The sequence below is a fragment of the Eleutherodactylus coqui genome, chromosome 2 (assembly GCF_035609145.1).
Source record: "Eleutherodactylus coqui strain aEleCoq1 chromosome 2, aEleCoq1.hap1, whole genome shotgun sequence".
In the NCBI taxonomy this organism is placed as follows: Eukaryota; Metazoa; Chordata; class Amphibia; order Anura; family Eleutherodactylidae; genus Eleutherodactylus; species Eleutherodactylus coqui.
In genome coordinates this window covers 137,378,589-137,588,400 of record NC_089838.1, presented here as the reverse complement: position 1 = coordinate 137,588,400, position 209,812 = coordinate 137,378,589, and the positions used below count along the sequence as shown (strand labels likewise).

The 209,812-nt window shown below is 44.9% G+C and overlaps 3 protein-coding genes across 3 annotated transcripts; 2 read left to right on the top strand and 1 right to left on the bottom strand.

The window, feature by feature from the left end:
* Window positions 1-1,544: 1,544 nt before the first annotated feature.
* On the top strand, window positions 1,545-29,543 carry LOC136610663 (bestrophin-3-like). The gene is made up of 6 exons (XM_066589874.1): window positions 1,545-1,846; window positions 3,828-3,982; window positions 16,991-17,068; window positions 17,393-17,545; window positions 17,684-17,764; window positions 29,500-29,543. The coding sequence occupies exons 1-6, from the start codon at window positions 1,684-1,686 to the stop codon at window positions 29,506-29,508; spliced, it is 639 nt and encodes a 212-aa protein (XP_066445971.1). The 5' UTR covers window positions 1,545-1,683; the 3' UTR covers window positions 29,509-29,543.
* Window positions 29,544-90,859: 61,316 nt separating this feature from the next.
* Window positions 90,860-116,591, bottom strand: TMEM19 (transmembrane protein 19). Its single transcript, XM_066591642.1, has 7 exons — window positions 116,365-116,591; window positions 113,246-113,393; window positions 106,981-107,094; window positions 105,331-105,468; window positions 102,211-102,465; window positions 94,310-94,519; window positions 90,860-91,298 (listed from the first exon to the last, which is right to left on the bottom strand). Exons 2-7 carry the CDS (start codon window positions 113,373-113,375, stop codon window positions 91,135-91,137), a joined length of 1,011 nt encoding a protein of 336 aa, XP_066447739.1. The 5' UTR covers window positions 113,376-113,393; window positions 116,365-116,591; the 3' UTR covers window positions 90,860-91,134.
* Window positions 116,592-129,341: 12,750 nt separating this feature from the next.
* Window positions 129,342-197,434, top strand: ZFC3H1 (zinc finger C3H1-type containing). Its single transcript, XM_066591641.1, has 35 exons — window positions 129,342-129,791; window positions 131,381-131,785; window positions 135,201-135,259; window positions 136,913-137,147; window positions 137,245-137,468; window positions 137,855-137,975; window positions 138,466-138,563; window positions 138,649-138,849; window positions 139,649-139,807; window positions 141,153-141,290; window positions 143,089-143,204; window positions 143,286-143,429; window positions 146,343-146,517; window positions 151,116-151,247; window positions 153,819-154,376; window positions 156,771-156,880; window positions 160,111-160,242; window positions 166,811-166,932; window positions 168,432-168,533; window positions 168,948-169,064; window positions 169,279-169,462; window positions 175,795-175,981; window positions 183,012-183,203; window positions 185,650-185,887; window positions 187,217-187,322; window positions 187,396-187,594; window positions 189,665-189,759; window positions 191,061-191,171; window positions 192,527-192,631; window positions 192,711-192,876; window positions 193,013-193,113; window positions 194,416-194,517; window positions 195,062-195,101; window positions 196,253-196,315; window positions 196,448-197,434. Exons 1-35 carry the CDS (start codon window positions 129,410-129,412, stop codon window positions 196,574-196,576), a joined length of 5,748 nt encoding a protein of 1,915 aa, XP_066447738.1. The 5' UTR covers window positions 129,342-129,409; the 3' UTR covers window positions 196,577-197,434.
* Window positions 197,435-209,812: the final 12,378 nt, after the last annotated feature.

The window sequence follows — 209,812 nt, the reverse complement described above, 5'->3', positions numbered from 1 at the left end:
CTAAAATCCATCATTCAGCTACTGGAGATAAAGCAAACACATTTATCTCTCTGTAGACCGCAGGTGGTCATCTCCATAGGGAGCCAGCTGATAACATTGTAACCTGCTGGCAGCTGCCAGGAGAACAATACAGCTGTGTGTGCGATTAATAACATGCTGGGCTTTGCAAACAGCTCCTGGAGGCCCTTTTACAGGCAAATGAAGATGATAAAGTGTTAATGGCCATTAACACTTTACGCAAATAGATCACAAAATCTTTCAATAATTTGAAAACTTATCTTTGCGTGTAAATGGGCCTTAAGGATTCTGCCAAACTTTACCATTAAAGTTTATTCATTGGTAACAGTAATCAAGTCATCTCCAGTGTCCTGTCCTAAACTTCTAGAGAAGGAAGGTCATCTCCATTCACTAGATAATCCAGTTGTACCAAGATCTATTTAGTTTACAAGCATCACACCTCCATTCAACGCACCGGTCTCTTCCAAGCTGCAGAGTCAGATTGTGAACTGAACTTCAGACCTGAGCGGTGGATCACTGAGTACTTCGATCATCAAAGGATGTTGCTGCCATTCTGTAAAGAGGCTGATTGCAGCTTTTGAGAAAAGTGTCTAGAAAAAGGGTGCAAGGCTTTCCAAGATCATAAAATGTAACGGATTAATAACAGGCACCAGGTTTAGCCACAAAATAATTGTGTAAGGTTATCCAGTCTGGAGCCGGCATAAAGAATAGTGTAAAGGGAATATTCCCATTTCATGGTCCCAACCGCCTCACCTGGTGTTACAGAAACAGCCAAGACTACAGCCTAAGGCCCCCTTCACACCAGCATCTGCATATGTGCAGAATAAATAATGCCCGCACAAAGCATGGTCATTTACACGAAGAAAGGTAGAGGCACCGATTGAAAGTGCCAATTCGTACAAGTTCCAAATGTTTCTTTCTTGCGCAGTTACGCAGTGTTTCACGTGTCTCCAAGTATATTTTGCGCATCCCTATTGATTTCTATAGAAAATAGAGAATGCTGCTTTTTTTCTCCGCAGAACCAAAATGGGCGCATTTGTGAACGAACCAAGTGAAATCAATGGTTTCTTTTTTCTGTGCATTGCATGCGCACAAATCCCCTTAGGCCCACTCTACATGGGTGTATGTTCACACCAAAATTCACAGCATATTTTGACCTGGTTTTTATTACAGACCCGCAGCAGATTTCATCCTTTCAATTGAAGGGGTGAATACTAGAGATGAGCGAGCGTACTCGGAAAAGCACTACTCGCTCGAGTAATGTGCTTTATCCGAGTATCGCTGTGCTCGTCCCTGAAGATTCGGGTGCCGCTGCGGCTGACAGGTGAGTCGCAGCGGGGAGCAGGGGAGAGCGGGCGGGAGAGAGAGAAAGATCTTACCTCCGTTCCTCCCCGCTCTCCCCTGCAGCTCCCCGCTCCGTGCCGGCACCCGAATCTTCAGGGACGAGCACAGCGATACTCGGATAAAGCAAATTACTCGAACGAGTAGTGCTTTTCCGAGTACGCTCGCTCATCTCTAACGATTAACTTTCAGTTACATGCACTGCATAAACCACACACCGAAGCTGTTTTAAATGAGAATTTTTTCCATGCAGGTTTTTACGTCACTCTTGTAGTGAATCGATGGTGGAATCAGTTTGTAAATCTTCCGTGGCCTGACCGACTTATGTTACTCATCTCTAGCAATGTGCATGGAAGAGATGAGTATGGACGATTACTTCGCAGGACACTTATGCGTTATGTGAATCTTACATCTTTGCTTATCTTCCGCTCTGTTAGCACTGCAGTTTACAAAAGATTCCCAACCATGGACCATGTTGTAGAAGCAGGTATGGAAATATCCAGTGCCGATACAGCCACCAAAGTAGTTATTGACCTGTAGTTTAGGTTACCTAAGATAAAGCGTAGATTTTTATTTTGTTATTCAGTTACACTGGTTAGCACTACTTTTATTATCACTTTTCTTAGCATCTTTTTAGGGTCATTTTGAGATGCTGATTCCAAACATAGCATTAGTTCTGTTAAATTGTCTCTAATTTTCAAGATAATGGATGATGTAGTGATTCCTGCATTGTGCAGGGAATAGGACCCGGTATTACTGTATCTTAACGCCACAGGAAGCTAGGGGTTTGACAGGGGAAATGCCCCTCTCACACCCCTATCTCCCAATTGGTGCAATAGCTAAAGGTCCTGCAACCTGCAGGAATGGCTCTCTGTTACCATTCTGCTGCCATTCGGTCCCTTGGGTGCAGCAGTGTAATCGGTGCACTGGTCGTGGACGCTGCGGGCGGTGGCAGGGAGTGTGTGTGCTGGTGGCCCTCTGGCCTCCCAGAAGCGGCGCCCATTACAAAGTTACATCAGGTGGGGGACTGAAGGTGTAGCTGCTTCTGGGCCAGCCATGGCATCTGCTGCAGGACTGTGCGGCAGCCGGCTATGACACTGTCCCTGCCGGCTGCCACACTGACACTGTCCGTGGCCTGACTGCAGCTGTGCGCATGTAAAAGGTTCGGGAGTCCAGCCGTGACTGCTTGTCGGCCGTCCTCGGCATGTGCTCCTGGACTGTGCAGCCTCTGGCTCTACGTGTGTGTGGCGTGGGCTTTCTGGCCTCCCTGCAAGTGGCGGCCATTTAAAACAAGCGGGAGTCCAGCGGGGGCCGCTTGTCGCCCGTCCCCGGTGTGTGCACCCGCACTGTTCGGCCGCAGGCTCCACATGTGTGGTTCCACGTTCTGCCTTCCAAGCAAGGAAGACCCTTGGACCTGCTGCTGCTGGGGTGGCTGCAATATGTGCTTTTCGGCTAATTTTAGTGGCCTTCCAGGACCTACAGCACAGCCTGCTCTCCATCCAATCAGCTACAGGGGGCGTCACCCGCCTGTCAATCTTGGCTCCACTAGTACTTCCTGGTGGCGTCAAGATACACTAATACCATTGGAGCCTATGACCCTGGAGGTCCCTTCACACTCTATGATTCTATAATTCCATTGACAAACATAAAAAATGCAAAAAATGGATTGGTCATGCATAGCCTAGTCACTAATCACATGGAAATTGCCTAAAATTGTACAAAAGTAATTGCAATACCTAACCTAAGGTATTGTATTACTAATAAAGAAAGCTGATTTAGAGAACCACAATGAATGCAAAAAAACCCGATTGTTTTTAAAACCCTGTTTACACGCAAAGACGATCACTCAAAATTTGTTCAAAAGATAGGGAGAATGACAGTTTGAGCGATCATTTTGCATAAGCTGCCAATGGGTACTAATGCCCAGTAGTAGCTTATTAGCTTCATTTCCATGTCAATGAGGCTCCCTTCCCTGTATGCAGAAAACAGCAGGTGGTCTGTTATCTACATAAAGCCCCTTTGTTCTGTCAGGGGACTGCTACTGAAAACAATGTTATCAGTGCTCCCGTGGAAAATCACAGCATGCGGTCCCTGCTATCAGCTGCCCGACATAAGGATGGATTTTAAACTCCACATAAAATCATTGTTCGGCTGAAAAGCTAACAATGGTAGCATTTACACGCAACAATTATTGCCTTACAAGACACTGTTTGAGTGAATTTCGAGCGATAATCGTCTTGTGTAAATGGGGTTTAAGGTTGAGTTTGATGTGGGTCATCAGGACAATCACATTGGACGCTCCAGCAGCTGTCTGCCATGTGCTGTCACTTCTGCCTTGATAACTTTCCTCATCACCTTGATGTCCTAATGGAACCTATCCCCTTAATAGTAAAATAAATAAACAAACATTGATCAGTAGTATAAGTACATCAGTATTTTATAGAATTGTTCTTTTATTTTCTCAACAGGATTTATGACATCAGATGAAAGAAAATACTTTGAAAACCTTAACTCTCCGCATCTGAAATATTGGGTGCCTGTTGTTTGGTTTGGAAATTTAGCTTCAAAGGCCAGGACTGAAGGGAGAATTCGTGAAAGTGTTGATCTACAAATAATGTTAAATGTAAGTACAGAACGTTCTAGCTACTGTCTTCTAATGGGATCCATTCCTCTTTTTGGCAAAAAAATATTCCGCTGGTAAAGCGGGAGCACACTGAATCTACAGGTATGGTTGTGATGACATGCGCCTTGGAATTTTTATACCCTCAGAATCTGAAACAAACAATACAAATACCTGCACTCTATAATCATAGAAAATATAAGAAAAAGAAAAACACAAAAATAAACCAATATAATAGAAACAATAAGGCCCAATGTCCACTTGCACGCACGGATTCCATTGCTGAGTCCCGCAGCGGATTCCAGCCGTGCCAGCGGATATGGACAGAAAAATAGTTTCTTATCTCTCTAGATGCGGAGCGGGTCTTCTCTCTCCCGGCTGGATCTTCTTTCTTCAGCACGGTGGATGCGTCCGGACACGCTAGCGACGTGCCGGACGCATGCGCAGTGCAATTTTTAATTTTATTTCCTGCTTTCCTATGGATTCGCGGCACTTCCACAGTGACAGCCCAGGGACATTGGGCCTGAAGGGCAACAAAAGAGATCACAGTATCACAGGAAATGTCTTGATAACTATGTTGCTGTTTATTCAACAATATCTACTCCTAATAAAGAGCAGCATTTTAGTAAAATGACTTGCCGTTTTCAAGACAACTCATTTTGCTGATATGTCGCACTTTATTATGGATAGATATCTCTAATAAACAGCAACATTGTTATCAAGACATGTGATCTCTTTTGTTAGGGTCCGCTTACACCAAACGATTTATCGTTAGAACAAACAGTGTCAGAGTTCGCCCGTGCATCTTGCTCATACAGCAGATACTTCGTTGGCTCATTCAAACAAGAAATCATTCAGTCATTCACATTCACTGTATGCCTGAATGGGAAAGACTGAACGATCGGTGTTTCAACTGAATGATTAGCGATAGAGCCATTGATGATTTTTATGCCTGCATAAAATGAACTAAAGTGAACAATTTAATGTTCATCGTTTGATTGTTGGCTGCATTTACACTGAACCATTATTATTCATTTTCACTCATTTGAGCGATTTGTTTTTTTAGCAATAATTGCCTTTGCCCCTGTGCATGTTGGGAAATTGGCAGCTGGTAATTGCTTGCACAGTAGGGGGTTGTCCTAGTGCTGACCTCTTCATTTCTACTGCCAATAGGAGCAATAAAATATAACATACCTCCTTGAAAAAACTGGTGCCATAGCACTTTTCGCTAGTCAAATGACAAGCACTATGCAAGTCAGCATATATCACAGTTCAGGTGACTGTAATATTTAAAGGGCCATGGTGGTGATTTTTTTTTTATTCATTATGTAGCTAGTCCGCCAGTATAAATAAGTGAACTCATGTTACCTTGCTTAGTTATTGCTTTCTATCTGAAACTCCTGGCCTCTTTCTCCTCGGATGGGCATGTGATCTCAGTTCTGATCAGCTCAGATCTACTTGGATTTATATGTTCAGTTCATAGCCAGTTTCTTAGCCTGTGTGATGCTATTTCACGGCGTGTACAACAGAAATTGCCTGAAGATGGATGCAGACACTCCTATCACAGTTAATGATGATTATTACACAGCTCCTGTCACATGGTTATAGTAGAGGCGATCACAGCTCATCCTCCTAATTGTATATTCATGGTCAGTAGCTTATTAGGTGAATGTTGTATACAGATGGTAACGGCAGTGTTGCAGTGATGGTACTGGTTGTAGCTGATCATATAATGCTGTACTGATGCATTATAGGATTAATGTGAAAGTAAAGGCAACATCAATATGGTATCTGATAAGCATCAGACAGGGGGCTGCTGCACTGCTTGAAATTCACTGCAGTATACAGAGGAAACCTCCAGAGTGTGACAGGCAATCAAATGAGGGGGATAGAGATGAAAAAATGTGTTTTGACTGGAGTGGCCCTTTAGTTACTTAAACCAGTTCATTACAGGGCCCTGTAAGTGGATACCACATGTATGCCGTCATTGTGCCAATCACTTAGTATAATTTCCAAACCATAAAATATGATTATTAAAGTTCAAGATTTCTGGTGAATTATATGGAGTGAATTCACAACAATTCTACCATCGGAATTGCCATTATAATACATATAGTGATCTTGTTGCTTCCTTGGTCCACTCATAACATCTTTACCATCTGAATCCAGTACTGTGACTGCATCACCAACTAGGAAAGAGAGTGAAAGAGAGCTTGCACCATTCTGGAATGGCCTGGAGACACTGAGAGAGCACAGCGTTAAGCTGACTAATCTGACACAAGTAGTTCCAGCCCTACTGGAATAGCGCCAGAACACATGCGCCAAGAGATGATCGAATGAACAGCTGTGAGATTCTGGAAGTAAGCATACCAGCTGACTGTCCGAACAGCCAGAAGACACTGAGTAGACACAGCAGCATATCGGGCAAACAAGAGACATTTGGGCAGATTTACTAATATTGTCTAATATCATACAAAACAAGCTTAACCTAGACAGTCTTTAAATACAGATTCATCACAGTGGCACTGCGCTATGATAAATCTGTCAAATCTTTAGACTAATGACACCAGAAAACTGGCAGATTTTCAATAGTAAAGGTCCGTTCACTCGGGCGTATTTTCTGTCCATGTGCTGTCTGTATTTTTTACTGACCGTATACAGACAGAACACAGACTCATTTAAGTAAATTGATGTATTCAGACGTATGTTTTTTATGCAGACTGATGTTACATGTAAAAAAAATTTGCAGTATATCTTATTTTGGTCTGTATTCATAAACCAAACTCACCCATGAAGGTCTATGGGAGCGTAAAAAACAGAGTACTTGGATGTTACATGCATGTGTGGTTATATGCGTGCTGCTAGAAAACATTGGAAACAAGAAGATGACATAAATTGGGCCTTCTTAAGGTTGTTCTGCATTCATGAAAAATAGATAGCACAGGAATATATTTAAAAAAAAAAAAGCACTGCATAAAAAAGAAAATGCATACAACACGCACAAACAAACACAGGGAAATCGGTCCACATACTCACATGTGAATGAGCCCTAAATCTACTCAAATGACGGAGTCTGGCATTTCTTTCTACATCTCCAAAGTTGAAAATAAGCAAAATCCAGCTCAGAAAGTTGTACTGTAAAATATCCACTGTATTAAAAAAATCCCTTTAAAAACATCAAGACATCTTCATGGTCATAATGAAAATGCCAACATGTTTCAAACACACTTATGTGTTCTTAGTCATGGCTGACCTAACACCACAAACCACCACCTTAAAAAATAAAATAGCACATCTCATGATAATCATTGGTCCATCAAAAAACATGTACTAGAAAAAATAATAGCAGCATATATCAAATGACATAACAAACACATTTGGAGAGCAGTAACTAAAATTAATATTTTTTTATATGTCTTGCAGCAATGTAGATCCCGTTCTTTAGTTTTGTCTTGTCTTGTAAAACTTCTGTTTTGTCTTGTAAAACTTTTGAAGATTCTGCTCATTCCCGCTGTTTCAACATTTAAAAATGTATCAATGGCAACACACACACACAGTAGTATATGCAATTTATTGTGCTTCTTGTGATTATACATAGGGAACGCTGTACCCAAATTTCATATTAGAGTGTTGGAACATACTTTTAAGTTTGGAGGTCTTGACAAGGATCCATCCGTGTTCTGTAGTTGGATTTGGGACAAAATTCAGGAGAGCTGGCATTTTCTATTTATTTGATATTTTTTCTACATGCAATATCTGCAGGAAATGTAGTGGCCCGAAACACCTATTTCTGGTCCCAGTGATGAGTTTTCAAGTTCAATTCGTGTGTGTAGACTCTCTCTTTTTTGTTTTTAAACTATCATTTTTATTAAAGATTTGTAAAATGACAATACAAAATAAATCTTCTGGTATATACTTCAGACATATTAGTACCAAACATATGTTGCTTATAATTATGCAGATTAAAGGAAGAAAGAGAGAAATAAAAACATAGCAAAAAAAGTATGTTCTAGAAAAATCTTCTGCTTTGAATCCCGGAACAATCTTGCAGTTGGACTGTTTATATAAGGCAACTTGAAAACTAGCGGCCTGGCCAGGGCCTAACTGTATAAAGCGAAAGAAAGGAGGGTTTGGGTAAGCGGAAGGAAGGGGAAGGAGGGGTCCTTGAGACAAGGGGGTGCTACCATGCAGGGCGGCGCGGGGGCGCGCGTCACTCCTGCGTCGGCGCCGGCGTCCTGGAGCTCTGGTGTCAGGGCCCTCCCGGTGGCTTGGGGCGGCTGGGGGGCAGCAGCGTAGGCGTGTCCACCCGTAGGGTGCCGCCCGCACGCCTCCATCCTTCTTATACAGCAGTGGATGGAGTTGCCTCCTCCCACTCTCCGCCCCTGGGCGGAGCCTTGTAGTTAAAAGACTGGCAGTGATCTGAGCTCATTGCCAGTTATTGGTTCTGTCAGCCACTAGTCAGTCCTGTCTGCAGTTCTGCTCAGTCAGTTCCCTGGCTTGCTTGTCAGTTTCCTTTCCTAGCTTTTGCCTTGCTCAGTATTTCCTGTTTGGTCATCCCATCTGCCTTTTCTGTCGGCACTCTGTCCCCCGCTAGTTAGATTCCTCCTTGTAGTCGCCAGGTCCCTAGCCAGGATAGGGACCGTCGTCCAGTTGTCCGCCTGGGGTTAGCCAGGGCCAAGGCAAGTAGGCAGGGACAGTGGGGTGCGGGAAGTTCAGGGCACCCCACCTGGCGCTCAGGGGGTCAGAGTGCCGTAACAGGGGGTGTTTCCCATGTGGTGTATGTCACCAAAAGCAGCCTCGGACTGTAAAGTCGAGTTGTTAGGAATGTGTTTGTTACTGTTGTTGTCACAGGGAGATCATGATTCTGTTGTCTTGTTGGGGGAAATTGTATTCTAGCCATGGGGTCCATATTTTCAGGAATTTCCCATGTTTATCTGCTAGAATAGAAGTCAGTTTTTCATTTAATAGGTACCAATTCATCTTTCGTTTGACCTCGGTAAAATCCAAGGAAGCCTTTCGCCACGAGAGAGCGATAACTTGTTTCATGGCCAAGAAGAAGAAGGAAATTAATTTCCTAGAATCGGGTGGGATATTTTTAATGCATTTGTTCAATAGAGCTTCCCAAGGGTTTTTGCGTAGATTATGGCCCGTAACTGAGTTTATTAGGGAGTACACTCAGATCCAGAACCACCAAATGTGGAGCATGTCTCCTGGCGCCAAGCATCCCCGGATCAATGGGGAGGGTATCCAGGTACTGTATGGGCTATTCGGTCAGGGGTTAAGTACCAGCGGAGTAAGACCTTTACTGAAGTTTCTAACATTAATATATTTTTGGCACGACTCCCATATTTGGGTCCAGTCCTCTTCAGAAAGAGTTTCACCTAGATCCCTTTCCCAGCGCGTGACGTAAGATAACTGTGTACGGTAGGAGGAGTGCACCAATCCGGAGTAAATTTGTGAAATGAGACCTCTTGAGTGTGGGTATTTACAGCAGTATTTTTCGAAGGTAGTTAAAGTCATTGGAGAGCATGTATTCTTAAGGAGAGGGGATGTGAAATGTTTAAGTTGTAGATATCTATACACTTCTAAAGGCGGTAGATTTAGGCCTCCTGTCCACGGGGAAAATCAGGCCCACCACGGATTCTTCATGCAGAATCCCGCAGCGGTCCCTCCTTTCCCGCGGACATGAGGCCTAAAAATAAGAATTACTTACCTGTCCGGACGCTGCGAATCTGCCCTCCGTCCCGGCCAGATCTTCTTTTCTCGGCTTGACGGATGTGCTCGGCATGCCGGCAGCGTGCCGTGCGCATGCGTAGTGCACTCTTTTTTTTTTTTTTGGACTCCTGTTCTCCCGCGCCGATGAGCAGGAATTCAGCTGCGGGTGTGCTGCGGATCCGGACGTCTCCATAGGCTTCAATACAAGCCTGCGGTAGTTGTCCCCGTGGGAGACCCCCACTAAAATGGAGCATGCAGCGGGTGTTTTCCCGCAAACGCAATCCGCACCTCAGGGGAAAATGACATCCGCAGGTATTTAATTACCTGCGGGTGTCCAATTCATCCCTATGGGGTGCGGATCGCGCATGCGGGTGATCCGCTGCGGATCTGTCCCTGTGGACATGAGGCCTAAGTCTTTCTTGTAGGGTAGGGAATGGCATGATTCCGTTTATGGAAAGTAAGTGGTACACTTTAGTGAGGCCTGTTCTTGTACAATTTTTAAATGATTGTAGGGTTTCCAAACCTGGTGGGAACATAGGGTTCCGCAGGAGTGGCATAAGAGGCAGGTGAGGGGATATCAAATTCCCAGAGCACTTTATAGAGTCCCAAACGCAAAGAGAGTGGCGCGTTATGGGATTGGTGATTGGAGGTCTGTACTTAGGCGGTATCCACAATATGGAGTCGATAGTGAAGGGGTGAGTTTCAGTTGCCTCCAGGGATACCCAGAGAGGGGTATTAGAGTCAGAGTGTAAAAGAGCCAGCTGGGCCACCTGGGCTGCCTGGTAGTATTTTGAATAATAAGGAACGCCCAACCTTCCTTTCCATCTGTGTCTATACAGGGTGAACCACGATACTCTAGGAACAGAATAACCTCCGGACAAACTGGATGGACATCTGTTGATGAGTTTTCAGCATGGGCTGGCACCTGAAGCGGGAGAGCTCTAGTATAGTAGTATACTAGCTTAGGGAGAAGCGGGACCATCGTAATTTCTTTTCAATGGCATCAGTACGACACAAGTCCAGCTCGGCCCTAGCCAAGGACAACTTTTGAAGATGATTTTTAGACGGGTGTTTTTTCAAGTTGTGAAACTTCCTGTTCTAATTTCAGCTGTTGTGCCATGTGTTCCCATTTACAGCGAGCAGCTATTTGAATTAGGTGGCCGCAAATCACTACTTTATGTGCTTTCCAGAGGGAAATGGGAGAAGAAGCAGATTGACTGTTGATCTGGAAATATTCTTCTAGCTGTGGTACTAATAAAGAGATAACCTCGGGACTTGATAAAAGAGAATCAATTAGAGTCCAAGTTGCATTTGTCGGTTTAGACATTAGAGAGTTACAGGTGACAGACATTGGGCTATGATCCGAGGATGGGACCGAGAGAATTTTTGCCTGTGCTATTTGCGGTAAGAAGGTGTCGGGTGTTAGGATGTGGTCTATTCGTCTGTATAGGGAGTGCAGAGCTGAAAAGTGTGTAAAGTCCTTGGTGGTAGGATTCAGTTCCCGCTACATGTCTACTAGATGATATTGCTAAAGGAGGGATTTAAAGTTGTGTGAAATAGAATGTTGGGATAATGGGGTAGGGGCAATGGGGGTTGTAGCGTTCCTATCTAGGTTCGGGGTAAGAATGCAATGCGAATCACCACAGAGAATAACTGTGCCCGTTTTGTTGGTTTCCACTAGTTTAAAGAGCTTCGTGAAATATTGTATTTACCTGGAATTTGGAGTGTAGTAGGAAACAATAGTCACTGGCACGTCCTGGATTGTACCTGTTAATATTAGATAGCGACCCTCTAGGTCTGCAATGGTGGAGGTGTGGGTGAAAGGGACTGATTTGCTGAAACAAATGGTAACTACTTTTGTTTTGGTAAGGGCTTTTGCTGAGTAGAATGTAGGGTATTGGGGAGATAGGTAGCGTGGTTCTGAATCAGTTGAGAAATGGTTCTCTTGCAGGCATACAATATCTGCATGTCTACTTTTATAAAATCTGAAAGCTTTGGACATTTTCTGTGGTGAATTGAAGCCCTGTACGTTGTGTGATAGAATTTTTACATCCATGGGGGGGTATGAGGTGTATTATTCACGGCAGCTGTCTCAGGACCTCCACCCCATGAGAAGAGTGGCGGGGGAAAGGGGAGAAGGGAAAAGGGAAAGAAACAGGGGTGAACAGGAGGCAGCCAACAGAAAATATTAACTTTAGAGTCTAGGGGTGGAATTGACTCAGTAGTCTTAGCTAATACAGGATTCATTACTACTGAAGGGTTTGGAGATAGGAAGCCACTTCAGCACAGACTTGGAGTGGTTTATATTGCTGATGGCTAATGTTAGGGGAAGACCCTATGGGGGGGAGGGGCGTGAGGGAAGGGGAGTGGAATCAAGGCAAGAGTTAATCTGGCTTTGACATCAAAATATCAATTGTTTTTCAACTTTAACTGGCTAAGAGAGAAGAAAAGAATAAAAGAAAAAATAATGCACAACACCCTTCCCCCCCCCCAAAAAAAAAACAAACGCCCAAACAAACATCATGTTATTACACTGAACAGTGGTCGCCAGAAATACTTCTATTTCAATATGAGTGTTATCTTGCAAAAAGTAATAAGGTGGAATGTTCGCAACAGCTGTGGCAGGAAAGCCAGCAAGAGGTCTCAGGTCATGTTATCTCGGAGACCTTCTGAGATGTTGCGATGTTCAGGTTGTGGGATACTCTTGGAAGTTGCTGTTTTTTTTTCTTTGGATCCAGATCTTGGTTTAGGAGATGGGGAGGAGGTAGGTGATGACGCAGCAGAACCTGGTTGAGGTGGAGGTTGCTTCTGTTGTAGCTCTGTATAGCAGCGGCGAGCACCCTCCGAGGATAATGTAGTGTGCATCTTGTCTTGGTATGAGAACAATAGCTTAAATGAGAAGCCCCATCTTATTGGATTTTTTCCTGTTGCAGGATCTTTAACTGTGGCTTGAGGGCTCTCCTTTTAGATAATGTCGAAGGTACCAGGTCAGGGAACAACTGGTATTCAAAGCCCTGAAATGCCAGCTTGTGGGAGGCACGCGCTGCTCGCATCAGTTGCTTTTTCGTGCTGTGGAAGTGAAGTTTTAGCACAATGTCTCTAGGGGAACTGTTTGGGATTTGTTTTCGTAAAGCTCTACGAACTCTATCAAGTTGCAGTCTTTCAATTGGATATCAGGGCAAAGTTCCTGGAACAGCGCCGTCACTGTCGATTGGAGATCTTCGTTAGATTCCGGGACTCCTCGAATGTGTAGATTGTCCCTACGTGCCCTGTTTTCCACATCTTCTAATTTGTTGTGGAGTTGCTCTATTTCTTTTTCGTGGGAGTCTAGGACTATGGTGACGTTGTCCATTCTGTCTTCTAGAGCTTTTTGTTCTTTGCTCTGGCTAAGGTCCCGAAATTCGTTGGATAGTTTAGTTGTGATTTCGGAGGAAATTTTTGAAAGTTCCTTCCGCAGTAGTATTTGAATTTGGGCCAGAAGGTTTTCTGGGAGAGTAGGGGTTGCGCCTCCTAAAACATCGTGGCTGGAGTTTTCTAATTTGGCATTGTAGGGTGACTGTTGACCTTCCATCGAAGAGTTGGATGATTCATCCAAGGGCATACAGTTCGCCTGCTGCTTTGGGTTTTTGGTTGGTTGTTGTGTTTTCCTGCTTTGGATGTATGCGGCTCATGGTTATTGTGTCAGTAGCGATTTAAGTTCAATGGTGTTTTAGCCAGATTCGCAGGTATGGTGGGGTTTAGGGTCTTTCCCGAGTGTGGACCACTTCACGTTGTTGCATGTGGCTACTTTGCCTTAAAATGCCATTATCTTTGTAGAAACTAGAGTCTCTTGTTTAATACATTATGAGCAATAAGTGAGTTTTATATTTATAATATTTGACAATTGCTTCAGTGAAGTGTCAACTTTTATTAGGAAGAAGTACGTTCTTGTAGGTTTAGCTTGTTCTTGATGTATCATTACCGGCTACTAGGTGGCAGCAGAGACAGCCTGCCATATATATCTGACACCGTGTTTTGTAATGGAGTTAAACCTTGACTCCTTTAATTGGACGAGAACTAGAACAGTGCCAATAATAGTTGGTGTTCAGAGCCTGCTGTGTGGTGACTGGTGTCCAGACAGGGCCTGCAGATGATGGGGGAGCCGGGTCTCCTTTTTATGATGCAGCGTGTGCTGTTTGCAAGGAATGTCCCTGTGGTTCTGGTATGTGTGCTGCTGGCTCTGCTGTGCAGGGGACTCACCTAGGAAGATGGCGGTGGCTCTACTCTGGCACTCTGCAGCTGCAGCTGCTGTTGTGTGTAGACTCTCTTTATTCTACCGCCGGATAATCAACGGTGTGAAGGAATGGTGGCGTCACGCGTGACAACTTATCTAGTCCACTGCACTTACTCAGGTAACCGCCATCTGGCATTGCCTGGAAGAGGCCTAGCGGTGCCTTCGCCGAGGTTTCATGCTTCCCTCTGGGGAGGAGTCTAGTAGAGCCATCGTGACAAGTGGCATCTCTACCCCTGCCCGCTCCTCAGCTCGGGCCTCGTGTCTGGGTCGCCGTGGGGCACCTCAGAAATATTAACGGTCTTAATGGTTGAAACACTATTGCACGATATTACAATTTCAAAAAAATTTGTGAATTCACTCCATATAATACATCAGACACCCTGAATTTAAAGAGAAATTATATTTTGCGGTTTAGATTCCATAATAAGAGATTGGCGCAATAAGGACATATGTTTACATATAAGGACTGGAAGCCACAAGTGTTCCATGTAATTTACTGTATTTTGTGCTGTCTTGCATTTGTGTTCATTGCCGTTTAAATAACAATCAGCACTATAGCACCAGCTTTTACAAGGATGCATATTATATATTATACTTTACTATTTCTATTATTTTTATTTACTTTTCATATGTCTTTTAATAATATTTTTCACTCAAATACAAAATTCATATCAAACTTTATTCTAGCTGGAAGCCCTACTAATCTAATGATTTCTAGAATGCAGATATTTGTATTGTTTGTTTCTTTAAAATTTTCTACTGCTGCATGAACCAGATATACAACTGTCAGAATGCTCTTTTGGGCTGCTCTCACATAGGCATCTGTAAAACCCCCATATCTTTAAACATGGTGTTTGACAGCGTTTTCGAACATAATTTTCAAACGTGTTTGACTGTGTTTTTTAACACACCCCTTCAATGCAATGGGTGATGAGGTGCATTAAAAATTGTTGAACCGTACTAAAATAGAGCAGATATAGAAAATCGCAGCGATAGAAGGCTCAAATGCTTGTCTATGAAGCCCCATTGAATTCAATGGTGGTGTTCTACAGTGTTTATTGCGGCGTCTCAACCGTTGCGCTGAACAGCTAAAAAATGCTACTGTAAAAGCCGCCTTAAGACAAAAATTAATGGGGTTGTCCACTTGTAAATTGATTGCATAGCTTTTCTCCTCAGAATAGGGCATCAATAGTAGATCAGCAGGGGTCTGCCGTATTAGTGTATCTTGACGCCACCAGGAAGTTCTGGTGGAGTCAAGATTCACAGGGGGTGCCACCCCCTGATGCTGATTGGCTGCACAGCAGGCTGGAGGCACAAGGCACACAGCGGCTCACTGTTGTAGCAGTGAGGAAAAACCTTCTTCGAACCGCTTTTCCAGGACTGCCGGTGACAGGGCTTGGTGCAGAGAAAGTGGTATGCGCCGGACGCAGAGTGCAGGAGTAGACGACGGCAGACTTTCCCCAGCTGATGCGGCTCTTCTGAAGCCGCGGAGCAGACGGCGGCAGACTTCCCCCAGCTGATGTGGCTTTTCCGATGCCGGAGCACATGCACTGATGGCAGCAACTGTCACCAGGGGGAGCGGGCGGCAGGGATATGAGAGTCCCGCGGCCGGACCGGAAGCCGTGAGCGCAGCATCAGTCAGCGGTGGAGCAGCGTGCAGGGACCTGACAGTCCTGGCTGCGGAGCACAACCACTGATGGCGGCAGCTGTGAGCATGAGAGCGGAAGACACAGAGCTCTGTGTCCACCCGGTGGAGCACACGCAGTGAGGGCGGCAGCTGTTAGCGCGGGACCTTAGGGAGACGGTAATTTTTATTCTTTGGCTTACATTATTACATGTTCATGCTGGTGTTATCGGACCACACCGGTACCGATCTGATGACCTCGTTGCCAGGTGCCAAATTGGTAGATAGGGAAGCCCGTGATGAGGAGATTTTGCTAGCATTATCTATCAATAGCATGAAATCACTCCATGTTATGTCAAGACACTTCTCCATGAGAACTCAATGAATTCTACTTTATTAAAAAAATTGCCAATTCTTATACAGAAAGACGAGGGCGTATCCAAATGTTGCTTGGTACAAAGATTAGTGTTACGTAGCTTACTGTTACAAAGGTGAAAATACTTATTGATCACAAGACTTATTGACATCTACCAAATAGTCTCAAAGCTCTTAAGGCCCGTCTCAGACATAGAAATTACCTAAGTCAGGACATTGCTGTTGCATTAGACAATATTTCTGCAATAGTTGTGTGTCTTCTCTGTTAACATAGCTTAGCCTTATTTAATTTGTCTGTTGACTTCTTATCTTAAAATCCTAGTTCTCGGCACTACAAAGCATAGGTTTTAGTCTTCTATTTAAGGGTCAATAGTCGACTACAAGGTAAGAAACATACACTTATTGCATTCTGAAACGTAACACTTTATATTCCATGACACTGGCATGTTACAGTTGTAATATGCCAGTATTTACAGCTAATAATATAACCTTACTAGTGCTTTGCTGCCTTGACCCTATCAGGAGCTTGGGGTGTGACAGGGGCGTTCCTCCTGTCGAACCCCTAGCTTCCTGGTGGGGTCAAGATACACTAATACCGGGGTCTGCTACCCAGGACCCCCACTGATCAGTTTTTGCCAGACAAGAGTGCACATGTATTGAGCTGTTTTCTGTAGGAAGCAAACAGCACCATTCCCACTGCAGTGGCCAGGCTTACTATTACAGGACAAGATCTCATTGAAGTGAATGGGAACTTTGCATGTAATACCAATTAATGCAGAAATCGGCTCAGTGCACAAGCACACCGGCCTGGTGAACATCATGGCAATTCCAGGTAGCAGACCCTCGCTGGCCTACTACTGATGGCTTAATCTAAGGATAGGCCATCAATAATTTACACCCGTAGAACCCCTTTTAGTATTTTGTTTCAGACTCGTGATCTCTCTTTTTGCTCAGAACATCTAGATGCATTTGTATAAATGTGTATTCACTCACTTGGAGATTCTTAATATACTTTTCGTCTCAGGAGATGAACCGCTACAGGTCTTGGTGTGGCCTCCTCTTTGGTTATGACTGGGTTGGAATTCCTCTGGTGTATACACAGGTACATATATGTTTTTAATAATGACTAGAGATGAGCGAGTATACTCGCTAAAGGCAATTGCTTGAGCGAGCATTGCCTTTAGCGAGTATCTCCCCGCTCGAGACTGAAGGTTCGGGTGTCGGCAGCGGGCAGGGAGCTGCGGGGGAGAGCGGGGCGGAACGGTGCTGACTGCCGCTACTCACCGCTCCCCCACGCCGGCACTTGAACCTTCCGTCTCGAGCGGGGAGATACTCGCTAAAGGAATGCTCACTCATCTCTAATATTGACAGATAAATTATGAGAATTTGCAAAGATTTACCATGAACTGATGTGTTTCTTTTCCAGGTAGTAACACTAGCTGTGTATACATTCTTTGTTGCTTGCATAATTGGACGACAGTTCTTAGACCCTAAACAAGCGTATGCAGGGCATGATCTGGATCTCTACATTCCCGTGTTTACCCTCCTGCAGTTCTTTTTCTATGCAGGATGGTTAAAGGTAAAGCTTTCTTACCACAAATAAAATTGCAGTGCATGGATCTGGGAAAATGTGACTTGGTGCGTAATATGTAGAGTTTATACTGAGAAATGTAACTTTAGGTAAAAAAAAAAACATCTTATTTGCTATTCCATACAGGTGGCTGAACAACTCATTAACCCATTTGGTGAAGATGATGATGATTTTGAGACTAACTGGTGCATAGATAGAAATCTACAGGTTAGTTCGTCCTAATTTGTATTTGAGCCACAAAAATGTTTAGAAAGTTCTTGTCAGGGTTGTAAAATTCACTGCTGCTATGGGATCCTGTGTATAAATCTAGAATGGACAATACCTTAACCCCTTCATGACACGGCCGCTTTTTTTCTTTCCATTTTTGTTTTTTCCTCCCCCCTTAAAAAAATCGTAACTCCTTCGTTTATCCATTGGCGCCGCTGTATGAGGGCTTGTTTTTTGTGGGATTAGTTGTATTCAATGGTGCTATTTAATATACCATATAATGTACTAAAAAACTTTTAAAAAATTCTAAGTGGAGTAAAATGAAAAAAAAAACGACATTCCACCATCTTTCACTCTGTCTTGTTTCTACGGCGCACAAACTGCAACAAAAACAACATGATAACTTTATTCTATGGGTCAGTACGATTGCTACGCTAATAAACTTGTATGGTTTTTTATTTAGTGTACTACTCTTTTTTTTCAAAGGCATTTAATTTTTTCAAATTATTTTCTGTCGCCATCTTCTGCGCGTGATAACTTTTTTATTTTTCCTTTGACGTAGTTGTGCAAGGGCTCATTTTTTGCGAGATGTCCTGTAGTTTTCGTTAGTACCAATTCAGAATACATACAACTTTTTGATCGCTTTTTATTGCGTTTTTTCTAGGAGACAGGGTAGCTGAAAAAGCGCATTTTTGGAGTTCTTTATTTTTTTTTCCGGACGACGTTCACCGTGTGGGGTAAATAATGCACTACTTTGATAGTTTGGACTTTTACGGACGCGGCGATACCAAATATGTATTTTTCTTTTGTGATTTTGATTTTTTTTTATTATAGATATGGCAAAAGGGGGCGATTTCAACTTTTATTACTTTTTTTTAAACAATTAATAAAACTTTATTGATCTTTTTTTTTCACCTTTCTTTTATGTCCCCTTGGGGGACTACAACATGCGATGCATTGATCACTACTGCAGTATGACGTACTGCTTTAGCATTACGTCATACTGCATTCTGACAGGCAGCTTATCAAGCCACCCCACGGGGATGGCTTGACAGGCAGTCTCTCAAGGCAGCCCTGGGACCTTTCAGAAGGCCCCTGGCTGCCATGACACATAGACGGCCAAAAAACCAAGCAGGTTGCTGGAATTGTGAATCAGAACCAATCAGGTTGCTGGATTTGCTGAATAGTGCTGAAGTGGGGCTGAAAATAAATATATGCCTCCCCCAATTTCACCACGGTGGGGCCGTACGGGCGTGGGGGGGATTTAAATGCCACTGTCAGAATTGACAGCGGCATTTAAAGGGTTAATAGCCGCGATCGGCTGTACGGCCGATTGCAGCTATTGCCCGCGGGTGTCAGCTGTAATAAACAGCTGTTGCCCACGCTATATGAAGAGAGGTCGCCCCGCGACTTCTCTTCATACATACTCAGACGCTCCAGGACTTAAATGTGCGTCCTGGAGCGGGAAGGGGTTAATGGAATTCATCAAAAAGGGACACAAACTTGACCCTCAATACTGGATCAATATAGCACCGGGCGCTTTCATGCCGGCCTGGAAAGATAGTCCTGGAATTATCTTTCAGGCCGGAATACGTCGGCCACTGCATGGGCTCCTAAGGGAGCCAATGACAGCGGGCAGAGAAGGGAGGTGACTGCTAAACTCCCTCCCTCTTCTCTCCTTCTCTCTGCTCCCCTCCGGCTGTTTGCAATGGGAGGGGGCCTCGCTCTGCCTCTTTTCATTGCTAGCTGCGGGAAGGTGGTGGGTGCTTAGCTCCGCCCCCATCCTGCCCACTCCCATTGAAAACAGCTGGAGGGAATGAGAGAAAAGGTAAGCGGGCGAGGGGGAGGGAAGGGGAGGCAACGGCATTGCTGCCTCCGTGTATATGCGTGGGGCCCGTGCCGTCTGAATGGGCGCACAAACATTGCATTGAAAATAGGACCAATTACATTATGCATTAGGCACTTAGTCCACATAGTGCAATTCTTAAACTAAGGGCCATGTTACACGGGAAGATTTGTTCAGAATCCTGCGCTCCCGTGGGAATTTGAATAATAATCGTCCTATGTAAATGCATGCAGTGACTGAACTAGAATCATTCAGTCATTCAGTTTTGGCATGCAGAAAACTGAACAACGAGCCGTTCATTGTAAACAGCAGTCGTTCACTTTTGACTGTCTGCTTACTGTGAATGGGCGCGGGTGGCGGGAGAACACTCCTTGGCTCGCTGCGCTTGCATTCCGCCTGCCTGCCTACTCGCTTTTATGTAACAACACAGGAGAGGGCATCACTGGGTCGAGCTGTCATCGTTTGCCCGACAACTCGTCCCAGGTAAAAGGACCATAAAGAGGAGAGACTGTGACACCTAATTAGAAACTCACTATTCTCGTTTGCCCGACCAAACGAGATGATGACTTCACCATCAGCTCATTCTCACTCGTGCAGCCTGTTTAGACAAATCATCGTTGGGAATCATGAATTTCTTGTTCAGTGTTTCAGATTACTATTAGAGATGAGCGAACGTACTCGTCCGAGCTTGATGCTCGTTCGAGTATTAGCGTGTTCGAGATGCTCGTTACTCGTGACGAGTACCACGCGATGTTCGGGTTACTTTCACTTTCATCTCTGAGATGTTAGCGCGCTTTTCTGGCCAATAGAAAGACAGGGAAGGCATTACAGCTTCCCCCTGCGACGTTCAAGCCCTATACCACCCCCCTGCAGTGAGTGGCTGGCGAGATCAGGTGTCACCCGAGTATAAAAATCGGCCCCTCCCGCGGCTCGCCACAGATTTGTTCTGACATAGTTCAGGGAAAGTGCTGTCTTGGTGGAGCTGCTATAGGGAGAGTGTTAGGAGTATTTTAGGCTTCAAGAACCCCAACGGTGCTTCTTAGGGCCACATCTAACCGTGTGCAGTACTGTGGAGGCTGCTTTTTGCAGTGTTGCACATTTTTATTTTTGTATATCGGCCGTGCAGAGCATTGCGCCCTGCAGTAATACTCCAGGGCCAGAAGTGGTGGTTAGGCAGGGACAGAAGACATATTGATTGAATATAGGCAGTGGGCCTTTGCAAAAACATTTGGGGAAAAAAATCTATTTGGGCTGCCTGTGAGTGTCCTCAGTGTTCTGGGTCTCTGCTGGGTGTAGTAGTCCTCCTAATTCATACGCAGCCAGCTAAGTGTTACAGCAGGCTTGCGCAAAATTATTTCCTGGCTTTCCGTAAGCGAAGTCAGCCTCCAACCACAGGCCAATAAGCGGCACATTTAATTACAGCGTTCTGTTTCTGCATTACTGGTAATACAGCATGCTGAGGGGTAGGGGTAGGCCTAGAGGACGTGGACGCGGCCGAGGACGCGGAGGCCCAAGTCAGGGTGTGGGCACAGGCCGAGCTCCTGATCCAGGTGTTTCGCAGCCGACTGCTGCGGGATTAGGAGAGAGGCACGTTTCTGGCGTCCCCACATTCATCGCACAATTAATGGGTCCACGAGGGAGACCTTTATTAGAAAATGAGCAGTGTGAGCAGGTCCTGTCGTGGATGGCAGAAAGTGCATCCAGCAATCTATCGTCCACCCACAGTTCTGCGCCGTCCACTGCTGCAACTCAGAATCCTCTGGCTGCTGCTCCTCCTTCCTCCCAGCCTCCTCACTCCATTACAATGACACATTCTGAGGAGCGGGCAGACTCCCAGGAACTGTTCTCGGGCCCCTGCTCAGATTGGGCAGCAGTGGTTCCTCTCCCACCAGAGGAGTTTATCGTCACTGATGCCCAACCATTGGAAAGTTCCCGGGGTCCGGGGGATGAGGCTGGGGACTTCCGGCAACTGTCTCAAGACCTTTCAGTGGGTGAGGAGGACGATGACGATGAGACACAGTTGTCTTGCAGTGAGGTAGTAGTAAGGGCAGTAAGTGCGAGGGAGGAGCGCACAGAGGATTCGGAGGAAGAGCAGCAGGACGATGAGGTGACTGACCCCACCTGGTGTGCAACGCCTACTCAGGACAGGTCTTCAGAGGGGGAGGCAAGGGCAGCAGCAGGGCAGGTTGCAAGAGGCAGTGCGGTGTCCAAGGGTAGAGGCAGGGCCAGACCGAATAATCCACCCACTGTTTCCCAAAGCGCACCCTCGCGCCATGCCACCCTGCAGAGGCCGAGGTGCTCTAAGGTCTGGCAGTTTTTCACAGAGACGCCTAATGACTGACGAACATTGGTGTGCAACCTTTATCGCGCCAAGATCAGCCGGGGAGCCACCACCAACAGCCTCACCACCACCAGCATGCGCAGACATATGATGGCCAAGCACCCCACAAGGTGGGACGAAGGCCGTTCACCGCCTCCAGTTTGCACCGCTGCCTCTCCCCCTGTGCCCCAACCTGCCACTGAGATCCAACCCCCCTCTGAGGACACAGGCACTACCGTCTCCTGGCCTGCACCCACACCCTCACCTCCGGTGTCCTCGGCCCCATCCAGCAATGTCTCGCACCGCACCGTCCAGCCGTCGCTAGCGCAAGTCTTTGAGCAGAAGCGCAAGTACGCCGCCACGCACCCGCATGCTCAAGCGTTAACCGTCCACATAGCGAAATTTATCAGCCTTGAGATGCTGCCGTATAGGGTTGTGGAACGGAGTCCTTCAAAAGTATGATGGCGGCGGCGGCCCCGCGCTACTCAGTTCTCAGTCGCCACTACTTTTCCCGATGTGCCATCCCAGCCCTGCACGACCACGTCTCCCACAACATTGTACGCGCCCTCACCAATGCGGTTAGTGGCAAGGTCCACTTAACAACGGACACGTGGACAAGCACAGGTGGGCAGGGCCACTACATCTCCCTGACGGCACATTGGGTGAATTTAGTGGAGGCTGGGACAGAGTCAGAGCCTGGGACCGCTCACGTCCTACCCACCCCCAGAATTGCGGGCCCCAGCTCAGTGGTGGTATGTTCGGCGGTGTATGCTTCCTCCACTAAAGCACCCTCCTCCTCCTTCTCCTCAACCTCTGTCTCGCAATCTAGATGTGTCAGCAGCAGCAGGACGTCGCCAGCAGTCGGTGTCGCGTGGCGTGGTAGCACAGCGGTGGGCAAGCGTCAGCAGGCCGTGCTGAAACTACTCAGCTTAGGAGATAAGAGGCACACGGCCCACGAACTGCTGCGGGGTCTAACAGAGCAGACCGACCGTTGGCTTGCGCCGCTGAGCCTCCAACCGGGCATGGTCGTGTGTGACAACGGCCGTAACCTGGTGGCGGCTCTGCAGCTCGGCAGCCTCACGCACGTGCCATGCCTGGCCCACGTCTTTAATTTGGTGGTTCAGCGCTTTCTGAAAAGCTACCCACGCTTGTCAGACCTGCTCGTAAAGGTGCGCCGGCTCTGCGCACATTTCCGCAAGTCCCACACGGACGCTGCCACCCTGCGGACACTGCAACATCGGTTTAATCTGCCAGTGCACCGACTGCTGTGTGACGTGCCCACACGGTGGAACTCTACGCCCCACATGTTGGCCAGGCTCTATGAGCAGCGTAGAGCTATAGTGGAATACCAACTCCAACATGGGCGGCGCAGTGGGAGTCAGCCTCCTCAATTATTTTCAGAAGAGTGGGCCTGGTTGGCAGACATCTGCCAGGTCCTTGGAAACTTTGAGGAGTCTGCCCAGGTGGTGAGCGGCGATGCTGCAATCATTAGCGTCACCATTCCTCTGCTATGCCTCTTGAGAAGTTCCCTGCAAAGCATAAAGGCCAATGCTTTGCGCTCGGAAACGGAGGCGGGGGAAGACAGTATGTCACTGGATAGTCAGAGCACCCTCCTGTCTATATCTCAGCGCGTTGAGGAGGAGGAGGAGCATGAGGAGGATGAGGAGGAGGGGGAAGAGACAGCTTGGCCCACTGCTAACGGTACCCATGCTGCTTGCCTGTCATCCTTTCAGCGTGTATGGCCTGAGGAGGAGGAGGAGGCGGAGGAGGAGGAGGATCCTGAAAGTGATCTTCCTAGTGAAGACAGCCATGTGTTGCGTACAGGTACCCTGGCACACATGGCTGACTTCATGTTAGGATGCCTTTCTCGTGACCCTCGTGTTGCACGCATTCTGGCCACTACGGATTACTGGGTGTACACACTGCTCGACCCACGGTATAAGGAGAACCTTTCCACTCTCATTCCCGAAGAGGAAAGGGGTTCGAGAGTGTTGCTATACCACAGGACCCTGGCGGACAAGCTGATGGTAAAATTCCCCTCCGACAGCGCTAGTGGCAGAAGGCGCAGTTCCGAGGGCCAGGTAGCAGGGGAGGTGCGGAGATCGAGCAGCATGTTCAGCACAGGCAGTGCAACACTCTTTAAGGCCCTGGACAGCTTTATGGCTCCCCACCAAAACTGTGTCACCGCTCCCCAGTCAAGGCTGAGTCGGCGGGAGCACTGTAAAAGGATGGTGAGGGAGTACATAGCCGATCGCACGACCGTCCTCCGTGACGCCTCTGCCCCCTACAACTACTGGGTGTCGAAGCTGGACACGTGGCCTGAACTCGCGCTGTATGCCCTGGAGGTGCTTGCTTGTCCTGCGGCTAGCGTCTTGTCAGAGAGGGTGTTTAGTGCGGCTGGGGGAATCATCACAGATAAGCGTACACGCCTGTCAACCGACAGTGCCGACAGGCTTATACTCATCAAGATGAACAAAGCCTGGATTTCCCCAGACTTCTCTTCTCCACCAGCGGACAGCAGCGATACTTAAGCAATACGTAGGCTGCACCCGCGGATGGAAGCATCGTTCTGTATCACCATCCAAAACGGTGACATTTCTGCTTCAGCAATCTGTGTATAATATTCCTCCTCCTCCTGCTCCTCCTCCTGAAACCTCACGTAATCACGCCGAACGGGCAATTTTTCTTTGGGCCACAAGGCTCACTCATATAATTTTTCCAAACAATTTTTAAACGTTTCAATGCTCTTACAAGCGATGAAACTTTAACTTGAACCAATTTTTCGTTAAACTGGGCTGCCTCCAGGCCTAGTTACCACTTAAGCCACATTAACCAAAGCGATTAATGGGTTTCACCTGCCATCTTGGTTGGGCATGGCCAATTTTTTCTGAGGTACATTAGTACTGTTGCTACACCAATTTTTTTGGGCCCTCACCTACAGTGTAATCATTGTAATTTCTATGTTCTTCGCCTGCACTCATGGTACAGAAAGGTGTGTGGGGTTGGCCTACACTTTTGCTACATAAATGTAACTGGGGCATTGTCTATACTGCAGCTACTGAAATGTGAAAGAGACTGTTATCTCCCTAAACTGCTGCAATGGGAATTGTTACTGGGGCTTGTCTTGAGTGCTACTATTACTGAAATGGAACTAAGAATGCGCTCCCCCTATACTGCTGCTAGTGATATGTTAGTGGGGCCTGTCCCTAATACTACCGCTGAAATGTGAATAATTCTGGGCTGTGCCTATACCGCAGCTAATGGTATGTCACTGGGGTGTGGAAACAGAGGCTTCACAAAGACATGATGGCGGCGAGGCCATTTCCCACCAACGCTGTTACTGTTAAGGTGCATATAACCACGGACACGTGGAGAGGACACATAGTGCCTCCAAAACATCCCCCTCCTCCTCCAACAATGAAAACATTCTTGGCAAATACCTTTGCATTGGTCCGTCTGGTGGCAGTCCAAGAATTTCACCTTTAACGACACTACAAGAGAGCACCGCCACCATCCCCCCGCCACGGCCCACTTAATCATGGCCACATTCCGAAAACCAACTACATAAAACCGCGCTACTAGGTCCGCAGTCACCACCACATTACCACCAACGAGGTTACTGTTAAGGTACATATTACCAGTCTGACTGGGGCATGCAGTGTGGGCCAAAGCCCACCTGTATTGTATCTGACGTTAGCTCTGCTGAGTAGGGCACTGCAACGGGATATATTTATGTACCACCGGTGGGTTCCAGGGAGCCACCCATGCTGTAGGTGCACACGGAGTTTAACCTACATCTGTCCACTTCTAAAGAACCCCAGTCTGACTGGGGCATGCAGTGTGGGCCGAAGCCCACCTGCATTAAGCACGACATTACTACCTCAGCTGTGTTGGGCAATGCAATGGGAAATATTTATGTACCGCCGGTGGCTTCCTGGCACCCACCCATCCTGTGGGTCCACAGGGAGTTGTAAATGCATCTGTGTCCACTTCTAAAGAACCCCAGTCTGACTGGGGCATGCAGTGTGGGCCGAAGCCCACCTGCATTAAGCACGACATTACTACCTCAGCTGTGTTGGGCAATGCAATGGGATATTTTTATGTACCGCCGGTGGGTTCCAGGGAGCCACCCATGCTGTAGGTGCACACGGAGTTTAACCTACATCTGTCCACTTCTAAAGAACCCCAGTCTGACTGGGGCATGCAGTGTGGGCCGAAGCCCACCTGCATTAAGCACGACATTACTACCTCAGCTGTGATGGGCAATGCAATGGGATATTTTTGTGTATCGCCGGTGGGTTCCAGGGAGCCACCCATGCTGTAGGTGCACACGGAGTTTAACCTACATCTGTCCACTTCTAAAGAACCCCAGTCTGACTGGGGCATGCAGTGTGGGCCGAAGCCCACCTGCATTAAGCACGACATTACTACCTCAGCTGTGTTGGGCAATGCAATGGGATATATTTATGTACTGCCGGTGGCTTCCTGGCACCCACCCATGCTGTGGGTCCACAGGGAGTTGTAAATGCATCTGTGTCCAATTCTAAAGAACCCCAGTCTGACTGGGGCATGCAGTGTGGGCCGCAGCCCACCGGCATTAAGCACGACATTACTACCTCAGCTGTGATGGGCAATGCAATGGGATATTTTTATGTACCGCCGGTGGGTTCCAGGGAGCCACCCATGCTGTGGGTGCACACGGAATTCCCATTGCGGAGTTGTACCTGCCTGTGACTATTTATAAAAAACCGCAGTCTGACTGGGGCATGCAGACACCTTGACAGAATGAATAGTGTGTGGCACATAGGTTCCCCATTGCTATGCCCACGTGTGCAGCTCCTGATGGAGGTGGCACAGGATTGCATTTCTCATTGCTTCTGTACAGCATTGTGGGCTATCGCCCCGCCCCTTTTAAAGAGGGTCGCTGCCTAGCCGTGCCAACCCTCTGCAGTGTGTGCCTGCTTTTCCTTTGGCAGACGCACTTATAAATAGACATGAGGGTGGCGTGGCATGAGGGCAGCTGAAGGCTGGGCAGGGACAGTTTGGTGTGCGCTGTGGACACTGGGTCGTGGGGGGGGGGATTTGGCAGCATGTAACCCAGGAGAAGTGGCAGCGGAGTGTCATGCAGGCAGTGATTGTGCTTTGTTGGAGGTAGTGTGGTGCTTAGCTAAGGTATGCCATGCTAATGAGGGCTTTTCAGAAGTAAAAGTTGTTGGGAGGGGGGTGCACCCACTCTTGCCGCTATTGTGGCTTAATAGTGGGACCTGTGAACTTGAGATGCAGCCCAACATGTAGCCCCTCGCCTGCCCTATCCGTTGCTGTGTCGTTCCCATCACTTTCTTGAATTGCCCAGATTTTCACACATGAAAACCTTAGCGAGCATTGGCGAAATACAAAAATGCTCGGGTCACCCATTGACTTCAATGGGGTTCGTTATTCGAAACGAACCCTCGAGCATCGCGAACAGTTCGTCTCGAGTAACGAGCACCCGAGCATTTTGGTGCTCGCTCATCTCTAGTTATCTTATCTTAACCCTTTAAAAAGCTATTGTTCTCTTGTCTTAACACAACAAAACCCATTGTGAACGAATTCAAAAGTGTAAATAAACCATCCTGACAGCACATCATACCATGATATTATGTCACCTTAAGTCCTCATGTCCACAGGCGGGTTGGATTCCACATGCAGAAGCCCACAGCGGAGTCTGACCGTGCCCGTGGCCCTGTGTATCCGTGTCTGCAAACGGCAGGTACACTGATCTCTATTCTTCCGGGACATCTGCACTGTGGATGGTCCGCATGGTTCGCCATCAGACATGCGTAGTACAGATTTTTTCTTTTTAAATCTCCTGCTCTCCCCATGGAATTGACGCTGAGGGCGGGCTGCAGATCGGACAGCTTCCATTGACTTCAATGCAAGCTATCCGTGCTGGAACCACAGTTAAATGCAGCATGCTGCGATTTGTTTTCCGTATCAAAAGATCCGCAAAACAAATCTGCATGCTTTAATTCAGCTGCGGACGCCAATGCTTCTCTAAGGGCAGCTTAAATTGCTGATCTTCTGTACGGGTGCTCTACATGGATTTCGCAAACCAAATCCGCCTATGGAGATTGGGCCCAAGAGTTAGGCCTCATGTCCACGGGGAAAATCAGATCCGCTGCAGATTCTCCATGGAGAATCTGCAGCGGGTCCCTCCTGCCCCGCGGACATGAGCGCCGAAAATAGCAATTTAAAAGCATTTACCTATCCGGCGCGGGCGGGGAATGTCAGCTGTTCCTCACGGCCGGATCTTCATTTTCGGCCGGCGGATGAATTCCTGACGCCGGCGGCACGTCGCCGGCACGTCGTCGACGTGCCGCGCGCATGCGCCGGGCACATCCGCCGAGCCGAAGCAAGGAAGATGCGGCCGTGAGGAACAGCTGACATTCCCCGCCCGCGCCGGATAGGTAAATACTTTAAATTCCTATTTTAGGTCTCCCGCGGATCCGGACGGCTTCCATAGGCTTCAATAGAAGCCCGCGGGAGCCGTCCCCGCGGGAGACCCGCATGAAAATGGAGCATGGTCCAGATTTTTTCATGCTCCATTTTTTTTTAAATCACTTTTATTGACGATCCGCGGGTATTTATGTACCCGCGGGTGGTCAATGCATCCCTATGGGGTGCGGATCCGCGCGCGGGAGATCCGCTGCGGATTTTAAATGTCATTTTGCCCATGGACATGAGCCCTTAAGCTAAAGAAAAATACATCTGTACATGGCTTGTTTGTAAATTATTATGTCTTATTATGATTTTAGTCACAGAATTAACATCTGAATAATGGCCTATCATAACCTCAAGAAACTCCCATTTTAACAAATCCCACCTGTAGAACGGGTTTATATACTCCTAGTGGACTTTTCACAGTACAGTTTTGCCAATCCACTCAAACATAACTACATGGATATTGTGTGATAAAAAATACATTTAGCGCATCTCCAGCAACAACCTAAATGCAATAGCTTTGTTCAGTTATTTTAATTCATAGTGGCCTAAATAATGCCCCTTTTACACGGGCCGAGAATCTCATGATTTTTGTTTGCCTAAGCCAACAAGCTGGTGACATCATAACCAGCTCGTCCGCGCTTGGGCAGGTGTCGTTGTTCAGTATTTCACATTCCTGTGTGAAACGCTGAACGATCAGTGTTTAAACTGCATGATAAGTGCACAAACCGTTCAGCCATTTTTATGGTGGCTGAAACTGAATAACGAACGAGAAGCGCGCAATTCTCATTAGTCTTTCAGTTGTTGGCTGCGTTTAAACTTAAAGATCATCGTTCAGTTTAGCTCATGTGAACGATTTTCTGAATGGTAATCGTTCCCTCTAAACACGGCATAAGGGTATTGGTTGCACAAAACATTCAAACTCCTAAATGTAAAATGGTTTATATGTGGCTTGTGTTTCCTACAGTGCAATTTGTCCAGCAGATTGTGATTGTCCTATTCTTAAATTCATTGTGAAATTGTATGACAATTCAAAAGAGTTATCACAAAAAACATCATTTTTATCATCTACATGATATAATATTGCAGGATTTTTGACAAGGTATTTGAAAACTGAGATAAATGAAACAAGACTTTTATGCCTCATGCCTACGGCCAGGTTGGATTCCGACTGCAAGATTCACACAGCAGGATGCGACCCGTGCCCTGACAATGGAATCAATGGTTTCATTTCATCCCGTTTTGCAGCCGTGATTATCACTTTCACATAACGGGACTAAATCACGCCCATGTGAAGAAGCCCTTAGTTTGAGGTCTACTGGTAAGTTCTCTTGTATCTTTAAAGTAAGGTAAAGTCCCCTGGTGCAAGCACAGAGTCATGACTGACTCCTAGGGTGACTTCACATCGTGACGTTTTCTTCGCAGACTGTTTTTGCGCGGTGGTTTGCCATTGCCTTCCCCAGTCATCTTTACTCCCAGCAAGATGGGTACTCATTTTACCAAGCTGGGAAGGATGGAAGCCTGAGTCAACCTTGAGCTGGCTACCTGAACCATGCGGGGAGCTAGCCGGCTCAAGGTTGACTCAGCCTTCCATCCTTCTGAAGTCGGTAAAATGAGTACCCAGCTTGCTTGGGGGTAAAGATGACTGAAGAAGGCAATGGCAAACCACCCCACAAAAACAGTCATGATGTGACATCACCTTAGGAGTCGGTCACGACTCGGTGCTTGCACCAGGTGACTTTACCTTACTTATCTTTAGTCAGCATCAATAGGTGCCTTTGTTTTGTAGTCAGCATCAATAGGTGCCTTTGTTTTGTATCTAGCTACTGTATCTATCAAGACATCATAGAGAATAGCATCTGAAATCATTATGTGCTTCGTCATCAATGTGCCTTAAGGCCCATTTAGACACAACGATTATCGCTCAAAAATCGCTCAAAGCTATCTTTTGAGTGATAATTGTTGTGTCTAACTTCACTGACATCATGCAGTTTTTGTTAAACCATCGCTCATCGTTGTCTTTCAGCGTTCTGAAAGACAACAATGAGTCTTGTCAGGGATTCACAGCGGGATACAGCTGATACCATTGATTCAGCTGTATCCCTCTCCCTGATGACAGGCGGGGAATGAAGAACAGAGTGGTCCAGCTCTGTTCTCCATACCCCTCACGGAGCGCTCGGCTGGGTAACTGCTTCTCTTCTGCATCCCCCACTCAGAGCGCTCGGCTCTATAACAGCCAGGCGCTCGGAGCGGGAAACAGCTGGATACAGAAAGCAAGCAGTGACATCCCGCTTGTCTTCTGCATCCTCCGCTCAGACAGCTCAGCTGTATAACAGCCGGCAACTCGGAGCAGGGAACAGCTGGATGCAGAAGGCAAGTGGGTACACCACGCTTGTCTTCTGCATCCTCTGCTCAGAGTGCTCGGCTGTATAACAGCCGGGTGCTCAGAGCGGTAAAAAGCTGGATGCAGAAGGCAAGCGAGGACAATTCATATAGTACAAATGCCACTACCGTAATAAACATAGTAAGGGCGTTTTCACGTGACAGTTTTTGAGTTCAGTTTTTTGTGAGCCAAAACCAGGAGTGGAGAGAAAGTATAAATGGAAATATTGGCAGTTCTTCCATATTTTGGACCCACTCCTGGTTTTGGCTCCCAAAACACTGAACGCAAAAACTGTCATGCGAAAACCTGCTATAGTAATATTCATATATTGCACTGTTTTAACATCCCAATTCCATCCATCATGTAAATAATGTAGTATCACAGTTGTTTGCAATCTGAATTTGTGAGCCGCCTAATCCAAACTATTTTGCTGGAACTGTCATTTCAAAAGTTTATATTAACATACCATAGTAAATGGTTAATGCTTGAGGGTGCTACATATGGTATTCAGATGACCCATTTGGGGAAAATACTGTTTAATTACATAAGTGTGCATAGACCTTTCTGTACAATGCACATTTATTTTCAGATATTAGAATGTAGTATTGTCTGTACTATGTAATTTCAGGTTTCCGGATGCTGCTGACTTTTACCAGATGACCGTAACATTATCGCTGACTAATACACAAGGTTCCACGTGTGAATGACTGATTACTTGTGTTTTCTTTTGTGTCAAAATTATGAATATACAAAAGCAATAGCTATTGTAGAAACGGCACGGAGATCTTTGGACTCCAATATTTTAGTAAATGTTAGTATTCTCTTTGATGATATCCATATTACATAGCAATCTAATATGGATCTTTATAAAACGAAGCTTTACATCCATAGGACCTAATAAGTGTTGCATTATCAAGTATACTGCATTACTGGACAGACCTAAAGAATAATGAATATATATGCAGCTCGTTAGAAATATTTTAAAATCTAAGTATGCTATTTTTATCTAGTGATAATGTCCGCCTACTTGTGCCCATAAAAGTAGGGATGACTTGATACTTGGTATGCTGGCTGCACCACAGACAAACTAAAGACTAAGACTGGTCAGGGGAATGACTCCAATGCTAGTCAAAAGAGATGACCTTACAGACTGAATTATAAAATGAGTCATGTAAAAGGTTTATCCAAGATGAGTTAAATATGGTTGTAGTGAAGTCAAGTGGCTGTAGAATAGAGATTGCAGGTACTTTTAGCATTAAATGAGTAACATTTAGATTGCATAAAAAGTATAATTATGCACATTCTATTTTTTTCCAATGCAAACTGTCAAGACCATTTAACCACAGAATATCCTCAGTATTTATAACATCTGTAAGACAGTGACTGACAAAGTGCTGGAGGGTGGATACGTGCCACCGAGCGGCCTGGGCTCGGTGGAGGAAGCCAGCATTTCTGTGTCAGTAACGCTATGTTACTGACACGCTGTAGTTTGGTAAGTGGCTCCAAGCCGCATAGTCCGGGACGGCTTTCCGGGAGTGGTCAAAGTGAAGGGTGGGATGGCCACTCCCACGTACCAGGTGGGGCTGGTACCAGGCCTTATAAAGCCTGGGCCTGCAGGTTAGAGATGGACAGAAAGCATCTGGCTGAGAGCCAGAGAGAGAGCGTCTGGCTGAGAGCCAGAGAGAGCGTCTGGCTGAGAGCCAGAGAGAGGGCTCTGTGGAGCAAGGAGCCCGGCTAGCCCAGCGTGTGGGTGAGAGCGCAAAGGCGAGGTTGACAGGGTGACGCCCCTAACCTCAACACCCAGGAGGGTGTGGTGAGACCTCCACAGGTCTGAGGACCGGACTGGCTGTGTACAGCAAGCAAGAAGTATTCTGACGTTTTGAATTGAGTAGTCAGGAACAAGCTTATGTATAGTGAGAGCTCAGACGAGCAGGTGTTTATTTACGTGTTTAGTTGTGTTTCTGCTGCAATAAACCCAGGCCAAGCCTGGACTAAAGAATGTTGTTGCCCGGTGTCACTGTCTCTGGCCGTGGATGCCCACGCTGCTACTGCCCCTAAATGCTAATCCCTTACACATCCTTATGTAAGTTTTGTGGGTCAAGAGGGGTGTCATCTCTCTTTAAGGAGAGCACCCAGAAAGTGTGTGGAGACAACTAGGGGGTGAGTGGGTCGGGGGAAAGGGAGGGCATTGTCTCTCCCCATGGAGAGCACCCCGAAGGGATGTGAAAACACCTAGGAAGTGAGTGAGCAGACTTATAAGGCCCCGCATGCTCCTCTGGGTAATTAATGCAAATAAGGAAGATGGAATAATCCATCTTCCTTATTTGCACATGTGAGTTTTATTATATATAACTCTCGCCTATCTAAAATCTGGAATACAACAATCGCCTCACCATACTCTTCTGATGTAGGTAATGTAGAAAGTTTCAGCATGATTAATTGCGGAAGATTTATGAAACTAGTGCAGGTCAAATGTGAAACATTTGCTAAAATTATTCTTCAGTGTATGCAAATAAACATCATTGCATGACTCAGGGAATAAGCAAATGTACAGATTTATTACTATAGCATTTCCCCATCTGTAAATAACAGTGAAGATCACATGATGAAATGAATATGGGATAGTTTTCCTTCTGGTAGACAGTATCTAGATATTGTAGTTTCTGTATTAGGAGGTCTAGGTTTCCTTTTTGAAGGTTTTCGCCAGTCCAATTCTGTCATTTTCACGGTCAAATATGCTATAAAATTTTAACATAAAAAGTATTGAATATAAGGACCAATGTAATTGTTGTCAAAAACCTCACAAAAACATTAATTGGGATAAAAAAACAATAGTTTACTGACTGTAATTGGGATAAAAAACAATAGTTTACTGACTGTAGCTTCACAATACCCAATACAATTCCAAAATGGAATGTTTTTACTAGAGATGAGCGAACGTACTCAGATAAGCACTACTCGTCCGAGTAATGTGCCTTATCCGAGTACCGCTGTACTCGTGCTGAAAGATTCGGGACGCTCCGCTGCTGACAGGTGAGTCGCAGCGGGGAGCGGGGCAGAGCGGGCGGGAGAGAAGGAGAGAAAGATCTCCCCTCCGTTCTTCCCCGCTCTTCCCTGCAGCTCCCCGCTCCGCAGCGCGTCCCGAATCTTTCAGCACGAGTACAGCGGTACTCGGATAAGGCACATTACTCGGACGAGTAGTGCTTATCCGAGTACGTTCGCTCATCTCTAGTTTTTACCTTTCCAAATGACAAGGGTGTAGCTCCAATGAGTTCCTGCAACAGTTTTATGTCAACACTGGGTCCAGTAATGAGGGATGTGCCTGAATCAACAATAGCAGTGATGGCGAACCTATGGCACGCAGAGCCCTCCCTACTGGCACGCGCCGCCATCGGCCGCTCACCACTTGTGAATACCGGCAGGGGCCGCGGCTTCTCTGTCGGCCTCCACTCAGCTGCGCTGCTAGCAGAGCCGATCCTGGCGCACACTGAGCTGTCAGTGTGCAGCAGGGATCCTCCTCCCCTAACATCTCCTCGGTATGGATATTAACTTTTTCCACAACACTTCTGCCCTATTCAGCAGGTTGCTGGAATAGCTGAATAGGGCAGAAATGTTGTGGAAAAAGAAATAATACACCAGTACCGAGGGCATATGTCGCCACTGGAATTAAGGGGTGGCAACATAATACACCTGATTCACACCCCCAGCTTCTGATTGGCTAGGGGCGGAGGACTGTGGCGAGGCTGGGAGTGCCGGCACAGGCAGCGAGGGTCTGGCCAGAGGCCCTGGCATAGCGGTCAGCGCAGAGTCAGAGAGTGCCAGAAAAGAGGACAGTGTCGGCAGAGGCACAGGAGGAGATCGCACCACAACTGTGAGTGGGGGTCGCTATGGGATGTCACTATTACGCTGGAGGCCGCTGTGGGGGGTTGTTTTTACGCTGGGGGCCGCTTTGGGATGCCGCTGTTACGCTGCAGACCGCTGTGGGGGGTCGCTGTTATGCTTGACACTGCCGTGGGGGGTCGTTATTACGCTGGGAACCGCCGTGGGGGGTCGCTGTTATGCGGGGAGTCCACTGTTATGCTGGGGGCCACTGTGGGATGTCACTATTACGCTGGCAGCTGCTTTGGGAAGTCCCTGTTACTCTGGGAGCCACTGTGGGATGTTGCTATTAGGCTGGGGGCCGCTGTGGGATGTCGCTATTAGGCTAGGGGCCGCTGTGCGATGTCGCTATTAGGCTGGGGGCCGCCGTGGGGGGTCGCTGTTATGCTGAGGACCGCTGTGGGGGGTCGCTGTTACGCAGGGGGCTGCCGCGGAGGGGTCGCTGTTACACAGGGGGCCGCCATGGGGGGGTCGCTATTACGCAGGGGGCCGTCATGGGGGGGTCGCTGTTACGCAAGGGGTCGCTATGGGGGGGGGGTCGCTGTTAGGCTGGGGGCCACCGTGGGGAAGGTCACTATTATTGCTGGGGGCAAGGTCGCTATTATCGCTGGTGGCCACTGTGGGGAGGGTCGCTATTATCGCTGGGGGCCACAGTGGGGAGGGTAGCTATTATCGCTGGGGGCCGCAGTGGGGAGGGTCGCTATTATTGCTGAGGGGCGCAGTGGGGAGGGTCGCTATTATCGCTGGGGGCCGCAGTGGGGAAGGTTGCCATTGTCGCTGGGGGCCGCAGTGGGGAGGGTCGCTATTATCGCTGGGGGCCGCAGTGGGGAGGGTCACTATTATCGCTGGGGGCCGCAGTGGGGAGGGTCGCTAATATTGCTGGGGGCCGCAGTGGGGAGGGTTTGCTATTATCGCTGGGGGCCGCAGTGGGGAGGGTCGCTATTATCCCTGGGGCCGCAGTGGGGAGGGTCGCTATTATCCCTGGGGGCCGCAGTGGGGAGGGTCACTATTATCGCTGGGGGCCGCAGTGGGGAGGGTCGCTAATATTGCTGGGGGCCGCAGTGGGGAGGGTTTGCTATTATCGCTGGGGGCCGCAGTGGGGAGGGTCGCTATTATCCCTGGGGCCGCAGTGGGAAGGGTCGCTATTATCGCTGGGGACCGCTGTGGGGAGGATCGCTATTATCACTGGTGGAGTGAGTGGGTGGGTCACTAATATCGCTGGGGTATGTTTACATGTGTCGGAAATGGACAGGGCTGTTTGAAGATAGAGAGCGTGCAGATTTTGACTGCTTTTTGGATGTGGAAGTGCTGCAGAATTTTCCACAGTAATTTCCACTGAGGACATTCTGCAGTATTTCCGCGTCCAAAAAGCAGTCAAAATATGCACGCTGTCTATTTTGAAGTGGCCCTGTCCTTTTTAGAATGATGGGGGTAAAATCAGATGTATAGCACCAACATATCTTTAAAAAATTTTGGGCTATGCTTTTCTTGCTTGAGCCTTATTACCATGCATTCAATTCGCCCGTGAGGTGCTAATGCACAGAGTCCACTCCTGTTTGGTATCACTCTAGGTCTTTAAGGCGTGGAGTCCAATTTCTCCAAACTGCCTCAGCATCAAAAGGGCGCCTGTGCTGATGGTGTTACAAGCGTGTCAATTTTCTAGACCATTAGACTGAGTTAAATGTATTTAACAACAAGTATGCAGTCTTTCAGTACATGCACACATGGTGTTAAAAAACAACGGCGCACCTCCAACCCCTTCCGCCGGCCATTCCATCTCCAGAATTGGTGTACTTCTTACACCAACATCACCTATCAACTAAGTAAAAAAAACAAAGGGCCTGATGGTCTAGAAACTTGACAGTCCAGCATGTAAGCGTCATCAATCGGTCTATTCATGCAAAACTTACCAACATAAATACAGTTCGCCCGTGAGGTGCTAATGCACAGAATACTATCCGTAGAACTCAACACTCGACCTATGGAAGGTAGTGGAATTCAGGGAGTGGAGACCAAACTGCATTAGCATCACAAGGGGGCCAATTCTAATGGAGACAATGTCCTCCACCTGTTTCCCAAAATATTGAGGAGCCGCTCAAAGGAAAGGGGCAGTCGGGCCGGAGCCGCAGACGGTTGTCTCCATCCTGTATTTATTTTTACTTCTCATCTGCACTGTCATTTTTTCACTATATATAAAAATGCAATTAACATACTAAAACACTACATCATCAATATAGGACCAATATCTCTCTAAATAATGTTGGGCTTTGGTTTCCTTGCTTGAAACTTATTAACATGCATTCAATTCGCCTCAGAAACGCTCTTTTCTCCTTAGGGAGAGCAACTATATACTATAAACTAAGTGAGGAGACTCAAATGGCCACGCACGCTCCTCTGGGTAATATGCAAATAAGGGAGATGGAATAAATCCTCCACAGTGCCACCTATTGAAAGGCAGCGTTCCTTCGAGTCAAAGTGGGACTTTTTATACAAGTCTTGTTACAATGACTGGGAATCAAAAGCAAAGCCAGACTCCATGTACATACAGCTGTTTCCGGGTTATTGCCCATCATCAGTGTACAGTAGGAGTCTGGCTTTTGCTAGTGAGAGGCCTGGGACAGGGGTCAGAAACGCTTTGCTTTGCCTTTGATTCCCAGTCATTGTAACAAGACTTGTATAAAAAGTCCCACTTTGACTCGAAGGAATGCTGCCTTTCAATAGGTGGCACTGTGGAGGATTTATTCCATCTCCCTTATTTGCATATTACCCAGAGGAGCGTGCGTGGCCATTTGAGTCTCCTCACTTAGGGAGAGCAACTATATACTATAAACTAAGTGAGGAGACTCAAATGGCCACGCACGCTCCTCTGGGTAATATGCAAAAAAGGGAGATGGAATAAATCCTCCACAGTGCCACCTATTGAAAGGCAGCATTCCTTCGAGTCAAAGTGGGACTTTTTATACAAGTCTTGTTACAATGACTGGGAATCAAAAACAAAGCAAAGCGTTTCTGACCCCTGTCCCAGGCCTCTCACTAGCAAAAGCCAGACTCCTACTGTACACTGATGATGGGCAATAACCCGGAAACAGCTGTATGTACATGGAGTCTGGCTTTGCTTTTGATTCCCAGTCATTGTAACAAGACTTGTATAAAAAGCCCCACTTTGACTCGAAGGAATGCTGCCTTTCAATAGGTGGCACTGTGGAGGATTTATTCCATCTCCCTTATTTTCAATTCGCCTGTGAGGTGCTAATGCACAGAGTCCACTCCTGTTTGGAGAAATTGGTATCACTTTAGGTCTTTAAGGAGTGGAGTCCAAACTGCCTTAGCATCTCAAGGGCGCCCATGCTGATGGTGTTACAAGCATGTCAATTTTCTAGACCATTAGACTGAGTTAAATGTATTTAACAACAAGTATGCAGTCTTTCAGTACATGCACACATGGTGTTAAAAAACAACGGCGCACCTCCAACCCCTTCCGCCGGCCATTCCATCTCCAGAATTGGTGTACTTCTCACACCAACATCACCTATCAACTAGGTAAAAAAAAACAAATTGCCTGATGGTCTAGAAACTTGACAGTCCAGCATGTAAGCGTCATCAATCGGTCTATTCATGCAAAAGTTACCAACATAAATACAGTTCGCCCGTGAGGTGCTAATGCACAGAATACTATCCGTAGAACTCAACACTCGACCTATGGAAGGTAGTGGAATTCAGGGAGTGGAGACCAAACTGCATTAGCATCACAAGGGGGCCAATTCTAATGGAGACAATGTCCTCCACCTGTTTCCCAAAATATTGAGGAGCCGCTCAAAGGAAAGGGGCAGTCGGGCCGGAGCCGCAGACGGTTGTCTCCATCCTGTATTTATTTTTACTTCTCATCTGCACTGTCATTTTTTCACTATATATAAAAATGCAATTAACATACTAAAACACTACATCATCAATATAGGACCAATATCTCTCTAAATAATGTTGGGCTTTGGTTTCCTTGCTTGAAACTTATTAACATGCATTCAATTCGCCTGTGAGGTGCTAATGCACAGAGTCCACTCCTGTTTGGAGAAATTGGTATCACTTTAGGTCTTTAAGGAGTGGAGTCCAAACTGCCTTAGCATCTCAAGGGCGCCCATGCTGATGGTGTTACAACCATGTCAATTTTCTAGACCATTAGACTGAGTTAAATGTATTTAACAACAAGTATGCAGTCTTTCAGTACATGCACACATGGTGTTAAAAAACAACGGCGCACCTCCAACCCCTTCCGCCGGCCATTCCATCTCCAGAATTGGTGTACTTCTCACACCAACATCACCTATCAACTAGGTAAAAAAAAACAAAGGGCCTGATGGTCTAGAAACTTGACAGTCCAGCATGTAAGCGTCATCAATCGGTCTATTCATGCAAAAGTTACCAACATAAATACAGTTCGCCCGTGAGGTGCTAATGCACAGAATACTATCCGTAGAACTCAACACTCGACCTATGGAAGGTAGTGGAATTCAGGGAGTGGAGACCAAACTGCATTAGCATCACAAGGGGGCCAATTCTAATGGAGACAATGTCCTCCACCTGTTTCCCAAAATATTGAGGAGCCGCTCAAAGGAAAGGGGCAGTCGGGCCGGAGCCACAGACGGTTGTCTCCATCCTGTATTTATTTTTACTTCTCATCTGCACTGTCATTTTTTCACTATATATAAAAATGCAATTAACATACTAAAACACTACATCATCAATATAGGACCAATATCTCTCTAAATAATGTTGGGCTTTGGTTTCCTTGCTTGAAACTTATTAACATGCATTCAATTCGCCTGTGAGGTGCTAATGCACAGAGTCCACTCCTGTTTGGAGAAATTGGTATCACTTTAGGTCTTTAAGGAGTGGAGTCCAAACTGCCTTAGCATCTCAAGGGCGCCCATGCTGATGGTGTTACAAGCATGTCAATTTTCTAGACCATTAGACTGAGTTAAATGTATTTAACAACAAGTATGCAGTCTTTCAGTACATGCACACATGGTGTTAAAAAACAACGGCGCACCTCCAACCCCTTCCGCCGGCCATTCCATCTCCAGAATTGGTGTACTTCTCACACCAACATCACCTATCAACTAGGTAAAAAAAACAAAGGGCCTGATGGTCTAGAAACTTGACAGTCCAGCATGTAAGCATCATCAATCGGTCTATTCATGGAAAAGTTACCAACATAAATACAGTTCGCCCGTGAGATGCTAATGCACAGAATACTATCCGTAGAACTCAACACTCGACCTATGGAAGGTAGTGGAATTCAGGGAGTGGAGACCAAACTGCATTAGCATCACAAGGGGGCCAATTCTAATGGAGACAATGTCCTCCACCTGTTTCCCAAAATATTGAGGAGCCGCTCAAAGGAAAGGGGCAGTCGGGCCGGAGCCGCAGACGGTTGTCTCCATCCTGTATTTATTTTTACTTCTCATCTGCACTGTCATTTTTTCACTATATATAAAAATGCAATTAACATACTAAAACACTACATCATCAATATAGGACCAATATCTCTCTAAATAATGTTGGGCTTTGGTTTCCTTGCTTGAAACTTATTAACATGCATTCAATTCGCCTGTGAGGTGCTAATGCACAGAGTCCACTCCTGTTTGGAGAAATTGGTATCACTTTAGGTCTTTAAGGAGTGGAGTCCAAACTGCCTTAGCATCTCAAGGGCGCCCATGCTGATGGTGTTACAACCATGTCAATTTTCTAGACCATTAGACTGAGTTAAATGTATTTAACAACAAGTATGCAGTCTTTCAGTACATGCACACATGGTGTTAAAAAACAACGGCGCACCTCCAACCCTTTCCGCCGGCCATTCCATCTCCAGAATTGGTGTACTTCTCACACCAACATCACCTATCAACTAGGTAAAAAAAAACAAAGGGCCTGATGGTCTAGAAACTTGACAGTCCAGCATGTAAGCGTCATCAATCGGTCTATTCATGCAAAAGTTACCAACATAAATACAGTTCGCCCGTGAGATGCTAATGCACAGAATACTATCCGTAGAACTCAACACTCGACCTATGGAAGGTAGTGGAATTCAGGGAGTGGAGACCAAACTGCATTAGCATCACAAGGGGGCCAATTCTAATGGAGACAATGTCCTCCACCTGTTTCCCAAAATATTGAGGAGCCGCTCAAAGGAAAGGGGCAGTCGGGCCGGAGCCGCAGACGGTTGTCTCCATCCTGTATTTATTTTTACTTCTCATCTGCACTGTCATTTTTTCACTATATATAAAAATGCAATTAACATACTAAAACACTACATCATCAATATAGGACCAATATCTCTCTAAATAATGTTGGGCTTTGGTTTCCTTGCTTGAAACTTATTAACATGCATTCAATTCGCCTGTGAGGTGCTAATGCACAGAGTCCACTCCTGTTTGGAGAAATTGGTATCACTTTAGGTCTTTAAGGAGTGGAGTCCAAACTGCCTTAGCATCTCAAGGGCGCCCATGCTGATGGTGTTACAACCATGTCAATTTTCTAGACCATTAGACTGAGTTAAATGTATTTAACAACAAGTATGCAGTCTTCCAGTACATGCACACATGGTGTTAAAAAACAACGGCGCACCTCCAACCCCTTCCGCCGGCCATTCCATCTCTAGAATTGGTGTACTTCTCACACCAACATCACCTATCAACTAGGTAAAAAAAAACAAAGGGCCTGATGGTCTAGAAACTTGACAGTCCAGCATGTAAGCGTCATCAATCGGTCTATTCATGCAAAAGTTACCAACATAAATACAGTTCGCCCGTGAGGTGCTAATGCACAGAATACTATCCGTAGAACTCAACACTCGACCTATGGAAGGTAGTGGAATTCAGGGAGTGGAGACCAAACTGCATTAGCATCACAAGGGGGCCAATTCTAATGGAGACAATGTCCTCCACCTGTTTCCCAAAATATTGAGGAGCCGCTCAAAGGAAAGGGGCAGTCGGGCCGGAGCCGCAGACGGTTGTCTCCATCCTGTATTTATTTTTACTTCTCATCTGTACTGTCATTTTTTCACTATATATAAAAATGCAATTAACATACTAAAACACTACATCATCAATATAGGACCAATATCTCTCTAAATAATGTTGGGCTTTGGTTTCCTTGCTTGAAACTTATTAACATGCATTCAATTCGCCTGTGAGGTGCTAATGCACAGAGTCCACTCCTGTTTGGAGAAATTGGTATCACTTTAGGTCTTTAAGGAGTGGAGTCCAAACTGCCTTAGCATCTCAAGGGCGCCCATGCTGATGGTGTTACAAGCATGTCAATTTTCTAGACCATTAGACTGAGTTAAATGTATTTAACAACAAGTATGCAGTCTTTCAGTACATGCACACATGGTGTTAAAAAACAACGGCGCACCTCCAACCCCTTCCGCCGGCCATTCCATCTCCAGAATTGGTGTACTTCTCACACCAACATCACCTATCAACTAGGTAAAAAAAAACAAAGGGCCTGATGGTCTAGAAACTTGACAGTCCAGCATGTAAGCGTCATCAATCGGTCTATTCATGCAAAAGTTACCAACATAAATACAGTTCGCCCGTGAGATGCTAATGCACAGAATACTATCCGTAGAACTCAACACTCGACCTATGGAAGGTAGTGGAATTCAGGGAGTGGAGACCAAACTGCATTAGCATCACAAGGGGGCCAATTCTAATGGAGACAATGTCCTCCACCTGTTTCCCAAAATATTGAGGAGCCGCTCAAAGGAAAGGGGCAGTCGGGCCGGAGCCGCAGACGGTTGTCTCCATCCTGTATTTATTTTTACTTCTCATCTGCACTGTCATTTTTTCACTATATATAAAAATGCAATTAACATACTAAAACACTACATCATCAATATAGGACCAATATCTCTCTAAATAATGTTGGGCTTTGGTTTCCTTGCTTGAAACTTATTAACATGCATTCAATTCGCCCGTGAGGTGCTAATGCACAGAGTCCACTCCTGTTTGGAGAAATTGGTATCACTTTAGGTCTTTAAGGAGTGGAGTCCAAACTGCCTTAGCATCTCAAGGGCGCCCATGCTGATGGTGTTACAAGCATGTCAATTTTCTAGACCATTAGACTGAGTTAAATGTATTTAACAACAAGTATGCAGTCTTTCAGTACATGCACACATGGTGTTAAAAAACAACGGCGCACCTCCAACCCCTTCCGCCGGCCATTCCATCTCCAGAATTGGTGTACTTCTCACACCAACATCACCTATCAACTAGGTAAAAAAAAACAAAGGGCCTGATGGTCTAGAAACTTGACAGTCCAGCATGTAAGCGTCATCAATCGGTCTATTCATGCAAAACTTACCAACATAAATACAGTTCGCCCGTGAGGTGCTAATGCACAGAATACTATCCGTAGAACTCAACACTCGACCTATGGAAGGTAGTGGAATTCAGGGAGTGGAGACCAAACTGCATTAGCATCACAAGGGGGCCAATTCTAATGGAGACAATGTCCTCCACCTGTTTCCCAAAATATTGAGGAGCCGCTCAAAGGAAAGGGGCAGTCGGACCGGAGCCGCAGACGGTTGTCTCCATCCTGTATTTATTTTTACTTCTCATCTGCACTGTCATTTTTTCACTATATATAAAAATGCAATTAACATACTAAAACACTACATCATCAATATAGGACCAATATCTCTCTAAATAATGTTGGGCTTTGGTTTCCTTGCTTGAAACTTATTAACATGCATTCAATTCGCCTGTGAGGTGCTAATGCACAGAGTCCACTCCTGTTTGGAGAAATTGGTATCACTTTAGGTCTTTAAGGAGTGGAGTCCAAACTGCCTTAGCATCTCAAGGGCGCCCATGCTGATGGTGTTACAACCATGTCAATTTTCTAGACCATTAGACTGAGTTAAATGTATTTAACAACAAGTATGCAGTCTTTCAGTACATGCACACATGGTGTTAAAAAACAACGGCGCACCTCCAACCCCTTCCGCCGGCCATTCCATCTCCAGAATTGGTGTACTTCTCACACCAACATCACCTATCAACTAGGTAAAAAAAAACAAAGGGCCTGATGGTCTAGAAACTTGACAGTCCAGCATGTAAGCGTCATCAATCGGTCTATTCATGCAAAAGTTACCAACATAAATACAGTTCGCCCGTGAGGTGCTAATGCACAGAATACTATCCGTAGAACTCAACACTCGACCTATGGAAGGTAGTGGAATTCAGGGAGTGGAGACCAAACTGCATTAGCATCACAAGGGGGCCAATTCTAATGGAGACAATGTCCTCCACCTGTTTCCCAAAATATTGAGGAGCCGCTCAAAGGAAAGGGGCAGTCGGGCCGGAGCCGCAGACGGTTGTCTCCATCTTGTATTTATTTTTACTTCTCATCTGCACTGTCATTTTTTCACTATATATAAAAATGCAATTAACATACTAAAACACTACATTATCAATATAGGACCAATATCTCTCTAAATAATGTTGGGCTTTGGTTTCCTTGCTTGAAACTTATTAACATGCATTCAATTCGCCTGTGAGGTGCTAATGCACAGAGTCCACTCCTGTTTGGAGAAATTGGTATCACTTTAGGTCTTTAAGGAGTGGAGTCCAAACTGCCTTAGCATCTCAAGGGCGCCCATGCTGATGGTGTTACAAGCATGTCAATTTTCTAGACCATTAGACTGAGTTAAATGTATTTAACAACAAGTATGCAGTCTTTCAGTACATGCACACATGGTGTTAAAAAACAACGGCGCACCTCCAACCCCTTCCGCCGGCCATTCCATCTCCAGAATTGGTGTACTTCTCACACCAACATCACCTATCAACTATGTAAAAAAAAACAAAGGGCCTGATGGTCTAGAAACTTGACAGTCCAGCATGTAAGCGTCATCAATCGGTCTATTCATGCAAAAGTTACCAACATAAATACAGTTCGCCCGTGAGGTGCTAATGCACAGAATACTATCCGTAGAACTCAACACTCGACCTATGGAAGGTAGTGGAATTCAGGGAGTGGAGACCAAACTGCATTAGCATCACAAGGGGGCCAATTCTAATGGAGACAATGTCCTCCACCTGTTTCCCAAAATATTGAGGAGCCGCTCAAAGGAAAGGGGCAGTCGGGCCGGAGCCGCAGACGGTTGTCTCCATCCTGTATTTATTTTTACTTCTCATCTGCACTGTCATTTTTTCACTATATATAAAAATGCAATTAACATACTAAAACACTACATTATCAATATAGGACCAATATCTCTCTAAATGATGTTGGGCTTTGGTTTCCTTGCTTGAAACTTATTAACATGCATTCAATTCGCCTGTGAGGTGCTAATGCACAGAGTCCACTCCTGTTTGGAGAAATTGGTATCACTTTAGGTCTTTAAGGAGTGGAGTCCAAACTGCCTTAGCATCTCAAGGGCGCCCATGCTGATGGTGTTACAACCATGTCAATTTTCTAGACCATTAGACTGAGTTAAATGTATTTAACAACAAGTATGCAGTCTTTCAGTACATGCACACATGGTGTTAAAAAACAACGGCGCACCTCCAACCCCTTCCGCCGGCCATTCCATCTCCAGAATTGGTGTACTTCTCACACCAACATCACCTATCAACTAGGTAAAAAAAAACAAAGGGCCTGATGGTCTAGAAACTTGACAGTCCAGCATGTAAGCGTCATCAATCGGTCTATTCATGCAAAACTTACCAACATAAATACAGTTCGCCCGTGAGGTGCTAATGCACAGAATACTATCCGTAGAACTCAACACTCGACCTATGGAAGGTAGTGGAATTCAGGGAGTGGAGACCAAACTGCATTAGCATCACAAGGGGGCCAATTCTAATGGAGACAATGTCCTCCACCTGTTTCCCAAAATATTGAGGAGCCGCTCAAAGGAAAGGGGCAGTCGGGCCGGAGCCGCAGACGGTTGTCTCCATCCTGTATTTATTATTACTTCTCATCTGCACTGTCATTTTTTTTACTATATATAAAAATGCAATTAACATACTAAAACACTACATTATCAATATAGGACCAATATCTCTCTAAATAATGTTGGGCTTTGGTTTCCTTGCTTGAAACTTATTAACATGCATTCAATTCGCCTGTGAGGTGCTAATGCACAGAGTCCACTCCTGTTTGGAGAAATTGGTATCACTTTAGGTCTTTAAGGAGTGGAGTCCAAACTGCCTTAGCATCTCAAGGGCGCCCATGCTGATGGTGTTACAAGCATGTCAATTTTCTAGACCATTAGACTGAGTTAAATGTATTTAACAACAAGTATGCAGTCTTTCAGTACATGCACACATGGTGTTAAAAAACAACGGCGCACCTCCAACCCCTTCCGCCGGCCATTCCATCTCCAGAATTGGTGTACTTCTCACACCAACATCACCTATCAACTAGGTAAAAAAAAACAAAGGGCCTGATGGTCTAGAAACTTGACAGTCCAGCATGTAAGCGTCATCAATCGGTCTATTCATGCAAAACTTACCAACATAAATACAGTTCGCCCGTGAGATGCTAATGCACAGAATACTATCCGTAGAACTCAACACTCGACCTATGGAAGGTAGTGGAATTCAGGGAGTGGAGACCAAACTGCATTAGCATCACAAGGGGGCCAATTCTAATGGAGACAATGTCCTCCACCTGTTTCCCAAAATATTGAGGAGCCGCTCAAAGGAAAGGGGCAGTCGGGCCGGAGCCGCAGACGGTTGTCTCCATCCTGTATTTATTTTTACTTCTCATCTGCACTGTCATTTTTTCACTATATATAAAAATGCAATTAACATACTAAAACACTACATTATCAATATAGGACCAATATCTCTCTAAATGATGTTGGGCTTTGGTTTCCTTGCTTGAAACTTATTAACATGCATTCAATTCGCCTGTGAGGTGCTAATGCACAGAGTCCACTCCTGTTTGGAGAAATTGGTATCACTTTAGGTCTTTAAGGAGTGGAGTCCAAACTGCCTTAGCATCTCAAGGGCGCCCATGCTGATGGTGTTACAAGCATGTCAATTTTCTAGACCATTAGACTGAGTTAAATGTATTTAACAACAAGTATGCAGTCTTTCAGTACATGCACACATGGTGTTAAAAAACAACGGCGCACCTCCAACCCCTTCCGCCGGCCATTCCATCTCCAGAATTGGTGTACTTCTCACACCAACATCACCTATCAACTAGGTAAAAAAAAACAAAGGGCCTGATGGTCTAGAAACTTGACAGTCCAGCATGTAAGCGTCATCAATCGGTCTATTCATGTAAAACTTACCAACATAAATACAGTTCGCCCGTGAGGTGCTAATGCACAGAATACTATCCGTAGAACTCAACACTCGACCTATGGAAGGTAGTGGAATTCAGGGAGTGGAGACCAAACTGCATTAGCATCACAAGGGGGCCAATTCTAATGGAGACAATGTCCTCCACCTGTTTCCCAAAATATTGAGGAGCCACTCAAAGGAAAGGGGCAGTCGGGCCGGAGCCGCAGACGGTTGTCTCCATCCTGTATTTATTTTTACTTCTCATCTGCACTGTCATTTTTTCACTATATATAAAAATGCAATTAACATACTAAAACACTACATCATCAATATAGGACCAATATCTCTCTAAATAATGTTGGGCTTTGGTTTCCTTGCTTGAAACTTATTAACATGCATTCAATTCGCCTGTGAGGTGCTAATGCACAGAGTCCACTCCTGTTTGGAGAAATTGGTATCACTTTAGGTCTTTAAGGAGTGGAGTCCAAACTGCCTTAGCATCTCAAGGGCGCCCATGCTGATGGTGTTACAACCATGTCAATTTTCTAGACCATTAGACTGAGTTAAATGTATTTAACAACAAGTATGCAGTCTTTCAGTACATGCACACATGGTGTTAAAAAACAACGGCGCACCTCCAACCCCTTCCGCCGGCCATTCCATCTCCAGAATTGGTGTACTTCTCACACCAACATCACCTATCAACTAGGTAAAAAAAAACAAAGGGCCTGATGGTCTAGAAACTTGACAGTCCAGCATGTAAGCGTCATCAATCGGTCTATTCATGCAAAAGTTACCAACATAAATACAGTTCGCCCGTGAGGTGCTAATGCACAGAATACTATCCGTAGAACTCAACACTCGACCTATGGAAGGTAGTGGAATTCAGGGAGTGGAGACCAAACTGCATTAGCATCACAAGGGGGCCAATTCTAATGGAGACAATGTCCTCCACCTGTTTCCCAAAATATTGAGGAGCCGCTCAAAGGAAAGGGGCAGTCGGGCCGGAGCCGCAGACGGTTGTCTCCATCCTGTATTTATTTTTACTTCTCATCTGTACTGTCATTTTTTCACTATATATAAAAATGCAATTAACATACTAAAACACTACATCATCAATATAGGACCAATATCTCTCTAAATAATGTTGGGCTTTGGTTTCCTTGCTTGAAACTTATTAACATGCATTCAATTCGCCTGTGAGGTGCTAATGCACAGAGTCCACTCCTGTTTGGAGAAATTGGTATCACTTTAGGTCTTTAAGGAGTGGAGTCCAAACTGCCTTAGCATCTCAAGGGCGCCCATGCTGATGGTGTTACAACCATGTCAATTTTTTAGACCATTAGACTGAGTTAAATGTATTTAACAACAAGTATGCAGTCTTTCAGTACATGCACACATGGTGTTAAAAAACAACGGCGCACCTCCAACCCCTTCCGCCGGCCATTCCATCTCCAGAATTGGTGTACTTCTCACACCAACATCACCTATCAACTAGGTAAAAAAAAACAAAGGGCCTGATGGTCTAGAAACTTGACAGTCCAGCATGTAAGCGTCATCAATCGGTCTATTCATGCAAAACTTACCAACATAAATACAGTTCGCCCGTGAGGTGCTAATGCACAGAATACTATCCGTAGAACTCAACACTCGACCTATGGAAGGTAGTGGAATTCAGGGAGTGGAGACCAAACTGCATTAGCATCACAAGGGGGCCAATTCTAATGGAGACAATGTCCTCCACCTGTTTCCCAAAATATTGAGGAGCCGCTCAAAGGAAAGGGGCAGTCGGGCCGGAGCCGCAGACGGTTGTCTCCATCCTGTATTTATTTTTACTTCTCATCTGTACTGTCATTTTTTCACTATATATAAAAATGCAATTAACATACTAAAACACTACATCATCAATATAGGACCAATATCTCTCTAAATAATGTTGGGCTTTGGTTTCCTTGCTTGAAACTTATTAACATGCATTCAATTCGCCTGTGAGGTGCTAATGCACAGAGTCCACTCCTGTTTGGAGAAATTGGTATCACTTTAGGTCTTTAAGGAGTGGAGTCCAAACTGCCTTAGCATCTCAAGGGCGCCCGTGCTGATGGTGTTACAACCATGTCAATTTTTTAGACCATTAGACTGAGTTAAATGTATTTAACAACAAGTATGCAGTCTTCCAGTACATGCACACATGGTGTTAAAAAACAACGGCGCACCTCCAACCCCTTCCGCCGGCCATTCCATCTCCAGAATTGGTGTACTTCTCACACCAACATCACCTATCAACTAGGTAAAAAAAAACAAAGGGCCTGATGGTCTAGAAACTTGACAGTCCAGCATGTAAGCGTCATCAATCGGTCTATTCATGCAAAACTTACCAACATAAATACAGTTCGCCCGTGAGGTGCTAATGCACAGAATACTATCCGTAGAACTCAACACTCGACCTATGGAAGGTAGTGGAATTCAGGGAGTGGAGACCAAACTGCATTAGCATCACAAGGGGGCCAATTCTAATGGAGACAATGTCCTCCACCTGTTTCCCAAAATATTGAGGAGCCACTCAAAGGAAAGGGGCAGTCGGGCCGGAGCCGCAGACGGTTGTCTCCATCCTGTATTTATTTTTACTTCTCATCTGCACTGTCATTTTTTCACTATATATAAAAATGCAATTAACATACTAAAACACTACATCATCAATATAGGACCAATATCTCTCTAAATAATGTTGGGCTTTGGTTTCCTTGCTTGAAACTTATTAACATGCATTCAATTCGCCTGTGAGGTGCTAATGCACAGAGTCCACTCCTGTTTGGAGAAATTGGTATCACTTTAGGTCTTTAAGGAGTGGAGTCCAAACTGCCTTAGCATCTCAAGGGTGCCCATGCTGATGGTGTTACAAGCATGTCAATTTTCTAGACCATTAGACTGAGTTAAATGTATTTAACAACAAGTATGCAGTCTTTCAGTACATGCACACATGGTGTTAAAAAACAACGGCGCACCTCCAACCCCTTCCACCGGCCATTCCATCTCCAGAATTGGTGTACTTCTCACACCAACATCACCTATCAACTAGGTAAAAAAAAACAAAGGGCCTGATGGTCTAGAAACTTGACAGTCCAGCATGTAAGCGTCATCAATCGGTCTATTCATGCAAAACTTACCAACATAAATACAGTTCGCCCGTGAGGTGCTAATGCACAGAATACTATCCGTAGAACTCAACACTCGACCTATGGAAGGTAGTGGAATTCAGGGAGTGGAGACCAAACTGCATTAGCATCACAAGGGGGCCAATTCTAATGGAGACAATGTCCTCCACCTGTTTCCCAAAACATTGAGGAGCCGCTCAAAGGAAAGGGGCAGTCGGGCCGGAGCCGCAGACGGTTGTCTCCATCCTGTATTTATTTTTACTTCTCATCTGTACTGTCATTTTTTCACTATATATAAAAATGCAATTAACATACTAAAACACTACATCATCAATATAGGACCAATATCTCTCTAAATAATGTTGGGCTTTGGTTTCCTTGCTTGAAACTTATTAACATGCATTCAATTCGCCTGTGAGGTGCTAATGCACAGAGTCCACTCCTGTTTGGAGAAATTGGTATCACTTTAGGTCTTTAAGGAGTGGAGTCCAAACTGCCTTAGCATCTCAAGGGCGCCCATGCTGATGGTGTTACAACCATGTCAATTTTTTAGACCATTAGACTGAGTTAAATGTATTTAACAACAAGTATGCAGTCTTTCAGTACATGCACACATGGTGTTAAAAAACAACGGCGCACCTCCAACCCCTTCCGCCGGCCATTCCATCTCCAGAATTGGTGTACTTCTCACACCAACATCACCTATCAACTAGGTAAAAAAAAACAAAGGGCCTGATGGTCTAGAAACTTGACAGTCCAGCATGTAAGCGTCATCAATCGGTCTATTCATGCAAAACTTACCAACATAAATACAGTTCGCCCGTGAGGTGCTAATGCACAGAATACTATCCGTAGAACTCAACACTCGACCTATGGAAGGTAGTGGAATTCAGGGAGTGGAGACCAAACTGCATTAGCATCACAAGGGGGCCAATTCTAATGGAGACAATGTCCTCCACCTGTTTCCCAAAATATTGAGGAGCCACTCAAAGGAAAGGGGCAGTCGGGCCGGAGCCGCAGACGGTTGTCTCCATCCTGTATTTATTTTTACTTCTCATCTGCACTGTCATTTTTTCACTATATATAAAAATGCAATTAACATACTAAAACACTACATCATCAATATAGGACCAATATCTCTCTAAATAATGTTGGGCTTTGGTTTCCTTGCTTGAAACTTATTAACATGCATTCAATTCGCCTGTGAGGTGCTAATGCACAGAGTCCACTCCTGTTTGGAGAAATTGGTATCACTTTAGGTCTTTAAGGAGTGGAGTCCAAACTGCCTTAGCATCTCAAGGGCGCCCATGCTGATGGTGTTACAAGCATGTCAATTTTCTAGACCATTAGACTGAGTTAAATGTATTTAACAACAAGTATGCAGTCTTTCAGTACATGCACACATGGTGTTAAAAAACAACGGCGCACCTCCAACCCCTTCCGCCGGCCATTCCATCTCCAGAATTGGTGTACTTCTCACACCAACATCACCTATCAACTAGGTAAAAAAAAACAAAGGGCCTGATGGTCTAGAAACTTGACAGTCCAGCATGTAAGCGTCATCAATCGGTCTATTCATGCAAAACTTACCAACATAAATACAGTTCGCCCGTGAGGTGCTAATGCACAGAATACTATCCGTAGAACTCAACACTCAACCTATGGAAGGTAGTGGAATTCAGGGAGTGGAGACCAAACTGCATTAGCATCACAAGGGGGCCAATTCTAATGGAGACAATGTCCTCCACCTGTTTCCCAAAATATTGAGGAGCCACTCAAAGGAAAGGGGCAGTCGGGCCGGAGCCGCAGACGGTTGTCTCCATCCTGTATTTATTTTTACTTCTCATCTGTACTGTCATTTTTTCACTATATATAAAAATGCAATTAACATACTAAAACACTACATCATCAATATAGGACCAATATCTCTCTAAATAATGTTGGGCTTTGGTTTCCTTGCTTGAAACTTATTAACATGCATTCAATTCGCCTGTGAGGTGCTAATGCACAGAGTCCACTCCTGTTTGGAGAAATTGGTATCACTTTAGGTCTTTAAGGAGTGGAGTCCAAACTGCCTTAGCATCTCAAGGGCGCCCGTGCTGATGGTGTTACAAGCATGTCAATTTTCTAGACCATTAGACTGAGTTAAATGTATTTAACAACAAGTATGCAGTCTTTCAGTACATGCACACATGGTGTTAAAAAACAACGGCGCACCTCCAACCCCTTCCGCCGGCCATTCCATCTCCAGAATTGGTGTACTTCTAACACCAACATCACCTATCAACTAGGTAAAAAAAAACAAAGGGCCTGATGGTCTAGAAACTTGACAGTCCAGCATGCAAGCGTCATCAACCGGTCTGCTCATGCAAAACTTACCAACATAAATACAGTTCGCCCGTGAGCTGCTAATGCACAGAATACTATCCGTAGAACTCAACACTCGACCTATGGAAGGTAGTGGAATTCAGGGAGTGGAGACCAAACTGCATTAGCATCACAAGGGGGCCAATTCTAATGGAGACAATGTCCTCCACCTGTTTCCCAAAACATTGAGGAGCCGCTCAAAGGAAAGGGGCAGTCGGGCCGGAGCCGCAGACGGTTGTCTCCATCCTGTATTTATTTTTACTTCTCATTTGCACTGTCATTTTTTCACTATATATAAAAATGCAATTAACATACTAAAACACTACATCATCAATATAGGACCAATATCTCTCTAAATAATGTTGGGCTTTGGTTTCCTTGCTTGAAACTTATTAACATGCATTCAATTCGCCCGTGAGGTGCTAATGCACAGAGTCCACTCCTGTTTGGAGAAATTGGTATCACTTTAGGTCTTTAAGGAGTGGAGTCCAAACTGCCTTAGCATCTCAAGGGCGCCCATGCTGATGGTGTTACAAGCATGTCAATTTTCTAGACCATTAGACTGAGTTAAATGTATTTAACAACAAGTATGCAGTCTTTCAGTACATGCACACATGGTGTTAAAAAAAAACGGAGCACCTCCAACCCCTTCCGCCGGCCATTCCATCTCCAGAATTGGTGTACTTCTCACACCAACATCACCTATCAACTAGGTCAAAAATAGCAAAGGGCCTGATGGTCTAGAAACTTGACAGTCCAGCATGCAAGCGTCATCAACCGGTCTGCTCATGCAAAACTTACCAACATAAATACAGTTCGCCCGTGAGCTGCTAATGCACAGAATACTATCCGTAGAACTCAACACTCGACCTATGGAAGGTAGTGGAATTCAGGGAGTGGAGACCAAACTGCATTAGCATCACAAGGGGGCCAATTCTAATGGAGACAATGTCCTCCACCTGTTTCCCAAAACATTGAGCAGCCACTCAAAGGAAAGGGGCAGTCGGGCCGGAGCCGCAGACGGTTGTCTCCACCCTGTATTTATTTTTACTTCTCATCTGCACTGTCATTTATTCACTACGTATAAAAATGCAATTAACATACTAAAACACTACATCATCAATACGGGACCAATATCTCTCTAAAAAGTGTTGAACTTTAGTTTCCTTGCTTAAAACTTAAAAACATGCATTCAATTCGCCCGTGAGGTGCTAACGCACAGAGTCCACTCCTGTTTGGAGAAATTGGTATCACTCTAGGTCTTTAAGGAGTGGATTCCAAACTGCCTCAGCAACACAAGGGCGCCTGTACTGATGGTGTTACGAGTGTGTCAATTTTCTAGACCATTAGACTGAGTTAAATGTATTTAACAACAAGTATGCAGTCTTTCAGTACATGCACACATGGTGTTAAAAAAAAAACGGCGCACCTCCAACCCCTTCCGCCGGCCATTCCATCTCCAGAATTGGTGTACTTCTCACACCAACATCACCTATCAACTAGGTCAAAAATAGCAAAGGGCCAGATGGTCTAGAAACTTGACAGTCCAGCATGCAAGCGTCATCAACCAGTCTGCTCATGCACAACTTACCAACATAAATACAGTTCGCCCGTGAGCTGCTAATGCACAGAATACTATCCGTAGAACTCAACACTCGACCTATGGAAGGTAGTGGAATTCAAGGAGTGGAGACCAAACTGCATTAGCATCACAAGGGGGCCAAGTCTAATGGAGACAATGTCCTCCACCTGTTTCCCAAAACATTGAGCAGCCACTCAAAGGAAAAGGGCAGTCGGGCCGGAGCCGCAGACAGTTGTCTCCATCCTGTATTTATTTTTACTCTCATCATAATTTGATTGTACGGTCTACAAGTGTACTTGACAGCTTCATAAATTGTTGTAAATTTTCCTCCAAATATGGTCCCAAAGTCTGCGAATTTATGTCAGAAAACCATTTCATTTTTTTGACAAATTTACTGCAAATTTTTTCTCTATAAGATATTTCTATCAGGTATAAGTTATCTGGTTAGAGATGCATAATTGTCTTTCTTGCACTGTAACATTCTTACTTAAAGATGTCTACTGGGCAAATAATATTTATAACCTTTCCTCAAATACTTGATCGAGTGAGGTCCGTCGTTCGGGACCCCAACCGATCAGCTGATTGTTTTCCCACTGACAGCATCGCAAATTCACGGGTGTCGGAGCGGAAGCAATGGAAGTCTCTGCTACAATCTCTGTGAAGTGTCTGGCGCTTGTAACTGCAGACGTTGCTCCTATTCATTTCAGTGAGAGCTGCGCTTGCAGTTGCAAGTGTCGGCCACGACACATAGGTCGGAGCAGAGACTTCCTCTCTGACTACTGTGTATTTGCAGGACCGTCACCGGGCGCACTATTAGCTGATCAGTTGGGGTCCCGAATGATGGACCCCAGCCAATCAATAGCATTCTCCCTGGAAAACCCCTTTAATAGTATATAGCTTTTAGAGGAAATATCATATGATGATGGATTTAAATTAATAAACTAATGAACAGAGAGCATCAACTTTGTAATTATTCAGCTAGGAATGGCCGTGGCATAGAGGGGACTCTTTGTATCAAATAGCTTGAGAAAATTACTGCCACATACAAGGGCGTAGCTAAAGGCTTATGGACCCGGGTGCAAAAGCTTATCTTGGGGCCCCCCAGCTTCTCTTAACCCCTTAATGCAGAGGTGTAACTTGAAGCTTCTTGGCCCCAATGCAAAACCTGTAAAAGGGCCCCAACTATACTTCTTTATTTATAGTACTGGGCTCGCTATATGGAGAAGAAAGGCCTTATGAACCGCCTAAATGTTTCTGGGCCCGGGTGTCACCGCATCCCCTGCATCCCCTATAGTTATGCCAGTGGTCACATAGAAACATGTCACAATTTCAGTGTATTCTCCAGTGGGCCCTAGCCTCAATCAGTATTGAAGACTAGTGGCTTTAATTTCCATTGGGCCTGTCTCCTCCCTAAATACTATGTGCTTTGTAGCCCTAGTATTGCTTCCTCTGGTGGTCTCTGTAGCATGTGTCCAGTGGGTTAGAGCTTGTTCACATGTCCCATTGGGCCCTGGTACAAAGTCCCCCCTCACACACACTTCTTCCCCCACATTGAACTTTTATTTACCACGAAATCGCGATTTTGCGCGATCACGATTTTAACATTACAAGTCCCATAGACCCCTGCAGAAAAAAATGCTGCGAATTTCTCAGTAAAAAAACTGTAGTGGGTAGTCACCTTACCCTGGAAAACTGGGAGCATTTAATTGATAGATTCCCCCCATAGCTTTTAGCTCTAATGTAAAATAATATTTATATGTAGATCAAGAGATTATACATATGTAACCGTCTATCTTGCGCCAATCCTATTTTAAACAATATATTTTTCTGCATTGTACATCAAGACAGGTTGTTCAACCGTGAATCAAGTTATGTAATGTTGTGATTGACATACGCAGGTCTCACAGCAGAAACTGTCAATTATAATACCCAACAGCTCTAAATACACTACAACATTTTACTCTGACCGGATACTACTCTGCAACAATTGCAAAAACTAAGGATCATAACCGTAACTATAAAACAATAATCTATGAAGCAGAAAAGAGGGTGGGGGAGGGGTTCGTCATCTAAGCTAATTTTGAAGAGTTTCTAGTCTGGAGACTATTATTTATTAGTAATCGACATTTTTCTAAAGACTGTTTGAGAGACCTGAAGTATCTGGAGGTACTATGTTAGAGGATGAGGGAGATTGGAGGAGTCTAAATGATGTGGTATGGTCGTCTGGTTGTTTTTTAAATTCGATCCAAGGTGACCAGGTGTTAAAGAATTTAGTTCTGTTACGGTTCCCCCAGCTCAGGCGCTCGTTGAAGCGAAAAATTTGATGGATTTTGTTTTCCCACTGGGCTAGAATGGCCGGGGGGGTGGGGGTGTGATTGTTTTGCCACATTAGGGGAATGAGTAGTATATGTGAGAGGTTAAGCTCGTGGGTGGATCGATCCCTGCAGCCCCTGGTACGCAGGGTCCCGGGTTTTTTACGGCCATACCACACCATGTGGCGATTGAATCAGTAAATAATTTAAAAGAATTCAATAATTATGCAGTACAGATAAAGGAATTTATCATTTGGTGTGTAGATTTTTTTATTAAAACATCATTTTTTTTTCTTTGACAATAATTTTTATTTGCAGATTTCGGGAGCTCCTATGGGCTCCAGGTTCTCCCCGACAATAGCAAATTTGGTAATGAGTTGATCGGAGAGTATTATATTTTCAGATAATAATCCTTTTTTTAGCCACATGGTGTGGTATGCTCGGTACATAGATGACATTGTCATCATCTGGGAGGATAGCATGGGAGATAGTGCAGTCACAGTGGAGATGGGAAAGTTTATAGGATTCATTAATGACATCACGTTAAATCTCCATTTCACTTACTCACATGAAAAAAATCGAAGTACCATTTTTGGATTTGGTTGTAACGGGTAATAGTGAGACAGGTGAAATCATGACAAGTTTATGCAGCAAACCAACATCTCGAAATACCATCTTGCACGCTACCAGTGGACACCCGGGGCACATGATTGAAGCAATTCCTATGGGGGAGTTTATAAGGGCCAAAAGAGCTTGCTCTAATCCACAGACATATGATACAGTAAACAATTAAACTTATCTGAGATTGCAGGAACGGGGCTATAAAAAAAATCTACCCTTAACATGTAAAAAAGTTTACAAATATAAAAAAGAGGATCTTTTAAAGGATAAAAAACAAATGAGTGTGAGGAAGAACAAAAATAGTATAGTTTTTTCAACGACATATAACAACAATTTTTTTGACATTAAAAAGCTTTTTTTTAGATTTTTACCAATCTTACGACAGGACGAAACCCTCAACAAAATAATAGATGAGGGTATTTTGTTTGTAGCAAAAAAGAATAAAAATCTAGGGGACTTTTTGTCTCCGAGTCTATACACTTCTAATAGAAACAAACCGCATTGGATGACATATAAAGGTTTTTTCAAATGTGGGAGTTCTCACTGGAATGTTTGTCAGATCGCGTTAAAAAAAGATAGATTCAAAAATAGTGAAGGGAACAAAGAATATAGTATAAAAAGTTTTATTAACTGTAACTGAAAATGTTGTTTATGTAATTACATGCACTGCATGCAACCTTTACTATGTTGGATGGACCACAAGAAATGTTAAAATGCGTATTGCATAACATGTAAGGCAAATAAAAAGTTCTAATTCAGGTAGTTCAGGAGCAATCAGACATTTCATGGAGGCACACTCGGGTAACATAAGTAATTTTGTTTATAATAAATCATTGTGATGGTTTGGTTACATCACCCCCTAGAGGACATTTGTGGAAACGTATGTCAGAAAGCTGTCATACTACACATTGGCCACTAGATGGAGAATTGCCCAAATTGACGATCTCCCTACCTAGAATATGAGCTTCTCCCACTTCTAGCGCTCCTTCTCCCGCGGATCGGAGTTGGTCCCTCTGCTTCTAGCTGTAGTTCCGCTGCTGGATGATCGGCGTCTGGCTCTTCCTTTCAGGGTTGGACTAACTGTGCTTACAATTTGCACTTGTCATGATATAGAATCTAACTCTATGGTGATGTCACAACTCCAGAGGATTCCACAGTGGGCCCAGCCTCAATCACTGCACTGAGTTATATAGTAAGAGGAATGCTATGGATTTTCAGCATAGACAATCTACAGCGTTTCCAGTATTAGCCGTGCGGATGAGATTTTAAAAATCTAGTCCAAATGGTGGCGAAAAATTCCACCCGGAATCATCAGCAGAAACGTCACAATGTCAGTGCTACATCTGCAGCATGTGAATTGTTTGCTGCAGATTTGACTTTTTCATCAGTGATAAAGATGGTAGAAAATTGTAACTTTTTGGGGGGAGAGTATGGCGCTAAACTTTGTGATACAATTTTATGCCAAAAAATGGGGAGCATTTATTCTCTCTGTAGTTTTTAGCAATAAAATAAAATACAATAATTCTATAGAGATCGATATATACAGATAAACAGGCTATAGATACACAGCCGTCTATATCACACCGTTCCTTCTGTACCAAGAACACAGTACAAAGTATTCATGGTAAATAGCAGCTGACAATGGAATCCATAAAGGAATTGATGAATAAACAGCATTGGCTTTGTAATGATTTTGTTAGGAATGGCCGTTGGGGTGGGACATTTCTGTACAGAAAACCTCGCTAGATAAGCTGTCACATAGAAACGTGTAGCAAACATTTGTGGTAAAGCATGTCAGAAAGCTGTCATACTACACATTGGCCACTAGATGGAACATTTCCCTAAATTGATGATCTCCCTACCTAGAATATGAGCTTCTCCCACTTCTAGCGCTCCTCCTCCCGCGGATCAGAGTTGGTCCCTCTGCTTTTAGCCGTATTTCCGCTGCTGGATGATCGGCTTCTGGCTCTTCCTTTCAGGGTTGGACTAACTGTGCTCACAATTTGCACTTGTCATGATATAGAATCTAACTCTATCGTGATGTCACAACTGCAGGGGATTCCATAGTGGGCCCAGCCTCAATCACTGCACTGAGTTATATAGTAAGAGGAATGCTTGTAAACGGAAAATCCCCAGCATTTATAGTGGAACCGTTTTTAACCCCTTAGTGACCAAGTCTGTTTGAGCCTTAATGACCAGGCCAAATTTTGGAAATCTGACATGTGTCACTTTAAGGCCTTAGTCAGACGGCGTTTTTTCGCGCGATTTGCGCATATATAGAACCAATGATTCGCTATGGTATCGGTCACATGTCCGCTTTTTATGCGCATATGCGAAAAATTATAGGACACGACGATTCGCAGATCGCGCCTATCTGCGTTCTATGTTTTATGTGCGCACCAAAATAATTTTTTTTGCCGGTCAGACGAAGTTTCATGCGCATTTTGATGCGCACGGCGATTGTTCTCCGGTCAGACGATTAACGCGGCTAGGTGCAGATTTTTCCCGCGATTTTTCGCCTCCGGTCACGCGATTTGCGCATGTGCATGCGACATGCGATGCGCAAATCGCGCGAAAAAACGCCCGTCTGACTAAGGCCTAACATAGAATCACTCCATAAAGGTTTTGCATATCCAAGTAATTCTTTTTGCCACATATTGTATTTCATTTAGGTGGTAAAAATAGACTGATAGAATTTGTGGATATTTAATAAAAGCGCTAAAATTGGGAACATTTTGAAAAAATTTTCATTTTCAACGGCAATACCTCAAATATGTGCAAACATACTATACACATTTTTGATAAGAAATATATTCCCATCTGTTTACTTTATTCTGAGGCACATTGGAAAAACTCTTTTTTTAACCATTTAGGAGACGTACAAATTTATTAATTTAACATTGATTATTTTAATTTTGAGGAACATTTTGATTTCCTACACTAAGCCAAGATTGCAAAGGCTCATAGGTGTCAGAATGATAAATACCCCCACAAATGACCCCATTTAAATAAATGCACATCTTAATATATTCACTGAGGGGTGTCATGAGTATTGTGACCCCACAGTTTTTTTTCAGGAGTTAATGCAATTTAGACTAGAAAAACATAAAATGTCATATTTTTGCAGATAGGCCATTTTAAAGACATTTCTATAGTGCACATGAAAATGATGATTTGCACCCCAAAATGGATACCCCTGTTTGTCCTGTGTTCATAAACATGCCCATTGTGGCCCTAATCTTATGTCTGTATGCTCCACGGGGCCCAAACCGAAAGGAGCAGTCGGTGGCTTTCAGAACAGACATTTTGCTTGAAGGTGTTTTAGGCCCCACTGCCCACTTGTAGGGCCCTTGAGCGGCCAAAACCATAGAGAACCCCCACAAATGGCCCCATTTTGAGAACTAGACCCCTTAATGAATTCATCTAGGGATGTACTGAGCATTTTGACCCCACAGTTTTTGAATGAAGCTAAGCAAAGCAGAAGGAAGAGATTACGATTTTCATTTTTTGGCAATTGTGTCATTTTAAAAAAACACAAAAAAATGAAGACTTTGCCCCAAAATGGATACCTCTGTTTGTCCTGTGTTCAGGAACATACCCATTGTAACCCCAATCTGCTTACAGGACACATGGCTAGGCCTGCAACGGAGGGAACACCCTTTGGCTTTCAGGGCACAACTGAATAAATTCCAGGCCGGATCACTGTTGGACTCTTGGAGTAATCTCATCAGAATGCCCACTGGGTGGGTAGCAACAGTCCTGAATTTTCTCTATTTGTAGATTTGTGTAAATGTGGATTGCTGTAAAACCGGTCATTAGCAATGCGTTTGTAGCCTTTTCCAGCATCATGAATCTCTGTGACGTATCTTATGAGGTCTTCTGAAAGGTTTTTGCATTGAGGTATGGTTCAGACTAACCAGCCTTCTGAGATAAACAGATTTGTCAGTAACTAAACTGTGTGTCCCTTTATTTAATGAACAGAGTACTGATTAAATATTTCCAATCTTCTCAATTGTAACACTTTTTGCTAATTACCTCTTGGATAAGTCATTAACGGAGTTTTCCCATGAAAGTATGTTATCCCCTATCCACAGTATGGTGAATAGCTGATTGGTGAAGGTCCAACTACTGGGAGCCTTATTGATATCAAGAAAGGATGTTTGGTGTTTCCAGGATTGAATTGAGTGGTGGTCATACATGTGCGCTGCCACTCCATTCATTTCAGTGGGACTGCCAGCAATAGCCAAGTGCATGGATGGGAACGTGGCGGTCCAGCTGTCAGACCCCCACTGATCAGCAAGTTATCTCCTATCTTAAGTGTTAACACTGCGTTTCACTTAGGGCTAATGCCCATGGCCGGATGTTCTTTAAATGTAATGCGGATGTGCCAGCCGGAGCGTTCTCGCACATGCACAGTACAGATGACGCTGCGGCGGCGCTAGGCGGTAACCTGTATTCCGTGGTCCGTCTGCAGCTATTGCTGAGGACAGGCCGTGGATCGGAGGGCTTCCATTGACTTTAAGGCCTCATGTCCACGGGCAAAAGAAGAATTAAAATCCGCAGCGGATTTTAACTCTTCTCCTGCCCGCGGATCCGCATCCCATAGGGATGCATTGACCACCCGCGGGTAGATAAATACCCGCGGATGGTCAATAAAAGTGATTTTTTTAAAAATAGAGCATGAAAAAATCTGGACCATGCTCCATTTTTGTGCGGGTCTCCCGCAGGGACGGCTCCCGCAGGCTTCTATTGAAGCCTATGGAAGCCGTCCGGATCCGCGGGAGACCAAAATCGGAATTTACTCACCTGCTCCGGATCTTCCCTTAGCCGTGGCTTCATCTTCTCTCCGTCGCGGCCGGATCTTTTTTCTTTGGGCCGGCGCATGCACAGGGCACGCAACCGACGTGCCCTGCGCATCCGCCGGGCCGAAGAAAGAAAATCCGGCTGCGACGGAGAGAAGATGAAGCCACAGCGAAGGGAAGATCCGGAGCGGGCGAGAGGTGAGTTAATTATTATTTTCATGCCCCATGTCCGCGGGGCAGGAGGGACCCACTACGGATTCTACATGGAGAATCCGTAGCGGGCCTGATTTTCCCCGTGGACATGAGGCCTGATAGAAGCTGTCCATGCTGAATCCTCGCCAAAATAGAACATCCTGTGATTTTTCCTCCGCGAGCAGAAAACCACAATGGGTTTCCACTCGGGTACATGGAAAAGTGATTTTCTATAGCATGTCTATGAGCAGTATTTGCTGTGGAATCCGGAGGCAGACGGCCGCTCCGGATTCTGCAATGCAAATACGCCCGTGTGCATTGGACCTATGGGTGCATTCAGACGACCGTATATCGGCCAGGTATTTACGCCTGGCCGATATACGGCGTCTCTCTGCAGGGGGAGGAGGCTGGAAGAGCCAGGAGCAGTGCTCTGAGCTCCCGCCCCCTCTCGGCCTCCTCTCCACCCCCTCTCCAGCCCCCTACACTATTTGCAAGGAGAGGAGGCAGGACAGGGGCGGGGCTAAATTCCGGGAATTAGCTCCGCCCCATCCCGCCTCTCCTCATGCGCAGTGCACTGCTCCCGGCTCTTCAATCCTCCTCCCCCTGCAGAGAGAGACGCCGTATATCGGCCGTTGTGAATACCCGGCCGATAAACGGTCGTTTCAATGCACCCAAAGGCTGCTTTCACATCTACATTAGGGCTTCTGTGTTCATGCTTCATTATAGGAGCAGAAAAGGGGAGTCCCCTGTCTGAACAGATCCATCCTCTGACAGAACCAAATAGCATCGAAGGGACCCCCATTGACTATAAAGTCCGTTTCGTTTCAACTCAGCTGTCCGACATTTTACTGGTAGACAAGGCACAGCATGCAGCGCTTTTCCTTTTGTTATTTTGTGCCGGGTGCTTTTTTCTGTATGTGTGCATGTATATTATATTTACTAGGCTAGAGTTTGGTATGGGCTCCTTGTAACATTGTTGTCTCTTGTAACTGACATTTGCAGTTATTTGCCTTGATCTTGGGAGGCGACTATTAATTTTGTAAAGAAAGAATATTATGTCCACGTGTGTTTGCTTTTCTTATCACTTTTTCAAAATAAGCGCAGATTTAAAATATCACACTTCAGAAGTTATACAATCTTGTTACTTCTGCTGCAGATTTTTTCTTACAGGTGATCAAAAACGTTATTTTGAAAAGCTATCACTTTACTGTGACAGATATGCAGAACAAATCCCAGTTACCTTTGTGTTAGGTAAGTGGTTGGCACTGCTGAAATGACCCACAGCACCTTGAGGGTGTGGTGCATGCTGCATGTACCTGACATGTTAAGCAAGCCAAGCTGAAAAAGCACTGGTGTCGCCCACAGTAAGCAATCCGATTTTAATTAACTAACATTCTCTTACAATATTAAATCTGATTGGCTGCTTTGACAAGCAACATCACTGTTATTTGCACCAATAAACAATTGCTATTGTATACCCCCACTGTTCCTGACACGCATTAACTGGGGACACCAATTAAATGAATCCATTTGATAGTAAAGCCCCTTTTACATGGGACAACTGTTGGGCAAACGATGCCTGACACTCGGCCACGCATGTATTTGCTCCCATGATGTTGCACAGGAGCGAGTATCGTTGGCTCGCAGCGGGGCGGCTGGAGATTTCACTCCTCGCTCTCCCCCGCCCCTCTCCATTCACTTTAACAGCGGCCGTTCAGTACTGAACGGATGCTATTTACACTGAACAATCATCGTTCAGAATTTTAAGCTGCATTAAATCCTGAACGATGATCGTTCAGTGTAAACAGCAGCCGTTGAGTACTGAACGGCCACTGTTAAAGTGAATGGAGAGGGGCGGGGGAAGGCGAGCAAACGATACTTGCTCCTGTGCAACAGCATGTGAACTAGTACATGCAGGGACGAGTGTCAGGCATTGTTTGCCCGAAAGTTGTTCCGTGTAAAAGGGGCTTACGTCACCACTTTATCATGAAAATCTAAACTTTAGAGAAATTAGTACATACAAAAAAAGTTTAAATGTTGAAAAAAACTTGCCCACTGTTCCAGTGCCGCCTCTCTGCTGCTCCCTGATGGTCTTTGTTTTCTGGTGCTGTAGAGATAACACACCCAACTCTTAATATAGCCATTGATCAGCTACAGAGCTCATGTGTGCAGGCAGGCATGTTATCACCATTTACCTACTCTCTATGATTACGCTAAGGCGATTGTAGGCTGCATCAGGGCTCCTGCACACTTGCGTTTTTCTTGTGCGTTATTGCTGCGTTTTTTTCACGCGATATCACTGCGTTTCTTCACACGATTGTCAATGGGACTTTTTAATGTTAAAAACACATCGCACAAAAATTGCAAAGAACCAACTTGCGATGCGTTTTTAACATTAGAAAGAACCATTGACAATCGTGTGAAAAAAACACGCAAGAAAAACGCAAGTGAACAGGAGCCCTTAGTCATGTGTGAAGTTGGGCAATTCATATCTGCAGTGGTAGGAACAAAGACTGGTAGGAAGCACCAATGCAATGCTGGAACACTGGGTGAATGAATAGGTAATTATTTTCTTATTTAAGTACTTCCTGCAATTTTCTACATTTTTGGGGGTTTGGAAATCCCCTTTGGGCTCGAATCACACGGGCGTTTGTGTTTTTACATTCGCCTGCTGGTGATGTAAAAAACGCGTGAACGGGCGCACAAATTTAATGTTTGTACACCCATTCAGACGGCCTGGGCCCAGCACATATATGCCGAGCCTGCAATGCCGTTGGGCGGGGGCAAACAGTTTAGCTCTGCTAAGCTGTTTTCCCCCTTTCCTCCCACTCGCTGGCTCTCTGCAAGTGGAGGAGGCGGACGGGGCAGGAGCTAGTGTGCTAAGCTCCCGCCCCCTCTCCGTCCCTTGTCAACAACCAGCAATGGGAGGGGGTGGGATGGGGTGGAGATTAGCTCTGCCCTGCCCCTCCCATTGCAAACAGCTGGCAAGAGGTGGAGAGGATGAGAAAAGGGGGAGGGAGTTTAGCAGTCACGGGCGCTTTTATGCCGCGGGAATACGCCTGTGTGATCTGATGCATTGGAATCCAATGCATCAGATGGTAGTGTATGTTGGCAGCCGATATACGCTCGTGTGAATAAGCCCTAAATGCGATATAACAATGTATTCAAGTTATCCTTATAAAGCACTTTTGAAAAGGACTTTTCAAAGTTGAAAGCTCTACACTTAATTTTTCTGTGTGTGTGAACTGGCTGAACATGAAGTTTTTTATGTTTTAATATGTGCATTAGGTTGTTCCATACTATTTTAAGTCACGTGCGGTAGTGCATGAAACACCTTTTGTAAAACTACTAACCTTTGATATTAAACATCAATTTTGCATGGATTTTCTACACACAAAATACAAAGTACTCCAAATAGTTGGTAGTATAAGCAAATATAAGTATCCAAAACGGGCTTAAAGAACATGTAATAGATGTGTAAACTGAAATAGGGAAGTGATGGACTCCTTACAAATAAACTGTAATTGTTGTTTCAGGTGTCTTTTCACAGTAAGCTGTCATGTGTGCGTTTACATGAAGAATAGCACTATTTATGGTCATTGTGACTTATATCCTGTATTTATTACCAGTTTTCCCCATCTGCAGGCTCCATCTCTAGTTTTCAGTTTTTCCTGAGCTCAGATTAGGGCTGGCAGAAAATTAGCTATGATGTCTTTCCCTACAAAGCTCTTCTCTATCTCCCTCATATGCACATAAGCAACAACAGCATGGAGGACATTATACAGCATTAATGTGTAGTGTTGCTGTTATTATAGCTCTGGGATGAGATAGTAGAACACTTACTAGAAGCAAAAGTAGCATCTCTGTTTGAGTCTCTATCTCCCTCTAGATCAGAAGGGTATGTTTTGACATCTCTGGGCTACATTGGAAGAAGAGTTGTCTTATGCATGCATTAAGGACACAAACAGTAACAGAAGCTGATAAGCAAAAAAAAAAAAGATCTGTGCATAATTTTCAGGATATCCGATACAACAGACAAGCACAACGTCTTCACCTAATAGTCCTAATACCCAGTCCTCAAAACAACCTCCATTGTCCTCCGTACAATCCCCCATCATCCACCATAGTTCTCCTAACAACCCACATCGTCCTCCACAGTCCTCTAGACAATCCCCATCATCCCCCACAGTGCCCTTAAACAAACCCCATCATCCTCCACATAACTGTCACTACCAGGCCATATGGACTCTAGACTGGAGTCAGTGCCTGCTTCTGCATGCAAGCCTGGACACAGAAACCTGTTCAGTCTCACATGCAGTTCATGGCCACGCTCCCATTTCTGACACCAGTGGAGGGACACACAGCATTGGCTGACAACAATAAAATCACTGTCTCTCATTCTCACCTTTAGGCCTCCTGCACACGGGCGGGTCGGACCTCACTTGCAGAGGTCAACCTGGTGCCTGGCCAGTGACCCCTTGGTACCTGCCCGCTGTCTTTTTTCTCTGCTGTGGATGTGCCGGATGGCTCTTCATCGCGCATGCGCAGTAGGCGCTGGCGCTAGGCGATGATGCGAATCCCACGATACTTCTGCAGTGCTTCAATGGAAGCTGTCTGTGCATAGCCCACACAGAATCGCAGCATGCCACGATTTCTACTCCGCAAGCGGAAAATAGCAATCGGTTTCCGCTTGTGGAGATGAAATCCCATTTTTCCATAGCATGCTATGGGGCGGTATTTGCTGCAGAGTCCACCGCATACTGGACCCAGAGTGAGTTAGATAGTCACAGAGTTGCAAATGCTGTCCACTGCCTCGCTATCTGTATGAGCCTCTCTGTGAGTGTAAACTGACAGCCTGCTGCTGCCAGGTACCATCTGTAGCCTTCTCTTGCAATTACTGTGGTTCTTGTTCCTACTGCCTCACAGATCTCCAGCTGTCCATGTATCATTCTTGCGTGGACTATAAGTATATTATTTTATGCACTTTTTTGTCTTGACAAAGGACCTTGCCCAACACATTGCTATTCTGCTGACATCTGGAATTGTTCAATAATGTACCTTCACTTTTGCATGCATTCCTGGAGTGTGTGCTACCCATTTTGTTGTTCTCCGATTACATGAGCCATTGACAGTGTGTCTTGGGAGTTAGCACCACAAAGTATTTTCCAAGGAAGTGTTACCGCTTGTTTTAAAAAGAGTTTCCTGATTAATCACATTGGCTAGAAAGGGAGGAAGAGCTCTCGGTTCGGGAATCAGACAAAGCAATTGGCTCAGAGGGACAACCACAGGAGTGACAATTTCAGAGGTCAAACTTGAGGAAATCGCCCCTGCAGTTGAGAGACTGAATGTCTTCCAAAGTTGTTGGAATAGTTACTGAAAAGACTACGGGAGAAAGTGTAGCCTGTGTCGGCCAACGTGAATTGGATGTGGGATTAGCGGCCTAAAGAGAGTCACACAGAGGGAGGCTCAGCGGGAGGAAGGCAGAGAAGCGTGCAGAGAGGGAGCCAGCCAGAGCCTGGGCTGATGGAATGAGATTGACAGAAAAACAGCAACAGCCTCTCAGTCCTGTGAGAGTGTATTAAGGTGCAGCAGAGCTTGAAGGCCCATCATGCACACCTATGTAAGCGGGTAGCACAACTCCAGTGCCAAAGCTCAGAGAGGGCCAAAGTAAACCTGTTTCAAAGTTCACCAGCCTGGCCACAGTATCAGAGTATTTGACAGAAATGGACAAATGTCCTCCCTCTTTCTCCAGCGACTGGTTACAAGTGACTGGTGGTGATTTTTTTAGCCACAAAATGACCCCATTCCAGCCCTACAGAGCACAGGGCTAGTAGAAGGGAAAGTGGAGTGCAAGGGACTTAGGGTCTCTAGAGAGTTGGAGGGTTAACCTATCCAACACACAGAGCATCTCTTTCAGCAGCAATCAACTGGTTTATTCAACTGACATAATTGCTCCGATTGCTGGACAGGAGCTGCTCTGTGTGTCGGGCAACTACCGCAATGATAAAATGTTATTTTATTCGGCTGATAAGTCGAAGCTGCTGGGGATTGGACTGGTGGTATCCTCTGCATATCAGCAGAAGGCAGAGAAGAGAGAAGATTTGTCATACTGCAGCCAAAAGAGCATGCAGTGCCCCTGAACATTCAGTGCAGGTAGGAGACCTATACTTTAGAGCAGGGGTCCCCAACTCCAGTCCTCAGGGACCACCAACAGGTCATGTTTTCAGGATATCCTATGGTAAGAACACCTGTGGCAATGTCTGAGGCACTGAGAATAATTACATCACCTGTGTAACACTGAGGAAATCCTGAAAACATGACCTGTTGGCGGTCTCTGAGGACTGGAGTTGGGGAACACTGCTCTAGAGGATTTGCATTGCCTAGCAGTTATCAGGTGAGGTTGTCTGTCCTTCTGACTGAATTAATACTGCAGGAGCTGTGGGAGTGATATCCTGTATACTGCCCCATACAGTAATGGTGGCACTGTCCCTGGCTTCCTTTCCTCTGCTAAATTCAATCCCCTTCCCTCTTCTAATAAGTACGTTATAAGACTCATTCCGGTGTTCACACCTGTATCTTGGTTTTCATTACACACACAGGTAGTCCCAGTTGTGTAGTTGCTGTTGCTGCACTGGGTCAAGGCACTGTACCTGAAGGTCTGAACAGTTGTGTAGTAGAGACAGGCTTGAGTCAGGATGGGCAGCACAGGTGTGTAAATTAGGTCCAAGCTATAGACCAGGGAAGGCAGCAGAAATAAGCAGAATCCAAAATACAAAGCCATGGTCAGGGAGCACAGAGGTCAGTATAGTCAGAATTAGCACAGGTCATATTACGTCATTCGCACTCACGAAGTGACAAAATTCTGGCGAAACTCGGAAACAGCAACATAACTCATGGACAGACATTACACATGACTGACAAGCGATCAAAACATGACCAAGCATACCCGTACGCATAAACAGATGTAAATAGATACGATACGAGGTATTGGTTCATATAATGGTCAAAATACTTAAGCCTGCAAGCCCTCTTCATGGGTCCTTGTTGTCTCTCAGGTTCCTACTCTAACGAGACAACTTCCACATGCAACCTGCTTGCGTGTGGGATGATCGTCCAAACAGGGACAGCCCTGCTGTTGTGGTCTGTTGGTCGTGACAGCGTCGTGGCATGGTGGCCTCGATGCAGGCCAAGACCTGTCACTTTGTTATTCAGGACAAGGGTTAATGCACAATGTGGAGAGAGTGCTGGTGTTAGCATGCAGGGCGGCGCACGGTCCCGCGGTTGGTGCGCGCCACCCCGGCGTCGGCTCCGGCGTCCTGGAGCCCTGACATCGGGGCTCTCCTGGCGACGTGGAGCTGCTGGTGTGTGGCGGCGTGGGCGTGTCTTCCCGCAGGGCACCGCCCGCACTCCTCCACCTCTCTTGTGCAGTAGTGGGGGAGCTGGCTCCTCCCACTCTCCGCCCTGGGGCGGAGTCTTTCGTTTATAAGGCTGGCAGTGACCTGAGCTCACTGCCAAATTTATTGGTTCTGCTTGCATCTAGTCAGCCTGTCTCAGTCAGTGCTAGTCAGTCTCCTTCTAGTTTGCCTGTCAGTTTCCACCTCCAGCCTTGCTTTGCCTTGTAAGTCCTGTTGGTCTTTTCCATCTGCCTCTCTGTTGGCACTCTGTCCCCCCCATCAGTTAGTTTCTTCTTGTCAGTCGCCAGGTCCCTAGCCAGCGCAGGGACCGCCGTCCAGTTGTCCGCGTGGGGTTAGCCAGGGCCAAGGCAAGTAGGCAGGGACAGTGGGGTGCGGGAAGTTCAGGGCACCCCACCTGGCGCTCAGGGGGTCAGAGTGCCGTAACATAATAACTGGCCCTTTAAACAGTTTTTTTTTCCACGGAGGCAATCAGCTCCCTCACAAACCAGCTGCAAGCCCTTGTGATGGTGATTTCAGCTCGCATGGTGGCCCAGGAGCAGTGGGCATTGTCGCAGGGGCGGGACGCCTCAACCAGTCCCGAACCCAAGTGCCCTCTTCCCGAGGTGTTCTCTGGGGAGAGGAACAAGTTTTTTGTTTTTCAACAGGCGTGTCGCTTGTTTTTTCGGATGCGTCCCCGTTCTTCCGGGTGGGAGGCCCAGAGGATCGCGCTTATAATGTCCCTGCTGCGGGGCTCTGCCCAGACCTGGGCTTTTTCCATTCCCGAGGACTCCCCCAGCCTGCAGTCGGTGGACTCCTTTTTCCAGGAACTCGGGGGTATCTTCGATGAACCGGACCGAGTGGGGTTGGCGGTTTCTCGGCTGTTGGCATTGCATCAGGGGTCGCTTTGTGTGGAGGATTATTACTCCAATTTCAGATGCTATGCGGGTGATACTGCATGGAACGATAGCGCTCTGAAAGACGTTTTTCTGCAGGGTCTCTCGGACGCGGTTAAAGAACTATTGATTTCCCATCCCGTTCCCGGGTCTTTAAAGGAGGCTATGGAGCTAGCGGTGAAGGCAGTTAGGAGGCTCAGGGCTGGGAAGCAAGATAGACAGGTCCGTAGAGTCAGGGAGGTCGTTTGTCCTGTTCCCTCCTCTTCAGTACCAGTCTCTGTTCCCAAGCCTATGGAAATGGACCAGCTGGACCCCAAGGAGCGACGCCGGATTCGTTTATTGCATCATCTCTGCCTCTACCGCGGGAAAGCTGGACATCGGGTGATAACCTGCCCCCTGAGGCCTCAGCGCCCACAGGCTGAATCGGCAGAAAGACTCCAAGTCCTAGGCGATTGCAGGGAGGATCGCCTAGGACTACAGGTACGTCCTAAACTTTTGGTACCTTGCCAGGTTAGATTCCGGAACTTCTCCCGCCCAGGGCAGGCGTTTATTGATTCCGGAGCAGCCGCTAACCTGATAAGCATGCGTTTTGTTAGGCCCCTGATGGCTGAATTTGTGGCGCTGAAGACGCCAATTCGTTTTACTAGCATTGATGCTACCCCTCTTGCTTCAGGCTTGGTACGATGGAGGACCCCAGTGTTACAGTTCACGGTGGGGGGGGGGTCGCCACTCGGAAGATCTATCATCCCTGGTGATGGAGAAAATGTCGGTAGACATGGTACTAGGGATGCTGTGGCTGGCGTTGCACAACCCCCAATTCGATTGGGCCACTGGGGAGCTGACCCAGTGGGGACGATCCTGCCATAGCCATCTTGCTCCCCTTCCTCTCTGCTCAGTTGATACCGCGCTCAGTCTCCGTGGTCTGACTTCCCTTCCTACCCCGTCTGCCTGTCCTGCGGGTGCCGGCACGGAGCGGGGAACTGCAGGGGAGAGCGGGGAGGAACGGAGGTGAGATCTTTCTCTCCCTCTCTCCCCGCTGCGACTCACCTGTCAGCCGCAGCGGCACCCGAATCTTCAGGGACGAGCACAGCGATACTCGGATAAAGCAAAATTACTCGAGCGAGTAGTGCTTTTCCGAGTACACTCGCTCATCTCTAGTGAATACTACTGCCAACATCTGCAGCATTCATGTGGTTTTTGTGGAAAAATCCATGCAGATTTTGATGTGGAAACTCTGCAGCGATTCCGCTACGTGCGAATGTACCTACAGCATGCTTCACATAGCTGGTCTGCGTATTGTATCTCAGATTTTGGGGCTGATCTACTACAGATTTCACTCTTTCAACTCAATTCAAATATTGGGGGTGAAATCTGCTGTAGATCTGCACAAATCTGCTATGTGTGAATGCAGCCTTACACTGTTTATGTAACTCCCATTGAAGTGAACACTGTTACGGAAACTGTAGTACAGCCTACAGTTCTCCAAGCCTGAAACTTATTTGCCTGGGTTACTTATGGGCATCCATCCCCTCCTACTGGCACATTGATTGGGGTCCTATGAGATTAGTTGTAGGTTTTCCATAGACATGTTGGTGGGATCTGTTGAATATGTATGATGATGTCTGCAGAAGGAGAAACAAAATCCAGGCATGGTGGATGTCAGTGTCTGCGGGGAACGTCTGTCCTACTGAATAAGCATTCACATTTATGAGGAGATCAGCCAAACAGTATATGTAGGGTCAGATACAAAGATCAGATCAGGAGACTAAATGAGGGACCAAATCAATGTTATAAAATAATGAGAAATAAGGATTTTTTTTAGTTTACAGCTTGTACACATTAGAGTACTGTACTTAGTTTTCTTAAAAGAGCATAAAATATCCTCACGTTTACATATCTGCTCTCACACACTGTACCAAAACTAGACATATACATCAACATACAACATTATCCAGGACAAAGCAAGCAGCATGAAGGTCGGACCAGGCGACATCTTCAGGACCCTTCATTCTCTTTCCCATCTATGTCAGAGCGGGATATTGGCTGCTTTGTGGTAATGCCGTGGTCACTGGAAAATGATAGAATTTCATTAGGATGTGCAATAAATGAATGTAATCAAGCACCGTAAGTAAGACTTCATTCCTACCCAGTTTCCCTAAAAATAAAACCTAAACGAAATATAAGTTCTAGTTATATTACATTAAAAGAAAATAAATATATAAAGAATACATTACCTAGCAGGCTTGGTCCAGGTCCCTCCCGCTGCTCTCTAAAGGTTCGGCATGGTTCCCGCAGTCCTCAGCCGCTTGTACAACATCACCTCCAGGAGTCGATGGCTGAGATTGGTTCTTCGACCGCTGCATAGCCAATCAATGCAGCGCTGGATGAACCAACCACAGCGATCGCTATGGTTCATGCTCGTGCTGCATTGATTGGCTGAGCAGCGGTCGAAGAATCAATCACAGCCATCGCTTCTTGGAGGTGGGATTTATGAATCCCGTAACCAGCAAGTGACGTTCTATGAGCGGCCGAGGACTGTGGAAAGGGCATCAGGGACGTGAAGAGCAGCGAGAGGAGCCGAAACAAGCCTGCTAGGTAAGTATAACAAGCCGTCCCCAAAAAATAAGACCTAGTGCCTCTTTAGGGCCAAAAATTAATATAACACAGGGTTTTATTTTGGGGGAAACACAGTATTTGCACGGTTTTCACTCATGCGATGTGGAGTGAAAATTAATACATTTCTTTAAAAAATAAATAAAATTACAGCGTGCGCTATTTTTCTGCGGGCTTTTTTTTTTATCTCCCATGTCTCCCTATGGAGCCTTTTTCTTATCGCATCGCAAAGCACAAACGTGCGTTTTTCATGCGATGCATCTTTAACATTAGAAGCCCCTATTGTGAGAAAAACACAAGTGCTAGCGATGTTTTTGCAAAAAACAGCATCAATGATGCTCAAACATCTCATGAGTAAAATGACGATTATGCCGCGATTTTCTCGTAGCAAAATCACGATCGCCAGAGTGAACGAGCCCTGAGGCTTCTGCGCCATATTTATGGTTTTGTCCTACAAGTACCAAGGATTGGACCCTGCAAAGTATAATGGAATAATGTGCACCTCTTCTATTTCTTGGACCTATTTCTGGTTTTGATATACAAATCTGGATTTAAAGTACTGACCAAAAGGCCTTAGTCTGCAGTAATAAGCTACAGCCAAGAGGGAGTTGTACCAGTCTAATGGGACCAATATGTTAAAAGTCACTTCCAACTGAATGCAAGAACTTACTTTGCATATTGTTTTGCCTTCAATATCTTCAAAGAACACGGAGACATTAAATTATCTGTTGGACTTCTAAATGCATTGCTGGAAGAAAAGAAGAAGTTACAGGATAGACAGTGGTATTTCCAAGAGCAGGTACATGTAACACAGGGATTGTGCAGACTATTGGACGGCAAGGCAATAACTTTCCGCTTGTGTGTTAGGGGGCATTCAGACGACCGTATATCGTCTGGGTATTCACGCCGGCCGATATACGGCGTCTCTCTCTGCAGGGGGAGGGGGGGGGGCGGCATCCATTCACAGTAAGCAGCCGGTCCTTCATAAGTGAATGACTGTCTATTTACACGGAACAATAAGTCAGTCATTCCGTTTTCAGCATGCAGAAACTGAACAAACAACGAGAAGTTAACGACTTGTTCATCATTCAGTTGGCGCACACATTTACACTGAACAATAATCGTTTGGATTTTCGCTAGACCGAGGAAATCCGGATGATAATCGTTCCATGTAAAAGCAGCTCAACTGAAAGTCCTGTCTGTATAATTGAGAGGTTTCTGGATAGTTTCTCAGGATGCTAATAAGACATTAAAGGGGTCTTCCAGGACTCCACTTAGGAACCCCAAGTGAATAGGACTGAACTGCTATACCAGGCACCACTGCTACCAAATATATGGCACTGTGCCTGGCACACACTGAAGAGGCCACAACAGACTGGTGGGAGTCCCAAGTGGCAGATCCCCACCAATCAGATATTGATTATTATATCCCTAAGGAGATAGAGACAGACAGACCAGGAAAACCCCTTTAAAGTTAGGATTTCACCAAGACCATGCCAAAATTTCTGCAGTTCTCTGTCATTTTACCACAATTCACTTGCATATCAGGGTTGCCATGTGAATGGGAGAGCCAGGAGTAATTGGTGTCAACTGAACAGCTAAAAGGCATGGCCACCTAAAATTCGATATTAAACACCACTAACCTGCAGAAACTTGTCACCTAACACCTCTTCTTCCCAAGAGTAGGGGGAAATAGCAATGTGGCTAAAGGGACAGTAAGCCAACTAGTGATAAAGGGGAGGGAAACCACATACAAAAATACATCAAGCAACACTTCAAAAACTTCAGCCAAAAAAGGTGGCCCAGGGCCTATTCACATGTTATGGTCAATTTTTGCAAAGCAACACACAATGTACGCAAATTCAATGTTTTTCCCAGAATATGTAGAAATTGACAGTTATCAAATAATCATAAAAATGCCATGTGTCAAGCATGAACATTGTTTCCAATCTCATAACCACTTGTGCAGAGATGAAGTTACTATGGGTTCACATTTGCATTGGGCACCGTCTATAGTTACTTTGAGAAGTCTCGTTTATTTTTCAATGCCAAGACAAGCCAGATTAAAGAGGTGCCAGTCATGCCAAATAATGAAATAAAAGCATTGGGCAATGTAAGACAGCAAGGTAGGACAGAGTTTTGCCAAGAAAGACCCTTTAAATGCTGAACTTTGAACATGCAGAGGAAAAATCTTAATTACAGTTAAGGAGGATTTCCAAGCATAATCACATGCGATCTGTCCGAGACCTTTCACACAAGAGGAATATCTCCGCAATACATGACAATGCTGCACCAGAATCTGCATGAATACACGTGGGCTGGCTATGGAGTGGAGATCCACAGCAGATTAAGCTGCATCTATAGGTGAAATATTCCGCTGGTGTCAAAGCGCCCAAAGGGTGTGCAGAGACAAAATTGCAGGGTTGCCAAGGCAGCCATCCAGTTCCAAGTGAGAATTGTCAATGAGTCCTATTCTAAATTAAAGGGCACAGGTATAATACTCGCTGGGTGTTGCGCCAGCACACCAGGCGGCTGAGGCCCCGCTCCATACTGTGTCAGACTGGGCATTAATGCATGCTTGGACATCTTCCTTAAAGGGGTTTTCCCCATGACTTAAAATTGCCTTACAACCACTCTGTCCTTTCCGGTTACTGCCGACCAGAACATGTGACTGCTAGAGCCAATCACTGACTATAAAAGGTCACGGCTGTGATGTGGCTGCAGCAGTCACATGTTCTGGTTAGCAGCAAGCGGGAAGGACAGAGTGGTTGTGAGGCAGTTTTAAGTGGTGGGAAACCCCCTTTAAGTAAGGGCTGCACGTACCTTTGCTGCACCTGTTTCCGCTTGGTTATGCTGGGCGTTATTGGCAGCGGTTGGTTGGCAGACATTGCCTGCAATCCTTTGCCGACATTCATTTCTCACTGCTGTTGCTTCAACCTGTAACGTACAGAAGATCACTGAGATCTGCAGATCAACATTGTAGCGAGATAAAGAACAAAGAGGAGCGGAAGATAACAAACAGCCATCCACTAGATGCTGCCGATTCTCGCCAAACCCATATTACAGTTGGGATTTACCTCGGAGCTGACTAGCCGCCTTACGGACATGTGTTACCAGCTAGACCCATAATCAACGGGAACTAAATTGGCTCCTTGGCACAGCAGCCATATTTACACTGGGAGATGTGCAGCCGGCCATCCAGTACTAGATGCTTGCGATCAGCCAGTCAACTGGTTCTTGGTTGTTGATCAGCTAATGGTTACTCCTTTTCATGGCCTGACGTTTGGGCAAACAAACGTTTAGATGAACGCTCTCGCCCAACAGTCAGATCATATAGGAGCCCATTAATAGAGCCAGTTTATTTATAGGCCTATTATACAATACTCTGTTGTGTGATACAAAAACTAGAGGGGAAGACAGCTGAAAAGTTCTCTCTACAGAACAGGAAACTTCAGATTATTGTTAGGAAGTGTGAAAAAATGCAGAATATTAGGATTTTTAAGACCTACATCATGACAAATAAAAAAATGACATGCCAGAAAAAAATAAATCAAAAATGAAAGAAAACATTTGAACAAGAACTATTTAAAGCCTGGGGGTCTTCTGATGCCACAATCATTGTAACATCACACCCCATATTCTTCCAAATGAGCGTATTGTAACACGTCTAACAGGGATCCGTAATACGGACGTGTTATGGTAATACTGTGTCATCAGGATTCCCCTCCATATCCGATTGGTTAGATGCTCTACTGGACAGATACGGATCTGTATTTCCCCAAAGAAAATGCTAGCAAGAAAAAAGGTGGAGACAAAAACAGACAAAGGCAGAATACACACGGCGGATTGTAATTGCGCAATCAGGGGCAGGCGACCGCCTCAGAGTTCTGCAGCAAATTTACTGCCCAGAGCGTTCTATGGAAAAGCAGTTCTTAGATGGAGAGAAAAAAAATGAATAAATAAATAAAAATCACATCATGTTCCATTTTCCTGCAATGTCCGCACGGACGGCTTCCATTGAAGTCACTGGAAGCCGTCCAACCCGCGGTCCATCTGCAATTGGCACTGGACGGGCCGCGTATTCCGCGTGAAAAACAGGAGTTTAAAAAAAAAACTGTACTGCATAAGTCCGACGGCGAGCCGTGCGGAGCATCAGCAGTACAGAAAGGAGAAAAAGAAAGCAGGTACGTGCGGACGCTGCTGCTGCCAGGGCCGGGTTCTGCATGTGGAATCCGCCCCACCTGCGTACATGCAGACAAAAGTAGCACCTACTGTGTTCTTAAAACATGGCTGTGAAGAATACATCCATGCGGATACAAGGTGGGGGGGGGGGGGGGGGTACTAATGGCACTCCCTGCGCTGGGCTTAGTACAATGCCTGCAGAGGGGTGTATGCCAGGTCCCGACTGCTGGACAGTTCTGGTACAATTATACATAAATCTATCGGCTCAGGCACATTTAGTTAAAGTGCTGAAGTCAGTGCAACAAAAAAAAGAGAAAAAGCACATTTTTTTTAATGCAAATACACATTTGTGGAAAAACGTGCAACTTTTTTATACTAGAAACTGTCAGCAAACCTTCAGCAACCGTGCTGCCTAGATGTATGCCCTCTCCATATCACTGCCGCACAACAGACATGTTGGTACAGCCCGCTCTTATAGCAATGCCCCGCCGGTGGCAGTGAAGCAGCAGGTAGTTTGGTGTCCCCTCCCGCACTCACCTGCCCTGAGTCGCACTGTCTGCCGTCTCTCACCCCGCCGCTATTTATAGAGTTTTTGAATCCAGCGCGCACCTGTCAAACCGTCTCGCGCCGATTGGATGTTTCCAAGGAGACGGCTCGGGGGTTTTCGGCACGTGATGTTATGGTTTTCCACTGTATCAACAAGAGGTCCAACTGTCACACTGCGCTGTCTGTGCTGCCGTGCCCCGCGGCTGTTACACCTATAATCTATGTAAAAGGCTCCGAGAAAATGGAGGTTAAGAGCCCATCTGTTGGAGAACGCCGAGGACAGGCTGGCGGCTGCTCCGCCCACTGGCGGCTGGATGGTTTTGAATATTTGAAAGTGTTGTCCCCTTACTGCTGTTGTGAGGCAGAGCTGAGCCTGTGCACTAGGGGGTGCTGTGCTAATCTAATTACAGGCGTCACGCCCGTACCTGCTCCTGCATGCTACCTATCGGGGTGTAGGTCAGCTTTCATGTCTGCTAACTATACCGTCATGAGGCAGCTCCTTAGAGTGCTGTCAGCGCTCCTATAATAGCACTAATTGCAGGACTACATCTGTAGAAACCAGCAACAACACCCAGTGCTACATGTAATAGCAGCCATAGACCGGCTTCACACGGCGAGAAAAGCAGGCGAGATTTGTGCGTTGCAGGACATACAAATCTCGCATGAATACACACTAGGGGTGTTAGCCTGTCACAGTGCCCATTGTTTTCAATGGGGCCGGCGACAGCATCATACCACATGTTTGGTACACACCATGTGATGCCAGGTCTCCCATTGTAAAGAATGGGAGAAACTCTGTGATCCTCCGCCATGACTGCCATCAGCATCGGAGGATCGCTACTTCCCTTAAAGTGATTCAAGGCAGTTTTGACATAAAATGCCTCAGATCCACGGCAAAATCAGATGTTGGCGAGCGCAATATCATGCTCGCCCGTGTTAAGTTAGTCTTAACCCTTTAATGACAGGGCCCTCTCTCCCCCCCACCCCCCTCATTTTCGTTTTTCCCTACCCCTTTAAAGAAAATCGTAACACCTTTATTTATCCACTAGCTGATATACCCGGCTTCGCCCGAGTTAATTTGGTACTGGTGTTTATCTGGTGTTCACAGGGAAAATCTTATGAAGTCGTGGTTACTTTAGAGATACTGAGGAAAAACATTTGTTCACCATTTTGCATAGTTCTCTGCATTACCCAGGAAACACCACGTGGAGGTAACCATGCGACGTTTCCTTCATATAAAATGACATCAGGAAGTGAGAGAATTAGATTACGTACATAAAATTTGGACGCTAATTCTTTTGCGCATAGAATTGAATAATGGAGTTGTGACCCATTAACTTTTCCTATTTATGACATAATCAATGCCCGTGCCAAATTTCAAGTTTCTATGACATCGGGAAGTGAGAGAATTAGATTATGTACGTTAAATTTCGACACTAATTCTTTTGCGCTAGAATTGAATAATCGAGTTGGGACCCAATTACTTTTCCTATTTTGGAGATAATCTATGCTCGCGCCAAAATTTATGTTTCTACGACATCGGGAAGTTGGAGAACTTTTGGCGAGTCAGTGAGTGAGTGAGTCAGGGAGGGCTTTCGTCTTTATATATATAGATGGACGTCACTGTATGGGGGCTTGTTTTTCACGAGACGAGTTGTATTTTTTACTGTACCATATAACGCACTGAAAACCATTTAAAAAATTCTAAGTAGAGAGAAATGGGAAGAAAAACAACATTCTGCCATGTTCCAGTGCGTCTTGTTTCTACGGCGCACAAACTGCAACAAAAATGACTTTATTCTATGGGCCAGTACAATTACTACGATACCAAACTTATATAGTTTATTTTTCTTGCTGTACTACTTATATATTTTTTTAAAGATATTTAATTTTTTACAATTTTCTGCTGCATCTTCTGCGCGTCATAACTTTTATTTGTCCGACGACTTTTTGATAGCTTTTTATTGCATTTTTTTCTGGGATCTGGGTCTGCAATACCAACCCAAACAGCAGCCAAAGACTCATGGGACCTGGTGCAAAAGTTCATTTTGCCCCACCCCTCCAGATCAGATACAAGGGCTCAGCTCTATGTATGGTAGTATATGGTGCCTCTAAATAATGCAGTCAGCACATAGATAGCAGTTCTACACAGTGATGGGGAACACAGGGCAGTGATTTATCCTGGTGCAGGACTAGAGCCAGCCATGACTGCTACATCTGCTTTGATTGCTCACTGCTGCCTACATGACCAGGCACATCAGCATGTAGGGTCTTGGGGGGGGGGGGGAGGGGTTCACACAGGGCGGATTTGCAGCGGAAATTCCGTCCAGAATTTCCGCGCAGCAAATCCGCCTGCGGCCGCTAATCTTGGGATTAGCCAGCCATATGGACGAGATTTCTCAGAAACCTCGCCCACACGGGACGGCCAATCCGCTGCGGTTAATCTGGCCGAAACCGCGGCTGCGCCGAACGCAGCATGTCCATTCTTTTTTCTTTCCGCTGCAGCCGCGCTCTCCTCTATGGGAGCGCCGGCCGCAGTGGAAAAGCAAGCGGCCGGGCCGCTTCAAAGCCGCCGCGGGCTTTTCCGCGGCGCTTCTCCCGGCGGAAGTCTCGCGGTTTTTGCTGCGGTCAAACCGCGAGATTTCCAGCGGGAATCCGCCCAGTGGGAACCCACCCTTAGACTACCAATACATACTAGTAAATAGTGTGCATCAGGCAGTCAGAGAAGCTGGTGCGGCCATCTTTGTATGTCCATGCCTGGAGGATCGCTTTAAAAAGGTATTTTTCTATCTTGGACACATGATGGGAACATGGTTGTACATGAGGTGGCCAGGACAGTCGAAACTGGACACGGCTAGGCTCCGCCGTTTCTGTACCTTGAAGAGAAGGAGTTACAGAAGTAGCAATCTGTTAAATCTGGAAATAGCATCAGGACGCGGCAAGCATCAGTTTCCATAAGCTGGCAGCGGTGGATGCAGTGCAAGATGGCGTTTCTGTAATGCCTGTTCACTTCTATGGGAGTTACAGAAAGAGTGTCTGTTATTCCCAACCACCATATGCTGCCAAGCCGGGGACAGGGATGGCCAAAATTCGAGATAGGTGCAGGTCTGAAAGGTGGTGTCTGCACCCATAAGACATTTATGGCATACCCTGTGTGGTTAAGCCATCAAAAAACCAAGATAGAAATATCTCGCCCCTTAAAGAGGACTTGTCATGTTCTATGATTGGCGAGGCCGGCTGCATAGCTTTGTAGCTACACCACCACTGACCTTTTCTTTGTACATCCACGCCCTCTTGCACCAACCTCCATTAGACTTGGCTCCCAGCACTCTGAATTTGTTACGTGGGCTGTCTCCTCCACCCATGGGTGTCACACATTTACAGTCATTGGAGGAGACCGCCCACATGACAGATTCAAAGTGCTGCAGCCAAATTTAACAGAGATCGGTACAAGGAAATGAGGGAGGGTACAAAAGCTAAATAGAGTCAGTGGGGCTGCAGCTGGTTGAGTATAAAGACGAAGCAACGATGTAATAAAAGATAAACAGTAAAAATTACTCATTTATTTAAAATTATCCTTCAAAATATTAAAACATTAACATAGAAGCAGAAATTAGCGCACAAGCAAGACTAGAGGCAACAGAAGAATACTAATACAGAAGTGGTGCTAACTGGTATACAATAGAAAGGGAACCTGAGCAGTAAGACAATTGTATCGTACCTTAAATCATTCACATTTCAATCCGTAACAGGCGTCGAATCCTGACAGAAGGACTTTTTTATTTTCAGCCAAGTTCTAGAACAGTAAATTTTGACAGAACTTGGACCCATCAAAATCAATTGGGGCTTTTCAGACAAGCAATCTTTCACATATACTTATGGTCTGTGCAAATAAAAAGGCAGCATGTCCTATTCTGGTCCGACTCACAGAAAAGAGTAGAGCATGCCATAGCCATGCTTCCACACATCGGACAGATGTGCACGGAGAGGCTCAGGAGCAACTTACACTCGGCCATTTGAATGCAGACTTAGGCCACCTGCACAGGGGGCAAATTGTATTGCGGACCCTGCACTTGTCAACGGCGCGGGCGATCCGCTGCTCAATTTGCCCATAGATGTGTGTGGAGATTCCTCTGCTACATACACATATGCGGATTTTATTTGCAGACACAATGTGCCGAAAATAAAATCGCAGCATGCTCTATTTTAACCCGGATTCTGGGCAGACGGCTTCCATTGGGACATCCACAGTACAGAGAAAGAAAAGAGAGCTACGCGGGGTCAATGGCCACAGGCTGAATCCGTCTCTGCCGTGTGCAGGCGGGCTGAGGATCCTTTTACATGGGCAGATAAATGGCTTGTAATGGGTGTTGATGACAATGTAGCAAGTCAGTCAGTGCTGGTTTACTTTTATTCTCTTGTTGCAATTATTGTGAGCTGTTTGTAGTAACAATCATTTTGTTTCCCCTTCCACTAATTCAGTTTACATTATAGTCGGCAGAACATCACCAGGTTCAGCTGAGGCACGTACGGCCCACAATCAGTATTTTTAGGTCTGCATTAAAAAAAAAAAAAAAAAAAAAAAAAAAAATCAACGACAACCCAGTGTAGACAAGCCAATGGTCTACGAGTGGATACCAACATTCATTCAGGCGATTCCCTCTGCTGGGAAAAGGCCATTAAAGAGAACCTGTCACATTGAACATGCAGTCCAAACTGGAGGCGGCATGTTATAGAGCAGGGGGAGCTGAGCAGACTGATATATAGTTTTATGGGGAAAGATTCAGTAGAACTTGTATTTTATTCATTTATATCTTTGCTTAACCCCTTAATGACGGAGCTTTTTTGCTTTTTTCCATTTTTGTTTTTTCCTACTCCCTTTTAAAAAATCGTAGCTCCTTTATTTATCCATCGACGTCGCTGTATGAGGGCTTGTTTTTTGCGGGACAAGTTGTATTTTTCAATGGCACTATTTATTGTACCATATAATTTACTGAAAAACTTTTTAAAAATTCTTAGCGGAGAGAAATGGGGAAAAAAACGACATTCCACCATCTTTCGGTGCGTCCTGTTTCTACAGCACACAAACCAACAAAAAACGACCTGATATTTTTATTCTGTGGGTCAGTACGATTACTACGATACCAAACTTATATAGTTTTTTTTTTTGTTGCTGTAGTACTTGTATTTTTAAAGATATTTAATTTTTTTCAATTATTTTCTGCGGTCATTTTGTGTGCTCAATAACTTTTTTATTTTTCCGTCGACGTAGTTGAGCAAGGGCTTATTTTTTGCGGGATGTCCTGTAGTTTCCAATAGTATCAATTTGGAATACATACAACTTTTTGATCGCTTTTTATTGCATTTTTTCTGGAAGACAGGGTAACTAAAAAAGTGTATTTCTGGCGTTCGTTATTTTTTTTTCCGGACGACGTTCACTGTGCAGGAAAAATAATGCACGACGTTGATAGATCGGACTTTTACGGACGCGGCGATACCAAATACATATTTTTATTTTATGATTTAGATTTTTTAATAATTGATATGGCAAAAGGGGGGTGATTTAAACTTTTCTTTTTTTTTACAATTTAAAAAACTTTATTGATCTTTTTTTCTTACTTTACTTTGAAGTCCCCCTGGGGGACTTTAACATGCGATGCTTTGATCACTCCTGCAGTATGACGTAATGCTATAGCATTACGTCATACTGCTTTTTGACAGGCAGTCTATCAAGCCACCCTGTGTGGATGGCTTGATAGGCAGTCTGCTAAGGCAGCCCTGGGGCCATTCATTAGGCCCCCGGCTGCCATGACACCTGCACGGCTCCCCCGATCTCACCACAGGGGGGCCGTGCGGGACCCCCAAACAGCGTTCGGGGGATTTAAATGCCGCTGTCAGAATTGACAGCGGCATTTAAAGGGTTAATAGCCGCGATCGGCTGAACGTCCGAGCGCGGCTATTGCCCGCGGGTGTCAGCTGTAATAAACAGCTGACGCCCGCGCTGTATGGAGGGAGATAGCGGCGCTACCTCCCTCCATACACGTCCTGCAACAGCAGGACATAGTTTTACGATAGCGCCGTCACTAAGGGGTTAATCTGAGCTGAACAGTCCAATGGGTGGCCATATCCCTGAATGTACTGCCATACACACAGCTGTTAATCACTGATAGGACCGCCCATTGGACTGTTCAGCTCAGAGTGAGCAAAGGTCACTAAGAATCTCCCTTCTAATTCACTGCCCACTGACTTATAAAGTTAAGTATGTCTCTAGTAATAGGGTCACCAAACATAGAAAACAGAAAGTGGAGAGGACTGTTGTCTCACATTGCTCATGGAAGTCTATGGAATGGAGGGGTGGGCTAATAGTGATTTACAGTTATTGAAAATCACATCTACACCACCCTGTCATGCTGTGCACAGTCCTCCATGATACTAATATTTATGAAGGTGTGCTAGAGAGAGGGAGCAGAATCTGACGTTTTCTTTATGTTCATTATATAGAACACATAAGAGCAGACTCCTCTCACCAGCTCAGGGACAACTTAGTTAGAGACAGTCTGCACAGGGTGAAAAAATGCAGGATACAAGTCATATAATGGCCAGAAATAGTGTTATTCCTCATGTATGCACCATTTTCTGAAGTCACCCGATCGTTCAGGTATGTTGGTTGTATACACCTCTGAAAGAAGAAAATAATGACCTGTAATCTGGTTAATGCGTCTTCACAACTTTAAATAATAGCTAGTTTAACTTTGCAATTTACTGACAATTACAAATATTGTGACTAAAAATAATTAATGGCTTATAAACACTTTAAAACAAAGCTATTCAGTCATTAAAGAATAGATCATCCTTTTCCAATTCTTGGAAAACAGCCACAATGTAAATAAGTGTTTTCGGTCTAGTTGCCATGGCTACATTTCAATTTTACCTGCAAGAATAACATCTGCACAGACATAATATTGTCTTTATACGCACCTACATGCCCACGCACATAGTAGCCGGGAGAAACAACATCCATTGTTTACATGTCTGGCCACATTAAGGCGAACGAGTCAAGAAAATGACCTATTGTAGAAATCAAGTAGTTTTCTGCAAATATATTTAAGCATTTTGCCTCTTTAATTTTGCAATTTAACTCATCTAAGAAAACCCTAAAATGCCTGCAGTTTTCACCCCGACCACTCCGCCTAATAGTCTGACATTTCCCGATCTGTAGAGAGAACTTTTCAGCAGTCATCTCAATGACCTCTGCACAGGTCAGTGACCATGTCCACAACATCGAAGTCAGTGTGTCCCTTCCTGTCCATTGTGTGAATGGCCCATAGGGCCACAGTTAAAGCAGATCAAACAAGATGGTAGTGGCCAGTGTCGTATATAGAAAACAGAACCACAAAAAAAAAAAATCTACAAGCAAAAAAAAATAAGAACAATGGAATATGTCACTATCTGGTATCAACTAGTGAAAAAAATGATAACGCTAATACATTCCCTATTTCCTATCTACTCTTTCAAACTTCCCTCTTCTCTCATCTGCCCATAACTTACTTATCTTGACTTACCTTTCCTCTACAACAGCTCCCCGTGTAGGAAGCTTAACAGTCACGTGCGAGGACTCTTCTACCACATCGTCATTGCAAGACACAGACACTGCTTTTTAGAATGCCACAATTACTTGAGCCCTGGACCCGACCCCCCCCCCCCCCCCTCACACAAACCCTGGCACAGAAATCTGTTTAAATGTGAAGCAAGCTTGCAGAATTACAAAGAGATAGAAGCAATCCCACTCTTAGGCTGCCTGTCCTTGGGGAGCAGGAGCCAGCCCCCAGATCTCCGCGGTGAGCCTGTCAGATAGGCTCACCACGGAGAATCGCAGCGATTCGCAGCATGCTGCGATTTGCCAGCCGCGAATGGAGAATCGCTATGATTGTCCGCTCATGGACAGGGGGGCGGCGCTTTCCATAGCAACGCTATGGAAAGCGTGCACTGCCTTCCCCGCTGCCAGATTATCGCTGCGGGGAACGAAATGCAAAAACAGTGTATTTTGACTGTGTATTATGCATGTAATACGCAGCACCAGGTCCCCATAGACAACAAAAAAAATTTTATTTTTTTTTTAAAAAGTCACAGCATGTCCTATTTTGGCCTGTATTACGGACTGACGTAGCCCATGCAAGTCTATGGGAGAGGTAAAAATATGCAGTGAATAGGCACAATACATGTGTATTCACTGTATTTCCGCAGGAAGTAGAAATCTTCAGCTTCCTGCGTTTTATTTTTCACACACGCTAATACACAGTGATCACTGCATATTGACTGGCGTAAAAAGGCCAAAATCCTCAGGGAATGCACATATTTCAGTAACTTAAATACGCTGCGTATTAAGCGACCGTAATAGGCTACGTCTGTGTAAGTGAGCGCTAAGGAAGACTTCACAACATACAAACAAGATGTCCTCAGCTTCAAGTCTGCAGTCACAACTAGATGGTACAGTCTCTAGCTGCTCATGTAATGTGCTGATGCATCATGGGATTGATAGAAAAGCAAAACTCTCCACATCAAGATGCACTGCATTTAAGTGAAGGCAAATAAACAGAGGGAACCTCCAGACTGTCCTAGGCAATCAGGTGAGGGGACAGGAATGAAAAAGCATTTTCTCACCGGAGTGGCCCTTTAACACTCAACTCCCTTCTCCATCTCCCCTCCCCCAGATGCCTCCAACCACATCTCATCTCTGCAGCAGACTTTGCCAAACACAAGATCAACATCAGAGAAAGCCTCAAACTACAGTCCATGCAACCCTTTTGCTGAGCTAATTGGTCCTCTACCCCTTTAACCTGCTCTCCAACCTGACTCAATCCCATCTCATCGCATCCCCGACCTCACCAGTGTGTTTATCTTAGCCCTAACCCATCCTTTGAATCATTCAGCGACCACTGGAGTCTTCCCTTTGTCTTTTAAACAAGCAACCATCACACCCATCTTCCCTTGAGCTCTCCTCTCTGCCAAAAACTCTTACTCCATCTCAATTATGCTCCCATTAGCACCAAACCGCCTGGAACGTCAAGGTGGACATGCTTTATCCTCCCAGCTCTCATCCAACTACAGTCTGGATTTGACCCCATCACTCTATCCAAAGTCACTAATGATCTGCTAACTGCAAAAGTCTCAACATTACTATCCCTCCTCCTTGACCGGTCCTTGGCTTTTAACACACACCCCACCGTTCTAAAGCTCTTTCCACCGTTGGCATCACAAACCTGGATCTCCTTGTATCTCACTGGCCAAACATTTAGTGGCCCACGCTGTGTCCTTCAAAGCTTTGTCCTAGGACCCCACTATTCTTCATCTACACCTTTAGTGTCGGACAGTTCATACAATCCCATGGCTTTCTGTAACACAATTATGCATATGACACCCATTTGGCCCACGTTATTGCTCTGCTACCCAGAATCCCAGAGAGTCTATCGCCTATATCTTCCCGCTTTCTAAAACTCAATATGGAAAAACCTGAACTTATCATCTTAGCCCCTCTCCTCACCCAACAAACATATCAAATTCCAATTAATGGGTTCATACTTTCCCCAGTCTTACAAGTTCATTAACTCAGTTTAACAATTAAATCCACCCTCTTCAAAACTGCAAGCAAACCCTGGCCACCTCCGACTCGAAAGCATCTGTTGGATACCTTCTTTCCTTAACCTTGAATCAGCAAACCTCCTAGTTCATGCCCTCATCTGTATAGACTACTGCAACATCCTTCTCTGCAGCCTCCCACACAACACCGAGGAATATTCATTCCGGAGAAATAAAATAGGAGACTGGTTTCTCAAAATGAAAAAGGACATGCCCTGCTTTAATAAAGTTATGCCATTACATATCAAATTAAAAACGAACAAGGACGCGTTTCAGCTCCTGCTGGAGCTTTGATCACCTATAATCCCACACAACACACTTGCATCACTCCAATCCACATCTCCCATTCCAGTTCATTCACTGGCTACTCATTGACCAGAGAACCAGGTCAAAACGTTAGCAATGATACAGAAGGCTGTCCACAACCTGTCCCCTCCATACATCTCTGCCCTAATATTCCAGTACCTGCCCCACTTGTAATCTCCAGTCCTCACAAGACCACTTCCCTAACTCTCCCCGAATCTGCTCCTCACACACTTGTCTCCAGTATTTTTCCTATGCATCACCTAAACTCTAGAACTCACTACCTGAACACAGGCTCTCCACCCCCTTAGAAGACTTCCAGAAGAACCCAAATACCTACCACTTCAGAAAAGCCTACAACCTACTGTAGCCCTGTTGTCACCACTGTCTTAGCAGCTTCTACCCTCACCTACTGTCTCCATCTAGCCTCCAAATAACAGGGTCCTTTCTCATTTTGTATCAGTTTCTAAGTCATTTAGGCCATGACTATTGTTCCTATGTTTTGCCGTATGTAATGTCTTCATACCAGTTTCCATATGTATAGTCTCCTGGAATTAACAGCGCTTTGAAATAATAGAACCAGAACATGATGTACAGAAAAAATAAAAAGCTTATACATTTCAAAGTGCATTCTCATGTCATGAACGGTTCATATAAATAGTCCACTTCAGTGTTTCCTGCCATATGTACACTACGTGTAAAATGAACCTAAGGTTACGTTCAGACCACATGTATTCATAGAGACTTTCCACAGCAGCAAAATCCACACCTAAGGCCAATCTCACACATCCGTTGTTTACCGTGGCATTATGAACACTGCGGTAATCGCTGTATAATGCTAACATTGATTCTAACCCTTTCCAGTCCAATGTTGGGCCTGCCCCGACATCATAATTTCCCTCCACAGCTCAGATGTCTTGGCAGGCCCGACACTGCAGTGCAGGAGTGGATCTGCACCCGATCGTCAGACACATCGGGTGCAGATACACTCCTGCACTGATCCTCATCGAGGACCCCCGAGGAGAAGACAGAAAGGGTTTTTAACCCTTTCTGCCTTCTCCTTTACACATTACATAGCGCTCAATTAGCGCTATGCAATGCATAAAGATTCCGGTCGGCGATCATGTGACCACCGGTGTTACCTGACCCCCAGCGGTCACATGAACGCCGAGTCGGGAGCCTGCACCATGGGGAGGCCTGCTTACCTGTCCGGTGTCTTCCGCATTCTCCCTTCTGTCTCCGGGCTCGGCGATCATGTGACCGCTGGATGCCACCTGACCCCAGCGGTCACATGATCGCCGAGCCGGGAGGCAGAAGGAGAATGTGGAAGACGCCGGACAGGTAAGCAGGATCCCCCACGGTTCAGTGAGCATCTGGACCCTCCAGAACTCTGTCAGTTCAGGAGGGTGCAGGAAAATGTATTTTTTCTCACCCATTCTCCCCAGCTCCAATTTATTTGGAGCTGGGGAGAATGGGTGAGAAAAAAATAAATGGATTGGAAAGGGTTAATGGAGCCTCGCAGACATGTGCTTGAACGCGGTGCATTTCAGCGCGGCGATTTTCGAGCGCCATCTGCTCTATTTTTCTGCGTTTATCGCACCTCATCACAATGATGGGGTGCAGTAAAACCCGCTGTCGGAGGCAGGAACCTACCTCTGAAAACTAAAATAAAATCGCAGCAAAGTGGCGAGATCAAAATCACAGCATTTTGCTGACAGCATGGGTGCAAGGGGCCTAAGGGTGTGTACACGCTGCAGAATTCGCCATGGGATTTTCCACCTCTTTAAAAAAAAATTATATATATCCCATCAAAATCTGTGGTTTGGGGAGATCCCCATGCAGATTTAGCCCTGTCAAAAGGGTAAAATCTGCATGCGGAATTCCAACGTGTTGCCGCATCAAGAAATAACGTCACTTCTGATGCAGAAATGCGATCTTCCACCTCGGAATTCTACATGCGGATTTTGCCCATTGGCAGGGCAATGCTTTATTATGTCCCCTGTTTATAAGACACTGGAATAGGCAGTTATACGTTTTTTATAATATATTTATCACATACAGGAATGATAGTTTAAGTGTTTCTACACAAAGATCAAAGGCAGAATGCGTCAGTAGGCACCATGACCAGCAACCTCCTGCATGAGCTTCCAATCTGAAATCGTATAGCAAAAACTGTAGAGAAAACATTTTTTTAATAAACCATCTTCTAAACTGATGATGGCGTATAACTAGGAACCCAAGAATGAAGGGGCAGAAGCACTGGTTGCACAGAGGACTGCAGCTGCCAGCGAGAGGGGTTTACCTGTAGGTGCATGCATCGCATGTGATCAGGGTGACACTATGCAGGGCAAATGGGACGCAGCGCTGCAGCAGCTTCATCCTTAGGCTAACTTCACACAGGCGAGTGCGATATTGGGCTGTGATTCAACATACAATTTCCCTGCAGATGCGAGGCATTTAAAATCTCAAAACCACCTTGCATCCCTTCAGGTAAGAAGCGATTCTCCAAAGATAGGACGTGCTGCGATTTGTTTCTCGCACAATTTACTCGGCCGTGTGAAACCGATCTTAGTATAAGTCCCAAGCGGTGGCCCCCACCAATCATAAACACACAGCATATGATTGTCATCAGTTTTTAAGATAGGAAGGCGCCTGTAAAGGGGTTGTCCAGCATTAGAAGAACATGACTGCCTACTTCCATAAACAGTGTCATACCTGCCTATAGGTTGTGTTTGCTATCACAGATTGCACCCACTGAAGTAAATGAAGCGGACCTGTATATAGTCACTATCTGTGCACAGATGTGATACTCTTGTTCTAACACTAGTGGTAAAAGAAAGCAGCCATGCTTTTCTAATTTTGAACAGTCCCTTTAATATTGGCCGAACCCACCCAAGCTAGCAGGGCTGACCAACAATCTAGTATTGTTCAGTATTTTACATCAGTCTTTGTAAGCCAAACACTGAACAGAATACTGCCACTTAAAGCATGTGCGAAAAGTCAGACAGACCCCATCCCCCACATCTGTCCCAGGAAAGATGGCTCATGCGTTGTCCCGCTGGGAGATAAGCTGTTGTCAGAGCTACTAACCCCCCACCCCCACATGCTCTGCCAATCCGAACATGTACGAGGCAGGTAATCAATGAACAGAAGATTCTCACAGGCAGCAATGCTCTACCGCCACCCCAAGTATAAATAAAGTCTTGGTCCACTTCACACCTTAAAAATAGCATTTGTAGAAAACAAGAAAAATTGACGTATTATCTAAAAAACACCCAGAAATGCTGCTGACATGTAAGTATAGCACATTATCCATTAGTCATTTTTATTCATTTCAACCTAAAATTTAAAAACAAATCACCTTTCATACACAATTCTTCAGTGTTACACCAAAACGACTAAGGCTATACTTCTAGCTGGTGAAGGTTAACTACATGTCCATTGTCTAAGGTGCTATTACTCATAATCAGTGTTCATTAGTATTATTTTATCCAAATGATACATATTAACATCTTCTGTACCATGCAAACCTACAGAACGTTTTGTGCGCCTTCCATTGTGCAAGAATTTATGTTCTAGGCCAAAAACTCCAAGCAGCTCCAGGTAGCAAAATCGCTATAAGGATTGAAGAAAATAGGTTTACGGCATTGTTGTCCAGTATGGGCTTCCCAGATATTAATTTTGCACCAATTGTTGGATGGTTGACAATCTTCCCAGTGTTTTCATCAATACCTTAAAAAGAATACATGTGTTAGCAAATCAAAAAATAATCGAAACACAAAATTGCTACAGACCATGACTCCAAATATCACTACTAGAGATGAGCGAGCGTACTCGGAAAAGCACTACTCGCTCGAGTAATGTGCTTTATCCGAGTATCGCTGTGCTCGTCCCTGAAGATTCGGGTGCCGCTGCGGCTGACAGGTGAGTCGCAGCGGGGAGCAGGGGAGAGCGGGCGGGAGAGAGGGAGAGAAAGATCTTACCTCCGTTCCTCCCCGCTCTCCCCTGCAGCTCCCCGCTCCGTGCCAGCACCCGAATCTTCAGGGACGAGCACAGCGATACTCGGATAAAGCAAATTACTCGAGCGAGTAGTGCTTTTCCGAGTACGCTCGCTCATCTCTAATCACTACCATTCATTTGCTGCTGAGCGCTCATAACTGGTCGATGTAAATACACATAGCAATTAATGCTAAAACTATATTAAAAAAACACTTTATAGATTGTGATGTAAATGGTCATTTACATGTTTATCACATGCTGCATTTTTGGCTTCTTTTTCTGAGTTTAACAGAAAGTGTAATGGAAAGATTTGCATGTCTTCTGTGTGTTTATGTCCCACTTCTGGTTTGGATTACAAATACTGACGTACACTATGCTTACTCTAGATCAACGGTTCCCAAACTCTGCTCCAATCTAGGGTCTAGATCTGTGGTGGCGAACCTATGACACGTGTGCTGGAGGGGGCACACAGAGCCCTTTCTGCTTGCACGCGCCGTCGGCTGCTCACCACGGTAGTGATTACAGTTGATGGTGCCATCAAGGTCATGGGCTCTGCTGCTTTTTAATTTTAACCTACTTTATGGGGGTGCATACTCTTTCTTAGGAGGATAGGCTGTTAGGGACTAGAACCATTTCACAAGCCCTGAAGCTTGTATAGGGATTGTCCACATAGCTTGTGCTAGGTTTTAGGGATTATACACCCTACCCTTAGTGGTACAGCTATTTCTGTAGCGTCTATTTGTGCTGAGTATGGTCTGACACTTGATTTGTGTCGGTAGGCGTAATCCCCCCTATCTGTTGCATAATAGGAGCTTCATTGTGCACTTAGTGTTGCAAGGCTCCAGCAACAACTCCTTCATACATTTGATTACGTTGTTTTCTACTTAAAGGAGATGTCCCGAGGCAGCAAGTGGGGTTATACACTTCTGTATGGCCATAATAATGCACTTTGTAATATACATCGTGCATTAATTATGAGCCATACAGAAGTTATAAAAAGTTTTTTACTTACCTGCTCCGTTGCTAGCGTCCTGGTCTCCATGGTGCCGACTAATTTTTGGCCTCCGATGGCCAAATTAGCCGCGCTTGCGCAGTCCGGGTCTTCTGCTGTTCTCTATGGGGCTCCGTGTAGCTCCGTGTAGCTCCGCCCCGTCACGTGCCGATTCCAGCCAATCAGGAGGCTGGAATCGGCAGTGGACCGCACAGAAGAGCTGCGGTCCACGAAGATAGAGGATCCCGGCGGCCATCTTCAGCGGTAAGTATTGAAGTCACCGGACCGCCGGGATTCAGGTAAGCGCTGTGCGGGTGGTTTTTTTAACCCCTGCATCGGGGTTGTCTCGCGCCGAACGGGGGGGGGGGTTTAAAAAAAAAAAAAACCCGTTTCGGCGCGGGACATCTCCTTTAAGACTCCTAGAAATGAGGCTGTAGCGATTCAGCCTCTCCAAGTAAAGCTTTCGCATCTCCTGATGATCCGCATTTTGAGCAGTGAAACGTGTCGAGTGGTAGAGCTCCAAAACTTTGAGCTTTCAGTTATCACATTGTGAGTCTATCAACCCGAGGCCACATATGAGAGTCTTAGCCTAGGATATCGGTCCCATTTAGAACCATAGGGTCCGTCCATCTATGAGAAATCTCTTTCTCTCTTGACTATTTGTGTGAGTGTATTGTTCATGCTCCACGGAGCTTGTGCCCTATGTGTGCGTGTTTTTAAATGACTTTAATAGTTTCTTTTAATAAGTCTATTCTGTGAAAGTACATAAAGTTACAGGTTTATTACAAATGATCTTCCAGATATGAAACACTCATGTTTAATGTAAAAAAAACACAAACAAAAAGGCTAATAAAATCATCATGATTCATTTTTATGTGTTTCTGCTAAATAATTCCAAGGACTCCACAAGGCGCTTTCCCACCCAAAATAAATAGGAGCTGGGTGGAAAGAAAATTAGATTAGAAAGGGTTAAAAAGGCATCACGTATACAAGGTTACTTTTTTTCTATTACAGAGAAAAATCACAATTTGCTCTACTGGCTAACTCGGTATCAAACTTGAACATCTTGTTCTTTGCCTGTAGAATAGAAAACATTGTACTTTGTGCAAGACGTGAATAGTACAATGGATTTTTTTTTTTTTTTTTTTTAAACACACCACATTGAAAATAATCTGGACTGAAGCTTGATAAGCTAGGAGGCATCTGCATCGGTGTCAGAGGTGGCTTCATAGGTAGCCTGCGTCAGGTGTAGCCAAAAGATTTACTGCTGTTTTTCATCAAAATGATGAACACAAAACCTGACGAGTAGAGATGAGCGAGCGTACTCGGAAAAGCACTACTCGCTCGAGTAATTTGCTTTATCCGAGTATCGCTGTGCTCGTCCCTGAAGATTCGGGTGCCGGCACGGAGCGGGGAGCTGCAGGGGAGAGCGGGGAGGAACGGAGGTAAGATCTTTCTCTCCCTCTCTCCCGCCCGCTCTCCCCTGCTCCCCGCTGCGACTTACCTGTCAGCCACAGCGGCACCCGAATCTTCAGGGACGAGCACAGCGATACTCGGATAAAGCAAATTACTCGAGCGAGTAGTGCTTTTCCGAGTATGCTCGCTCATCTCTACTGACGGGCCCTTTTATAGGTCAGAGTCAGTGTCCGATGTAATGGAAACCATGATGCGGATATGAGCAGAGCTTTATAAGCCTTTATACGGTTTGTTCTGTAAATGTTCAATCTAAAAGAAATAGAAGTGATGAACTCACCTGTGTACTGCATTATTGCTCCAAGGTAAGAGTCCAGTATGGAGCCAAGTAAGCCAGCCATCGCACCGTACAAGATGACTGGCCACTGGGGGGCAGCGATGTCCAAATCACTCACAAACATAAGCTGAGTAATAAAGTATGCTATGCCGACAGATAATCCGCCAAGAAGACTCACAAAGAGACCTATCAATGTGACGCCTCCATTTGTTCCTAGAAACAAACAATTATTGCTTTAGTCACCATCATCTGAAACGGCTTTTCAGTAATCCCCAAATATTAGATCTACACTTTTTGTAAGAAAAAAAAAATAAAAGCACCTAGAAGGAGTTGTCATATTGCTGCAAAGTTCAGCATGCAGCTACATCTCAGGCCGCCTGCAAACGAGCGGAAATCCCGCCGCGGGATTTCCGCCGCTGAAAGTTTGCATAGGAGTGCATTAAAATACGCACTCCTATGCAGACGGCCGTGGTTTGGCCGCGCGAAATCTCGCGCGGCAAACAAACCGCGGCATGTCCTAATTTTTTGCGGGGCACGCACTCACCCGGCCGCTGGCTCCGGTCTGCGCATGCGCCAGCTGCGCGGCAGCAGGCACATGAAAGAGCCGGGGCCGCCAGGCGCGGGTGAGTACGCGCTCGTCCCTGCAGGCGCTCGGGTCGGATCGCGCGGCGAGAATTCTCGCTGCCGGATCCGACCCGCTCGTCTGCAGGCGGCCTCAGGCAGATATGAAAATAAGAGTTGTGGTGTAATTAGATGGACGGTCTGGTCACCTGAGGATCTAAAAGTGGCCCCACTCTTGGCCTATAAGAAGGCTTAGAGACTCTGTGTGTAGAGCTTGTTGACCACTAGATTCCTCTATGACACAATTGAAGTTGAGAGGGGCGCATTATTGGAATGTGAAAATTATGCTTTTGCTCCGATAATGTAATCACTTACTTGTTGCAACGTTACAATTGCAAATAAAGTTTCATTCGATTCCGACAACTCCTTCTAGGTACTTGATTTTTTTTTTTTGACAATGCATGAACTGGTAGAATCACAGTGTCTTGAAATTAAATAACTGAAATAATATATTATATATTAATAGCTTTTGAGATTTAAATTAACACTATGAAGAGTTTAGATCTCAATGTGTGTACTGTGCATAATTGTTTCAAAAGAAAGCCTGTATCCAGGAATACCAGATCAACTTAGAATGAAACAAGTATGGAGCGACTCGCCAATTCCTCTCACCGCCACGTGCCTTGCTGGTAAAGTAACCTGCCCTGCAATAAACTAGGATGAAAGCTTCTGAGATTGGGAAGAAAAATAGAAATAGTTTTCTCCAAAAGTAAGACCTACCCCCAAAAAAATCTCTACCAGTTTTCGGTGGAGACTTGAAATATAAGCCCTCCCCCGAAAATAAGCCCTAGCTGAAGTACATGAAAAAAACCACATCAATACTCACCTGGCCCGCGGCGTCCAAGTCCCTCACAATGGTCCCCGGGTGCTACGGCAAGCAGCCATGTCCTCTGCACTGAAAAATCATCTTTCTGGTGACAGGGCTTTGAATACCCCGCCTCCATCAAAGCGAGCGCTGTAAGTGGATCGCTTGCCCGCCAATCAGAGCCGATGCTCGATCATTCACAGCCATTCAGTGAATTACATCACTGAATGGCTGTGATTGGCTCAATGAGCGCCGGCTGTGATTGGCTGCCGGTCAATCTAATCACAGTGCTCGCTTTGCTGGAAGCGCGGTTTTCAAAGCCCCGTTACCAGAAAGAAGAGGATATCTCAACGCGGAGGACACCCCCAGAGACCAGCAGCTCGAGGCACCGCCTCGAAAATAAGACACTGCCTCTTTTGGGGCAAAAATTAATAGAAGACAGTGTCTTATTTTCGGGGAAAACCGGTACTGGGTTAACTGCACAGCCCTTGACGAATTGCAAATTGAGAGCATGATGATAAATGTGACTCTTATTTGAAAGAAAAAAATGACGTTACAAGAAATAGAGTTTTTCTGCAATAATATAAGTGCTTGTGCTGTCAAGAATGTCCACGCAGTGCGCCTGTGCCACAGAGGCTTATGCCAGGCTGACATCACTGTGCTCACTTTCCCCAGTGGGTCCACAGAATTGAGCGCCTGCGTCCTTTTGGGCTCCTCGGATCCTGTCACGTCATTACTTCACAGTTAAAATCCAGTATACCGCTCAGGCACCACAACCTGTTCCTTCTCTTCCCCTTGATCGCACCCAAGCTGATCTATAAAGAAGGTTCTATGTCCCCAAAACATATCAATGTGCTGTTTTCCAGTCAAATAAAGAGGGAGTCAGGTTTATTATCTTGGTATCAATTTGCAATTTATCAAGGACTACGCAATTAACCCAGTATTTCGTTTTTTCTCCCACAAGGCCCTGTTGAATAACGGCGTCTTTCTCTGGGCTGGTAGCAACTTAGACTATCATTCATCATAGCCCTTCACACATTCACATCAATTGGATCCCATAGTGCACTGGAGTAGCTCCACTTCTGTCTGCACCCTTTTGCATCTTCAAGAGGTTCTGCTACTGTGACATGTTTATTTAATTAGCCACTAAATATTTAAGCCCATAGTGTTTTTACGTCCTCCCGAAGTGGGCTTTATTCTCTGAGGACGTAAAAACACGTCTCCTGCAGAGAATAAAGCCCCTCGGGCTGTGGACGTGACAGCTCCATGCCCGCAGGTAGCCGACAGCATGGAAATGTCATCCCAGGCTGTGGGGACACCCCCCCCCACCCCCCCGGCATTGCGATCAGCGCTATCCAATGGATAGCGCCGATCGCAAAAAAGTAAATAAAAGTGCCCAAAAAGTTTAAAGGGGTTGTCCCGCGCCGAAACGGGTTTTTTTTTTTCAAACCCCCCCCCCCCGTTCGGCGCGAGACAACCCCGATGCAGGGACTGAAAAAAAGAACAGCACAGCGCTTACCTGAATCCCGGCGCTCCGGTGACTTCTATACTTACCGGTGAAGATGGCCGCCGGGATCCTCTACCTCCGTGGACCGCAGCTCTTCTGTGCGGTCCATTGCCGATTCCAGCCTCCTGATTGGCTGGAATCGGCACGTGACGGGGCGGAGCTACACGGAGCCCCATAGAGAACAGGAGAAGACCTGGACTGCGCAAGCGCGGCTAATTTGGCCATCGGAGGGCGAAAATTAGTCGGCTCCATGGGAACGAGGACACTAGCAACGGAGCAGGTAAGTAAAAAACTTTTTATAACTTCTGTATGGCTCATAATTAATGCACAATGTATATTACAAAGTGCATTAATATGGCCATACAGAAGTGTATAGACCCACTTGCTGCCGCGGGACAACCCCTTTAAGTTCCAGCTGCCCTGATGGAACGGATCCATCAGGACAGCTGAAAATTCTCACCTGGCTTGTCAGTGGTGTCCCCCGGAGATCTGGTCCTCCCGGACCCCCCGCCGCTCTTCTGCACATGCGCGCCAGACGGTGGCGTCACGCGCAGAAGCCCGGGAGCCCCCGGCAAAGTCAAAATCTCCTGGCTCCCGGCTCCTGAAGGTAGCCGGGAGGTGTTACCGGGGCCCGCGGTGAGCGGTCCCCGGGCCCGTGGTCGCCGCTATCGCGAAAAAGTTTTTAAAAAGTGCTACTTTCACCTCCCCTCATGGATCGGATCCATGAGGGGAGGTGAAAATACTCACCTCGGGTCCGCCGATGTCCCCGGTGTTCCGGGACCCGAAGTCCCCCTCTGCACATGCGCGCCCGATGATTGACTTCGGGTGCGTGCACAGAGGGGCTCGAGCCCCGGGAAATTCAAAATCCCTCTGCTCCTGGCTGCCATGTGTTTGGATGACAATGATCACGTAAAGTTAAAAAAAAGTGTAAAAAAGTTAAAAAAAAGTTTTAAAAAGTTTAAAAAGCGTACGTTTCATCTCCCCTCACGGATCACATCCGTAAGGGAGGATGAAAGTACGTACATAAGGCCACCAGATTTATCCGCGGTTCTTACCCCAGCTTCTGCGCACACGTCCGTCGCCAAAATGGTGGACGCATGCGCAAAAGCTGTGGATTGCCAGGATAATTGAAATTCTCCCTGCTCCTGGCTACAAAACTTAGCCGAGAGCATGGAGATTTCACGGGGGGGCCGCGGTGAGCTAATGGCGATCACGTAAAAGTTTTAAAAAAATTTGAAGTTTCATCTCCCCTCACCGATGCGATCAGTGAGAGGAGACGAAACTTTTTACCGGAGGCCTCCGTATTTGCACCCCGACGCGATCCTCATCCGTGAACTTACCTGGATTCTGCACATGCGACCGCTGGCAAAATACCGGACACATGCGCAGGAGTCAGGGAGCCCAGGAAACTTAAAATCTCCTTGCTCTCGGCGACCGTTGGTCGCCGAGAGCCTGGAGCAGTGGCGGGTGGCCTCGTTGAGCGGTCCCTGGTCACGTAATAAAAAAGTAGCGCTTCAACATAGGTCGGTCTCACATGACCGGATAGGAATTACGGATTCCGCATGCGTCTGATCCGCGCTAATACGCAGATCAAACGCATTGGATTACACAATTCCGCTTAGCGGGTCGGAATTGTGTAATCCACTCGCAGAAAACAGAACGCAGCAGGTTCTATTTTACCGCGGATATCCGCAACATAGAGCCTATTGTGCTCCGTGGTCGTGGATATACCCGCTGCCCATACGCAACTACGTTGTGTACGGGCTGTGGGTACCCGCGTCATCGCTAAGCGACGGTGTGGGAAATACAAATTAAAAAAAGGTGTACAGCGCATGAACGCCCAAGTACGCAGTTATGCGCAGTACATTACGCGGCCGTACGCAGGGTCACAGCCGGGCTCACAGATGGGATCCGCTGCGGGCCTCCGCAAGCGGATTCCAACTACGGCTGCGTGAGCCCGGCGTAATTCAGACCGCTACCTGTAATCCGTAATTTACAAGAAGCCCCGAGAACGCTTGCCTTCATGCAGTTCCAGGAGCAGCTTGTTGAGCGCCTTCTGTGTGAGACCACTTTTTACACCCCGTCCCTGCCATTAAGGTCACGAAATACCCCCAAAAAGCATGAGAGGAGGGGGGATATACGGTTTTATTGCCCCATGGGCCCATTCCAACCAGTCTCCGTAATTACCCCTGTCTTCGGAAATACCACTTTTATCTAAGATTTGCGAACGCCAAAAAGGGCGCAGAGTGTGTGGGGGAGGGGGGACATTTTTAGGGAGTCAATTTTTATTCCGTACAAATAAGCAATGGGGCCTGGAATTTATTCAGTTGTGCCCTGAAATCCAACGGGTGTTCCCTCCTTTATAGGCCTTGCCATGGGTCCTGTAAGTAAATTAGGGCCACAATGGGTATGTTTCTGAACTCGGGACAAACGGGGGGATCCATTTGGGGGTGAATGTCTACTGCTTCGCTTAGATCTATTCAAAAAATGTAGGGTTAAAAATACACAGTACACCCCTAGATAAATTCGTTAAGGGGTCTAGTTTTCAAAATGGGGTAATTTGTGGGGGTTCTCTATGGTTTTGGGCTCTCAAGAACTCTACAAGTGGGCAATGGGGCCTAAAAGGACTTCAAGCAAAATCTATGTTCTGAAAGCCACCGACTACTCCTTTCATTTTGGGCCCCGTTGTGCATGCGGACATAAGATTGGGGCCACAATGGGTATATTTCTGAAAACAGCACAAACAGGGGTATCCATTTTGGGGTGCAAGTCGTCCTTCATATGTGTGCTGTATAAAAAAAGCTGTTTTTAAAATGACAGAATTGCCAAAAAAAAGAAAATCCTAATTTTTTCCTTTTGCTTTGCTTGAATTTATTCAAAAACTGTGGGGGTCAAAATACGCAGTACACCCCTAGATAAATTTGTTAAGGAGTCTAGTTTTCAAAATGGGGTCATTTGTGGGGGTTTTCTATGGTTTTGGGCGCTCAAGAACTCTACATGTGTGCTATGGGGTCTAAAAGGACTTAAAGCAAAATTTCTGTTTTGAAAGACACTGACTACTCCTTTCATTTTGGGCCCCGTTGTGGACTCAGATATAACATTAGGGCCACAATGGGTATATTTCTGAACACGGGAGAAACAGGGGTGTCAATTTTGGGGTGTAAATCCTCATTTTCATGTAAACTATAGGAAAAAAATATGTCTTTAAAATGATAGATTTGCAAAAATATGAAATTTTACTTTTTCTCCTCTAAATTGAATTAATTCCTGAAAAAAACAAACTGTGGGGTCAAAATACTCATAACACCCCTCAGTGAATACATTAAGGGGTGTAGTTTTTAAAATGGGGTCATTTGTGGGGGTATCTATTCTGACACTCATGAGCCTTTCCAATCTTGGCTTGGTGTAGGAAAACAAAGTGTTCCTCAAAATGCTAAAAAGTAATGTTAAATTTGTACATCTCCTAAATGGTTAAAAAAAAAAAAAAAAAAAAGAAAGTTTTTCCAATGTGCGCCCAAAATAAAGTAAACGGGTGGAAATATAAATCTTAGCAAAACTTTCTATATTATGTTTGCACATATTTAAGATATTGCAGTTGGAAATGTGAAAAAAATGACGATTTTTTCAAAATTTTCCCAATTTTGGCGCTTTTAATAAATAAATAAACACAAATTCTACCGGTCTATTTTTTCCGCCTAAATGAAGTACAACATGTAGCAAAAAAACAATGTCAGGATCACTTGGATATGCAAAACCTTTCTGGTGTTTTTCCATGTTAAAGTGACACATATCAGATTTGCAAAATTTGGCCTGGTCATTATGGCGCAAACAGGCTTGGTCACTAAGGGGTTAAGGCATTTTAGCAATTAAAGGGGTATTACCATATTGGGAAACCCATTTGAATGTGTTCAAAAATCACAAAATAATGCAATCACCCATAGGATGTTTGTATACCTCCAATGAAGGAGAACTCACCACCTCCCGTGGTAACAATGAGGCATTAAGTATACATATAATGGTGGCAGAACCCCGTTACTGGTGTTACCCACTCTACACACACAAGTCCATTCAAGCAGGTCTCTGCACAGTTAGGCTGGGTTCACACAGGGTGGATTTGCCGCGCGGCATTTGGCCGCGGCAAGTCCGCCCGCGGCCGCTAATCTCGGGATTAGCCAGCCATGTGGACGAGATTTCTCAGAAACCTCGTCCATACAGGACGGCCAATCCGCTGCGGTAAATCCGGCTGAAACCGCGGTTTCAGAAGATGCAGCATGTCTATTTACTTTTTTTTTGTTGTTTATTTTCATCGTGGCCGCACTCTCCTCTATGGGAGCGCTGGCCGCAACGGAAAAGCAAGCGGGCAGGCCGCTTCAAAGCCGCCGCAGCTTAAACCGCAGTGGTTCTCCCGGCGGAAATCTCGCAGTTTTTACTGCGGCCAAACCGCGAGATTTCCGACGGGAATCCGCCCTGTGTGAACTCCGCCTAAGAGGGTCTAAGAGGTAGGAGCTTCAAGTACGGACTTTGTTTTTGAGAGGTACACATTTGTTAAAGAATAAAATGTGTGGAAGTAGTGTTTATTCTATAGAAGACCAAGATAATGCACTCACTTTTTCACCCCAATTTCATTCCGCCACTCACTCAGATGCCAAGGGATTCTTCTATTTATTTAGTGGAGGAACCATTCGTCTTCCCACATAATCTAATGCAGAAGCCATGGCACCCCATTTCTACTTCTGATGATTTCAAAACCATTTCTCCAAGTAACATGAAAGCATAGAAACAGGCGACATTCAGGCCATACCACGCTTCTGTTTAAGTGAATTTCTCTTTGTGACTAATTAAATGGCTGCCATTAGGTCAAACAAAACCAAGCTAAAGTCTTACGAGATCAGGAGTAAGGGAACGGTTTCTACTTACATCAGTACTTAATATTCTCTACTACATACGGATATTAAACAAATGTATCCTTACCCACAGGGACCTTCTCCCACGTGGTTATCAGTCGGGGAGAACTTTTGCTGAGGACCGGAGCAATCTCTGAAGCCCATGTGTCCCCAGCTGAGCAAGCAAGGGCTCCAAGAAGTGACAGGCACATCCACGAGGCAGTATATTCCTTGGAAAAGTCAATTGGTATCTCTCCAGGACCATTTTCGACCAAGTACAGCAAAGCCAATTCTGCTGGTACACCCCCATTACAAAAGACCTGCACCCAGTTCCTCTGTCCACCTGAAAAACAGAATGCCAAATATAATCCTCTTTAAGAAACAGCAAACTTGTGTGTCTACTGACACAACGACCATGCTTACCCCTCTGCACAACCTGTAGCATCACAGCCAGGACTGGGACACCACATTAAGACACCAACAAGTCTTATAGAAAAGCTGAAAAGTCCGCTTGCAGAAAGGTCTCCTATCTTGCATGTTTCTCTCTCGATGAGCAGGCAGCCCACTTAATACCGGAGACTTTTCGGAGTCGGTACCATGTTATGCTTCAGTTTACCTGAGAATTTCTCCCTTTGAATTTTTCTGGTCGTAAGACAAATAATCACACCAAGCAAAATAGCTGGTAAATAACATCAACCATATGTGCACTGTATGTTGGTACCATTGTGAAAACGTCCTTTTATTTTCAAGAGTGTCCGTATAGAGGCAGTTTTTCTAATTTTGATGAAAATATCCAAAATCTAGTTTTTAGGGGAGCACTTCAGTTCTGAAGGAACATTGAGGCGCCTATATACATTAGAAACCCTTATAAATCACCCCATTTTAAAAAGTGCACACCTCAAAGTTTTCAGAACAGCACTTACAAAATTTGTTAACTCTTTAGGTGTTTCACAAGAGCTGAAGTATAAACTTTAAAATGTCATTTTTAGAGATGAGCGAGCGTACTCGGAAAAGCACTACTCGCTCGAGTAATTTGCTTTATCCGAGTATCGCTGTGCTCGTCCCTGAAGATTCGGGTGCCGGCACGGAGCGGGGAGCTGCAGGGGAGAGCGGGGAGGAACGGAGGTAAGATCTTTCTCTCCCTCTCTCCCGCCCGCTCTCCCCTGCGACTCACCTGTCAGCCGCAGCGGCACCCGAATCTTCAGGGACGAGCACAGCGATACTCGGATAAAGCACATTACTCGAGCGAGTAGTGCTTTTCCGAGTACGCTCGCTCATCTCTAGTCATTTTCCTTTCAAATTTAACTTTTTCTTCTACAGCACAACCCAAGTTAGCAGATAAACAAAAACTCAATAAATTACCTTTAATCTGCAGTTTAAAAAAGAATATACCACTTCTGGTACCTAGTGTGTAACACGACTCGAACACAAGCCTGCAGAAATCAAGGAGCACCTTGTGGATTTTGGGGTCTCCCTTTTATTGGGGCCAATTTTTAGTCCACGTAGGCCTCATGTCCACGGCACGCACGATTGCCAAGTGTGGAATCCTACAGTGGTTTCCACCTGTGCCCGCAGCCATGAGGCCTATAAACATTTTCTCACCTGTCCGGAGCCATTGCGGGTCTTCTCCGTCCACAGCCAATGCGTTCGGAGTCGGCTGGCATGCATGCGCAGTCCTTTCCCCCCCCCCCCCCCCCCTCAACTCCTGCTTTCCCGTGGATTTGCAGCACATCCACAGTGTCAGCTGTGGGTGTGTCACAGATCAGACAGGTTCCATTGACTTCAATGGAAGCCATCAGTGAAGGATCCACAGAAAAACTAAGTATGCTGCGATTTTTTTCCCGCGCATGCAATCCACACGCCTGGAAAAAAAATGACAGTCTCATGCTTTCAATTATTTTGCGGACGCTAATGCATCCCTATGGGCGACTTAATTTGCGGATCTCCCACAAATTAAATCCGCCCACGGACATTGGGCCATATTCAGCAAACCTTACGTTTTGTATTGTTCCATCAATGACGCTATATGAGGGATTTTTTTTGTGTGTAATAAGATGGTTTTCATTGGTACCATTTTGAGGTGCAGAAAACATTTTTTGATCAGTTTTTATTGCATTTTTAAGAGACAAGCGATTCTGATATTGTTTTCCATTAGTTTGGTATTTGTTCACTGTGAGGTATAAGTGAAAGGTTATCCTAGTTCTGTGGCATTACCACATTTATACATCTGCTTTCTCCAACAAACATTTTTTTCACTATAACTTTATTTTTTCATCTAAGGAGCTGTATGAGGGCTCGATTTTTGTGGAAAAACGTGACGTTTTCATTTGTAGCATTTTGGGATGCAAGCAACCTTTTAATCGTTTTTTTCCATCTTTTTGTGAGGCAAGATGATCACAATCATTGATTTTGCATTTTTAATTTTTTTTAATGTGGTTTGTCATACAGGATAACTAACAATTTTATAGCACTTATCGTTACAAATGCATTGACACCAAATCTTCATTTTTCCAATAATAGCGTTGTATTAGACAAGTACGTTTCAGGAGGAGGAGTGAAGTCCAGAGTTCTGTTTTACGTGTTCTGAAAACCATAAATCCTTTGTAAATGAAAACACGCCCTGCTATCTGCAAAATGATTGCAGGCCCAGCTTCTGTAAAACCTGTAAGTAGGCGACTATATGGCTACACCAAGTACAGCAGTGTGGAAGCTGCTCTTGAGAACCACAAGAACATGAGGAAGAGGTCATTTTGGTTTAATAAGATATCACAAAAGTTGCATATATCACCACTTTATGCCTAAAATGTAAACCATGGGTATGCTTTACATTGCCATTGCACTTCAAACTAACTTTGCATAAATTAATAGAAAAGGTGAATATAAGAAACTTTAACATGGTATCAGAGAAAAAAGCTTATCCTAATGCTTTCCTTCTGCCCCTTCCACCTAAACTGTTCCCTCACTCGGATAAACTGCTAAAACCTTGATTATCGTCTGGTTCGTACTGGAGTCGGAGGTCAGATTCCTTGGTGGCTTTGCATATGGGGATTTACACCCAGAAAATAAGAGGAAAAGAAGACAGCAGAGGAAAAAACTACAAAAAGTCATAATTTACCAGTCACAGTGATACTCCTCATGTACACATGGCAGCCTGGTCTTAAATATCATCTGAAAGTGTAGGTACCCTTTAAATACACCTAAACATTACCTTCTTTGTATTCAGAGTCAAATTTTTTCTTTATGTCTCCTTTCCACTTTGTGAGTTTTGATGATGTAAAAAAGAACATCAGAAGAGCTGAGAAAAAGCTGTAATTAGCGACCGTCAGGAGGAAACCTACCAGCAGCCCTGTGAAAAAAAGAAAAAAACACTGAAAAATAGTATTTCTTCATCAAGTCTGAATGACTTCAATGTGTAACAGATCCTTCAAAACTAAGTGGAAATACAATATATGGCAAAATAGAAAAACTACTTGCAGCTTGCTGGAGCATAAAGGTGCATTTAGACACAAAGATGATCGCTGTAAGGATGGCTTTTGAGCGATCATTTTGCATAAACTACTACTTGGTACTAATGCCCATTAGTATCAATTAGCAGCGTGTGATCTGCCAGGAACTGCATTCAGAGAACAGACTACCCGCTGTTCTCCGAATACATTCCCTTTGTTCTGCCATGGGGCTGACAGCTGAAACAATGTAATCAACTGTTATCAGTGCTCCATGGGCAGAACACCGCTTTCGGTCCGCCTTATCAGCTGTTCTGCCAAACGATGGACTTCATGCCAAACTGAGATCCATTGCTTGTCAGAAAAGTGGAAGATGGCACATTTACACGCAACGATTATCGCTCAAAAGACAGCTTTTGGGCAAATTTTGAGTGATAATCGTTACGTCTAAACGGGCCTTAAGAGTTACATGAAAGGACAAGAATAACAATATTGTTTCAGACTATCATTCCAGGTCAAATCAACAAGAAAATGTGAGAGGACTACCAGGCTAACTTCACATGCGCAAGCGCTTCCCACCATGTGAATTCCTGGCAGATGCAAGGTGATTTTATGCCAAAACGGCCTCGCATCCCTTCGGGGATGTAGCAATCCTCCACCGTGGCTGTCACTGTCTTTAATGGGAGACCTTGCATCATGTGCACTAGTACGCAGTGGAATGCTGCCGCCGGTCTCATTGACAACAATGGGCGCTGCGATGCGAAAGCATGCACAAAGATAGAACGTGCTGCGATTTTTTTCCTACATCGCGGTGATATGCAGGAAAATATGTCATGTCTACAAGGTTTGTGCGTCTCGCAGCGCGATTTTCTCGCCTGTGTGAAAGCAGCCTTAGTGAGCATGTACTACATGCACAGAACTTAGCTTAGCTAGCCGATAAGGGAGATGAAAGCATGACTTATAGCTCATCCATATCTGTTGCATGAAGAATGTGTTAATATCTGCATTACGCTTTTCCAATCTAAAATATGCTCATTGTCAAAAAGGGTCAAGCACTTTTCGGGCCTCAGGTGACAAGACCGTTCATCTAATCACACCACAACTCTGATCATTGCATGAGATGTAACTGCATGCCAAGTTTGGGAGTGAAACAACTCCTCCTTCTAGGTGCTTGATTTTTTTGACAAAGTGCATACAGCCACGTGTTCCCCCCGTTGCACACGCACTTTAGATATAGCCACGTCTCTGTTCACAAATGTGCTGCGGCTTTGTGTGTAATAAACATTATTATTAATGAGGGAAAGACTATAAAGAAATCCAATTCTAAAATAAGCTTTAAAAGTTAAAATAACCAAAACAGCACAAAAAAAAGAAAACTCACACATGTCAAACATGAAAAACTATTGACTACATACCTCCTAGCGCACCGCTGCTATCCAAGCTCTTCTTTTTTATGCCATGGGATACAATAACAATAGGAATTACTACAGAAAACAGCCAGCGCCAAGGAGATATGGGCCTCAGGGTGCCTGGGAAAATAAATAGATTTGCAAGTTATTTTCTTATTACTGTTTGTTGTAACTCTTTTTCACCCCCTATACAGCACTGGGCGATATGGCCTAAAATTTACACCAAATCTTATTTATTTTATTTTTTTGCAAAAAAAGCTAGAAGAATATGAAACATTTTTTACATGAAGGAATTAGTAAGTTACGCTGCTCATAGGGCAGGTCTTGAGGAGTTTGGAGATGTACATCTTATTCCAATTAGGCTCCCCATTCCTGCACCGTCACCTACTGAAACCAGCACGCAGCCAGTGCAGCGGACTCATCTCTGTTCGCACGCAGCCACGCGAGTCTGCAGGTAAAACCCTTAAGCCCAATAACCACGGAACGGATGTGATCTGCGGGGGATCTGCAAATCAAGCTGCCCATAGGGATGCATTAGTGTCTGCAAAACAGTTAAAAGCATGTGGATGTAATTTTTTCCTGGCGTGCAGATATCACGCGCAGGAAGAAATTGCAGCATGCTCCATTTTTCTGCAGATCCCGCAGGAAGGCTTCCATTGAAGTAAAAGGAAGCTGTCCAATCAGCGGCACACCCGCAGCGGAGACGGGACGTGTCGTGGATAAGCAGGAGATTTAAAAATTTTTTAAAGTTTCACTGCTCATGCAGCCGGCGTGCCCGAATGCATCCACTGTGCTGAAGAAAGAAAATCCGGCCGGCATAGAGGAGACCCACGCTGGATCTGGAAGGCTAAGAAAATGTATGTTCCTGTCCATGTCTGTGGACACGGTTGGATTCAGCTGCGGGATTCAGCACATGAAATCCATGCATGCCTGTGGACACAAGGCCTTGGGGCTCCCTGCCCCGAGCATGTGGTGACAGCGTATCACACTTGTTGGTTTTGCGCACATAATATGCTATAGCAATCTGCCTTATGCTCCCATATTTCTAGTTACACACGTCACAAAATACAAGAAAGATTGCAGCCTGTTCTATCTTGGCGCGCATTACACACGCATACACGCCAAGATAGTGCATGGCGATTGGCGGCACGCAGCAAGTATCCAATGTTATTGCATACTTACACTCATGTGAAGCCGCCATTAGACCACACATAGACTTTCTGTAGCACCACTGAATGACAGCTGCAATCCACAAGGTTTCATACAAGTCAACGGATCCCCGTGGACCGCAGCTGTAGCTTTATAGCTAAAGATCAGCAAATAGCACTACACAAAGCTCTAACGTAGCTGTAACCTCAGGGCACCAGGCAGACAAAATCCATGCCAATGTGAAAATTGGCACGATTTTCATATTAATTGTTTATTGCTATATGTTTTTGCGGGTGAACCTGAAAAAAAAACAAAAAAAAAACTGTACAGCCATTAACAATCAACTTTTATTAAATTGAGAAATGTTATGCGAGTCCGGGACAGAACCGTTACTGCAAGAACTCACTAGTTGGAATGTAGAGCTGAAATGGTTAACAGAGTTCTTCAAAATCTATGAGGAAGTTGCGCGCTCCTGTCACTCTCCATCAATCAGCGCAGTGCTCATTTTACATAATCTAGTGCCGATTCGTTCTCAGCAGCAAGATCGGTCAATAGAAACTCATCACCGAAGAACAAGTTTAGAAAAAGCAGAAGTGGCCTATTTGGGGCTTACGGACACAACGATTTTTGGTGGATTCTCTTCTCCATTTTTCAAAATCCATAACTTTATTTTTCAGTCGACGAGGCCGTATGAGGGCTTGTTTTTTGCGGGGCACATTGTAGTTTTTATTGGTGCCATTTTTGGGTACATAGATTATATTGTAAATAGAGTTGAGCGAACCTACTCTGTCGAGCTTGATGCTCATTCGAGTATTAGCGTACTCGATGGTGCTCGCTACTCGAACGAGCATCAAGCTGTGTTCAACCCCGCCCCAGTTTTTGGCTCCTCCCCGAGAGAGAGAGGAACCTAGGGGAAAAAAAAAAAAAGCTCGGGACCCAGATCCCACATACAAAAATGCTCAAGTCTCCCATTGTAGTCAATGGGATTCGTTACTTGAGTAGAGCTCTCGAATTTTACGAAAAGCTCGACTCGAATAACACAGACCCCAGCATTTGGGTGCTCGCTCATCTCTAATTGTAAAGCTTTTAATAATTTTTTTATGATAGCAGGGAGAGAAAACACATCAACTCTGCCATTGTTTTGTGTGTTTTTTTTACAGCATTGATCATGCAGCATAAATAACATAATACAATTTTTCTGGTCAGTACAACGATACCAAAATTCTTATTTTTTTTAGGTTTTTCCACTTGTCCGCAATCAAAACCCTTTTTTTGGAAATTATTTTTTTTTTTCTAAATTGCTGCATTCAAAGTCCTATAACTTTTTGCTTTTTCCATGGACGGAGCTCTGTGAGGGCTTATTTTTGCGAGACGAGCTGTAGTTTTTATGCATACCATTTTGGGGTCCATACAGCTTTTTTGATCACTCATTTTTTACATTATTTTTTTTAACGCTTATTGCCTTTCAGGATAAAAAAAAAAAAAGAGAGTGTTAATTTCATTGTGCGCATCGTTACGGATACAGCAATATTAAATATATGATCGCTATGATAAAGCATTGCAGGACTTCATTAGCGATCAGAGGCTCTGGCAATGCAAGATGCCTGTATCTGGCATCCTGTTGCCATGGCAACCGGACGGGCTCTCTGCGATAACATCGCAAGTCTGATACAGCGCTCCCTCTGTGAACCCTTCACATGCTGTGATCTTCATATATCAAGGCAGGGAAGGGGTTAACAGCAGTGGTCGCTGTCCAGATGCACCCCCACTGTTGAAATGGGAGACCGGCCATCAGTGACAGCCAGCTCCTGCTGCTAGAGCGGAACATTGGGCTGTGAAGCTTGGTCCGATATTGCACTTGTGCAATGTCCTCGCAAATGCATGGGGTTAAAACCACCCCCCATCACTTTTGGGAAGCTGCGATCCTCTGGGGCGGCTTTCAGCCATAGCAGAGGATCAGCAAGTGTTTGCATCTAATTGATCACCGAGACAGAATAAATTCCCTAAGAAAAATGTGACCCTATCACCGTGGGAACAATAAACTAAAATATAACCTTTATTCTTCAATAAATTAAAATGCGTGAAGGCCTTGTTATTTCATTTTTGATAAAACCTCTATTAAATTGTTTATCAGTCACAATTGGTTCTTGTTATCACTGCTATAATTTCTGAGTGTATCTATCACTGTTTAACTCTATCCCAGCTTTAGCCAATGATAGTGCTCTATGGCGTTTGTAATTTCTGATACCCTCAGATTTAGTTTCAGCGCTAGGTAGTGTGCACCGTACCTCAGAAATAAACACGTATTCTGTGACCCCTATGTTTTATAAAGGGGTCACCTATACCATCCACTGTAGGTTATTCGGGTGGTATTAATAACACATGCCAGGTCTACAGAGAGGATAGGGGATTTTTCTCGTGTTCAGGCAACACTCTACCTATAGAGCCCAGCATAAATAAACATGGCTAATTTACAGCCAGTGTATTGTCTGGTTCTGTGGTGTGAACCAATTAGAATAATTATAAAACCGAAGAGAACAGTCAGTCTAGTTATGATATACTGACTATCCTCAATTTTAATGGCAAAGAAACTGGCGCCTTAACTGCTCTTTTTTAGCAGTGAGCACAGGCACCGTAACCACTCACTCTATTGTGCTTATTGAAGTGAAGTTGGCTGACAGAACCAATGTATATTGTATATTAATAGTTCAAGTCAACCAACACCACTTGTTTGCCTTCTAAGCACAAAGGGTAGACCAATTCTAGCACATGCAGAGACTCCTTTTGATTATTAACAGGGTCTCATGTGTGCTTACCCCCCCCTTTCTTTTCACAGGGAAAAGGGGGATATTAGTCACCCACAATAACAGGGATGTATTAGAGTCAGATGGCCCAGTTTTAAAGTACCATCTATGGCAAGTTGACTCTAACTAATAACCCTGATACTACTCTATTAACCCCATCAACGCGTTTCAACAGTTAAATATGCATAACTGTATCATCAGGATGGTTTGTAATGGGTATACATGCAGACAGCCTGACGGCTGTGTTCAAATGAGCATGCTGCTCATTTGAACACAGCCGTCAGGCTGTCTGCATGTATACCCATTACAAACCATCCTGATGATACAGTTATGCATATTTAACTGTTGAAACGCGTTGATGGGGTTAATAGAGTAGTATCAGGGTTATTAGTTAGAGTCAACTTGCCATAGATGGTACTTTAAAACTGGGCCATCTGACTCTAATACATCCCTGTTATTGTGGGTGACTAATATCCCCCTTTTCCCTGTGAAAAGAAAGGGGGGGGTAAGCACACATGAGACCCTGTTAATAATCAAAAGGAGTCTCTGCATGTGCTAGAATTGGTCTACCCTTTGTGCTTAGAAGGCAAACAAGTGGTGTTGGTTGACTTGAACTATTAATATACAATATACATTGGTTCTGTCAGCCAACTTCACTTCAATAAGCACAATAGAGTGAGTGGTTACGGTGCCTGTGCTCACTGCTAAAAAAGAGCAGTTAAGGCGCCAGTTTCTTTGCCATTAAAATTGAGGATAGTCAGTATATCATAACTAGACTGACTGTTCTCTTCGGTTTTATAATTATTCTAATTGGTTCACACCACAGAACCAGACAATACACTGGCTGTAAATTAGCCATGTTTATTTATGCTGGGCTCTATAGGTAGAGTGTTGCCTGAACACGAGAAAAATCCCCTATCCTCTCTGTAGACCTGGCATGTGTTATTAATACCACCCGAATAACCTACAGTGGATGGTATAGGTGACCCCTTTATAAAACATAGGGGTCACAGAATACGTGTTTATTTCTGAGGTACGGTGCACACTACCTAGCGCTGAAACTAAATCTGAGGGTATCAGAAATTACAAACGCCATAGAGCACTATCATTGGCTAAAGCTGGGATAGAGTTAAACAGTGATAGATACACTCAGAAATTATAGCAGTGATAACAAGAACCAATTGTGACTGATAAACAATTTAATAGAGGTTTTATCAAAAATGAAATAACAAGGCCTTCACGCATTTTAATTTATTGAAGAATAAAGGTTATATTTTAGTTTATTGTTCCCACGGTGATAGTGTTTGCATCTAGAATTGTAACTTTACAAGAGTTTCTTGGACCAATACGGTGCTCATCTGGGTGACTACACAGCCAAGTAACTTCTTGTTTTATTACCACTTCCATATCATGTTCCAAACTCGGACATTTTCTTCTTCTCATTTTACACTCAGAGCTCCTTCACACCAGCGTTAGCGCCAATTAACCATTTCTTTTATGGAGCATAGAAGAGGAATAGAGATGAGCGAACGTGCTCGGCCCCGCCCCTTTTTCGCCCGAGTACCGCGATTTTCGAGTACTTCCGTACTCGGGCGAAAAAATTCGGGGGGCGCCGTGGCGGCGCGGGGAGTGGGGGGAAGAGGGAGAGAGAGAGGGCTCCCCCCTGTTCCCCGCTGCTACCCCCCGCACCGCCGCGCCTCTCCCCGCCCCCCGGCGCCCCCCGAATCTTTACGCGCGAGTACAGAAGTACTCGAAAATGGCGGTACTCGGGTGCGTAAGTACTCATTACGAGTACGTTCGCTCATCTCTAAAGAGGAACTAAACGTTTGTCTTTTTCCCATTGATTTCAATGGATTTTCAAAAAATACGAGAATATTTCCATTTTGTTTCATTTCAGTTTTTGTAAATGGAACAAATGGCGCAGTCAGACGCATTATTTATTCTGTTTAGAAAAATGAAACAACAGAAACAGGATAAAAAATATCTCCACTATTTTGAAAATCCATTGAAATCAATGGAAGAAGAAAAAAACAAAACATTTAATTCAGTTTTTATTTCGGTTTCTCTACTCCATGAACGTAACAGAGAAATGGAAATGGTTAATTGGCGCTGACACCGTTGTGAAGCAGCCCTGACACTGCAATAAAGCTTTCATTCCTAATTGCCTTGAGGCTCGGATGTCTCTGGATCCCGTGTAGCATTACACACGGGTGTCACTGACCATTACATGGCTGTGGATGCAGTATACTAAGGACGGGCGCAGACGGCTGCTCCACAAGAGACATACAAGTAGGGAATAACCATTCCAAGTGGCTTACCATAATATGTGCTTGCAGTAATTGATATTATCCAGAAGGACAGCGATATGCAGAGGATCATACACAGAATGACAATATTCATCATCATGTTTGCATATTCCTTGTAAACGTCGTCCCGAATAGATAACATAACCGCAGATCAACAGACCTAACAAGAGAGAAGAACTCGTTAATGGTGAGAGCAGAGATAACAGGGCCACCGAGGGGCAGGCTGGCTTTAATATCACATTTACTTCACAGAAGTTTTCACCTCGCAGCCCCTGGAGATTGTATTTGTTACACTGGAGACTCCTGCGGCCCCCAAAGTGTTATTATTGAGAGGGAGAGATTATTAGAGAACTACCCTCTGTGCACACTTTACCTGTCATTGAAATGGAACCCGTCACATCCCCACTGTAATCTAAGGTATGGCAGATAGGGGACAGGGAGCCGGCGTACTTTTTATACCCGCCTACGCCCATGATCCAGCACAGTCGCCCTACAAAGATCACGTGGCGAAGGAAAATCCGACTCTTCTAAGTCCTGTACATACGCTCCCCTATACAAGTCTATGGGAGAGTGCGCACACGGGACTCTGAAGAGTCAGATTTTCCATCGCCGCATGATCATCAGAGGACGACTGCGCTGGAGCAGGCGAGTATAAGAAAATAAATTGCCATTATGTCAAGGTTTCCGTGTTCTTATCTGTACGAGTACAGGGTTTCATTCTGCACTGTACTGGCCAACAAAAAGTGAAGGACACCCCAAGAGAGGCTTACAGAGTGAATGTGAACCCAGCTCTGGGTTAGGATCAGACATGGAGGATATTGTCAGTACAGAATTTGGTTGGAAGTGCCTAAGGCCATGTTCACACATCGTGGATTTTCCCAACACTTGGATTCCTGCAGCAGATCTGCATGAGAATTAGTCCTATTTGTTCTTCTGGTAGATCATACACACACACACACACACACACACTTCCATTGGATGCAGAGTGTCAGGAGATGTGCAGGCCTGGAACATGTGAACGGGACCTTGGAGGTCTTGTTTACCCAAGGTCAATCACCCCTCCGATGCAACAGAAGCAACCTGTATTCCACACTGAACACATTCTGCACACAGTGTAATTACATCAGCCCGTCCCCTAAGGGGGCTAACAGTTCAGATACCCCAATGTGGGGAACTTGGAGGGTCCATGCCTTACACAGACGCTACAGTGCAAACATACAGCCAGACTAGATCTACTCCAGCCTCTTTAACCTGTTTAAAGAGTAACTGCACCTTAAAAAAAAAAAAAAATAAATAAAAAAAAAACACTTGATGTCAAAAGTTTTAATCAGTGGGGGTCCTGGGCCGGGACCCCAGGTGACCACTGTAATGAACAGGCTGCAACACTCACCCGAATACTGTGCCCCTTTGACTGTCATCATTGCCTGTCGGCTCCTGTCAGCAGCTGAGAGTGAACACATAACCTTCCATAGATTTCAATGCAGCTGTCACATGACAGCCAAAGGGGCACACAGCTCTCAGCAGGGGTCTCCGCACCCAGAGGCTCCTGGACCTGGAGCTCCGACAGTGATGAGCAGCGGCTTAACGAAAACGGCATGATGGCAGCGCGGCTACACACAGTAAAATCGTTGTGTGTAAAAGGGCCTGTAGTGCAGTCGTCTGCGAGTTCCAGAAGTGAAAGCCGTTTACCACTTTGTAGCCAATATTATATTCAGCTAACCGATACATTGTCCCGTTAGTGAAACCGTGCCCACAGCTCAGCCAACCTTCTCATCTTGTGCCACCCATAAGATGCCTACAGACAGAGGGGCACACACCCGTACACATCACTCTGCCTCGTCTACTGCGCCCAATTTTGGCGCAACTTGTATTACTATGGAAGGGGATGCATGATGTATGACGTCCCTCCCTCTACAGGCTGGCTGTGCGGGGGCGGGGCTTCACCATGGACGGGGCACTGAAGAGGTTAAAACATTACGTTGAAAATCAACAGATCCCATGCATATTTTTAATACTGGTTAAGGCCCCCTGTTCTCGAGCCACCGCCCGGGAGTAGGAGCCGGAGACGAATCTCCGACGGTCAGCCTATCTGACACATAGGCTGACCGCGGAGAATCGCAATGATTTTCCGCTCGTGGACACATGGACGTCGCTTTCCATAGCAAAGAAGCTGCACCTACGTTTGGAGTCCGCTCTCCGTTTGGGGAATCCCCAAGGTCAAACGGCTCAGGATGGAACCAAACACAGCCGAACCGTAAGTGGGGTCGGCTCTCCGCTGGGAAGCCCAGCTTGTAGACGAAAGAAAACTGGCTGCATGCAGGCTTTATCTACTTGTGTGCTGGATCTGCAGCAGGACCGCCAACGCGGACGTGAGAGCGGCCGTACATGCTCACCGACGCCAGCGGCGCCTACAGCGCCAAGAGCTGTGTCCCAGCGACAATCGGGGAGAGAAAAAAAAGGGATATAATGCTGGGTTCCCACCGGACGGCTTCACCGCAGAAATCTCACGGTTTTGCTGCAGCGAAAAAACTGCGAGATTTCTGCGGGATAAGTGCAGCTTCAAAACCCGTGGCACTTAGCCACGAGTTTTCAAGCGGCTTCGCCCATGCTTTTCCATTGAGGACAGCTCTCCCATAGAGAGGAGCGCGGCCGCAACGGGGAAAAAAAAAAGACATGCTGCGGCTGGGAATCCGCGCTGCAGCGGCGGCTAATGCCAGCTTTGCCAAGACAGATTGTCCGCCTAAATCTTGTCCACATGGCTGGCCAACCCGGGGGTCAGCGGCCGCAGCAAAATTCCGTGACAAATCCGCCCTGTGTGAACCCAGCCTAAGCAGGAAAACGTTAAAACATAGAAAAATGAACCTAACTTGCACCTGGTGGCCCCCAGTGACCCCGCACAAGGCACCCCAGCCAGGCAGCCAATCACACGCAGCGGTTCTGGCATGGCTTCTTCCGGCGGGCCCTGTGCTGCAAGGGCCACAACCACAAGCCCGCCTCAGATGTCCTGCCTCCTGTTCACAATGATGACGCAGGCTGCAGTGTAACCGCTGCCGGCATCCTCTCCCCCCGCGGCGGCCCGTGCACTACGTACACCCCTACAGCCCGGCCGCCCCTCAGCCCCCGGTACTCACCGCACCGCGTGCACCCGGCTGACGACACCTCCCGCGACCGGCCGCCATTCCTGCTCCTATAACCTCGCAGCAGACGGCAGTGCTCTCCCGCGGCAGCTCACACCGGAACACTTCCGGACAGCGGCGGCCCCGTGCCAGGCACTTCCGGCCGACTTCACAGCGCGGCCCATGGCCGGCCGAGGGGTGAGGAGAAGGACCGGGGCCAGGCCTATGCAATGAGAGCCCGTTACCATGGAAACATGGCGGCTGCTGTCTGTAGTCTCCAGCTATGTTACCTGTACAGGAACAGGCAACGACCACAACTGTTATGGCCTCCCTCACACCGACTGGTTTTTACCGGAGTCTGTGCTATTTTTGCCAGTTTAGTGCCCGTCATCATAGATGAAGTGTGCGAACATAAATTGCATTGCTTCCCACTACGTATGTGTGAGGGAGGCCTTAGGGTACTATTACACATATCGGGTCACTCCGGCTGACATCGCGCTCACCAACGCGCAATTTAAGCCCTTTTTACACACAACGATTATTGCTTAAATGGCCGAATGATTGAACGAATTGACGATTCTTTTGCATAAAATGGCTGTATTTTCCCTCATTAGCTGGAGTAGTGGTTTGCTCAGGTGTGTTTATGCCAGGGATGATCTGTCCGGCAGGACTCCAGTGTCTTCTGCCCGCAGGGTAAACAATGTACCCATTGTGTATGCAAGGCAAGCCAACCCATCCTGCAGACCTTCAAAAGACTGGAGGAACGCCATTCCAGTGAAGCGGCCGGACGATGGTTTTTATGCCATCTAAAAACCTCCAGCTAACGACAAGTGAAGGAATGGCGCACGACTGCCCGCGTTTGCACGTAACAATCAGCACTCACTTCTGTCCATTTGAACAAATTTTGAGCAATAATTCTTGTATGTAAAAGGGCCTTAACTCGCGAATGCAAGGCGATTTTCTGTCAAAACCCCCCCTTCCCATCACGTCTGTGGAGCAGCGGTCCCCTGGGGCGGCTTCCAGCGGCGGCGGAGGATAGGCAACTGTTTCCCATTGTTTTCAGTGGGAATTTTCCTGTACTTTCGAAAACAGGTGTTGCATTCTGCGCCAAAATATAGGACATGCCGCTCGTGTGTAGGACTCCGTTCAAAAGAATAGTGTTCATATTTGTGTGTCTCACTACATACATATTTGCGCAATTTTCTCGGCCGTGTGACAGCGGCCTTAGTTTAGCACAGTTAATACTCCAGCGCTCCGCTGTGTTGTCTGGCAGGGGATGGCGCCCGACTACCCAGAGATAGTGTTCCCGTAGAGCCAGCGATGGAGCCATTGTCTACACCAGTGTTCCCCACCCTTGGGGCACCCCTTAGAGAACGGTTCACCTCGAGGCACCCCTACCCAGAAGGGGGTGCGTCTAGGCAGGCTCACCACAACGTATCATTTTACCTTCTACCAGTCTGGGCACCGCATGTCAGTTTCCGCACGGGTTTTGTGTGAATTTATTAAAAAGCTTTTGGACAAGATTTTTAAAATCCTACCCACTTTGCTGCTACTGGAAATGCCGCAGAATTTCGGCACGGAGGGTTCAAAACCTAATGTGTGGCATCTGCACTGCGGAAAATACATCCCATGTGCACCCAGCATTGGAAGTAGCCCAACACAGACCTCCCTGCCATTGCCCCCGACCCCACAGCATCACTAGGCTGTCACTTATAGCAGCTCTTCTCCTCCACTATACAGACGGTGTACCGTGCCATCATACATGACCGGACACAAGCCTCCTACCTCCGCAGCTAGACAGGAGCATCACCAAGGCTCCATGCTGCTAGAGGACATGGGTGACATCATGAGCATGTGATCAGCGTGGGAGGAGTCAGGCTCCAGGATGTGCTGCTGCACCTGCAATTACGAGTGCCGGCCACTACACAGGTCGGAGCAGCACTTCCACCACGCCAACCTCGGCTCATGTGATCCACGTTGCTACGCCGACCCCAGGTCCTCCACATTTATTTCCTCATAACAGGCTATCCGGACACCGCTACAGCTTTCAGTAGAGTGGGGACCAATGGTGGATAATAATAGGGGCGATTTCGGCGCACCTAATGTAGTCCGCACTGGAAGTTGCTATTACTACTGGGGCCGCAATTGGGGACACTATTACTACTGGGGCCAATATAGGGGAGCCTATTACTAATGGGGGCAATATATGGGGAGCCTATTACTACTGGGGCCAATATAGGGGAGCCTATTACTAATGGGGGCAATATATGGGGAGCCTATTACTACTGGGGCCAATATAGGGGAGCCTATTACTATTGGGGCCAATATAGGGGAGCCTATTACTAATGGGGGCAATATAGGGGAGCCTATTACTATTGGGGCCAATATAGGGGAGCCTATTACTAATGGGGCCAATATAGGGGAGCCTATTACTATTGGGGCCAATATAGGGGAGCCTATTACTAATGGGGGCAATATAGGGGAGCCTATTACTATTGGGGCCAATATAGGGGAGCCTATTACTATTGGGGCCAATATAGGGGAGCCTATTACTAATGGGGCCAATATAGGGGAGCCTATTACTATTGCGGCCAATATAGGGGAGCCTATTACTACTGGGGCCAATATGGGGGAGCCTATTACTAATGAGGGCCATATAAGGGAGCCTATTACTACCGGGGCCAATACAGGGGACCCTATTACTACTGGGGCCTATATATGGGACACTATTACTACTGGGGCCACCAATATAGGTGGTCACTATTACTACATGGGGTAGATTTGATGCATAATTTACAGTAATTGTAGCAGTGAAGTGGATTATATTTTGAAAATCTCATCCACATGCTGTGGAAAAAATTCGCACAAAACCCGTGCAGATATTGACATGTGATGCGGGATTTAATTCCGCAGCATGTTAATTTAAAATATAATGTATATCAATAGCCTATCCAGTGATCGAGCATTCCTTCCTATATATATGTTTTTTTTTTTAATTTAACCGCCCTGTCCTTTTAATAACGACGCAGGTAAAAAAAATTATATGTTGTGATAAGCCCCGCCCCTAACCCCTCCTCTGAGCAAACTTTGGGGCTCCACGAGTAACTTTTACTGCAAAAAGGGCTCCATGGCTGAAAAAGTTTGTGAACCACTGCAGTGGCAAAGTCATTGTGTGTGAGCGTAAATAAGCATTTCATAAAGAGTTTCTTACCAGTAATGTAACAAAGTTTTGTTTTTTTAAATTCGTTTTATTTAAAACACAGAAATATTTTGCGCAGTACAAAAACGAAAAAGGGTTTGTTAGATACATATCAGATTATACATAGGTATTACGTTGTACTTGGATTGGTATAGTAAATAGTGCAATAATTTCTGAATACTTTAACATTTATATCAATAAACTTAACATTTAACCATCGTAACCTGTCTGTGCCGATCCTTTGAAATTTGTATAGTAAAACTCCATGTGTTTGATGATGTGAGAGGAGGGGGGGGGGGAGAGGAAGGGGGAGTTCAGGGTTAAGAATTTAGTCTGCAGATAGGGTGGATTGGGTATCCAGTCAGAGAGCCCACACCCCTTGAAATTTGTTCGGGCAGCCTCTATTTTGATAAATAATTTTCTCATAGGAAATTACTGTGTTTACCATTTGAATCCAGTGTGGGACTGATGGGGCTTCGGCAGCCATCCATTGTATGGCTATCGCTTTCCGCGCCAGAAATAGCACCTTTTCAAGGAAAGTACGGGTATAATATGGCCACACCTCCTCCTCCAGTAGACCAAATAGGGCTATTTTAGGGTCCAGGTCGATGCTAAATGGGGATGGTAATATTGAATTTATAAAATCGGTGATTTTGGACCAGAAGTCATTGACTGGAGGGCACTCCCAGATCAGGTGCCAGAATTTTGCTTCCGGTTGGCGACATCTATGGCAGGAGTTTGACGAGGCATTGCCCATTTTATAGAGACGGCTAGGGGTGAGGTAAGCTTGGTGTATTATGTATAGCTGTATCAGTTTGTTGTTTACGGCGGGGGAGACAGACAGATGGGATTTAATAACGTCCAGCCATTCTTCAGATGATAGGGATGGAATAGAAAGTTTCCATTTGTCCCAAGCTGGAAGTGGATGAATGTCCATTTTGGCCGAGAGGAGGTGCGTGTAGAGTGCTGAGATCAGACCTTTGGGTCCTTGTGATTTAAGGACACCTATTGTGGGAAATTTTGATATTTGAGTGGAGGGACGTGGGAATTGGGAATTTAGTGCATGTCGCAGCTGAAAAAATCTAAATAGTTGGAGTTGTGGGGCCTGCAATTTGTCACGCAACTGGGTAAATGTGGGAAGTGCTCCGTCCGTATAAATGTCTGCCAGTGAGCGTACCCCTTGGGATATCCAGTATTGGGGGTCTGGGACCGAGTGCAAGGCCACTAAGCCAGGGTTGTTCCATAGAGGGAGCTCAGACACTACATCTTTGTATCGTTGAAGGGTTTTGGCCTCCTTCCACACGCTTAAGGCGACTCTGTGAAGTGGTATTGTGTCGGAAGAGTTTGTGCATTCTGGAAATTCTAGGTAGGTTAATAAGTTGTTTGCTTTAACCTGCGGTAATGTAACAAAGTTAGTACTGTAACTTTGATCAAATCTGGTTTTACTTCGTATCTAAGTACACTGTCTGGGAACAGTGCCAGCGCCTGGGGGTATATGTGTTGCCCATTGTCTAAAGACAAAGAGCGACTCATCACAGCTTGTGATAAGAAGGCACAAATGCAAAGATATCTAGACCCAAAGGATACTACTACTAATTGATTACTTTCACACCAGCCTGGGAGCTGCAGCAGCCCTGGCGGATTCTTGGGAATCCCTGGTCTACACTATTCAGGACAAGGCCTAGTTTAGTACTTAAAGGGTTTTTCCAGACGAATGCTACTGATGACCTATCCTTAGGATAGGTAATCAATAGTAGATCGGCTGGGGTCCGTCGCTCGGGATCCCTACTGATCAGCTGTTCCAGCACCACAATACACTAGGGTAGTGAGCGGAAGTAGCGCCAATCCCTGTATAGTGGCCGATGCTTGAATTTGCAGGTGCAGCTCTCATTAAAGGGGTGTTGTCATAAAAGATAAACCCCGTCCTTTAGTTGGGCCCTGCGTAATATAACAAAAAACTGTATACTTGTCTCTTTGGATCCTGGCATGCAGCTGACAGTCACTGACATACGGGTAGATGGGCTAAGTGGAAGCACGTCAATCAAAGGCCACAGTGTCACAGTCAGCGCTCTTGGCATCATCGCTCATATCCTGGTACCATTTTAGGGAACATGTATTGTATAACTTTTATTAACCCCTTAGTGACCAGCCATCTCTGTTTTTACGGTAGTCATTTTGGGTCTTAGGCTTGGCTACTGTAATATCATGGCGGCTTATTTACACGGGACAAATGTCGGACAAACGATACCCAACACTCATCTCTGTGTCCTCGCTCCCGTGCTGCTGCACAGGAGCGAGTATTGTTGGCTTTCTGACAGAATTGCCAGCAGGGGGCTTGGACGGCTGGAGATTTCACTCCTCGCTCTCTCCCACGCATATTAGCTTTTTACACCCCACCTCCACACCATTCGCAACCTGATTGGTTGTTTGGATTTACTCATTCACGGTGATTTGCGTTGGCTGATTCACAGTGATTGGTCATTTGGTTTGGCTGATTCACAGTGATTGGTCATTTGGTTTGGCTGATTCACTGTGATTGGTTGTTTAGGTTGGCTCGAGTAGAGGTGGTATTAAATAGGGATATATGCCTCCCCCGCCCCTCTCCATTCACGTAACATTGCGGCCGTTCAGTCCTGAACGGCTGCTGTTTACACTGAACGATTATCGCTCATTGTTTAGGCTGCATAAAATCCTGAACGCTGATCGTTCAGTATAAACAGCAGCCGTTGAGTACTGAACGGACGCTGTGTTAGTGAATGGAGAGGGGTGGGGGAGAGCGAGGAGAGAAATCTTCTCCAGCCGCCCTGCTGCGAGCCAACGATACTCCTGTGTAACAGCATGGGAATGAGTACATGCGGGGACGAGTATCAGGCATCGTTTGCCCAACATTCGTCCTGTGTAAATGGGGCTTTAGGCAGCACTTAAGCCCAGTGTCAGCCAGAGTTGGTGCTTGCCTGTCTACTAACAGCCAGGCTCCTGCTCTAACAACTGTGAGCAGGGTGACCTCTGTTCCCGACCGGTTACCCCCCACCCTTTACAGTGCTGTGCAAAAGTTTTAGGCAGGTGTAGAAAAAATGCTGTAAAGTAAAATGCTTTCAAAAATAGAAATGTTAAGGGTGGGTTCACACAGGGCGGAAATCTTGTGGAATGTCCGCAGCAGGACCACATGGCTTGGCACAGGATTTGAAGTGGCTTTAGTCCGCTGTGGAAATCTGCATAGAGATAAGTGAGACTGCAGCAGTAATGGTGCTAAAATTGGCATACCACAGATTTGAATTCCGCGCCACATGCCAGTTTCACCCGTCGTCTTTTAGCATTCCCTAAATCTTAAATAATAGTAATAATGTAAAACTGTGTGGTATGTCTCAAAATAGGGGTAATAACAGAGGCCTGGTTGGGATCGGCACATGGGGCAATAAAACCGGGTATCCTTCCTCCTTCCATGCTTGCTACAAACCCAGTATAAAGTGGCGCTCTGCGAAGCTTGCCGAGTTGCGGCGGTCTCACACAGAAGGCGCTCAACAAGCTGCTCCTGGAACTGCAGGAAGGCGAGCTTTCCCGGGGACTCTTTGTAAATTACATACTACAGGTAGCGGTCTGAATTACGCCGGGCTCACGCCATATGTGGAATCCTCTTGAGGAGGCTCGCAGCGGATCCTAGCTGTGAGTCCGGCTGTGGCCTTGCCTACGGCCGTATAATATACTGCGCATAACTGTGTACTCACACAGGCGGTCATGCACAGTACACCTTTTTTTTGGTTTATATTTCCTACGCCGTCGCTTAGTGATGATGCGGGTACTCACAGTCTGTACACAATGTCGTTGTGTATGGGCTGCATGTATATCTGCGACCATGGAGCACAGTGGGCTCTATGTCATGGATATCCGCAGTGAAATAGAACATTCTGCTACTGTGAGTGGAATTGCGTAATCCAATACATTTGATTGATCTGCGGATCAAACAGATGCGGAATCTGCAATTCCTATCTGGTCACGTAAGACCAGCCGAATGGTAGATCGCTACCATTTGATAATGGTGATCATGTAACTGGGGACCGCTCATCGAGGCCTTCAGTCATTGCTCGAGGTTACCTTTAGTAATGAAATTCCCCTGGCCCTCCCCAGCTTCTGTGCTTGCGCCCACCATTTTGCCAATGGGCACATGCGCAGAAATCGGGGAAAAGTCTATGGATAATCCTGTCAGGGGACATCGCTGGAGGCCTTAGGTAAGCAATTTCACCTCTCCTCATGGATCTGATCAGTGAGTGGAGGTGAATGCTTAACTTTGTTTTTACTTTTATTCATTGGATAACGGCAATCACGTGACCAGGAACTGCATACCGTGGCCCACCGTGAAATCTTCAGGCTCTCAGCTACCCTTGTTAAATTTCTTGAGCCGCGCCCTTACTTCTGCGCTTCCGTCTGCCATTTTGGCGACGGGTGCATGCGCAGAAGCCAGGGAAATGTCCGCTGATAAAGATCCAGTCGCAGGAAAAATCCGGGGGCCTTAGGTAATTAATTTAATCTCCCCACAAGGATACGATCCGTAAGGTGAGATGAAACACTAACTTTTTAAACTTTACATGATTCATTGAGTGGGGACCACATACTGCGGCGACCTCTTCCTGCTCTTGGCTACCCTTGCTAGCCAGTAGCAGGATGATTTGAAATTTCTTGGGAAATTCTGCGCATGCACCCGACATTGTACCTCTGGCGCGCACACGCTGAAGGCGACGGTAGGTCCTTTCAGGACCATATCACTGTGGGACATTACGGAGGCCGGAAGTGAGTAGTTCCAGCTCCCATCAGGGATCTGATCCATGAGCGGAGATGGAACTGTAACTTTATTTTTACTTTTATGCGATTGGATAACGGCGGTTGCGTGACTGGGGGTCGCACCCCGCAACCCACGATAACAGCTCCAGGCTATCAGCAACCTCCGGCTGCCGTTAATAGGGAGCTGTCACACACACAGACCCTGCGATTTCAATCTACAGGACAAGTGTGTTTTTATGGCCCTGTAGATTAAAGCCCAGACATCCAGGTCGTGAAAACACGTATGAGTGGTCCCTAAGGGGTTAAATGACTTAAGAAGCCCTGGTCACTAATGCTCTGATCTTCGAAGAAGCTGCATTGGTCATGTATCGTTCATTTCACATGTGAACGCATCCTCAGTTATACTGCCATGAATGACTACTGAAGCCAATGGCTAGCTAAGCAGTCATATGCACAACGAATGGCACCTACTGTAGGAAAAAAGAAACCCAAGTAAAGTAGTCCACTCCCAAAGTATAGGATATAAGCAAGCAATTTTATTAGACACATCAAAAAATATGAAAAAAAGAGGGGAAAAAAAGCAAAATACAATAATTAAAGGGCCACTCTAGTGATTTTCTTTCACTATGCAGCTAGCCCCCAGAATATGTCCACAAGAACTGGAATCTTCCTCTGGTGGGCGAGGCATTACTAGTACATACTTCTGTTGCTAAGTGAATGAGGAGGGATGTGCGTCGTTAGGGAAGGTTGTGTTCATCTCCAGTGATTTTCTTTTTGGTTCCGTTTTTCGTCTATTTTGTGATGGCTAATTCATATGAACGTACAATATTCATTTGATTCTTTGATGTCAGAGGGATAGTGCACTCCGAATCTGGAACACGGGACTAGTTACCAAAGTTATTATTTGAACGTTTTGAAAAGCTTGCGTCACGATGTACGGTGAAAACATCCTGATTTGTGGCAAATACGTGGCTGGTTCTTCCATCATGACAATGCACCTGCCACACAGCACTGAGTGGTAAGCAATTTTTTATGAAAAACGGTGTGAGAGAAACCATGATGTTCTCTTATACGCCATCTTGTTCACCCTTCCTTCTCTAACTTACTTGAAACACATTCAGATATTGTATTCAGAATAATAGGCCAATCAGAAGATTACAAGGCCTGAAGAAGAAAGCTGCGATTGACCTTCGCTCACAAAAGAGTCTACTGAGGGGAAGACCGCTCACTAAAGATCGACTCAGTTTTAGAAATATACTCTGCTTAGCAAATAGAGCTCTTTATGATCGGTTTTACTTTATTTGATCTTCTATATATTTTATTTTTATTTAACTATGTAAATCTCAACTAAACTCAGAAATGTTTCTAGATTACCAATCTCAGACAGTAAGCAAAATGTGTGACTAGAGGGAAGAGTTTTTTTTAGTTGCCAGTTTTAGTTTTTTTCCTTTCAAATGGGGAGTACTGCGAAAGCGACTGAAGTTTCAAAATGTACAAATTAATAGAATTTTAATACATGAATTCCTGTTTCTTTTCTGTACCCCCTTGTATATGTGGGCTAGTGTTGCCTAGATTAGCTAATTCCTTCCATCTCAAACTACTGGCCTCTTTTTCCTCAGATGGTCATGTGATCACAGTTCTGCCCAGCTCAGATTTACTTGGGGTTATGTGTTCTCAAACTAGTCAATTTCTCATTCAGCATTACTCCTGTGTGATGCTGTTACATGCAAACTAACACAAAACTGCGTAGAGAGGGACACAGACACTCCTATCACAGTTACTGATGATTAGAGGCTCTTGTCACACAGTTACAATAAAGGAAATCACAGCTTATCCTCCTGACAGTATACTTAAGGCCCATTTACATGGGACAAATATCGGGCAAACGATGCCCAACGCTCGTCCCCGCATGTACTCGCTTCCATGCTGTTACATAGGAACGAGTATTGTTGGCTTGCAGCAGGGCGGTTGGAGATTTCAACCAAAGAGTCTCCTGGTAAAGGCATAGACGTAATCTGACGCGGTCGGCGCATGCGCAATGGTCTATATGGGACGCCACAACATGGTGCCACACATAGCCACAATGTGGTTTACTACACAGCTGTTCATTGTTGTATTGGTAAATTGGGGGTCCGCCCGCAGGCTCCAAATCCATCTACAGGATTGGTAGGTGATATGGGTGTGTTTTTATTTGTACTTTTCATTGGTGTACCTTTTTTGTATGTTTTATATAAATCTATAGGATGTTTGTTACCGTGTTTCCCCAAAAATAAGACAGTGTCTTATATTAATTTTTGTTCAAAAAAGTTTTATCTTTTTTACATGTATAGCTGCCTGGACACTATTTAAATTGACTTTTTTAATTAACTGTTAGCAGGGCTTAAATTTGGAGTAGGGCTTATATTTTAAGCATCCTTAAAAAACCTGAAAAATCATTTTGCATCCTCAAAAATTCTGGAAAATCATGCTATGTCTTATTTTCAGGGTATGTCTTATTTTCAGGGAAACAGGGTAGTACCGCATTCTTGAGAAAGACCAGAACGGGTCGAAACGTCGCAGTTTGCAGCTTTTATGCTGAAGAATAAAGGAAATATTGGATTTTGAAAGAAACCTCTGAGTGCTGGTCTCCATAGTGAACATTTATGCACTATTTGACCAGGAATAGAACTAACTGAAGAAACGTATACATTAACCAGTTCACAAGCGTAGAGTTAATCAAACTGCATGTGACCTAAAGCGTCACTGGCGTCACAACACATGCTGAGTTTTAATAGCCATTGGTAATAAATGAATTATAAACTACACATATGTACAAGAAGGCGTCTCTGAGGGCCGCTCTCACACGGACGGATCAGATTCCGCATGCGGGAGCCTGCAGCAGATTCCGACTCTAACCGCAGCTGGCATCCACGCAGAAATATACAATATACAGTTTAAATCTGTATTGCGAATGGTACGGGCGGCTCGCTGTCGGACATGCCCAGTACAGAAATTTTTTTCCCCCATGCTGTTGCTAGGCGAAGACACAGGTACCCGCGACAAATTGGCAATGTCATTTGTTGATGGGCAGTGGGTCAAACAGCTTCCATTGACTTTGGAATCCGCACAAGAATAGAGCATGCTGGGATTTTATTTCCGCGTGCAACTATAGAGTTAGTTTGCGCTAACAAGATGATAGGAATAAATCGTTAGGCTATATTCACGTCAGCGCTGGAAGCCCGCCATGTGATACGATATGGAATACCAGGTCTGGATTGCAGAACGCAGCGCTGTTTCATTGGTGACAACTTCGACCAGCGGGGTGGAGGCTGGATGGACCCCATTATAGTCAATGGAGGCAGTTGGGCGCTGTCCAGTTTTTCTGTTGCTCGGATACAAGAACAGAGCCAAATAATGGAAAACTTCTACAGCTGTGAACTTCGCCATGCAGAGTAGTTGACTGCAATGGAAGCCGTCCGCGCGTTTTCCCACACGAAATATAACATGCTGCGATTCTCCCCCGCGAGCGGAAAATCACAGTTGATTTCCGCTCGTGGACAGGGGAGAATCCCTTAACATAGCATGTCTATGGACAGCTATTGCTGCGAAATCCATGGCGGGTGTCTGACCGCGGATTCCGCAGCGACAATCCGTCCGTGGGCATTGGCCCTTATATAGGCTATTTTGGTCCATGAATCTCACGATCAAGCGAGGGCTTGCTACTATTTCTTTGGCCTCATGTCCACTTGCCGCACGGATTCCATTGCTGAATCCTGTAGCGGTATCCTGTGTGCCCGCGGACATGGAGAGGAAAAGACAGTTTCTTACCTCTCCAGATCCGGCCGGATCTTTTTTCTTCAGGACGGCGGATGTATCCGGGAGTGCCGGCCGACACACTTGCGCAGTGCATTATTTTTTTAATCCCCTGCTTTCCTGCGGCACAGCCACAGTAACAGCTGCGGGTGTACCGCGGCGGGGATGGCTTCCATTGACTTCAATAGAAGCCGTCCCTTCGGGACCAGCAGGAAGATGGAGCATGCTGCGATTTCTTCCCATGCGTGCGACCCACACGTTGGGAAAAAAATCCCATCCGCATGCATTAAGTTCCCCTACGGATGCTAATGCATCCCTATAGGCCTCATGTCCACGGGGAAAATCGGGCCCGCTGCAGATTCTCCATGGAGAATCTGCAGCGGGTCCCTCCTGCCCCGCGGACATGAGCGCTGAAAATAGCAATAAATAAGAATAAACTCACCTCCCATCCGCTCCGTTTCTTCTCTTCGCGGCGGCGTCATCTTCTCTCGTCGCGGCCGGATCTTCTTTCTTCGGCTCGGCGGATGTGCATGATGACGTCGGTGACGTGCCCCGCGCATGCGCCGGGCCGAAGCAAAATGATCCGGCCGCGACTGAGAGAAGATGGCGCCGCGGCGAAGAGAAGAACCGGAGCGTGTGAGTAAAATATGATTTTTGTCTCCCGCGGATCCGGACGGCTTCCATAGGCTTCAATAGAAGCCCGCGGGAGCCGTCCCCGCGGGAGACCCGCATGAAAATGGAGCATGGTCCAGATTTTTTCATGCTCCATTTTTTTTAAAATCCTTTTTATTGACCATCCTCGGGTATTTATCTACCCCGCGGGTGGTCAATGCATCCCTATGGGGTGCGGATCCGCGGGCAGAAGAAGAGTTAAAATCCGCTGCGGATTTTAATTCTTATTTTGCCCGTGGACATGAGCCCATAGGCTTCTAGAGCTGCAGATTATATAATTAAACCCCCCCTCCCCGGACATTGGGTCTTTATTAGTGTAAAATCCGCATGTCTGAATACACGAATGAATGAATGAATGAATGAATGAATGAATGAATGACGGCCTGAATCCTGGCAGATAGCAGCTGCTCAGCCCTGAACACCCATCACTGCACGTCTACACGGCAAGCTCCTCTTTCGTTTCCCCGGGATGACGCACGAGGGGGAATTCCTCCTCCGGCCAGCAGGAGTGCGATGACGTAAGGGGAGCGGGGAATCTCGCGAGAGCTCAGCTAGTCGGGCCCGGATCTTGTTGGGTTAGGAGCAGCTGACTGTCGCCTGCACTCCGGGCCGCCGTGAGCCATGACCGAGGCCGCCCGGCGCTCCCCGTCTCCCCTGGAGGAGGGAGAACAGATCAGCGATGACAGCGACGGACCCGACAGCCCGAAACCACGCGTCCACCACCGGCCGAGCAGCCGCGGACACCCGCACCCGTATCACCCTCCTTCCCGGCCGTTGCTGCCCACACCGCACGGCTACCGGCGCAAAGAGCACTACCGGCTGCCGCCCCGACTGCCCCCGCCTCCGCCGCCCCTAGGGGGCCCTAGACCCTCGTTCTGGGAGCGCAGCCATGGCACGCTCGGCCGGTTCCGCTCCTGGGGCAGAGGGGGGCGCTTCTGGGACCGAGAGTGGCTGGGCCGGGGGCCGCGGCAGGGCGGCTGGAAGGACTCTCCCCCCAGAAAGTGTATCCTTGCTGCTAGCGCGTCACGTGGGGGGCTGCACCCCGATCCCTGGTGGGGGCGGGCTGTGAGGCCGGGCCCTGGTTGGGGGGGCTGCACCCCGATCCCTGGTGGGGGCGGGCTGTGAGGCCGGGCCCTGGTTGGGGGTGGGGGGCTGCACCCCGATCCCTGGTGGGGGCGGGCTGTGAGGCCGGGCCCTGGTTGGGGGGGGGGGGGGGGGCTGCACCCCGATCCCTGGTGGGGGCAGGCTGTGAGGCCGGGCCCTGGTTGGGGGGGGGGGGGCTGCACCCCGATCCCTGGTGGGGGCAGGCTGTGAGGCTGGGCCCTGGTTGGGGGGGGGGGGGCAGCACCCCGATCCCTGGTGGGGGCGGGCTGTGAGGCTGGGCCCTGGTTGGGGGGGGGGGGGGGGGCAGCACCCTGATCCCTGGTGGGGGCGGGCTGTGAGGCTGGGCCCTGGTTGGGGGGGGGGGGGCAGCACCCCGATCCCTGGTGGGGGCGGGCTGTGAGGCTGGGCCCTGGTTGGGGGGGGGGGGGGGGCAGCACCCCGATCCCTGGTGGGGGCGGGCTGTGAGGCTGGGCCCTGGTTGGGGGGGGGGGGGCAGCACCCCGATCCCTGGTGGGGGCGGGCTGTGAGGCTGGGCCCTGGTTGGGGGGCTGCACCCTGATCCCTGCTGGGGGGGCGTTGGGAGGTCGGGCCCTGCTGGGGTGACCAGGCCCAGGTGTACTGGTGAGCTTCTCTTTACCATTGTAGTAATTGGCCATCTAGCAAGATGTAGGAGTCCATAATGGCACATTTTGTGTTTGGGAGCTTAAAGGGGTTTTCTACACTTTTTTTTATTGGTGACCCGTCCTCAGGATAGATCATTGGTAACTGATCAGTGGCATCTGCTGCTCAGGACCCCAACTGATCAACTGTTTCGGCACCACATGCAGGAAACAAATAGCTCCGACCTCTATGTAGTGGCTGGTGCTTGGAATTGCAGGTGCAGCTGTCGCAAGCAGCAGACCCCAGCTGATCACTTACTGGTGACCTACCCTTGGGATAGGTCATCCATAGAAATCCCCTTTAAGGCGCGTGATCTTGTAGAATGCATACTCCTGGTATACCTGGGGCACAGATAACTTTACATGTGGGCGTCCACAAGAATGATGGGGGCATCCCAGTCTGAAGGACTGATCAGCTCTCCACCAGATCTACGGCAGTCTGACCCTGATTGCTGATCCATCCTTCAGACTGGAATACCCCTTTAGGCCAGCTTCACACAGCCAAGAAACCCATGCGGGATTTGTGTTGCAAGACCCCGAAATCTTGCACAAATATGAACCCCCTTCTTTTCAGTGGGACCTTTAATGCCTGGCATGCCGTGTGATCTCCATGTGAGTGGAGAGACTCCATGGCCTTAGACAGAAGGCTCCAGCATGAAGTTGCCAAAGCTTTGAGAATAGGGTCAGACTGAGATCCTAGTCCCCTAGCCTGTCGCTTCGGACTAGAGGGTCCGTCAAGGACTTATGGGTACTCCTACCGCTATAAAATGTGTCGTGGACTCGTATGTTTTGCGTTATTCTCGTTATGTTCTCTTAGCACGCTCTTCAGTTAAAGGAAGATCTCCACCAAGGAAGCCCAGCCACTATGAAGAAGAGAGTTTTGAGGAACTGCTCCTAAAGTATAAGCAGATTAAACTTGAACTTGAGTCCATAAGCAAGGACGAGAAACACTCTCACAAAGTAGATCCTGTGAAAGAGGTCAGTGTTGTGGTGACCACCACGGAGCCCCCCGCTCCAGAGGAAAGGGGTGTTGTGGAAGATGTCGCTCCGGTGCTGCCGGTGGTTGAGGAGAAGCCACCAGTAAAGACATTTCAGGCATTCGAACTTAAACCTCTTAGGCAAAAGTTAAAACCTATCACCGAACAAAAGAAACAAAACATCTTAGAAGAAACGCAGCCGCCTGAAAGTGCGCCAGAAGAAAAACCCGTGCAGAGTCCTGCGTGTCCAACAAAGGGTATGTCCGCCTCTCCGGCCATGATGCATCCACTGCTGAAAAAAAGGAGCAATTTTGCAGATAGTCTTGAATACAAATATCTCACTGTTTTGTGTTTGCAGTTCCTATGCAGAGCTGTGTGTTTCCATGGTAACACACTACAAACATCCCCTATATTCTGATCTTGCAGTAATCTTACCTCAATCAGCCTTGATTAAAAAGCCCTTTTTATCATTCAAAAAACGAGCGAAAATGAGCAATAATCCACAGCGTAAACGCGGCCAGCGATCGAATGTTTCATTCGTTTATTTAAGACAAGCATAAAAATTTTGGTTGGCTCATTCGTTGGTCATTTAGTTGTTGTTAATCACTGGTGCGGCGAACTGACCGACTGAATGATCCTATTCATTTATTTTTAACAATTTATCTTTGTTTAACCCTTTCCAATCCAATTGGTATCCTGGTTTTCCTAGGGGGCTTACTCTTTTTCTGCCGTTATACAACAGCACTATCTGCTGGCTAAAGCTAGTACTGCATGAGGTGACACACTGGATAGGCTTCGACAGCAGAGAGGCTGGCAATATACAGTAAGAGAACCCCGACAGATGTCTTCCAACATTGGAGCTGTACAGCCTTAAATCATAATGTCTTTAGCGGTCAGACAGTGGATTGGAAAGGGTTAAACTGATTGCCCGAGTGAACAAGCAAACTGTCGGCATTTGCTCAGGCAAACGATAATTGTTCAGTGTAAAAGCCCTTTAAGGCCGCTTTCACATTTGTCCTGTAGATTTCTATTGTTTGGCTCTGATATGGGTGTGGAATTCTGAAAATACGGTCTGAATCCAGCAGCCGTGGGCGGCACTTTACAGACCCTATTTCGTCTAATGAGGTCCGTAGGGTTTTTGTCCTGCTCATGGCATTTTACTGAAATACTAAAAAAAAAAAGTAATCCCAGCCCTAGTAGAAGTTGTTGTTTTGCAGCAAAACTGGGCATGCAGTTCCATCTCAGGCAGATATGCAAATGATTACCGTGGGGCGATTAGATTAATGGTCTTGGCACCTGAGGCCCTAAAAGTGGTTCCGCTCTTGGTCTATAAAAGGCTCTCAGAGGATACTTGTGTGTAGCGAACCCTTTTTTTTTCCGCTTGCGTAGAGCTTGTTGTCCACTAGACACCTCTACGATGCAATAGAAGAGCTTTTACCCCGTTAACGGGGTTCGAGAGGAGGGGCATTATTGGAGTTTGAGAAGCTGGATGGTCGTATTGACGAATTGTCCCCCACCAGCCATTCTGACCTTAAGAGGTGGTGGGACCAGTGGATGTGTGAGGGCACAGACACAAGGCGACTGGTCTTGGGATGCCCGCGACAGACCACCAGTAGAGCGGATCGTCCAATCAACAAGCACGAGCAGCTCCAACTGTTTTGTTGTCTGCCATCATTATAGGCGGCTTTGTCTGCTGGAACTATTTCCAGGTGGTTGGCTGAAGGACATTTGGTCTCACAGCGCTCATTACATGTACTGCCTTTGACACCCACCCACTGACGCTTACATTTGCAGTGGTGTTGTGAACAATGTAACTGGACGCTACAGAGCGGAACCGGGCTGTCTTCTGCAACAAATCCAGTTTGGGCGCTGACGATGGACATGAGCGTCACACATTTGTTTCATTAGATTCCAACAACAACTTCTAGGTGCTTGATTTCTTTTTTGACAGTGAGTGTGAATACTGTTTCCCCAATAATAAGCCCTTCCCCCGATTTTTGGTGTGTGTGTGTGCTTGAAATTTAAGCCCTTCCCTGAAAATAAGCCCTAGCTAGATTACATGTAAAAAAAAAACACAATGTCTTATTTTCCATGGGAAGGCTTTTAATACTCACCTAGCAGCTGGCGTTTGGTCCCTCGCGCTGGGCTGCAGTGCTGCTGCAGGCTTCCATGTCCTCCTGCATGCTGACAGAGCAGTTCTTTCTGGTAACGGGGCTTAAATTATCCCGCTTCCAGCAAGCTAATGCTCCGATTGGTTAGTCGAACGCAACGTCAGCTATTGAAAGCCAGAGCTCGATTAACCAATCACGGCCATTCAATGTCATTCTCATTCGCTGATATGGCACTCAATTAACCAATCGGAGCATTGGCTTGCTGGCGGTGGGGTATTTAAGCCCCGCTACCAGGAAGAACTGCTCTGTCAGAGTGCAGGAGGACACGGCAGGCTGCCGCAGCGCCGGAGACTAGCACGAGGAACGGAACGCCAGCGGTAGGTGAGTATTATAAGACTTCCTCCGGAAAATAAGACACACTGTCTCTTTTGAGGCAAAAATAAATATAAGACAGGGTCTTATTTTCTGGGAAACACGGTAGCACATGATGTTGCACTATTTGTACTTAGCCTATATAGTAGGTTAACAAGGAGTAGATGAAGTAGTGGTTTGTAACCATGGGAACAGGTCTACAGAGGACTGACTTCAGAATTATAATGGGCATGACTGTGGACTATTACAAAGTCCCTGGCCAACCAACAGAAGCAGCTCTGATCATAAAATGTATCAGTATGTTTAAAGGGCCACATCTGCAAAAGCACTCGTTAGGGCTACACCATTGTTGCCTACAGGGGGACATTTTAATTGTCATTACCTTCTGCATTTTTCTAAATAGGCTACAGACCATAAGAATACAGTTAGGAGGATGCGCTGTGATCTCCTCTGTTATAGCTGTGTGATCATCGGTAACTCTGATCGGAGTTCCTGTGTCCCCCACCCTCCAGGTAGTTTCTGTGCTTGGATTCATGTAACAGCAACACACAGACTGAAAATCTGACTAGTTTCAGAGATCATAACCCCAAGTAGATCTGAGCAGGTCAGATCTGAGATCACATGACCATCTGAGGAGGAGGCGGCCAGGAGTTACAGAAAGAACTAACTAACATTAGCTCACTATGTACTGGGGGATAGCAACATAAAAAAAATCACTGGAGTGGCCCTTTAAATGGGTGTTTCTCATCACAGCAAGTTTCTCCTCTATCCACAAGGTAGGGGATAACCTATTGATCGGGGTGTGGGGGGGTGTAGTCTGACCCAACCCACCACTGCTATCCTTCCATGGCCTCGGGGACTCCCACATGGTCTTCACTGTGTCCCCCAATTACTGCAACAAGAAAGAAATTTTACGGTAAGTACCAAAAACCCCATTTCTTAAAATGGTAACACCAGAGATTGGCGAACACGCTAACACTTATCTCTGGCGGTCCCGTTGATATGAATACAGCGGCAGCACAAGTGGGACCACCTGCAGACCTTTTATCTTGGCACAACCCCTTTAAATCAACACTTTACCAAAACTGAATAAGAAATGTAGCATGCTGCTTGCACAAAGCATTAGGTTCATATAGTGATGCAATATTGCTGTGACATCTCCAAAAACCAATGCTTTTCTCTTTCCCAGAACCAGAGGAGGCCGAGCAGATGGTTCCCGCTGAGATCTGCGCTGCCGATGTGGTCTTAGTAAGTCATTTTTGTTTTCTTGCTTTGAGGAACTAGTTTTCCCGTATTGAACTCCATGAAGAAGTTGTGATGCTGAAGCTTATTTGGCACTGCAAAGAGTATACTCTGACCTCAAAGCAGAAGAGCGCTCTGGGGAAGTGGCTTCTGGGAATTGCTGTTTAAGCAGAATACTTGTCAGAATGCTTTTTGGGTAGAGAAAGGCAGGTTTTCTTTCTCGCTAATTCGGTCTCTTGTAGTGGCCAAAGGGGCAGACTTACTAACTTTTTTGCACCTCGACTTTGTTGTAAAATGCAGCAAGGTTAGATGCATTTCTAGCGCATAATGTTTTTTAATCAAGTTTTAGACCTATTTCTGAAGGAGCTGCACCAGAAAAGAATAATCCACTGGGCCTCGCTCAGCAAGGGGGCAGGATTTACCTGGAAAGTTCACGTTGTGAAATTATGGCGCAGACTAAGCCACGCAATAGGTATATATGGACAACTGTGTAAGGCCGCCTGTCCACAGTCGTGACGGAATATCACTAGCGATATTCCGCCGCCGGGGAGAATTGACAGGTCTCCGCAATTAGCCTATCTGATAGGCTCACCGTGGCAAATCGCAGCATGCCTTGATTTGAATCCCGCGAGTGGAGTATCGCTATGATTCTCCGCTCGTGGACGTCGGGCTGCGCTTTCCATAGTTAAGTCTATGAGAAGCGTTTACTGCATTACTCGCGGCCGGATTATCACCGCGGATAACGCAGTGACATATCGCCCGTGGACAGGAGGTTTTAATGTGCCAAACTAATTATCTAGCACAAGCCACTTGGATGAATTTGGCACAGCTTTATACTGCATTGTATGATGCCCCTTTTGCAATATGGGGGTGGGATTCACAGTCCCATATCGCACTTGTGTCTGTGTGAAGTTAACCTGAGGGGAGAGCCTTTAGACATGAAGAGAAGTGAGCGAGCCTCGGATGAAACCGAGCGACAGATGAAAAGGGTACGATTGCTCGCATTTACACGTAACTATTATCGCACACTTTTGTTCGTTTAAAGGGGTTGTCCCGCGCCGAAACGGGTTTTTTTTTTTTTCAACCCCCCCCCCCCCCCCGGTCGGCGCGAGACAACCCCGATGCAGGGAGGTAAAGGAAGCTTACCGGAGCGCTTACCTTAATCCCCGCGCTCCGGTGACTTCAATACTTACCGCTGAAGATGGCCGCCGGGATCCTCTGTCTTCGTGGACCGCAGCTCTTCTGTGCGGTCCATTGCCGATTCCAGCCTCCTGATTGGCTGGAATCGGCACGTGACGGGGCGGAGCTACACGGAGCCTGCATTCTGCACGAGCGGCTCCATTGAAGATAGCAGAAGACCCGGACTGCGCAAGCGCGGCTAATTTGGCCATCGGAGGGCGAAAATTAGTCGGCACCATGGAGACGAGGACGCCAGCAATGGAGCAGGTAAGTATAAAACTTTTTATAACTTCTGTATGGCTCATAATTAATGCACAATGTATGTTACAAAGTGCATTATTATGGCCATACAGAAGTGTATAGACCCACTTGCTGCCGCGGGACAACCCCTTTAAGCGACAATTGTTGCTTGTAAATGGGCCTTAAGTTGACACTGTCTAACAGGATTAGTAAATCTACCCCAAAAATGTTTTGTTTCAGAAACCCGTCGTAGAGGAAGAGGAATTATCGGAACTCCACCTGCGTCTTCTGGCTCTGCAATCTGCAAGTAAAAAATGGCACCAGAAAGAACAATTGGTAATGAAAGAAGGCAAGGAGAAACTATCAAAGGGCAAGACGCAGACCCCTAAAGATGTGGGAAAGCCAGAGCCGCCGAAGGAAAAGAGCCATGCAAACTCTGCCTTGACCCGCAAAGTCAATAGTGCGGCTAATGCAGGTAAGCCAGTAAACTGCCGGACTTGTAGGGTCGGCTGTGGGACTTCCAGGCTGTCTACGGGCATTGTTTCTGGAAAGTAAGTGTCTTCTTCTTCCAGCTAAGCAAGCAAGGAGGCGGCAGCAGGCAAAAGCTCATAAAAAGTTACAACAGCTGAAAGCTGAAGAAAAGCGTAAAGAGGAGGAAGAGAAAAAGAAACAAGCTGAGGAAGAGGAGAGAAGAAAAAGAGAAGAGGAAATACGAAAGATTAGAGATCTCTCCAATCAAGAAGAGCAGTACAATAGGTTTATGAAGCTTGTAGGGGATAAGAGTATGCAACGCAAGGTGGGTTTTATTTTTTTATGTTAAATCCTATGGATTTGCCATAAATACGTGAAATGGGAGTAGCCCTTTAAAGTGACCTTCCCCAATCATGGAGAGACAAAGATGTCCGAACTGCTTCTCTGACTACCTATTATTAGTTTGAGACGCTACATCTGCGGGGGGGGGGGGGGGGGGAGGAGGAGGTAGGGGGTCATTTAATGAGATAGATGCAAGTCCCACCTCTGGGACCAACAACTATCCGGGTTCTATTGGCCTAACTGAGATGAGAATACCCCTTTAATAGAACAGCTTAGTTAACCCTTTATACTAATTGGCAGCGCAGTGTTGGTACACAGCACAAACCTGTGTTTTGCTAACATACTTATAATGTATCGTACTTTTCTCAGTCTTTCGATGCAGAGCAAAAGTTAGCTGAAAAGCAGAGTATGGAAAGTTCTGGTGGCATTTACCAGTATGACAACTACGAGGAGGTCGCCATGGACACGGATAGTGAGACTAATTCTCCAGGTAATTTCTTGTTACTTGTTGTTCGGGTTTGTTTTTTTTCCTTGAGTACATTTGAATGCGCACAGCTTTCAATATGTGTTACCCCATTCTTCTTCTGGTTTTATGATGAGGCTGTGGCTCCGTGTGTCAAGTGACATGAAGACATGAAGAACACAATGTTGAACTGCTGAACTTTTTGTCACACGCAGCTTTTCAATAGTCAATGGTGCAAATATTGTGCCATTTGTCTGCAATTTTATCAAGTTTTTAACAGCAAAATTGCAGCTCTTAAATCGTCTTGAGACAAGATTGTGCGTTTTTTGAAAGTCATGTGACCCCCTTGCCTAAGGCCCCACCCAGCAGCCTGCGTTTTACCATAAATTGGCTGAACATATATTTTTTTTTTTGTGCATCAGATCAAGTTTGAGTCCTACATAAATGCATATAAGATCTGTATTCCAATCCTATTTTCCTTTCTGTAAGACAACACCAAAACTTCTGTTCTGTATAGGGGCCTCACCATCAAGATTGCCTTATTTCCCTGGAAGTGCAGTAGGATGTGTGCCGTCAGTATTATGTGTAACGGAGCAATTCCCTTCAGAAGTTTGGGTATGTGTCTTTGATTCTAGGGCTATTTGTCGACTCTCTAACATTTGAAGATACTATTTCATTAAAATGTGTATTATTTTTGCAGCCTTCTCGTGAGGGCTCAATGTATGACCCGGTTATTTCGAAGAGTTGTCCAGAAGTGCCGCTACCACCACCTCCGCTTCCACTTGAGGAGCCTGAGCAGCCTCCTAAACCTCCATTTGCAGATGAGGAGGAGGAAGAGGAAATGCTGCTGCGTGAGGAGCTCCTGAAGTCTTTGGCAAACAAAAGGGCTAACAAAGTAGAGGTAGTATTAAGTTCTTGATTGTATTAAACTGGAATATGAGCTGTAAGGGGGGCTTACACGGAGCGGAATTTCATGTGCGGACCCTCCACGCGGAAATTCCCCTGCATTTACAGTAGCAGCAAAGTGAGTGAGATTTTCAAAATCTCATCCACAAGCTATGAAAATAACCCGCACAAACCTTGTGCAGAAATTGACTTGGGACGCAGAATTCAAATCCGCGACATGTCAGTTTTGTCGCAGTGTCCGCTGCAGAATTCGCAATGAAACTCTCTTCAAAATTAAATGGTGCGGATGTGGAGGCAGGCATTCCGCAGCAGAATGCCCACTGGAGACATTCTGCTGGAAACCGCCCCTGTGTGGACCCTAGAGCAGTCCCTTTACATAGGACAACTGTCAGGCGCATGAGTACCCAAAAGCCATCCCACACACTGCCATCCGATTATCGCTCCAATGCTGTACACAGGAGTGATAATTGTTCAAGTGAATAAAGGCGGAGTGGTCCGGCCACCCACCTCGATTCACAATAAACATGGGGTTGCTCAAACATTGGTCCGCTACTGTTTACAGCAAGTTGCTTGCTTTTTAGTTTTGCTAAAGACCAAGCAACTCCAACAAGTAAGCGTTTTTTTACTTCATGCCCTGTCAGCGGATACAGGACGATTGTTGCCTGCCTTCACTGTTTCAAACGAGAATTCGGGTGAGAATCGCCCCTTGTAAAGTACCCACAAAGAAGCTGCCCCTGCTCTTAACCCCTTCCCCATTTTAAACATTTTATTATGTTGGCTATTTTTCTTTGTAGGAACAAATGGATGACGACCAATCGCCATCACCACCTCTCATCAATATCATGCCTGTACCAAGGATTACTCTGACATCAGCGAATGTTAATTCTGCTACACATCGCAAAACCACCACGCAGATAGTAAGAGTCCTGCGACCAATCAGGCGTGTAATAAAGGTACGCTCTCCCCTAGCAGCGAGCCGTATTCAATCACTGCACACCTGCCTGCAACCCAAATGTCTAGTTATGTTTTCCCTTCATGAATAATATATACTGCATGTCTGAATAGTAACAGAGAAATACAATTTCTACAGGTGTTCATTTCATCGCACTCCAGTATTCCTAATGGAGTTAGATGAAAAATGGATTCATCCCTCTAAACCTGACAGCAGGATTTCTATAGTGCACTATAAAAGCCGCCTTAAGCTGCATTTCCAGTACATTTTGGTGCATGAATGATTGTGTTGTGTTCAAGTATTGCACTATTATGTTTGTATGCATATTCATGTCAGCGATCAAGTGGTCTGAGCTGCCGGGTCTAATCCAAAGCGTACATATTGCTTTCATGTTACTATTAGAAGGCAGAGGGGCAATTAGCATTAGCATTAGCTCATCAGTGCAATATTGTATGTGTGTATACAGCTACAGTAATATTTATATTAGGGCAGCAGTCTTTAGATATCACATAAATAATGATGTTAGGAAGAAGGGTACTGCTAAAATCGATTTAATATACGTGGTTAGTATAACTTCTACAGTGACTGAGGCTACTAGCTATATAGTTACAGTATTAAAAATAAATTTAAAAAAGCATAAACTAGGATGTATTGTTAAAGGGCCCCTTTTCCATCCCTGCACCGTTCAACTGATTGTCACACTCTGTATCCTACGTATATTGCAGTCACTTCCATGCAGTGCAGCCTCCTGTTTGATAATATAAAACACCATCTTGATGCTGATATTCAACTTCCTTGCTTCCTTTATGCTCTAACGCTCCCATGATGCATCAGCTTATCACATGACTAGCTAGAGCGAGTACCATCTCTGCCTGCTGGGAGGACATTCCCATTACCTTCTATATTCTATAGTTATTTAAATAAGCTTCGGACCATTAATATACAGTCAGAAGGATGAGATATGATAGCCTTCATTATAACTGTCACAGGAGTCTCTAACCTTCAGCAGTAACTGTGATGGGAGTTTCTGCTGCGCCCCCTCTACCTCTCCTCCCATGGAGAACTTGTGTGGTAGAGTCCATAGAAATTATGCTCTCTGAAGAACTGAGATCTTGAGAAAACAAAACCAAGTAGTTCTGAGTTGATCACCATTAGCAAATGTCAGGAGACATGAGCGTGTCATTGCTGATTGTCACATCTCCGCTTTCCTAACATTTACAATCTCCACGTTGCACTGTGAGCTTCCAGTAGTAGACTTTACTATATTTCTTTAGCATATTTCACTTCTGTTACATCTCGCATTGTCGTACATGTATTACAGCTTCTGTGTATTTTTGTCTCTGAAGCTTCCGAAGCACAAGTCAGTTGTTGTTACTCTGAATGCATCTGATGATAGCGAATCTGATGCAGAGCAACCCAGTCCAGGGGTCGGAGTATTTGGAGGACTTGAGTCTATGATCAAAGAAGCCAGAAGAACTGCTGAAGTGAGAAATCATTACTAATACATGTGTGTGCATAGCGGTAGTGATCTAGATGGATAGATCCTATAGTAAGGCAGATCTAGAAGTAGAGATGCTTGTTTGTTATTTAGATGCGCTTCATTTCCATGCAGATTAAAGATTCCTTCCAGTGCCCTTGTTTTATTGTAAAACAATTACTTACATTGTGGGAAAACACTTGCATCTATGCATATGGGCATTTTTAAAATTGTATTAAATAAGACTGTTTAAGGGTACTTTAAAGTGGGGAAATATCCCATCATTTAATAGGAGTGATCCAGGTTTTAAAATTCAATGGCCTACCTTAGGATCATTCCTCAACATCTGATTGTTGGGACGATCAGCGACTTTGGGTGAGCCCCATCAATTTTTCACACCCGAATAACCCTTTTAAATAGAAATTAAAAATATAGCAAGGTGGTTCACTTGTCAAAGCATTCCGTTAATTATAGGCTGGTGTTGGGGCTGTCTGCGCCCCAACACCTACTTGTAGCTGGTCTCCATGGACAGCAGGCCACCGCTGTTTACGCATGGACTTCAGGTGAATGTGAAGCCCCATAATTGAGGCAGCCTGCTGAAGAAGGCAAGACATTAGCTTGTAGTCTATGTTGTCCACTGTTTACTCCAGAATGTCACAAAAACAATTTATTACATTTAAAGGAGTTGTTTTTGGGGGGGCTTTTGTCCCCTCTTCCTACCCATTCCCAAATAAACATTGTCAAAAAAAAAAATCAAGCACCTAGGAGTGGTCACTTTTCTGCAAAACTCTGCATGCAGTTACATCTCAGGCAGATATACAAATGATTGGAGTTGTGGTGTGATTAGATGAACAGTCTTGCCACCTGAGGTCCTAAAAGTGGTTTCACCCTTGGCCTATAAAAGGCTCTCAGATACTACTTGTGTGTAGTGACCTTCTTCCGCTTGAGTAGAGCTTGTTGACTACTAGATATGCCTCTACAACGCAATCGAAGACTTAAGAGTTTGAGAGGGGCGTATTATTGGAATGCTAGAAGCTGGATGGTTGTACTGCTGAATTTCCCACCACCTGGGCCGTTCTGACCGACTGTTAGAAGGCAGCCCAACAGGGTACTAGAGACCACCTTCAAGTCTTCAGTTTTTTGCAATAAATGATCCTTTTTGCTCTGATATTGTAATCACTTATTCATACTAACGTTACTATCATACATACCAAATTTCCTTTGACTCTTGACAACTCCTAGGTGCTTGTTTTTTGTTTTTTCTTTACAAGTGTATTATAGATGGGGAAAGTGAAATACAGATATTAACTAATTCTTCATGTAACAGATAAGGATGAGCTACGAGTCATGCTTTAATCTCCCAAGCCAAACCCCTGGACTTCCCTCCAGTGTGGTATTTACAAACTGCAGTCAGACTAGATGATGTTACAGGCTGCTGCAGCCAATCGCAGAGCTCAGTATTGGAGTGTTTAGGTCTGACTTCCCATTCACGGACTACTTCTACAGCCTGAAAACAGCAGGGGCAAAGAACAGACTTGCTGCACTAGATATCCAAAAAACAGGAGAAATGAGTATATGACCTCTTATGTCTGGGCACAGGGCAAACAAGTAGTAAAACAAAATTCAGGAAAAGTCCTTTTAAAGCAGCTAATGATTTATCTTCATGACACCTTTTCCCTTCACTACCACATTTTTATCCCCAATCCCTTTATGCTAGTCCAATTTTATACAGATTAGACTACTAAAGACAACCTATAATTCCCATAGCAGTTATACATTTGGGTTGGTTTATTGTGTATTCTTAGGCATCAAAACCAAAAGCGCCACAGTCTGAAAAAGAAAATGACCCAATGAGGACCCCAGACGCATTACCAGATGACAAGAAAATGGAATATCGTTTGCTAAGAGAAGAGATTGCCAGGTAAGATGGCTGTACTGCTAATCTTTTGTTGCTTTGTCAAGTTCTGCATATAAAATTATTTTTTCCCTTGTTCATGTATAGCCGAGAAAAGCAAAAACTGTTAAAAACGGACCAATCAAGAGTAAGTTCATCTCCAACGAATTCTGACCTGGAAGGAGATGGCAGCAGAAGACTAATCAAGGATCCAATAGTGTCTGAGGCTGAATCGAGACATATGAAACAGAAGTAAGTCACTAGGATTTAGTGATGACCATTATGTTTCGTAATTTTAGAAATGGGGATGACAAACATTTGTTAATATATTTCCCTCTCCCTGATGGAGACTGCCCAGCCGCTCCTTTCAGTTAGTATAAATCCATACCTTATCTCTGTGATTCACCCGAAGGTGTCGCCGTAGATTGAGTCATCACGCACTCATCCTGGAGGAGTGGGTTATATATCAGCAGATGTGTCTCTGGAAGGTTCCCAGTATACAGATAGTCCCCTACTTGCGAACATTCGATTTACGAATTTCGCAAGATGCGAACTATCTGTCCTGCACAGTATGATGTAATGCTATGGCATTACATCATACTGTGCAGGGACCAGGCAGGCTTCTATCAAGCCTGATAGAAACCTGTCCGGTCAGATCGCGGGACACTGTGCGGTTGCTAGGCAGCCAGGGGCCTTCTGAAAGGCCCTAGGGCTGTCTATGCAGAGGGCCTATCAAGCCGTGCACTTGATAGGCGCTCTGCGTAGGCAGCCCTGGGGCCTTTCAGGAGGTCCCCGGCTGCCTAGCAACTGCACAGCGTCCCGCAATCTCATCGTGGGACGCTGTACGGGCCTCCTGAACGTCGGGTGCAGGCTGTTTCTTACAGCGGGCACCCGGCGGCAGCAGTTCCAACGAGCCGCGCCGCTCGTCAGAACTGTTAACACTTTAAATATCGCTCTGACAGCGGTATTTAAAGTGTTAACTGTTCCGACAAGCAGCGCGGCTCATCGGAACTGCTGCCGCCGGGTGTCCGCTGTAAGAATAGCCGGCACCCGACGTTGTATGGAGCGGGATCCACCCGCTGTAGAATTTAGCGTATGTTCACACCTTGCAGATTTGTGGCCCAAATTTTGTGGGTATTCCATCCGTTTTAAAGGGGTTGTCTCGAGGCAACAGTGATTTTTTTTTTTTTTTTTTTTTTTTTGCCCAGTCCCCCTTCTTAAGTAAACATTACTATGCAGCAGTGTAAACGGCTTTTAAAGCCGGTTTCTACTCACAGTTCTTGCTTTTCATCAACTTATAAAAGTTCTTCCGAAGATGGCCGCCGGTCCTGTTCCAAGGTGCACCGCGGTTTTCTCCCATGGTGCACCGCGCTTGCTGGAGCCCGACGTGCGCGCTCCCGAGACGCCGGTCACGTGATTCTGTTGATGACGTCATCGCGGGAGGTGGGGAACTCTCCTGCTTGTAATGCCTATTCCAGCCACCCCATTGGCTGGACGGTACGACGAGCAGTAGGGAGGGGGAGTGATTTGAGAGGCCGGGCAAGGGAGGATCCAGCCACCACATGAAGCGGCTCGTGCTCAGAGCAGAAGCCCGGACTGCGCAAGCGCGTCTAAAAAAGCAAGAAGACAGCGAAATTAGACGGAGCCATGGCGACGGGGACGCCAGCAACGGAGCAGGTAAGTGGAATAACTTCTGTATGGCTCATATTTAATGCACGATGTATATTACAAAGTGCATTAATATGGCCATACAGAAGTGCTGAACCCCACTTGCTGCCGCGAGACAACCCCTTTAATGTGGCTTGCATAAATCTCTGCACTTGTTGCAGAATCGGTCCATTCCGATGAGTAACTGATATTTTAATAGCAGAAATTTCTCATAGAGAGAACAAAAAACCTATGAAAATCTGAATTTTGTTAATCTACATACTAAAAACCCCGTATCTCTTTGATGTCACTAGTCTTTAGGTGTACGTTAATGTCGCCAAATATTTAAATGTCAAACTAGGGCCCAAAATCCACTATTATCAATATTAACAAATGCATGGTTCTGATCGAGTTCATACTCAAGGTACTGGAAAATCACATCCACAGACCGCACAAGGGGAGAAGAGCACTATGTGGTGGGATGAGGTGGACAGCGCTGTCGTTTTTGGGGACGACAAATGGGTTTGAGTAGAAACCTGTGAATCTATCCTGAGAAGGAAGAGTTGGAGAGGCACCTCTGTGCTGGGCAGGACGCTGCATGCCGCCTTGGAGGTTGAGACTAAGGAAAAAAAAACCTTTCATGGGTGAAGAGGGAACCTTGGGGCAAAAGAGAAAGGGGGCACAAGGAAGGCAATCGTTTACTTGTCCTGTAGCCTGGGTAGGAACCCTCATTTTTTTTCCACAGAGCATGGCTTGCGGCCTCACCTGCAACATGCCATGTACTGGTAGAGAGGGCAGGGATGATCTTCATGCGTAGTAGGGCAGACACTGTCCTGTTCTCTGGACCAGCCAGTGGTGAGCGAGGGGAGAGGATGCGATTTCCTCAGTATTGTTCCCCTGTCTCGCTGTATTTAATACAGAAAGGCCCAAACATAGGAAAAACAAAGGAAAATGTTGAATGACATTTAAAAACTAGACCTTAAACCAGATCCGTGTCTGCCTCTTGCTCCTAATCTAAAACTGATAAGCATACTACCTCATGGCCCTTTTACATGGGACAACAGTCAGTTAAACGACTGCATCTGCTCTGAGGTCATCAGCGCTCGTGCAGAGTGTTTAGACAGACTTCATCGCTGGCTTCTCCTCGCTTCACCGTCTATGTGGAGTAGGGAGCATTTACATGGAACGAGAAGCCAGCAATGGTGTTTATGCTGATTGTCGCGAGTCAGTGATAACTGCTTCCAAAGGAATAGTGAGCGATTATTCTTTATTTTTTTTCTCCCAACCACCCCACCTCCACCCCCATTTTTACACCGCACGATTATCGCTCACATTTGTTCGTTTGAGTGACTTTTGAGCGATTAGGTAAGTATAACCTGAGTAGGAGGAGCCAACCTTTCTTTGTTCTCTAGTGTCAGCCTCCTAGTGACAGTAGCCTATACTTACAATTGGCTTTGTCTACCATTGAAATAACAGTTTATGGTTCTGGATGAATAATTGTAATTTTTCTTACTTTAGACTGTTGCTACTAAAGGATGAGTCTATTTTAAAACATCTCTTACAACAAGAGGAAAAGAAAAAGGAATCTATCAGAACTGCGGAGTCGAAGATCACTAGACTCTCAGAACAGCTGCAAGCAACTGAGAAGTTCCTGAATGCAAATCGGGTGTTTCTGAAGAAATTGCAAGAACAAGTGAGGACAGCTTATATAGATAAGAAGGGTTTCTAAGTTTAGTTGGGGTGTGCTGTTTGTGTATAAAACATTATTGCATTGGGAAGCTAAGAGAAGGGCATTACTTCTTAGCAAAGGCAAGGGAATGTTATCTGGTGGTTTTTTCACTGTTTAAAGGCCCATTTAGATGCAAAGTATCTTTCAAACGATTGAAAGCTTGACTGTTTTAGCGATCATTTTGCATAAAGTGTTAATGGACAGTAATGCACATTAACACTTTATTAGCTTAATTTGCATGTAAAAGAGCCACGGGAGCTGTTTGCAGAGTACAGCATGTGGTCTGAGCTCTGCACACAGCTCCATTGTTCTTGCACGGGCTGTCGGCAGAATACAATGTAATCTCAGACTCTAGTGTAGAACACCGTGTGCGGTCCCTGTTATCTACACTCCGGCTAAACAAGGGATTTTAAGCTCTCCTCAAAATCATCGTTCATCCGACAAGTGAATGATGTCAGCGTTTACATGCAGCAATTATCGCTGATATGCCATAGTTTGACCGAAAATCGTTGAGTGTAAATGGGCCTTAGGACCATTCGAAGAATCAACCATCAAAGTCCTGGAAAAGCCTTGTAACAGGAATGTTGCCTATAATTATGTTGGTAATTTAAAACCAAGAGAGTGCAACATATTCCATTCCTCTAATCTTCTTTCATTTTCCGATTTTATAGGCTTCTTTCTTTTGTTATATTGTCTGTACATGACTCTAGGGGGGCCTTCTTGCTTGAACTGCAGTTAAACACCATCTGAGAGAACCACAGATAGCTAAATATAATAAGCAATACCAAAGGACAAAAATACAGCCATGAAAAAAAAATAAACCAAAGGGAAGGGGCAAGGACCTAATGACACAGCACCCACCACATTAAAGATAATGTATCATCAGACAATGACCTATTATACTGTGCATATAACATTTTTGTTTAAAACGTATTTTTGTGGGGGGTTGTTTTTTTTGCTTGTTTTTTTTTTACATTTTCAGTCACAATCTGAATTTTTATAAAATCTCTTGCATTTTTCACACTGACCCCCGAGCCTAGTAGGCTGATACTTAGTGATCTGTGAAGAAAGATTTGCAGTGATCTGTGAAGAAAGATTTGCAGCACTAATCTCGCTAATCACAGGCAGGATTACACTGAAAGGTAAACACCTATATATAGATAACACAGTAGGTGATCAGCTGGGACTATCTACTCCCCTCCGCCCCCACCTTGCACAATGACCTCTGCACAGGTCACGGAGTGTGATTAGAACAGTCTCCTATACACACCCAATGGTTTGAAGCTTAGAAGCAATGGGATGAAACTGAAAGGGAGGATACACAAATTAGATATTAGACAGTGAGGGTGATGAATGACTGGAACAGGTTACCACAGGAGGTGGTGAGTTCTCCTTCAATGGAAGTGTTCCAACAAAGGCTGGACAAATATCTGCCTGGGATGATTTAGTGATCCTGCACTGAGCAGGGGGTTGGACCCGATGACCCTGGAGGTCCCTTCCAACTCTACCATTCTAGGATTCTACAGCAGGTAATGGAGAATTAGCTCTGTGATATATAGGTTTATGTGATTTAGTGCAGCATTTCTGAGTATGATAGGAGAATCCTGGCAGGACTCCTAGGTGAGACAATGCGAGTCCTACTTATCCCACACACAGTGCTACCCCTCTGTATGGACACACAGGAACAGGGAAAGCCTGTGCAGGTGGGTAAAAAGTCAGTGACTTTTCTAGTACTATTGTCATGATTTACTCGTGCCTCAAATCGTATTTATCACAGCGCTCCGCTTCTAACTTGATATGATTTGCCGCCTTCCACATAAATGGCTGAACTTTTAATTCGGAGGACTAAAGCCGGTTGTGCATCAAAAATAAATTCTAGAAAAATGTTAGGCTATGTTCAAGATAATGATATTTGTGTTGGAAAAATCCAAAGCAGATTTCAATGAAAATTGCCTTCACAAATCCGTTTTGGATTGCCATGGGTTTGCGAAGCATCATACCATTTTGAAGATTCCATGAATTTGTACTTGGATTAACCCCTTCTCAATGGAGGAAATCCACCTGCGGATTTTCAGACTCAGAATCTGCATCAAGAAATAATGTAAAAACCACATGCAGAAAAACATCTGCACTGTAGGCACTCAGTTTTCAGTTACAGTGAATTGTATATTTAGTGGATGCGATTGCGATGCAGAAGCTTGAGTGGATTCTGCATCAGTTTGTGCCTTGTAGGTAATTCGGTGGATCTGTAGAAATCTACGTCCATTCAGTGTACAGTGCTCCATAATGGAAATCCGTGCCATAGCCTGGACAGCACTGATGTTTATTTCCACACACACATTTAAAATTACGTAACTTTTTGATGGGGATTCTGCATCTGAATATTCCCACGCAGGAATCCACGACTACCAAGTCTATTTCTGACACGGATTTTCATTGAAATTGAGATCTTGAGGGAGTCCTCACCAGTATATAAAAGGATATACTTTGGTTTTTAGTGTATGTTGAGATGAGTCTGGGCCGCTGTGGGTTTTGGTACGGGTTTGCTGCAGGTTTTACCCTTTGCATTGCCAAAAGTTAAATCCCCAGCAAACAAGTGATATAATGTAGATTTAAAACTTACTGTGTCAATTTTACACTTTCTGTCCTCACTAGGGATGAGCGAGTATACTCGCTAAGGCACTACTCGCTCGAGTAATGTGCTTTAGCCAAGTATCTCCCTGCTCGTCCCTAAAGATTCGGGGGCTGACGCAGCTGGCAGGTGAGTTGCGGCGGGGAGCAGGGGAGAGTGGGCGGGAGAGAGGGACAGAGAGATCTCCCCTCCGTTCCTCCCCACTCTCCCCCGCAGCTCCCCGCGCTGGCCCCCGAATCTTTAGGGACGAGCCGGGAGATACTCGGCTAAGGCACATTACTCGAGCGAGTAGTGCCTTAGCGAGTATACTCGCTCATCCCTAGTCCTCACCATGTGCGTGAGGGTATTGCACTTGTAGCTGCTGCAGATTTGCCCTTCCACAACCTGGATTTGAAATCTTTCTTAGAAAAATGTGATTTCCATTAAAGTTAATACACTTTGAGGTAGATTTTGCCCTACATTTGATGTGGATTTTCAGCAAAATCTGTGTACATAGTCTGAGGCTGTGTTCATCTAGTGTATTTCAGAGGCAACCTACATCACAATCTGCATGCAACTTGCAGATTTTAGTGCAAACTTGCAGATTTTAGTGCAGACCCACATTACAATCTACATGTTACATACAGCTCTTAATGTGGATTTTGGTGTAAAATCTTGATGCAGAATTTCAACGCAGATTTCATCTCTTCAAATATGGGGGTGGAATCCACACCAAAAGCTGCGCCTTGCATGTGGATGTTAAAAAGGAAAGTTCCAGTAGCACATACAAATAACACCCCTCCTGTGGTTGGGTCCTTCACGTTAATGCAGCAGCCACATACGGACTTGACCAGCTCCGTGTCGCATATCGTCAATCTAAAAGAATGTGGCAACATTCATGGGTGTATGAAAAATAGTACAAACTTTTATTCTCCCATGATAAAAAACGACGTTTCGATCCGGCAATCGGATCTTTGTCAAGCTTACTTACATCTAGCACATGTAGCATTTAAATAGTCAGAAGTTCCTCAAACCACTCCTCCTACTTCTGGTTCTCTGTAAAACACATACATACATACATACATACATACATACATACATACATACATACATACATACATCATATACATACATACATACATCCATCATATACATACATCATATACATACATCATATACATAAAGATTGGGTGCATGCCATCGGTTGTATCCATAGCAGGTTTCCATATACACTCATGCTGGCTAAGTCAAATCGGCGTCCTGGTTATTACTATGCGCATGTGCGAGATCCACCTGATCTCGTGTTAATGTGCGCTCAATGGTTCTAGAGAGGTCGGTTCTCTGTGCGCAAGCGCCAGATTCATCTGCTCTCGCGTTACTATGCGCTTAATAGGTCAAGGATGGCAGTTTCCCTGGAGTAAAGGGGTGCGGGACGTTCCAAAATCGCCCGTGATTAGGTATTACTCCTAGAATTTCTGGTAGGTGACATCGACTTCCCGATGTCATTAATGTACCTGCGCGGGAGATATGAGGTTAAAACACAAAGGACCACCAAGATCACATGCGACTCCATAACCATCGGAGTATCACTAATACATAGTGGCGACCACACAATGTCAGCGTGCATGCGCAGACTATGACCAACCCTACATGGCAATGCCGCTAATTCCAAGTGCTACCTTTCTGGTACCAAAAATAAATACAAGTCTAGTTACGTGTCATTGAGAGGGAATACAGCCCACCTGAGATACCCACAAATCCATATACATACCCAGGATAAATCGAATAAATAAAACCATCCAAAACCTATTATACATTGCATGTGGATGCTGACGCTGATTTTAAGAAGCGAGTCGTCGCCAGTACGCTTTACGTTTTTTTCTAAACAAGGATTCTCTCCTTTGTTGTTGGTACCTGACTGATGTACGACTGCTCATCTATTCTCTTCCAGATTGCTAAAGTACAGCATAGGGTTGAAGAAAAAAAGGCAATGTCACTTAAATTTGGAGAAGAACTTGCCCGAGCGAAAGCCCTGGCCAGTCAGGAGCTCGGGAAAAGGAAGCTGGAACCGAACAACATGGGAGTGAGTACAGCATGGTGATAACACGTGTCTGAGCAGAGGCGTAACTTAAAGCTCCGGGGCCCTAGTGCAAAACCTGTAACAGGGCCCCCAACTATAATGCTTTACTCATAGTACTGGACTCCCTATATGGAGAAGAGAGGCCTTATGGGCCCCCCAAGGCTCCTGGGCCTGGGTGCAACCGCATCCCCTGCATCCTCTATAGTTACGCCCCTGTGTCTGAGATGACCATTTAATATGCTTTTACCGCTACATGGCAATATATTTTCTTACCTTACATGTGTAATGATGCTTGTCAGAGTCCTGCACTGACGGTGTCACGTAATGGCATTTATACATTGTTGGGTAAGCTTGCACCTTCCATGCTGCCTTTACTTCTATTCTGCCAGGCTTTACTATATGGTATCAGCAAACAGGAGAAAGTTAAAACTCTTAGGGGGTTGAGGCTCCAAAATGTTCCCTTAAACTTGCTTACGACACAACAAATATATCTTCCCTAGAATAAAATATAACTATTATTGGGAGGGAAGGCTAACAGAGGGCGGGGGGCTGTTAGGCTTTTAATAAAGGGACTGCTGAAGGCTGTGGTATAAATACTTGGTGACTCTCGTGCTGCACACTTAAGCCACAGTGTTACACTTCTAGTCTGGAGTTCTATACGAACTTCGGATCTCTACTTTCCCTGGTTTATTTATCCATGATATATGGAATTGATAGTGAAGCACCCCTCGCCGTATGCACCCTGTAATCCAAAACCATATATTATATATAAAAACGCCCAAAAGGAGGAATCCGTTCCCGTACTTTATTGTAGCGTAAGTATACTAATATTAAAAAAAACAACTATAAATGTGAAACCCTTTTTTTTTTTTGTTTAGCTTTTAACCCCCCAATAAAACGGGGGAAAAAAAAACTGTGAAAAAGATATAAAAAATAGTTTTATATGTCACAGAAGAAAAAAAAACAGCAAAAATAATTTTAGTAGCTAAAAAATAAAAATAGAGCAGTTAAACCACCACATGAGGGGCTACATTTTAGTGTTACGCCCCTAGTAAATTTTACTTATCTCTCAATAAAAGTTAATTTAATTCTAGGGCCAATATATTTTGGGGCATTTGTTGCTCTGTGAGCAAGTGGAGTCCTTACTGTGTATGGCTCTCATTCTGAGCACACAGTATAACAATTATGCAGGTTTTACACAAATGGGAGTATTTGGTTGGCAAATTGTAAAAGGATGAACAAAAATAAGATTTTATCGTATGCCATCCATTGTGTGACATCTGAATCTGTGCCCTTGTGGAAGAACGTTAGGCCTCCTTCGCAGTGTCCTTTTCTGGAATTTTCAACTGCATTTAAAACCCCAGTGTCTTTTAAATACCGTATGCACTCGAGTATAAGCTGACGTTTTCAGCACATTTTTTTTATGCTGAAAAGCCCCCCCGGCTTATACTCGAGTGAGGGACTAGGTAAAAAAAACAAAACACAATACTCACCTCCCAGCTGGCATCTGTGTCCCCGGTGCGATGGTCTCCCCGGCGGTGTGGCAAGCTGCTATGTAATTCTCCCCGCTGGCATCTCTCTGCTCGGCTTTGAATTCCCCCGCAGTCAGCAAGTAAGTGCTGTGATTGGATCGAGCGTCAGCCAATCACAGCCGCCGCTCGATCATTCACAGCCCTTCAGTGAATGACATCACTGAATGGCTGTGATTGGTTCATTTAGCGCCGGCCCAATACATCTAGTACAAGTCAAAAGCAGCAGGATGACCTACCACGGCTGCAGATTTTCCCTCTTCATGCCTACCTTCACCCCCTCCCTTTACCATCTCTCTCCACAAAGTTGTAATATGCATATAATTGAATTTGCTGATGTCAATCAATATATGTATGTGAATTTTTATTAGCATTTCCATAATATACAATGTACTCAATGCTCAAAACAAGAGCAGCAGGATGGTACAGGGTAGGCGTCAATCTTCAACATGTCGAGAAAGTGTGTTGTGAAGCGAACTTTAGGTGCGCACTCGCACAAGCGTGTTCTGCAGTGCTGAAACCCCATAGACGTGCATTGGGGTATTCCAACATGCCGTTTTTATGCACATGACAAAACTTGCAGCATTTCCTATTTTGGTCCATTTTATGAACTAAAAAAGCCCATTCCAGTTTATGGGAGCAGTAAAAGTACACCATGAATACAATTGATATATGTTAACACAATTGATATATGTTAATGCCGGAAGGAAGGAGAAATGTCATGGACCTTCCTGTGTTTTTTTTTTTTTGCTTTTTTTTTTTTTGATTGCTGCGTATTTATGAGCGCAAAAAGCCATAATACACAGGGAATACGCACATTTCAATCGCATAAATATACTGATAACGAAATCCGATATGCTCATGTGAGTGAACCTTTACCGACCATTGTCAGCCTGCAGTGCGCTGTTCAGCAATCGCTGAGTAGACCGCAGCAGTTTGTAGCGGCCCACTGTGTAGCACGATGGATGTTGACGTGTTCATGTACAACTTTGCCACATTGTATGGCTAGTGGAATTCAATTATTTATTTAAATTTTTTTTTTTAGGCAAATAAAACGTTTAAATCTGCTACAATCATGGCTGGCAGCCCAAAGAAACAATCGGCAGAGGCCATCGCACGGGAGGAGAAGCGACTGCAAGAACTGGAACAGGAGTATGCCCTCAAGATCCAGAAACTTAAGGAGATGCAAGCTCGAAAAATGAAAGAGCAAGCGTTACAGCAACCCCCTGCGGTACAGGAGCAGGTGGAATTCGTACTGCCACAGCCGTCATTACATGACCTTTCTCAGGACAAAATAACATTAGACTCGGAGGAGAATGAGCAGGACGACGAGGATCTGTCTGTCTCTGTTAAAGAACGAAGGAGATCATTCTGGGACTCAAATGCTTTAACTAAACCCAACCTGAGGAACCATGCAGAACTGCTCCCCCAGAAGGACCCTTCTAGCACACCTTCCAAGATGGACACAGAAGCACCAGAGCTTTTCTTGGGTTTGAATATCGAAGAGGTTAGAAGACTTCATTCCTGTTCCAGTGACTTATCACAGTTGCTTTCCGTGGCTGACCAACTACTGGTGTCTTCAGATAAACTCTCCTCTGGAAAGGTGAATATCCTAATAGGTTGTCCTTAAGGGCCGCATATTATCTACTCCAGGTCCAGTAATGGTGAATAATGCAACATGCATTGTGCTTTTTGTATAAGAACCCCATAAAAAGAATACACCGGATACAGCTTTGGTGCATCGCCAAGCTGGTTAGTGAAGAAGAGGTTGAGGGATGTGGAATCGGCGTGGTCTTGGTCACAGTGTTTCCTTCCATGTGGACTTAGGAGATGCTGTTCTTCATAAGCAAAACCTATTAAGAGTATTGTGTACAGAGCTCGAATACCAGTGATCGAAATAATCCATCAGCAATCTGTATACAGGGACCTGCTTGGAGCCCACAGATCAATGTGCTCTCTTCTACATGAAGCCCTAATGGCCCATTTACATGAACTATTATTGCTCAAAATTCAGTCAAACGAATGAATTTGAGCGATAATCGTGCACTGTAAATGCACAAAAATCGCTCTCTATTCGTTGGCTTGTCGTAATCGCTGACTTTCAATCAACATAAAAACTATCTGTGTAAATACTCTTCGCTCAGTGCTTCGCATAGAAGGTACAGCGCTGAGCGAGAAGCCAGGAAGAACCCTGCGATCCAGCGGCGGACCCTGCCTGTATCGTAACGACCTTCGTGGTGATGGAAAGGGCAATGTTACCATTTTAATGCAGTAAATTTATCACTTAAAACATAAATCCCATATGAAGGGGTCTGAGTCTGGAAAACTGGAGTTAAAGGTTTGTCTTACTGACTCCACCGCCCTGTTTTAAATCCATAGCGCTGGTCAGTTTACGCTACTGATGGGTTTTTCCCCACATATGTCGATGGGAAATCTAGAACTCCCATCCACGTTGCTTATACCATAGAATGATGCCGAGTTTTCCAGCTAATTCTGCAACATATGAGCAATACCCGTAAAAGTAAGTCCATGTAATACGTAAATACAACACCAGGGGAAGAAAGAGAAGTGTGGAATATTTAGCATTTTACTCCAAAATAAAAGTGCACCAGTCTCCCGAGCTCCAGGCACTCATATAGTACATTCAGATTATGCAATATCTATGGCACCCAAAAGATGGGCCCCATAGCACCTTTTTGTCTATCCTATCCAGGCCCTATCTTCCCATGAAAATGTACAGAGCCTGCATGTTAAGCTTAAAGGGATCTGTCACACCTTCATCTGTGGGAACAACGTAAGATACTGAATTCTGCATTCTGTCTGTCGTGTGGTTTGGAGAAACTTATACTTGATCATCTGCAGCATATGTGAGGAAGAGCTTGCTTCATGATTTGCCTGAGTGCACATTCTTTTGTCTTAGTTTTGCAGGCTAACCATGCCCACCTGCCACAGATTGACAGCTTTCTCCCTATGCACAGCAAGGGAGAAGGCTGTCAATCGGCTACAAATACTTGCTACTCATGTATACAAGGGCTCCTTTCTCATGAGCGCTGTTGTTGACGAAGTGTAAGTTAGTCCAAAACTGCAGGACACCTAACAGAACCCTGAATCCGTTTTCGTCACAACTTGGCACTGATCTCGGAGTGCCAGCATAAAGACAGTGACAGATTCACTTTAAGAGAGAGAGAAATGTAAAATATGTGTTCTTCATTGTTACATTGACATGAACAGCTGAACAATGTACACATACTATAATATTTGTTTTTAATACTGGCTGAAATAAGACTGTTCACCTCACCCTGCTCCATCACCGCCTCTCCATTAACCCTGCCAGGTCTGTTTACATAGTCAGCCTGTGATTGGCTGCAGCCTGTAAGCAGAACATGGATGGGCTGATTGGAGAGTTGGTGCTGGAGCTGCAGGGCCTCGGGATGGGTGGGTGAAGTCTTTTCTGCATGGCTCGCATTTAAAAAAATCAGAAGATGCCCGTAAAATAATTATCCACTATCTGAAGGAAGACTAAAAAGTGTACAACATGAAATAAGCGTCTTTTTAGAACTCAAATTTTTGGAAAATGTATAAGTTGATCTGAGCATAAGCCAATTATTTTAAAGCACTAAGCAGCTTCCAAATGTTTCTTGCACTGATAAAACTACATTGATGGGGTTATCCACTGTGAAATAATGAAAGAAGCATTGCTCCGCTGTTGTATCCTCCGGAGATCCAGTGCTGCAGCTACCGCTGGACTGCTGCAGCCAATCAGTGGCCAGAATGGTCATGTGCTGCACGTGGCCTCTGATTGGATGCAGCGGTCATATGGATGGATTATTATTTTGCAGCGGCTATATAACCTTTTTCACCACTCTCGAGCTGTCTGTAAGGTTGTTAGCTTGATTACACTTTCGTATTCCCCTTTACTTGTGTTCTTACATGAAGGGGATGGATTGCTCTCTAATGGATGGCTTCAAAGTTCTACTGTTTTGTTTCTTTCTTGCAGGAAATCCCTGTGGATCTAGATTTGTCTACCATTCAATCTAAACAGACTGATGCAAGGCCGTTGCCCTTTGGTGCATATCGTAGTCCGCTACTGGCGTTCAAATCTTATAGGTAAGAAAAAAATGGATCTACTTGTAGTCACACTGCCGGCTTTTGTTCTCGCTTCTTTTACCCAGTTATATATTTTCTTAGTAAAGTATAGGAAATGATTTATGTATCCCAGTATAGGTGGCCATACACCTTTAGACAGCTGTCAGCCAGACACTTAGTTGGTCAACAGCTATTGCTTCCATCCACCCCCAGGCGTCCCTGCACTTGGCCAAGCACGCCTCAGTTCCGAATAGGGAGAGGGTAATAAGGCCCTTTTACACGGAACAATTAATTTTCAGGTTTGTCGCTGGATCGAGTAAAACCAAACAACTGCTCAACGTAAGCACTGCCAGCGACTGAACAGCCGAGAATAATAATTTTGCTTTTCTTGAGTTTGCGCAGGCATAGAAATCAAAACAAGTATTGGTCTGTGTAAACAGGCAGTTCATCTATGCACTACTGCCGGTTTACTGAGAATGGAGGCGAAGCTGGAAGCGGTCTTCGGCCGCTCTGCATCCATTCACTGAATGGTGTGAAAGCACATGAGCGAAATCGTTGGAGCGAATGTTAAACGCTTAAGCGCCTGACAATCATCCCGTGTACAAACACCCAGAACAGCTGCCAGACACTTCCTGCGGATGTAGATTTGTCTGTATACACTTCTGGCAGCAGCTTATCTCCATTGAGAACAAAAGTATTAGGATCCCAAGATTTCCACATGCCTATTACATGGGGTGAGTGTCAGATGCTTCAGCAGCCAACCGCCATCTCTGCAATAAGGAATAGTGTGTTTCCACACAGGAGTGAGGATTGCTCACTGAATGGAGATAGGTAGGCCAGAACGATCTCCACCCGCCTCCATTCACACTACACAGACCGTTGTACATAGATTAACAACCGCCTGTTTCTACAGACTGATCATCGCTCAATTCAGAATCTGAAAAATGAACAAATTATCTTTTTAGCTCTGTCACTGCAGGCGATCGTTACTCAGATTCCTGCGATCCAGTGAGACTGTGACCGATGATCGGCTGTGTAGCTGCCTCATCATTACTCAGATTCCCGCGATCCAGTGAGACTCTGACCGATGATCGGCCATGTAACTGCCTGATCCTTATCTCTCCGAACATCTGCTATCAGGGAGAGTTGAATTGTGCTCGTCGAAGTACACCGTGTGTATGTGCGCCTACTTCTAACACAGCCAAGTAGTTGGATAGAGAATGCATGTGTGCTATAGAAGTATAGCCAGATTATACCCCCGCTGCACACTAGGGGGCCTCCTCTCACTAGAAGTCCTGCATGTTCCGAAACTTTTTTTCTAGTCTCAAAAAATCTCATCTCAATACAACAAATGAAGTTTCTAAAGTAATGTTCTATATTCTTCGTTTCTGCTTTACAACCAGATGTAACATTTAGGATTGCTAATATAGGTGTTACTGTACTTGAACACGTGATCTTTTGGGGTTTACATGCAAATGAACTGCAGCTGGCTAAACCATAATGCCGCAACTGATAGTGTGTCGCAGAATGAAGGATAAAGGATTCGTGTACAGCATTGTGTACACGCTTTAGGCAGATGTGGGAAAAAATGCTGCAAAGTAAGAGTTTTCTTCAAAAATAGAAGACCTAAATTGTTTTGGTCAATTAACAAAATGCTAAGTGTAGGAAGAAAAGAGGAATCTAAATCAAATTAATATTCGGTGTCACCACCCTTTGTTTTCAAAATGGCATCAATTCTTCTAGTTACACTTGCACACTGCTTTTTAAAGAACTCGGCAGAGTGTTTTTTTTCCATAAATCTTGGAGAACCAACCACAGATAATTTATGTAGGTAGGCTTGTACAAATCTGTCCCTCCATGTAATCCCAGACAGACTTGATGATGATGAGATGAAGGCTGTCTGGGGGCCATAGCATCACTTCCAGGACTCCTTGTATTTCTTTAGGTTGTCCCGCTGCAAATTAAAGGGGTTGTCTCGCGGCAGCAAGTTGGGTTATACACTTCTGTATGGCCATATTAATGCACTTTGTAATGTACATCGTGCATTAAATATGAGCCATACAGAAGTTATTCACTTACCTGCTCCGTTGCTAGCGTCCCCGTCGCCATGGTGCAGTCTAATTTCAGCGTCTAATCGCCCGATTAGACGCGCTTGCGCAGTCCGGTCTTCTCCCTGGTGAATGGGGCCGCTCGTGCCGGAGAGCTGGTCCTCGTAGCTCCGCCCCGTCACGTGTGCCGATTCCAGCCAATCAGGAGGCTGGAATTGGCAATGGACCGCACAGAGCCCACGGTGCACCATGGGAGAAGACCCGCGGTGCATCGTGGGTGAAGATCCCGGCGGCTATCTTAGTAAGGTAAGGAAGAAGTCACCGGAGCGCGGGGATTCAGGTAAGTACTAAACGTTTTGTTTTTTTTAACACATGCATTGTTTTTGTCTCGTGCCGAACGGGGGGCCTATTGAAAAAAAAAAAACCCGTTTCGGCGCGGGACAACCCCTTTAACTCTAGAGTAAGGCGCCTTCTATTTTTGAAGAAAGTTTTTACTTTGCAGCATATTTTTGAAGCCAAAAATCACTAGGTGCAAAGTCAGGTGAGTAGGAAGCATAAGGAACCACCTCAAATCTATGTCATGAAGAACCCGCTGAGTAAGGGCCGTCTAAGGAGCGTTGTCTGGATGGATTTGCACCACCGTCCTGGAGGATACTGTCCGCTGCTTCAGGTTTTCACACAGGATGGTGTGCACAGATCCTACTGAAATGCTGAATTGCAGACCGCTTCATCCACCGTCAACCAGCGGTCCTCCATAACCTTGTGGTCCACTCTTGCAGTCATGTTGTCGGATCGTCTGGGGCATGACCGATTCTTATTTGGTTCTTTCTCATCCAGCATTTGACCTTCTTTCAACTTTTGCGCCCAAGAATGCACATTTTTGACATCAATGAGAACTTTACCACATGTCCAACTCCACTACCAAAAAAAATAGCGCACTGCTCTTGGAATGTGAACGTCAACATTTTAAGTGTCTCCAGCTGCTGTCATGTGGGTTCTGTGCATTGGATGATGCTGCTATGGGTCTCACTCATCCCCCAAAGAGTGCCCACATCTTCTAAAATGTGCCCCATGTTTCTTTTTCCTCCTATTCCTAAGGAAAAAAATGAGGAGACCTTGAATGCACTTTGTACAACTCTTGAAATCTTTTTTTCACTGTCCTGATTAGACAAGGGGCTAATTGTTTTGTTACATGTTTTTCAGGTTTAGTCCATATTTTCGTACAAAAGAGCGACTCCTGCTGAGCTCTGTTTCTTACAGCAATATGATTGAACCCAAAACCTTCTTCTGTCGGTTTGATCTTACCGGCACATGTAACGATGATGACTGCCAGTGGTAAGTTGGGACCGTTTACCGCTTTTGACTATAGCCATGCTAACAGAAGTTTAAATGGTTAGTAGCCTGTCGCTGCATCTGGTCCGCATGACTATAGTGACCGGTTAATATTGAGCATTGGGCCTGGCCGGAGATGTAGATAGTCGCATCTCAGAGTAGCTCCTGCAAGATCCGACATTCCCATCCTGTTAACGGGACCCAGAGACGCCGAAAGGCAATCAAAAAGCAGCGGAGGCACAGTAGCAAGCTCCGGAGACAGAACAGACAGCAGCAGAGTTAATGGTGCGAGGCAAGGAGCGGGGGAAGGCAGATGAAGCCGGCGGCAGGCAGAAGCAACATGGCGCCGGAGGGAGGGAGCCGAGAACGCTCATACCGCGGCCCAGCACAAACAGTGCAGACACAGCACGTAAACTGGCAAGGTATGCCAGGGAGGAGGGGGGCAGAAAACAGGACTCCATAAGCCCAAAACAACAGAGGGGAGAGCGGGAGAGCCCACAGAGAAGCACACAAACGGAGGGAGCAGGAGGGGAGGAAGAAACTGCAGACACAGTACATGCAGAAAGTGACAAGGACAAGGAAAAACAAAATAGTCTACATGCTGTACAAGATCATGCTGGAAATGAGCAGGAAGTCATAAGTCAGGCAGACAACCCCAACTACAAAAATAAAGGTGCAAACAGTGTCAATCCAGACGAACACTACACAGAAGACAGCATGAATAATGCAAGCAGCCCAGGCATATGCACGCACAGCGCAAATCATACAGACACCTCAGAAAGCACTATACGAGACACCTCCCAAAGTGCAGAAGATGCCGCCAAAAAAGATCAAAGGCAGGAGGACGAAAGGTGCGCCAGGGAGCCTACGTTGAAAGAAATATTCAGCGAAATCACTAAAGGCAACGCATCACTGAACAACCTTAATATGCAGATGGGGGCGATGCAAAGTAATGTAAACCTGCTACGGCAAGATATGAGGAAAATATCAGAGCGTCTGACAGAAACTGAACAACGTATAAGCGACGTAGAAGACGCAATACAGCCGATGCAGCGAGACGTGGAAAAAAATCTGCATGACATACAATATCTACAGAACAAGGTAGACGACCTAGAAAATAGGTCAAGAAGGAACAACGTGCGGATTGTGGGCCTCCCAGAAAAGACGGAAGGAAGAAACCCTGCAGAATTTTTTGAAACATGGCTGCCCGAACTGTTCGGAAGAAACACTCTAACTGCAATGTTTGCAGTCGAAAGAGCCCACCGTGTACCGACACGACCCCTCCCCCTGGGGGCTCCAGCCAGACCGATACTCATCAAAGTACTGCATTACAGAGACCGTGATACCATACTCCAAAAGGCCCGCGAAAAGGGTGAAATCCAATATAATGGCGTGAAAGTCTCCTTCTATCCAGATTTCTCCACGGAAATACAAAAGAAGCGAGCAACATTTGTAGAAATAAAAAGACGACTGCGAAACCTACAAGTGCCCTACGGGATGCTGTACCCGGCTAAACTGAGAGTGGCGGCGCTGGGCACGACACAATTCTTTGAAAACCCAAAAGATGCAGGTGCCTGGATAGATCAAAATGAAGAACAGATTCGGAGGGGAAGATCGCCGCGCAAGACACCATGAAGAGGCTGCACCTAAAGAAACGTTCATGCAAAGGGAACCGAAAATTTCTGAAAGGAGCTCCTGGGACGACAGGATGCATCGCGTAGGAGAATGGAGGACTGGTACCCCGATCCGATGAGACAACGGATCAGTGAGTTACATGTTGGGGGTGTCTGTTGTTTGGTCTCTCTCTCGCATATTAGGGGAATATTAGATAAGATACAGTTAAAAGGGATAAGGTTAAACGATAGAAAAATGATTCAGGGTGGGATAAGGGGAAGAAATGTCAACGTAAATGTACAAATGATAAATGTGTTGCAAATAACGAAAATATGTATAGTAAATGTGGATAAATGTCTGTACTGGGGGATGTGGGGGACCAAACCAAAATGTTACTGGAGAAGCCCTATGCGGAGAACAAACAGTAATACACATACACATATACGGGGCGACACGGGCGAGACACAAATACAGAGATGGGGACCCTCCCGGTGCGTCTCACTCATAAAAACAAAAAGGGGTGGAGGCGCCCAGAAAATAATAACCCTGTGGAAAACAAAAAACAAGGAAAATGGGTAGTAGGATAAGGGTCGTATCGTGGAACGTGAGAGGTATGAGTGACCAGACAAAACGATCAGCAGTACTGCAAGTCATCAAGGAACAAGGCCCGGCTATTATATGCTTGCAGGAAACACATTTATCAAAAGAAAATACGGACACGTTCAAAATAGGGGGGATGGGTCAGAGCTTCCACTCCACACACACGAGGTACTCCAGGGGGGTCAGCATAGTGGTACACAGAAATATACCGTTTAAATGTCTCTCACGAAAAATTGACCCAGAAGGCCGCTTTATATGCCTACACTGCAGAATCTACAACTACACATGCATTATAGCTTCAGTATATATCCCGCCACCATATAATAACATGATAATGAGGCAAGTTATAGGATTCATAACAGATAAACCGGACATTCCAGTCCTTATCATAGGCGACTTTAATTCGGTCATTAACCCTGCACAGGACAGACTAAGGGCAGGAAACGCAAACGAAGAAAGGAACCTGACACCACTAGGTAAACTAATAAACGAGATATCATTGATAGACATATGGAGAACACGGCACCCCACAAACAAACAATACTCCTGCTACTCATCCACATACCAATGCTTATCTAGAATAGACCTAGCGGTAGGGAATATTCAGATATATAGAGATATAACCTCGATAGAATATCTACCAAGAGTTGTTTCTGACCACTCCATCCTACGTCTGGACATACAGCACAGTAACACTGTGAGTCATTCCCAAAAAAGATGGAATCTGAACTCGCACTGGCTAAACATATTAAACAAGGAAATAGTGAAAAAAACACTAGAGGAATACTTCATATTAAATAAGGATACCACAAGTATGACGATTTGCTGGGAGGCCATGAAGGCATATATGAGGGGGGTATACATACAGCAAATCACACAGGCAAAAAAAGGACATAGAGAAAGAGGGCAAAAAATACGAGACAAACTAAAAGAATCAGAAGAAAATTACATAAAAGAGAAAACTATAACAACACTCAACCTATGGAAACAAGCCCAAGAGGCCCTTAATAAATACGTCCTAGAAACGGCGGCCACTAAAAATGGGTTCAGGAAACAGACATATTATGAGGAGGGAGAAAAAACGGGACATATGCTGGCAGTTATAGCCCGAGCACAAACTAGCCCCACATACATCATTGAACTAAAAGACGCACAAGGCGAGATAGTCAGGGACGCAACATCCATAAGAGAGATTGCACGGGAATTTTACTCCTCTCTGTATTCCTCGAAACTGGAAAAAACGGTAGAACAAATCGAGGAATACTTGGCGGATATAAGAACACATAAATTGACGGAGGAACAGAGAGAGTTTCTAGATGCACCAATAGACTTGGAGGAGATGCAAGAGGCAGTAAAAGATATGCAAAATAACAAGGCCCCAGGGGAGGATGGTTTCCCAATAGAATTTTACAAACAACATGCAGACACTTTATTACCACAACTCCTGGAGACATGGGCGGGGGCGGAAAAGGAAGGGGAACTACCACAAACAATGCGAAAAGCAAAAATAATAATTCTGTTAAAACCAGAAAAGGACCCCCTGTTGATGGACTCGTATAGGCCGATATCGCTGTTAAACGCGGATGTCAAAATTATAGCAAAAGTTTTAGCCAAGCGGCTATCACAAGTGGCATCCACCCTGGTGCATCCAGACCAGAGTGGGTTTATACCAGCAAGATCAACGGCAACGAACATCCGTAGAGTATTTCTAAACCTACAAATACCCGTAGATAATACCGGAGACAGAATCATATGCTCACTGGACGCGGCCAAGGCGTTTGATAGCGTTGAGTGGCAATACCTGTGGAAGGTACTAGAAAAAATGGGCTGTGGCCCAATATTTGTGAGACGAGTAAAACTCCTATATGCTAGAGCGGAGGCGGATGTGTCCATCAACGGGGGGTCATCAGAAACATTCCCACTACATAGAGGGACAAGGCAGGGATGCCCACTATCGCCACTCCTGTTTGCACTTGCAATAGAACCCCTAGCATGCAAAATTCGGTCACACCAGGAAATAGTGGGATTCATAAGAGGAAACATGGAGGAGAAAATCGCTTTGTATGCAGACGACATGTTATTATTTTTAGGGGACAGGGAAAAATCTTTAGAAACCACGATGCAAACAATAAAAGAATTTGGAGCCTTCTCAGGACTCGCTATCAATTGGACCAAATCCGAAATACTATCAATAGACACCCCAGACATGCAAGTTGCCAACAGAGAATTAACCCTGAAATGCTCCCCAACAATTAAATATCTGGGAGTTAAAATTACGAAAGAGGTCAGTGAGTACGGGAAAATAAACCTGGAACCACTTATGGAAAAATGGAAACAAAAACTTCACATATGGAAAAAACTACCCATGACAATCATAGGAAGAGTGAATCTTATAAAAATGATATGGATGCCCCAATTACTGTATCTAATACACAACTCCCCACACTGGATAACACAAAAATTTTTCCACAAGGCCAAGGGACTGTTTAGAGAACTCATATGGGGAGGGAAGACACCTAGGATAAAATTAGAACTGCTATACAATTCAAAAGCAAAGGGAGGATTAGCCTTGCCCAATCCGTTCTCGTACTTCATGGCCTCCCAGCTGCAACATCTCAGGGGATGGGAGACAGAAGAAACACACGACGCTAGTTTCAGAATCCTTAAAAATCTCTTTAACGGATCACATTTGTTTGAAACCCTGGAACGTGGAGCGTTTAAAAAAAACGGTCAAAGTGCCCCCACGCTATTATTGATACATAAAATATGGTGGAAGACCAGAAACATGCTTGATATAAAAAACTGCACACAACATACCCCCATATGGAATAACCCGCACCTGCCAGAAATCAACAAGCTAAAAGGATTCCAAGGGTGGAAAGACAGGGGAGTTAGGAGAATGGATCAGATACTGGAGGGGGGGGAACTAAAAACCTTCGAGCAGTTAAGGCAAAACCACGACATCCCCAATAGTGACTTTTACAAATATCTGCAACTTAGACACGCTATACAAGCGGAAAAAAACACGGCGGAAATAACAATGGTAATAAATATAGTAGCGGACATAATAGGAAAAGCCACCACCACAGCGGGGAAAATATCTGTACTATATTTCCATATACAGGACACGGTCAATGCACACAACCCGTTATCAACAAGAGCAAAATGGGAGGCAGACATAGGGCCCATTGAGGAGTCGCACTGGGAGGAAATCCTACAAATGACACCCTAGCTATCTCTGAGCGAATCACACAGAGTCTCACAAATATTTGTAATACACAGAGTGTACCGCACCCCGGCCTTCTTACACAATATAGGAATGAGAACCTCCCCGATATGTGCAAGGTGCAGAACCCACACGGCGGACCTAATCCACATGCTATGGCGATGTCCGAAATTGCACAGATATTGGATGGGAATAAGAAATGCAATTAACGCGGCATTTGGCATACGTATGGACTTTACACCATACGTGTGCATTCTGGGATACATACAGGATCTAACATTAGATGATCATGAAAAACTAGCGGTAGCCAGACTATTGTATATAGCCAGAAAAACAATAGCCCAGCGCTGGTTGGACGAAGAACCACCCACGCTGGGAGAATTCAAAAATAAGGTCAACCAAATTTTACCGTGGGAAAGGAGTATTTACACTAAGCGTAAGACCAGTCAAAAATATCAGGACATATGGCTGAGATGGATACACGCCCAGAGCAGTAATGTTGGACCAAATACATAGGGAGTGGTGAGCCGTGTGGGGAGGCACCAGTAAACCGGGGATTTACTAAGACATAGCAACGTATGTAATGGATATATATAAAGTTTATTGGGAAATGTAGAACAAATTACAGACTCGATATACAATAAAATAAAGTGGTAAGGAGTAATAGGGAAAAGTTAAGAAAGGAGGGATTGGAGAGAGAGAGACCGGGCAACGGGCAAAAGAAATATGACCCCCCCTCGAATGCAACAAAAAATCTAACCCTGAATCAATAAAAGAAAACAGCAAGAAGATAAGCAACACGAAGACCAAAGAAGAAAACAAATATACATTACAAGAACTGTTATTATTGTTTACGACACAACACTGTGTTCATTCAGAGACAGTTTACCCAAAGAACAGAACGTTGAGAGAGAGATCTTAGGGGGGATGGGGGAGGGAGGGGGGTGAGGGGAAGGGGGTGGGTGAGAGGGGGAGGGGGAGGGAGGGAAAACCAAAGATTTGTTTAAAAAAATGTTTTAAAATATGCAAAAGGTGAAAAAGTTTAATAAAAAATACTTTAATTAAAAAAAAAAAAATATTGAGCATTGTATTATTTGAGTAGGCTCTTGATACCTGCCCATTGTTCTCTAGGCAGCATATGCGGGACTGTACGCTGAGCAGGAAACAACTGTTTCAAGATATATTGTCTTACAATTTGGACCTTATCGGATGTTCTGAGAAAAGCACAGATGATGAAATTAAAGCTGCGGCAGGTAAATCTGAGTTTTGCTCTTTTTCATGTTTTTTGGTACGCAGAGTCATCCAGAAGTTTGTTTTCATAAGTATTTCTCTGTGAAAAATATTTACAGACCAAAAAGCAGTTAAACTAGTCAGCAGGCATTCAGTTACTACATAGTAAATGCCAAACAGCAGAAAAGTCAGGGGAATTCCAGCGATTCCTAGTGAAAGTTTTATATACCTTTTATAGGCGATACCGTGTAATTTTGCAATATAATGCTATAACTTGCTTTACAAAGCTGCAGAGATATTAGTCTACCTTTGGTCTTCGCCAGCTTAGTTCTCCAATGGTTGTGTCCTGGTCGGGCATGCTCAGTGCCTTCACATTCTGTAATGACAGTTTGTACAGCTGTGAATCTGTACTCGTCAGTAACTAACTGGCAGTGGGGCATTGTGGGAGATGTAGTTTATGTCCCCCCCCCCCCCCCCCCCCCCCCCCGCTGGCCATTTTAAATAAAAATGTGGAAATCTGAAGCTGATTGGAAAGCAGCGGTGGTGCAGGTCACCATAAAAGTACTGGAGTTCAGTTTAATGATTTAGATGGGTGTTTGGAATAATGGCAATAAGTGGAAACATTAAGGAAATTTTAAAAATTTAGTCCAGTCTTCGTAGGTGATTGGTGGTAGTGTGGCTATCCAGTTTTCCCCACAAAGAGTGCAATTTTGCACATACATCAACTTGTAATTATTCTACGATTGTCCCAACAAGTACTACTTAGCAGAACATGACGGCAGCAAGTCACATATAACAGACTGTACTTGCATTGTATAGAAATGTAACACTTTGCTCCCATGCATCATAATAATGCCAAACCAAATATTAACAAAGAATTATTTCCTAGCAGAGGCTTGGCAGACACTCTACTTAGCCCTACGCTAGCTAGGTACAATGTATGTATTGTAGGGAAGGCAGGAGAGGCAATGCCCAGGGGGCACCACATGGTTCAAACATTCCCAAGCATATGGGGCAGAAGAGGTCCTTTCTGTCCGCTGTGCTTGTTTTCCGGAGAGCTTGGGGCATATGTATGACGCCCTGTACGCCAGTGGCTTTTACGTTTTAGTCCTTGTAGCTTTTTAAAAAGTGGATGGAGCCTAGCTTTAGGGAGTGGGGTCTTGCACTGATCGCCTCATTTAGTCCAATGGACTCCAGAAACTGGCATGCATTACAGCAGAAACCTATGCTAGCTCAGGACTGGCATGGGTTTCCATCTGGCGAACAGAGATGCCACCAAGACCAACGTATCAAGAATCTCGCTCTTAATACATTTGGCACTCTTAGACTGGCGTGTGAAATACTTCTGTAAATAAATATACCCCAGTGTACTTTCATGTATCCTAATTCATTAATGTATCATGCCCAATGTTAGAGTCCAACCCCCAGCGATAGACATGAAGGGACAACTGGCCTGTCCTTTATACTTTACATTTTAAGTATTAAACATGTATGTGATGATTTATGTCTTTTGTCTCCTCAGAAAAATATGTTGACAAGCTCTTTGGTGTTAATCGGGATCACATGTCTATGGATCTTATGTCTGTTCTTCTTGTTAGCCATGTCAATGAAAGCCGAAATCACAGTGAGTACGCTTCTAACTCCTAAGTTTTTGTTAGGGTGCTTGTTTCAGCAAGACCTCACTGGACATCATAGTGCCGCCCCTTTCTGACCAGAGTGGCTTGTGGGTTGTCAGACTGGTCCCTTCCAACTTACATCCTTGGTCTATGGAGCGGTAGATCCCTCTCCTAGTCTTTCCTCCACACTCCTTGTTTTTTTTCAGAAGACGGTCCTGTGCATCTTCAGATTAATTTCCCGAGTCCCATTATGCCGCAGACGTTGATGCACATGCAGCTTTGCAGCTTAGTTTTGATGTTCCCACCCCTTGTTTGCTGCTCTTGAATGTAATACCAGTACGTTTAATCTTTATTATGCCCCTCGTTGTTACTATAACTTAGTTTTATGCATTCCATCAAAGTGTGGCTTTTCTATCTCACAGCACCGCCCCACACAACCTATAAAGAGACTCGAAAATGGAGGCCCATGTATTGGAAAAAGCCGTTATCGGATAGTAGTAGCAGTGATGAAGACGATTCTTCAAAAGCAATAAGCTTCGGTAAGACTGATGTAAATCACTATTTACTCTGGGAATAAATGTGTATTATTGTCTCAAAGGTAAACATTACTTGCTAGACCACCATGATAAAGCTAAAAATGTTGCTAGAAAAGGCTAGCTTTTGTAGACCAAACTTTTTATAGAAATCTGATTGTTTTTTGTTTTTTTTCCTTTTTTTTAAAATTTATTTATTTTTAAACAATACATTTTCTAGCACGGCTCCCAGAGACCAAGACGAGAGTTCCCATTCATGACACCGTTGTCACGTCAGATGATGTTAGGTATTACACAAGTGAAACAGATGACATTTCCAATCTGGAAGCTAGTGTTCTTGAAAAGCCTCAAGATATACAACTATGGATCAAGTTGGCATACAAGCGCTTAAACCAAAATGAGGGGTAGGTGGCCTTTTTTTTTTCCCCTGTTTTTAAATATATTAATTTTCTGATCTTGTCTGTAAAACATATTTTTGTTAATCCTAATTCTGCTATTTATACTGTAAATACATAAGCGTATTAAGTAAAACTAATATATATAATATACACACACTAACGTTCCTTTATTCCATTCTCAACTATATTATTGGTAGTTATAGAACAGTTCTTAAACCTTGGTGTATAGAGAACTTTCCGGAAGAAAGCCCAAAGTAAAATGTTAAGGGCTCATGTCCACGGGCAAAATGTGATTTAAAATCCGCAGCGGATCTCCCGCGCGCGGATCCGCACCCCATAGGGATGCATTGACCACCCGCGGGTAGATAAATACCCGCGGATCGTCAATAAAAGGCATTTAAAAAAAAATGGAGCATGAAAAAATCTGGACCATGCTCCATTTTCATGCGGGTCTCCCGCGGGGACGGCTCCCGCGGGCTTCTATTGAAGCCTATGGAAGCCGTCCGGATCCGCGGGAGACCTAAAATAGGAATTAAAAGCATTTACTCACCCGCAGCGGGCCGCGAAGCTCTGCTCTTCCTCACGGCCGCATCTCCCTTGCTTCGGCTCGGCGGATGTGCCCGGCGCATGCGCGCGGCACGTCGACGACGTGCCGGCGACGTGCCGCCGGCGTCAGGAATTCATCCGCCGGCCGAAAATGAAGATCCGGCCGTGAGGAACAGCTGACCTTCGCCGCCCGCTACGGATAGGTAAATGCTTTTAAATTTCTATTTTCAGCGCTCATGTCCGCGGGGCAGGAGGGACCCGCTGCAGATTCTACATGGAGAATCTGCAGCGGATCTGATTTTCCCCGTGGACATGAGGCCTTAAGGGCCATTCCATTTTTTTTTTTTTGAGTATAGCAGTGATTCCCCACAAAGTTCTCTGTCGCCCTAGGGCTTTCCCAAAAGGCAACAGCAAAGCGATTTCAGCCTTGACTAAGATGGCAAGCAGGTATGAAATCTAGACCAAAACATAAAATATCCTTTACCTGCTCCTTACCATAGAAACATACTAGCATAGTTTGGGAGGCTGAAAAATTACACACGTCCATAGAGTTTAGCCTGTTATCCTATAATGTTGATCCAGAAAGTAAAAAAAAAAACATGAAGTAGAAATCAATGTCCTCATTTTAGGGAACAAATTACTACCAGTCTTCAAATCAGGCAATCGGAATAAATCCCTGGATTAACAACCTGTCTGAAGTAATCAGTGACACTAACATGTAATATTGCTACACTCACAGGCGTCCGGGCCCCTCTTGAACTCTTAGTGAGTTTACCATCACTATGTCCTCAGGCAGAATTCCATAGTCTCACTGCTCTTACAGTAAAGAACCCCCTTTTATGTTCATGTAGAAACCTTCTTTCCTCTAGACGTAGGGTATGCCCCTTGTTACAGTCCTGGGTATATATAGATGATGGGAAAGATCTCTGTATTGACCAGAGATATAGTTATACGTAGTTGTTAGGTCGCCCCCTCTGCCTTTTTTTAGTAAACAATATCACTATAATTTTGATAATTCCTTTTTGGTATTGTAGTCCTTCCATTTATTTAGTTGCTCACCCTTGAACCTGCTCAAGTTCTGATATGTCCTCCTGGAGTACCAATCCCCAAAAATGAACACCATGTTCCATGTGTGGTCTGAACAGTGATTTGTAAAGGGAAAGAACAATGTTCTTGTCATGTGCCCCATGACCTCTTTTGATGCACCCAATGATCTTATTTGCCTTGACAGCAGCTGCCTGACGCCAGTTACTACAGCTGATTGCCAACTAACATTCCTAAATCCTTTGCGAAGTGCCAGTGTTTTCCCATTTATTAAGTAGGCTTGGCGTACATTTGTTCTTCCCATGTGTATAACCATACATTTGTTTTAGTGCTCATTTGCCCAAGCCTCCCAACTCACCCAGGTCAAGACGTGTGCTCCTTTCATCATTGCTCTTTGTATTAAAGATGGGAGTTTTTTCAGAAAGAATATGGCAGAATAGATTTTAGTGGTGTGACTAGAGCATAAAACAGTGCTTTATATACAAGAATTAAGTCTTTGTAGTGATCTTCAACTTTTAGACTTAATTTCTCCAAATTGGAACTTCTCAACATAAATTTTGGTCTGCAATTGCCAAAATATCCCCATTTATAAATATTAGCAAACCTATAACCTACTTGGGAACCAAAATGTCCAACACACTCTCTCTGACCCGAATATTATACCCCTGTTAGAAAGCATAGGAAAAGATTTAGCTGCATGGAAAACCCTGCAAATTAGATGTTTTGGCAGGAAAAATGTAATAAAGATGATGATCCTTCCAAAAATACTTTTATCTGCTACAAACGTTGCCAACAGAGGTTCCTCAGTTTTCCTTTATTAAACTAAAACGCATCCTGACGTAATTCATATGGCAAGATGAGGGCTTTAGGGTTAAATATACTACATTCATTAAGGAAACTGGGAGGAATTGGGCTCACAGATTTTGAGCTATATAGAAACGCTACGCATATCAATGCCATAATTGATTTACTTCGTCCCTTAGATAACAAATTATGAGTTGATCTGGAACTTGATTCCTTGACTGGGAACATTAATAGTTGGATATAGCTCACTCCACACAATGGAGCAAAGTTGAAGGAGGTTGACAACCCAATGATAAATAGGACTAATAGAACAAAAAACCTAAATGGATGCCAACAATAAGCAGATATATTCCCTTTCAATTTCTAATCCAGAACGAATTTGAAACACTGAAATGTAAAATTTCGCACTGTATTACCGTTTCTGCAAGCTCAATATTTATTTGATAGGCTTTCTCCCAAAACACTTGTTTTTGAACGGATTAGTGGAAACCCAATTTAGTGAAATCAATTTGGAAAGCACATTATATGAGAGGCAAGTTCTCTTAAATATTGTTATGCAGAAGATGTTTGCATGAGGCCCCTTTTTATATTAAACCCTGGGAACGGGACCTGAACATTACTGTTACTACAGACAGGATTAAACCCATCTTACTCCACTCACACTTATCATTATGAACACCATTTCAGAAGTTAAATTCTAAAATATCCAGGTTGTATAAAAGCCCAGAATTGTTACACAAGATAGATTCAAACTCCTCCCCTTTATGTTGGCGTTCCTCAAAAGGTACTGGAAGGATCTACACCAGATTTTTATTCTTATTCGGATCTAATGTAAAGTTTTCTCCCAAAGTTCTTTAGATAAATTTAAATCCATCAGGCAAACTTATAAATAGACTGATATTCCCATTCCTTACCAATGCAGCCAAAGCTTTAACCCTTTCCAGTCCAATGTCGGGCCTGCCCCGACATCATAATTTCCCTCCACAGCTCCGATGTCGGGGCAGGCCCGACACTGCAGTGCAGGAGTGGATCTGCACCCGATCGTCAGACACATCGGGTGCCGATGCACTCCTGCACTGGTCCTCACCAAGGACGCCCGAGAAGGAAGCCTTGAGAAATATCAGGATAGTATCCGGATTAATTTCGGAACAAATACCATTTTCCTACGCACCAAGGAAAAGATAATGCCCTTTAGCTTTTTCATCATTATGTTACATTGGAGACGACCAGGTGAAAGTTATTTGCACTTTTTATTCTTTCTTGTGTTAGCATAGTTAGTAAATAAAATTTCGTATCCACAATTACTAATAGTTCAATTTGTTAAATGATTGATTTTTTTTTTTTTTACTCCCTAACTTATATATACTTGTATTCACCTCTATTTCCACTTCTTTCCTCGTTTATTTGCCATGATCAATAAAGAAGGTATACATTTATATCGTACCTAAAGGACTATCAGACTGCGAGAAACAAGATTCTCTGGTTCAATGAAACCAGGATTAAACTTTTTGGTCTCCGTTCCAAGCATTATGTCTAGGAAACCAGTCGTTGCTCACCACCTGCCTGATACCATCCATACAGTGAAGCATGGTGGTGGCAGCTTCATGCTGTTGGGGGAGGTGGGTGGGGAGGGTCAACGGCTGGCAAAAGGAGACTGTTTGGGATGGATGGAAAGCTGAATGGATAAAGTATAGATATATTCTTAATGAAAACCTGATCCAGAGTGCGAGGGACCTTCAACACAGGAGTGGCTTAGAGACAACTAAGCCCTGACCTGAACCCAATCGAACATCTCTGCAGAGACCTGAAATTGTGTTTTTCACTTTACCATTATGGGGTATTGAGTGCACCATAATGGGGAAAAACTTACATTTATTTTAATTTGCTTAAGGCCGAAACGTAAGGTATAAAAAATGACTGTCTGAACACTTTCCGAATGCATTGTATATTTAACAAAGCCGTATAAAGCCTAAAACCCTAAACCAATCTAGAGTGCCGGTCAACTGGCCCGGGTTTTAAAGAGAGTTCTGGATCTTGTAATAGACTAAAACTAAGGCCTCATGTCCACGGGCAAAAGAAGAATTAAAATCCGCAGCGGATTTTAACTCTTCTCCCGCCCGCAGATCCGCACCCCATAGGGATGCATTGACCACCCGCGGGTAGATAAATACCCGTGGATGGTCAATAAAAGGGAATTAAAAAAAAAAAATGGAGCATGAAAAAAAATGTGACATGCTCCATTTTCGTGCAGGTCTCCCGCGGGGACGGCTCCCGCAGGCTTCTATTGAAGCCTATGGGAGCCGTCCGGATCCGCGGGAGACCTAAAATAAGAATAACTTACCCGCAGCAGACCGGGCACCTCTTCTCTTCCTCACAGCCAGATCTTCTTGCTTCAGCCCGGCGGATGTGCCCAGCGCATGCACACGGCACGCCGCCGTCGTGCCGAGTACATCCGCCGGCCAAAGAAAGAAGATCCAGCCGTGAAGAAGAGAAGAGGTGCCCGGTCAGCTGCGGGTAAGTTAATTCTTATTAATTCTTCTTTTCAGCGCTCATGTCCGCGGGGCAGGAGGGACCCGCTACGGATTCTGCATGGAGAATCCGTAGCGGGCCTGATTTTTTCCCGTGGACATGAGGCCTAAATGTGTGTTGTACCTCCTATATACATTTCTGAACGAATCATGAGAATTTTAGCGATTTGTGGAGTACTAAACACATGTATACTGCCTTAGACTGCTGACATAAAGGCAAAAACAGCTTGTCTGCTCACACATGGACGGGGCCAAATGCACGTTATTGGAACACTCCTGTAGCTAATGCAAACCATTCTTTTAATACTAAAGAATTGTCATTTTTGTGAAGATTGGCGCAGCAGTTCTCCTTTTCTATTCCTATTCTTTTGGATTATTTATTGGATTTGAAAGTTCATGCTGTATCCTTATCTGATTGGCTGTCATTTTATCAGCATCGCCTGATGCAGCCAAAAGTCACTGCCTTCTCCCAAGAGCGGAAGATATTGCAATCTTAATTTGCAGCAGTGCTAAAACACTGAAAAGTGTTCAATTCTTTTTTCCTGCCAGGGATTTTTGTCCTTTTTTTAACTTTTTATTTTAGAAATGTTCTGCAAACATGTCTCCAACAGTTTATATTGCCAGATCTGCCTGTGTGTGTTTTCTCTCCCCTCATGTTCCTATTATTATACTGTATAATACAATAATTCCTACTGTGCTCGGACATCCTAGTGCTGAACCTCTTATTAATTGTCTATTACACTAGGTTCCCAACACGTTTTTGCATCTTGTTGTAAGGCGTAGAGATGAGTGAGCATAGTCGCTAAGGCAAACTACTCGAGCGAGTAGTGCCTTATGTGAGTACCTGTCCGCTCGTCTCTAAAGATTCGGGTGCCGGCAGGGGAGAGCGGGGAGTTGCGGGAGTGAGCAGGGGGGGTGGGTGGGGGGGAGTGAGAGCGAGTGTCCCCCCCCCCCCCCTTCCCGTTTGCCTTAGTGAATACGCTCACTCATCTCTAGTAAGGAACTGTGTGTTTTTTGGTGGTTTTTTTTTTTTTAGTTTTTTTTTTCTTCAAGATTAAAAATGCATACCCTTTTTTAATACAGGGCTCCCATCCAGTTGCATTCTTTTGTCATTGGCCTCTACTATACATGATTTTTGTGTCTTGATGCATCCTGTCTTAATGGTAAATTTGATAGAAAACAAAGCCTGCAGATACAAAGTGTGAACTTTGCTTTGTGACCTTTCTTTTTTTTTTTTTGTTTGCATAACTCACTGGCCTGAGTTTTCATGTTCTTGAAAGCGGATAGTCGGACTTGTATAATTTAAGTTAGAATGCAGGGTGTAATCTTATTTTTCTAGTATAGACATTTCTCAAAAATTCCATGAAGGGTTTAGTTTGGTTGATTAATAAGTCGTTTATTTTACTTTATTTGCAGAACGTCATCGGAGTGTTTAGATTCTGCGTTAAATGTATTATCCCGTGCACTGGAGCATAATAAAGACAATTCTGAGATTTGGAGCCACTACCTCAAGTTATTCTCCCAAAGAGGATCTAGAGACGAAATCAAAGAAATGTGTGAAACGGCTGTAGAGTATTCCCCTTACTATCAGACTTGGTGGACAGTGAGTCATTTCTTAATTTAATAGTCATGTGTTCTATACTGTATGTATATATTGTGCACTATGGATGTGTTGACATGACAGTTGGGAGCCTAACAATGGTCCAGATCCTCCCATGTTGGTTTCTCCCCAGAGGCAGAGGTTGAAAAGAGAATGCTGGCCCAAACGCTGAAATACAGGAGTATTTCAGTGTATTATACAAGCAGTCTCATGGTGAAGCCTCTAGTGGGATTTAAAAAGACAAACGTTAAGTCAAAATATTCCAAAAATGTAAAAAAAAAAAAAAAAGAGGTAAAGCTCCAAAAACTTTTTACTAATTTATTACTTAAAAAAACAAAATGTTAGTGTCAAGTATGAACTATTTCTAATATATATCCTGCACAGTTAACATGGTAAAAATGTGTAAAATGCCATAATTGCTGTTTTCTTGTCACTTTGCCTCTCCATATAATAATAATTAAATTAAAAGTGAACAAAAAGCCATACAGTTGTACCCACAGAAAAAAGCCCTCACACGGCTACGGAATAAAAAAAAATGATGTCCGTTGCATTGGTGGACACAGCTTTAGATCATTGGTATAGCTACAGCTACTAGGAGGCAGATACTAAGCAATAAAGTGTTAGCTCCTTCTACCAGCTATATCTCTCCTGCGGGCACTAAGTTAACCAGTTTTAACTTGGTGTCCATAGATGGCAGACCTTCATTCACCAGTCTTCAGCTGTTACCTTTCTGGACCTGGGAATACAGGGCTGGTACTGGACTGTCCCTGTTACCCCACCGAAGAGGGCAAACGGACTTGCGTTAACCGTTGTGTTGTCGGCCCGACCCACAGAAGAAAAGGAGACCGCATGGTCAAGCTTTAGTTTAACCCTGACCTGCTAGACATAGTGGCCCCCCGTATTGGAGTATTAACTTCCTCCTCAAAAGCAGGCGAGCACAGGGACGCACACTGCTGGAGTCCCGGAGCTACAGTATGTGCTACAGTGGAAAGGTAAGTATTCTACAGGCACCCCTCTTTTCTTCTCATGCTGCTTTCCTTTCTTCCACCACTATCATTACAAACCCCGACCCCCTTCCCAGAGCTCTAACCTACCCGAGCGCTCTGGCATCAGGGCTTGCCTGAAGTTGGGCACCGAGGATTCCTTCCCCCCCCCCCCCCCATCTCCATCTCTGTAGCTTTTTTTTTTTTTTTTTTTTGTTCCTTATGGGGACAGCTGCTGTGTTTCTGCTTGGAGGGGGTTGATATAGGCCATGCGACATCTCACTGTGCCCCAGGCTGCTGTGGTCCTCTTCTGCTGCGTCTTTTCCCAAGATGTGCCCCCACCGCCTTTCGCTTCCAGGGTCTTTCTCTGAGAGCGCAAGCCCACCGACTATGGATACGAGGTGCTGGCACGGCGTGGGCCCTCTTTTCTTTATCAGCACAGCAGGTGCCACGCGGCCGACGAAGGACACATTGCAGACTGCAGAAGGTTGTGCACGCCTGCATCTGCAGTCCTCCCATGGATCTCTTTGTCGTGGACCACCATGCGGCTCTCCCATTCCTCCACTACTAATTGAGGCCCCAGCTTCAGCCTATTCACAGCACTTCCAGTAGCACAGGCTGGGCTATACAGAGTATGCAATCAAGGCTTGCACTGGTTGCGGGAAGATCTTCTGCCTTCTCCTCCTATCCCTGTCTTGCATGCTCATTGGTTCCCTCCACCTTACACAGCTCGCCCTCAAGTCCTCCTCGTTCCTGTCCTACTGCACATTCCTTTACAGCAGTGTTTCCCAAACTCCAGTTCTTAGGAACCCCCAACAGATCATATTTTCTGCTTTTTCTCCGTATTGCACAGGTGATGTAATTGTTGGTGCCTCAGACATTGCCACAGGTGGTCTTACTATAGGAAATCATGAAAACATGACCTGTTGGTGGTCCATGAGGACTGGCGTTTGGGAACCACTAAACACTGTTTTGCTGAGACCTGTGGTGCTTCCTAGGTGCTTCTCATACGTCTCACAGCAATTTAATTGCATTTCAGAACCAGTCCTGGACTGGGTAAGCTCTACCTGGTGGCTAGCTCTCCCTTGCTGCTACTGCAGTGCCTTAGCAGTAGGCCATATACAAATTATTCTACTGACTACTGTCTGCAAACCCTCAGCATCATTTGTAATTTCAAGTCTGTCTCTACCAAATCCTCCAGATGAAGGGCAGCTCCCACCCAAACCATCCAGGGTTGGGGGATGACTTTCCCTATTCAGCGAGATCTGGCTCGTTCACATCTCAGACGGCTGGGTTTGGGAGGTCATTTCTTCAAGCTATGCCGTAGAATTGCCTGCCTGCCCTCCAGATCACTTCATCTCCAGAGTTCCGGTATCTCTTTCAAAGGCTCAACTTCAGGGGAATAGTTGCCATCCCCTATCTTGATGATTGTCTGAGAGAGTTGGAACCTTCACCAAACTATTTGAAGAGTCTCCACATCACTCTGGAGACTGTGATCTCAATTGCTGATGCCTCTCTCGGTCGAAGAGTATTGCAGACGGCCATAAACCGACACTATGCATCCTTGTATGCTCTTCCATAACCCCAGGGTATTACTCTGGAACGTCCCACGGTCTTCAGTTGTGTCCCCAATGCAACAGACAAGAAAATAAGATTTTTGTACTTGCCATAAATTTTTTTCTCATTGCATTCATTGGTTGACACCACAGCAGCCCATGTTAAGAACTTTCTGATATCAACCTCCTTGTTGGAGCGTTGCACATGTTTCTATACTGTGTTAGAGTTTTTAATGTTTCACTTTTAAAAGTTTTTAACCTTTTTTATCCTACTTACTGTTTCTACTGTTTGCATACAAAATGGTTAGCTTGGTGCCTGCAGGAGGTATATAGCTGTTTGGAGGAGTTAACACTTTTTTTTTTTCTTAACATCCACCTCCTAGTGGCAGTAGCTATAACCTCAGTTTCCTGCTGTATTTCCCAAAGATTTGTCACCGTGACAGAAAGGAAAACCCTGTGTGTCAACAAGCCTATCACCGAGGGAATCACTAAAATATAACTTTTATTAGGTAAAGATAAAAATAAAAATGTATAAAAGGCGTGGACTCTTATTCCAGTTACACTCCTACTGGACAAGTAGATATTCTAACAGTAGTAAGTCCATATAAGTATATACCAGATGATGCGCTAAGTTCTAACTCCACAACCACAATGACCCCATCTATATTGTTGGTGCATGGGTCGAGATATATATTATGGTTGTGTACAGCTCCACGTGTATAAATGGCCACAAGGGCTAACAAAGCACAATGTAGGTTATATTTTTTGTATTTATACGTTGGAGCCGATAAATGGGTAAAGGCCAGAATAATAAATGTAACCCCCGTCTGGCAGAGTATTGAGGCATATATTAATGCCCAGGAAATATAGCATCAATCAGGTATATACTATGTGGTATATCCCCTATTATGGTGGATAATACCCTGATGCGATAACCAGCTATAGTAAACACGGTCACTAATTTCATCTATATAGTGACTCGCTTGACTGACGTCATTTAGCGTGTTTATCTAGTTTATATAAAAGCTGGCAAATAGACTGCAGCGCTGAGTGGTCTGTAACTAGGAGTTAAATGGTGCAAGGGCATATTACAGCACCAAACGTTCCTTTTTATTTTACCACATTCCCATTAGGGACAGACACAGCGGAGAGTCTTAGACCAGGGTCATTAACTCATAAGACCCTGTCACATGGACTAAACACTGCTGAGTGCAGCTAATAAAAACAGCTGATCACTGCTTCACTAGAGATGAATGCCGCTGTTTGTGAGATTTTATAATCACCAGCAGCTACGAGCAGCTAAACTGAAGAGGGTTCAATAAGATATATAATGAACCCTCTTTGTCAGTAACTGCTGCATTCACTATCACCATTTAAGCATAGATAGCCCGATATACAATGATGTGGACATCTGTGGCATGTCAAGCACAACAATAAGGCTATCTTAGGCTGGCTAACACCATCTACGCGTTTCCACGGTCCTTAATGCAGTGACCGCATCATCAGGATGGTGAATCTAGGTTATAGAACCGAACAGCCTGAACGGCTGTGTGAAAATGAGCAGCAACTTAGCGCATCATCTGGTATATACTTATATGGACTTACTACTGTTAGAATATCTACTTGTCCAGTAGGAGTGTAACTGGAATAAGAGTCCACGCCTTTTATACATTTTTATTTTTATCTTTACCTAATAAAAGTTATATTTTAGTGATTCCCTCGGTGATAGGGGTATTTCCCAAAGAACATGACAGGGAAGTGATTTTTACAGTGTGTACAAAAATCTTATTGCTCTCGAAAGGTAGGGATGAAAACTTTTTTTTTTTCCCCCCCTTTGGTCTTAACCCCTTCATGACACGGCCTATTTTGGGCTTAAGGATGCAACAATTTTTGGCAGATTTTCTTCTCCGTTTATCAAAAGCCATAACTTTTTTTATTTTTCTTTATTTTTCTGTCGACGCGGCCGTATGAGGGCTTATTTTTTGCGCGGCGAACAGTAGTTTTTATCGGCGTCATTTTTGGGTGCATTAACTATATTGTAAAACTTTTTATTTGTTTATTTTTTTTTATGATAGGGAGAGAAAACGCATCAATTCTGCCATAGATTTTTTTTTAATTTTTTTTAACAGCGTTAATCATGCAGCATAAATGAGACATTCCATTTTTTTCTGCGGACCGGTACGGTTACAACGATACCAAAATTCTTACATTTTTTTTGTGTTTTTCCACTTTTCTGCAATAAAAACCCTTTTTTTGTAAATCCTTTTTTTTTTTTTTTCTAAATTGCTGCAGCATTCTTTTCCTGTAACTTTTTTTTTTTTTTTTTTTATGTACGGAGCTCTGGGAGGGCTTATTTTTTGCGAGATGAGCTGTAGTTTTTATTGGTACCATTTTGGGATACATACGGCTTTTTTGATCACTTTTCTTGCGTTTTTAATGAGGCAAAATGCTAAAAATTAGCATTTTGCCTCAGTTTTTTAGCATTTTTTTAAATGCTTTTTTCCGTGCACAGTCAAAAGCATGTGCAGCTTATTGTACGTGTCGTTATGGACGCGACAATACCAAATATGTGGGGTTTAATTTTTTTTAACTTTTTTTTTTTATGCTAATCTGAGAAAAAGCATAAAAAAATGGGTTTTTTACTTTTTTTTTTTTTAATTCATTTTTTAAATCTGTTTTTTTTTTTTACAACATTTGTGTCCCTCTGAGGGACTTTGACCACAGCCCTGATGATCGCTGTCATAAGGCATGGCAGAGCTACTGCTCTGCCGTGCCTTATTGCTTATACAGCGATCTTATGCACTGGTAACACAGGACGCCAGTGTCTGGCGTCCTGTTACCATGGCGACAGGCCGAGCTCTCGCGATAACCTTTCAAGAGCCGGCCAGAGACACAGAGAGTGCGCTCCCTCTGAACTCTTTCCCTGCCACGATCAACTTAGATCGCGGCAGGGAAGAGGTTAACAGCGGGGGGTGCATCTCCGATGCCCCTCCCCCCCAATGTTTCAGCGGGATGCCGGCTATGACTGACAGCCGGCTCCTGCTGCGGGATAGCGCGGGATCATATGTGATCCCGCGCTATCCCCAGGACGTAAGTTTACGTAAACTTACGCCCTGGAGCGAGAATGGGTTAAATTAGAATTTTTTTTTTTTTTTTTTTTTTTTTTTATTTTCCTAACTTATTTTTTGCATCCCAGTTGTGCACATGTATATGTCATTCTAGGATAAATACACTGCAATGCTTCTGTAATACAGTGTATTATATCTATTACTATAAATCTGACAGGAAGTCTGTTAGGCCCTGCCTTTGGCAGGGAGGGGCGATGTAATGACAGAGGGTTGCCTATTCTGTAAAACCATGTAGTTGCTGCTATCAGCATTGAATTGAAGCTTAGCGGACCCTAGTTAGGAGGATGTCAACTACACCACTCCTGAGCCCACTGCATAATTATACTTTGTAGGGCAAGCAGAGGGTAAAGAATCTGACACTCTTTTGGGCTGGTTTAATAGAAAGCGCAGTGAGTCTAACAGTTTATTTTATGCTTTCTTCATGAAGGTTCTCTGCCTTTGTGAGTTGCATCTTGCACCTAGGAGTTCTATTGGTGTAAGATTGAATGACTTTTAGGGTATGTTCATACGGCAGATTCCGCCTTCTAACGCCACAGCAAAAATCTGCTGTTCTGCTATGGATCCACACTTAATTTTAGCCCTGTTAGTGGGCAAATCTGCATGTGGGAAATCCAACACTTTTCTGTGTGGATCCCTGTGAAAAAGTGAAATGTCACTACTTGATGGCGATCCATGCGGAATTGCGTTGGATATTCCATGCGTAGATTTTTCCCATTGCCAGATCAAAAATGTCGTGCAGAATAGCAGCAGGTTTTTGCTGCAGGTTTAGAGGCCGTGTAAGCATACAGTAAGGGTATGTTACTAAGCTTATGGGGTGGACATGGCTAACCCGCTGAGTCTGTAGGTTTTATACTTGCCTTTCTCACCATTCGCTGCTGCACTGCAGTCAGTGGTCCGCCCAGCCTAACATTACAATGCAAGGACTACTTAGGCTGGGTTCCCACACGGCGTATTCCCGGCAGAAATCTTGCAGTTTGGCCGCAGTGGAAAAAATGCAAGATTTCCACGGGGAAAGCGCTGCTTCAAAACCCGCAGCACTTAGCTGCCGCACGTGGATTTGCCGTGTCGAAATTCCGGACAGAATTTCTGCGGCAAATCCGCCCTGTGTGAACCCAGCCTTAGCGTGCCCCTTAATGCATTCAGCTGCAGCTTTCATCGCTGACTCCAGGGTAGTGGCAGACAAGGTAAGTATAAAACTTGCATCCGTGGACTCAGCAGGTGAGCTACTTTCACTCCAAGCTTAACTTATAGGACTAAAAGTAGCTGACAGATTCCCTTTAAATCAGATGGAATTTCACTATGTTTTCCTTATCACTGGATTTTGGGTATCCCTTGTGACTGATGTATATGGTTTTCCCCTCTGCAGTTCCTTACTTTGGAGAATTCCTTTGATGGAAAGGACCAAGTGTGTTCGCGAACACTGCAATACCTGGTGCAGCAGGTAGAAGCGGGGGAGAAGTCTGAGCTGGTTTCACTGCAGTGTCTTGAAGTTTTATTGTACCGTGTACACGTGAACCTGTTCAGTGGAAGACTGCAAAATGCGCTTGCTATTCTACAGGTGAGTAGGCTTCTTATAGTTACTCTGATTTGTAAGTGTGGAATATAATGAGACTAGGTGAGATTTGAAGTGTTTGACTTCAGTGATCATCATGTTCTATGACCCATGCTAGCCTTCTGAGTTTTTAGGTGACATTAAGGCTCGATTTGATTTGCGGAATCCGCACAGGTCACCCGTGCAGAAGATCCGCAATTAAAAGTGCCCATAGGGAAGCATGGGCATCCACAACTGAATTTAAGCGTGCAAAATTTGATTTGCGGACAGTTTGGTGCGAAAAACAAATGGCAGCATGCTCTATTTCAGTGCGGGTTGGGTGCGGACGGGCTCAATAGAAGTCAATGGGTGCGGACGATCCGCAGTGCAGCCGCAAATACAATTGCAGATGCACTGCGGATTTGAAGGTTAAAATCAGTTAGGGGGCTGGGGAAAAGGCTGGGAGGGGGGGGTGCGGATTGTTTTCTGCACGGATGATCTGCAGTGCAGCCTCTCTGAAAAACCATTACATCCGCGATCTGCAAATTGTTTCTGTAGGTCTCCCACTGCGGAAATCCGCATGCAGAATCCAATCCACCCGTGGACTTGAGACCTTATGGAATAACTTGTATTTTTGTAAAGGGGCATAACATTTTTTAAAAATATTTGTAAAAGTTTATAAACCTGAAACCTCTGTGGTTCTTAAACATCTTGCCGAGTAGATGGCTGAAATCTTTTCTAAGCCTGTTTTTTATACAAGCATAACACAGATGCGTTTTTGCATCCATGTTGAACCCGCACACCCAATCTAAGATCAAATCATAAGACCTGTAGCCAAGCGTATTGCTTGGAGCTATGTTGCTGTTTGGGCCATTCCACCCAAAATCTGTCCATGATCTGAAGCCGCGGTGTAGAAGCAGTAGGGGATATGTATTTTGCTGGTTTGAAAAGCGATGTTCATATGTGGTCAATTTGCTGTCTATTTTATACAGCAGAAAACCCCACCACAAGTCTTTATTTGGGGCAGATCTACAGCAAATTTCACCTTTTCAGTTGAAGGAGTGAAATCTGCAGATCTGCACCAAATGTTGAGTATATTTCTGCACAATACACCGAGTGTGAACATACCCTTAAATTGTAATTACACATGCTGGTTTGCTGGTGTTTCTCAAAATACACAATAAAGTAACTATTCTGTATAAGTACACCATTCCTGACCGGGATACTGAGGGGTTAAAGACATTTAAAGGGGTTGTCCCGCGCCGAAACGGGTTTTTTTAAAAATTTTTTAACACCCCCCCCCCCCCCCCCCCTCCCGTTCGGCGCGAGACAACCCCGATGCAGGGGTTAAAAAAACAAACCGGGTAGTACTTACCTGAATCCCGGCGGTCCGGCGTCTTCATACTCACCTGCTGAAGATGGCCGCCGGGATCCTCTCTCTCTGTGGGCTTCTGTGCGGTCCATTGCCGATTCCAGCCTCCTGATTGGCTGGAATCGGCACGTGACGGGGCGGAGCTACACGGAGCCGGCATTCTGCACGAGCAGCCCCATTGAAGACAGCAGAAGACCCGGACTGCGCAAGCGCGTCTAATTTGGCCATTAGACGGCGAAAATTAGACGGCAACCATGGAGACGAGGACGCCAGCAACGGAACAGGTAAGTGAATAACTTTTAAAACTTCTGTATGGCTCATAATTAATGCACAATGTACATTACAAAGTGCATTAATATGGCCATACAGAAGTGTATAGACCCACTTGCTGCCGCGGGACAACCCCTTTAAGGCTAGGTCTGTAGGGCAACGTGAAGACTGCACTGTCACTGTGAGGTCTCAATGTCTGTAATATCGTATTGCGACCTGCACCCTAAAGTGACTGTGACGCCACCATAGTTGCAATAAATCCAACTTGGTTGGACTTTGGTCACAAGTGACTTTTCCACCATAGAAATCAATGTAAGGTGCCTGTGAGCAGTTGGAATTTTGGCTTTTTTAATATGCAAATTGCGGCTTTGAAATAGTCATGCAGGTTGCTGACAAGTTGCACAATTTTTTCGTCCAGCAACGTGTCGCCATAGCCTTAATCGGATTGCAGAATATGTTGTTCCTATTAATGGGCGCAGTGCATGTTCTTCCAGAAACAAGATGCCTGATGGCACACATTGTCCTTTAATCTTCGGCAGACCCTATACTGCTTTTATTTCAGGGGGCTTATTTTCTCATATGTTTAGTGAAGAATCCTTCAGAAGTCAGGATATATGCAGTAAAGATGCCCAGGAAGCCATGTTTTCTCATCATGTGTTTAGCCTTTGTTGTTTATGGGAGCTACTTAATGCTTGGTGTCAGATTTTATGGCAAAAAAACATCTTACAGTTTTGAGAATTTTTTTTTAAGATTCCTGTTCCATTGTTATATGTATGCTACTGTATAGAGAAGATGTAATGCAGCCCTTGTTTGTTTTAATGTGATTTACAGAATGCTTTAAAGTTCCCTTGTGAGAAGAGTATAGCAGATCACCTCACGCCCAAGGACCGCTGCTTAGCATGGCTTTCTTACATCCACCTCATGGAGTTCAGTAGTCTACCTGCTAATTTCTATGACCCAACAGTTGCCAACCCCTCCAGGATAGTTAACAAGGAGCCGTTTCTAATACCTTGGCTGAATCCCCAAAGTGTAACGACTGATCCTGTCATGCTGCTTGCTCTATTTGAAGGTGTGTCATCTTGCTGGTTTGCTTGCATACCTTTTAATCTGTATTTTCTGGGGTTTTTTAGCTTCGTTTGCAGTATTGATAGATGAGGACTCCAGCTTGTCACCGCTCATCTGTTTGCATGCAAGTTCAGTGACATAACAGACCTGATTTAACTTGGCTTTTATGAAAACAGATGAGCAGCAACGGGTGAACTGAGGGCTGCTGTGGTTATCGGGTACAATATAACAGATTTAAGAGGTTTTTTTTCATTTGCAAGCATGATTAGAAATAAGCCATGTGTAGAGTTCAATTTAAACTCGCTACCTTCATCCATAAAGCTCTCCACAGCACAACGCCGCCCTACATTGCCTCCCTCATCTCAATCTACCACCAGCCCAGGCTCTCCGCTCTAACGAAATCAGACTGAGTGCCCGTTAATTTGACCCTCTCATTCCTGCCTTCAAGACTTCTCCAGAGCAGCACCGGTCCTCTAGAACGCGCTACCCAAAGCTATCTGCGCAATCACTGACACACAAAACTTCAGACGTGCCCTAAAAACGCACCTCTTCAGAGAGGCTAACCATATCCCCTAAACCAAACCCTTGTTACTCCGCCTGATAACATGCTCCCTGTCCTACTGATTGCAATCAGCCGTAATCAACCGGCACCTGCAGTCATACTGATTCCGCCACTATACAGCCTGACCATTGTCTGAGTATAGCATCCCTCACTCTCCACCTCGCCATATCGCGCACATCTCCAGCCCCTTCACCTTCTGTATCACCCCAATATTTGTAGTATGTAAGCTCGTTGGAGCCCCCCCACCCCTATTGTTTCCATCAATTGACTACATGTAACCGTGGTTTTTGTATCTGTTCTCCCCTATGTTGGCGCTATATAAATAAAGATGATTGATTTAATATAGATTTATATACAGCCACCCACATGCTTCCGGCTCCCTCATAGGGCATAGTTATATCTAATAATGTACATTATGTTTGGCTTTCAAACAATCCCATCAATAGTGCTAGAATCTTTATCACAGACTACCTTCACTTCTCCATAGTACTTCAACCCTTGGGAATTCTCATTTCTGCTATATGTGGGTTATTTCTTGTAGTGTAGACCACTTTCTAGACTTTTACTGCAGAAACCACCATAATTGATCCTTTTAATCCTGCATTGTAGCGATCATAGATAATAATTGCATGTAACAATATTGCTAAGTAGAGCGGCCACTGCAGAGGCGTTCTCTAACGGTTTATACGTTAATGATGCAGGATTTGTAAAAGACACTATAGCATTAAATGTTGAAATATGTTCCCTAATTATTGTTTCCTTTCTCCATAGCTGCTGTATTTTCTTGCTCTGATGAAAACTTGACTGCTGAAGAAAGAATAGAAGTTTGTCTACCACTTTATAAAAATATGATCTCCCTCCACCTTATGTTTGACAGGTAACGATGTCTTACCACTGGGATGTTGGAGGTCTGCTATGGAGACTGACTGACTTGGTTTTTTCTCTTTAAGGCATTTTGCTGCAGTGAACCTTTGTAAACAGCTCCTGGAGACTTCTAGCGGAAACTGTGATTTACTGGAGTCTTTATGCTCCGTGTACATGAAGAAAGGCCAGCCAGAACACGCCATTGATGTCTGGATCTCTGCATTCAGAAATCATCTTTGGAACGCACAAATCTTCTATAATGTCTGCAAATTCCTAGTACAGCAGGTAAATGGCATAGAAATTATTAGTGCTGCTCTAAGCAGGAGATGCACGGGCCCTTCACTCACTGACAGATCATCTGACAAAACATAGAACTAATTTCATGTTCACTATTACATTGTTGTTGCTCTCCCAAACAGAAATAAGAGTCTTGCGGAGAAGATGAGTTTTGGTGGCTAACAAAAAGAACTGCTGTTACAGTAATGGCCCTTTAACACGGGATGATTATCGTTTAGAATCATCGAATTTCACCACACCCACAAGAATCTGAAGATAATCATCCTGTGTAAACGCATGCAAGAATTGTTCAGTCGTTTGGTTTCGGCATGCAGAAAACTGAACAACGAGCCGTTCATTGTAAACAGCAGTCGTTCACTTTTGACTGTCTGCTTACTGTGAATGGAGGCGGGTGTGGGGAGAACGATCCTCAGCCCGCTCCGCCTGCATTCCGGCAGCGCTGTGAGTGACGCCAGCGATTCTCCCTCCTGTGCAATATTTTTTTTTAATGGTTTAACATAATTTCTTTTTGTTAGCCAATAGAAGGTATTGTATCTGGAAGATTTGGTTTGTCTTCCAGAGAGCAGTAACATTTGTTCTGGCAAACACAGTAGCAAACTTTTTCTCTTTTCACTGCTGCATTAATGCACACCAACAACCAACACTTTCAGGTGGCTCTTTGGAATAAGCTGCCGTGTTATGATAAATAGCACGATTTCTGGCCATTCACTATTGTCTGTATTTTTCCCCAGTTTCCCCTCAGCAGGCTCCCATACCTTTCACACACACATACAGAAGAAGATATCTTGTTCTCGTTTCTTTCGGTCACACACCCTTACTAGAAAGCTGCTGCAGCTGTCTCCGCTTCTCCTTTCTCCGCTGCAGCTTCCTCTACCCTTCTATAGACCTTTATGGGCAACATGAGAAAACGCTCTGCTCTACTTTCTGTTATCTACCTTGGTGTGTCTGTTACTAGAGGAAAACTTCACATGACAACAGGCAGTGGACAACAAGTTAGAAGGAAGTTTAATTTCTTGGTCATTGCATTTGGGGACACAGATCCAAGGTAATCGGCTGCTTGTCACTAGAAGGTGTGACACTGGGAGGAAAGTAAAAGCTGGCTCCTCCTATACAGGCTATACCAAGTGTGCAGGCACTGAGCTAACTAGTTTAAGCTTATTGACAATAGGGGACAAATACAGATCTGGTGTCCAGATCCATTCTACACCATTTTTTTTGTTCCCTTATAGGTCAGGCAACAGAATGTTGGGCCTCTGTTTTCCCCATGGTGAGGAGAGGGAATATTGCTGAGGAAATCATATGGTCTCCTCTCGCTTGCCAGTGGCTGGACCATGGAGACCCATTACCTAGAAGACACAATTTAAAAAAAAAAATCCCATCTTTGCTGCCAGGGAAAACAGAAGAAATGTAGGCTGTGCACCCACCTATCCTAGTGGATGACTGTCCGAGCAACCCCAGCCGTCTGCCCAGCAAAGCATGATGTGTCACAGTGAGGCCTACCTTTCATGCCCTTTTACTAATCCTTTCCAGGAGTAAAGTCTCCAAGCATGGCAAAACGGGCAGTGTTTTGACTAGATCTCATCGGTGGCCTTTATCCAACCACCAGCTGCTTGGGAACACATTCATTCATTCCCCCGGCTTTCCAGCCAGTGGGGATTCTAAGTTATTGAATCCCTGGCTTGCAGCTTACTCTCTGCCGTCGGGGTGTTCTCTAATCCAGAGCCCAGTTTACAGTCCGTTTTCTATTCTGGAGGCAATTGGAGACTATTCCAATCTAAGTCCTGGTGTGTGATCTTCTGACCGCCGAAATAAGTGTCATATTTAGGCCGAAGTCAGCCACCCAATATCCAAAGCTATTGAGAATTAACTTGACGAACTGAAGTGAGGACCACTTTTCTCGTCCACAAACTTTAGAAACTTGTGAGATGACTAACACACAGAAATAAAGGTTTAGTTAAAAAGAATTTAAAAAAAACTAAACAAAACCCCTCAAATTCTAATACATTTTGAAAATCCTTTTTGTAACACAAGTTGACCTAAAAACCTTTACATTTTCAGGACCATTTAGACTGTGTCTCATCTTTAATGGAAGGATTTGTATTGACGTTCTTTGAAACCACTAACGAACAATATACTCCAGCAGATCTTTTGAGGTAAATCTACAAGACCAGTCCTACACATGGCAGACGTCCCTCTTAAAATGTTTTTTCCACCCAGGTTGTACCTGATTCCCCTATAGTGCAAATTCCAGTCTGATACGTTGCCTATGAGTCGCTACAAATGTATCTATAATCTGTATTTGGCTTTACCTGGATCCTTGACTAAGCTGCTATCCCTAAACAAGATGGAAAACCCACAGTGTAATATTGCTCTCGAATATCTGTAGGCCTATTCAATTACAACAGCGAGACTTGTTCCTACACAGGTTTGTCCCTACCATCATGATGACTATAGTGATGCAGAGGTATGGATGTACCCGCACAGTGTGTATGCACCTTCTATCATGCTGGTTGCATTGAATCTATGTTTATATATCTGGGAAATGCATTAAAGGCGTGTGCAGCCCCAATGTTTTCTATCCTGCCAAGGGTGGTGGAAAAAACAAACTCTTCACCCAATCCTCCTCCACTTGTATTTTGCAGGTGACTGGTCCCCTTACTGCTCTCTACCTACTGTTGTAACAGCGCTGACATTCTAACACAGGACACTGACCGCTGCAGCTAGTCACAGATTATTGGCTGCAGCAGTCATGTCCCTGATGTCAGTGACCTCATCGCTGCTGTGGTGGGAGCGACAGTGGATTGGGTGCGGTTGAGTTATGTCTTTTTTTTTTTTCATTACCCTGGACAGGTTTTAATCATTAAGTGGGGCTAGATAACCCCTTATAGTTTTCCTGGGCTGCCAGTTCAGTACAGTGCTTTATTGATGAAATACCCGCTCCGCTCCATTCCCACATGGCCGCCTATGACTTACCGCAACCTACAGTTTCTGCTGTGTGGACCAGGAGTGACTTTATCTACTCATTCCTATTATGGCCTCAATGTGAGTCTCCTAAGAATGAATAGAGATAGTGAGTCCTGATCTGGTGTGGTGAGCATTTCATCCAATATAGTGATTGTTAAAGGGGTTTTCTGCCCTAGTAGGCACTGTATAACAATTGCACCCTGGGGAAACGACTAATTTGCATGTCTATCTATCTATCCCATTCTTATGATAAGGCAAGAACAATAGTGATTTCAAGTTTTCTCCAGTCTCCCTCTAAAGCCGTGAACAGATGAGGATCACTTTACAGCAGCCTGAAGGCGGAATATCCGAGTCTTTGATTTGCTTTTGCTTATGAAGAGAAAGATTGTGATGATGATACGATAACATGTTTTTTTCATGGTTTCTATTTTAGTTTCTGAAGACTCAAGATACTGTGAAGATATAACAAATATATTGCTTTGATTTTTAGATACCTCTTAAATTTCTCAGTGCCACTAGATTTCATAGCACCAGCATTTAAAAATGGCGGACCTCTCACCGTTTCAGATATGCAAAGACCGTACCTCTGGCTTGTTTACTGGTGAGCACAACTGCAGCTATTGCACACCTCAAGTTATACTTTATCAGAGACGCCCTTTTGATTATTGCAGTTTTTCTGTATGGAAAGTGTAGACCTGTGATCCCAGAGTGCAGCATAAAATCAAAAGTTTTTATAAGTTTTCCACGGATCAGTTTCAGTGTGAATCCACATTAGAATGGGATAATTGAGCAGCCTGAGCGACCTCTGCTCAGGCTTGGTCATCAGGGCTAGACTAACCAGGGCCAGTATTTCAAAAGTTACCAAACTTGTGGGGTTTTCTCATACAATAGTGTCAAGAGTATACAGAGAATGTTATGATCAGGAGAAGCATCCTGGTGAAGGGAGATCCTCTGGATATAAACAACTTGTCAACGTAAGGAGTAAGAGGTGGATGCCAAGAATTGTTCTGCTGAACAGGCACTGCACAGTTGAGCAGATTGACATTGGAATACAGCACTGTTGCTCCAACTAATGGGTCTGAACGTACAATTCATCATTCTTTAGCATCGGTGGGCTATAACCAAATGACCAGTTCAAGTGCCATTACAGTCTAAGACCTCATGCACACGGGTGGATTTGCATTGCTGAATCCGAACCGGGTGTCCGCATGCGGGTTCCGCAGCAAATACTGCCCATAGCATGCTATGGAAAAGTGATTCTTCATGCACACGAGATGAAAAATCGCAGCATTCTCCATTTTTGCGTGGATTCTGCACTGACTGCTTCCATTGAAGTCAGTGGAAGCGGTCTGATCCGTAGCCCTTCTGCAGTTGACATTGCAGAAAGGTCGCAGATTCCGCGTCATCGCTAGGCGATGGCACTGGAAAAACATGTACAGATGAAGAAAAAGAAAAGCGGGAACATGCGGACGATGGTGCTGCCGGAATCTGACCCATCCGTGTGCACAAGGCCTAAGGGAAGCAGAAAGGACAGACTCCTTTGGGCAAAAATTGGAGCAGTGGAAAAATATCGCCTAGTCAGATGAATCCAGATTTTCATTGCAACATGCTGATGGGAGGGCCGAAATTTGGCACAAACAGTATGAATCAGTGAGCCCTTACTGTTAGGTGTCAACATTGCAGGGTGGTAGAAGTGGAGTAATAATGAGGGAGATGTGTTTTCTTGGCACACCCTGAGCCCCAGTGTATGGATGCTACTACAAACCTTGGTGGTTCTGAAGGCCGAAGGAGGTCCAAAGTGCCTCTATATGAATATCTCTAGTGCACCCATTGTAGTTTGCTAAGTGTGCATTAGTATTCATGATGATCAAATGTTGCTGTTAAGTCTTGTACAGTTTGTTGTCTGTCATGTGATCTATAAACCTCGCTGATATGAAGTTACCTGCTAACTTTCAGCTTGTGGCAGTCTCTTCACGCCACCAGAGAGGAGGCCGTGGACGCCTATGAAGCCGCACTAGGGGCTGTGATGCAGCAGGACATCCTACAGAAGCTTTGGATGGAGTAAGTATCCACAGTGTTTGTATGTACTAATGGTCACCTCTACAAGTGTCCTAATAATTACTGGCCCTTTTCGTTTCAGTTATCTTGTCTTTACTAACAGCAAAATAGCAGGATGCCGAAATAAAGTTCAAGATACTAAGCATTTTACAGATTTAGTTAACAGATGCTTAATGACTGTTCCCACGCGGCAGCCCACTCCTTTTAGCACAGCCCAATACTGGACCAACTATGAGTTCCACAATTCGGTAAGGTGTCAATGACTACAGCTAGATTTACATGTAAATGCACTGCCAATACCATTCATGTTTTAAGCAAAGTGTAGACTGAATAGGAGAACTTGCCATAAGGCTACATTCCCTTATCTATGATTCACATTTCCAGGTCATTTACTTCTATTTAAGCTGCGTATCACAAACGCTGCATTCTAAGATACTGGAACGCTTCTCCTCCATGATGCCTATGAATCTTGGACTTGCACTCAGGTCAGTGGGTTATGCTGTCATGCTGGTAATATCGAAGGCATGAATTGTGGTTAAATGATCTTATTTCAAAGGTTTACATTTACGAAGTTTGTGATTATTGGTCACCACTGATAGGTTAAAGGGGTTGTCTGCCCTCTAGTGCTTTTTACAGTTTTTATTTAGTTATGGAATAGATAGATATACAACTTTCTAATGTACATGTATTTAGAATTCAGCTCACACCCCTTTCTTACATTAGTGGAGTTGCCCCTATCTGCACAGTAGAATGGTATGGCCCATAGACAGGTCTGTCCATAGTAATTGCCGTCAGTTATGTGACCCCCCCCTGATGTTGAACTGACCCTGATCAGTTATCTACAGTGTTTTCATGACAATAAGACCTACCCAGGTTTTCCCGGAAAGGGGGGGTTGAAATATAAGCCTTGTCCTAAAAATACATCTTAGCTACACTACATGGAAAAAAAGAAATATTCACCTTGCAGGCAGCGTCCCTGTCCCTCTCGCTGCTCTTCAGGCGCGCCGGCAGTCTTCAGTGTCGTCCTCAGCATTGAAAGATCATTCTCTTCCTGGTAAAGTTGGTTGAATACCCCGCCTCCAGCAAGAGATTGCTGTGATTGGCTCAGGACCGTAGCCTCAGCCAATCACAGGTGGAGCTTGATGAGCCAATCGCAGCCATTCAATGAATGACACCCCCTGAAAATAAGACACTGTGCCTCTTTTGGGGCAAAAAATATAAGACCATGTCTTATTTTCAGGGAAACACAGTAGTAGGTGAATAGTGGATAACTGAAGAACTCGCACAGTATTACTACCTGCAGCGTCATCTTATATTTTTCACCATCTCTTCTGTGTGGCGGTTTTCTTTTTCAGTTGACTTTATTAACCGCAGCATGACATCACCTGGAGGCCTCATCAAAGAACTTTTTTTTTTTTTTTATATATCTCTCCAATTAATCCAAAGTTTTCTGTCATTAAACGCCTATAGCTACAGGGTAGTACAATAGGATTTGTGATGATACCTTGTAGTGCAGCACATTTAGGCTGGGTTCACATAGGGGGGCGGAGTTTCCTTGCGGGACTTGCGCCCTGTGTGACTGCAGCCTTATAGGGACGAGCGATGTAAGTTTTTGTGCGCTTTAAAAAGTGCGAAACTAGAGTGCAGGACTCTTCATTCTCTTCTGCTGAAAGGACAAATGATAATTTAAGCATTAACCTCCAGGTTTAGAAACCTGACTTAGTCACATAAGTGTGCTTACATTTCTAGTGACAATATACAGCATTTACTACAATATTTGTTCACAGGGTACTTAAGCAAGAAATGGATGACAACAATATACAAATTGTGAAAATGCAATCCAAGATGTTAACGTATAACTTCCCAATGTGCCTGACCGTCTGGAAAATGTAATGTACTAAATGTTTATTTTTTTCATTGTCTTGTAATATGCAGGTAAAGCTGATTTATATGCTGAATTACCCCTCCACTAAGTGTTAAGATGTGTGTGATTTGTTTTTTTTTGTCTAGGGGCATTCTTCATTTGTTTGTCTGTTTTTTGTTTCTTTTCTCCCCTAATCATGACTGTTGCTACATTTTGTCATTATTTATTGTGTTTAAAAAAGTTTATTTTGAAACTTTCAGGCCTCATTTACATATTTTGGTGGGTATTTTGTATCAGTATTTATAAGCCACAACCAGGAATGAAACCTACGGAGAGCAAAATGTATATATTGGAATATCGTCTATTCCGTATTTACATGGGACTCCTGGTGTTGGCTTACAAATGCTGAAGCAAAATACTGCTGTGAGTGAAGCCCAAGTTTGAAACGTCCGTTGCTTTTTATGCAGGTTACTTAGTTCTGCTTAACTCTTATCTTATGTTATGGTATTGCTCAACTGCTTTGGGTAACAAAGACATATAACATGATTTATTTTGTGTTGTGCCTTTAGAGCCATTGCAGTGGAAACGTTCTTGAAGGGACATAAGGAGGTGAGGTCCTTTTTTTTTTTTTTTTTCTTAAAAACTCAATTTCTGTTAGTTGTGCTTCACTGGTCCCCTAGTAATAATAATATAGAACAGCCTTAGGCTGTGTGTACATGGCGCAGAAATTTCCGCAGCTGTCTCTAATATCTGAATGGAGTTTGTAATCTATGACCACGCTGTAAAAGCCTGCGCATTTGTGTGTGTGCGGAACACGTTGCATGTAAACGTGCCATTACTCTGAAAAGGGGGTGAAACTCACAGTAAAATGTCCATTTCCTTCCTTTTTTTCCCCCCTCGGTTGGATCCGTCAACAGATCAGCAGATTTTCAATAGGGCTTTCATTACAATTTGAGTCTTATTATAGTTTAAGGTTTCTGACACTCTTGCCTTCTGTCCAAGATGAGCCTGAGCGACTCGAACGCAACTTGCATCGGACATCTTTCCGTGTGCTGTCTGATATACAGATTCCCCACGCATTGACATGCATTTGCTTGTCCTAATTCTCTTCTGTGATATGGATTTGAATAATACCTGCAATTAGTTTTTTCATGTAGACTACTGGTGCGCATAAAAAACAGCTTTTTTTGCATAGCCCCCTACGCTACAATGGGTCCGTGTGCTGTCTGAGATTTAACACGGACTCAAATACGCCAGTGTGCCTGAGGCCAAACCACTTTCCATCAGGATCGGTTTCTTTGCGATCAAACCAAAAGTTCTTGTTGGATTTATTGCTTTCACAATGTAAGTCTATGCCAAGCGGGTGCTACAGAATAAGCGTTCTGTTGGACGTTTTTTGCTTTTCCAAGTATTGGTTATATACAACAGTATGCAGTTTATTTAAAAGAAAGGGAAAAAAATCAAAACCTGTAGTATGGACATTTTTTTTTTTTTGTGGTCGCCTCAATTAAATATATGGAGGCGCATTAAACAGCCATTGACTGGATGTGAACATAGCCTACCCTAGAAAGTGTATAGTTACCACACACTCCCCTATTAACTTATTGTACTGTACATCTATATACATGCCACTTCCATACATGTCACAGGTCCCAACACTGGAATGGAGACTATAAAGTTATCTTTTTTGGAAGGGGTCGGGGAGGGGTGTTGGTGGTGTGGATCCATCTTTCCCTACTCAAATGTATCTTGTTTTTCAGGTCCAGCACTTGTATCAAAGGGCCCTGCAGAAGTTGCCTCTGTGTGCTGAGCTCTGGAAAGATGTAATGTTTTCTTCTGTTCTTTTTCTCTAATGGGGTTGTATTAGCTTTCTCTTTGCTTGCCATATCTGTAGGTGTGTGTACAGGTATGGCACGGCACAGGCCTTACCACGTGTGCTTCCCCATCTTTTGCAGCAACTCTTGTTTGAAGCATCAGAAGGAGGTAAAACTGATAACCTGAGAAAACTAGTTTCCAAGTGCCAAGAGGTTGGAGTCAGCCTAGATGAGCTCTTAAATTTAAACACAGAAAGCAGGAATCGCTGAACACTGGTTGCAGTCAGGCCAAAGTCTTACTCTAAATTGCCAAAACGGTCAACAATAGTTTGATTCAGATTAGGCTGTGAAAGCTCCGACCTACTCTGAGTCAACCGTGCTTTCTGTAACTCCACACATATACTGCCCACCTTTAAACTGGAGACATGACTTCCCAACTCAGGCCTGCTTCATGGCCCCACAAGATACTCTATACATCATGTACGTAAGTATAGTTCATCTAAATGACTGCTGTTTTTATTGTTTGTCTGTTTTGTCTTTATTCTCCTCCCCTTCTCCTCATTTATTTTACAATCCCCATTCGTTGTGATGTTTTTCACTTGCTTGACTCTCTCACTGATGCCTGTGAGACCCCGTGTCTGACATTAGTTATGGGGGCTGCTGTTTACAATCTAAAAGCAATCAGTCTCTCATTCTAAATCTTTAACCAATTTGGTCATTTCTTGTTTTAATATAACGGTGGGAGATTTCAGGGAATTTGAGTTAATGCAAAAAGCAGCAGGTCTTCAGCAAAGACCATCAGTCTGCTAAGTGCACTCGAGGGATTTTTTTTTCTTTCTTTTCTTTTTCTTTTCCTTTCCATATTTCTGCATTTTGGACTTTAAAGCCGAGACTGTTAAACTTGAAGACAAAAGATACTAAATGCAAAATGCCAGTGCATCAGAGCCGAAGAGTGGTCAGTTATGTGCAATTTTTTCTTTGTGAAGAAGTTTAATTTATAATAAAGTTTAACAGTTTAAAGTAAAATATATAATGGAAGAAATGTTTTGTATTACAGTACTACCTTGTGTAGTATCCAAATGTTTATGCAAACCTATTTTATGATTAAATTTTTTTTTTTAAATAAAACTCGTGTGCGTTTTTGGTTTTTGTTTCTCTTTTTATATACTATGGGTTTGTTGTATTGTCCATTCTGTTTGAATTGAAGAAATCCTCATACAGAAAAAAAGGGTCACACATAGCTGCATGGGTTAAGGTAGCAAAACAATTATAGGTTCTGTTATATGCTTGAAATACGCTGCACTTTAGAAAAAATCATTTTAACCCTTTGCAATCCAATTTAGGATACAAGGATTCCTCGGGGTTTTTTGTCTTTCTGCTATTTATACAATGGCGCCACCTGCTGGCTAGAGCCAGTACTGCGGTATTGGACATGCTGGAGAGTTCCCCAACAACAGAGCGGCCAGTAATATACAGTAAGAATACCCTGTCGGACGTCTTCCGACATCGGAGCTGTACAGCCTTCAATCAGAATGTCTGAAGACGTCAGACAGTGGATTGGAAAGGGTTCAAAAAAATGCCCAAAAGTGCACTGTTTGTAGGGTTTCATAATTCCCTATTGACTTACAGCAAATTATCTGGCTGTAGTGTTTTTTGTTTTTTTTACTGGGTAAAAAAAGACACTCCAGGAAAAACGCTGCCAGGTAAAACACTCTGTAAAGGCACCTATAAACGGCTTCTCAGTAGTACAAAACTATATGTAAAGGAACAGCAAACGTGAGGGATGCAGACCCTTGGGATGACAGGCATGCAAAATACAAACCTAGAGAATCAAACATAGCGTTCTCTAGTTCACTCCTGTAAAGTAGTAGCATTTTATTATACATCTGTGAACGCAAGCGGGTGACAACTTCAAGCTGCACAAGAAACAGCGAACAGCCGTTGGGAATGAATCCTGGAAGGAGTTTTCCACGCTTTAAAAAAACCCAAAAACTTGCGTTAAGGGTCATGTGCACACAGGGGAATATAATGTGGATTTCTCGGCGTTGATTCCATTTCTAAAACTGCAGCCTACTGGGAAATGTCATTAGTATTACTAAAACTATCACTAGCCTGGTAAATTGTAGATGTTATCACAGTGGGGACATCTTGTACTCCTGAGTCTTAAGCTTCCTGGCAACCCCTTTAATCATAGCATCATTTCCAGAAATGACCAGACTAGCACCCTGTCACACGGCGTTGGGTCATGTGCTAGAGATCCCTGCAAACAAAGTTTTTAAGATATAAATTATAAAAATATAGATTAATAAAAAGTCACTATGCACGATTATCCAAATTCCCAAATTTCTTATCCCATATTGCTACATCAAGAAAATAATAAATCCTGTTGTATGTTGCATATAGGAGGCAATATATGATTGGACAATAGATATCGCATTATCAATTGTACCACCTAGCTTCTGTCAAGGATCCTTACTTTGGGTAGCCAATAGAGATGAGCGAACGTGCTCGGCCACGCCCCTTTTTCGCCCGAATACCGCGATTTTCGAGTACTTCACTACTCGGGTGAAAAGTACTCGGGTGCGCCGGGGGGCGGGGAGAGGCGTGGCGGGGAACAGGGGGGAGCCCTCTCCCTCTCCCCCCCCCCCCCCCCCCCCACTCCCTGCTGCAACCCCCCGCGCCGCCACGGCGACCCCCGAATTTTTTCGCCCGAGTACGGAAGTACTCGAAAATCGCGGTATTCGGGCGAAAAAGGGGCGTGGCCGAGCACGTTCGCTCATCTCTAGTAGCCAAGTATTACAATCTTCTGAGTTGGAATATATTTATAGGGGATCTCAAGGATATCTCATTAGTAAGGCTCATTGTTTTGGCCGTTGCCTGAATCTTTCTCTTGGGTGGTTTATTTTGCAGTTTATGATTGTTCTGTCGTTGCTGTAACAAAATCGGCTATCTATACAGTTATCGGAGTCTGTGCTTATACACAGCAGTCAATTTGAACAAGTAATATAAAGGGTGGATAGGGCAGCAGTAGCTTCAGCTTCTGAGTCGGGTAGATTCCAGAATACATTTGAAAACGCCCCTTAAAGGGCTACTCCAGAGAAAAAATATTTTTCCATTCCCTCAGCTGATTGCCTTTGACATGCTGGATGCCTCCTATATGTATATTGCAGTCACTTCATGCAGTGCAGCCTCCTGTCTGATACTACTTGGACACCATCTTTGATGTTTAAATTTCTTCCTGCTTTCTCTTCTGCTGTGCTGTGCCAGAAATTCCAGGATGCATCAGTACAGCGTCAAATGACCAGCTAGAGCTAGTACCATCTCTGCCTGCTGGTAGAACACATTACCTTTTTGTATTCAACTGAAAAAGCTAAAGATCATAAGTATACAGCCTGGAAGATGAACTATCATCTTTCATTATAACTGTGTGACAGGGGCCTCTAGCCATCACCAGTAACTGATAGGAATTTATGTCCCCACCTGTGAAAGAGTGCGTGTGAAAACAGTACATATAATTTTGTCATACAAGACGTTCTGCTGACTGAAATATGGACTTCTGGACAATAAATAGAGACAAGTAAATATCAGATGGTCACAATGAGATCACATGACCTACCTGAAGAGAAGAACTATCGGAATCTTCACATAAAGAAGAATAAACAAGGTAATACTAGCTGACTTGGATATACTGGGGGACTAGTTGCATCATGAATGACAAAGTGTAAAATTGGAAAGAAATAGTCAAATATTGTTTGGGATGTATGGTTTTTGTTGACATAAATAAAAACTGCTCAATCTTCTGACTGATTCTTGGTATCTGGAAGTAACTTCAAATTTTGGACTTGTCAAAGCATCCACCCTTAGTCTATATGCCAGCCTTTCATACTCTTTGCATTCAGTTGGCATAAGTTTCCATTCTTGGTGGAGCACTTTCCAGAGAGGTTTCTCACTCCTGGATTGCTATTTGAAACATGGGCTAACTTCAAAGTTCTGGAGGGTATTGTAGGTACCCCACAAAGATTTAGTCGCAGATCAATGTTGCGTCCTAATGTAGCACATTTAAAGCACAGCCAGGTAACTAAATATAAATGGGGTTTATTTTAAAAGAAACCTATCACATCCTATAAGCACCATAACCAAAGCTATGGTGCTTGTAGCACATTGAGTCTGAGGTTGTGCTTTTCATACTTACGGGGCTCTATTTCTATACGGTAATCCCTGGAAGTCAGTTCTTTGTCTATGAGCGGGTCTCTCTTCTTTCAGGCAGTACACACGTACTCCTATAGAGAACAGTGGGAGAACGGGCACACTGACTGAAGAATCTAACCTGGGCAGTGACTTTCAAGGGTGATCGCATGAGAATAAACAGCCCAGTAAGTATAGAAGGTCCACCCCTAGTTTCGATGTCCCCGTCCTATAAACACCATAACCTAGTTTTATAGTGCTTATAGACATGACAGGTTCCCTTTAATTTCTTGTTTCTTATCTAGTGCCAACATATACCGTAGTACTGTACAAACAGTGTCTCAATTCACATTAGTCCCTGCTCCCAGTGCTGCTCATAATCGAATTTCCCTCTGACATCTTGACAGCATACACTTGGAGGTTGCTTACCTGCTGACCTGATGGGACAGGAAAAGGCAGAGCATAAAAGGCACCTCCCCTCCACCAACACCAGTGCTTTTCCTGTCCCTCAAAGGACAGCAGCGCAGAGCTCCAGCGATGCTGTCACATGCCAGAAGACTTACCGGACGCAGCAGCTGCATCTACTTCTGGCAGCCCCTGTTACCTCAGTGGGAAGGACCCCATTTGGGTGTGGACCGGGATCCAAGGACGGACTTCTCGGTTCCACAGCAGCTGTCATCTCTGGGTTTCCTGACAGCGCGGTAACGGCAGATGTTCCACAAGGGGGCGTGGCACCAAACTTAAAATTTTAAAGCTCCCTGCACTAGGGCAAGACCCTGGTGCTTCTCTACACGCTGGAGATTGATTCTAAGGACAGGATTCCATCTCACAAGTGCAGGATGTCGGCCAGTGAGGACCCAAAGAATCTTCCAACTGTAAGTGGTCCTGTGGGCCAACGTACAGACACCTGCACTACATACACTTCTTTACTAACAGAGTTCTCCCTTGTCATTTCCCTTAAACGCCACACTAAAACAACTGATCCTGAATGAGTGCTGTTGTGTGGATCAGGCTCCGCTAATCTCCAAGAAGTGGCAGCCCTCTCCAATACTTCGAGAAGGGCAGTTTGGGAAAGGAGTGGGCTGGAGACCTAACCTCCAAGAACAAGTTGTGCGCCCCACCCTTTCGGGGTTCACGCATCTTTGGACCAGACCTGGATCGCCTGCTAGAGAAGGTAGCGGACAAAAACCAGGGTCTGCCAGCCATCAGACCACCTAAAAAACCCTTCAATCCACATCCCACGTCTACAACCTACACTGGGAAAGGAAAGACCGGAAGGTGGTCTTATTTGAAGGGAGGAAGGGGTAAGACTCTTACCGTTGTCCCTCAACCCGCATTTTCGTGGGCGGAAGATTAGCTAATTTTTCTGCTAGCTGGCGAAACATCACCACTGGATAAATGGGCTCTACACCTGGTGGCAGAGGGGTACAAGATTGAACTAGAATCTCGCCCCCCTGATCGATTTCCTTTAACCTCGACACAGTCTCCAACCCTGGAACAGGCTCTACTTAAGCCTGGTAGATCTTGGCGCGGTTATCCCGGTCCCTAAAAGCAAACGGGGGAAAGGCTTTTATTCACCCCTTTTTCTGGTTCCCAAACCAGACGGCTCCCACCGCACAATAATTAACCTCAAAGAACTGAACAAATTTATTCAGTATAGAAAATTTAAAATGGAAACTATTAAAACCGCAACACCCCTGATTGCCAGGAATAATGTAATGGCCACGATTGACTTAGTGGATGCTTATTTTCACATCCCCATTCACGTCAACTCGCAAAGGTTCCTGAGATTTGCGTTGAGAGTGGAAGGGGAAATCCGTCACTTCCAGTTTATCTGCCTCCCATTTGGAATCTCCTCAGCCCCTCGGATCTTTTCCAAAGTGGTGATTGAGATGGTAGCTTTTTTTACGCAATTACGGGATCATTATCGGCTTATCTGGATGACTTCCTGCTAGTGGCGGATTCCCCAACTATTCTGAGATCACACTTGGCTTCCACACTTCAGCTTTTTAGGGACCTGGGTTGGATCATTAATGATCCGAAATCCAACATGGAACCGGAAACCCGGAAGAAATTCCAGGGAGTCCTCTTGGATTCACATCTCCAAAGTTCATCCCTTCCTCCTCTAAGGAAACAGCTCATTTTAGACGAATGTTCCACTCCATATAAAAAATCTAGAGTAACAATAAGAGAGGCAATGCAGATTCTGGGGCTAATGACTTCATGTATTGGAGTAGTTCCCTGGGCCCAATTCCACAGTCGTGATCTCCAGGCACTTATTCTTCAAAATTGGGATAAGTTACAGTCCTCACTAGACCAGACAATCCCTATTTCCGCTAGGGCCAGATCCTCACTCCGCTGGTGATTGTTCTCAGATAACCTTTCGCGGGCATCTGAATGGAACCTGGAACCCGCGATAATAATGGATGCCAGCGCCAAAGAGTGGGGGGCCCACTTTGAAGGCTGTCATATACAGGGTACATGGGACCCTCATGAGAGATCCAGTTTCTCTAACTTTAGAGAGCTTAACGTGGTATGGAAATCCCTACGTAGCCTGCAGTCGCTTTTAGGAATGAAGCATGTGAGGATCTTTTCCGATAACATGACGGCTGTGTCACTCATTCGCCACCAGGGTACCACCAGGAAAACTCTTCTTCAGCACCTGGCGGGAAGGATCCTTCAGTGGGCGCAACTCACAACCAGGTCACTGTCGGCTTTCCACATAAAAGGAGCTGAAAATTTGGCCGTGGACTTTCTAAGCAGGAAGAAAGTGGACCCAGGAGAGTGGGAACTCCATCCCAAGGTGTTCAACCTTCTCGTGACAAAATGACCATAGTCCTTCAGGCCTTCTGCGATTCCCTGTTCGAACCAATTAGTGACCTATCCATCACCTTGCTGACATATAAGGTAGCCCTCCTTGTGACGGTCACGTCAGCTAGACGTGTGGGTGAAATCCAGGCTCTTTCACAGAGACCCCCATACATGAATATTCACCCCAACAAGATTGTATTCTCTTTAGACCCTTCCTTCCATCCTAAAGTCTTGTCAGATTTCCACAGAGGCCAGCCAATAGTCATTCCAGCCTTCTGCCAAAATTTTTAAAACGAAAAGTAGCAAAGGCTCCATAATCTCGACGTTGAAAGAGCGGTACTAGCATTCCTCTAAGCGATGGAAAGTTTCAGGGAAACTGATAAACTTTTTGTTCAATTTCAGGGGCAGGCCAAAGGAAGGGCCGCTTCTAGAGATGCGATCGCCCGGTGGCTCAGGAGAGCCGTTCAGGAGGCTTACAAGGCCAAGGGCATCCCTCCCCCAGAAGGATTGAAGGCCCACTCTACACGAGCGGTGGCATCTTCCTGGGCAGAAAGAGCGCACGCCTCGATCGAACAGATCTGTAACGCGGCCACGTGGACTTCTAGTCATACGTTTATTAGATACTACAGGCTGGATTTAAAATCTAGTCAGGATGTAACCTTTGGGAGAAAGGTGCGTCAAGTAGTAATCCCTCCCTAAAAAAGGCCATGCCAGTTATCTGGTATTCCTCCAAGTGTAAGCCATGTTCATGGTTCTTCCTCTTGGACTGTTTACACAGCTTATTAGGGGCGCACTTTTGCTGTAGGTTTACAGGCCCGAACTCGCACATCGCTATGATGCTGTGAATTCAAGGAACACTCATCTATAATTGTGCGAAAATGGCCTAATAGTTTACTGTGACCCCCTAAAAGAAGTCATTTTCCTAGCTCTGAGCTGCTGGAGCTTTTATAAGTTGATCATGGCCCATGTCTTTGCAGTTGTAATGTTTAACCTAATGCAGCATGCGTGGGGTCATCCAGTTAATTAGAATGGTCTGTAGGCTATGCATGACTACACAGATACATGTTGCCCTTTTTAATGTTCTTTTTCGAGGTGTCTCCTCCAGAACCTAGTAGTTATAGTTATTAGTTAAGCCAGCCCGGAGACATTTAGACTTCAAAGAATCTAACTGAAAAAGAAAATGTGTTATCAACCCTAAACTATAATCCATCAGACCAGATAAAGCAGCATGGCTCTCATTATAACATTCTGCATTTAACCCCTTACTATCAGTCTGGCTTTTGACGACCGTCACTAAGGAGATCATATTTTTCTGCGTTGGCCTTTTTACGGTGCATTGGAATAAGGTCAGTATGGGTGTCCTATGCTGGCTATTGTAGGAGCTCAGCTGTCTGACAGATGGGCTTCTGATCAAACTGAAGTATTACAAAGTACTATATAAACATCACAGAAGACGGATATAGCAATTCATAAAGTCACAGAATGAGGCCACTGATATACAAAATGTAAAGGAATGTGGAAGCACCACATCCCTCAGCATGCAAACAGCCAAATTGCTTTATGGAGGAGCATTGCACAGGTGCAAAATACTGCTGATCAACCATCCACATTTAAGGGATTGGGTCCTCTATCCCAGTGTTCCCCAACTCCAGGCCTCAGGGACCGCCAACAGGTCATGTTTTCAGGATTTCCTCACTGTTGCACAAGTGATGTAATTATAGTCAGTCCTCAGACATTGCCACAGGTGTTCTTACCATAGGATATCCTGAAAACATGACCTGTTGGCGGTCCCTGAGGACTGGAGTTGCGGACCCCTGCTCTATCCCTCTCCTACCATGGTAGAAAAAGGCCAGAAGGGCTGAAAGGCAACCTTGTCCAGATGGAGAAGCTATCACCACCTGCACATCTTCAGACCACACACCCCACAGCCTATTAGCGTCTATTCCACCCACCTAATTGCTACATATTGGGACACGAAAAAAAAATCAGGTTCCACTAGGCAAGATTTGCAAGACCGCCACGTAGAGTACAATGCATCCATTTGTAAACTTCTACAGACGACATCAGAATAGTTAAAGAGGCAGTTTTAGGCTTCATTCACATGAGCACATAAACGGCAATGTTTTTACAGCTGACTGATATACACGACCATCTGAGGCAAATATTCAGTACGTAAATACGTCGGACCGTCAAAAATAGAACATACCACGACCAATATATGGTGGCGGCTCACATAGACTCCTATGGGGGCTGGAAAAAAGGGAGGGGGAGGCATTTTAGCAGCATCCAACGCTGCGAAAAGCTTACAGGTGTCTCTATATAGGCGTTGGAAGGCATCCCGAGGATTTTTGCAGAGTGAGGGTTTTCCTGGGTGCGATGTTTTTTTTTTTTTGCTAAAAACATCTCTCCTGGTCATGTGAATGGGCGGGAAAATGGCCAATCATGCAATTTTACGGCGCAGATGCGAAAATGCATACGCTTGTGTGAAAGAGCCTTTAACACTGAGTGCTTATGGAGTCCCCAGTCAACAGTAAACCAGCAATGGTTAATTGAAAATCCCCGTTGGTGCTGCTGATAGTACACAATGTGGCTAGCTAGCTAGCTAGCTAATATGTTGTATAGGGTGCCCAATCAGTTAATTGATACTGTATGTCTTGCTTTCCAGGAGGATGAATGGAAAGAAAGTTGACAAGAGTAGAAAGTACATCTATTAATATATTTTAAATATCCCCCTTATTATGCAGGAACCCACACACTTACATAAAATTGGTATTGTTGCACTTGTAACAACCCCAGCAAGTTAATTAACCTACACAGTTGGCATTGTATAAAGAAAAATAGTCAATTTCTGAATTGTTCATTTGCCATGCAACAAAAACAATAAAAATAAAAAGGCACATGAACCACAAAGTACAAACCAATACCAATAAAAATGAGAGCTTATCGTATAAGCGCTGCAGAATAAGTTAGCGCTATACAAATAAAAATCATTATTATAACAAGCAAGCCCTCACCCAGCTCTGTTGACAGAAAGAGAAAAATGTTACAGGTCTTTGAATGCAACAAAACAAAAAAAATGCTATTTGTGTTTAGTGTGCAGACCCGTAGAATTACGTTATGGTATTTATACTGTGCAGTGCATAACATAGGAAAAAAACACCTAAAAAATTCGAGAATTTGACAGTTCATCTTACAAAAAGCAAGCCCTCATACAGCTCTGTCAAGGGAAAAATAAAAATATTACGGTTCTTGGGATGATGCAAAACAGTTCTGTTTTTGTCTAAACGTAGTAAAACAACTATATAAACTTGGTATGGCCATAATTCTACTGACCCAGAGAACAAGTTTGTCATGTTAATTATACTGCATGGTGACCACCGTAACAGCAAAACTCAAAAAACATTGGCAGAATTTCAGTTTTTCCCCATCCCTCCACTCCACAAAAATGAATAAAAGTTCTACAATACATATATACTGTACAGTGAGACCACTAAAAAATAAAATCTAGTCCTGCAAAAAACAAGTCCTTATATGGCTATGTTAAAGGAAAAATGAAAATTATGGTTCTTGAATGTGACTATGAAACAAATTTCGAAAACGGCCAGTCATTAGAGCCTAAAAAAAGCCAGTAATTTAGGGGTTAAATGGACTCATCATCAGAAAAATGTCCTATTGTTTAAATCACCTTTTTATGTTAAAAGTTTTTTTTAATTTGTAGTGATTTTTTTTCTTTAATTTTCCATGTCACTATATATATTTATATATATATATTTTTTTTAAATGCTAATATCGTGCAGATATCACTCTGGCCACTGATCCTCATAATAGTCTGACTTTTCCTGTTCTATCTAGAAAACTTTTCAGCATTCATTTTATTGTTATTACAGGCAGAATTACAATGAAAAGTAATAGCTATGTATAGATAGTACAGGGTCCACCATTCTTACAGTAAGTGATGGTCATAGCTCACCTCCTCCCCCTCCCTGCAAAATGACCTCTGCACAGGTCGTAGAGTATGTCTGGAACACTCTCCTGTAGAAGTTAAAAGGGTCCCCTCTTGTCTATTGTGTCTATGGTCAATGAAGTTGCTATACAGAGCAGTAAGTTTCGGACTATTAGAATCATAGAATGGTAGAGTTGGAAGGGGCCTCCAGGGTCATCGGGTCCAACCTCCTGCTCAATGCAGGATCACTAAATCATCCCAGACAGATATTTGTCCAGCCTCTGTTTGAGCACTTCTATTGAAGGAGAACTCACCACCTTCCGTGGTAACCTGTCCCACTCATTCATCAACCTCACTGTCTAATATCTAATTTGTGTCTCCCCCCTTTCAGTTTCATCCCATTGTATCTAGTCTTTCCTTGTGCAAATGAGAATAGGGCTGATCCGTCTGCACTGTGACAGCCCTTCAGATATTTGTAGACAGCTATTAAGTCTCCTCTCAGCCTTCTCTTCTGCAAGCTAAACATTCCCAGATCCTTTAACCGTTCCTCATAGGACATGATTTGCAGACCGCTCACCATCTTGGTAACTCTTCTCTGAACTTGCTCCAGTTTGTCTATGTCTTTTTTAAAGTGGGGTGCCCAGAACTGGACACAGTATTCCAGATGAGGTCTGACTAAGGGGAAGAGTAGAGGGGGATAATTACCTCATGTGATCTAAACTCTATGCTTTTCTTAATACATCCCAGAATTGTGTTTGCCTTTTTGGCTGCTGCATCACAATGTTGACTCATGTTCAGTCTATGATCTATAAGTATACCCAAGTCTTTTTCTCATGTGCTGCTGCTTAGCCCAATTCCTCCCATTCTGTATGTGCTTTTTTTCATTTTTCCTGCCCAGATGTAGGACTTTGCATTTCTCCTTTTTAAGTTCCATTCTGTTAGTCGCTGCCCACTGTGCAAGCTTTTCTAGATCTTTTTGAATACTCTCTCTCTCTCTCTCTCTCTCTCTCTCTCTCTCTCTTCTGTAGTGTTAGCTATCCCTCCCAGCTTTGTGTCATCAGCAAATTTGATCAGTTTCCTATTAATTCTCTTCTCCAGATCATTTATAAAAATGTTGAACAACACTGGGCCTAGGACACAGCCTTGTGGTACCCCACTTGATACATTCTTCCACTTGGATGTGCAGCCATTTATGACCACTCTTTGAGTACGATCACTCAGCCAGTTCTGAATCCACCTAACAGTTGCCTTGTCAATCCCTCATTTGGTCATTTTTCCAATAAGTATGGTATGAGATACTTTGTCAAATGCTTTACTAAAGTCAAGATATACTATATCCACCGCATTTCCCTGATCAACCCAGTTAGTGATATTATCATAGGAGGAAATTAGATTTGTCTGGCATGACTTGTTTGTTACAAACCCATGCGGACTCTGGTTAATTACTCCATTTTCATCCAAGTACTTGCATACATGCTGTTAGGGAGCTAAACTCCCTCCCTCTGTTCTCCTCTCCCCATGCAAGCTCACCTCTCGTCTCCTTCCTGCTCGTTCTGTACAATGGGAGGGTGCGGAGCTAAGCGCCGGCCCGCCCCGCCTCCTCTCATTGATGGCTATGGACAAGGAAGGGATGCGGGCGGAGCTAAGCTTCCACCCTCCCTCTTGTCCATAACCATCAAGTGCAGGAGGCGGGGTGGGCAGCATTTAACTCCTCCCCCTCCCATTGTACAGAACGAGCGGGGAGGAGACGAGAGGTGAGCCTGTGATGGGGGAGGGGGAATGGGTGATGGTTTCATTTGTACATCCCTTCACCAGACTTTCTCTCCCAACATAGCGTATATTGGCCGGCCGTGAAAACGGTGGCTGATATGTGCTTCTGGGAATAAAGCCTTGGGATGTAAGCACATGGGGTGGATTTGCTGTGAATTTTCCACAGTGGAAAATTTTACAGTGAATCCTCACCAATTTTTTCATCACTTGGGAGTTTTATTTATACGGGTGACTTTCACGCATGAGTTCTGTTCAAAGTGATATGACCGTAACCGTGCGTGATAATAGCACATTGATTTCAATGTCTTTATTCACATGACTAATTTTTTTTTTTTTTTTTTGCTCATGAAAATCTGCTGTATGTTCTATTTTTGGGCAATTCCTTTGAAGGAATCAGCCCTTATTTCCTATGGGATATTTTTAAACATTGTATCACACTACAGCACCACTGTCCCACTACACTACTGCACTACTGTCCCACTACAATACCTCTACACTGTGAAAGATCGAGCACCGGCTTTGATTGGCTGGCACTCGATCCAATCACAGCGCTCTCTTACTATAGGCGGGGTATTCAAAGCTTCGTCACCAGAAGAGAATCCTGTCAGCGCTGAGGACAGCAGCCTGCCGCAGCACCGGAGACCACCGCGAGGGACACATACGCCAGCGGCTAGGTTAGTATTGTTTTTTTCCCTGTTAACCTAGTGTAGCAAGGGCTTATTTTCAGGGGAGGGTTTATATTTCAAGCCCTCTTCCTCCCAAAAATAGCGGTAGGGCTTATTATCGGGTAGGGCTTG

Coding starts and splice junctions, on each gene's coding strand:
- ZFC3H1 (XM_066591641.1), top strand. CDS start 129,410: ATGACCGAGGCCGCCCGGCGCTCCCCGTCTCCCCTGGAGGAGGGAGAA. Junction 143,205..143,285: donor CTAAGAGAAGAGATTGCCAG/GTAAGATGGCTG, acceptor GTTCATGTATAG/CCGAGAAAAGCAAAAACTGT. Junction 183,204..185,649: donor ATGCGCTTGCTATTCTACAG/GTGAGTAGGCTT, acceptor TGTGATTTACAG/AATGCTTTAAAGTTCCCTTG.
- TMEM19 (XM_066591642.1), bottom strand. CDS start 113,375: ATGTTATCTATTCGGGACGACGTTTACAAGGAATATGCAAACATGATG. Junction 94,520..102,210: donor GTGGGAGAAGGTCCCTGTGG/GTAAGGATACAT, acceptor GTTTGTTTCTAG/GAACAAATGGAGGCGTCACA. Junction 91,299..94,309: donor AGCAATAATGCAGTACACAG/GTGAGTTCATCA, acceptor ATTCTTTTTAAG/GTATTGATGAAAACACTGGG.
- LOC136610663 (XM_066589874.1), top strand. CDS start 1,684: ATGTTACTCATCTCTAGCAATGTGCATGGAAGAGATGAGTATGGACGA. Junction 3,983..16,990: donor ATCTACAAATAATGTTAAAT/GTAAGTACAGAA, acceptor TTTTCGTCTCAG/GAGATGAACCGCTACAGGTC. Junction 17,069..17,392: donor TTCCTCTGGTGTATACACAG/GTACATATATGT, acceptor TTTCTTTTCCAG/GTAGTAACACTAGCTGTGTA.